General features: G+C 31.5%; 2 protein-coding genes, 1 long non-coding RNA gene and 1 pseudogene across 4 annotated transcripts; 2 read left to right on the top strand and 2 right to left on the bottom strand.

Moving 5' to 3' along the window:
• The first annotated feature begins 8850 nt into the window (after positions 1–8850).
• hob (bridge-like lipid transfer protein family member hobbit) lies at positions 8851–163896 on the top strand. 2 transcript variants are annotated; one of them, XM_035368583.2, is made up of 50 exons: positions 8851–9007; positions 14004–14127; positions 19687–19736; positions 19839–19980; positions 28868–28986; positions 34453–34513; positions 35338–35439; positions 36237–36282; positions 39840–39982; positions 41061–41119; positions 41201–41369; positions 46692–46834; positions 46925–47079; positions 48539–48587; positions 49938–50061; positions 50241–50600; positions 52759–52845; positions 56188–56326; positions 56426–56561; positions 65674–65785; positions 68679–68770; positions 68893–68965; positions 70603–70704; positions 71588–71647; positions 78090–78183; positions 78304–78514; positions 80316–80488; positions 81488–81586; positions 84572–84838; positions 92343–92439; positions 92528–92624; positions 99662–99805; positions 102259–102506; positions 105856–105949; positions 106058–106113; positions 108095–108143; positions 108232–108414; positions 110405–110548; positions 111237–111318; positions 116423–116589; positions 119010–119303; positions 119510–119760; positions 120541–120658; positions 132369–132601; positions 134334–134430; positions 149207–149411; positions 150524–150636; positions 154870–155082; positions 158793–158891; positions 161326–163896. In XM_035368583.2, the coding sequence occupies exons 1-50, from the start codon at positions 8943–8945 to the stop codon at positions 161386–161388; spliced, it is 6603 nt and encodes a 2200-aa protein (XP_035224474.1). In that variant the 5' UTR covers positions 8851–8942; the 3' UTR covers positions 161389–163896. The 2 variants fall into 2 exon arrangements, with proteins under 2 accessions (XP_035224474.1, XP_085669579.1); XM_085813453.1 differs by lacking the exon at positions 70603–70704.
• A 13925-nt stretch (positions 163897–177821) lies between these two features.
• Positions 177822–218978, bottom strand: LOC118197104 (uncharacterized). Its single transcript, XM_035368582.2, has 6 exons — positions 218265–218978; positions 217783–217860; positions 201472–201541; positions 197349–197481; positions 181610–181718; positions 177822–178517 (listed from the first exon to the last, which is right to left on the bottom strand). Exons 1-6 carry the CDS (start codon positions 218490–218492, stop codon positions 178431–178433), a joined length of 705 nt encoding a protein of 234 aa, XP_035224473.1. The 5' UTR covers positions 218493–218978; the 3' UTR covers positions 177822–178430.
• Positions 188983–190011, bottom strand: LOC146998126 (uncharacterized; annotated as a pseudogene).
• Positions 218979–219044: 66 nt separating the features above from the next.
• LOC146998125 (uncharacterized) lies at positions 219045–227924 on the top strand. The gene is made up of 3 exons (XR_015040300.1): positions 219045–219178; positions 225372–225409; positions 227110–227924. It is a non-coding gene; the product is annotated as an uncharacterized LOC146998125 (long non-coding RNA).
• The last annotated feature ends 15869 nt before the right edge of the window (positions 227925–243793 follow it).

Genomic DNA, 243793 nt, shown 5'->3' with positions numbered 1-243793 from the left:
ATATACAAATGAGTAATTACATTATATACAAATCCTTCAACTGATAGTCATCCAACTTATACCACCTTCTCAGGTTTAGGAACAGATTATCATATCCCTATCAGTTAAATGATTTAAAGTGAGTATTTAACGCCTGCTCTTTTAAGGCAATGGTTAATAAATTGATTGGGTATTAGATTATTTTTGAGAATTTTAATAAGGAACAAAATTTCGCGTTGTAGATCTATTAATTTATTTAAGCATAAGTCTAAAGACAATTAGCTTTTTACATTATATACAGCTAATTAAGCTAATCATTATATACAGCTAATTAAGCATAAGTCCGAAGACAATTAGTAAAAAGCTAATTGTCTTCAGACTTATGCTGTTACTAAAAAAATGAGCCTCTTTCATAATCTTTAGTCTGTCAAATAGCTCTTTGACAGTAAAAATTCCTTTTTTCTTTTCTTAAATTCTTCATCGTTACGACACGACAATTAGCCAGAAATTAATTAATTTTCATTCACTAGTATTTTCAAAAAAAAATTTAACAGACGGTTTCACTCAAATAAGAGCTCCACAGCATACGTCCCTCAAGAATTCCTAGTCCCTCCCACACCTAAATTACTTCACACAAGTCTTACCGACTGATATAATTCAAAGCCCCCGCTGCCGCTAAAGAATTTTCTGAACACAACCATTCTGAGTTAGACGCGGAGAGAACACATTGCCCAGTCCCAACTGGAAGAACGTAAGTTAATTAATGCTTTTTCTGGCCTTTATATCTTCATGTACTTTCACTTTTCTTATTATATACATTTTTTATTTTTTAATTTGTTTTTACAAAGGTTGCATTATTTTCTTATATTTTGCAATTTTTTAATGTTTATTTCAACTACTTTGAATTATATTTCATAATGACAATTTCCAATGTTTAATTTTTACAAATAATATTGAACTCAAATGCATAAACACGAGGGTGTCGGGGAATGCTTACTCGAGCGATATCACATTTACTGTAGAAATTGCTTTTCACTCAAAATTAAATTAGCTAAAATACTTAATCAGAATGAGTTCTTTGGATCTTTGCATTGGTTCTTAATCCTTTCTATTCACGGAAATGTTTGGCCTGACTTGAATTGCCGGTTTATCATCACCTTATTGCTCGAGTAAAGGACGAAACAACTTCGTATTTATTTCTTAATTATTGTTCATTGAACGGGAGTTGGTTTGTTCCCCTTGAAAAGTCAACTAATTTCCGATCAATGACAATGATTACTTGCATTTAATTTAATTCTTGCTTTTAATTTATTCCTTTTACAATTGTCATTCATCATTTAAATCCAGTCCCCGTTAAACATTTTTAACAATTTACATTCAAGTTACTTAAAAACATCTTTCGAAATAGAACTTACTAAGTATGGATTCACTCTTTTCAGATCATTCTACTATAATTAATCTTAGGAGATAATATAATCAATATTATTTAGTAAATAAATTATTATTAACTTACTTTGCAGCAATTGCGCAATTAATAGAATAACTTAATTTCGCACTAAATGAATTTAAGATCATACAACTATATATATATATATATATATATATTAAATTTTAACAAACATGTATATACGTATAAATGTTATATATATATATATATATATATATTTAACATTTTTTTTTTAAATTATAAGAATAGAAATAAGATAAGAGATAAATTAAAAGATAAATTTCTAAAAAGACTAAAGTGTGCTTCAAATTTCAATAGACCTGAAGTGCTATCTGGGAAGGCCGAGAAAGGAGGAATGAGCTGGCTATAGCCTGATGCAGAAAAAACATGCGTATAAATAATAGGCAAAGTGTGAGTTTCTTGCTGCACTAGTAATAATTAAACCTTAAATCTATAACACAATATTAAGAGGTACATATAAGATTAAATAAGTTATACAATATGGGTCCTAAGTATGGCCATAGGCCGTTTACTATTATTTGGGTCATTAAAGTTGTTATCGTAAATCCTTATAACTAGGTTGTTGATATTAACAAGACAGGCATAAAAGTTCCGGGCGAGCCGGCAGTAAAAACACTTAAGTTGTTTAATACCCAAGTCTTCATGTAACTTTTGATTTCGAACGTACCAGGGCGAATTGGTAATTTGTCTTAGGACACAATTTTGTGCCTGTTGCAATTTCTTTCTATAAGGTTTGAATGATATGCCCAGACCGGGCAGGTATAGCATAGTATGGGACGCAATGCGGTTTTATAAATAAGCAACTTGTTGTCTATTGAAAGTACACTGTTTCGAGAAATTAAGAGTGACTTTACTAACTCGAAACTTATTAAGGATAGATGCTATGTGTGGGTACCATGATAGAATTTTACTGAGGATCACTTCAAGATAAAGGACTTGCTTGGCCCATGGAATGATTTCTCCAAAGAGTTGCAGGTTTTGGTTGAATTTAATCATCTTGGTGAACAGAATTGCTTGAGTCTTGTTCACATTAACTTTGATTTTGCATTTTGTCAGCCAAGTCTCGAGTATGTTTATGTGGTCTTGTAGTCGTTGTATTGCTGGGCTAACAATAGCACTTTGTGAGAAGATCGCAGTGTCATCAGCATACATTGCGAGTGTTGTATTCTGTGTGGTGGGAATGTCGTTCACGTAGATATTGAATAAGCAGACTTCCCTGGGGACCACAGCAAGGATTGCTCTATGTGTTGAGAGTGTATTTGAGACGCGAACGACAAAGTGTCTGCCGGTTAGGTAGGATTTGACTATGTTTGTAATGTAACCTGGGAAGCCCAGGTTGTGTAGTTTGTAAATGAGAGCGTCCAGCCATACACGGTCGAAGGCTTTTGCTATGTCTAAGAACAGTCCTCCTATTACTTTCTTTCTTGTAGCCCTTCACTGATAAGTTCCACAACACGGTATATGGTTGACCGTAGAATGTCTGCTTCGGAATCCGAATTGGTGAGGAATGATAATGCTATTCTGTTCCAGATGTTGATTAATCCTGGTTAGTAGTACAGCCTCCATAATTTTGCTAAGTGAGGATAGCAGACTTATCAGGCGACTCTGGTGAATTTCCAGACTTTTTGGGTTTCAGAATTGGTGTGATTTGAGCCAGTTTCCAACTTTCCAGGAAATGCTGCCATCTGAGTATAAGGCTGACAACCTTTGAAGAACAGTAGGTGTTTAACTGGAAATTTCTTGATCATTCTATTGCTTATGGTGTCATAACCAGGGCTCTTGTTGTTCTTCAGCTTTTTAATGTAGGAGCAAACCTCCGACGGCATGACTAGGATCATGTGGATTGATCTTGCGTGGGATTACACATGATGGAAAACCTCGAAAAATCAACCATGTAGTCATCCCGTTCGCTGAGTATCGAACTCTGGTCGAACTCTTAGTATTCAGCAGCCCTAACCACTCGACCAATTGTAAGGCGGAAACTTTTTGAAAGTTCAAACGATTTTATTTTGTAGGGGCATGCTGGAACTTTTGAAAATTAGTACCAACGTTTGAGGAACTGCAGGAGTTGGAGAATGAAAATGAAACATTTAGAAAATACAGCATTCTAAAATTTAAAGCCACAGAATGCAGTTATGGTTGGGAATCCTGATATATTTTAAATTTTATTAGCAGCAGCATGTGAAATTTGAATTTTTGTTGGTGTTAGAGCAGGGGTTCTCAGCCGGAGAAGGGAGTCTTTTATTCATCCGTTAAGTATATAGTTTGGTACTTACGTATTAACGCATCCACCTTGGCACAATTCGGCGACTTTTTACAGATGAAAAGGTAAAAGTTACTTATCGGGTATAAATTTGTGTTTACGTTACTTTTTTTAAAAGATTCCGAAACTATCGATATATATCTAACTTGACAAACATCAACACATGAAAAGTCAACATTTTTTAATAAAAATTTTTGTTGCTAAATAGTAATTTTGTGACACATTAAAAAAAATTACATGCGTTTCAAAATCTGTAATTTTTTGCTTTATTGTTTTCCCCAAGTACACAGCGATCTGCTTTCTCTTAATATAAATCAGAGAATTGCTGAGCCTCCTCGCACAAACCTCAGTAAAATCGGCTAACTAACGTATGGCTTCGTTGTTTCATGTAAGAGATTTTGTGGCAAAATTCTGTATTTTCGCAATTTTTTTTTTCCCTCGCAAAGTTTCTTCCGTCTCTGTCAGATTCCACAAGCGCATACTTACAACGCATACATGAAACTGGTACTTTTCCGTTTTGCCAGCGCAGGCGTTAAAGTCGCCAATAATGGTACGACTAACGCCAAACGTAATATTTTCGCTGGTAACCTTTTACGTCTCATTTTCAAAACAATTCGCAACCATTTCTTATCAGATTGATTGTTTCTTTCACTGGCCTACAATTACATAGAATTTTTACTAGATAGTTCAATTTTATGCCCTAAAGCCATTCGCCGTAATTAAGTCAACTAGAATGCAATCACACCGCTCAACCGAAGGCGAAAATTTAGAAAAGGCAAAGTCAAGGGTTAAATTCATCAATTCTAATGAAAATGGACTAGCGAAGTAAAGCACCACAGATTTACATAATTTCTGAGTAAGCTATTCGTCCGAATTGAAATAATTCTTGCATTTAAACTTGTATTCCAAATTAAGATTCAACTTGAAATTAATGTAGATAACTACTGAGAGAGATTTTTGTAATTTACGGGAGACTTTGGATCACGTGATATGAAAAGGCGAATCAGGATGTTAAACCATGAAAGCATAGTAAATTCTTAAATTAATATATTTTTACAAAGTTATTCTTTATTTATTGACATTTTTTACAATACTTTTAAATGACATTAAAATTTCAAAATGCCTTCAAAATAAAAAAATCTTAGAACTAACATTTGTTAACATTTTTTTATTTGTATACTGTATGTTGTCGTCAATAAAGTCTGCTTGGCGAGATTTGAGCCGGCGAAACGAACTTAGTTCCATAAAACTTAGTTTAAGGCCAAAAAAAAAAAAATCACGGTTTGATTATAAAAATCGTTGGAACTTGAAATACAACAAAAAGAATGCATATGAAAATTTTGACGTTGTTTGACTGAAGGATTGTTATACGAATGGTTGTCTGATGAGTTACTTTTAAAAATAAAGAAGATGAATAGATATGCACCTGGTTGCTAAAGTATGTCACATTGATATAGAGGTATTTATACAGGGGTTCTACTGTATTTGCAGTACTTTCCTGTAAACCTGAAGGAAATCCACAATATAGATGTATATATGTGACTAAAACGTACTTACGTGTTATCGCAATCACCTTGAAAAATGACGTACTCTTCTGTTATCGGGACCGGATTCAGAAATGTAGGTATGTAAGCATGCATGTCGGAGTTAAAACCTTGGTCTTGAAAATGGATCTGCTGTTTTCGCTTTTCTCAATTTCTCACAGTTCCAAGAATTAGTTCTGATATTATGGAGTCTGTGTTAATTTGTCTGACCATTGAAACTTCAAAGCCATATATTCTGTCTTGCAAAGGTGTCTGCTAATTCAAACTGAATTACCCGGGGCACGCGGCGAGGACTGCCTTTTACTTACTGCTCCACGGTGTTTTCCCCTTCTACTTGCTTAATTGCTTAAAGTAGAGTGCAATGAAGGAAACTACTGGCGGTACATTTCTTAAGAGCCACCTCTAGCTCAATAAATAAAGGTGATTTAAATAATAAAATGTTAATTCACATGTCAAAGATCTCTTTGTACACAACATTTCTTGTGTAGATCTTCCCATCATTTTTAAGCTCGCCTTGCAGAGGACCATCAATTATTTTTAATTTTACGTCCGTTCTTTCACGAACTCTTGAACAGGCAACATAAAGTTGACCGTGTCCAAATGCAGGCTCAGGTTTAAAAAAAAAAAAAAAAAATGCCAACACACTTAAGCGTTTGGCTATGAGACTTATTGAGGATCATAGCAAAGGCAAGTTTTACAGGAAATTGTCTACGTCTTAATTGACCCTGTGCCGTAGCAACTTCACCCCGTTGGCTAGTACAGTTACGCAAGCAACCAATAAACTATCGGAGACAAACAGATACTTAAGCTGCATATATATATATATATATATATATGGGGTGAAGTAACATTAGCTCCTCCGAAACGGCTGGCTCTCGCGCTTAGCGAAGCACACCGTTGGATTCCGCAGGTCCGTAGCACCATAGGTCATTTTGACCATTCGCGCTTTCTTGGGACTTTAATAAGCCGAAATATTAATTAAAAACTAATTTTCCCCTACCTTTCCCACTTTCTTTCTTGAGTTTTCCCTATTCGAGGGATTTGGCTACGTGCCAAATTCTTTTTTCTTGAATATCTACGGAACGGTGCCGAGTTGAAATTCGAGACGCGTATCCTCGGATTCCAAAAAATTCTCTAAATCCATCAATACCGTTCTCATCTTCGTACGACTTTAACCGGCCGAAATATTAATTAAAAACTGCGGAAACGTTAATTTCCGCTTCTCATTTTTCCAAGTGGCAACAATAAACTATCGGCGACACACACTTTAGCCGCTTATATAACAGTGGTGGCCAAAATTGTGGACACTTTTGGAGATTTTTATGTTTTTGAACCTTGTATGCTTATAGAAAACGTTACGTTTCACAAAATGCAAACTTGTATATATCATTTTAAAGAGAATTTATTACTGAATTCAATAGAAAACACAAAATTCAATTATTTGCGATACAAAAAAGTCATATGTACTTTAATATAAATAAAAAACACAGTTATGTTCCCTTCTTTGTTTTTTTATTGAATTTGTCTCCTGATATCGTAAACAAAACTTTCGGACTCTAGATGCAGTTACTGAACCACCCACCTGTCTTGAAATTTCAGCATAGGAAAGACCACTTTCTCGTAACACAATAATATTACATCTCTTTCTAGGTGTCCAATCTACTCTTTTATCTGATGTCATTGCTTCTTGACTAAATATTAAAAATTTTTACAAAAATTCCTACTTGTAATTGCAGTGTATAAGAAACGGGTCCTCCTTCTACAGAACAAAGCAAAATAATGAATTGTTTCAAGTGTAAACATGATATCAGCTTCTACTGGCAGTTACTAACATTTGATTGGCTCTCAGAACAAGAACAGTGATTGGCTAGGAAAGCTAGACATTACAAACCACTTCATAACTGTGTTTTTTATTTATATTAAAGTACATATGACTTTTTTGTATCGCAAATAATTGAATTTTGTGTTTTGTACTGAATTCAGTAATAAATTCTCTTTAAAATGATATATACAAGTTTGCATTTTTTTTTTTTTTTTAACCTGAGGCTGCATTTGGACACGGTCAACTTTATGTTTCCTTGGTTGGTCAACTTTACGCTTAAGTGTGTTGGCAATTTTTTTTTTTTTTTTTTAAACCTGAGCCTGCATTTGGACACGGTCAACTTTATGTTGCCTGTTCAAGAGTTCGTGAAAGAACGGACGTAAAATAAAAAATAATTGATGGTCCTCTGCAAGGCGAGCTTAAAAATGATGGAAAGATCTACACAAGAAATGTTGTGTACAAAGAGATCTTTGACATGTGAATTAACATTTTATTATTTAAATCACCTTTATTTATTGAGCTAGAGGTGGCTCTTAAGAAATGTACCGCCAGTGGTTTCCTTCATTGCACTCTACTTTAAGCAATTAAGCAAGTAGAAGGGGAAAACACCGTGGAGCAGTAAGTAAAAGGCCGTCCTCGCCGCGTGCCCCGGGTAATTCAGTTTGAATTAGCAGACACCTTTGCAAGACAGAATATATGGCTTTGAAGTTTCAATGGTCAGACAAATTAACACAGACTCCATAATATCAGAACTAATCCTTGGAACTGTGAGAAACTGAGATAAGCGAAAACAGCAGATCCATTTTCAAGACCAAGGTTTTAACACCGACATGCATGCTTACGTACCTACATTTCTGAATCCGGTCCCGATAACAGAAGAGTGCGTCATTTTTCAAGGTGATTGCGATAACACGTAAGTACCTTTTAGTCACATATATGCATCTGTATATATGTGTAAGTGTATTTGTGCATCTGAATTGGGAAAGGATATTTTAACTTTTTAACTCCGAGTATCGTTGTTATAGAGAGAAATGTTCAGGGGAACGTAAGAAAGCTCAAAACAGATATGAATTAAGATTGTGAAATTATTCAATGGAAAATAGCACATTAATAATATCTAGCTATCTCTATATTTGTTATATATAATTGTAAACGTTTGAGTAAACCAAAGCAAAATCCCCATTTGTAAAGTAATTTTCCGCAAAACTTTAACGATTTTAAAAAGATGTAAAATCTGCTTTAAAACTACTCACTAAGTAAACTGCATTTTTATGGCTTCGGGAAAATTCTAATATTCTTGTCCAAAACTCGGTTCTTGGTGGTTGAATAGGAAGGTTGAATCTTGGTGGTTGAATAGAGAAGAGGAATCTTGGTGGTTGAATAGGTTTGCAACTTTGTTCAAACACCGCGTAAATACTACCTAAATTCCATTTAGAAAAACCTTTCTTGGGAACATACTCTTTGTGTTTACAATTCTCTGTTTTCGTTTTGTTTTTTTCTTCGACTTTGCCAATATGCTCAGAAATTAAACATTTTAGGCAGCTGGCTGACATATGTTTTTACATTCTGATGGGTGGGGTTTAATTGTAGCCGGAAAAGATAAATGTTTTACGGCATGTGAATTGATAAAGAAGTACTAATAGTTACTTCTTTGTTCATGATAATATGTATTAGATGTAAAAGAACCTGAAGTTTCTTAGTTTGAATATTTCTGTAAATTTAAACTAGTAACATTACACTTGTTACCGAGACAGATTAACGGAACTTTTAGCATTTGTATTGTCACGTGTTATTGTTGACGTCAGTAAGACAGTTCGCCGTTACTCAGTTAAGTTCAGAAACATGTGAATATGTTGACAAGTTTCAATGGCTTATGAAGAATTATGTTTGATTATAGTCCTAACTGTATTTGTTTTGGTGTATTTCTTCCAGTAAGTGAAGTCCTGTCCCTATTGATGTTTAATATCATCTTATAATGTGATGTGGGCCGTTTTGGATACAAGATTAGTTGTTCACTTGTAAATGTGTTTCAAGAAAATAAATGTCGCAACCGATAGAATCCGTGACAATCTATGAACGATTAACAGCCTTTTTTTTTTTTTTTTTTTAATGTAGGTGACTTTAATGAACTGGTTGGGCAGACTTTTCAAATGATTTTTAGAAGTGTTTAGTGTATTGGGAAAAGTTATTAATCAGTGTGCACTGTTGTTTCACTGAAAAGTAGCCAGATATTTTTAATGGACAGAAAAGCATTTTCCGATTGGTGTGAGCTTTGTTTATTTTTAAAATGACAATATGTCACAGCTTCTTTAAAAATTTATTTCCAAATTTTAATAAGCTTTTAAACAGGACTTTAAACATAGTTTGCCTTTAGGTTTATAGTTACTAGAGTGTTTGCCCACCAAGTTGATGAGGAGTGCTGCTAGTTCTATCTGAATAAGGTCCCTATTAACAGGATGGCTGATAGGGTTTGCATGATTTTATTTACATATGACATGAATACAAGAAAATTTTCCACAGTGAGATCATTTTTCATAAGCAAGTAGCTCTTTGCTTACTTTGCCTTATTAATTTAATCAATCAGCTACTGTTTGGTTAAATGTTTTTTATTACTTGATGCACCTTCTGTGGTTCTTAAATTCTGCTATTTAGTTCTTCCCTAAATTAAAAAAAAGATATTTCCCATATCCCTGCATTCTGCAGCACCACATAGGTAAACTCAAGTGGCAGTCCCTTCTTGAATATTTACTGAATAATGTTTTAAAACTGTTTTGTGAATTACATTGCTAATGAACAACTGTTTAGTATCAGATATTTCTGTTTGCAGACTCTTTTGTGTAATTTTTTTTTCTTCACAATTTTGACATAATGCTAGTGATGCAGATATTTGCAAACTGAAAGTCAGACAACCATAATCAAAACTTTTAATAGCAAATGAGAAAAATTGCTAATCAATTTCTTTTGAACTAAGCCTCCATTTGGGATATATTGCATTTCATTTTTTTACTTCGTTTCTGCGAACTTGCTGCTGCATCTTCTCTTCAAAATTATATTCTAAAAAAATTAACAGTACCAGTTTAGTTCTTCAAAAATAGGCACTGTGGCATGGAATTTTATATTGGCATAATAAAGTATTTGGCTGATAAGAAAAAAAAAGGAATATTATTAATTCAGTCATTTATACAACTTCATTGTATGCCTAAAATGCATCATCTGTTTGCAGCAATATTTAAAATATTGCACATATGTGCGTATATATATTTTATAGTATTGAAGTAATGGGACTAGTTTCATGAAGACTTGATAACTATTCAATTCATATTTTGTATTAAAATATTGAGTCTTTTTATAAGTACTGAAATAAAACTATGTATTATTATTGATAGGCCTTGTAATTCTACTGTTAATTATAATTAAATAGTTGTAGTTCCATTTTAAAGTAATTTGTAAAATATAAGAAGTTTTAACTAAAAAGTTTTAAAAAAATCATTTGCTATTTTTTTGTTATAGAGTTCATCAGTTGTCTAGTTATTAATATTTTTTATGTAATATGATTTATTTCATCTTTCTGTGATACTTAAATTCAGTATTATTTGGAGTTTACTGATTGAATTCATATTTAAAATACAGTACTCATTTGAGGCACATTCAATATTTGAGGTACAGACTGTGAGGCTTTTGGTAAGTACAACCAAAGAGAAATTATATTTAATATTTCCAAGCAGTGTTGTGAAATATGCCTGAATAAAAAGTACTGAAAATGATATAGAACTTATAAAAATTGCAGATGTTTTAAGGAAGCACAAAAGAGATGGAAAAGTGAGAGAGTGTTTTGATATGTTTTCAGTGTAGAAGATTAAAATGTCTCCATGTCTAAAACTCTTTCAACTGCAGACTTTGTTAAAATATTGAGAAAATATTTTATTCCTTCAAATTTCTAGAAAAGATGCTTTATATAGGTGTATAGATATAATGCAATAGCATATGGAACTTTAGATAAATTCAGGAATAAGAGCAACTCATCTTAATATTAAAAACATTATAAAATATAAATCTTTTAGCAGAGAAATCATAATTAATGTACATTCTAAAATCGATGATTTAGTGCATAACTACATATTAAAATTAGTTAATGAGGATTTTACTATATAAATGATTTCAAAAAACAAAGATTCATTTTCCAGTTTTTAAATTTAAAGTATGCTTTTGGTTTATATTTAAGATGACATCTTTGGTTAATGTTTAAAAATAAAACAACAGTTGGCTTTATAAAATTGAAGTAAGCATTATTGTGCTGTTAACTTATGTTCATATGAAGGGACGGACAGTTACAACCATGCCTTCTCTGGGATTCGAACCCGGGCCCCTTGGTACCGCAGTAGGCTCCCATAACCACTATACTGTCTGGATGCCTATCATGAGTTATTGCCTTGATAGATAAGTTCATTGTTGACATCCCAATCTGCAATTCAATATTGTCGTCTCTTAAATACAGCAACTTAATAAACACAAATATGTTGGGAAAGCATTTGATTATAATGCAAATAATGGACACTGTTTCACCTAAATAGTATGTAGCTTTTAGTGCATTTCAAATCTTGCAGACATCAAGAATTAGCTTTTATCGGATGTATCAAATTGCATCAAATCTATAGTAGTCCTTGCTAGTACATGTTCAAAATTTAATGATGAGTGTATTTTTTTCTGATATAGAGGAAAGTATACGTGAATGGAAATAACGAACTAATAATCTATTTGATGTAATAAATCAAAGCAATAGTAGTAAGCCTTTTGCAAAACAATTATGCATAGGCTTTTAAGTGAATTGACTTATCAATACTCACACAATCGACTTGTATGTCCACTTGTCAAATTGTAATGTAGTAATCACAGTGCTGTTACATGCTCACTGCAAATTCAGGAATTCCCGTGGGGGATTTTTCAATTCCTTCTGTAGAATGTGGATTAAACCTTGATTGTTTTATAGCAATACACGGTTAAGCTGCAATTTGACTCCTTGTAGGAGCATGCAGGCCTGCCTGTGTGATGAATATCTACACTCTAGAAATTTCTGTACAGTTGTATTTGATTAAAGTGTAGCATTATCATCCATAAAAAGAAAAAATTTAACTGTTGTATTACAGAATAAGTGAACCTGGCCTTCAATAATTGTTTTAAAATGATATTTGCTTATCATGCTGCCATTAATTCAATAACCAAACTCAGTGTCTCCAGCAGTAGTTATGCTACTTCATACCATCACTCCACCACCACAGTAATTTTTCTTTTATGTTTTCATGCCCACTAGTGGCCAAGTGGTAAGATTGCTAAAACTGTAGTTTGATTCAGGTTCTACAGTGAATGGCTTAATTGTGTAGAAGTTTACATGGTTTTTCAAATGTGTAACATGAGTATAATTTCCTTTAAAACTTCCTCTAAGGAGGCAATCCTTCCCAATCCAGTTGCAGATTGAATTAACTTTAATTTTCCCCCCTCCCCTCGAAGAGAACACGACCATTGTTTTCCAATGTTGGTAGATCTGACACCATAGTAAGTTTTTTTCTGCGGTACTATTTAGATAGGCCCATAGATATCTTGAGCATAGTAGCTTTATATGATTGAAATATGGAAAAACTGCTTGGTCCTCATTGCTTGCTGCAAATATAAGCAACTTCCAAGTTGGCTAGCTTGTAATGTTAATTACATTAATGCACCCACTAGTGGCCGAGTGTTAAAGTCACTGAATACTGTTAGTTCGACCTGAACTCAAATCCTGGTACATGAGTTGGTTGCATGGAAGTTTCATGGTTTTTCCATGTGTTATGTGGTTACAACCCAATTTCTCTTAAAATGTCCTCCATTAAGTCATACCTCTTCATAGGCAGATAGCTCTTGAGTTTGCTTAAGCAATTAACCTAATTTAATCTAACTATTAACTGCCACACTAAATATAAGTTTTAATATTTTATCATAGAAAGAGCATAACCTTGTGCATCTAGAATGTGTTATTGTTGTTCGATGCTCTGTTGAAGGCCGGAGACACAATTTTGTAATTCGTTTGTAAGTTTGGTAATTGTGAAGGTTTTTCCAACTTTTCTATAATCCTTTTGTGTATAAAATCATCCAGATGAGGTCTTTAAACCTTAATGAAAATTTCACATTTGTAGTCTTTTTCAGAATTTTTGACAAATGCAGATTATTAATAGTGATAATTTTTTATTCACCTTTTTTCATGTTAATATATGATCCATATGCACAAAAATGGAAATTAGCAGTATGCACATTTTAACTATGAAAATCACGATGAATTCTTTCACAATAACCTTGCATAATGATGTTATCCATAAATTTGGGATACATGCACACTGGCTCACATTTTACTCTAATTACCCTTCAATTTTATTTATCCATGTTCCTTGAATTTCTTCATGTGATCCTAAAGATCCTAAAGACCTTAGGGCACTCTGATAATTATTGAGTTTGCTTAATTGCTTAGATATTTCAACATAATCTTCCTTTAGTATAATACACATCTGTTAATTTCCTAGAATTAATCACTCCAACTTCTTCTTTGAGAAAATGAAGCAATTTAATTGCATTTTTTAAATCTATCTTGTTTCACCGAATCTATTTTCCTGTTAAATCCTTTTGCAAGCAGATATTGGATAACAATAAATCCTTCTGATCATTTGTTTTATACCATCATATTACTTTATTAACTATAATAATGTAGTTAATAACTATAATAAATTATACATATTAACTATAATAAAGCCTTTTTTTATTAACTATTTTTAAATGTTGCTTTTTAAAATTTGTAATTTGATTTGCCTAATAATCCTTTATGCATCTGAGAACATCTCAGCTTTGTCTGAATGAATTTCAGTATTTAATTTTGTGATGCTGAATATTTTTTTCTTTTTGTAGTATTTCCATAAAACTTCTATCATGGTTTCTATATAGAAAATATGGTATGAAACTGAAAGTGGGTGGTTATGGCTTCCTGGGCTTTCGTGACATTCATTTGCAGCTGAGGAATGGCTTAAAACTGGTATGCAATTTCAATTTTCTTATATCTCACCAAGAATTCATAATCATTCAGATTTTTTTAAAGATAATTTCTGCAGTATTTATTGATAATAATTTTGCTGCACAATATAAAATTAATTATATGCAGAAGCATTCCCTACAAAGGGACAAAGTAGGAATGGCATTATTTCAAAATAATATATTGGTACAGTCAAAAATCTTTAATCCGGACCTCAAAGCTACAAACTTTCTGTGCATGCGTAAACGCAATCTACCTTTACGCATGCGCGTTTAATGTATAATGGATGGTATAAGCTAAGCTAAAATTATCTAATTATCTATTTCAGTTAATGTTGCAGATTGCATTGTTCCTTAATCTTCGAATTGGATCCGCCTTATTACTTTTTGCAAACTTTAAGAGCAATTTTATAAAATGTAAGCTTGAACTTTCGATTATGTCAAAAAGAGTTTCCGATTCTAAAGCTGACAAAAGCGAACACATGTTTCGATGTCCATCAAACAAAAAGTGAAATTGCTGCAAAAAATGGATGAAGGCATATCCTTTGTTTCTCTAACCATTACGAAATCTGTTTATCAATTTCATGCTGCTCTGGGGGGGGAGGGGGGATGTCGCAGCGCGCAATGAACTGGAAGTTGATCTGTCGGTACTATCCTTATCTTCAGGGTAGATGTTTTTATTTTATTCGGCTTATAATTCCTTACTAAATGTAGTATGTACTCCATCTTTGATATGATTTAAATCAAATTCCTCGTCATTGTAAATATCACGAATACACATCAAATAGTTTCTGGTTGCAATTTTCTAATTTCGACTATGCACTCATTTAAAGAAATGTTTAATAAAGTAAACAAATAAATATTAAGCTTTTTTTTTTGTAAATTTTGATACCTTTTAGATCATAATTGCTCTTTATTTCATAAATTATGGTTTCATATTTTTAATTTTATAATTTCTGCATGCCATCTTACCGGATTTAAATTGATGATCTATAATCTGGAAAAACCGATAATCCAGAATCTTCGAAGTTTCGACGAGTCTGGATTAAAGACTTTTGACTACCATTAGGAATTTTTGGGCTCTAGCAAAAGGCACATCTGGTACCTTTGATATAGTGCTAATATTAAAAAAATATGTTATTATTATTATTATTATTATTTTTTGTATTTAAGGCCTGATTTAGTGTGCCTTTTTAATTTGGTCTGCCTGCTGGCAGCCAAGTGGTAAAATCCCTTAACTTGACCTGGATTAAAATTCTGGTGAATGGGCTGACTGCATGGTAGTTTTTGTGGTTAATATAAACCAGTTTACCTTAAAAAGTTTTCATGAAGGTATCCCTCCTCCTAGTTCAGGGGTTCTCAACCAAGAATTCCCCTCTAGGGAGGATTTCATACTTTGAGGGAGAAAAATGTAGTTAGCCTTTGATTTCTCTATCAAATATTTAGTTTTAGTTTATGCTTATAAAAAACTACTTTTATTCAAGTTTGGGTATTTATCAACACTTTTTATACCTTTTTGTTGTCTAGTTTCTAAAAACATACTAAAAACAACCTAAACTGAAATAAATGCATACATATTTTTTGAGTTTGAGAAAGGAGAGGGGGAGTGTTCTACTAGTAGTTCTAGCAGTTATGAAATGGGTTGCATGGGGCAAAAAAGATTGAGAACCATTGTCCTAATTATATATCTATTGTGTGGTTTGCTTCAATTCAGTAATCTACCTTTACCTTGTTCTTGAGCTAAATAGTAACTTCTTACGTAGTGAATGCCTAGAAATTTTACAGATGGAAAAATTATAGAGGAAAATTGTAAATAAGTTAATATTAAGTAGTATTCACATGTTAACAGAGAAGGATTGGCTAACTTTGGTGTTAATTTGATACAACTAGTTTTTCTTTATGCCGGCTGGATAATATATGGCAATTTTCTCTAAAATAGCTTCGAGGGTTTTTTACTCCGAGCAACAACTTTCTGCCACTACATGAACTCCGATAAGTAATGACTTCAAGCAGTGTCTTGCTGTGTTCCTAGGTTTCATGTTCTGCCATTTCGAAGAGCCCCAACCGGTGTGATATTCTACATATGAATTGCAGAATGTAGATCTACAAAATTGAATTTTTTTTTTATTTATTTTTTTATTTTTTTTATTTTCTGTAGTTTTCCAGCAAATACCCAGGAGATTGCTTATGTCAACTTAAGCTGAAATTTAAAATATCAGACTACAGATATTTTTCATTCTTTTTAATTTAAGAAACTTGTGGGGGGAGGGAGAATGCTGTATTTTAGCTGCAGGAAATATTTTCTGACAAACATATTGGCACCATTGGCCAGTTCATATGCAAATAAAAGAAATCAGCGATAGTAGACCAAGAAATACATTTTATTTATAAAAATATATAATGGTCAGCAATACACTATGTCTAATGTATCTGCTGTGCAAGGGTGACATGATGGTGGAACTGTTATCACATTTCCTGTAGAACTTACTAATAGCATGAATCGTAACATCCTCATGAGACATGTGCTCTGCAAGAAGTAAAGAAGTTTATGAAATATATTAATAACTGCAGATGCCAAGTCTGGTTACTATGTAGGATGAGAAAGGCCTTTATACCTCAAAGCATTGGCTTCTTTTGCTTTTTCCTAACCGATTATTCCATATAAGCATATTCAATTTGGCAATAATAAAGGACTAAAATGATGCATGCAAAATATAACCAGAAATATGCGGTAAATGTGATGATTATTTACTACTATATATTTCTGGTGATATTATTCTAACTGACATCAATGTGGGTGCTACTTTGGTAGACGGTTGCACGAATTTTGGAGACTTTTTGGCGATTTGCCTTTTGGCGAGTAATACAACTTATGGTAAACCCATTGCTGGATAAGTTATTTATGGTAACCGATACTTTGTTGTCATTTTATTAAAAAAATAATGCGTTTTATTATGCATAACTTCCGTGTTTTAAATATTATTTATGGCTTCTAAATATTAAATATCAATTTAATATTACATTTTTATTTGAAATAAAAATTTTGTTGTTTATAATATTTTATATAATTTTATGTTGTGGATGATGTAATCAATGACGTCACCTTACTTAAAAAGTAATTGGTTTTATTAATATCTATAAATTTAATCTAATGTTTTAAACATTATTTATGGCTGTTAAATATTAAAATAAAATTTAATTTTGCATTTGTTTTAAAAATAATTTTATTATGAATGATTATTTAAATAATTTTAATTCTATGCGTGATGTAATCAGCTCCCTGATTGGTTACTGAATATTTGTGCATTACCGCGTTATTTTAAAATTTTATTATTCATCTCTTCGAATTCCTCGGATTTAAAATGGAATGGATATCTCCCTTTCGAAGACGAATGTTGTTATTGGTAATTACCAAGAATTATTGGTATTGGAATAAAAAAAATGCCCTTTGAGACTTTATTTTGGCCAACCTGTCTTTCCTAATCAAAGATTTATTTATAAATTGTTAATAGCGTCAGAGGAAATTTTGGAGGAAACCTCGCTAATTGCTTCTTCAATGAAGTGCGAGATATTTGGATAACAGATGGAGATGGTTAAAAGATCCGATTTAATTATGATTTCGATTTTTTTTGTGGTACTTATCAATAAACAAGAGGTTAAATTACTCAAAAAAATGTAAGTACATATTTTTCTTTTATTTTATAATTGTATACTTCAATTTTTGTTAAAAAAATTAATACACTATTTTCAAAAATTGCTGAGATAATTATTGTCACATATGTTTTAATGTTAATTATATTTTATATAACGTATTTTAAAGTATTTGAATTTAATAATATTCTAATTCTTTTAAATGTTGGTAGGATGGTTTATAATTCGATATTCAATTTCAGTAATATTTTAATCTAATTAAATGTTGGCACAATGTTTTTATAGCGGTGTTTTTATTCTCTTTTTTGCTATATGAAAGTAATAATAGCCTTACTTTAGTACTTTATACTCATAGTAAATGTATTTATTTACACTTGCCTGCCGTCTTAAAAAACGACATTTTTAACAAAAAATTAATCCATTACTTTTAACGATATTTATTTTTTAAAAAAGTTTTGAATACTTTACTATGCGTAAAAACAGCATTTTTCAAGATGGCTGACAATTGTAAAAATTGCGCCAACGTAAATCGCCAAAAATCCGTGCAACCGTCTACCAAAGTAGCACCACAATGTGTATTATACAGAATTATTTGGTCATGTAATAAACACTAATAATGCTTCTCAGTCCATTATACAAAAATCAGAACCTTCTGCTGGAGTAGATCTGGGTTAGACATTTGTTGTTTGGGGAGGAACTATGATCAAGCCAGTGTGCTTTACAGTATCTCTTGGAAAGCATCCATTTGCTTTATGACTCAAAATGGACCATTTTCTTTGTGACCATTGCTTGCTCCAATGCTAGCAATTAATGAATTAATTGTTAGCATTTGACACAGATGAAAGCATGCTAATTCAAAAAGCAATGCTTGTTTCCAAATGCTTAATGCTAATATTTGGCAAGTTCGTTTGGAATCCAAATTTTAAGCTGTCATAGCTGTCAGAATATCTGGAAACTATCACTGGTATTATGGCAAATTCAGTGCTTAAGTCATTGTATTATTGACATTATTTTTTCTTCTAAACTGTACCATGTCATATACTACAAAATGACTGGCTGTGTGCTTGTGGGCGATGTTATATTGGCTGCATAGGACTGAAAGTGATCAGTGGAAATTTAGTCACTTGTTGTGCAGATATCTACATATTATTGACACTGGCAAGCAGTTTGGGCACATTATATTTAATTTTTAATTTGTGCAAGATCACTGATCTCAGATCGCATTGCTTCGGTACATCATAAAGTGTGATCTGACTTAAATATATTTTTTTTAAAATATGGATTGAATCCGATGATTTTGCAGAGGCATTTTAGTAGTTCTTTTTATGATGCATTTTTTTTTTTTTTTTTGTAATCAGTTATACTAGTTAGACTTGGTGGAATTTAATAAAGAAAGGAAATTAAGAATAAGAGGAATCGAAAAATCCTCTCCAAATTAGTTATGAATAACCCATTGCATTAATACAATTTAAAAAAACATTTTGTATTAGAAGTACCACAATAATATTATTTTACTTTTATAACTATACACATTTCTTTTTTGACTACTTACATGTGCATTGTAAATCCATATTAGAATTTTGAATTCGTTTTTGCCGTGTAATTTATGCAATATTTGATTTTACTAATGTGTGTATTTCATAAATGTGAATAAATCTTATGAAAAATTATTTATTGCTGTGTTACATAATTTACATATTAAAACAGATAATTTTTTTGTTTTATTCAAAGTAATTTTTTATTTGAATTAATTAATGGATATTTTGACATCTAAAAGGATTTTTAAACTAGCAAATGTGTTGAATTTACAGTTATGCTTTGGTATTAATGAAATTTAATTTCAGATACTGATTTCTTTGAAGTTTATTTCAATCATTTTTATTTCCTTATACATATCTTTTGCTAATTTCAGGAAATCGAATATGTTGGACTGAATAGTTATTTGTTTAGTTCAAATTTAAAGTAAGTAATTTTTAATTTTTCCATTATCATTTTTTGAAAATTTTCTTCTGTTATGTCTTATTATGTAAGATAGCAATAAACTAATATTTTGATTACTTTCAGGAATTTTTTTGTGATTTGTATAAATGATATACGCCTTCAAGGAGACACTGATTGGATAAAATCATACACACCATCAACAAAGAAACAGTCCGAGAGAAAAATTTTTTTAACTGCTTTCCCAAGTTGTACTTTTTTACTTAAGGTAGTAGTCTACTTTTCTACTTAAGTTGTATATTTTAATGTGTTAATAAAATTTCATCTTGCAGTTTTTTGCAAAAATTATCAGTACTTTCTGATTATCCGCTCCCCACCCCTCCAAAAAAGTCATCAACCATTGGCAACTAATTCATGAAGCTAAATTCCAAAAGATAACAGACATTTTCAAAAATGGTTCCACACTGAGAATTACAATAAACAGCAACCAATTAACAAAATTAAAAACACAAGAAACATTATTATTATTGTTTTCTGCTTTTCTCTCCATGTACACTGTTTTAGCTTTAAACAAAATCAAAGATTACAAAAACTCATCATGAACAAATTGGCACTATACACACTGTTGTTGTCTTCATGTACAGAGCTATTTTCAAGTCTTCATCACTTCTACTTGCCATAATTAGTATGACTGATTAAAAGATCCATTTGTCGTTTGTGACAATGATAGTTTTTATCTAAACTAGTATGATCAACGCTAAGCTTCAATTTATACTTTTCATTTGCCTCATTTAATTGCAATTAAAACATTTTGGAGTATCTTTACACTCCCAATGTTTATGTCCAACTTCATCACACGTAGCACATATTTGTGGTTCTAGGCATTTTGTTTGAAAGTGCCCATACTTTGAAAACTTAAAGCATTGAATTACTTTAAAAAAATCTTTAATCCTAAGACGAGACCATCTTATGTTAAGTTTTCCTGCTTTTACACTGGCCACCCAGTGTACTTTATTATATTTTTACCTTTTATCAAGAATTTTAAGTCAAAACAATTTTCAAAGACCATATTTTGGTCTCTAATCATAATCTTAAGATCATCTTAAGAACAATCAGAATCTATATTATAAATTATAACTTCTGGATCTTTCTTAACAGGATGTTGAATTACCATATCATTTTTAAGCAAATAATTTGTTTTAACATCTGTGTCCAAGGCTTTAACATTAGAGGATTTAGAACAAATTATTCTATTCCTCTTTTATTAATTATTTTTAATCTTCTACCACCAATGCGTAATTGGGTAGGATTAATCAAAAGTACAATTTTATTTTTGACCTCCTCACAGGTGATTCCTTCCTTTTTTGGATAGAGTAGAACTGTAAAATCCTTGGACCCACTTTTACTAGTAGATCTATCTCGTTTTTTCTATATTATTTTCTGAAGAAAATGTTTTGGATCTGCCATGCTGCAAATGAAAGTGGCTGAAGATTCAACAACATTTTTGTTTACTCTTCAAGCCTTCCCTTAAGGATCACATTATCAACTGGTTGTGTAACCAATAAATCATAAATTTGATGCACCATAGAAATAATTTTTCCTTTTAGAATATTCAAGACTCTGCTTGTGTCTCTTAATACAATTTCTAAATAACTTAAAATTGTTCGTCTATCTGCTAATAGAGCAGTAGAGTCAACAGGCTGTGTCTGAATTTCTTGACATATTTGTAAAACCATTGTCCAGCTGTTAGAAACTGCCTGGAACAACCTTCAGCTACTGAGTTTGGACCACTTTCCCTTAGCAAAGGGAGCCCCCAGGCCATGAAAAGGTACTCCGCAGTGGGGAAATTTTTTGGAAAAAAAAAAAAAAAAAAAAAAAAAAAGATAGAACAATCCAATTAACACTCTTCAAAAGAAAATTTCCTTACACAATTCAGTCGCACAACAGCCCTCAGGGGCTCTTTTTTTTTGAGTACGGGTGTGGCAATCCTGAGGTACCCTAGCCCATCAGGGGGATCATCTTGGTGAGACGGGTGTCACGATCCTGGAGCCCCAGTGATCTATCCTCTTTTCCATCTCCTCTCCTTTTGGCTGGAACTTTTTCCCTTCCCTTCTCCCTTGTGGTTTCTCTCTTCGGAGTTTGGGGCTCGTCACAAGAGACTGGAACAGCCCTTGTCTCTAGTTTTCGAGTGGCGAGAAAACTGCCCTTGTGTTTGCCATGCGTGGAGACCTGTGTCGCTGGAAAGGAGGGGCCTGGTAGTTTAGGGGCGAGGTACTGTCCCCAACACACTACTTTGGCCTCTGCTTCAGCTAAACGGGAGGCACCTTAGTCGTCCTGATGGGGTGGCTTGGGGATAAACTCTCGGGAGTACCTGCTTTCGGGAAAGCCGACTGTGGGGCTTCAGTCTGCGTATAGGTTCGGCTAGCCCTAACACAGGAATCTGTGTTCCCTTGTTGGGCTCCATGGTGGGCGGGGCCGTTGGACCCGAATCTTTTCTTACTTCAATATGGCAAATTCACACATTTATTTAATCAAAGATTTTGAAGTCACTCCAGTCAGTCGCTCAACCTAGTTCTGAAACGTCTACTGCTAAACCAATCACTCAACCTAGTTCTGAAAAGTCTACTGCAAAAACATTACATACAGATGCAAATGCAAATAATCCTAATTGTAGTCCCTGTTTTCTAGTTATCTCTAGTCCTTCTGGCGACCTGCAGAAGATGTCTCGTTTTGTAATAAATAAATATATTCATTCTTGTATTGGTGAGCCGAATAATATAAAGCGTCTCCACTCTCTTTAGACTTGCTTATTGATACAACCTCAGCCACCCAGTCTGCTTCTTTACTTCAAATAACTAAACTTGGGCAAGCGAATGTCACTGTAACAGCACATAAGTCACTAAATTTTTGTCGTGGTGTAATCTCGGAATTCGACCTTCTGTATGTTTCTGAAGAAGAGATCGCTTCCGAGCTGTCCGACTAAAATGTCTGCGGTGTTAGGCGGATCAAGATGCATAAAGAAGGTAAGTTGATCGACACGAAACACGCGATCCTGACCTTCAATATGCCTGATCTGCCTAAGAATATTAAGGCCGGATACTTAAATTGTCCTGTAAGACCTTATATTCCAAACCCTATGCGATGCTTCCAATGCCAGCATTTCGGCCATTCTAAGACGTCTTGTCGTGGCAGCCTGACATGCGCCCGATGCTCACAGATTGGCCACGATTCTGAAAATTGTACCGCTGCGCCTCTGTGTATAAATTGCAAGGGTGAGCACCCAGCATTTTCACGCCTGTGCCCAAAATGGAAATTGGAAAAAGAAGTGCAGACTGCAAAGGTTACGAGGAACATCTCATACGCCGAAGCCAGAAGATTAGCCCAAAGCACACAGATTCGACCAAATACATCATACGCCAGTGCTGTTAAATCATCTTGTACAGTGTCCACCCAAACATCAATAGGTACGCAGATTCTAGCAAATAAAACTCAACCGACTACATCCACCAAGAAAAAAAAAACTTCAACTCATTTAGTACAAAAGAAAGAAACTGTCATTCAAAGTAAACACAAAACTGCCACAAAAAAAAAATAAATAAATAAATAAATAAATAAATAAATAAATAAAAGTTCCAGCAATAGCTCTCTTGATGGAATGATTTCTGAATCTGCGGACTCGGACAGTATGGAAGTAGAAGAGGGTCTAGAAGTTCCCAGGCATCTACTTCCACGAAAAACAAAAGAACAGCACAGAAAGAACAAAAACCATTCATAATGGCCACCCTCGTCTTGTGGAACTGTCGTGGTTTCCACCGAAATTTGTTTTACATCAAATCTATAATAAATGCGTATCATCCTGTGTGCTTAGCAATACAGGAAACAAATCTGAAACCAGAACAACATGCAAAACTTCGGAGGTTTTCTTTCGTCAGGAAGGATAACCTTGCAGGTGAGCGTGCCAGTGGAGGTGTAGGTCTCCTCATCTCATTGGATTATTCCTCAGATGTACTTTCTTTGACGACATCCCTCCAAGTTGTCGCTACTCAAACAAATTTTGATATTGTTGTTTCAGTTGTTTCTCTGTATTTGCCTCCAAATGAGCACATTGATCAGCAAGATTTAAATGGTCTTATAGAGCAGATGCCTGAGCCCTATATCATAATAGGAGATTTTAACGGCCATAGTCCGCTCTGGGGTAGTAAAGATACAAATTGCCGAGGAAGACAAATTGAGCAGATGATCGAAGATCATAGCCTTTGTCTCCTGAATAATGGGCAGGATAGGTACTTCCATGAGCCTTCAAGGACATTCCACACTCTCGACCTTGCCATCTGTTCACCATCTCTGTTGCCTTTTTGCACTTTTAGTGTGGGAAATGATCTTTACAACAGCGATCACTATCCCATTTTTATATCTCTGGCACGAAAAGGAGCAAACCCCATGTCGAGATCCCCTTGATTCATACTCGATAGGGCAGACTGGGAACTCTTCTCTTCCATTGCAGAGCTCACAGATGAAATGGTAGAAGATGCACATATCGATGATGCTGTTGAATCTGTTACTAATACTATTATTGAGGCAGCTATGCTTTCCATTCCTAGAACATCAGGAAAAATACTAAAATATTCGAAACCATGGTGGAATCGCGACTGTCATGAAGCACTGAAAAAACAGAAAAAAGCATGGGATATTTTTCGTAGATATCCTACTCTGCGAAACCTCATTGCATTTAAAAGAGCCAAAGAAAATGCACGAAAAGTAAGGAGGCAGAGCCAAAGGAATTCCTGGATTTCATATGTGTCATCAATAACATCCTCCATGCCTAGTAAGCGGGTTTGGGAAAGAGTTCGAAAAGCATGCGGAATATATAAAGACCACTCAATTTCTTTTTTGGAAAAAGATGGCCGAGTGATTAGCTCCATAGAAGAAATTGCGAATACTATTGGTGAGACATTTGCTGCCGTTTCTTCCAGCAGAAACTATTCACCTGCATTTCTCTCTATCAAGCAGCACTCTGAAATAAATCCCATCGCATTCAACTCTTCCAAATCTGAGCCTTACAATAGAGCATTTACTATGCTGGAATTAAAGAGAGCTTTATTGCAGACACATAGGTCTTCTCCGGGGCTTGATGGCATGAATTACGAAATGCTAAAACATCTATCCCATAAATCACTGAATGCCCTTCTCACTCTTTACAATAGAGTGTGGAAGGAGAGCTGTTGTACTTCCTATTGCTAAGCCAGGGAAAGATCCAAGGAATACCTCGAACTATCCACCAATTGTCCTTACCAGTTGTGTATGCAAACTGTTTGAAAAGATGGTAAACAGCCGCCTAGTCTATTTCTTGGAAAAGAATAATATTATATCGCCTTATCAAAGCGGTTTTCGAAAGGGGAGAATGACCGTAGATAATATGCTCCTGTTAGAGACATCTATTCGGAAAGCTTTTGTCAGAAGAAGTCACCTTGTCTCAATATTCTTTGACATTGAGAAAGCTTATGATAAGGCATGGAGATACAGTATACTTCGGGATCTTCACGAGAGTGGCTTGCGCGGCAACCTACCAATTTTCATTCAGAATTTCTTGAATACTAAGACTTTTCAAGTAAGGATTGGCTCTGTTTTGTCAGATATTTTTGAACAAGAAGAGGGTGTGCCTCACGGCTGTGTGCTTAGTGTAACCTTATTCATTTTAAAAATAAACTCTGTACTAAAAGAACTTCCTCCCACCATCTTGGGATCTCTATATGTTGATGATCTACAGATTAGCTGTCCAGGGACAGACATGAGATACATAGAGAGGCAATTGCAGATGGCTCTAAATAAGATCCAAGAATGGTCAGAGAAACAGAGATTTACATTTTCGAAGCAGAAAACTTTGTGCTTGCACTTTTGTAGAAAGCGAGGTCTCCATCCTGAGCCTGAATTATATCTGAATGGTACAATTATTCCTGTTGCGCCCGAAGTAAAATTTTTAGGAGTGACGTTCGATCGAAAATTGACTTTCCTTTCTCATGTTTTAAACCTGAGAAAGAAGTGTCTAAAAACATTAAATATTTTAAAGTGTTGGCGAACACATCCTGGGGTGCAGAGCGTTGCTCTATGCTTTGCATTTACAGAGCGCTTGTCCGCTCTAAACTGGACTATGGCTCAGTTGTTTACAGATCCGCCCAGTCATCAGTATCTTTGAAACTGGATCCTGTTCACCATCAAGCTCTGCGGATTTGTTCAGGAGCTTTCAGGACTTCTCCTGTCCAGAGCCTGTATGTTGACTCTAATGAACCATCACTTTACCTGAGGCGGGAGCAATCGTCCCTTTAGCAATATTTTAATATTCTATCCCAACCTGAACATCCCAATATGCTGTGCTTACTTGATAATGTGTGTAACACTTTATTTGAAACACGTCCATCCTGTGTTCCTACTTTTCCTTTAAGAGTTTGCCCTGTCATTGAGGAACTTTCCCTCTCTGATATGCGCCCCCAAGCAGTACAGAATTTGGAAATTCCACCTTGGGAAAATTCACGGATTTAGCTTCTTGATGTTTTCAAACATCACGTGAAGGCAAGCACTAACGAGATCGTTTACAGACAACTCTTCACTGAGCACAGGCACAAATATAGCAGTTATTATTTGATATACACGGATGGATAAGAGTCAAATGATCATGTCGGGATGGCTTTTGTATTTGAAAATTACATAGAGGGCAGATGCCTGCACCATGCTTTCTCAGTCCTAACATCTGAACTAACTGCAATATATTATGGTCTTTTGTACATCTCAAAGCTCTGCCACAAAAAGTTCATAGTTTATACAGACTCGTATAGTGCTCTTAAATCTTTGGAAGCTTTACCCAACACTCAATCCTGTGGTAGTGGATATTCTCAAAATTCATATAAACTTAACAATTCGAGGATATGAAGTCCTGTACTGCTGGGTTCCTGGACATGCTGGAATAAAGGGAAATGAGCTTGCAAATATCGCAGCAAAATCTGCTGTTGAACTGTCCAGTCGCCTTATCCCTTTTAGAGATATCTGCTGTGTCATCAAGGGAAAGGTCCGTAAAAAAAAATGGCAGCAAATTTGGGATGTTCAGCATCACAACAAGTTGAGAAATGTCAAGCCTAGAATTGAGTATTGGGATTTTGCTGGAAATCGTAAGGAGGAAGTTCTTTTGACTCGCCTCAGAATTGGTCACACTAGAGTGACACATAACTATCTTCTCAAAGCTGAAAATGAGCCTGTGTGTTTTAGTTGTAATGTTTGTTTATCTGTTCGTCATATTTTAATTGAGTGTCCATGTTTTAATAGTCTTCGCCAGAAATATTTTAATAGCTGTGACTTACCTCTCGACCGTTTAATCGGAAGAGATGTCAATTGTAATTTATTTTATTATTTAAAAAAGACTGGCTTTTACTACATAATGTAATTTGTTTTGAAGATTGTGTCTTGAATTTTAAATGTGTGCTTTTAACTTGTTTTTATATGACTTCATCCTCTGGATTTGTTACATTTGTCTACTTGTTTTTATTTATTGTATTTTAATTTCATCAATTGTAATCACCCCATCTCGTGTTTGGCGTGCTATAATCATCTTTGGTTTTGCGCCATAATCTCTCACTCACTCACTCAGTCGCTCAACAAATACTTCCCCATGGGGGAGGTTTGTAATATGGCTAATACTAAAGGAGCATGCTTCCTCCATGATTTTAGTATAAAATTAACATCTTCCTAAAATTGTTACATTTGAAATACATAAATTTCTCATTCAGAGGTTTTAGGGGTATACATGTATATTTTTTCTTTTGGATAAAAAATTCATAATTTAAGCATTTCAAATTAGGCTATTCTAAGGGATTTTTTTTCTTTTGTGGAAAAAATCAATAATTTAGGCATTTCAAAATAGGGCTATTTGAGGATTTTTCCATACTGCCAGCATAGGTGGTGGGTAGAGATCAAGGTCCATTCTCTATAGACTTCTATAGACCAACCATAAGTGAAAGCCATTTTTCTCAAAAGTGATCAGTATATAAGATAAAAACCTAAGTATGGATTTATTGTTCATTCTTTTAACTGCATTGTTTCTATTATAAAGTGCTTTAATTTTGTATTTTTGAAATTTACGAGTACAAAATCCTACGTCAGTTGTCCCTGTTATAACTTGCAAATTCCCTTGTCTTCTCCAATGTTTGTATGCTATTTTAAACCAGCTTGTATATAGATCATTTTTTGCTTATAAAGGGCTTAAATGTGAAACATGAAAAAAAATTTCTTTGTAAAAATGACCCAATAAATTGAGTTGAACACATTTCAATTAATTTTATGTAAATTGGGGAGGAGGCAAGCTTCTATAGAATTACAGTAATGTGTATAATTTGAATTCAGGAGAAATCTAATGTTTTCTATCATAATAGTAGTTCAGTTTTTGTAGTGATTTTCACAATGATGTTTGGAAGTATTGAGGATATTGCTGATTTTTCTGATGGTTGTACACGTCGAAACAAGAACCGCACTTTGTTCATGGTACTCATCAAAATGAAAACGTTGGATAGAATTGAAATTGTTTTCCTATCCTTCCTTTCTCCCATGCAATTGAGAATCGGAACAATCAAGTACATCATCAGGAGAACAAATCAGATCTATAAGCAGAAAATATGAAGAATTGTTGAGGAAGTCAAACCAAAAGGTGATTTCTAATATGAGTAACTACTGATCAAATTTAGGACTTTAGGAAGTATCAAATGAAAACTACAGTGAGCATATCAGAAAGGAAGATTAAGTAACCTTCAAAATATCATTAATGTGGCATTTTATAATCTGTAATCAATATAAAGCGAAGGCATTTCTTTTCATATGTGATTTGGGACAAGATATGTTTACCTCACAAAAAAATTGCAGCATTTCCATGACCCTGTCAGACTAGTGTCACAGTTCAGAGCATAAAGTCGCAGTATTTGAAATGTTAAAAATACAAGCTGAACGAGAAATTATGTGACCTTATCAAAAACTTTAGTTGTACTGCTTTATATATGTAATAGTGTAATCGTACCAGTATAACTTTAGTCATACTCAGTATCATGTATTAAAATGGATTATTCTTAAAAAAAATTAGGGTCTTCCATAATATAATTTGTTTATTTATTTATTTTTAGTTTGTATCATTGTACATTTTAAATGCAAGTGTAATGCAACTTGGGAAGTCAGATGAAGAATTTCTTTTACACTTCTCATTTCAAGAATTCAATTTATATTGTTGTTGTGTACAGTCAAGGTGAGTAAAGATATTTCTAAATTGAAAGTATTTTTGGTTTTTGCCAGAACGTAAATTTTTGAAATTATGAAATGGTTTTCATATTACAAAATCAACGAGTGTAATTGAAAATAAACCAAATAATTTACCTTAAAAACCATTCATTATGTTGTCTGAAACTTTTTCAGAATCTGAATTTCTTTTTTCTGGGATTTCAAAAGATGCAAGTTTTAGTTATTGTGACTTAACTTGTTTTTGGTATAAAATGCCATTGAATGCCTAGATTCTGTAGAATGGGGAGTAACTAAAAACAATAGATACAGTACAAAGTCTTTCTATAATCTGGACTTCTCGGGACAAAATCTGGACTCCTCGGGACTTCGGCGATTCCGGATTGGGTTTTTTTCCGGATAATAGATCATCAATTTAAATCTGGTAAGATGGCATGCAGAAATTATAAAATTAAAAATATGAAACCGTAATTTAGGGAATAAAGAGCAATTATGATCCAAAAAATATCAAAATTTACAAAAAAAAAAAAAAAAAAAAAAAAGGCTTAATATTTATTTGTTTACTTTAGTAAACATTTCTTTCAATGTAAGTTGTTTAAGTTGCTTCGTTTTATGTGCTAATACTTTCTCTTTAATTCTATAAAAAGACATAATTTCTTGTTCAGTTACAAAGTTCTGCTGTTCAAGTCCTGTAATTGCTGTTCTGAGAATACTGACTAACTTGTCAATCGAAATTTTTTCATTTTCACTAACCTCTCTGTCACTTTCTTCATGCCTTTATCCATTTTTTGCAGCAATTCCACTTTTTGTTTGATGGACATCGAAACATGCTTTCTCTTTGTAGATCCTTTGGTAGCTCCAGAATCGGAAACTCTTTTTGACATAATCGAAAGTTCAAGGGTTGCTTTTTATAAAATTGCTCTAACAGTCTGCAAAAAATAATAAGCCGGATCCAATTAAAAGATTAAGGAACAATGCAATCTGCAACATTAACTGAAATAGATAATTAGTAAATTTTAGCCTAGCTTATACCGTCCGTTATACATTAAACACGCATGCGTAAAGGTATTGTGCGCATGCATAAACGCTACGCATGGGCAGAAAGTTTGTAGCTTTGCGGTCCGGATTATAGATTATTCCAGATTATGGACGTCTGGATTAAAGACTTTGTACTGTAGTATGAAATTTAAATTTTCAAGAGTATATTGAAATGTTACAAATCATCTCATTGGTACAATCATCATCATATACTTGAACCTTTGATTAATTATGCGAATTAATGCACAAGTTAGTATAGTTAACTGAGAACAGGGTTAATCCAAAAATGACATCTGTAAGTCACAATTAAATTCACGAATGCCTTGAAACTCTTCAGCGGTTTTAAATAGACTGCATAATATTATGAAATGTATGCAATATTTAAAAAAGATTTAATTAATTAATTTTAAAAAGATTTAATTTAAATAATAATAGCTTTTTCATTTTTCTTTTTCAAAAAATCTATTACATTTTTTTCAAGAAATATTACAAAGATTAGACATTAGGATTTTTTTTGAAGCAACAGAGATGAAAAATGATCAAATGCTTTTGCCGGGAATTGAACCATGGACCTCTGGAATACCCGCGCAGCGTGCAGAACCACTACACTACGAAGGCACCCTAGGAAAGGCGGGAGAAATACTTTATATACTCCCCCTTTTAAAGGGCGACTGGAGTTTTTAGGGGACTTCTGTTGACCTGGACGTCAAATCCTGGGGATTGACTCCTGGACGTAAAATTCTGGGTGAGCAGAATCATCATCCAACACCTTTTTAGTTCGGGCACCACTGTAGAGACATTAGTATTTTTTTTTTTTTTAAATCAAGAGAGATAAAAAATGAGCAAACGCTTTCGCCGGGAATTGAACCACGGACCTCTGGAATACTGGCCCAGCATGCAGAACCACTACAGCACAAAGGCACCCTAGGAAGGGGGGAGAAATACCTTATAATGTCATTAAATTTGAATTCATTTTATTTATCCATACAGCCAATCTACTTGTCTATACACTTTATAGTCCCGGTATGGCTGTTTTTGCTATATCACCTTCATCTTCATTATCCTCTTCTGTCTCCTTTTTAGAATATTCAAAATCTATTAGGCTCATTTACTGGTGAATGATCTACATGCCTGGAGGGTCTCCAGGACTTTCACTTGAGTAATATGAATCTAAGTATTTTCCTTAAAATATTTTCTGAAGAGGCATCTGTATGATTCTTCTACTGGTCTCCATTTCAAAATTCTCTTTTTTGAACCATGGGAAGTGGGGATGAAAATTGCTTCTGGAAGGCCTCAAATGCCCCACCTGCATCATAATTTGAAATTCTTGTTTTGCTTTTTAAGCGATCTGGAACTAACTGAAGAGTTTTCACTACCACAAGAGAACCTTTAGTTATAATATAATGAACAGTGTTGTGTTTCACAAGTTGCTTAGGATCTTGTAATTATATAATAAGAGGGAAAAAAAAAAAATGTGAAAAAGTGTATCACTAAAAACATTTTTTACTGAAATAAACATCTGCATTTTTCACTCAACGTACAGTTTGAAACTGTGCTTCTAAATATTTTAGACACTTATTTTGTAGCTCAGACACCAATTAAAAGAAATGGAGGAAATCTGCTCCAAGAGTGGGTGTACTAATATTTGATGTTAGAAAAGTTCAAGTAAACTGGCACTTTGATTGGGTTTCCAAAGAAAATGTTTTTTGACCGCAAATAGAAATAGTTGAAGAATTAGCAGCAAATGGTGTTTGATGGGGAGAATTTTGCTTTTGAGAGTTGTTTGCAGGGAATAATTACATGCCAGAGTTGGTATTGACCAAGAATGAAATATTTGTTCTTTGGTCATGAACAGACAGGCTACGTGAAATTTGAGGCAAAGAATAAGTCACCTGTATTCTTTGCTGTCCCTGACATGAACAAGGTTTGATGCACTTATCTTCTCTGCATTTCTTTTTCAGATGCCTGCGATACTAGTAAATGGAATAATCTCCCTTTTTGGAACTGCTTCTTTTGTGACATATATTGCAATCTCCATGATTTAGTAAAAGACCATGCATAAAGGAAATGTGATTGTTTGTTTTTTCTAGTTCTAATTTATCTTCAGTAGACCAATTGACTGTATAGAAAACAGTGCAAGTCCCCAGGTTGAATTTACTTTCAAGATTCTGTCAGAAATTCTCCAACTTTTTTGTATAAAATCAAACTGGAGACTGTGGCCAAAGTAGACTGAATGGTTGAAGGCAAGCGCTGAAGGAATAATTCTAACATTAAGTTATCAAGAACATTTAAGGATCCTTCTTGGCATTTCATATTTTTACGTAAATCAGAAAGTTTTTGAGAGCCTAATTCATCTCCATATGATGGGGAAATGACTGGCAGATTTCTTGCTGGGAAGATTCTCTTGACTGGTTTATTAATTCAGTTTTGAGCTTTGTATAAAGGTCAGTAGTGTCTGGTTTCATGAGAAAATGCCACACTAATGACACAATATCTGATGGAAGATGAGAAATATATTCAGTAACATATAGGTAACTGATTCTGTGATAGGTTTGGGGTGGCAAGAGAAAATGTACTTTCACACATAATAAACCATAAGGTTGCATCTTATTGATTGATTATAAACCAGAATTTGAGCAGTATCTATGCAATAAAGTGGCTGTTTGACATATAGATGTAAAAATATATAATTTAAGTATGTATTATATAAACGTAAACCAAAAACTGCAAAATTGCGCACAAAGCAGAATGATTTAGTGCGGACACCATGGTGATGCATTGCCAACCTCTGGTCTAGAGGCTAAAATTAATGCGATTCGTAACTCTTGTTTTGGAAATCTTGAAAGTTGGTGGTCCACTGAAAACAAAATTTTGCATACTTTTGAGAAATTTAATTTAAAAATGTCCAGAAATCACCATTATAAAAAGAGTTGATCACAATTATCCCGGGCATATTTGATATTCTCACAACATTCATCAAGAACTTCATTCAGACATAATACACAACAAAAATTCATTATTTATTTCAAGACTTCAAAAAAGGAACCACGTGCAGCCAGTGTCTGTGCTTCTACCAAACATCTCCTTAGGATTGCCGTATTTGTAGGCAATAGTGCAGAGGCAAAGCATGCTCCTTATTGCTACTGTAACTCATCACATGTTTATAAAAAGAGATTGAAGCAAAACTAATTTACTTTGTGAAAGGTTTTTGGAACAAGGACAGGAGGTCTTTGCTTGGATCAAGTATGAATGAAATTAAGAATAATTTCCTTGTATTTGCATTCTATTAAAAAATTAAGGTGATTCCAGAGTTGCTGCACTTTAAGGCATAGGTTATTGAAACGATTGAAAACGGGAGATACGATGAAAGATAAAAATGCGGATTCAAACAACAAGAACAAGGGGGTAAAAAACAGGTTCATCAAACTAAAGATGCAATGAATGAAAAGGGGAAAAACTGAGAAGCATAAAATCAGCACTGCAAAAGGGTGAGAAACCATGTAAAGCAAATTTCACAAAAAAAAATCTCTCTGACTGAAAGAAGATTAAAGTTCCTGGAAGTGAAACGAGAGACAAAGTATCAAAAGTTAATGGCCAAAGTGAAAAGTCAATGACTATCACACAAAAAACATAAAAAGCAAAAAATCGAAATAAAAAAATCAGAATTTTTCGCTTAAAAGAAAGTTAATAATAATAATAATAAAAGAAAAAAAAAAAAAAAAAAAACCAATGAAAGCTTAAAAAAAAATCTGAAAAAAAGGACAAATGACTTATTTGAAACCAACAAAATGAGAAAAAAGTGATGCTAAGTAAAATTAATTATAAATAACATTGTCACCAATTTTATTTTAGCAGATGCACTTTCAGCAACTGAATGTAGCTTTCTTCAATAGCAAAGATTTCAGTATCTGAAATAGGTTGCAGTTTAAAAAGATAATAGTATTGAATTGCTGAAAGCTTTTCTGCTGAAATAAAAGTGGCATCAAATAACATTATATTTAGGCTAAACTATGCTTTTTATTTTCAAATAAAGAACATTGGAGATATTTTGAGAATTTCTAACATAGTAGCCTATACATTTTTTGCATTTTAATGTAGAAGATTCTTCTTGTTACTGGCATATGAACCCATTATATCTTGTTTAATTCCTTTCTTGAAAATTGTTTTTTTTTCACCTAATTTTGAAAGGATATTTTATTGAAAGTCAGTTGTTAAATATAGCAATTATTTTTTTCTTTTTTTGAAATTATTTCGATCTTTTGAAAGGGAAAGGGAAAAGGTTTTCCTGTAATGAATTATTAGAAAATTTCTTTTTCTGTATTAATTGTAATATGTTTTAAACAATTAAAAAGGAATAAGTATTTTATACTTTCGTTATTTTTTCATAATTATAAAAGATTTTATGCAGCTAAAAATGGCCCGCAATATTCTCTTTTAGTTTTCAAATCAACATGGCTGTGTCATCTTTTTCTGTGAAGGTTTTTAAACATCTGCCACATGTAAGTATGATATCAAATTTCTGTTACTTCTTTTGTAGGTTAATGCTATTTCACATAAAAGTGGGTTGAATTAAATAAGGAGGGGAAAAATTGGATAAAGAATGAAAGAGTGTATCTAGTATCTACCAGTGAAGCTTTTCATGAGATGCAAGTCAAAATCATTATGCATTTAAAGAGAGAGAGAGAAAAAAAATGAAAATAATTATTATAAACAAGGGGAAAAAAAAAAAAGAAATACAACTAAGCATAATAAATAATTATTATAAACTAAAATTGTGAAGGTCAAATTATTCTTAGACTTATAAATTCTTAGAATAAAAATTCTAATAAAACGTTTTAAATTAATTCTAAAATCCTGCTTTTAATTCTTTATCTAAAATATTCTAAATATTTCAAAACTACCTAATTTAAATTTTTTGTTCTGGTATTTCTGAAACCATGGGAAAGGAAATGAAAAGTCATAGTTCATTTAAAAATATTTATTTTAAACATTTTTGAGTGCATAAAAAATAAATATATATACTAAATTATATGACAAAGAAATGAGTTTTTTAATTAAATGTTATTTTTTAAAAATTCATTTTTAAAAAATTGCTTTTATATACCTCATTCTTTCACATTATAAATTTCATATTCATAACTATTGCATTGTTAGCCTTTAAGATTTTAGAGTTTAGTAAGAGATCCAAGTTTCTCTCTCCTTTTTTAAATAAAATTATAATTAATGTTAGTTAATGTTACAGAAACCTGATGTTTGATATATTAATTTGCACTTTTCTTGAAAATAACATTATTATGTTAGTGATTTGAATTTAAATTTGCAGGATCAAGAACAATATCATTCTTCGGAAGCCTGTATTTGTCATTTTTCATCAAACCTCTTTTTGATTATTCAAGCAAATTCTTCAAAAGTCATCCCATTTCAGGTAATAGATGTTTTTATTTTCATCTATTTTACATTGTAATGTAAATTATTTTATAGCTTATTATGTAAAAAATTAACATTAAGTAGCCATATAAGTTGGTATTTTTCAAAATTGAAAACAAAAGTTATTAAACTTTAGTAAGGTTAGTGTATGTTTCATAAATAAGCCAGATCTTTTTTTTCTGTACAAAATGCTTGCATATTAACTTTATAAACTTTGCAGCAGTGGCAGAGGACGAAGAAAGTGTGATCAATTAAATTAAACTATGGCAAAATCATTTATTTATGTTATGTATTTTTTATTACAAAGATTTAAATTATAACAGTACTAAAATTTGTAGCATTTTTTCAGATTAACTTTAGGTTTCGCTTCTAAATTTTCCCATCAGGTATCATTTATGCATATGACTAATTTTTTTTTTCTTCAAAAAGTGCTGTTGAGCCACACAATAAATAATTAAGAATCATAAAAACCACTAAAAATATCCCTTATAATAAAAACATTGTTAATCAGTAATAGTGATACAAGGGTTTTGAGTTGTGGATAGAATATAATATATGATGGGCTTACTTCTGAAATGCATTCAGCTATGAAATCTTTAGTAACAAGAATGTAACTTGATGCTTTTTAAATTCCATATGACTGAAACTAGTATTATCAGTTCCCTTTAAATTTTATTTTATCATTTCTTAAAAGATTTGATTTCTTTGTATGAAAGTAATTAAATTAAAAAATTGCTATAATTTATAAAAAAGATTGATATATATATATATATATATATTCTGATCTGTTTTCAGTCTGTATGTGCTAAAGTAGGAGAACCTGAACTGATGCTATATGAAGGTAAAATTAATTCTAACATTTTTTCTGTGTGTTTTTACTATGAAACTATGAACACTTTTATTTAATATGCATTTTTATTTTGTGAGTACATGTTAGCTATTAGAGATTTCTTCTAGCACAATAAAAATAAGCTTTTAACATTTAAAAATGGGCTAAATATTTATTTCTGTGATATTCTAGAGCTGTAATCCCTGTAGCCATACTTAAAGGATAAAAGGAATTTTTATTAATTTTAATGATGAATTTCTATTTCTTTAAAAATATTGATGAAAATGTCAATATAGATTATAAAGTGATTCTTTATGATTTATTTCTTTAACTTTTTAATATATAATTTAGTAAACTTTTATATCTTAGGGTATTTAATAATATCAAAATTTAGAAAGCACTTAAATCATAGTTGGTGTCTCTTCTAAAAACATACTACAATGTGAACATGCATGTGCATTTATAAATGTATTTCTACATTATATAAGCAGTCATTGGTTACCATATCTATGGACTCATCTATATAACCTAGATGTATGTGACTAATGGTATAAAAAAGTGAAGCCATCAAAATGTTAATATTATGTTTTCTGTTCATCTTTTCATCTGGGATATAGAGAATAATTATTATGTATCTAAGCCATTTAATCAACTATTAAGTCAGTAGGGAAAAGAAAAACAAATCAACAGGATCTGCCATTTCTTACTCTATATTAAGTAGGAAATTTTAAATCTTCTTGGTAAACTAATTTTTTTAGTGAATGTGTGGAACATAAATTTTCCAGCCTCCAGGAATGAATATATGTTTCCCAGTCCCCAGGAAAAAGTTAAGTGAGGGTGCAAAACGGTTTGAGTCCATTTGAATAGATTTGATAATTTGTGCCTACAAGCATAGTCATTAAAATTTCTGCTCAAATAGATATACTCTGTCCTGTATGCTGTAAGCAACTTTATTATGAAGTAAAATGTAATTAAAAGTTTGAAACTGGCTATCACACTGGTGAGTTCAAGAAACTTATAAATTAAACTAGTGAAGATCAGTGCAGGTTGCCAAAGGAATCTGAGGCAACCAAATGAATTACTGATGATTTAAATTTGAGAATAGATCGGAAGCCATTGATTATGTCTGTGTGTATCATTCAAAATAATTAAAAATTTCCATCATTGGGTTGTAGGTGAATGAAAGAAGGTCATATGAACAATGTATCTTGATGTATGAGCTGGCATGGCTGTAAATACATGAAGACTTTGGTAGATGTTTGGGATGAACAAGATTTGCCAAATTAGATTGTAACAACATTTAATTGGGATGTAATAGTTTAATTCTATAAAGCTTTTATTATTATTTATTTTAGACTCAACCCCATAATTTTAAATCTTGTTATTTACAATATTGCAGTTCTCTCAATTTTTCATCACATCTCATAGTCTTCTAATACATCACTAAAGTTTCCAAGTTCTAATTTTTAGTCTTTACCAAGGAAAGTGCTTTTCAGCAGTAAATGAAATTTATTGAATTCATGAAACTTGAATTGTGAAAATTTCTTTCAGGATGTTCCTAGTATAAAAATATAAGAAAAGTGCAAAATGAAATTACCCAAAGACCATAACATTTAGAATATCTAACTAAGCATTGACGTATTTTACATCAGAAACTTATTATAAATAGTTGAATAACCTGAATCATGCATTATAAAGCAAGTTAAAATGAATCTGGAATTCTTTTGAAATGGCACCACCATGTAGCCCATACCTTCCAAAAACTCCACATTATAGATTGAAGTTTGGAGTACACCTGTTCTTTTTTCACTGTTGTCACTAATTCCCAGAGCAAATTCTAATTTTGGGGTTTGAAAACTTAAAAATACCTTTTCCAAAAACTTTGAGGTTTAAGTATGAGCACCTCCTAGTTTTTCATAATGACATTATAGAATGAAGTTTGGAGTACACCTGTTCTTTTTTCACTGTTGTCACTAATTCCCAGAGCAAATTCTAATTTTGGGGTTTGAAAACTTACAAATTGAGAAGTTATCATAATCAGCCTGAAACTCTGAATTAATGTCAAATACCATATATTATGGCACACTCTCCACCTAATGGTCTAATGTAATTACAAATAAACATCAGACTTTTAACAGCATTGTATCATACAATTTTTTCGTGAAACTTAGGGGTACTGAAGCTTTTGAAAAGGCAAACAGGCACATAATGCTTCAGCAAGGGTACAGATTTTCAAGTGACACAAAACTTTTAGATATCCATAAACCTGTTTAATATGAAGGCTGTGAATAAGAAGTTTTGTCAGAAACTGAGAGTGATGATGATTACTAATGAATTAAATTTAAATATTTTGTAACTCAAAAACTGAGGTGGAAAATGTGTGCCAGATTCATAGCAAGAAAACTTTACATTCGACCAGAGAATCGTTTATTTAGTTGATTATTTCAAATACAAGGGTTATATGCATATTTGAGTAGAGAGAACAATTAGAAAATAACGTGTCTTCGAATCTTCTGGAGTATATCCAAACTGAGAGAAATTTCTCCAAGAAAGTGTTAACTCAGAATTTTGAATGTGATTTGAGCCAGGAAAGGGTTACTCCTTTCCATAAGCCCCAGGGGGGGAGGGAAAGATCTAAAATCATATCAATATTTATGTATTTTTTTTTTTAAGTTGCAGACTTATTTACAATGAATTCATGCCTCAAACAAATTGTGAAGAAGTGTTACTATTATGAGATTCTTGAATGGCTCTCAATAATTTGTATGTGGCCAAGAATTCAGAGGCTTTTGTTTGCTGCACCATATTAAGAACTCTGGTCATGTAATGTTTTTCATTACTAAAGTTATGAGTTGGAAAGGTGGTTTAGTGATTCTGCTGCCTTCTCAATCTCAAGTGATTCTAAAAATTCTTCTCAAGTGATTCTAAAAATAATCATACAGATTCAGATTCTTCAAATCTGAATCTGTATGATTATTTTTAATTTTCCCCAGACTAAAAATTCATTTGAAGAGCTATTATTTTGAAATTATGGTTAGCCAGTTAAAAGTGATTCTGCTTTAGGCATTTGAAGAGTGCTATGAAGATTTGAAGTAGTATTCTCGAGCAGTATGCAATTTCTCAAAAGATCTACCTTAAAGAAAATGCCATTGATTTTTTAATTTATAAATATATAAAATGCTCTGTAAAAGGAATGTTGTTACATTTTTTATTGCACTTAGTGCTAATAATAAACTTTCAACAACAATTCTTATGTAGTAATAAATTGATTTTTTAATTCTGTTAGTTTGCATTCAGATTTTATAAATTCAAAAACAGTCTTATTTTAATCTCTTTGTATGCAACTTACTCACCTTTTTTAAACTTGCATTTAGTATGCTATTAAAATGTGATGATGCATTAATGTATGATTAATAATATTTAGAAATGATGAGTTTAAATTTTTTATATTATTAAACTTTATAATTAGCATATATAATTCTTCTTCTTTACTCTATAAAATATTGTTTCTACTTCATATTTTTTTCATAATAGTCCATAGCATTAATATTTTTTGTTCTTCTCAAAAGGTTTTTCTCTGCTTAAGTTTAAAAATTATGCAACAAATAATTTACAAACTCAGAAACAACAATCTGATGAAGAAACAAAAGTGTGTGATGAGGGATCTGTGTCTTCAAATGATTTAAAAAGGAAATTCAGAAATGTTCCACAGGTAATGTCATTTCCTGATTTTCAAAACTGTATATTTTCATTCTCAGGACAGAGTTCTTAACCTAAATTTATTTAGCTGCAGCATAGGATATAATCAGAAGATAATTTGCCTATTGGGTGGGTATTTTCTGTAAGGCAAAGCCACTTGTTTTGTAGCATTAGTACTTGAAATATTAGGATTTTCATTTAAAATTTTAGAAGTTTAAGGCAAAAAAATTATGTGAAGTGATTTGATTATATCTAAGTGAAAAGATGCATCAAATTTTTGGTGTTGAATTCAGATGATGATGATGTCAGAATTTGAAGTACCAAAAGATTTTGATAATTATTGATTGAATATTCTGGAGCAGCGATTCTCAACCGGTGGTACACAAGAGAAAAATAGGTGGTACACAAAGAAACAAACTATTTTTAACTATTAAATTCAAAAATCTCGAGAAGAAAAAGAACAATTGATAGAAATTTCCTGTGATCGAACTCTAACTGAAGATTTCAAAAATAACACACTTGTTAAATTTTAGCTGAACCCCCCAACCCCCAAGAAAGAAGTTAAAGGCATTTCAAATGAAGCTATTACATTTTTATTACCTTTTTGCACAACTGGTTTCTGTGAACAAAGATTTTTTTCCATGCTTCATTTGTAAAGTAAATACAGAAAAAAATTAAAAGTGAATCCTAATTCAAGGTTAAAGCTAAATGAAATAAGAACAGACATAAAGAAAATAATCTCTCTTAAACAGGCCCAAATTTCAAACTAAATTTTAAAATTAAAATATTGTAACTTAAATTTTGATAATTAAAATGGTAACCAATTTTTAATCTAATATTTTTAATGTGTGCATATTTAATACAAATAACCAATAGTTTGTGAAAATGGGGAAAATGTTTTTTTAATATTTCTATTGAGAAATTGAAAAGTAATCATTGTAAAATGTAGTGGTGATACTACAGTTTTTCAATTTTTGTTTAGGTGGTATTCGTCAGTCAAAAGGTTGAGAACTGCAGCTCTAGAGTTTTTTTAAATTAATTGAACATGCATTTGATTTTAAGATATTGAATCGAATTACTGTATTTTATAGATTTCTGATGTTTCTGTTGATTTATTTTCTGTGAAAGTAATGATGGAAGGTGGACACAGGTAAAGTTTTTAATTCCCTTTTTAATTTTTTAATTATGTTTAATTAAAATATCATTTTAATTTTATATTTATGAATATTAGGACATTTACATTTGGAATTAAACTAATTGCTCTACACCTGGAAGTCGGTGACTTCCTGGAGGATGCAAAGCTTCCGAATATTGTGTCTCAGCTTGAAGTAAAAGAAGTTTCTGCTGCTAGTGATCACATTCAAATTGGACATTTATTAAAATTGGCCTTGGAAATTAATGTATGCTATAATTCCTTTTCCTTGTTTAAAATTTTGCTTTTAAATTCAGATTCAATATATTTAAGGAGATTCAAATAAAATATGAGAGTTGTATCAAAAGCAAAGCAAAAAAATCAGCCCAATTTTTTAATTGACATAAATCATCCAAACTCCACATTTTGTTAGGGTAATTTTACCCTCTGTATGAAGGTCCTCATTATTCAATGTAGTCTCTATTACAAGCAGTGGAGTTACACCATCACGGAATCCTCAAATTCTCTGGAGAAATTCAAACCTGCATTGTTTTGTCTGCTTTTTTAAACCCATTTTCACTTTGTTTCATCAGAAAATCATTATCACCATAGTTCTTCACTGGACCACAAAAATGGAAATCTGAATCTGAAGATCAGGTATATACAATGGATACAATGCATTGGTCTATACAATCTGCAGATCAGATCTGTACAATGGATAGAGAACTTTCTATCTTACTTTATTGGTCACATGAGTTCTAGTCTAAAATGTTTGAAGATGTGCAGTATTATGGTGAATGTAAATTTCATTTGTGCTCTTGTTTGTTTTCTTCTGAATGGTTTTTTTGGAATGTATTGAACATATTGCTATAACCAAGGAGAATTTCAAAAAATAATTGCCATGAATTTCTGTTGCTGATTGCAGATTCTGAAATATATTAGACTTTAAAGAAGCAGGTAAATGCTGTTTCATGGACTAATTCATTATACAGTACAAAGTCCATAATCCAGACGTCCATTATCCGAAATGATCTATAATCTGGACCTCAAAGCCACAAACATACGCAAGTGCATAATGCGTTTACGCATGCGCGTTTGATGCGCGCTTCTGCTACGCATGTGTGTAAACCCAGTAAAGCTTTTACCCATGCGTGCTTCTGATAGTGAAGAAAGTAACAGAGAACGTTATTGAAAACGAAAAAATTTTGTTTGACAAGTTAGTTGGTATTCTCAACACAGCAATTACAGGACATGAACAGCGAAACTTTGTAACTGAACAAGAAATTATGTCTGTTTATAGAATTAAAGAGAAAATATTAGCACAAAAAGGAAGCAACTTAAACAACTTACACTGAAAGAAATGTTTACTAAAGTAAACAGATAAATATTAAGCTTTTTTTATTTTGTAAATTTTGATACCCTTTACATCATAATTGCTCTTTATTTCATAAATTACGGTTTCATATTTTTAATTGTATAATTTCTGCATGCCATCTTACCAGATTTAAATCGATGACACATTATTTGCCATCTTACCAGATTTAAATTGATGACACATACAAAAACACATTATTTGTATTTTGCATCTATTATTTGCTTACAGTGAAGAGAATTATTGTTACCCTTGCATAGAGGAAGAGTTGTTCAGTGCGTGGAGTTTGGATGATTCAGTTAATAGTTATAATAATCATCATAAAAAGCCAAAATTTTGTATTATATTTGTTGTGATCTTCACAATTTCATGAATTTTTTATGTAGAATATAAATTTATGGTAATTTTTAATTGATGAAATGAATGAATCTTCATTTCTAATTTCTTATACATCTTTTTAATTATTTAAGTAGGATTTGCTTTCTAAGAATCTGCTATGTAAAATGCTGCTTTTTATGAAATTAGCAAAGATTTTTTTTTAAGATTTAATGTTTGAGTGTTCATCTGTTTGCTGCCATTTAATTCTTGGATAAGATTTTCAGATGCTATTGTTTAGGCCATTATTAGGCATACAAAGTTGATCAAGAATCAAAATCATATGGAAGATCCCACGAGGAACAGATTATTTTTTTTTATAATTCTTTTCAGAAATTCATTAGTAGAATACAAATGTTATTAGCTGACTATAACCTTAATGAATGCCAGTGACTGCACATTTAGTATTCAGTGTTTTATTAAATTAATAAAATATTTTAAAATTAATTTTTTATTTTTAAGGAAAGGAATCATTATTACAAGATGACAATCCAAGGTTTCATTGGTAACATAATTTTAATTAATGACTTACTAGATTCAGGAAAAGTAAATTTTTGCAATTTGAATTATAATTTCACAGATATCTTCTGCTGTGAACATGTTAAGGAAGTTGATCAAAACTTCAGTGTTGTATAGCAGTAGACTTAAACAAGATTCTAATGAAATTACCGACGAAAAATCTAACATAAACTTCTGTCAATCACAATAAAATTGACTGAATAAAAGAGTAATTCATGGCTTATAATAAGTAAAATAACACATCGTATTTAGGTCAGGGCTTTCTTCTGTCCTACATTAATTTAATCAAATTTATATTTTTGGAAGATGGCTCTATGAATTACAGTGCTCTTGTTTCATATTTCCTGAATCACTTTCTAGGACTCTTCTCCTAGAAAGTAATTCAGGAAGCATTATATTGTTCCATGAGTATAGATCTGTAATGGACTGAATGCACACAGAACCGATGATAGCTTGATAAAATTTATTTTCACTAAAAAAACACTTTACAGTTTAAGACCTTCCACAAATTACTTGTACAGCTCTTCTCAGTATAACAGGAGTTTCACTTCAAACTACTAATAATGTGAAACACAAAGCATCCAAAGAGCAAAACTCGTATGGAGATCTCTCAGTACTCTAAAGTCAACTCTAAACTAAAAACAGAGAACTGATGCTGTATACTTTTCCCCTGACAACCAAGAAATCTCTAGTACCTTTTATTTCTCGAAATTAACACAAAACATATGTTGTTAACGTTGTATATAAGGGCTGAATGCAGTTATATTTACATATAGGAATATATTACAGTACCAATTACACAGGGATTGGACCAAAATGTCACCAAGTTTGGAGACTTTTGGCGACAAAAATTAGTTGTCCAAACTATTGCTACCTTGACTATATCTCACCAATTCAGCGAGATAGCGAATATTAAATAGACTTTCTCTTGTAATCATATTTTTATGGCCGAGCTTTGTCTCTTGAGGCATTTCATGTTCCATTATACAAAATGTACTACAATTTTACATACAATTTTACTAAAATTATTTACATATACACAGAATTCATAACAATATTTTTTCTGTTAGCTGGATTACTAAAATCATGTATTATTTTCTAGAATTGTTATAAGCAAGATAATACAATAAGAATACAGTTAATGTAAAGAGATGCAGTGATCTGTTTGTTCATATTTAAAAAGTTTTTGTTTTGACAACAGATTGTTCATTTATATGCATTGAGTTTGAGTAATATTGCTAAGCATATTGCCATATTGTGTTCACCAGCAACATCCAATGCCGGAAGTAAAAAAATTTTTGAAGTTTAGATTGTTTAGGTATAATGGCTTAAATATCAGATGTTGTTCAAAATTACAAATTACAGTAAAAGCTGAACTGTCCAGAAAGCTCTGAAAATGGCAAATTCTGGATGCACAAAAATTCTGGATAAGTGAATGTGTAAAAATTGTAATTCATGTCAGAAAAGCCAAATGAATAGAAGAAAACATTTTCAGTCTAAAATTATAAAAAGAGGCATTTTATTTGTTATCAGCTTGAATGTCAAATGCCTACATATAAATTATGTGAGATTTTGAAAGAAATAAGGGCATTCTTGACATAAACATTTAAAATGAAACATATTTGATAACAAAATTCCGGCAACCACAAAAATTGGTCAAGATCTTGCCAAACTCATGCCAGTTATTCCAGAAAAAGTTTGAAACAACAGATTGATCTTTATTTCATTAATCAAACATATACAAGTTACAAACATAACATATAAAAATCTCATATCACTTGTTATAATTTTGCATGTTGCACAGACAGTATTTATACATTTTCATGTAAATTAAACTTTCTTTAGTTTTATAAATTTGAAAATACTCTGCATGCTGTTCTGTTGAAGACATGTCCCTAATTATAATAATTTTTTCTAAATTCGATTGAAAGACAGATAAAACAAAATTATGTCATTTTTTAGCAAAATTAAACCAACTTAACAAGAATTAATTGAGCTAACATGAAACTGAAGTGTTAAATCATGCTTATCCATTATTGGCACTAAAACACATTGTTTGGCAACAGTTTTAGTTTGATTCAAATTCTATCTGTACTTTATAATGGAGTTACAAATCTCCTATTTGCTTAATTATATGTTTGAAAAAAGGTTCTAAAATTTGAAACTATTCTGATTAGCTCACTGCCATATAGTCAGGATTTTAAATCTGATGGGCTTGCACTAAATTTTTTTGTAAAGATATTAAGAGGTAATTTTCTTCCCTTTTAGCTCAAAGAAAGCTGTCCATTATTTAGTGATAAATTTCTCTTCTTTATAAATTAAGAAGAAGATTAACATATATGTATGCTTTGGAAAGATACAACTTAAACTCGTGTAAAAATATTCATGCAAAGTAGTAATTTATATTTAGTGACTACTGTGATCTGGTTTTCCCAAAATAGATGTGATAGATGTAGTCATTAAAATTATTTGTGCTGATGGTATTTGTGGAAAATGTCTGTTGTATATATATGTGATATTTTCCAACAATCATGATGAAGCTTGGCATTGTGATGGCTGAGTATTAAGGCGGTATCCAAAGATGACACAGGATTTCACTTTTTACTATTCCATATCTTTATTTCAATTTCAGAAGCCAATCAATATTCGTTACTAAATAGTACTACTTTAAATTTACTGTGTCATACTTTGAACAAAGAAAAACAGAAGCGATGTGTCGTAGCGCAGTAAGAGCTTCTGTTGTTGTGTGTCAAAATGGCGCAAGCTCATTATTTATACTAGTGGTTTCGTAATAGGCGCGAATGTTCTGGAAAGAACTGTTCTAGGGGAAAGATCCTAAACTGCAGAAAGTTAATTAAAGGTTGCTGGTTCTCAAAGAGCAAAGCTGTCCTATTTTTTATATTTTACATATATATATGTAAATGCAAAACAAATTTAATGCATAGAAAATTTTTTGCTTTGAATGTTATGTTGAAATCTCTCATTCCCAGCCTTTTTTAAAAATACTATTTGTTGTGCACTTTCAGTTTTTAAATGTAAAAATTTCTCATATTATACAAAATAAAATAATGATATAGATACAAAATAAAATAATGATATAGATTTGCCTTTTAGTTTAAAATTGTAGATTATAGTATCAAAATTAAAATGTCTCAAGGTTTTGTTAACAATGTACAATGAACTGAAGTCAGACCTAAGTTGTTACTATCTATCATATTATTAGTGAAGTATATTATTGTTCTATTTTAAGTATACTTTCTTGAATTTAAATGCTTGTGTTATTGCTGTGTATAAGCATCTTTCAATATTTAAAAAAAATTTCAGGTAATTGACAAACTGGTAGATGCTAAATTTAGCCTTTCTTTGTTGCATATATTGTATCAGAAAGAAATTCTGCAGTACTTTTTAAGTACTATGATGGTCAGTAATCAAAATATGCAGTTTAAATCTGAACCAAACTTCAAAAGGTAATTTGTTTTCACTTATTTTGTTGTTTTGTTATCTACTGTATCACATAAAAAAATCTGTAATATTTTAAATTTCTTCTTTCATTTCAGAAAAGTAACTGTTAAAGAATTATTATATGGATATAAAATTAAAACTACAGCAGATGTTGAAGATGTATGTATCTCATTTAAGATTCCCGATTGTGAAACTTTTAGTTTTGGATTAATGAATGGACAGAGTTCTTTAGAACATTATATTTTTAACAGTAAGTAGATTATTACTTAACCTTCTGTATTTTTTTTGAATCCTTTAGTTTTGAATGTTGTTAATCTGGTTTTGTCACATTTATGAAATATATAATACTATTTAAAATTAATTGCATATACATAAAATATTAACATAAAAATTTCCTTCTGCCTTTTGTTTTATAAATTAGAAGTATGTATTGGGCTGTCAGTAAAGTTCCGGCTCATTTTTGGTAGGTGGACAGGTCTGAATGTATTGACACGATTGAAAAACAAATGACATGCATACATATAATAAAATATGTATTTGGAATAATTTAAAATATTTGGCAGGCACATTTGGAAAAAATTTTGGTTATGATACATTAATTTTTGTCACTTTTATATGCCTTTGAATAGGGAAGAAAAGTGGAAGTGCATTTTAGGAATTTAATGCTTTTCTTCGACTGAAAAGACAAAAATGCCACACAAGAGATCAAACAAAGTATGAACTTTTTATTGTGAAGGTGCTGCAGCTGAAAGAAATGTGCAGAAGTGGTATGCTAGGTTGAAAGCTCGTGATTTCAACCTTAAAGATCAAGAATGCTTGGGTATGCCCTTCACTGCAGATGAAGATCAGATTAAACACTACAGATATCTTCACTACAGATGAAGATTAGATTTGTGGATCTTGGCTACATAAACCATTTTGATGTATGTGTTCCCCATGGAGAGACATCTGATAGATCCCATTCACGAAATGGAGAGGAATCCGATAGATCACATTTCCATTTGCACTCTATAAACACAATGAGAAGACCCAATTTTTGAAGCAGGTAGTGATGGGTAATGAAAAATGGATCAGAATGAACCACCTTTAGCCACCCCCAAAGTCAGTCTTCATCAAAAGAAGGTCATGCTATGTCTCTGGTGGGATTGGAAAGGGATCCTGTATTATGAGCATTTACCAAACAACAAGATGATAAATTCAGAGAAGTATTTTTCCCAGTTAGACGAGTTAAAAACAACACTTGAACAGAAATGTTCAGAAATAGCAAATCAGAAGGGCATATTGTTTCATCAGGATGATGTGTGGCTTATGTGTCTTTGATACTCGGCAAAAGTTGTTGGAGCTTGGTTGTGATGATCTACCCCATCACCATATTCGCCAGAACTCATGCCTTTTAATTTCCACTTCTTTTGATTATTACAAAATTACCTTAATAGCAAAAGTTTCAACTGTTTGGTTGAGATAAAAAATCACATAGAAAAGTTTTTCACTGAAAAACCTGAGAAGTTCTGGAAGGATGGAATTTTCAAGTTGCCAACGTTATAAGAACAGAAAAGCACCTATATAATTTAATAAATATATACTAAAATTTAAATCTCCTGCATTTCAATTTTTCCTTCAAAATTGGCATGAACTTTTCAGACAACCCAATATGATATCTTTGGTTAGTGAAATAAGTGAAATCTTATGCCTCTTTTCCTGTGTTTTAGGACATGAAAGCAATACTTCTCAAAACTTGTCTTTGAATGGAGGTTCTAGGTAAAAATATAATTTACATTTTTATTTTGAAATATATTAATTTTAAAATTTTTTTTATATTACATTATATTATTTTGTTATTTTCAAATTTAATGGGAAAATGTGAAATATGAAAGTGAGATTCATAACAGTATCATACTTAGTATTTATTAGTAATATTTCTGGAGCTTTTTTTGACAATTAAGCTACATGAATTATGCAGACAATAGATATTTCATTAAAAATGTAAATATTGGTAAAGTTACTTACTGTTAGTCACCTTGAGTATTCTCTAAATATATGAAAAAAGGGAGGATATTAAAAGAATTGAAAATGCTAACAAAGTATTTAATTAAAACTATATGCAGTAATTTTTAATTTTGCATATAATTTTAATTACATAATTCTAAATGCTAATTATAAATGTGAATAAAATTGTGTGACAATTTTGCATTTCAACAGAGTGAATGAAAGACAGAATTGGGTAACTTTCCTGTATTTTATTCAAGAAAATTTTACCCTTTTTTTTAAAAGCCTGAAAAGGCTGTTAGTCTTGAAACAAAATTTTGCAATGATTTATTTTACATGTCATCTATTGGATATGCATTGTTTCACTTTTCATATGAGTCTGTTGCCATTTGGCAAAATGTAAGATATTTTTCTTTCAAATGGAATCTGTTTATTATTGATTAGCAAACTAAGCTATTTAAAAGCAATTAAAAATATTAATTTTTTTACTTTTTAATCTGATTGATTTTAATAACAATGCATGATATATCTAATTAAAAACATTAAATATTTTTATAGAATTATACTATATATTTTTTTCACTTTTTAAATATTCAGAAGATATATAATGTTCCCATGTTAGTCTAAACATATATTCATCTGGTAGCCTATAATGTTTTTCACTATTCTATTTGAATCATCTTTTAAAACTTCAAAAGAGCCCTTTTGGATGCATGTTAATCCCCCCCTCCAAATGTCTTGTGTGCCTCTGCATACTGATAATGTTGAGGATAACAACTTGACCATTTTAAAAGATTAGAAATTCAACATGAGCAAATTCTTTTTCTTTTCTTTTTGTTAGTTAGATTATTATGATTAATCAATTTATTATTAAATTTTGTGTATTGATATACTGTTGCTAAATTTTGTGCATGCCATTTGTAATTATATGAACCAGCACTCAGGTGTAGAACTAATCTGTAATACCAAAAATTTTGTGAAGTTATTTTTTTTAAATAAAACTGATATATGTGGTTAAATATTTTTGAAATACTTAACACAGTGGGAAGGGTGGGTAGGTTTTGTTTTAAAGTATTTTTTTTTCATCAAAGCTGTATTAATTCATATATGTTTACTTTCTAGCTTAGAATTTCTGTTAGAAACTTTGTACTTTAAACTTGGAGATACAAAATTTGCAGATTTTGGAATGTTAAAACGATACCACTTTTATAATATACCTATTTCAATAGGAGTGTTACTATTAAAGGTATCTATTTTAAATTAGTATATATTTTTTATATTTAATGTAAATTAAATAATATAATTTGAAAAAAGTCTGTAACTTAGAAAACTTTTTAGCATATTTTATAACTTATATTTTAATTTTATTTTATTAGCCCATTATATTTATTAAGCATGTAACTTACTTTAAATATATTTTATTAGGCCAGATCCAGTCAAACCGACCAATGTTGTGATTGTATGTTTGATGGTTGTCAACTACAGTGGAGTCCTAGTTTCTCTCATCTAGTCATGTATCTTTTAAAATTTGTAAAGAACAGTTTTTCAAGTGATATATCTGCTCACAAATTGCAGAATTCATCATTTGTTAATAAAAATAAAAAATCAGTCGGAAAATCACTTTCTGTTGATCTTAGTTTTACTGGATTGAACTTGTTTGCTTTTAATGAATGTAGAAATGGTATTGTGATAAGAGCAGATACATTAAATTTAAATTCTTCTACAGAAAAGTTAAAAATGGCAATTCAAGGATTCAAACTTGGAATGCTGAATTCTGTTATTCAGGTATGCTTTTTTATTTTTATACAATTATTTAAAATGTTTATAAAATAAATCAGATTTTCCCTTTTCAGATATGTAACAAAGAATCCTTGAATTAATGATGTGGGCGGGGGATATTTTTTTAGTCTGCCTTTGTTTTTTTTTTCTGTTTAATGCAGGGAGTAAAGAAAATATGTGCTTCATGGAGGGGGAGGTAAAACCATAATGTTTAAGAACTTTTCAGAAGTAACCAGACACCCTTTCTAAGCAGTCAAATTGATTGTCCACATGTATCTCATAATAACGTTAAACATAGAAAATAATGCCATTTTAGAAGGCAATCTTCTGTAGTATATCAGAATGCTTTGATATAGTTGGAGGGTTTAGAACAAAAATGATAAAGTCCAAACATTTTTAAATCTGTGATACTAGGAAGTTTGTTAATAGATTTTTGTCTTGCTGTAATATTTTTAGTTTATCAATATTGTTGTTAAATCATGTTTTGAAACACACAATTAAAAATGTATATGATAAACAGATTGGAACTATTAAATATTGCTGTGAATGGTAGGATCATTTTTTTTTCTTGATTGTAATATTCAATATTGAATTCTAGAAAACACTGGTAACAATACTATGTCAATAATTATGTCAGTTTATTGAAATGACTGCAGGAAATCTATTTCCATGGCTAAGTAGCAACCTCAAACTTTAAATCAAGCACAATCAACTCAGAGTGTCAGATATCATGATTAAAGTTTCTGTGATATAAAAAACATTTGATGAAACTTGAAACTCGTGAAAAGTATTCTTTGTATGAAGAATTAGGCTTCACTTTTGACTGTCTGGTATTGAACTCTTTATGCTCATACCTCATTTTTCATTGAGGAAAATCTGCATCACAATATAAGGAAAACTTTACTGAATTATGTTGGCATCCTGCAAGCACAGATTAGTGAGAAGTCATTCTGATTGCTGATCTGTGTATAATTTCAGCTGCTGGGTTGTTTGGAAAGTAGTATTGTTTTTTCCCAACAGAGGCCTTAATTGTATTTTTTCACAGCCAACATTGCACTTAAGCCGCATAATCATTATATATTTTGACTTCTGATACAGCAAGGATTATTTGTGAAAAAGTTCGATTTATTCTACACAGTAGTTTTTGGTTGGTGCCCTTAAATATGGAAAGTGAAAAGCAGCATTTTTGTCATATTTTACTTTTTTACTACCGAAAAGGTAAAAGTGCTGTTCAAGCAAGAAAAACATTATCCAATGTGTATAGAGAAGATGTATTGACAGAACACCAATGTCAAAATAGTTTCGCAAAATTTCGATTTGGCAGTTTTGGTCTAGAAAATGCATCACATCTAATTCAGGATATACATTCCAATGTTATTCAAGTCAGCAGTTTGATGCCAACCATGTCATGTTCTGTAAATACAGAGTGTAGCATGATTTTAATGCTTGATATTTCAGTAGCTTACTGAATATGGAAAATGTGATACACAATATCACATTGCAGTTACTTCAGTTTAAGCCAGCTGGTTTCTCATAATGTTATTGATTAAACTTAATTAGTTACTCCAATTACATTGTAGTCACTAAATATAAATGCTAGAATAAGTGATACCCAGAGCGCAGTTTAATTTTATAAATGAGTAAATTACATTAATTTTATGTTAATTTTTTTAGTAAAAAATACAATGCTTTTCTTTAATTATCTACATTATGTACCTAAAATATATTGCTCTATTTTAAATATTTTAAGATTTGTTTTTCAAAAGGTGGGATGAGGTTCTCCTCAGAAAACCTTATAGTATGCATAATTAAATCTGCATCATTAAATCTTATAAATATGTATCTACACAGTGAATACTTTTATATTTTTGACTTTTGGAAAATTCCATTATGCACTGTAACTGATATGTATTATACATACTATATAATAATTTTGCTGCATAAAAGCAGAGAGAAATAAGTTTCTCAATTAATGCTAACGTTCTATTTCTCAGTGTTAATTTTAAAGATATTTAAGTGCATTTTTTTGTTGTTTGTTCTGCCAAGCATTAATGTGATGGAGACTGGAAGGTATATGTAAATAACATTTATTCTGAAATTGGCTAACAACTTGAGATTAAATTAAAGTTTTCAAATTTACATGGTTTACATTTTTATATTTCAGGTGTATCAGTGTGTTAAGGCATCAGAAATAAAAAATTATGAAACTTTTGTGATGGATTCATCTATATTATATATAAAAAAGGATAAGGTATTTATTATAGTAAAATTATCTAATTTTAAATATTCCATTTCTTAATTTCACACCATATTTTAGTTTTTTTGTTTTTTTGTTTTCTAATCTGTCCATAATAAAATATTTGTTAGTTTATTAGAAAACAGTGTAGTTCCCAACCTCTCGCTATATAGTAAATTTTCATACAATGCATCTTGGATCCCGAAATCTGACTCGTGCAGGACCAATGAAATTAAGCTGAAAAACTTAGAATCTGGTGATTGATCTCAAACTAATCAAATCTTAATATTTGTAAGTGTTATTCCTCTCTAATATATAATAATGCCTTGCTATTAAAATATATTTTATCAACTTTGAAACTACATTTCAGCTTAATTCACTTCTAAAAATACTTTCTCTTTAACTTTAATTAGTCTCCATTGCTTAATTCTTTGAAACACACTAGCCCAAAACAAAATATATCAGTATAAAATTTTTCCATTATTAGAGATATTTTACTCCCAGATAGCACTTAAATCATATTCATGGAAGTAGAGTAATACAGATATATCCAATCACCAGAACAGAATTATTTATGCCAGGTTTATCAATAACCAGGTCTCTAAAATGCAAATTCAACATTGGAATCTGACTGAATACTCTGCTTTAGATAGTACAAAAGTTAAAACATCACTTGAATAATAAGTTTCCTATTACAAAATTCGTTTTATCAATTATTTTCAAGACATTCCAATATTTAGAATGCACATTTAATTCATTACCAAACAGTAATAGTAACCTTTTCATTAAATGCTTTGTAGGGTTTCATTTGATCTTGTAAGGTTAATTAGTCCAATAATCTTAACAGACATAAAACAAATTATCGGTTTGTCTGAAACAATGATAAAGTTGTGAGAAGGTTAAAAATAATCTTTTCATTTTGATAGAGTTTAGAATACAAAGGCACTTTGTTGTTTTACAACATAAGCCATAACTGTTGGTGATAACAACTAAATAGAATAGTCAGATTTAAGTAACATGAACAGTGCTACACAATTAATTACTATACTAAAAACTGGCTTGCTACTCTACCAGAGCATCAGAATTTTAAGTGTCAACAGTGATCAAATGTAAGATTGAATAATTAAAACTATCAGAACTGGCAGAAAACTAACACCTAGCATGCACGCAATCCAGAAACTCACTCTGTCCTAAAATTCAAAAACCTCAGTTCAACTACTGGCTACTCATTTGCATTCTGGTGAGGAATACAGAAAGGAGAAGTTATAGTAAAGGCTGAAATTTTAAATAACTGTTTAATTAACATAGGATTCCCTACAACTTGGTTGATATTTTAATTTCCTTTTTGATTTAATTAAGTTTGCATGAATAAAGATAATTCCCTCTCCCCTATAGATTACAAAGCAAACTGTAAATCGCTGATGAAACCTGTTTCAAAATTGCAGTTTAAATAGGTTAAAATGTAATTAATACGCTAGAAGAAAATCAGCCATTGAACTCTGTATCATTTAACAATAATGATAATGTAGAACAAATTGCAAGTCTAATGATTACCACATGAGTTCGCATTTATTTTTCATTAAACACAATCTTGAAATAGGTGCAGTTTTGCACTATTCTAAATTCAGAAATTTGATGACTACTAATTTTCCTTCAGCCACTTTCCAGGTTTTAAAGTAAGCTTGCTTTTCAAGGATTACCAAACATAAATCTGTTGCTTTCATCTTCCGAGTGAGTTTAGACCAGGAATGCTATTCTGCTTCCAAAAATGACTTGAATATAAAAATTCAGATAGCTGAACAAAAACTTCACTGAATGCTTTAGTGACTCCCATATAAGAAAATGAAGCCAAATGCCCACAAATATGGCTTTTTTCTCCTTCTTGCTGCATTCAGTTGTTAGAACTCCATCTTGTTCTACAGGCTGAAAACTGCATAGCTAACAGGTCTGCTCCAAGTGCCACCAGAGGATCTTCAGAACTCTTTGACATGTTGAGAGGTAACTCTGTCGCTAGAGCCACTAGAGCACCCCAGCTTTAATTAAGTCTAACCTCAAGGCAGTTCTGAACAGAGTTCCTGAAAAATCTGATTCTCTGAGTCATTGACACCTCCGAAGAAAACTCAGCATTTGAACTGATAGTGTCTTCTAAATTATGTCATTGGTTCAGTTACAAATTAAAATATAAAATCACTTAGTTTTAGTAATTATTTCTTTAACCAAGAGTAACAGTGCAGTAACTTGCCAGGATCCTCCGTAGTGGAAATCTAGCTCCATAAGAAGATTTTCAAACCCCTTATTATCTTCTCAAATTAAGAATTCATTCAAGAAAAGGAAAGTCAATACCTGGTCCTTAATTGACTAGAAAAAGTGAATATATGCTCTTCTCATGAAGAGAATTAAAAAATTTCCTGCCTTAAAAATTTCTGCTTTGACCATTCTTCCACAAAAAATCAGACAAAGTAGTTTCTCCTTTAAGAAACTGTCAAAAAGATGATATTCGTTTTCTAGTATTCATTAAACATATCTTTGCAATACATAATTTTTGTATTCTGTGTAAAATAGATTAATTCTTGAAAGTGTTAAGGTATAATGCAGATAATGTAAGGAAATTCATAATTTCAGAAAATATTTAAAAAAAAAAAAAAAAAAAAAAAAAAAATACATCAATTGTGGATAGGAGTGCTAGCCCTTACCAAAAATTTTCGTTTAGTAATTAAATACGATTTTGATTAGGAGTTTCTTCTTTCTATGCTATTAAATGATATTTGAGCATTGCCCTTACCAAAAATTTTCGTTTAGTAATTAAATACGATTTTGATTAGGAGTTTCTTCTTTCTATGCTATTAAATGATATTTGAGCATTGAGTTATTGAAATAAGTAGCTAGATTTATGTGATTTGAACTCTTAATCTAACTTGAAAGTTAGATCAAGTGATTTCTTCCATACTCTTTGCAGTATCTAAACAATAGTCAATGGGCAGCAGTAGTAGGTATAAGTGTAAAATTTGTAATAAAATTAGAAGCCTAAAAATAAAAATGAAGGATAAAATATAAGAAAAGGGGAAAAGTTGGAATAGTTCTGCCCCCCATTATTTTTAAATATAAGTTGTAACTAACAAAGTTGGGGAGATATTTAAATGGAATTTGTTTGTGTATTTCTGATGTCATTACATATGTATATAAAACAATTTAATTGCATAACTTTTCATGTATATTTTTATATTCTGTCATCCTTTTCAAGGGACTTGATATTTATTTATTTTTATGAATAATCTGCTAAAACGTTCATATTTTGTAATAAAATAATGTTGCATTTTCTAAAATCAGGCAGAACTGTAATAATTTTCCATTTTTTAGTCCTTTACAGTCAGATTATCTGAAATTGTGTATTTACTGTGGAATTCAACCTTGCATATGACTGTTTTCACAATTTTCCAAGAATGCCTTACATTTAAGAGCAATGTTCAAAACTTCTGTAATAACATTAAAAGTGCTGGTAATATTTTTCTGTTATTTTATCTTATATATATGTGCTAGGTTAAGCATGCTACCTTGTACAGAAGCTTTCTTTTAATTGTGTATCTTTTTAAACCAGCTATTCAAGACCAAGTTGATGAAGATACTTCATCTTACAAAACAGGCACTGACAGCAAAAAGACTATTAGTTGGACATTTAGTTTACAGGCTAGAGGGAATATATCCATAGGTGCTATCCTTTCAAAAATGCACAAGTAAGTTTTTAATGCATAATTTAAATTAAATATAAATATTAAAAACGGTTTGCTGACCTTGAACTGCAGAATGATTACAAAAGTGCAGCTGATTCTGTGTACATTCAAAAATAATATTGTGAGAATTAAAATTAGCTTAAAGATAATCTAGAAAAAATGATTAAATGTGAAGTCTTTTATTACCCAAAACAAGTTTTCTGCAAAATTTGTTAGCAGTATGAAATTTTATAAAGTTGTCAAAGCTGCTATATCACCAAACGTATACATATTCATTTCACTTATATTTTCATGTATACAATGCACTTATATTTATCATTATCATATATACTAATGGTCTGAATTTCAGATTACATATGGCTCTTAACAGTTGATGGTCCATATTCTTTTTAACAAAATAAGATGATTTTAATTAAATTTAAGTTTTATTTATTGAATATTTATCAAAAGTATATAAATAGTAAAAATAATGACACAAAGAGAAAATTCAAATTCATACTTATTTCTGTCTGAAATCTAAATGTAGTTATATGTGAGAATTTTCTGTTGGTTACATTTTGTAATCCAAACATTTTGACTAAATTTTCAGCCTGGTGTTTATTTCAAATATTTCTAATATATAAATTAATGACAAAACTTCTTTATTTCTTACTGCAACCTGCTGCAACACTTCATAATGTTTAGATTTTGATGAAGTTTCTAAACTTGGAGGAAAATTACTAAAAACTATCTTCACCAAGAGCTGTAGATGCTCATTGTTCAATCCAATTTTTTTCTTATTGTTTTTCAACTCAAAAAAAAAAAAAAAAAAAAAAAAAAAAAAAATGAACTAAACAATTATTCGTATTGCAGATATTCATAACTAAGGGTTCTTTTGACAGGTACCATTAAATTTTATAAAATTCTATTTTCAAATCTTTGAATAAGATTTATATCACAGTGTAATTTATATCACTGGCTGCATTTCTGGATTTTCGGGGCTTTACTCATGTTTGTTTTTGGTAGTAAAAATAGTACAAAAGTGTATTAAAAATCATTAAAATCTTAAATTTAATTCTTTCTTCTTATAATAGTTATTGCCATAATAATACTAACTAATTTATGGCCATGTAAAATTGCTTTAAGGGTCATCAGTTTGGGATCACTGATATAGGACATACCAACAAAAGTGCTGGATTTAATATGCTCACAAAAATATCTTTTTTTAGAAATTGGAAATATTTTTACATACTTACAACAGGCAAATATTTTGATTTAAGAATGTTGAGTTTCATATGACTTGTCAAAACTGGTATTTTATCACTGTCAGTTCATTTCGTAGCTTCGTTGCAGCTAAGTTGACTTAGTGCTACACGAAGGGGTAGCAAGTTTCAATTGTGAAAACTCATTACAAGAATGGTGAATGTTATGCACAGACTGTTAGGAAGCTTTATACAATCTTTTGATGTAAAAATACATTTAATCAGACTAAAAATTGCAGATTAGTAAAGAAATTTGAGTACACAGGTTTTACAGCAAACATTAAATCACCATGCTTTTGATCCAGCCAACTGAAAACATGGCTATTGTGCATGACAGTGTTATTGCTAGTCCCAAAGAATCGGAATTTAAACAAATAAAAATTAAAGAACTTAAAAAAAGAAACTGAACATGTCATTAGTTAGATATTTGTTAGTGATTAGCTGATTTAAGAAAATGATAACAAATTTTATCAGCAGAGTGCAGTGCTCTGGAAAAAGGCATGGAGAATGTATGCCAAACATTATTTTTCATTTTAAAATTGGAACATTTACCTGTTGTAAGTATATAAAAATATTTTCAGTTTTCTAAAAATAAAGTATTTTATTGGACATATCAAATCCATCGCTTTTATTGGGACACCCTTTACAGCCTGTCAATTTGATATTTACACATACATATTTATATCTTTCTAAATTTAAACAAATTTAAATTTAATTTTTAACAAATACGTATAAAAGTAAAAAAGCAAATTTAAATCCTAAAAAAAGAAAAAAAGCCAAAATAATTTTTAAAAAAATGTGCAAACATATAAAATAAATTTACTAATTTAATAAATTAAAATTAAATTAAACATTTTTTAAAAATGCATATGTGAATGACTGTTGAGTAGGCAGGAGACAGACTTATCAAGGGGAAGATGCCTCCAAACCTAACTCTCCAATCATTCAATTCGTGTTTCGTCATTTATGCAGGCAAGGGTAAAAGTCAAAACCAAAAGTAATTTCAATAAAGTGGTTCCCTTAGAAATTAACATTTAAGAATTAAAGTTCAAAAAGAAAAATACTAATGAAGTCTTTTAAGAAACAAGTAAAGTCAAGAATTAAACTTTTTTTAAAAATTAAATTTTATTAAAAAATTAATTTTTTATAAAAAAATAATAAAATAATCTAGAAACCAATGTATTTTAGAAACCCTTGTCTACAGAAACCTACCCTACACGAATATGCATATCAATAAAAAGAAACTAAAAAAGAACTAGACATAATCCATATAAACCAATAAGAAACAAAAAGAACTAATTACAATTTTTAAAAAACAAATATATATTTAAAAATATTAAATTAGATTAAAATCTTCACTCAATTCGGGATATAATTGAGAATTGAGTGAAGATTTTAATCTTCTTCTAATTTTCCATACTTTAGCCAGTATTTAGTTAAGTTTTGATATACCAATTGAAATCAAGTTCATTAAACTTTTAATATTTTCTTTCATTAAATTTAAGTTTTAATTAACTTCCTAAAGTAATTTTTGAGAAATTTCTGGAATTTTTTAGAGGTTTTTTAAGGACTTCTTTTTAAAAAATTTTGGGAAATTTTACTTTAAAACTTTAATATTAAAACATTTCAGTTTTCTTAATTTAATTTTTTGCAATTTTCACACAAAAAAATTTTTTCACTTAACGGTTTTTTTTTTTTTTTTTTTTAAATTTTTTTTATAAACAATTTTTACACACTTTTTCAACAGAACACATATTTCACATTACAAACAGTTTACATTTTATTCACAATACCACTTCACTTTATTTTCCTTCAAGCAAACTTACATCTCTTGATTGGCTCAGTTCTTAACTCCCTAAAAAATTGATAATTACTACCTTTAGGATTTTTAATTTTTAATTTAATTTAATTTGATTTTTAATATTAATGTTTACAAACAATTTTTTACTATAACAAAGATAGCAGCTTGACACTCAATTTTACCTACATAAGCGCCATCTATATAATTTGAAGAACACACTTACTTCTCTTTTACAACACTTTTGCAGACCCCAGCACTCATATAGTAGGTAAGTTAGAATTAAAACTTACTATTTACTTGCTATAAGTATTTTTTAAAATTTTTTATGTAGTATCTAAGTATTTTCTAAATATGAAATTATATTTTTAAATATATATTTGTTTTTTAAAAATTGTAATTAGTTCCTTTTGTTTCTTATTGGTTTATATCAGTGGTTCTTAACCAGGGTGCCCACACTCCTGGTGGTGTGGGAATGTATTTTTGGGGGTGTGGGAGAAGCCCCTACCTAACCATAAAAATTATTAAATATCATTTATTAAATTTCTTATAATAAAATATTTGAAATCTACAATAGTGTCCCCAATATTGAAGCTCATAAAAATTGGTAGCACCTAGCTCACTTATCGGCAAAAGACACAGGAAAGAGCCGGTGCCGATGGGCGTATATACTGCGCTACAAAAAGGCATGAAACGCTACAAATGAACGCGAACAGGCAGCTAGGTGACGGAGAAAAGAAAAACATTTTGTGGGAATACATGCGGAGAACGTTATCCCAGCTTGCGCATGCGCTGAGTTCAATATGTGCTACTCCAATGGAGTGTACGGATTCACAGATTTGTATCTGCATCTACTGTGCCTGTGTTAGGTTGAGTCAACTATTCGGATAGTCAATCAGCAATACTAGCTCTACAAAATCTCAAACACACATCTGAAATAATTCAAGATATTTTTAACAAAATTATCCAATATCCTCAAATATCACCAAACATTTATTGGATAAAGGCTCACGTCGGAGTTCTTGGTAACGAAGAAGCCGATTCAGCAGCCAAATCAGCTACTACCAACAATAATATCCCTTCAAGAAAAATCTCCTGGCCGAAATCATACCTCAAGAAATATCTACATAAAATCAGCCTCCAAATGTGGGAAGAAGAATGGAGAACAATAAATACAGGAAGACAATTAAATCAAATAGCACCTCATGTAAATGATACATGTACAATGGTCAATGGTTATATAAACCGCTTTTTAACTGGACATGGGCCATTTCCCACATACTTCTTCAGATTCAACATCTCTAACTCTGAGCAATGTGTATGTGGAAATAAAGGTGATCCAATCCATTATATTACTCAATGTCCCTTAACAAAGTCAACTCATATTAAATTGCCTAATTCAAATATCAATGCCTTCCTTCGTTTTGCAATTACCGACAAACATTTAAAAAGTAAAATAGAAAATACAATCAAATATCTATCTTCAATAGGCAAAAATTTATGTGAGCACTAATGTAATTAATGTCAAAATTCATTTTTGAAGCTGCAATTCATCTAAAACTTTTATTATCTAATTATCTTGAAAACAAACCCTTGCAATAATAATGATATAGTAAAAAAGGGAAAAAGAAGAGGAAGAAGATACAGATTCATATAATAAACTTTATCTCAAGGAACTATTAAGAACTGTTATAAATTATGACTGTTAGCCTACTATTATTATAGCTATTATAACTGCTATAATTATATCTAATAGATATATCAATCAAAATATCGACATACTATTTATACTATGTTATATTACACTATGTGTTTTATTATACTATGTACTATTTTGAATATTACTTTAAAAATAAACCGAAGTGTAGTGGGACTATACCTACATTACTTATAGTAAACATTGGGTGTCCCACTACATTTCCACCTGAATCTGAACCTGAGTCAGCTATTGTGTCTGCGACATGTATATTGTGTATTCTGACTTGTCCAGAAACCTCTTGAGACTAATACATTCTTAATTGCCCGTTCAAGCGAATAGGATTCAGTGATATTACAAAACGTAAGAACATTATATATATATTATATTGCATTATTTCTAAATAATTAAATCGATTATAGTGAACAACACTATGTCAAAAAAACGACAATGGCACGATAAGTATGGGAGTTATGGATTTAGCTGCACAACCGAAAAAGACCGAATGAATCTTGTGTTCCAAGATATTTTCAAAAAGCAATCTCAAACCATCAGAGTAGAGCATTTCAACAATCTGCATGGTGGCGAAAAAGCGCATAGCATGAACAGCTTGAAGTCAAAGAAGGCTCAGTTTGATACCAATGGGAACTATCCTAAAATTGTGCTGACCAGCAATTCAAAAACCTTTATTAGAAGTGTCATATCAAGTGGCATATTTATGTGCAAAAAAAAAAAAAAAAAAAAAAAAAAAGAAACCTCACACGATCGCTGAAGAGTTGATTAAACCTTCTGCTTTAATTATTGCTAAAACAGTTTTAGATTCGGAAGCACATAAAAAAATCCAGCAGACTCCATTATCTAATGATATTATATGATCGCGAATACAAGATCTCAGTGAAGATATTTTAATGCAAGTAATTGAAGACATAAAAATCAGTCCACTAAAAATAATCATGCAACTGGATGAGTCAACTGATGTTGATAATTGTAGCCAACTTTTGGTATTTGTCAGGTATGTGAAGGGAAAAGAGGTGATAGAAGAATTTCTATTTTGTGAGTCACTCGAGTTGAATACGAGGGGAATTGATGTTTTCAATCGCATCAAAGATTTTTTTTACTAAATATCAATTACCAATGGATGTGATTGGTTCAATATGCACTGATGGAACCCCAGCAATGTTAGGCAGACATTCAGGATTTTTTTCACACATGAAAAGAGAATTACCGGAAGTTATAATAACGCATTGCATGTTGCATCGTCATGCACTTGTGTCGAAAGCATTGCCAGAAAGTTTAAAACAACATCTAACTACAGTAAATGTAGTAAAATACATCCGAGGGCGAGCGCTTAATCATCGCATTTTTTGTGCATTTTGCAAAGAAATCGGTGCTGATCGTACCGTGCTCCTATATCACGCTGAAATACGATGGTTATCTAAGGGTCGCATGCTTAACAGAGTTTTTGAATTGCATGAGGAAATTATTCAATTACTGACTAGTCAAAACTGTTATTTAGTAAAAGATTTTGAGAGTAATGATGCAATCCTGAGGCTGGCCTACTTAGCAGACATATTTAGCCATTTAAATGAATTTAATCTATCACTGCAAGGATTTGGTATAAATATAATAATATCTAGTTTGGTATAAATATAATAATATCTAGTGAAAAATTATCTTCATTTATCGCAAAATTAGAAATTTGGATACATCGAGTAGAAAAGGGGAATTTTGCAAACTTTTCCTTGCTTGATTCTGTTATTGCGAAAAATGAAAAGAATACAATTATACCTGACATTGTAATACATTTGAGATGATTGAGCGAATCATTCAATGGATATTTTTCTACTGGAAATATTACCAAAACTCAGAGACGGATACTGGATCCATTTCTATTTGACTTAAATTTGATGGATGATAGTGATCTGAAAAAAGATCAACTTATTGAAATGCGAGCAAGTGGACATGTTCAAATGGAATTCGAACAATTAGAATTGCAACAATTCTGGTGTTCACAGTTACAACGTTATCCAGAGTTTGCGAACGGAGCACTGCAGTTACTCTTACCCTTTGCTACCACCTACTTGTGCGAAATGGGATTTTCATCGCTTTTGCATATAAAAACTAAAGCGAGAAATCGCTTAAGTGCAAGTGATGACTTGCACTTGCTTATGTCTTTCAAAAAAGGAACCTCGCTTTGCCAGTATAATAATGAACAAACAACAACAGACTAGTCATTAATAAAAATAATATTGTTTTGTATTTATATAAAATGTACGATGTTTTTCAATAAACAATAATTTTCGCAAAAAATGTATTTTCTAGGCTAAAAAAATTAAAACACATTTCTCAATGGGGTGCGGAAATATATTTTCAGATTCAATGGGTTGCGATTCGCTAGAAAGGTTAAGAAACACTGGTTTATATGGGTGTCTAGTTCTTTTTTAGTTTCTTTTTATTGATATGCATATTCGTGTAGGGGAGGTTTCTGTAGACAAGGGTTTCTAAAATACATTGGTTTCTAGATTATTTTATTATTTTATTATTTTTTTATAAAAAATTAATTTTTTAAAAAAATTTAATTTTTTAAAAAAAGTTTAATTTTTGACTTTACTTGTTTCTCAAAAGACTTCATTAGTATTTTTCTTTTTGAACTTTAATTCTTAAATGTTAATTTCTAAGGGAACCACTTTATGGAAATTACTTTTGGTTTTGACTTTTACCCTTGCCTGCATGAATGACGAAACACGAATTGAATGATTGGAGAGTTAGGTTTGGAGGCAACTTCCCCTTGATAAGTCTGTCTCCTGTCTACTCAACAGTCATTCGCATATGCATTTTTAAAAAAATGTTTAATTTAACTTTAATTTATTAAATTAGTAAATTTATTTTCATGGATTGATTTTGTAATTGATTTGCTTATGCTTCTGAAGATACGTTGTAGATTAGTTCGAGTATTGAATCTTTTATATGTTTGCACATTTTTTTAAAAATTATTTTGGCTTTTTTTCATTTTCTTAGGATTTAAATTTGCTTTTTTACTTTTATACATATTTGTTAAAAATTAAATTAAAATTTGTTTAAATTTAAATTTCATTCCTTGCAGCAATAGTGCAAAGAAAATTTAATTAAATTTGTATTTAAATTTAATTTTTTAAATTAAATTCAATTTATTCTTATGAAACAATTTATATCTCTATATATTTTTAACTACCAGTTTACACTGATTTTTCAGCTTTTTTTAAACATTTGTTTATTTTTGTATGAACAGAATTGCTCACTGTTTTTTGTGTATTGCTTTTATATTTATTTAGATTATAATATATTAATTGAATGCAAATAATATCACTGCTATGTTGAAACTGATTCCTTATTTTTTCACCAAACATGCAATTTAATACTTGAAACAAAGTCATATAAAATTCTTTGTGCCAAAGTAATCTTGGTGTAGTTGATTTCTATTTGTAATGCAAACTGCATTTTTTTAAAAATTTTTAGTTTGATACTTTTATTCAGTTCTTTATTTATGACTGTTGTACAATATATTATTGTTTCATCTTTATTTTATATAGGGAGCAGGGAATGGGGTAAAAGTTTTGCTTTAAATGGAAATCTTGGTGGTGCAACATTTGGTTGATTTGTATTAATTTGGTACCGATTTCTTACTACAGCCAACATCTCACTATTATTATCTTCAGATTTACTTCCATCACTCAAGTGATCATCAGTTTCATCGTTGAAACTTTCTGATAAATTGGCATATTCAAAACCATCAGAGTTGCTCATTATCAGATAACTTTTTCTAAACAAGTTACAAAAACAGTAAAAATTAATTTATGGTTAAATGCTTTTTTATGATATTTAACACAATAAAAATGGATATGTTACCTTTTCCACACCAAACAGCAACTTTATTGCAAAGAATTCCTAACAAACGTATAGCTAATCATCAAAATGCAGCATGTGATTTGCACAAGAAAAATGCTGCATAGTGGTACCATCTATGGTAAATAAGTTTAATTATATTCTAGCCCATCTATTGTTACAAGATCTCAGACAAGTATTAGAAATAAGACACGAGCATGTGCAAATTTGCCGGTACCTTTTTTGCCCATGTCAGATATGGGCAAATGCATTAAGTGGTTAATGTTGGCAGCTGTGTTGTGTATATGTTTATATGCATTTAAGCCATATATATGTTTTAATGTTGATGGCTATGTTGTCTATATTTTAATATTGGCTGCTATGTTGTATATATTTTAATGTTGGATATATTATCATGTTCTTTCTTGGAAATATTCAAATTTTTGTATAAAAACTTTATTTCTTTTTAGTTTTTTTCAGTCAGTCAATATATTAACCATAGTTATTCTTTAATTTTAGGACGAGCCTTGTAGGTACCGATTTCTGTCTCAGTTTTAATCATCACTTAATAACATCTAACTCTAAATGCATTACGTGGGTATTTGATGACCATGATATATTTATATATGAGGTAAAATTTTGTTTGTAATATATAATATAATATTCTAATAAGACTTTCAGTTTTTTTTTTTTTTTTTAAATTTAGTTTTATCTGGTGCATTAATTTGGCTTTCAAACTTGCATTCATAATAAATGTTTAAAATAATTATAATTCTGTAATAGTAAGTGGCACTGGCTGTCATAACAATGGGCCCAGGTTCGAATCTCACAAAGGCATGGATATCTCTAAGTGCATAATTTCTGTGCAACACATGAGCACTTAAAATAGTTGGCATAGTATGAAGGGGGGTCACTGAAAGTTCTATTGAGTGTTTGGTGGTAAAGGAAGAAGGTTGGGAGATCTTGGACCATCCTTTGGCATGTTCTCCATCAAAATTTGGGTGGAGCTGCATGGCAGTGCCTGTATGACCCCCCAATGGTGAAATTCTGGTATTGTATCCACTTTTACTTGTACCTGTAGAATTATAATAAAACTTTTTTGCAGTGATAATCTTCCTACCACTTAACCTAGAAAGTTAATGCAGTTTTTGAGAATAGTTACTTTTGCTGCATTTGTGTGGTCAGATTGTTCATTGTATAACATGTTTTGCTATCGGTTTCATAGGAAGTGCAATCTTCAAAAGAACATGTTGTTGGAAAAGGATATTTTGAGATCTATTTTTCTTTACGAATACAAATTAGGATACAAAGCTGCAGAGCTTGCTAGAAGAATATGCTTCTTGTTTGGAGAACGAACTGCTGATAAGTGGTTCAGTCGATTTTCTTTTGGAGATTAGATCCTTGAAGACTAGCCTTCTGTTAATCGTCCATTCATCCTCCACAGAGTCCAGCTGGAGAAATCAAGCAAAATCCTTATCAAACCTGTAGATTGCTCTCAAGTTTGGAATATCTGATGAAACCATTCAGTCACATCTAGTGGGTTGCTCATGTTCTATCTGAGGAGAATAAGCCCCAACAGTTGAACTTCTGCTTGTCATTGCTGTTGTTCCATAATAAAGCATTGTTTCTGGACAAAATTTTGATGTGTGATTAAAAAATGGATCATGTATTATAACTAAAAGGGGAAACATCATTGGTCTACTTCTGGTTTAACCTCATTGACCACTAAGACAGACCTTTCACTAACAGGAGGTAATTTTATGTGTTTAGTGGACCATTGCTGGTATAGTCCACTATGAATATCTAGAAAGTGGAAAAACCATAACAGCTGATGTCTACTCATCATAGTTGCAAACAGTGCACCAGAAGCAGCCAGCACTGGTCAACAAAAGAGTTCTCCTCCTTCATGATAATGTCAATGTCAGACCTCATACAGCAAAAGTGACCTAAGAGATGATCAAAAGGCTTGGACGTTCTGCCTCAGCTACCCTATTCCCTGGGTATTGCCCCATCAGAATATTACCTTTGTCCATGGATAACCACCAGTTCTGAAAATGTGATAATGTCACAAAGGCTGTATGACAATTTTTTGGCTCCAGAAAATTTTTTTAAAAATGGCATTTATAAGCTTGTTTCTCATTGGGGACATGTAATTGAAACCAAAGGTGATTATTTCGAAGAATAAAATGGGTGTTTAAGATTTTTGTGGGCCGTATTTGATGAGCGATGAAAACCATACAAACTTTCTTTGTTACCTGGTAATATTATGTTTCAACTTAATTATATTAACTTGGTAATATTATGTTACCTGGTAATATTATGTTACCTGGTAATATTATGTACTTTGGCAATATTATGTTTCAGCAACTATTATGTTTCTTAAGAAAACCACCTTTACTTAACGAGACAGTAGTCTGAAATTTATGTGGTCATCTTATAGATGTTTTAGTACAGTGTTACAGTAATAAATAAATAAATATATAAAGACTAGTTGCTAAGATGGTAATAGTTTATTGACCACAATGAAATACAAATTGGATGCAGTTTTCTGTTATGAAAAATATGTATTTTGATTTCTATATAATTCTTAAAATTTGTGTCAATTTAAGTTAGTTAATTTATAAGCTGTGGCTTCTGGGAAATTGGAACTTTGCTAAGAATATACGAAGGTTATATATATGAAGTACATACATTATAGCTTCATATTTTTGTGAAAATGTAAATTAACTGTTGGTGCCATTTATAACAATAGATTCTCAAGAGTGCTCAAATTTCCTTCACTGTATTCAATCTATTCTTAACCAAGAAGGCTAAAATAAAAAACTAAATAATTTAATATTATGTAATCTAACTTTTAACAACTACAGCTTAGTAAACTAAAAGTCCCAGCGGGATTAATAGTAACATTAAAGAATAAACTTAATGCTTATACTGTTTTAATGCAAGATTTCTCAAACTGTATTAAAAATCTTCAAATAAAATACCCTCATTGTAATGAAAGTAATCTAATCTGAGAATGCAGATTAATGTAATATTGTTATCTGTGATAATTAAAACAGTGTTCCAGATAAACTATGGAAAATAATTTGTAATTAAATTTCTTTATAATCCAAAATGTGGTTTTCTGTTAATAATAGCATGCTATAAATTTCTTAATTCATAAACAGGGTAAAAATCTTTATAATCTCTTCTGCATAAAATACTAATTAAAAGTAAACAGTTAGTAAGGTTTGATATCATAATGCTTTAATAAGTGAGAGGAAAACTCATAAAAGATATTTTCTATAATTTGCGACTGATCACTGTTATAAATTTAAAATATATCTGATGTTATTTAATTGTGCTACATAAATATTTCTTCAAAACTGTTAATTTAACATATAAAATTTCTTTTAAATTGTAAACAGCATAAATAAATTATTTTTCATTCTAGTACTGTAGCTAAATTTCCTAATGTTATTGACATATTAGTTATATATGAGGAAATACATTTTTCATTTCTTTTTTCTTTCTTTTTCTTTTAGAATGCTGCAGTTTCACTAATGCCAGGCACTGAGCAGCAACAACTTTGCAGGCAAGGTTTTGATGCCTTGGAGCTCTCAAACAACCGAATTCTGTAAGTAATTTGTTTTTTAAATGAATAACATTGAATCCAGTTGTTGTACTTATTCTTTGGTTTTTGTAATTTATTATTATTGGTGTTATTTTTGTTGTAATTGTTGTTATTGTTTTAACTAGGAGCTTTCATTTTGATTCTGTGAAATTTATATTTCCATACAAGTACAATTTTGCTGAAGCTTTTAGTGAAGAAGTGAGTTAGTTAGTTGTAAATTTCTTTTTTTTTTAGCTACATAACGTGAGCTAATTTTCAATAGAATGTGTGCTGTCATTGATTCTGTTTTTTTAAATTGTTCTTAATCTCATTTTATTTATTTGTTAGAATTTTTAATGATTGTTCTGAGAATGACAATTTAAATTATTATTATTAAAGACATCAGGCTTTAATTTAAAATTTAAAGGCTCAATTTGTATAAATTGATCACAATACTCTTTAAAATACCAAAAAATTAATATGGAACTCATGTTGTTTATTCAAGTACATTTTTATTTTATCACTTCATTGGTCTCTTTCAGAAAAAATGAGTTTGCTGTCTGGTATATTCAGTAGCTGAAAGTATTACTCAGTTATGCATGGCAATAAATCGAACAGAGAGGCAGTTACACTTTTTTTGGAATAAAAATTTATATTGTCACAAGTGGCTATGAATTATGAGGCAAAAATAGCTTTGAGAACAATATATGAAAAATAATTGTATTCTTATAGACAGAGAGTGAAGCTATTACATTGAAATATGCAAGCATATTATCAGTAGACGTTCCATTGCTCATTATTTGATAAAATATTTTAGATTTTTGAAACTAATTGAGATAGTAGCAAAACATTCTATAGCAGAACCTTTTAGGTATTACTAGAATGTTGCCTTCAAGTAACTTCTTGATGGTGATCCTAAAACTGAGGTTAATATTCCTGTAGACAGATACTGAAACCTGTTTCTGAATAAGCAACATGCAGTTAGTGGATTAAAGTACCTAAATATAAATAAAATTATTAAATATACATTATATCTTTCTTAATGAAAATAGAAAGTGCAAGGGACTTCTCCAGGTAAAGTTCTTGCTAAAGACGTTCTAAAATGTCAGAATGTAATTTGACTATTAAAAATGCTCTCAGGCTGGGATAAGCCTGAATTTGTATTACTTTGCAAAACAGTTAACGTTTTCTTAGAATGTCCCACAAAAGTTACAGACAGAAATTGATTTTTAAGTTCAAGAAAAAGAACTGAAGCTAAAAATGGAAGAAAAGCATCAGATTGCTAGTAGGGTAATTAAGGAAGTCAGCATTATATGGCAAAATGCTTTATAAAAGAACGCTTTGAAGAAATGAATGTACAATGCCTGTAGGTACAATGTGCAGTGCTTACATGTTTTTTGAAAATGAAAAAGAAAGGCGAGGTTACAAAGAAAGCTGTAAAAAAACTGTGAAAATATTGAGAGATGGTATTTAAATGCCATTTTGAAACTGCCATTTAACTTTTTGAAGACACACCCATAATCTTTCATATTTATAAATTATTACATATAATCAGTGATTTACCTAAAATTAAGAATCTTATTAATTTCTTCTTTAGCTTAAATGCTTGTATGGTGTTCATATTTGATGTTCCTTCCCAAAATATGATAATCATATTATCCAATAAAATGGTAGATGTAAGAAGTACTTCATATTTTGCTATCAAAAATGCATGTTACGTTGTTTCATATTACATATATATCATATAATTAAATAATGTAAGATATTTTAGAAGTATTAGGCTTGTTTATAAGGTATTTCAAATGTACATATTTATTGCAAATTTTATATGTATAGATCTGCTTTTATTTTTACAGTACGTTAATGTAATAAAGTGGCTCAAGATACTACATAAGAAAAAGAAAACACCTTTTACATTAGAAAGTAAACTTCCACCTGATTTGCAGATTATTTGTAAGGTGAGAACAGAGCCATAAAATTTTAGCTTTATTCATTATTTTCTCACCTTACTGTTATATTTATTTAAATGGTGATGGTAAGTAATTATGGAAATTTTGCTTTTTAAATCATCTTTTGCTTTTCTGCTGAGTATATTTTGCTGTAAATATTCTTAGTAGTACGAGTAAAAATTATATTAGAAATATGCTTTTGCTTTCTTCAGTTTGATGCAATATTTGGTATGTTTCATTGTTCTTTTGGTAAATTTTAGAAATCAAACCATTTTTAAATAGAGCTGCATTTGCAGTCCTGTTTTCAGTACTCATTATTAGTATAAAAATTTTCAGTTTGTGACTGGCAACATACATACATGTTTGTAGAATACATGCTAAAAACTCTGTTCCAATTTTCTTTCTGGTACAAACAAATGTCTTTAACTTCTTCCACTGCAAGCTACCCATTGCTTATAGTATTGCTTAAAATCATTTTCAAATTCATAAAACAATTTTTTACTTTGCCGTTTATCATGGTACTGTCAAATGGTAGAGAGAGAACGTGAACTGCAATGCATATGCATAGAAACTTTTGCATCTATCTGCCTTTTTGCAGTAATGGATATTACTTGTGTATGTGGAATATCAAAAGACTGTATCATTACTTGTGTATGTGGAATATCAACAGCATAAATTCTCATCACTTTAAAACACATTTCTTTGGTTGAGTCATAGCTAAAAAAAGTGTTTAGATTTTAGAAATTTAGACATGATTTTTATACATATTGTAATTAGATTTTAATTGATATAAGTAAAAGTCCTCTCCTGCTCCCCCTCAAAATAGATTCCATTTTCCCTTTTTTAATATGCAGATCTGTTATTCATTTATTTTCATTTTTTTTCTCTATAGGTGTGGACTATTGAACTAGAAGATGATCCTTTTGAAGTGAAATTGCGAGATAATTTTGAGGTTGGTGTTTCAGACTATATCATCATGAATAATACAACACTTTTGGGTATCTCTTTAATTCAATATATTTGTATACTGTGAGATTGTCTTACAAACATTTGTATTAGTTTAAACTATGGTATAAAATTAATATGTGAGTCAGTTAAATGAATTATTCTAGAAAACTCCTATTTTATTAATGTATAAAACTGCATTTCATACGTTAATAAAATAGGATCTTTCTAAATCAACCCATCTCCTTCATCAGTTGGAGATGGAATGAAAGGGAATTGAAAGTCCCCATTCTTTATTGTTTTTTTTTGCAAAATTGCTGCTCTTCTCAGAATCAATGTCTGGCCCACCAGTGGCTGAGCTGTAAAGTTGCTGATTACTGAATGTCACCAAATCATGTGTACAGCTTTAGGTACTAATGTTATATCATATGACACTGTGAAGGTTTGGTACCGAAAGTTCAAAAACAAGGACTGTGACTTTCAAGAAGCAGAGCACCCTGACCGTACTACTGATGTTGATGAAGCCTACCTGTGAGAACTTGTGGAAGAAGATCAGTATGCAACCAGTCAAGAACTTGCTAAGGAGCCAGACTTAAAATGGCCATGTCTATTAGTCGCTCTGTGTATCACATAAACTTGACATACAAGTTCAATTGCAGGGTGTCGCATGAGCTGATTCAAGCAGATACGGACAGACTTGTTCTGCACTAATCTGCTCCAATACCAATGGAAGGACAAAATTCTCGACCAGATCATCACTTTTTATGAAAAGTGGATTTACTTTTCTGGGGTTCAAATTCCAGCAAATGGACTGTCTGCATCATGTTTTTGTGGTTTTTCCCATATGTAACGTGTATACGAGACAGTTTCCTGTAAAATGACCTCAGCATCCCTTTTTCTTAGGCAGATAGCCCTCGAGTGCTTTGCCATAATTAAATAAACCGAATCAAACTGGAATAAATAAGCTTTATGGCAAGTTAAAAAGCAGCTTTATGGCAAGTTAAAAAATCTGTGTTGCAGCATGGTCTTGTGTTCATTTCTTGTGCTTCTCTGATTTTAATTGCTTTTATGTCAGCATGTGTTTGTTGACGATTTTGGCTGCATCTCATTCAGTTTTTGAGGCTTAGAGGCATTGGAGGCTCCAAGAAGTATTTAACTGAAAATGTGCTATTTTCATTGATATACTGATTGGCATATAGTTTGCAAATATATATTTTTTTATACTCAGCAATTTTAATTAATATTTTCTAGATGTCAAATCAATATAATGAGTTTTTGTGGTTTTATCTTTATTATGTTCAAGCTAATATATGTTGTAATGGCATCTGATTTGTCCATTTGTAACAATTTCAATGTAGATGGGGCTGAGGTTATGGAAAGTTTATAAGCCAATTTTTGAAGATAGAACTGTTACATGAGGCTGATAAGATAGTAGAGAAATGTTTCCTTTAATTGACTTTTATTTTATTCTGTTGATAGCAACTTTAATTTTTCAGAAATGTTTGCAGAAGTGTGTCTTTTAATAAAGTTACTAATGATGCAAGAATCCAGTGAAGATACAAACACAGAAACTTAATAGTAGGTCTTAATGAAAGTTTCCCGTCACTGCAAATATCATCTGCACAAACAGTTCATGTTGGCATGTTTAATCATATTTTGTCAAATAATTTTTGGCATTTGAAAGAAAGAGACTTGCTTAGAACACTGTTGTGAAATTTTTATTAAACAAAAAGGCCATTAATATTAAGTACAAGGTGTTTGAAATCATGCTACCAGATTAGAACCATCGTTTACTTCAAGTTCTCTTACAAAACGTCAACTACAGAATGTCACCAAATCATGTGTACAGCTTTAGGTACTAATGTTATATCATATGACACTGTGAAGGTTTGGTACCGAAAGTTCAAAAACAAGGACTGTGACTTTCAAGAAGCAGAGCACCCTGACCGTACTACTGATGTTGATGAAGCCTACCTGTGAGAACTTGTGGAAGAAGATCAGTATGCAACCAGTCAAGAACTTGCTAAGGAGCCAGACTTAAAATGGCCATGTCTATTAGTCGCTCTGTGTATCACATAAACTTGACATACAAGTTCAATTGCAGGGTGTCGCATGAGCTGATTCAAGCAGATACGGACAGACTTGTTCTGCACTAATCTGTTCCAATACCAATGGAAGGACAAAATTCTCGACCAGATCATCACTTTTTATGAAAAGTGGATTTACTTCAACAAAAAAGGCTGAAAAGGGGGTTGGTCTGTGCTCAGTGAGCCCATTGCTGGTGTTGCAAAGCACAATTTGACTAACAAAAAATCATGTTTTGTATCTGATGAGATAGCCATGATATTATACACAAAGAGTATTTCGAAAAAGGTAAAACCCTCGACAGTAAGGTGTACAGCAAGATGCTAGTCCATGTTGACACTATCTATCGAGGAAACACATAGAATGAGTTCCGGCCCAACGTTGAACGAGTTCCAGTATTTTTTTCTTGATAGGTAGTGTCAACATGCTAGTCCGTGTTGGCATTATCTATCAAGGAAAAGTGTCGAGTAAGTTCCATTAAATGAGTTCCGGCAGTCTTGCATTATCTAATGTTCCATCAAGATAATGCAAGACCACATGTGTCTGCATTCACCCGCTGAACTCTGTACGGACTCAAATGGGACCTTTTGCCACACCCACCATATAGCCCTGACGTCATTCCTTCGGACTTCTACCTTTTTCACAGCTTCAGCTACATCTTGCTGGTGCTATCTTCCGTTCTGCACAGGATGTCCAAAATGAGGTTCCTGTGTTTGTGGACTCGTGGCCACCAAGTTTCTGTGCCAAAGGCTTTAAAAACTACCAAAATGTTGGTAGAAAATCATAGATTTGGGTGGTGATTACTACCCGCACTAAAGGTGCTGCTCTCATGTTTTTTTCTCATCTTTATTAACAATGTTTAATACATACTTCTTGCTTAAATATGCCTTGAAGCATCCATACTCAGTAATGGAATGAGACAAAGCTAAAGTTATCAACAAATTCTGCCATAAAAGGCAGTTAAAATCAGAGAAGCTACAAATCTGCATCAGATAGGTTTCATCAGAGACCTTTCATATCATGCATCTAGTTGTAGCTTCTGAGAAATACAGGAACTTTGCAGAAGGTGGAAAAAAAGGAGGAACTTGATTGAGCTATTCATTCCAGTTTGTGAAGTAGACAGGTCATCTGCGAAAGCTCCTAGTTTTACTAATGATTAAATGTGGTTTTAGCAAGTAACCTAGAACATATTGTTTAACTTCTTCTAAATGCAGAATTTCAATTCATCAATAAATGAATTCTTTTCAGTTGAATGTTTTCTTTATGTTTATTAGCATTAAGGTAATCTTGATTATATAACTAATAACTTTTATATTCAGAAACCTTTCACAAAGATTTATTAAGGACAGAATTTTACTGTAAATAAATAGAATTTACAAAAGGAGAGTCCTGCTGTAATAGCTTAGTTAATATATATTAATTAAAATTAACATATTTGAATCTTATTTGAAGCCAAGATTAACTCCTTCGTGACAGCATGTTGCTAAACTGAAAACCCTCTGGAGACAGGAGTGTCATATATGCATTAGTTCCAGATGTCACTAGCAGCTGGGTGTGCACTCATGCATCGCTGCTTGCACTGATCTTTCAGACGGGTGTAGCATATAAGCACTTTCAAGCATACATGCTCTTTTAAATTTTTTTTTGAAATCACTAGATGGTGTTCCATGTCTGTGAAGTACTTTCTGATTCTAATGATTAGATATATCAGCAGATGATATAAAGTAAACAAAACCCAGCTCATGTGCAGTTCAGGCTTTATGTGATTGAACAGGCTCTTATGCTTCAATCAATTTTTTTTTTCTCATATGGGAAGATTAGGAGTGGAGCTGTGGTTTTAGGGACTCCTGTTTATATTAAGTTCGTATCTTCTTTAAATAGCAGGCATAAAGTTTTTGCACTGGTTAAAAGAGTTAATCTAATAGTGCGATGTCTAAAAGCAAGAAGTTTTTAATGAAAGAAGAGTATATTTGAATTGTAAATGAGCCCATGAGTTACTGATTTGACACCAAAGACTCTAGATTTAAGTGAGGATAGCTAATTTGATATTGAAATTTTGTCAGAGACTGAATTGGAAGTTTATTTTGCTTTCACCTCACAATCTAGCAGAACAGTAGATACTCCATCATGAACTTGATCTGTTAAGTAATTGAAGTCTTATGTATTTACAAGAATTGCAGAAGTAAATTTAATTTAAAGTTATGTGAATGAAACTGATTTTTTCACCATTTTTTTGATGATCTAATGAACATAATAGTTGAAGAAACTATTTATTTCTATGAACAAAAGATGAGTGAAAATCCATCTTCATCCAAAATCAACATGCTCCTGTAGATGGGCCTAAAATGATGGGAATCCTAGGATTAATTATTCTGCTGGGAATAATGAAAAAGGTCGACCTGGAAAATGTGTTTCTTAGCTAATGAAATAATAGTAACTAGATTATCACACATTGTCTCCTTTCTGAAGCATTTATGCTACAATATTTAATCATATATTTTATTATTTTTCACATATGTTTAGATATAGATTTAAGTAAGTTTTTTACATTTCATCAAGACAAATCAAATACTTTATTTTGCATTTAGATTTTAATTAAAATTTTTTCAGAATCTCTTGATATTCTGTATTTATGATTATATTACTGTTAGATACCATTAGAAAAAAAATCAAAACAATTGATAAAAAAATATTTTTAATGAATTTTTTTTTAAAGTTATGCTTAGCGATGCAAAATACCACATCTTGCGAAATAGTACTACTGCAACAATACACCATCTTCCAGGTGAGTTGCGCTAAGGGGCATGCCTTCGCGTAAGAGGATTTAGTACTGATGCGTATATGATACACTTGTTGTGAAGGTCCACCAGGAAAAGAGACTTGACTATACCTACATCACATGGTGTCAAGATCCTAGCATCTTATATTAGGTAAACTAAGTAAAATAATCACATTAGGTAACTAGGTAAATAATGACATAATTTTATGTAAAATAACATGTGCACTATAATAATGGAATTCGGATTCACTCATTTGCAACTTTGGATGAATTTTCTGCTTGTCTCCCTGCAGGGAAATCAACTGTCCTTCCTAATAGGTAAGGTCAACTCCCTTCATGTAGTGAACACACTATACATTGTGTAAATATTGCATCTTGTTGTAATTGTTATAAATGAATAAATTTGAATTATAACAGTTTGGTTTAGTAGTTGAGTTTTTTTTTCCTTTCTGTTTGTTTATTATATATTCATTTACTTATTTATTTAAATGTATTCTTAATCCGTGAGTGCATGGGTAAAAAAAAAAGGCCGTACATATATGGGTTGGGTTTGTGAGACTCGTTAATACTTTACATCAGATATATTGTATTCGCGTCATTTTTAAATTAAAACAACTTTATCTTCTTTTATTTAAACATATTTGTGATACTAAAATTCTAAAATATATCAACAAAACTATCAGGTGCATTTGATTTAAAAATTAAATATGAATTATAAGCTGCTATATTTAGTAGGGCATAAAAAAACAACCATTGGCCAACGTCTCGTGTTTCGAGCAACATTATCAAATCCACTCTCTCGTTGACACAGTCAACACCACCTTTTGTTTCATTACAAAACGTTATGATTTCAAGTTTTTTCTTGTCATCCATACTTTCGTCAGTTTTGTCATTATGATGCATTAATGACAAGAAGATCACTGTTTTATCCCACTTTGGAACATATGAAACTAAAGTTATATTATTTTGGAATCTGAACAAAATACACAGACAAAGGTAATGCTGTGGCCAAATCATCAGAATTATTGAGATTTAAATTTTCATGAAATCCTACAAATACATTAAACAGAAACTGAGTACCACACTGTTGTCTAAATTCTAAAATTTAAAAGAGTAAAATAAAATGAAATTTTGAAAAAATTTGCATATTTGGACAGATTAGTTCTCACAGACCCAAAATGATTAATATGATGAAATAACTCTCGCCTGAAAGAAGTGCTTTATTGGCAATGTGCATGTTAAATGATGTACTAAAGCTAGGAAGGTAGGTGGAACATCAGTACAGATGCTGCCTGCTGACGATCTTTACTTGTGAGTTTTTGCTAAGGCTAGAAAACATAGGATGAATTTGTTGTTTGTATATTAATTATGTAATTATGTAAGTTGCATATATTTTAATGTACATATATTGTTTTTGATAATTTGAATTAAGTTCAATTTCCACATCAGATATATAGTTCTCAGTATATCAACTTAAGAGTTTTATAGAAGCATAATACTTTTAATGGAACAGAAAATTTTAATAAATGATAATTTAAAAATTTAAATAGTAGTTTCATTGATTTTTATTATTCACATACTTTAGTTACTTGAAGATGAATATCATGAAAGCTTAAAAAGAAAACGAATGCTTGACGAAAAAATTGAAAATTTTCGCCGAACAAATTTACTTTTACCTAGTAAGAATTTCATATTTTATCTTATCTTTCTTATCTTATAATGTAGGAAATAATTTTTAAAATTTATTTAAATATTCTGATGAATTTTTCAATAAAGTATTGGTTTTAATTATATCCTAGGTGAGAAAATCAACTTGCTCTATTCTAAATTAGCAAAGAAAAATGCGGAAATCTACATTCAGCGTTCTCAGCAACTATACCTGAAAAATTCAATGCGAACTTCCTTATGTACCTGGAGACTTGATGATATAGAATTCATAGCAATTGCTGATACATCGTACCATGGCACTGAACGTGTTATTCGCTGTATGAAATTATTAGATGCAGAAAGGTATTTTTTAGAAACTTTATTTTCATTTTGAATGTTGATGAATTAGAGTTTTGAATTAAAAGGGAATTTTAATATAGTTTAAATTGGAATAAAAAAATGAATTCCTTCAATTATCTATTTAGTTTTGTGTACATTTTGTATCATAAATTTCTAACATTTCTCTAAAATTTATCTAGCTTATCATCTGACTATTGTGGCTAGATTTTTGTTGTTATCAGTAACTGAATCAGCTGGTAGGAAATAAAACAGAAAAGAAGTAAAAACAAACAAATATTCAATATGTGATCAGTAGGTATGTGCAGACTTAAATTATAACTCAATGATTCGTACAACTTGCATACACTAGAACTAAGCTATATAATCAGCAATAATTAATTAAGTTGCTATTGCTAAAGCTAAATAAATGTCCAGTTTCTTTTAGTGTGAATAAAAGGAACTGAACATTCAACTTAGATTTATCTGAACTTTAGTCGAAAATATGATTAATCAAGGAAATTTTTTTCACCAACTAATAATTTAAACTAATTTACTGCTGCAAGTGATAAATTCTACTGCTTGTCCATTTTATGCTTTATTTGAATTTAAGTATGCTAAATAACCCAAGTATATAAAAGTCATAATGCATAAAATAAGTATTTGCTTAAAATCCAGGTTATATAGAGTGTAACACAATGGTTACAATTTTAAGGAGAGATAGAACATGACAATATGTAATGTGTGTATAATGTAAATGTGAATGTGAAATATGAGTACCAAAACACAGTAATTTTGAATAATGTTAAAAATGAAAAGTCATTTTAATCATGACATTTACAAGAAATATTGTTTGATTATATGTACAAGTATTGTTCAAATGAACAGCCAGCAACTGCATACGTGTATCACAAGATTTACTCTCCTGAGTATCTTGTTGCCAGAATTATTGTTGCTGCTGCAGAAGTACACTGCTGGCCATTAAAATTGATATATCAAGAAGGAATGCAAATAGCAGATTCTCATTTATTGTATATATACAATATAATGGGAAGAAGACATGATTAAATTTGCAGCTGGTTTAGGATATATAGTTTGTGGAATTCAAAGCATTGAGTTGCCAAATCTGATGGCAACAACAATTGTAATCCCGCTGAGCATTGTTGTGTGTATGCCTTTTATGTCATCATCATTGTAATTCATGTACTGTAATTGGTGGTTATGCATTTAAACCATTCCTGTAAATATTCGTGTGTAAAATGACTTTCCATTCTGTGTGTTGTTTGTATCATGTTCCCATTTTCATGTTACATTCCACTGTACATTGTATTATAAAAATGTTTTTTCCCCCATTTTCTGTTATCATCTCTTAAAGTTGTGACCATCAGTTCTGTTAGAGGAATGGCACTCAATCTTTTTTGCCCCATGCACCCCTTTCATCATTACTAGAAGATCATTCTCCCCTTCCTTTCCCAAACTAAAAAAAAAAAAAAAAAATACATGTATATTTATTTAGGTTTAGATTATTTTTTAAGTGTTTTTTTAAATTAAACAACAAAAAATGTAAAATGTTGATGAATACCAAAACTTAAATAAAAGTATTTTTTGTTCATATTCATAAACTAAAACTAATTGTTTTAGCTAAATAAAAGGCCAACTTCATTCCCCTCCCCCTCCTTAAACTAAGAAATTCCCTTCCCTAGGAGAAATCTCTCCATGGTTGAGAACTCCTATGTTAGATCATGTCTATTATTAGATTTAGTTTACTCTATCTGAATTCTTTATGTATAATTTTCTGTAATACAAAGATTGTTGTCATTTTTTTTAGTCCATACCCTGAAGAAGGTATTGAATTTACAACACTGTGGGCAAGAAAAATCAGATGTACTGCGAAGTCATGGACATGGCAAATGAGAGATTTCCCCCAGATGCCTTTGCAAATTCGAGAACTCAATATATGGGGATTTCTCATTGGTGCAGAAGAAGAAGCTTCCCATAGAGGTATATTTACATAAAATGAAGATTAGAAGTATTAAATTATTAAAAAAGTTAAATAATAAAGTTTAATTTTCAGGTTCTTGTTTTAAGACTTTTTTAAAAAGATATTTTTTAGTTATTAATGAACATTTTCTCCAAATGAATCATTTAAATTATTTGATGTTGTAATGAAACATGTAAGGCAATAAAATTTTTATGTAAGAGGAAAGTATTTGTGATTGCCTAAATTGTTTATTAGCCCAAAGAGTCAATTTGACCAGAAGGGCTATTAATTTTGTTTTGCCATTTTTTGTTTGGCATTAATTCATTTTGGCATTTTCCATTGGTTCACTATAAATGGCGTTTCACTTTTCAAATTGTTAACACCAAATATTAGAGCCCTACTTTATATTTAGAGAAATTCAATAATGAAGAATCTGCATGAATGTATGTATATTTCTCACACTATGAAAAAACAACAGCACTTAGAGACATCAAATTTTGAAGTCCTCCATTCAAATAAGGGCATCTTGGAAGCCCAAATTTGGAATTTGTTGTATTATCTGTTTCATATTAACAAACTCAATGATACCAGTGTAAGCAATGGCAGTACTGTATGAAAAAAAAAAAAAATTATCTCTAGCACGCAAGACTGTGTATTGGAAATTCTAAAGATAGGCTCTTTTAAAATTATTTTGTGATACTGCTGTTGAAATAAATATTATGGTTTAAGTGCGAAGAATATGATATTTAGTAAATAAAGGTAACACGCGAAACATTAAAAAACGCCTCTTTGGGCATAATATCAAATATGAAAGCTTTGAGATTTTTTTTTTTCATTTTATGTCTTGAGTAATTAATGGGAAATTTTTTGTAACAATGAATGATTAGAATGTATAAATCACTTCCCACAAGAGCATGTACTTTGCATATAATCACTGTTGTATTTGTATTTATGTGTGTATTGCATTACTTAAAAAAGTTTCATGAAAGTAGGGGTTTTCCACTTTTATTATTTTCTAGCTAGGAGGACATCAAAATTGGAAATAGATGATCCTTGGTCTACTGTAGATATAGAACGAAGCATGCAGCCTCTAAAATTTTATCATGATCTTACATTTGGTAAGTCAAAATTTTTAGTTTTGTATTTCTGTTTATATTTTTTTAAGAGTATATAAAATGTAAAAATGAACATACCACTTTTGTAAATATTATTTTCAATTATTAGATGCTAATTGAAAATGATGTACAAATTACTGAAGTTAGTATAGACCATTTTTGGGTAGCTGTCAGATGGATTAAAGCTATATAAAAGCATTTGTGTGCAAATTATTTATACATAATTATTTATCAGTTACACTTTATGCATTCAGTTAACTGTCATAAGCACCAGACCTTTTCTTTTTTAAGAATATAAGATTAAAATATTCATTAGCAAAAATATTCATTCTAATTCAAAGCACAAAAATTCAGTGATTCTATATATTTATGTACCTTTCCAATTTAATCATTTGCTGGTGGAAAGATGAAGTATATGTTGTAATGTGGCAAAATGTTTTCTTCAGAGAACCACATCTAGTTGGTATATTAAGAAACGTGCAGCATCTTCTTTCTTAGTAATAAAATTTACATTTTTGACCACCTGTGGTTAACTGAGAAATGTGAATGGAAAAGACAGTGGAAGTTAGAAATTTTGTGGTTAATTTAAACTTAATGCCTTCCAAGTTTATGAAAAGAAGCAGATCATAGGAAAATAATTAAAGTATCTGCATATGGAATCAATAATATGCAATTCTACATTTAGTGTGGATTAATAAGAAAGGACATGCATTGACCTCCAACAGAATTACAGGGTTAAAGGCTGACTGACTGCCAAGTAATTTGATTTATGTTTGAATCTCACAGAAGACATGGATAATTATGACTGTCATATCATTCATTGCAAATGGGAGGATTTAAAACCTGCTTATTGAAAAAACATTGAGAGAGGCTGGCAGTAGAGGAAGGCCCTCATTCACTTCTTCAGGCATATCGTCAATCAAAATTAAAGCTTTAGCAGAAACCCTCTTATGGTTTGCTTTAATTATATAATCCAATCCAGGGAACAAGTACTTATATCACTTATTATAAAATAGTATTTATATGATTAAATAATCATATAGAAATTAGGTTTGAAATTTAGATACAGTAGACTTTTGAAATTGTATTCTCTCCAGTTTTTCAGTGTATGATTTATGAACTTTAGATTTTGAAGCAAAAATCCCTATTAGTGGTTCAGTGTTTGTGTTCATGTGCAGTGCAAAAAATGTAGACATTACACAGCCAATATTTATCCACAATATTGTAAGTTTCTTTTGCCCTTTTATTTGTTAAATAGCTGAATATATATATATATATATTTATATATAGCACAATAATTCTAATAAAATAAATTCAATTTGCCTAATATATATTACTTTTTGCTTTATTAGACAAACTTAATTCATTTAATTAGAATTTGCTTTTATGTATTATTGATAGGAAATTGGCTGTGTTGAGGGGGCATTTGAAATTTTCAGATGAACTATAATGATTAAATAATTTAAAATGGTTCATCAGCTACTTTTGGGTGAACTGAAAAACAATGGTTTCCTAGAAAGTTGACTCAATTGGGATCTGATCCACCTACTCTTGATAATGTTGAATCAGATTTTGATTGGGTTCCTCTTCCTTTTTCTTTTTATGCATTTCTGTTGTTGTCAAAGTTTCTTCTGGTTTCAATACATTGAGTTGATAGGATCTTTTTACATTTTCATTCAGAAAGTTGGGACTGTACTGGTTTTATATTTCATTTCTTTCACGTATTTGTTGCCTGATATATATAAATACATATGCACACACACTATATTTACTCTTATATTTCACCCCAGTTTTTCAGTGTGTGGTTTAAAAACTTATGATTTATGATAACAGTATAAAATATATGCTTGAATAGAAAAGTAAAAAGTAAGTAAACTTTGTGTAAGTAAAAAGTAACACTATTGAAATTAATAAATCCTAAGAAATGCATTATCTCTACATATAATAAAAGAAAGAGTCTGTGTGTGTGTCTTTCGTTCATGCTGCATGTAAGCTAATAGACCCAGGGCTACGAAATTTGGAACATAGGTGCATCTAGACAATAGCCAGTGCACCTCAAAGCGATTTTTTTCAAAATTCAAATCAGATTTTTTTTAAAATTTTGTCTTTTTTGATGAAATCTCATCATTTCAAATAGTTACATTCATTTATAAATGTGGTTTTGGCAGCAGTTTTTCATTCAGTGCTTTATATATTGGACTACTGAAAATCAGCGCTGTTGGCACTTCGAAAAATGAGGGCCATAATTCTTTTTTTAATAGTTTTTAAATTTAATGATTCTCTTGGATACTGGAATTTTGTTGAGAGAAGGCAACTGGGAGTTGGTTAATTTATTTATTAGGATAATTAATATTTGTATTAGGGGATATTGCTTATTTCAGTGTAGTTTTTTTTAATATGTAATATATTTTTATTGAAATTTGTGTCTTTTTTTTTTTTTTTTTTTTTTTTGATAAAGTTGTTCTGCAGAGTAAAATTCTGTGAAGTTTTTAAATTTAATGTTAGGCATTAAATTAAATTGGCATAATTTATTTGGCCCTTTAGGCATTTTTCCGGTACATTTAAAAGCTAGACGAAGGCTGACCATGTAGTGGTTAGTCTAGTAATATTAGTATGTCTTTCATATGTGCTTTTGAATGTGCCGTTTTTAACATTGAAACCATCTTTTTAGAAATAGCTAATGAAGGGTGTATTTTTTCCCTCCCAGTTTTTGAATAGTAAAATTAGTAGGGAAAGGGGGGACGTATAAGTAACTATGGTATATATAGAAAAAGAGAGAGAAAAACATATTGTTAATTACAACATATGGTTAATTATAGTGAAAATTATTTTGTTTGCCCATTTATTATTTTGATTTTTATTGAATATTTCTTCTTATATTATTTTTGATTAAAAACTCTTTAAGTGATGCATATATAAATATGTTAATAATTAATGGTTCCTATGTTGGTTTACATAAAGCAAATTAACCATTATTTACTTTTCCAGATATGGAAGAAATGTCTATGGCTTATGGTCCTAGTTGGGAACCTGTTGTTTCTCAAATTAGTTTAGCAGTGGAGTTTGTTAGTAGACCATCATTGGATCCTAGCCCTGCTCTTCCGTGGTGGGATAAAATGAGACTTCTTTACCATGGTCGACTCACAATATTAGCTCAGCATCTTATTTTATATATGCGAGCATCTCTTGATCCCTATAATACTACTGAACATATGGAAATATCTTGGTCAGATGTCTTTATTGAGTGGACTACTGGTTTGTATTTCGCTGTGTACATTTAAAACTGCACAAATTAGTATTACAGTTTATTTTAAAATTTTTATTTATTTTTATAGTGTCATGTAATGCCACTGAATGTTTTAATGTCATTTCCAAATTAGACTTCACTTAAAAATATTTAAAAGTGAAATCCATTTGTATCACCCCCTTTTTTTAATTCTAAAACAATATTTATTATTAGTAAAAATATATATGGTTTCAGTTTAAAAAAAATGATGCATGTTTAATTATATACGTAGCATATTCAGAAACTAAGTACCGTTTCATTCTAGCGCCATCGCAGTGCTGTGGTAGGCGTCCCACGCATGCACACTAGTCTTTCTTGTTCACCGACTTTCAATTGTCGCCATTTTGGTTGCTCTATGTTGTGTTTTCAGTTTGCTGTGCACATTCAAAATGTTTAAGACAATTAGTTCTCCCGCTGACTGTGAGATTCGTGCCGTGATTAAATTTTTGAACGCGAGGAATGTTAAACCGGCCAAAATTTATCGTCAAGTGACAGAAGTTTACGGTGAATACGGGATAAGTGATGGAATGGTGAGAAAGTGGGTAAGAATGTTTAATGCAGGTTGAACAAATGTCCACGCCGAGGTTTGGAGTGGTCGGCCTTCTGTTGTCACCGATGATTTGGTAAGGAAAGTTGACGAAGCAATTCATGAGAACAGACGCTTCACAATGACAACTCTTTCAGAGGCATTTCCACAAATTTCACTTACTGTTTTGTTCGAAATTGTGTCTGACCGCTTGAATTATCGCAAACTGTGTTCCCGATGGGTTCCAAAAATGCTCACTGATGTTCACAAAACAAAGCGACTTGGTAGTGCCCTGACATTTCTCACGCAGTGATGAGGGAGAAAACTTTTTAAACCAAATTGTGACAGGTGATGATACTTGGGTGTGTCATTTCACACCAGAATAAAAAAAAAAAAAACAATCGGAGTGGAGACACTCTTATTCTAAAAAAAAAAAAAAAAAAAAAAAGTTCAAAGTGACAATGTCATCACAAAAAATCATGTGCACTGTCTTCTGGGATAGGAAAGGCGTTTTGCTTACTGAATTTCTTCCCAGATGGTGAAACCTTTAATGCGGCACAATATTGTGAGACTTTAACAAAACTAAGGCATGCCATTCAAAACAAACGAAGAGGAATGCTCAGTAAAGGAATTGTGTTGCTCCATGGCAATGCTCGGCCCCATACTGCTGGTGTCACTCAATCATTAATTCGACAGTTTCATTCGGAGCAGTTTGATCACCCGCCGTACAGCCCGACTTGGCGCCGTCCGACTATCACTTGTTCCTGCATGTGAAGCGCAAGCTTGGTGGCAAGCGCTTTGAATCTGACAATGACACAAAAAATGCTGTGGAGTCGTGGTTATCGAAACTGGCGGGAAGTTTCTTTGATGATGGTATACAAAAACTGGTCACCCGCTATGACAAGTGTTTGATCATTGCCTCAAACTATGTTGAAAAATAGTTTAAGACATGCATTTTCATGTAAAATTAAAATTGGATTCGAAAAAATTGTTTTACTATTTTTTTTTTCAAAACGGTACTTAGTTTCCGAATACGCCTCGTACATAGAAATCGTTTCTCCCAAACTATTATTGTAAATTTTTGTAATTACTTTATTTTCTAGTACAGTACAAAGTCCGTAATCCGGATTTGTCGGGATTTCGGCGATTTCGGATTTGGGTTTTTCCTTATTATAGATGATCAATTTAAATCTGGTAAGATGGCATGCAGAAATTATACAATTAAAAATATGAAACTGTAATTTATGAAATAGAGAGCAATTATGATCTAAAGGGTATCAAAATATACAAAAAAAGCTTAATATTTATTTGTTTTCCGTATTAAACATTTCTTTCAATGTGAATTGTTTAAATTGCTTTGTTTTTTGTGCTAATACTTTCTCTTTAATTCTATAAACAGAAATAATTTTTTGTTCAATTACAAAGTTCCACTGTTCAAGTCCTGTAATTGCTGTGTCGAGAATTCCGACTAACTTGTCAGTCGAATTTTTTTTGTTTTCTATAACCTCTGTGTTTTTCTTCACTATTGGAAGCGGTATTTTCTGGATCTAGAACCATAGTACAGATTTCACCATCCGTTAATTGATTGATGATAAGGCATGGTTGTTGCAATGAAAAACTTCTGTTATATATCATCTTCATTTATTACTACTTCTCCACATTTCTTTACAAAATCCAATAACTGGAAAATTACAACTTTAGTTTGCAATGTCCGAAAACCATCAAATTCGCGACTATCATCTTCATTGTCCTCACCATGAAATATGGTAGCTGGCCATAAATTATGCTATGCATTTTTAAATGTATCTGGAGACACATCCTCCCAACGTGCATGCGCATGCGTAAAGCATATCAAAAAAAAAAAGTTTGTGGCTTTGAGTTCCGGATTGTAGATCATTCCGGATAATGGACGTCTGGATTACGGACTTTGTACTATTAGTTTTATCATGATCTATAATCTGGACCTCAAAGCTACAAATGCTCTGCGCATGCGTAAACGCTATGCATGCGCATAATACCTTTACACATGCGCGTTTAATCTATAACGGACAGTATAAGCTAGGCTAAAATTATCTAATTATCTATTACAGTTATTGTTGCAGATTGCATTGTTCCTTAATCTTCTAATTGGATCTGGCTTATTAATTTTTGCAGACTGTTAAAGCAATTTTATAAAAAATAAGCTTGAACTTTCAATTATGTCAAAAAGAGTTTCCGATTCTGGAGCTGCCAAAGGATCTACAAAGCAAAAGCATGTTTCGATGTCCATCAAACAAAAAGTGGAACTGCTGCAAAAAATGGATAAAGGCATGTCCTTTGTTTCTCTAACCATTCCAAAATTTGATTATCAATTTCACGCTGCTCTGGGGGGGTCGCAGCGTGCAATGAACTGGAAGTTGATCTGTCAGCGCATTGAAAGAAATGTTTAATAAAGTAAACAAATAAATATTAACCTTTTTTTTGTAAATTTTGGTACCCGTTAGATCATAATTGCTCTTTATTTCATAAATTACGGTTTCCTATTTTTAATTTTATGATTTCTGCATGCCATCTTACCAGATTTAAATTGATTATCTATAATCCGGAAAAACCCCTAATCCAGAATCGCCAAAGTCCCGACGAGTCCAGATTAAAGACTTTGTACTGTATTTCTTAATTGGTAATTATATTTAAACCCATTCAGTTACTTTACTAATTTGAAATTTTTGCTGTTTTGTGTAAATAGAGATTGAATATGGTACTAATAACTAAAAAAGAACTAAAGGTAAATGCTCTTAAGATTTTCATGGCTATGGCGACAAATTTCCGTCATCAGTTTTTGTAGTATTTATGTATTTCTTATCAACACAGTGGTACATTGGAAATTTCCAGAAAATAAATTTTTGATACTCTAGGGCCAGTTTTGCTGGAATAGTCGGCATTGTTCACCTTTTATTAGCTGTGGTATAAGTAGGTGACTATAAAGAGCCATGAGGTTGATTGTGGACTGGTGTTTTTATGTTTATTAATCTTTGCTGTATGAGTGATTTAGCAATTTCATTATGTTTGCAGTAAGTTATGGATTTTTAATCATAGTGATCCTGCAATTTTAGGTCCAAATTGATGATAATTATTTCTGCATTAAAGTTAATTAACATCAGTATCTCTTGTTTCACATTTGAGCTATTTTTAACTAGTTGTTTTTATTTGTAAAACCTGTGATTGCTTAAAGCTCCCTTAAAGATTCAAGTTTTCTTCGCATTTCTATTTGGGAAACCTTTATGGATTTTAAGACATAATAATATACACACTTCTACTATTTTTTCACTCCTTGATGGAAAATAAATTTATGTTAATTTTACAAATTATTTAATTCTTGGCATAGTTCATTGATTTGTATGTGTTCCGAAATAAGCTTAAGAGAGAGAGATTTTTCGTTGTGATAACTTCAGGTTACTAAACATTCATGTGGCAGTTATGAATCTACCAGATACTGAAGTTAATATGATTATCAATTTCCAACTTTTAGTTTGGCATATTAAAAGAAATAAACATCTGTTTTGTCTTGTTTTAATATATTGCAGCTCAATTTTAGGTTTTTGGGAAAGCTGGGCCAATTTATGAGTGCACCATGAATGTTCAGTTTTTTTAACATCAAAAGTTGTCATTGTGAAACATAAGCATCATTCACATTGATGACTTTCTGCCAACTCTTAGTCCCATTTAGGATTTCATCCATATAGAACTAAGCAGTTTTAGAAGCAAAGAGATTTGTTAGCTGATATTATTCAGCTGGGTTTGTTGATAAAAGATCCATCGCTTCAGAATTCTGCTTGAAAAATAAAGATTCTAGTTTGTTAGTGCAAGATAAACCTCTTGTTTTGGTGTGACTAAATGCAGGATGGAGCCTGTCAGGGATGAATCTCAGCTTTACCAATGAGATAATTGCTAATTTCATAGTTCATCTTTCCAAAGGTATCTGAAGACCTATGAAGTAGCTTCTCATTGCTGACACAACTTTTCTGTGAATACAGTCTGTTCTCTGTGGATTTGCATCACCTCTGTGCAGCAACACAGATCTTTCTACATACACAGGAAAGGAGCAGCAAACTGATACATATTTGGCTGCTGATAAATATCAGAAAAATCCAGCTTCCACAGACTATTCAATGTAGGCTGCTAACTTGTAATAACAGATCTGTACGAAATAAAATTGGCTCTGTCATTTCACACTGTGCTACTGTTTACTCAGCCATATCAAGCTGTATGCAGCCAACTGTGAACTTGATCATAATGTGAGTTTTCCACAGCTATCAGGACTGGTGTTTCTCTTGCTTTGCATTGTAACATGAATGGTCCCGAATAGGAACAAGGAGCTTACTCAAGCTATGTTCAGGAAGGTGTGAAGTAGACAACAGAAGCAGGAAGGGTATACGAAACCCTTTATTTTCAATACTTTACAGGTATTTCTGAAACTTCGAAATACAGAGACCAACCACTTGTTGTCTGAACGTAAGAATATAAAAACTATTAACTAAAACTCTAACTAAAAACTAACTTTGAATTAGTATACAAATTCCTAGCACTAAGATTGGCCTTTATTTAAAAAAGGTACGTATGTAGTACGCCGAGCTGCTAAAACTACGATACGTCTGCAATTATCAAGAGAGCTAAACCTCAGGCCTTAAAGGCAACCAGCAACAGAGTGAAAACTCGTAAAACTACAGTGGCAAGCGGCTTCCTTCCTCTAACTCCTTCCTCTATTTCTCTTGGCAAAAAGCCACAACTTAAGTACTTGGTGTTAGCAAGACAATTTGCATAAACAAGTTAAAGCATTTAATTCTGGCCGGAAGTAGAAAATAAGAAGTGATAGTACAGTTTTAAAATAAAATAAACGTTAGTAAAACTTAGGATCCTTACACAGCAGTAGGAGTACAATGGCACACTCCCCCTTTACGTTGAGCACAGTTACCCATATTCAACTTTGTACGTAGTTCTGTATTAATATGTATAGTTTCAGTTTGATTATTCGTTTATTAACTGCCTGTATATTTAGTCTGCATATCCTGCTACATAAGCTTATCCGCGAGCTGCTGTTTAATATATCCATGTAATGCTGTTATAATTTTGTCTTCCCCCGATTTCTCGGAGGTATGTGCTTAAATCTTCCTTAAGTTTTCATATGCTGTCATCATTAAGCTTTTTGTAAGCTATAATGCCATGAATTCAACAGAATCAGTGCCATAACCCTAATTTATTTTGATGAGTTGGCATCAGAATTTCATAAGACTAACACATGGATAGATACCAACTCAAGTGGCATCGAATGATGCCAAGAAATGAAACTTAATTTTAAAGGAAGGATAGCATGCAGTTTATTACACCACAATACATGACATTCCTTTATATGAATATATCCTTGTTTGAACTGTGACCTAGTCAATCTGTTCTTTCTCTCTCAAATTTATTTGGATTCCACATTGACACAGAGATTTATTTACATGTCCTGTGGTAAAGAAATTATGTTGAGCATCATTATAAAACAACAGAGAACCACACACTTAATTTTGGAATAATTGAAGGCAAACCGGTCTTAGAAATTTACTACTTGAAATAGTAATTTAAATGCTTAAACAAGTTGATAAGATATGTTGAATTAAATGAAGATGTTGATTAATTCCACTTTGCTGATCACATATATCTGATGCATTCAGTAAACCATACCATATCAATAGTGAATGTTTTATACCTTTTAATCTGATATATAGCATTTTATGCTGATATTAAATTATTGTGCAGGCTGATTAAACACTTCCAAGTCTGTTTCTATTTATATTTTCTTGATATTTAACATAAAAACCCTGATTCTGAGAAAGTCATCTTCAGTGTTTATAAAGCAAATAGAAGCACCGAATATATTTTGTCTTGGAGGCGAGAATGATTTCTTTGAGAAATATGGCTCAAGTATAATTGAATTTTGTGTTGAAAATGGAAACAGCAGTAATGAAATGTTATAACAGGCATGTGGTGGTGAAATATTTAGCTATGTTTCATATTTCAGTGATGAAGCCACTTCAAAGACGCATTTTGCGAAGCATAACAAAGCACATGTATGCAGGTCATTCAGTGGGATCTGGATGCGAATATTCCCAATACATGAGCTGACAATGAATTTTGGTTATTATGTAAACATGCTCAATATCCGTTTTTGTGGAGTTATGAGTAAGGAAACACTGGAATTCCTAAAGAAACAGCAGATTATAATCCAGAACAATGCTTAGCCACATATTGCTACCACAGCATTGTCTGAAACTAATTCGTATATTGTTCACACATAATTTCTGAACATGATGTACAATTCTGAGTATTCGCAGTGTTGAAAAGAGAATTAAATAGAAAGAAGTTCTCTTTAAATAAGGAAATGAAGAAATGGTTTCCTGGCAGTGCTAAAAAACATGTTACAAAATGGTCTATTATTATGTTTTGGAATCATTTGTAAAATGCTGTAAAAAAGTATAATTCAACATGGCAGCTCTTTGAAAAAAAAAAAAAATATAGTGTCCCTACAGTTATCTGAGTTTGAATTAAAAATAAATAAATAAATAAAAATAATTTAATTAATCGTAAATTTTTTATCAGTCCTTATACTTTATGTGAGTGGGAGATTAATCCTATAATAAACATGGTACGATGTGTGTATGAATTTCTTATGTGTAATATTAATCTTTTTGTTGTAATTTAAAAGTTTAATAATTAGCATTGTAATTAAAGGCAAATGATATGTGTATGATAATTTCAGATCATATGATAAATTTAAAGTAATTTGAAATTGGTTTGTGAGGTCGCTTAGTTATTTTTTATAATTAGATATTTGATTTATGATTTATAAAATTTATAATTTCACACATCATCAGACATTTCACATTTCAGTAAGATATTTTACTTAGAACTTTCTTTATTTTCTCTAGGAAAGGTTCTAACAAAAGGTAACCTTGACATGTATGTTCATACAGCTTCAAAATATGATGATATTAGAGTTTTACGTATTCCTCATCTCAAATTGAGGTAACTTCTAAACTTTTTAATTATCGCAAAATTCATTCATAGAAGACTTAGTGATGAATTTGATATTAGGATGCATTTGTATTTTTAGTATAAATTTTGATTGGCTGTGCCTTGGAAATCCATATGATCATCATAATGTTACACCTTGTGCTCCAGATAAAGTACCAGAGTATTCCATAAACCAGGTTTGCTTCTTTGAACATTGTTTTTGATAGCTAAAAAATATGCTTTTATTGCAAATTTTATTAAATACATAGAAAATTTTTACATATTAGCTTATTCAGGGGTATCTTTATAAAAAATTTCTTTCCTTTTCGTACATAGCAGTTTATTCCAATCTACTTTTCATGCCGCTACTCCAGTCTTCTTTCCATTCTAAGTGCATTTTCCTCAGCTACGTAAGTTACCTAATGATAACTGTTGTGGCTGTTGCTAAAGCTGCAAGAATTAGCATAATTTAAAAAAAAAATTCAGTAAATTTATAAAAAATATTCTGATTCTTGTTTGCACAAATTGCGGCTCTTTTTCATTTTTTTAGGGTTGGGGAAGGAAAAAGTCTTTAGATATGTGTAGAATTTTTTTTAGATTTTTCACTACTGAAACCATAATGTATTCTGCGAAATGTATACCTGCTATAATACCGAACCCATAAATTTATAGATTTAAATGTAATTAATTACTATTAATGCAATAAATAATTGAAAGTTATTGTAAATTAACTATTGTTATATACTTATTGATAATTGCAATAATTTGGAAGTTTTAGTAATACAAGTGCCATTAACAACTCAAAATGTTTTTTCAGCATAGAGCTGGTTATCACTAGAATAATATATATTCAGCTGTGGAAGAGTAGCTTATATCATATCTGTTTAAGATTGTACCACAAAAATATTTTTTCACTTTTTTACCACACATCTGCATCATTTAATTCTGTATGTTGAAATAGTTTCTTTTAATATTTCATATTTTATATCACATGCATTTATAATCATGAATTTAATAAATTTTAGTTATTTTTCAAAGCTTACTTACCATGAAATCAAACTTGTTTTCAGCCCACTTCTATGAAATGAATTTCATAATAAAACAAAATACATGAATTTTCTAGTTTCAGAGAGCATATAAAATATATGACCTTTTAACATTACATATTGTTATTTTACGTTTTGTATTGTAGTATAATCAATCTACAGTATGCAAAGTAAGGAATCAGAGTAATCTTAGTTAACTCTTTGAGCAGGAGCTTGCTTTGGGGCCTGTTTTAACATTCAATGTATTTTTATTTCTAAGATTAGCATGTAACTCTTTCTTTTATTTGAATAATAAAAGACTACTGTATAATTATTACCTGTCCCAATTTTGATGTAATGTTAATGAAAAATTTGAATAATTAAAAGTATTAATAGTCCATGCATAAATATGTAAAATGTGTAAAATATTCATGAATCAATTAGTTTTGCTGATAAAAAAAGTAAGTACAGTACAAAGTTCAAGATTTGCACGTCCAATATCCAGAATGATCTAAAATCCGGTCTCAAAGGCACAACTAACTTTTTTTTTGTTTGTGTGTCTGTGCGCTTTACGCATGTGCATTTGATTCCCCCTTGTGCATAATAAAACATGTCAAGAGTCCTGATTCATAATTTCACTTTGACACTAAATAAAATACCTCGTTATTGAAGAAACAATCATTTTAGCATAAATTTGTATGATCAATAAATTGGCTCCATAGCTGAATAGCTGCTTAGCATACATCTCAAACTGAAACATTCTACATAGATACATTGTTGATTTTGCATCTACTAACATTTTATATCCCTGACGCCAACCTGGCAAATTATTATTAATTATATTTTGCTTTCATCACCGCATGTTTATCAACACGTGACAACTTGAGTAATGAATCATGTAGCGACGACTGAACAATTTTTTTTTATGTTAATAATTGAATAACAAAGAGTAACCTTTTATGTTGACATTATGCATGGTGATGATTACATATTTAAGTTAAATGTGCTAAGAAATGTTGACAAGAAAAATTTAACAAACATTTCTTTCCATGTGCTAAAAATAAATTTTGTTAATGATACTCATAGGTCAAATGATTACATTTAATGCTATTTGAATTAAGAATAACTGATTTGTTATTCAAACCCAGAACCAGCACGAGAGCTTGTATGGCTGCACCAAGCCGCAGAATTTAGGGAAGACAAGGGTAGGTGCTTGGTAGTAAAATTTAGGACCCGCAGAGACTGCATCAGGTGGTAAGATTTCTAGCATTGGCCGCCAATAAGCCTTAAGTATATGTGGGAATTTATTTATTCAGGTTATAAGTGTTAGTATAATGAATAACTAATACAATTTTTTCAGGCTTTATTGTCTCAGTGTGCAATACAAGCAAGATAAAATTTAGCAGAACGACTTGTCTTTAGTTGTCAATCTCAGGATACATAGCCAAATATGTATAGTGACGATAGCTGCAAATCAGAAGGGTTTTGGATATTGCAAACTAAAGGTGAAATTTTCTAATTACCGGATTTTGTAAAGAAATGTGGATAAGCGGTAATAAATGAAGATGATATAAAGGAAGTTTTTCATTGTGATGACAATGCTCCTCAATCATCAATCAATCAACAGATGGCGAAATCTGTAGTATCGTTCTAGATCCAGAAAATACTGCTGCAATACTGAAGAAAGTGACAAAGAGTTTACTGAAAACAAAAAAATTTCGATTGACAAATTCATTGGAATTCTAGACACAACAATTACGGGATTTCAACAATAGAACTTTGTAACTGAACAAGAAATTATGTCTATCTATAAAATTAAAGAGAAAGCATTAGCATAAAAACTTAAGCAATTTAAACAACTTGAAAAAAATGTTTAATAAAGTAAACAAATAAATTTTAAGCTTTTTTCCACTAAATTTTGATATCCTTTAGATCATAAAAGCTTCATTATTTCATAAATTATGATTTCATATTTGTAATTTTATTATTTACACATGCCATCTTACTAGATTCAAACTGATGATCTAATATCCGGAAAAATCCCAAATTCAGAATTGTGGAAGTCCTAATGAGTCCAGACCTTGGATTTTTCTTTTGATACTTAAGCTATAGGGTGAGCCTGGAATGTCATATCCTTTATCTTCTATGTATTTATTTATCATCAAAATGATATAAAATTAATACATAGTTAGCGATGTGAGCATGAAAATTGAGTTTAGTGCAGAACGTTTTAATGCATTCACCATTTTGTTTCACAATTTTTTGCAAACTTTTGCATTTGTCACAACTCTCCAATACATATTTTCTAAAATGGCATAGCACAGTTGCACGTTATGAGCCTTGAGTTATGCTACATTTGCAGTATTCATTACGAACACTTTTTCAAAATATCCCATTAAAAGATATCACATGAATTAATATTGGGCTAAGTGGCAGTCATTGTCCCCCATCTTCGTAGCATTCAGGAGCCCAGTGTGACGTTGTACTCATGTTAAACATCACATATGGAGATCAAGAACAACATTTTTAGTTTGTGGGTGAGCCTCATTTTGCTTGGAACACTGAGTGTAGGAGGAGGGGACCTGTTGCTATTTTCAGGTGTGCAAACATTTGTTGGGTGTTGCCAATTCTTCTCTAACATAGAGCCATTGGCTGACACAATCTGTGAAAGATCTGTAGGAAGGAACCAATCTTGTATCAAAGTGTTACAAAAGTGTGATTGTATTGCCAAACTCTTCATTTCTTCAAAAAGCATTGCAATTTTCACCTTCTGTCTAATGCTTAACTGGTCGTTATCCAGCTTACAAACTGTTGTTTCATGGCAAATTAGAGTCAAATATTGACTTAAATGAGATTTTCTCTGAATAAAGTTACTCAAATACTCATTTTTAACATTCAATATGTTATATTAAAAATTTTATTGGGTGTTTTATGACATGGGTTTTTATGTATCACTCTTTATAACAATTGTAATTAGTACTATGTAATTTGTAATAAATATTGTAGAGTACTGAATGTTTAAAGGTTGTCATACAACTACTTCTTGGTTTAATTTAATGTAATACTGAAAGTAATAGAAAAGTTTGAGCCATTGTGAAAATTAGTTGAAAATGACCTATAGATGTAAAGAAATAAATATGGTTTGCAGTGTATACCAATTTATCTACTAAAATCCATCAAAATTGTTGCAGATTTGAATCCTGAGAAAAGGGGATGCAATATCTACAAAACACAATTAAAATTATTTACAGTAAAACAAAATATACCTGTTTATATATTGAGGAAATCAGTCATATCATATTTAGATTTTAACTGCAAGCAAAAAAAAGAGGGTACTTTCTGTTATCGGGACCGGATTCAGAAATTTAGATATATATATATACAGTACAAAGTCCATAATCCAGACTCGTTGGGACTTTGGCGATTCTGAATTAGGATTTTTTCCGGATTATAGATCATCAATTTAAATCTGGTAAGATGGCATGCAGAAATTATACAATTAAAAATATGAAACCATAATTTATGAAATAAAGAGCAATTATGATCTAAAAAATATCAAAATTTACAAAAAAAAAAAAAAAAAAAAAAAAAAAAAAAAAAAAAAAAAAAAACTTAATATTTATTTGTTTACTGTATTAAACATTTCCTTCAATGTAAGTTGTTTAAGTTGCTTCGTCTTTTGTGTTTTCTCTTCAATTCTATGAATAGACATAATTTCTTGTTCAGTTACAAAGTTCCACTGTTCAAGTCTTCTAATTGCTGTATAATTGAATAACCAATACTTCTAATTGAATACCTACTAACTTGTCAATCAAAATTTTTTCGTCTTCAATAACCTCTCTGTCACTTTCTATCGGAAGCGCGCATGGGTAAACGCTTTACGTGCATGCGTAGTGGACACATGCATTAAACGCACATGTGTAAGTTTGTGACTTTGAGGTCCGGATTATAGATCATTCCGCATAATGATCGTCCGGATTACGGACTATGTACGGTGTATATATATCTATATGCATGCATGTATGGATGTATGTTTTCATGTATGCATTTATATATGTATGTACATATATATGCACTTGCGTACGTACATACACTTCTGAATCTGGTCCTGATAACAGAAGAGTACTAAAAGGAGTTTCTCATAATATTTTTCATCTCAATCAATTAAATGAAATGTTATGCATTATGTTTAAAATTTTCACTGGTGTTTTTATTTTATTGCATTTGTTTATAACAATAGATAGCAATAAGGGTTTTAATTCCTAATTTCAAATGAATGTTTGTAAGTTTTGCTTTGTGTAGTTAAATGAAAGTTATTATTTAATCTTTATCACACTGGTTATCTGCGATATGCAAATTAGTGACGCTGCTTTTGTAATACGTCATCAGCGAGGAGCATAAAAGTCCATGTTTGAGAGCAAGCCCACATATTTCACTGTGACAGTGACATCAGAAATTTGAGATAGCCTATTCGTAACAATGACCTCCAGGCGTCATTTGCGTGTAGAACTGCGATGGAGAGCCATTGGGAGACTAGAGGCAAGACAAAGTCAAACAGAAGTGGCCAGATGGCTAAATGTGAGTCCTTCTGTGGTTAATAGACTTTTGGAGGCAATTTCAATCCACAGATTCGGCATCTAGGAGGTTCAGCCAAGGACGGCCAACTGCTACGACGAGTGTCGATGACCAATATTTGACATTATGTGCACGCAGGAATAGAACCACTACTCCGACTCTTCTTAGAGTCTTCTCTTTCTGCAGCCACCAGAAGGTGTGTGTCAATGTCAACTGTGTGTAGAAAGCTTCACGAAGGTGGTCTGTATGGGAGGCAACCAGTCATTTGTGTGCCACTTACATCACGCCATAGGAGGGACCAGTTTTCAGTGGGCATGACAACATGTCCACTGGACGCCTGATCAGTGGAGCGTGGTTCTTTTTACGGATGAGTCCAGGTTTAGTCTAGAGAGTAATAGTAGACGTTATTTGATATGGAGAGAACCTAGAACCCATTATCATCCATCAAACATCCGTGAAAGCGATGCATCTGGAAAGGGCAGTGTCTGTATTTGGGGGGGGCATCTCTTTGGGTGAACGCACAGACCTCCATGTCTTTCCAAGGGGAACCGTGAATGCTCAGATTTATAGAGATGACATCCTTGATGTTTATGTGTGCCCATATGCCGGGGCAATAGGTGATGCTTTCCTGTTACAGGATGACAACGCAAGACCACACAGGGCTTACATCGTAGATGATTATCTTCAACAGGAAACAGTTATGCGCATGGAGTGGCCAGCTCGATCCCCGGATTTGAATCCTATCGAGCACGTTTGGAGTGCTTTAGGGAGACGTCTAGCTGCTCTCAATCCACCCCCTCAGACCCTTGTCGCACTTGCAACTGCTTTGCAAGAGCAATGGCTCTCGCTTTCTATGGAACTGATGGAACGAATAATTGAAAGCACCACACATCACTGTATGTGCTGTGTTGCTTCTAGAGGCGATCATATTCCATATTGAAGGTACTTTTCGTGTAGCAAACTGACACCTTCAATTAGTTCATTTTATACATGTGCTAATTTCTATACTACCATATTTGTCTGGTAATTTCTCTTTATGTTATTTGATACCTTGCTATGTGTTGTATATTGTGGGTAAGTTTCATTAAATTCTTCATGTAACTTTTTAAGTAATCGTGATTTTTGTGATTTTTCCTTAATTTATGATAACCAGTGTATTTCAGAAGGCTTTAAATTGATAGAAGTTTATTATGGTTTATTATAATTACTACCTAATTTGGACTTTATGATAATCTTTAAATGAAGGAAATTGCTCAGTGGCGTTTGTACTTAACTCTATGCTTGTACAAATATGAGGGCCTACTGTGGCTGTGGGGCTAAGACCACTGAATATTGAGAGTTTGAGAAGTGTTTGATTCCAAGTGAATGGACTGACTGCTTGTTTTTTTTTTTTTTTTTTTTTTAATTTTTTGAGGTTTTCTCCATGTACAGCGAATGAATATGAGCCATTTCCCTTAGAAAGCCCTCTACAAAGGCATACTTCCCTTTAGGCAGGTAGCCCTTGTGTGCTTCGCCATATGCAGATAACCTAATCTATGTATATATGATAGTTTTAAACTTGTGCCTTTATATTTGACCATTTTCTTACTCATTTTTAATCACATTGTTCAAATATTTGTATTTTTCTCATTTAGGAACATGATTCTTATCGTGCATTTCGATCGCAAAATTTAAATATCTCATACTCATATGAAACAAAACATATGCATGCTGATCAAGAAGATATTCCAACCATGCTTTTGTATAGTAGCACCTTGAAATGGATTGAAAACTTGAAGGTAAGATATTCATTCAAGGTGCTGTATTTTTGTAAATAATAAAACATCTTAGATTTTAAAACTCTTGCATAGTATCCATGTTAGCATATATTTTAATATTACTATAAATCATAATTAATTCTCTTGACATAGAAATTTTAAATAAGTAAATAAAACAGAATTTTTTTATGCCAATTAAAGGTCAGATAAACTCATTATATGTAATGTAATAATGAAAGTTTGATTGTCTCATATTAATTTCTGCTGGATGTTCAATATTATTATTTTCTTAACAGACATCTGATATTTTCCAAATTATGAATTAGAAGTTCTTTCATTTTTTGTTTAAATTATGTGATATCACTTAGTTGGGATTGTACTAGTTTACATATAATGACATATTGGAAAAAATATTGTGCAGCTTAAAAAATCCTGGCAAACAGCAAAAAGAAAAGTTAGAAATTGGTTTAAGTGAAGTCGAATACCATCTATTATAGTTATACATTTTATTTACTGTTAGTGCTGTTGGTTTATAGTCAAATTTTGCCAAGAACTGGACATGGTGGATAAAACTATTTTAAATTAGTGTTGTAATAAAACTTTTGCTGCCCGTGGCCATCCTGAGTTTGTCGCCCAGGGCGGTTCCTGAATTTGCTGCCACTCGTGTTATATGAACAAATAACTGTGAAAAATCTCAAAACAAAATTCAGGGAAATGAATTAAAACCCTATGTGTATTTTTTGAAGAAAAAGTTTAATTTGAACTTTTTAAAATTATATTACTATTTTGCTTGCTTTTTTGCTTGCAAAACCGTCCATGACTTTGTAGAGGTCTATTTGATTGCTCTTATTCGTATGTAGAAAGTATAAAAAGATTTCTTAAATACAATATGTACATTTATAAGTCTGAAAGGGTTTTTATTTAGAAAATGTTTCTCATTACCAGGAAGACTTGCAGCACTGAGAAGAAAGTTTGCTTTAGAATTACAACATTCGGATCTTTATTCTAGAGATTGTATTTTAGAATAAACTGCACAAATTCAAAGGACTGCTCTTTCACATTCCTGTTTTGATTCCCTTAACATTAACAGAAATAAAACATGAAATAACTCTTTCATATCGAGGAATTCATCCTTATGAATGTCACTGTGATCATAATTTAATTGATAATTGGAATTTGCATTCAAGTTTCGAAGAAATAAAAAAAGATGTAGCGAAAGTATGTAGTAGTTGAAATTATGCAGTGATTTCTTTAAATACTTTATTTAGAATAATTTTTTTATTCTTAATTTATTTTCATATAATAATTTGGAATCTAATTATTCTTCACCTGCCTCGATGACCCATCGGACTCTTATAAAATGTAAAAAATTCTGCACCTAAAAACATGCCACATATAGCAGAAACCCCCTGCACCTCCACTCTAGCTACACTACTAAAATGCCACTACATGCTAGTTACATCACTGGCTAAGCCATGACTGAAGCGATTATCAGGAAGTTAGCAGTACCAAAATGAAATAACTAAAATCCCTATTATTCAGTTACCTTGGCACCAACCAAAGTTCCCAGTGCAGGTTAATAAGTAAATATTGAATATTTTTTATGGAATAAAGTATTGACATGGGAATTCAAAGTATCTGTTGTAAGATTTATTTTCAGAAAAATATTGCAGCAATTTTTACTCAAGTATAAGACCCTTGATACATTTGAAGAAAAGTTATCAGAAATGAAAATGTAGGTAAATTTTTATTTTGTTTTGCAGTAATTTTGAGAAAGAGAATCATAGTTTATTATCCTTCCTTCAGAATTTTCTTAAAATAACAGTATCATTAGCTGTGGCTCCACCTCAAAGGAAAAGTACAGAAAAATTAGTGATATCTTGTTACCTATTTGTTTTCAAGCATTATCAGTGTAGTGAAAACAGGCATGAATTGAAATTGCTCAGTTGGACATGGCTATAATAATTATCAGTAGTTATGAATTTATGTATACCTTTGCAATTTATCTAATATTTAAACAGTATAATTATTTTTTGTACCATGGTAATTAAACTCATTCTGCAATTTATCGTATGAAATACCCATTTTTAAGACTGTACCAAATTTTATAACAAAATATGTGTGTCTTATTTTTGAATAAGTAAAATAATTTAGTTTAATTTTGTAAAATTATCAGTTGTTCATGTGTATTTTATTGAACAATAATGTTTGTATGATTCTTAAAAATTCTTTCTTTGATATGGAAATTAAATATTGAATAATTTTGATGTAATGCATTTTGATGTAATGAACTATCAAAATGCTGTTATGTAACATTAATTTTAATTTTTTAATTGCGTACATCAAAGCACATAAATATATGTTACAGAATGAATTCAGGCATTTTCCTTTCTTTTTTATTAAAATAAAATAATTTTTATCAAAACCTACATACATATAGTATAAAGATGATATTAATAGACTATTGTTTTCAGATGATTCTTTCTGGAGTGACACGTTTAACAAGGAGAGGCGTATTATTTTCAAACACAAAACCTCGTAAGCCACAATTGAGTCGACATTATCACAGATTATGCGTTTCTTTGAACTTACATAAATTTAAAATAATTTATTGGATGTCTTTTGCCAAGCAACGAGGACTGGAACTTATTGGTGGGCATCTGTTTCTCAGCTCTGAGCATACTCAAACACTTGTACCTGTAGCTGATGGCCTTAAACATAGGTATAAATTAAAAATTTTATATTGTGGAAATGGGCTTATCTCAAAGTACTTTTCTTACAGGCTACTTATTTTTAGTTTTTGTTAAAAAATTTTTCACATTTATGTTTCATAAGTGTAGATGTATGTGAAAAAGTTTTATTATTATCATTAAAAGGAAATTAATTATATAGCCATATTTTAAAGTTGGAAGGCTTTTTTTTTTTGAAGTTATATCATATATAAAGAATATAAGATTTTCATGTGCTTCATATGCAATTGCTTATTTTAAATCACTCCTGTGTCATATTACTACAAGTATTTTTAACATGTTAAGTGCTGTGTGGTTTTTGCTGTTTTTCCATCTATTCTACATAATATATGCAACAGTGTTGCCAGACAGTACAATGTAAAATTTGTATTGCCAGATAACACTAAAAGGTTGTGACAATAGATTTAAAGATTTAGTAATCTTCATATAATGAATCATGTATTTAATCATTACGATGCCTCAAGAAGTATCAAGTATATAATGATGAAGATGTTATGAGTGTTAATGATGTTTTAGGATTTATAAATAAAAACACTTATGAAGAATGGCAGGATGTTGCAAAGATAATGCAGCAAAATTTGGAAAAAAATATTACCAAAAACCTGACTAAAGAGCCCACAAGTATAGTAATGCCTGCAGTGGAAAACTTGCAGTTTAAATTGATGTTTTATTAAGTGCAGTTAAAAATTAATGTTTTATTAAAATCCATTAAAAACTGTGCTGTTAATAAAATTAATTGGAAGATGCTTTTTTTATTGCATCAAAATTTTACACTGATGACCAATATGATTTGTAATGCAATCATATTGTTGTTAAGTTAATGACATAATGATGGTAATTTTTTTTTAAGTATCAAGTAATTACAAAATGGAATTCTTTGAAAACATTTACATAAAATTAAATCTAATTTATGATTGTAGTATTGTGCTTTTAATTAATTACTTTGAATGAATATTGTGGTAGATCAATCAAAATTTATACATCTCTCCTGCGATCACTTACGCAACTGAGGGAACTGTTATCCTCTAACTGAGAATCCCCCATATTAGACAGGGGGCAGGTTAACAGCAGGTGAGTCACAAATGAACTCTCTCATTGGGCTGGAGTCCTGGGCGACAAAACTCCAAAATTTAGCCATAGCCCATGCATCAAATTCAACTTAGGAGTTTAAAACTAATCACTTATGTCTGGAAAACTGGATCCCAAACCGGCTCTTAGCCACAGATGAGATAACTCCAGAAACCTTCCGCTTATTAGGCCGGGCCTGAGGGGTCACCACTCCCTGTTCTAGGCTTTTCGGTGGAGGCGTGACCTGAATACCTGATGGACTGACTGATCATTTAAATGTTCCTGCAAGTACTATGCGCGCATTGCATAACATCAGGACATTACCTAGCAAACTCAGTGCCATCCCACACCAAGCTACAGAACCATCTGTTCTACGACTTACACCAATCCCCGAGGTCAAGCCATATTAATGACCCAACCCCGTGATCTAAAACTGCCAGGTTTGTGATTTTATACTCCCGTGGACGAGACTGTGTAGGTACAGATCCTAGCCAGTAGCTTCACAGAGTTTTCTGCGTCGATACCCAGGGGGGGGGGTATTGTGGTAGATGAGAAAGGAGCACAAATAAAAAAGAATTTTATAGTTTAGCAAATTTCAAGTTTTAGTATTAATTAAAGAAATATGTGTCAATTCATTCCATTCTATTTTAGAGCATTAATATTTTCACAGTAACTTTTCATACTGGGCTTGAAATCATTTTCTTTGGTAAACTGTAAAAGTGGAAGCCAAGCAGAAAGTATTAATGTCTTTTAGTAGCAGAATTTAGTACTTGTTATCATATACTTAAATATCAATTTCGATGCTTATAAATAAATTTGGTGTCATCTTTTAAGGAAGCATTAAATCTCTAAAAATCTTTTTCACGGAGTGAGTTTTTTGTATACAAATTAGATTGCAAGTGTAGTAATTAAATTTTCCTTTGAGGTATTCTTAAATCTGTTAAATTAGTTTTCTTATTAGAAACATTGTTAAAGATCCGAAGTGCTCATTTCTGTTCATCTCAGATCAATTGTGTCTTTTCTGTTCTGTTTAAGATGACATTCTGTTTTGTCTTGGAACATTATAAAGGAAATGTTAGTCACAGTCCCTCTCAAATGAAGTTCAAATCTTTTTGTATGGGTTATAAATCACAGCTTGGAGGTTTACTCCAATTTTTTAATGTAGGTTAATCCATTATAAGCCAAATATATTGAGTGGCCATGTAAGCCAAATATATTTAGGATTGAATATCCATTTTTTATTAATTATTGATAAATAACACATGTTTTTATTATATTTTTAAAATTCTTTTATAAATACTCTAAAGAAAATAATTTTCTATATGAAAAGTAACAGTTTCTAGTCAGCGTTAACTATTTGTCAAATTATGAGAATCTTAATTAGGAGTAAAATTCTTCACACCTTATTTGAAATTAGAGAAATATCTTTAAAAAAGTTAGTATAAGCTAACTTAATTTTTCCTTATTCCAACTGCATACACATTTTGTGATAAAGATAGAACTGTGGATTATTAATATAATATTAGTACATATCCAAATTATTGTCTTCAAATGTTTATTATATGAGTGTTTATTAATTAAAGAAAGAAAATTGAATCTGGGATTCATTGTAAGTCTTTTTTTGACTGAATTATGTTTGAGCATGCTTATTAATCTTGCATGTGATTTCATAAATGGAACTGTTATTTAATATTTCTCCCTCCTTATTACATAATAACAGAAATAACCAGCATATTTTCTGAAAATATCTTTTTATAAAGAAACAATAATAATTTGCTAATAATATGAAAAATTTGAGCTGTAAAGTATCCAGAAGAGAAATATTAGCTTAAATTACAAAATTTGAGGAAAATTTTATTCCTTTGTTATGTAATTATTTCAAAACTTCTTTTCTATTTCTACAAATATTTAAGATTTTAATATGTTCATGTTTTACTTAAGCTTCTCCTCAGTGTAATTTTTGAGTTTTCTCCAAATGTGTATGCTGTTTGTTTATTGTTACAACAGAGTTATACCTCTCCTTATTTCCAAGAGATATACATAGTTAATTGTTAAAACATTGAATGTTTTACACTTTCTCAGAAATACACTCTTAAATTTGATGGTCTTTGAATAATGTAAATCACACATCAAATGTAATAATATTTTTAATAGGCATAACTTATTTATGCCTAATGAATAGTAGTTTTTCTTAATAAATGTTAGTATGCATATTATTATTTTATTGCATATAATTTAAATATATTCCAACAGGCCTCGTGCAAACTGGAATATTGGTTACTTGAATTCTGAATTAACTGACAGTGAAATTTGGCTGTATAATTGTATGGATGAAGAAAATGAAAATGTAAGTTTATTAAATGTTGCCATTTGACATTTCTATTTATTTTCAGACTTTAAGAGAATTTTCTGTAAATGTTTCAGTACAACTTTTTAAGTCTGAAATCTTCTTCAGGCTACAAAGTCATTCCATGCACCTGTGGAGCGAAGTTACTTTTTGAGTGTTAATAGGTGAGTTATAATATTATATCATTCAGGAAACATCAATGAAACAAATTATTTTTTCATATGGTGTTAATTCTATAAAATCCTGTTTATACCCAAATACTTAGATACTGAGTTTTAGAATTTTAGATTTAGTTCGTGCATAAATATATGAATTTGTCCCCCCAAAAAATTATAAGTAGAATTTTTATAACTTTCATTTCATTTTTGAAATTTATAATTTTAATGTTCAGTTAGAAAAATGGATGAAAGTATGAAGGAAGATATCTAAACTTTTTAAATGCAATTAAATCATCATATTTCTATTCTTCACTAGTTACTAAATGACTATTAGGCATATATGCTTATTTGTATTAATGATTGTGAAAAGATATATTTTAAGTGGATTTTTGTTTTACACCCAAGGACACAGAAAAATTAATTTGTAATCTTTGGAGTATGTGTCAAAATTGCTCATTTTCTTCACTTATATTAATCATGGTTGATTGATATTGGATATAACAACTCTCAGTTAAAAAGTAAAATTAAAACATTTAACAAAAACAAAATGTTGTATAAATTGTAATGCATATACTAATGAGCATGCACACACAAACTTTCATAACTAAATGATTATGATTTTTAGATGGGAACTCAACACCATTTGATTATAGAATTAATTCAGAGCAAAGAAAAAATTCTTTAATATACTTAAGTTCAGCAATTAAAATAGAAATAATAAAACTAAACAAATTTAAAATTATTCATCATTTGCCATCTCATCTAAGGGAAAGAGCAGTGTACAAACCATTGTCAACCAAACACATGTCATGTTTCTGAATATATAACTAAACCTTAGAAAAATTTGAAGGACTTAAATATTGGATTTAAATTGTAGAGTCATAAGGTTTTTTTTATGCTGGATATGTGAAAAATGAGCAGTGCTGTATCTTGTGCTTGAACCCAAACCTCTTGAATACATGTCGAGTGTTCTACCATTACTCTAGAAAGACGTGCAGAAAGGAAAGAGAAAAATAGGGTGACTGGGGATTATGGGATCCATTAAGCCAAATTCTGGTGGGGACAAATTATCATCCACTACCATTTAGTTCAGTTATCACTTGTAGAGTCATAAGTTTTTTTTTTTTTTTTTTTTTTTTAATGCTGGATATGTGAAAAATGAGCAGTGCCATATCTGGTGCTTGAATCCAAACCTCTTGAATATGTGTCGAGTGTGCTACCATTACTCTAGAAAGATATGCAGAAAGGAAAGAGAAAATGGGGTGACTGGAGATTATGGGACCCATTAGCCAAATTCTGATGGGGAAAAATTATCATTAGGTTTTTTTAAGCTGAAAATGGGGAAAATGAGCAATGCCTTCATCGGAACTTGAACCTGGACCTCTCAAATTTCTGCCTAGTGTGCATCTGTCACACCAAGATGGCATGAAGAAAGGAGAGAAAAAATACCTTATAAAATATTGATCAGTATGTAATAAGAAAAAAAAAAAAAAAAAAAAAAAAAAAAAAAATGTTTTCAAGTATCATACCCTGATGTGGTATAATCAAAATAGTAACCAATTTAAGTAGAAGATGCCATTAACTGTTCCTGATAACATATACTAATCATCCTCTTTCTTTTGCTTATTTAAGCATTGTTTTATAAATTTATATTTGTGTTTCTGGGTGTGAGAGAGAGCTATATGGTAGAGAGACAAAGAGGAAGTTGTTCTATAGAGAAATAATTAGTTTTAATATTTCTAATTTGTAAAAAAAAAAAAAAAAAAAAAAAAAAAAAAAAAAAAAAAAAAATTGTTGTAATAAATGCAATTTTAAATATACACATACAATAATATGTGACAGAACATTTCCCCCCCCTTACTTTGTTGCTGTTTCAGTTTGTTTTAGTATCAAATTATAGAGAAATGCATATCTTTCTTGTAATATTTATTATTAACTTTTATATAATTATTTGTAAGTTTATTATTTTATAAATCTCCATTGATAGAGTTTCATATGGAAGAGAAGAAATAGTAAAAGATGTTATATCTGAAGAGGTATTTAATTTTGATGATTCATAATTTTTTATTTTATATTTTACCTCTATGAATTATAATCTTCAAATTATATATCATTTGTTTATAGGATCAAGCTGACACTCCTACTCATCGATTAGTAGTTCATGGGCTAAAAGGTGCCTGGACTAGACACAATCGATTAGTTATCTTTAGTCTCTTTGATAGCTATCAAAAAACTGTTATTTTGAAAAAAAATCTGTCTACAGATGCCCTTCGTTGTTTCAAAGTTGAATCTCAAAATACGCCTCAGGTAGTATTATTAATTTACGTTACTGCAGTTGATAGTTAATTTGCAATTTGTTTCTTTTTGTTTTATTTATTTAGTTTGAAAAAAATATGAATATTGATTTATGTAAGTCTTTAAATATGCAATATGCGTGCAATATAAAATTATATGTTGATTAAAACCATATCAAAATTCTACAGGTAAGTTTCCAAGTTGAATCATAAGTAAAACTAAGTTTATTTAATTGTATTAAAAAATTAGGATATTTTCTGTCATAGGAAAATATGTGCCAAACAATTTTCTCTAGAAAGATATTAACCTGATACTTCCAGTGAGGAAATATACTTTCATTATTATTATATTTTGACTGTAATAAAATTTTTATGAGAAATGTCTCTTAGGTTAGTTATTTTGGTAAAAAATTAATAGAATAAATTATTTATCATTAAAATTTTTTTATATATATATATGATATGTGTGACATTAAAAAAAAATTATAATGTTTACTTTGAAAACAAGAACATTTATTTAACAGTAACCTTAGGCAACATTTGTATCTTTCTGTAGAAAATTGCTCAGTACATATTGTCTTGTAATGGAAAAGTTCAAAATGTTATAATTTATTGTGTATGTTATATTCATTAAGATTATATCATATATTGGTAAAAAAATGGCAAAATTTTTAAAGTAATTCTCATAGCTCATGTATAATGGCTTGATAGTAAAGCTTCTGATCAAAACTGCATTTAATATATTTAAAAACTGTGTAGTTGAAAATTTAAAATTAGCTATTTTAAAAAGCTCTTAAATTTGAAAGTTATGTTTTGTCATATATTATGATTAATTTAAACTCCCATTTTTTTAAATAACTTTAAAAGTAGGAATGTAATTTTTGATATTTTTTATTTATTTTTCCTATATTCTGTAGAGTACAGTGTAAACAAAATTTAAAGATTTTATTTTTGTTGAAAATTAAAATGAAATAAATTTAAAAAAGAGTTAAACAGTTTTATTATGTAAACATACATGCACAGAGTGGGAATTGTTGTAATCTTTGTGCATATTAAAGTATGATATTATTTTATTTTTTAAAGATTTTTTGTTGAGAGATAAAAATTATTATCATACCTTGGGTATACCTATGGTATACAGATGTACCACAAATATATTTTAGTAGTAGCTTTATCTTGTACTTATGAGAAAAAGAATACAAGTAATTGGAATAAAATATGGCAAAATTATGAAGCAAAATTCTGAGAGGAAAACTTTTACCAGCTTTTAAATCAAGAAACAGAATTTTGCATTTTAAAAGAAAATATGAGTTAACCATCTTTCAGATCATTTTGTAATTTTTTATCTAAAATTGGACAAAGTTATTTATATTTAAAAATGCTCATTTAATTCAGCAGAATTCATTGAATAAATTCTATCAAATTGTAGCATGTGAATGAATGGACATTATTAAATGTTTTATGAGCATTCTATGGACATTATTAAACATAATATGTTGTATATAAAATAGATGATTCATTTCTCTGCTTCAAACGTGCTATTTGATGAATAAAATTCAAAATTTAATAGTAAGAAATTTTTTGTTCCTTGGTTTTGAGTAACAGATGTAAGTTGAATGAATTCTTTCTTCCCAGAACTTATTGTCCAATCCTATATGTGTGACATTTAATACTGGAATATACTGCTGCTTGAGAATAAGCCTCATTTTTCAGTTCACAGATCTTTTTTTTAGGTGTAATGATATTATTTGCTTTTAATTAGCATATGCTAATTGAGACATAACAAGGCTGATGTATATGCCACAATTTCTTTTTAGGTATGCTGATGTTGTGTTTCATTACTAGGCTTTGCTAATTTAAATGTATTTTATTAGTCTATATTAACTGTGTTTTTAAATTGAGTTAATTTGTAATCTTTTCAGTTGATGATTTGCAAGCTCCAGTTATTTTTTAAATTGCGTTGTATAAGCATTGTATCTTGACTTACATATATTTTATTTTAGAGATCTAGAGCTCAAACAAGTATGTCACAAAACTCTTCAGTAGGTCCTAGTCCGATTAGTAGTCTTCAGTCAAGTCATGTAGCTTCTATGCTTCAAAAACTGGTAGCAGAATCAGAAGCTAACCCTACTGTTTTTATAGAAGAGGTAACATTTTTCTTTCTTTGAAATGCTCTATAAAATATTTATTAAGTTATTTTATGGTTTTTTAAAAGTACTAGCTATTAAAAAATAGCTAGGGAATAACAAAATAAAGAAAATATTTCAAAGAACAATAAAATAACATTTTCATTCATAAATATTAAGTACTAAGGATGTATATTTACATTACTAAGGAAGTGCATTATATGTAATATTTAGTGCCCTTTTATATGCTTATTTAAAAAAGTTATTAAATTTAGAAAATGTAAACCACAATACGGTTAAAACATATTAAATTTAGATGTATGTATCATTTTTTTTTTCTCGTCACTCTTGTGGTTACATCACAGTACCATGAGTAATTGTTTCAGTAATTTGTATAATGATTTCAAATTCAATAACCAGTGACTATATTTAAAATGGAGATATATGCCATTAGATAATGGTATAATTGCCTGAAAACGTTAGATGTATTTTACAATAATTATGACTAAAACTATCTCAGCAATTATATGTTATCATCTTTTCCTTTGAAACTATGATACATCTATAAATGGTATGGATGAAAATGTCTATGAAAAGAATGAACTTTGGTATTGCAGAGTCTGTAATGTATTTTAGATTCATACTGTTTATTATTTATATCAGTTTAAAAAAATTTTTTTGCACATAAAGTTGATTCTTTTTATTATAGATTGAAGGTACTACACGAGAACAGCAACTTCACGGTGTCGCTGCATGTCAGACTAATGATGTTCTACAGAAAAAATGGCTCAGTACTAAGATTTTTATTCTTTTACTTCTCTACAATTTCTGATTCTTGTACCACAGAATTAATGCATTGCAGATTTAGTATATCAGTGTTCGTTAAAAAAAAAAAAAAAAAAAAAAAAAAAAACTGTTGAAGACATTGTTTATTGATCATTTATCTATAAATTTATGATATGAAACTAGATACTGTTTAAAGTTTTTACAATGTACTATTATTAAGAATATGCAAAATAATACATAATTTTTTTCCTACCAATTTTGTGATCATATTTCACTGATACTCTTTTTTTTTTTTTATTGATTTGTATTATATTATTTGTATTTTGTGTGCTGAACTTTTGTACTAAATTGTTCTGCAATAACCTATTCCACTTATAAACCATATTTAATATTTTTATGAGTAACTTTTTGTGTATATAATTTTCAAAATGTCAATTAAAATTATAATTATTGTTAGGTAATTGTTAGCAATATTTTAAAGCAGATAAATAAATTAAAAAAAAAATTAACACTTTCGCTGCTGATCTCACACTAGCTTGGGATGTGGCGTCAATGTTAAAGAGCCAATCATGCGCCAGCGCGGGGTGTGGAGTGATGTCACATTAGCCAACTATGCGCTCAAGTGGGAAGAGCATCGCCTTAATATTTAGTCTCCACTTCAGTCAGCATTATATGTTAGATGTGTCTGCTGGTATTGGCGCGGAGTAAAGGGGTTAAAAACTAGTTGTGAAGGTATGTGGTTTTGAATTTATAGCTTTATTAGATATTAAAAAATCTTGCATTATGAGTTCTAGAGATGATATTTCTGCAGGGACTTCACGTACCCAAAAAAAAGAAAAATACAATGTAATAAGCCTCTAACAGATGAGGAAATAGCAAATTTGTTGGCTGAGCTTTTGGGCAAGTACCCAAGTGATGTTAGTTATGACAGCGATGAAGATTTCATTCCTTCCCAACATGTCCATAATACAAGGTAACCAAAAACGTTCTTGCCGTTTTGGACAGTCATAAAACAAATAATAATCACTGCTAGTAATCAAAGTAATCATCATCACCATCCAGTGCCTTTTGTCAACAAGTGGCTAACTATGCAACACCATTGTGGTAAAACTTAGGAGTCTTGGACACAAAGAAGTCCGTGAGGGCCTTTTTGAGGTCTGGTCAGTTGTTGAAGGATTTCCTGTGAAGATGGTTGTCCAGGGAATGGAAAAGGTGGTAGTCTGTTGGCGTGAGATCTGGGAAGTATAGTGGATGGGTTAGTGTCTCCCAGCCAAATTGCTGAATGGTGTCCTTGGCCTCCTGAGCCACATGTGACCTTGCATTGTCATGGAGGAGGAGTACACCCTTACAGTTGACCGTGCGCTAGAGACCGAACCTTCGACCTGGAATTTCCTTACAAAGTTTAGATGAAACGGGCTCTAGAAGGGACTCATCAGTGGCGATGCAGACCCCATAGTCCCTGCCCGGCTTTATACATAGCCTCGGCGAGGTAAAAAAGAAGCTTAATACAAAGAAATACACTAGGACACCTTTGCCTCGGGGCACCACTCCCTCAGCATCAGATACATTCGTGTGGGTGCCTCACCTTACTCTGTCAGTCCCCGTCACTGGGATTATGAGGGCTAAACCCCCATCGAAGAGACCCACATAAATCTACATATAGCTCCACCACAGCCAGAGGAACGGACACGACAGTACCAGTACAGTCCTTGCCAAGCCTGAACCAACCTAAGTACAATACTCGGGTTCTAGTCCTGTGAAGACTGTTTGTATGCCCCTGTGGTTGAGACTGCCTAGGTACAGACCCTACCCTTACAGTTGACCAGTGCTGGCTCCTTAGGCTGCTATCACACGTCGGTTTGTTTCAGAAGAACAACTGTTTGGAACAATTTTTCTGCTTTGTCACAACAGCCAATCACCACAGATGGCTTTGGGGTTAAGGCAGGGAAAACTGGTTCCCCATTACAAACATGCTGATAGCATTCGAAGCTGATAGCTGATTGGTTGATAAGGAACAACCTGCAATTTTTTTGAAAAGGAAGAAAAAAGTTGCACGTCTTTCTTTCAATAGTAGACCAGGCAGCAAAATTGTCCAAAACAGTTGTTGTGTGAAACAAACGCCGTGTGATATGGGCCTTATGCATCAGTGCCTGATGCACATGTCCCAGCTGCTGCGAGTACAGGCCTGCCGGGATGGTTTGACCCACTGGCAGAAGCTCATAGTGCATTATTTGGCGATTAGTCAGCCAGATACAGAACATAATCTTGCGTGGGTGGAGAGAAGGTTTTGTAGTGTGAGGCACAGGGTCCCGTGGTGACAACCAATGTCTGGAATGCATAGTAGGTCATACTGGATGCACTTTTCATTGCTGGTGATTTCTCGATCAAATATGGAAGCATTGAGGTACCGAGTAAGCAGTGATAAACAGGCAGCAACACACTGTTGCTTGTTTGCATCAGACAGCGAGTGGGGTACCTACTTGCTCAGCTTGTATGCCTTTCTTATGTGGTGCAAATAGCGTCTGATCATTTCTTCAGATAACTAGAAGTGTGCAGCAAGTTCACCACATGTTTGGTTACTGTCACTCTCTATGGCTGCTCTCAGGGCTTCATTGCCCAGCATGTGAAGCCAGCTGCTGCGTGTTGCATCTCTAAGAGACATATCCCCTGACCTGAACTTCTGGAAACATTGCATAGGGGTTCATTCATTAACGGCATCCCTAAAGGCCTTGGAATCAGGCTCACTTTAAAATCATACAGCAAACAACTCCGAATGAGTGCCTTTGACACAACCATTTCAATCAGTTGCTGTGGGAGTTATGTTTGAAATATCGATGCAACACGTTTTTATACGCTTGGTCAATGTCCGAACTCCCATCCTAACCACTCCATCTCCAGATTTGGTGACTATTTTTATGTTCGGGTTCACATTTCCAATGTCATATCAGAAATGCCATGAACGTTTTAGGTTACCTCGTATTTCATATTCTGAGAAGGAAGATGAAGAGTTGCAAGATATACAAGAGGTGACATATCATCAGCATGATTCCGCTATGGTAGGAAATAGAGCTCGGAAAAGTGACCCCACAGCAATGGGACAGTTTCCTATCACAAAATCAGAATGTTTGTTGCAACCTGTTTCAGGTCACAATCTGATTAATTACTTTCATCATTTATTTACCGATAATATTTTGGATGAAATAATTGCTCAAACCAATGATTATGCTTGTACTTTGCTGTGGTGAAAGAAAGAAAATTCTAGAATTAATGCTGGGAAGGAAACCACAAAAGATGAATGTTGGTATATGTAGGATTAATTTTACATATGGAAACTATAAGAATAAATTGCATTCAAGATTACTGAAAAACAGATACACTTTTGGCTTGAGTGTATTCTCATATAATATGAGCAGGAATCGTTTTCTTTTATTGCTGTGAGCATTGCAGTTCACAACAATTCCAGAGCAAAGTGCAGAATCCCCAAAAGATCGACTGTATAAAATTAGAAGTATGGTGAGTTTGTTCAACATGTGATTGGCTGGAGTATACTACCCAGGACGAGAGATTAGTTTAGATGAGTCGATGATATTATGGCATGGATGGCTCATTTTTAAATGGTTTATTCCAAACAAATGCCATAAATATAGTATCAAGTTATATATGATCACAACACCTAATGGTATGGTTTTCAAATTTTATGGTGTATACCAGTATTATGGTAGATTCTGGAGGAAAAGAACATGCACAAAATGTAGTGATTAATTTATTGGAAGGAATTGTAGATGTTGGGCATAGTGTATTTATAGACATCTATTATAATAGCTATGAACTGGCAAAATGCCTTGCCGATAGGTACACTCATTGTGCTGGGACAATTAGAAAGAACAAAAAGACATTTCTGAAAGAAGTTAGTGAGAAAAAGCTGAAGAAAGGGAAAACTATAGCGAAGTATGCTAATGGTGTTATGATTGGCAAATGGAAGGATAAGAGACAAATTATATTTTTAATGAATACAAGTATGATATTGTAGAAACGACAAACAAAAGAGGCGAAATGAAATCAAAACCACTTCCTGTCATTCAATATAATAAATTTATGGCAAGTATTGCACAGGCACCCCTCGAATTTGATACATTTCCTTGTTCCATCCATTGTTGCCACAGCTGGTGCACTGTGGATGCATCCAGATGTGTGTCAGCTGAGATTTGCCATATGGACCAAACTGCTGTTCTCGTTCTGATCCCCACATCCTTCATAAAATCATCTGTCTGCTGGAACTGTCTCCTTTGACAGTGACCTGGCATTCCCTGCTATTATACTTGTCCTCTGAGACAAGGCAACAAATTTTCTACAATGATTTCCTAGCAGAAATAACAGCACGAAAACTGAATATTCTGCAGGTTCCTTCTCTTATATTTTCTTCAACACATGCTGGAGAGCTGCACATTTCACATCATTCTGATAACTCAGTGATATGTGTCGACCCTAAAATTTGCATGATTTTCAGGCCATTTTTTCTTGTTGCATTTTCAATGTTGAGTAGTGTAAAATTTGCATGATTTTCAGGCCATTTCTTCTTCTTGTTGCATTTTCAATGTTGAGTAGTGTGTTTAAAAAATGGAAAATTACTTTAGTTCTACAATGAACTACAATGAAGTAATTTTCCATTTCTATAATGAAATGGAAAATTATCATTTCATGTTCTAATTATTATTTCATGTTCTATAATGAAAGTGAATTTCCATTTTCAAGATTTTATTTTATTATCGCTTGAAAAGATGTTAAATATAACACTGTTTTGACTTCCTGATGAATAAAAAGCTTTCATTTCTGTTAAAATTTAATTGTAACTGTAAAATTTAAATAAATGAAGGAAAAATAATTTTAAAACAAATGGTATAAAGATAATTCAGAACAGAGAAAGTTCTGATTTAGAACAGAGATAAAGCTAGATTTAGAACAGAGAAAGTTCTGAATTATCTTTTTTGGTATGTTATGAATGCATGGCAAAGCATTTTTTTTGTTTACGCTAATTCATTGCTTTATCAATGGTAAGGAAAATCAATGCAGTTTTTAAAATATGTTATAATATCATTTTTCTTCTTCTAGTTGAACTAGTTAATAGTCAAGTAATGTTGAAAGGTTGTGAAACATCTGGTTATGTCATTGTGAGTGCTGCTAAGGCTAGAATATTACAGAAGTTGCACATTCCTGTTTGGAAAGATAGATCACTTGTCTCAAAAACTACATGGGTCGGATCATTTGAATGTATGCAGGTAAAAACTGTTATTTGATTATGCAGTATCATTTTCCTTTACTTGTGTAGCATACATTACAATAATTTTCATTGTACAGAGACATTTAACATTTTTTATTAAATTTTTAGGTATATTTGAATTAATGGCTTTAGAGAATTTTACAACACATATGATGTTCAGAGCTTTTTGTCTATTACACATACATTTGCTTACATACAAATTGGCTTTGGTACAATTCTATTATCAGGACCATACGAAACTGTAGCAAATATATATGCGCAAATGAGTTCTAAATCTAGCAAACATGCCTTTTAGTCACCAACTTCAGATAAATTAAGATTTCTCTAAATATGCAGGAATTGAGACTGCATATAAATTTAGATAGTTCTAGAGTTTTAAATCACCGTTGAGAACTGGTTTAATTTTTGAATTCTTTGATAATGCTATGGATTTTAAAAAATTGGGAATTCCCCAATTACTAAAAATGCAATAGAATTTTTTCAAAAAAAAAAAAAGACTTTATTCTTGATAAAAAAATTTTCCCCAAAAGTACCATGAGAGAAAATTGTGTTTTATTGATAACTGTTATAGGAAGAAAAGGTCCCCTTCCAATGGCCCTCAGCTGACTTCAGTTTAGCCACTATTAAGGCCATAAGTTGTGGTCCCTTTAGTATGGAGGCAGCTAATAGGTGGGCTATCTAGGCCTTATATGAAGGGACAGACATTTACAACTATGCCTTCTCCAGGATTTGAACCCAGGCCTTTTGGTATTGCAGTTAGCTTCCCTAACCACTGTACTATCTGGTGGTGGAAGAAAAGGTTAAGCCCACAAAATTGGCTTGAAGGATCAGAAAATCACCTTAGAGCCATAAGGTTCATCCATTTTTGGAGTCAGAAGATTACATCTATTGAATTTTGTGTATTCCAACTAAATAAATGTACCCACTATTTTGATTTAGTACATTATACAATTGTGTACTGGAACAGTTACATGCATGAGGTGTGTACCATAGCTTTAATAGCTGAGCTCAAGTTGAAAATCAATGGATGTGACAAAATTTAAGTAGATGAAAGCCTTTTCATTCAAAGAAAAAGCACACAGATTGTGCAGAGAATCAAAAGAATGTTTTTAATCACCATTCCAAGTTGATCAGCAAAAACTTTATTAAATGCCATAAAGGAAAATTTCATGGAAGGAATTACTGTTAGTACCTATTGTGGGAAGCATATAAGTCGGATGAATTGTGAAATGATGATTTTGAGCATTTTACTGTCAACAAGTATGGTTTCATGGACCCCCAAAGTGGGTGTCATACACAAACAGTAGAGGGGTTGTCAGCTAGTCTATGCAAGCAGGTTATCAATATTCCTTCTTGAAAATATGATTCTAAAAAATGAATAAAATATATCTATTTATTGTATGATTTTTTTTTGAAAAAAAGAAAAGAAAAAAGTGCTAATAAGTGACGTAAAATATGCTGTTTTTTATATGTAGAATTTTTATTACATCACTATTTCAATTATTGTAATTATTTGGCTAAAATCATTGGCAATCTGGTTGGTACTTAACAAATGAATGTTATATGTAGTATTCCCATTATTCAAAAAATATTTCTTATTAACCACTCTTTGAAAACTGTGATTATATTGTTGAAGTTCATGTATTTTATCTAAGCATCTATACAAATATTAATTTGCTGTATGTAGAATAAAATTATATTCATTTTCAATATCATGTGCCTTTTTCAAATGAATTGCTTTTAAACTAAAAAAATAATAAGTTGAAATATTACATGCAAATGGTCAATAAGTTCTGGAAGATTCAGTAAATGTAGACACAAATCTTGATTTTGCTGTTTTCTGTAGATTACAGATCTAAATAATTAATTCTTATTTTTTTTAAATTTTATTTATTTATTTATCTATTTTATTTTATTTATTTATTTTGCATGTGTGCATAGTGATTGAGCCATAAATTAGCTATTTAACAGATATTGGTGCGTGCTGTTCACTTTTCTGTTAGATTCATTTTGCCTTCAGTAAAATGCTATCTAATGTGAAGTGATATTGTATTATTATTTTGTACCGAATAGTACTCTTTTGCCATAAATCTATTATGGTAACAACTATGATGTATTGCAGTATGTTTATATACATATATATATTAGTCAAAATTCATTTGGTTATTCTATTGATTATATTTAGCTTATATATATTGATTTGCCAAGCAGAGAATAAGCTTGTCATATCTGAAGTATATTATTCTGCGTGTATCAAAAATTCATGGGGGATGAGGAAGATACTTTTCTTGCCAAATTTAAATTGAACTTTTATTTTCAACAAGAAAGTTATGATAGAAAAATGTTTGCAGAACTGAATATATTGAATATAATATGAGTTCATGTGAAAGATTCTGATTGCTAATTATTGCTTTTCAGTATTATGCAACTGTTGACGCAGGCAGCCCGAGTCCATCTGTGGATGATGTGATGTGGCTTTCTGTTGATAATATAGAAGAAAAAGAATCTATGGTGATTAGTGATCTTCCTGATTTAGTTGGAAGTGGCCATAGTGCTGGTGGCGTAGTTAGTAGTACTGTAGGTGCTACTTCTGATCCACAATCAGCTCCTACTCAACTACAGAGAATTGTGTCTCGATGTGGTTGTCAGTTTTTTTATGCCGGCTATGGAGAAAATATCAATCCTAGTGGTTTAGAAGAGGTGCCACCTCTGGTAAATGTTTTTCAAAAGTGTATAGTTAGTTGTAAAATAATATTCCACTACCTGTTGTTTTAATATTCATTATATATCTTTTTTTTTTTTTTTTTTTTTTTTTAAATTTAAGGTAAACTAATAAATTTTAGTATTTAACTGTCTTACTTTTTTTGTTATTATAGTATCTGTTTACATATTATATAGTTTTAAATTATTTTATTCAGCCAGAAGATAATGATTTATGGGAGAAAGAAGTAGCTGTAGATTCTTTTACACTCACCCATCATGATTTAGATATTTGTACAAATTCTCTTCAATATGCCATGATTCTTGATGTAGTAAACAATCTGCTACTTTACGTTGAACCAAGGAAAAAAGAAGCCACAGATAAATTACAGTATATGAGATTTCAGCTTCAGCTGTTGAAAATTGAAGATCAGAGAGGCCCAATCTTGCAATTACAAGAAAACATAAGGTTTGAAACATTTTTCTCTGGATTTGTACTCATTATTTTAAATGTTATTCATGCTTCTTAAATTTTATTTTTATTATTTCTGCTTTCTGTTTACCTTTGTGCCTCTTTTAATCGTACACTTTATTTCTTTGATCAACAAATAAGTTAATATGGTATAAAATACTTCTTCAGCTTATTTAAGCAGAATATAAATTCTAATAAAAATAATTAAGGGTTAAATTAGCTATGAAATTGTAGTACTAGCATATTAATGCAACCACTTTGGCTGTTTTTTTATAGAAGAAAAAGAATGGTGATTTATGACTGCAAAACATTTGTTACAGACATAAATGCTTTATATTTTTATAAGGTATTTATTCCAAAAATCAATCAGTAAGCCAATTTACAAGTCAGTTTTGGTTTCTTACATTAAAAGTTCTGGAGGAAATGTTTTAGTGATCAGTATAAGAATAGCGATTTTGCGACAAATTACTGCACTGCTGTGGAAATTTTACATCAGTTTATTCCACTACAGGTGAATTCTACAAACAAATATTTTAAAACTAACAAAAAAAAAAAAAAAAAAAAAAAAAAAAAACACGTTTTTTCTACACAAACAGCAGGATTCAAAATTCAACCAAAACAATCATACATAAAATTGCTGGTGTTACTTTTTAGAACTGAAGGATTGCTATGTGTTGCTAGAATTGAGCAGTTTCTACTAAGGTGATTTCACTAATATGTAAGTACCCAAATTCCATTACATAAAATGTCAAATTACCCTTTAATTTGTATTTTTAGATCTCTGGTATCAAACTTGCGAAGATTAGAGAAAGAGGCATATGCCATTCACAAGTTACTTTTAGAAAGTTCGGATAGGGAAGATCTCCTGGAAGAGCTCCATGTGCTTGATCATAAGGTTTTTATTTTTCGTTTTATGTATTTCAATAATCCTATTTTTCTTAAGAATTTTAATCTTTTAAAGGCTGAATTTATGTACAAGTACATTTTTAGTTGCATTTTTGTTCATCTTCTAATCTTTAGTTTAAAAGTATCAGTCATTAAAGTGGGAAAAAAATTTTTAAATTCTTTTTCTTTTCTTTTTTTTCTTCTTTTTTTTTCTTTCTTTCTTTTTTTTTCTTTCTTTCTTTTTTTTTTTTTTCAAGCTGGGAACATTGAGTACTTTTCACTATGTTGGTCTTAAAAATGGAATATAATAATAAACAGCCAAAATAATAAGCAAAATAGTAAGAAATTATTAATTTTTAAATTTAAGTACATATGAAGTTCAACTTAAAATTTATAAATGTAAATGAAAAAATTCCCCCCAACCCCCTTTTTTGGACGAAAACTGTATAATATTTGATTTTATATCTGCATCCCATGGTATTTTGGAAAGCAGTACAAATGTAATCTTATTTTTTTGTATTCATTACATTCTTATCTTGCATTTACTCCACACTGTGCACATTTATCTTTAGATTTTGCCATGAGGTATTGGCCATCCCTTTCCACTGTGACATAAATACTATATATGTGATATAAAATGAATGTTTGGTCATTGTTGACATCCTTCCTTTCTTGAAGTAATTCATAACTGAGCAGTTGTAACTTCTGAACAGAACTCTTAGTGAGGGAGAAAGGCTACTTTTTCTGTGATTTGCTGCATGTAAAAGCCATTCAGCTATGGCAGTCATATTGAATGCATTTGCAAATAAATTTTGCCATCATTTCTTATTGCATCGCTGGAGGATAGTAGCTGCTCAACATTCTGTCTAATAGATCGACTCAATGCATTTCAAAATTATATTTGTGAATCAAATTTGGTTGTTGTATACTCACTTTTTTCTTTTTTGCATGTAAGTATCTTCTGGTTAACTGGATTGAAAGATGAGAATACCAATTTGAAGAAGCAGTCTCTATAGAATCATCATTCTAATGGCATACAAATACATGGGTTATGTATTGGTATGTTCCATATTTATGGAACCACTAATTCGTTATTTCTAAGCTCATTGTGAAATAATCCGAACAAAATGAATGTTTCAGTTTATCATAAATTTGTTAAATTTTGCCAGATTGCGATGAAAAATTTTCCATTAAATGAACATTTCCTTGAAATGACTATAGGAGAAATGATGGTGTTTGTGTCTTCAGAAGAACTCCAGTAATAATTTTCAGAGGGATTTAAAAAAAAAAAAAATTTTTTTAATGACATCCGCTCAATAAAAGTAACCTGAAAACTGTATAATGTCTAAATAATTAAATGTAAATAAAACTAAATAATAAATTAAGTGCAACTAAATAATGTCCAATAACTCAAAAATTTCGTCTTGAATCGTCTTGAATTTGCAATTACATACTATTCATGTATGACTACTCTTATGAGTATATGTAGTATAAGTATTTTGTATGTTACTAAATACTGTACAAAGTCTGAGATCTGGATGTCCAATATCTGAAATGATCTAAAATCCGGACTTAAAAGCCACCACCAGCCATTTTTGTTTTAAGTTTTTTTTTTTTTTTGTATGTTTTACGCATGCGCATTTGGTTTTCCCCTCTCATAATAAAACATGCGGAGAATCCTGATTCTTAATCTCACTTCAGCACTGAATAAAATACCTCATTATTAAAGAAATAATCATTTTAGCATAAATTTGTGTGTGGCATACATCTCAAACCAAAACAATCTACATAGAAACATTGTTGATTTTACACTAAGTAATATTTTATATCCCTGAGGCCAACCTGGCGAATCATTATTTATTATATTTAGCTTTCATCACCTTATGTTTATCAACACATGACAACTTGAGTAATGACTCATGCAGCGATGCCTAATTTTTTTTTTTTATATTAGTAAATGAATAACAAAGAGTATGGTAACCTTTTCTGTTGACATTATAAGTTTGGTGCCGATTACAGATTTAAGTTAAATGCGCTAAGAAACGCTGACGAGGAAAGATTTAACAAAAATTAATTTTCATATTATCAGGTTCAATGTTCCGTGTTACTTTCTTTGGGAACATGCAAGGACCTGACTCGGAACAGGGAGCTTACTAAAGCTATGTTCAATAACTGTGGGAAGTAGACAGGATACACAAGAAGGGTATACAAAACCCTATATTTTTCTCTCTTTACAATATTTTCCGTACTTTGGAATACAAAGACCCACTACTTGTGGTCTAAACGTAAGAATATAAAAATATAACTAAACTCTAACTTAACTTTGAAATAATAAACATGGAAGATTGGCCTTATATTAACAGGAAGCCATATGTAGTACAGAGAACTGTTAACACTACAATATGTTTAAAATTATCAAGAGGATTAAACCTCTGGCCTGGAAGACAACCAGCAACTGAGTAAAACTTCTAAGGTAAGCGGTCTGCTTCGATTAACTCCTTCCTCTCTCTCGCTTGGCAAAAAGCCACAACTTAAATACTTGGCGTTCGCCAGACAAATTTTGCATAAATAAGTTAACGCTTTTAATTCTGGCCGGAAGTAGAAAATAAGAAGTGGTAGTAAAGATTTAAAATAAAATAAACGTTAGTAAAACTTAAGATCCTTACATACTTCCCGCCAGAGTTAATTAGTTTGAAACTGAGGTCTAAAACGACCTTGTTGAAAACTTTTAGCTCTAGAATCTAACGCGAGGCCAATCTTTTACAAACATTTCTGGCTAGAAACTAGAAATTTTTTAAAAAAGAAATTTGTTTTTACAATAGCAGCTCCAAGGACACGCAATTTTTCATCTGTACTGCATCTAAACAGGAGCTTTTATTCAAATCTGGTTCCTTCCAGAGATCTGGAAGGAAAACTAGTTTAATGAAATGTTACACAATGAAATGGCAAGTAACATGCATATTTATATTTCTCTTAACATTCTTATTTCATTCATGACTATTTTAATTATCTCTCCCCGTGCTCTCTGACATGTGTTGTAAAAGAACACCAAACACGAATGTGTTTATGTATACGTGTTCAACACTGCCTCCTACAATCAAAACACTAACGTGTTAAAATTCAACATACCAAGACCTCGTAACACACCCTAACTTCAACTCTAAACCCTGAGGTACTATTCTGAAAGTGGCTAACTCTGAAGTGTAGCGTTAGAGAGCCTAACTACATTCATTCAACCTTTAACACATATTCACCATGATTTAGTCTTTTTACAGTCACACGAATAAAAAAAATTTTTAACATTACTTTCACTTTTACCATATCACGGTATTTCTTAACATTTAAAATAACAGTTCACATTGTATATAAGAACATATTAACATGCCGTTAATTTTACGCATTTGAAAACATACATTAGTAGTACATTGTTAACTTCTATTCTTTTCAAAGCAAGTGCCAATTCTTCTACATTGAAATACTACATTTCAAAAAGTCTTTCAGACTAAAACTTCTTTCTTGCCAGAAAGTTTTAAATAAACTTTATACAATAACTTTTACAATATTTAAGTCTTTACACATCAACTTTAGTTTTACGCGCGAGTAATTGAAAAACATAATACCAAAATCGGTAACAACTCATTTCTCGCCCTTTTGGCGATAAAGGTAGACCTCGCATGAGGTAAAACTTCTTGAAATCTGCCACTTGCAGTAAGAATGAAAGATTAACTTAAGTTTGCAAAGTAACATAAAATTTTACTTATCTTTGTGATATTCGGACATTCTTTTCTGAGCCCAGTCCTGGAAGGTAGCGCAGATTTTTGTTTGATTTATCCTCCTTCTTGTGCGGGCTCGCCCTTCAGTGCCTTCCTCTAGAAGCTTTCTTTTTTCTCCAGTTCGGTCACCCTTGAATACCTTCTTTTTCGCCTCTGCCTGTGGTCTTGGCCGTTTGATGGCAGCTGGTCTTGGTGGAACCGGGAAACTTATTTCGCGTTCCTGCTTGGACCTCGTTGCTGGCCGTTCAAATTTTCCTTGTAACTTTTCCTCCGCCGCTGGTGGCCCTTCCGCAGTTCGGCGACATTTGCTGCGGAGAGTCCTGTCGGATGAGTAGATCTTCCGTTTTAGAGCCGGGTTATAGTTGCCGTCATTTCTCCTGGCTCTCTTTGCATACGTCGTCCTTCTCCCTTCTTCATTCTGGGGGTGTTCGTGAGGTCTCTTTTCTGAACGGTGGAACGGCTTCTTTTTCTTGTTACCTTCAATTTTCCTGCGGGGAAACTTTCTTTTCACTTGCTCCTGCCTCTTAATGGCTTGCCCTTGTACTTGTCATTGTTCCAACTCTGGAGCTTGTGCCTGCCGTGTCTGCCGTGCCGGATCCTGCCAAAAGATCTGTAAATATTTGCATTTTATTACGATCATAGTAGGGTTTGTTTTGATCAATGTTTGCGGAGCAGGATTCACCATTCCTGGCTTTTAACACTACTACAGCGTGAGTTATTTTTTCTATGACATATGGTCCTTCAAATCGTGGAAAAAATTTGGCAGTTATATCTTCTGATGCTGAAGAAAGTGAATGCTTAATTTTTAATACTTCATCCCCTACTTTATAAGTTACTCCCCGTCGTTTCAAGTCATAATACAGCTTTTGTTTTCTCTGTGCTACTTCAGTATTCTTTTTTGCTTCTTTAATTAGTTTTTCTATATCACCCATTTTAAATTCTGGGGCTCTTTGTTGCACATAAAATAATTTATCTAACGACGTTATAATCTTTCTGCCTAAAAATAACTCAGCAGGAGTTTTGCCCGTTGTATCATGTTTTGCGGTCCTAAGGGCGAAAGCAAATTCATTGACATAGTTATCCCAGCTTTTATGAAAATTTTTAACATAGCTACGGATAATTTTCACTATATTTCTATTGACCCGTTCCGCTATATTTGATTGCGGCCGATAAGGGACCATTTTTAAATGACGTATGCCCAGTTTTTGGCACATGTCTTCAAATACATTACTTACAAATTGAGGACCATTATCCGATATAACTTTTAGGGGCGCCCCGTATTTTAAAATATATTTATTTAAAATAGAATCAGTAACTAATTTCGCGGAGGCTTGTTTTAAGGGAACAATTTCGGTCCACTTACTAAAATGATCAACCATAACAAGGAGATAGCGACTTTTATTTAACTGACTTTTTGGGAAAGGGCCCAATAAATTGATGCCAATTATTTCATTTGGAAATTCTGATTTAATACTATTTAGAAACCCGGCCGGGCAAAAATTAATATAATTAACTGCTTGACATGTTGGGCAGGACTGGACATACGCCCTTGTTAACTTTTGCAGTTCAGGAAAATAGACTGCCTCGCGTACGCGTTGGATAGTTTTTCGAATACCAGCATGAGAAGCTAAAGGGCTGTCATGGAGCTCCTGCAGGATATTTAATCTAAGACTAGCTGGGATAACAGGTCAAAAGTCGTTGTTGGAATTCGTAGTTTTTGTATAGAATAATAGACCATCTATTAGTTCGTAATGGGCCGCCCTATTTCTTATCGCCACAATATCTTGGTGGCTAAAATTTTCAGGATCCTTTAAATACTCATAAATGCTTCCAAACTCAGGATCCTTACCCAGTTCGATTATTACAGTTTCTCGGGAATTTATTGTACATGCTGTGAGCATTGCCACCTTTACAGTATTACCGTCTTCATCTATTTTAATTCTGGATAGGGCATCTGCTACGATATTTTCCTTTCTGGGGGTATGCTTGATTACCAGATTATATTCTTGTAGCTTGAGTGTCCATCTTATTAACCTTGGGGATAAGTTTTTCCCTGAGTACAATCTAGTTACCGTCGCATGATCAGAGTACATTGTTATTGGCGCCTTTCCAAAATAGGCTCAGAACTTTTGCACTGCTAACAGAACTGCAAGTGCCTCTCTCTCGGCCGCGGAATAGTTTCTTTGTGTTTGATTTAAAGTTCGGCTAAAAAATGCCACTGGCTGCTGATTTTGCGAAAGTACCGCTCCTACCGCATAATCCGAAGCATCCGCTGAAATTTCTAAATTCTCATCCTTTTCAGGAAATTTCAACACAGGGGCTTGCGTTAATGCTTGTTTTAATTTTTTGAAAGCACTATTGGCTTCGGCCGTCCACGAGAATCTTGCCTTTTTCCTTTTTAATTTTAACAATGGTTCAGAAATAGCTGCAAAATCTTTTATAAAAGACCTATAATATGAACAAAGTCCTAGAAAAGAAGAGAGCTTCTTCGCCGTGTTTGGAGTCGGATACTTTTGTACAGCGATTATTTTTGATTCGTCTGTCTCGATTCCTTTCTGAGATATTTTGTAGCCTAAATATTTTAATTCAGGGGCTGCAAATTCGCACTTTTCGACATTAACTTTTAGACCGGCCTCATTTAATAAAGAAAACACCTGTCTTAAATCCTGTACATGTTGGTCGAGATTATCACTAGTAATAATGATATCGTCTAAATAGATAAATGTGGACTTTCCAAGAACAGGCCTTAACACAATGTCCATACATCGCTGAAATGTTGCCGGTGCCCCTGAAAGGCCAAACGGCATACACAGGAATGCATAAGTGCCAGACTTGGTTATAAAAGCAGTCTTAGGCACGTCTTCAGGCCTAACCCCTATTTGAAAATAACCAGTCGTTAAGTCTAAAGTTGTCATATATTTGGTCGATGTTATGTTCCTTAAAATTTCTTCAATAATAGGTAACGGATATACCGGATATTTAGTTATGGAGTTTAATTTACGGTAGTCAATTGCGAATCTCAACCTTTTTGGATGTGTCAATGGATAGTCATTATTTTTCTTACATAAAACCACTGGGCTAGCATAGCTACTTGAGATGGGCGTTATGATCTTTTTACGTAGCATATCGGTGATATGCCATTCTATAATTTTTTCCTTATTCTTATCATAGCGGTATGCTTTGTGGCGAACCGGCATTGAATCTCCGGTGTCAATACTATGGTTAGTAACCTGAGTAAATCCTGGAATATCACTAAATAACGAAGCAAATTCACTTACCACTTGTCAGATTCTTCGTTGCTCTTCATTAGGCAGGTGGTCAAGGTTTAACATCGGCGGTTCAGCCTTTTCTTCTCGAACTGGTTTCATTGTCAGCTTAAGGGACGCTTCATTAAAATCTAGCGTTGCTTGTGCCTCTGAAAGAAAATCTATTCCTAAGATAATATGTGCTTGCAGATTCTTTACTATGAAAAACATAACCTTTACTTGTTCGTCCTTGATACGGACATACAGCGGTAATTTACCTATACACTTACATCTTTCTCCTTGCGCAGCTAACACTGTCGTATTATCCGAATTATATATACGATATTTACGAAAATACTTCCTAATAAAATCTTCTGCCACACAAGAACACTGCGCGCCTGTATCCAGGAGTGCGGTGGCTGGGATATTATTCACCAACACTTCAATCTTCGGAAGAGTCAAATTTTTCACCATTACTGTATTTAACTTGAAGGAAGAGGGGTTTTTGTGGCCTTCGGATTTCCGCACCCTCCCGTCAGCAAAAATCCGTTTTAGTTTAAATTATTTTTCATTTCCGTGCTTTCCTTCTTTTTCCACTGGCCTTGAGACTTTTTTCCTGGATTGCTATTGAACTGTAGACGTTCGCGGGCTGTTTTTGAATGCTCGGGTTTCCTTGCCCATTGATTCGCTTTGCTTCCGTAGCCGTGTGCTTGAGTTTGCTGTAGTCTTGGCGCACCAAATTGGTTTCACTGTTGATATTGGCGTCTTCTTTCAATCTCCGCCGTTCTTCTACTTTCAAACTGGATTGCTAGCTCAAATAACTTTTCCAGTGTAGTCGGATTTCTTAATTCAATAAAGTCTTGCACTTGGGGCAGTAACCTCAGCAAAATCACTTGAATTATCTCAGGATCCGGATGGTTTCCATACAAGAGTTTGAAGACGTGAATTTTTCTTAAAATAAAGCTTGAGAGATTTTCGATTCTTTGTTGATATATACTGAAAAGTTCCGTTTCTAATTTCGCACGATCCCTTACAACAGGGAAGGCTTTTAGTAGGGCAGTCTTGAAATTTTTGTAAGTATAGGTGGGACTTCCTGCTTGACCCAAGAGACTTCTGCCTATACATTTGAACCAATTAAGCGCTTGGCCCCTCAAAGCGCTGGTAGCTAAGGTAACTTTTTGAAATTTGTGCACGGGGTAGAGCATGAAGTGGTCATCCAATTTTTCCAAAAAACTGGTTACCGGTGAGTTTCCATTAAATGTTGCTTCTGGTTTCATCGAAGCGCGCATGGTCTGGACGATGTAACCAAATCCTTCCAGGGCGGCAGCTGGCATTTCTGGATTCTGAGCCGCTTCTGTAGGCAGCACAGGTTCTTCTTGAAACTCGGCCATGGTTATTCTTCTTCGTTGGGCGCCACTATCAGGTTCAATGTTCCGTCTTACTTTCTTTGGGAACATGCAAGGACCTGACTCGGAACAGGGAGCTTACTAAAGCTATGTTCAATAACTGTGGGAAGTAGACAGGATACACAAGAAGGGTATACAAAACCCTTTATTTTTCTCTCTTTACAATATTTTCCGTACTTCGGAATACAAAGACCCACTACTTGTGGTCTAAACGTAAGAATATAAAAATATAACTAAACTCTAACTTAACTTTGAAATAATAAGCGTGGAAGATTGGCCTTATATTAACAGGAAGCCGTATGTAGTACAGAGAACTGTGAACACTACAATACGTTTAAAATTATCAAGAGGATTAAACCTCTGGCCTGGAAGGCAACCAGCAACTGAGTAAAACTTCTAAGGTAAGCGGTCTGCTTCGATTAACTCCTTCCTCTCTCTCGCTTGGCAAAAAGCCACAACTTAAATACTTGGCGTTCGCCAGACAAATTTTGCATAAATAAGTTAATACTTTTAATTCTGGCCGGAAGTAGAAAATAAGAAGTGATAGTAAAGATTTAAAATAAAATAAACGTTAGTAAAACTTAAGATCCTTACAATATGCTAAAAATAAATTTTGGTAATGATACTCATAGGCCAAAAGATTACATTTAGTGCTATTTGAATCGAGAATAACTGATTTGTTTTTCACCTAAAGCCAGAACTCGCATGGCCACACCAGGCGGCAGAACTTGGGGAAAAAGATTAGTTAAAAAGAGTTTTTCATTGTGATGACAATGCCCCAATCATCAGTCAATTAATGGGCAGCAAAATCTGTAGTATGGTTCTAGATCCAGAAAATACCACTTCTGATATTGAAGAAAGTGACAGAGAGATTATTGAAAATGAAAAAATTTCGATTGACAAGTTAGTTGGTATTCTTGACCCACAATTACAGGACTTGAACAATTGGAATGTAAAAAATAAATTGGCGTGGAATGTAAAAAATAAATTTCAATAAGAAAAATTGACAGTATGCATTATTTTTATATCAACATGTATTACAGACAATTATACATATTACAAAGGAATTTATGACAAGAAAATTACAAATACATTATACAGATACATCTAGAATGTTAGTTGTGTATTATCCTTGAACAATCTAAGCAGTACCCGGGAAATCCTTCACAAAATTTGCAAACATATATTGTATCTCGGGGAATAGCAACTTTTGCATTGCTTTCTTAGAATTTTCTTTCTTTTTTCCCTTATCGTGTACTCAGCACATGTTCAGATTCAGACTGACCACACACAGGAGCACGAAGAACAGATGGCAGTTTCGGTAAACTTCGTGTCATGGATAAACGGTAGTCATACTGTGATGTATTTTCATTGGAATACTTATTATAGATAAAGTGGGAATTGTTCATGATTATTTGTAAATTTATTATATTGAATTACAGGTAGAGGTTTCGATTTAATTTCACTTCTTTTGTTTGTTATTTCCGCCATATCATTTTATATTCATTGGAAATGTAACTGACGTCTTTCTTATCCTGCAATCATCACACCATTAGTATACTTTGCTACAGTTTGCCCTTTCTTCAGTTTTTTTCATTTACCTCTTTTGGAAATGTCTTTCTGTTATTTCTGATTGTCCCATTGCAATGATTTTTCCTATCAGCAAGACATTTTAACAGTTCATAGCTGTTATAATAATTGTCCATAAATATGCTGTGTCCTACAACCAACATTCCCTCGAGTAAATTCATAACGACTTTTTTTCCACCAGAATCGTCCAACATGTCTGTATATATCATAAATTTCAGAACCATACCATCAGGGGTTGTGATCATGTACAACTTGATACCATATTTGTGACGTTTGTTTGGTATAGACTGTCTGAATATAAGCCGCCCATGCCACAATACCATCAATTCATCTAAACTAATCCCTGGGTAATATGTTTCAGATACTCGCACGTTGAACAAATTCACCACATCTCCTACTTTATACAGTCGATCCTTTGGAAGCTCTGTATTCTGATCTAGGATTTTTTTGAAGTGGAATGTCCTCAGTAACAACAAAAACCAATCCTTGCTCATATTTTCTGAAAATACAGGTAAACCAAACAGTGAATCTGTTTTCCAGTAATCTTGTATACGGTTGATTTGTATAGTTCCCATATGTATGATCAATCCCATAAATACCAAGATTTCCTCTTTTGTGGTGCCCTTCCAAGTATTGATGCGAGAATGTTTCTTTTTTTCCCTTGCGAAAAAGTACTTTATAAGCAAAATCATTAGTTTCAGCAAATATTTCTTCCAAGATACCATCAGTGAGAAAATGACGAAAGAAATCTATAGGATTGTTACCTGAAACAGGTTGGAGCAAACACTCGAATTTTATGAAAGGAAATTTTTTCATTGATGTTGAATCGTTTTCCCAAATAACATTTTCCACCACAGTTGAATCATCCTGCTGACATGCAGCCTCTTGGTTCGTTCTTCATCATCATCATAATCCGAAATATCATGGGTACCAGTCGGAGGAACGAATTCTTCATCACTGTCATAACTAAAATCGCTCGGGTACTCATTCGATAGCTCGGCCAACAAATTTGCTATTTCGTCATCCGTAAGAGCCTTTTTATAATGAACTATTCTTTTCGTCGGGCGCGAAGGCCTTGCACCATCATATCTATAACTCATACTAAAAGATTATATTTTCAGTAAAAAATAAAACAATAATTTCAAAACCGTGATTACTTATATGTAGTTTCTAATTTTCTCTCCATGCCAGTACCAGAAGAAATACCCTGCATGCAATGCCAAATAAACTGGAGAATGAATAACAAGTATAGGATCTTCCCGCGCTAGCGCGTGACTGGCTGCTAAGACATCACCCCACATCACGCGCTGGCGCGTGATTGCCTCTTTGCTCAGAACAAAACGTCACACGCAGGTGCTTGATTGGCAGTCAATATGTTAAACAACTTAGATTGAAAGAAATAACATATAAATAATAAAGTAAACATATAAATAATAAAGTAAATTTTGATACCCTTTAGATCATAAATGCTACATTATTTCATAAATCATGATTTCTACATGCTATCTTACTAGATTTAAACTGATGAACTAATATCCGGATTCCAAATCCAGGCTGGCCAAAGTGTTCTGCAAATTACGTATAGTTGTATAGTTTGTGGTTTGCATGTTTCAGAACTGAGAGCTAGTAAAATTCAGCACTTCTTAAATTTTTTGAATAATTTATATGTTAATTTTAGTAGCTTTCTTAAGAAAATTATTTTTCAGATATATGAACATAAGGAACAACTTAATTCTATGAATGAAGAGTTAACGATGATGATAAGTTGTTTTAAGGAAACACAAATTATTGCTAGTCGTTCACGCCAGAGAGCATCATCACAGGAAAAAGTAGTTTCAACTTCCAGGAGGTCAGAAGTTTGTTTTAAACATGCTCAATGGAGATTAACTGATGCTGATGGGCAACTAGGAATTTCAGATTTAATTTTAAGTAACTTTCTGTAAGTAGAGAAAGCTGAATTTTAAATCTCAGTATTTTTAGCTTAATTTTTAATAGTTTGAGAATACTGATAAGTTGAAGTAAATGAAAATGGTAATTTATGTTGTGTATCAGAAAAACTAAAAGCATTTGTTTGAATTGAATTAAACATGCCAAATCTTTTTTTTAAATATGTATTAAATATTTTTATATGTAGGTTTTTAAAACACTATTTTTTTTCATTTTTATGCATTATTTTATTAGATATTTTGTGTACAATTAACCTTTTGTTATCATATAACATAATTTTCTATATTTCTGTATTCTAAATTTCCATAATAGGAATTCTGCATTTTCCTGTGACATTGATAAAAAAAAGGAAATCAATGATAACTACTGCATAAAATTCCTTTCCTGAATGTTAGTAAGAGAAAAGTTTGTCTAGTTTTTAGAAAAAACCAACTGTAAATGTACCAGAGAAATAATATAAAGAAATAGGTGGCTAGCATTTATTATTACAATATTTTCTTTAAGAAAAGAGTTTAAAAAATTAATTAAAAATCTTACATATATGATATTATTCTGAGTAACATAAATAACATTACAGGTTTATTAATCCTTAAATCCTATTTATTTAAATGATAATTAATTTTTGTTCTGCAGTTAGCTGTTTATATATTTTTTTAAATAGTTGCTGCAGTATCTAGAATTCGACATTTTCCGATGGCCTTTTTTTTTTTTTTTTTTTTTTTAAGCTTCTCTGAATTAAGTTTTATTATGCAGTAATGTTTAGGTGTGAATTTTTTATCCAGCAGCTATTTAATAGCATCTCTTCTCAATGAAAACTGTTCATTTTTGCCACTTTGCCATTTTTATATATCGTATATATTTAATTTCCGAGGTTACCGTCCTTTTTTTTTTTTTTTTTTTTTTTTTAAAGCATTGTCTCTCCCGCCCTCCAGGGATCTCTTAAGTACCGCACTTCTCGGCCAAAGCATAATGCTCAATTCTTTGATTTAGAGTTTCTGCAAATTGTGCAGAAAGTTATTTAGACCGAATTTTAAAATGTCTCCAACCCAACTGCAAAAGAAAATGAGATTCTTTTTTTATTCCGAAGCTTATTTAATAATGTTTGTAAAGTGCTCATCTTGTAATATCTATAGCACTTATGGATTGGATTCAGCAATATTGATATTCAGTCTAAATGCTTGGTGAAAAGAAGTTGTAAGCAGCACAAATTGGTACATACTGTCTCCCCACATTAATCTGATTTCTGATGCATCTGATCGTGTTAAAAATTCTAGTATTTTTTTTTTTTTGGGGGGAAACAGTTTTTATGAGATTCAGTGATTTATTTTATGTTTTGTGAAATCTTGTTATTGATTTTGTTATTTTAAATAGTACATGCCATACGAGCAACCAAACAGTTCATACACTTCGCACGAGGGGCGGAGTCTATATTTTTCCAATAAATAACAAAGAATGTCACTATTTACATGGGAGTGGAAATTTTAGGAACATTGTTTTTCCCTTCCCTTTAAAATGGGAATTGAACTTTACTTACTCGGGAATTGAACTCATTAATGGGAACCCTTAAATGGGAATCGAGCCCATTAATGGGTGGACGATATCCAGTAGGAACTCAGGAATGATAATGTGAATGTTTCTTTTCAATATATGTTGTTTTTCTGCAACATGGAATGTCAAAAAGACTCAAAATTGTTAATTTATTAATTTAATAATTTATTTTTTAGGTATTCCAAAGTGGCAAAAACAGATGATTCTGTTGAACATCTTCTTGAAATAGGATATATAAAAATGCGAAATTTACTTCCAAATCAAGCATATAAGGTAATGCCTAAGAAAATCATAGCATATAAGGTAATGCCTCTTGTTATGCCTGAAGAAAAATGTATGAATTTACGAATATCAAGAAACTAATTTCAGATGACGTAATAACGCAGGACATATCAAAATTTGAATTGCATTTTTCCATTCTGTTATTTGGCAAAATTTGTTGAATTAAGGTTAAATTTAGGGAACTATGTCATGCCAAACAATTCTCTTTGATGACTACTTCTGAGTATTAGAACATAATCTATCTGAAACACAATCTCTGTAGAGGATTAAAATTATCTGGGTATTGTAAAGTGTGTACTACATATTATTGCAATTTTCATAATAAAAATGACCAAGGTTTCAGAATGTGCTGAAATCTGGCAATCACGTACATAATAATTCTTTTGGCAACCATGTACATTCAAATTCTTCAGTTTTAGCAACTGGCATCACCATATTTATATGTTCTTTTTTGTTGTATTCTGTTCAACAGTCTTTATAAAAAATGAACTAAATATTTTATTAAAGAAAGATACTAAATAAAACTAAATACTAAATGTTGAAAAACTATTGAACTAAATATTAAATTTCTGCAAAATATGTATAAAACTAAATATTTTATTAAGGAAAGATACCAAATAAAACTAAATATTGAGTACTAAATGTTGAAAAACTATTAAACTAAATATTGAATTTCTGCAAAATAAGTACTTTTATAGAAAGAAGCTAATTGAAATTATAATATGTGACTATGTTCTTAAATGAAATAATATCGATATTATAACGAGAAGTAAAAACTATTAAATTTTGATAAATAATAAAAAGACAAGTTCCTGATAATAGCCATATTTCTTAAAATGAAATTATGAATGAATTCAAAATAGGGAAACAAATATAGAATTTGTAAAAAAAGAAAAAAAAAACAGGAAAACCATTTTCTATATAGCAGAGTAAGAAGAATGGAAGAAAGGGAAAGACAAGCAGGAAAATTTTTCCAATATATGTTATTATAAAACTAAATTTATGTTATAAGGTATTTCTCCTACCTTCTTAGCATGCTTTCATGGTGTAGTGGTGTGCATGCTGGGCCCCTATTCCTGAGGTCCGTAATTTGATTCCCAGCGAAAACGTTCCTCATTTTTCATCTCTCCCGCTTCCAAAAAATGCCTATTTTCTCTACAGTGGCACCCAAACTAAAAGGTTGGTTGATGATGATTCTCCACACCCAGGATTTGGCGGTTGGATCCCCAAAAACCCCAGTCGTCCTTTAAAAGGGGCAGTATATAATGTATTTCTACCGTCTTCTTAGCATGCCTTCTTAGTGTGGTGGTCTGCACGCTGGGCACATAGTCCAGAAGTCCGTGGCTCGATTCCCGGCGAAGGCATTACTAATTTTTCATCACTCCTGCTTTCAAAACTACCTAATGTCTCTACAGTGATGCCTGAATTAAGAAGGGTGGTGGATGATGATTCTCCACACCCAGAATTCAGCGATTGGCTCCCTTAAACCCCAGTTGCCCTTTAGAAGGTGGAGTATTTAAGATATTTCTCCCACCTTCTTAGTGTGCCTTTGTGGTGTAGTGGTCTGCATGCTGGACGCATATTCCAGAGGTCCGTGGTTCGATTCCCGGTGAAGGCTTTGCTCATTTTTCATCTCTCCTGTTTCCAAAAAATACCTAATGTCTCTACAATGTCTCACCAAAAGAAGGTGGAAGGAAGAAATACTGCATTATTAATCAGATATTGTTAAATCATCTTAAGACTGAAAAGGGAAATTTGTCACTGAACTCAGCAAATCAAACCGTTGAATCAGTTTAGCTGATTTAAATTTTTACAATAAAATGAAAGAGTTATTTTCCTGTAATGGCTGATCCTTCTCTTTGATAATATTAAGTCTTTGCAGAAACAGTTGTGTGGGGAAAGTTTTAATTATCAATTAAATTTATTACCAAAAAATATAATTCTGCAAGCTGTTTAATGACATTTTGATGCTTGTTTGGAAACATTTGAGGGCAGTGATAAATTTTAATAATCAAGAGAAATTATGTTAAAATATGAAACTGATGGACAGATTTGTAGGAATTCCTTAAAGTGTAAGGAGCCTACCAGTGGCTGAGTGTTTAAGTCACTAAATACTGGTAGTTCAGTCCAGGATTCGAAAGCTGGCGAATGGGCTGGTTGCATGATGTTTTTCACATGTAATGTGTATAGCAGTTTTCCTTATAAAGGCATCCTTCCTGTTAGGCAGATAGCCTCGAGTGCTTTGCCAGAATCAAATAAACATAGCCAAACATTACAGTATAAGTAACTTTGGAGAATAACAGAAGAATTCTTGTAATTAAATTTTACTATCTGATATGAATAAATTTGTAAATTGTTAGGAATTAAATGAAGTTACTAGTTTGGAAAAAGTTACAACCTGAAAAATTCTATTATAAACAAAAAGAAAAGTAAATATATTTTAAATTTTGCTCACAAATAGTAGTAATAATAATAACTGAAGTATGAAATGAATTCAGAAAGAAAAGAAATGTTTTTTGAAAGAAATGTGTAACTGTTAATCAAATTCAGTTTAAGAGAAATTTAAACTTGTATCAGATTATGCTTATTAATTAATTTGTTACTATGCGATATTTTCTAAATTTTTAAGATTAGTTTTACTTCCTTGTATGAAGTAAAAATTCTGGGTATCATATTTCAACAAAAATATCCATTTTGACCGCTATTGAATGCAATTTAACAATGTTTTTGCGTAATCTGTATGTGAGGAGAAAATAAAGGACTCCCCCCCAAACAAATTATAAAACTGATTTAAAATGGATTCAGAAGAGATTTTTTCTTAGCGTCTGTATGCATGAATGTATGTATCTTGTACAACTCAAAAATGAGTAGCCTCAAAACATTGAAATATTGTATATAGGACTGCTATAACATGTAGTTGTGTACTTCCCTTTTTGATTGCCATCAACCACACTAAAAGTAAATATATATTCACTCTGTTACTCGGCTCAGTGAGCTCTGTTTCTTTATTCTTATATGTTTGTAAATTGTGCATTATTTGCTTTAAAAATGATTCAATTATGTTGTTCTTATCTTCTGGTTAAGGTTTTTATGCCTTTAGTTTACCTGCATGTTATAGTTGTAGAATTGTCAACAATATTAAACTTAATTCAGAAGTCAAGCAAAAAAAAATCAGTGTTATATTTTCAAATTTTTACAGAAGTAGTTTCGATGGTTTAACCGAACCATCATCATCAGCTGGAAAAATGCAAATGAACGAGACAAGGTGTAATGATTAGATAAGATAAGAAAGTCTGGACTGGACACAAGCCACTGGCGCCATCTGTTGATGAAACCAGACTTAAAGCATAATTTCTTTAAAGGCTGAAGGCAAAGATGGATTGGAATTAAAGTCGTTAACTAGAACAGAAAGATTTTTTTGAATGTGAAATGCCTCTAGAAAATCCAGTTCACCAATCAAAGATGTTTTTTGAATAATTTTGGCAGCAGAAAAATTGAAAGTGTGATTTTTGGACCAACAATGTTGGGCAACAGAAGACTTCTGTGTTTTCTTTTTTCTAACATTTGCCTCAGGTTCCTTTATGCAAAATTTTAAGGCTCTCTTAGTTTGCCAATTTTGTAAATTAAGCCACACTGGCAAGGAATCCTGTAAATACCCCAGGAATTCATATCCAGAATGGGGTCCTTGAGCATTGAACTCGGAATTTTATTAATGGGAGAATAAACAACCCGAAAGTTAAATTTCTGCAAATTACGTGCAAATTTATAGCTAATTGATGAAAAGAAGGGAATGACAACAGAACTTTTATAATCTCCTAACAAGAGTTTGCCTTTTGCAGGGTTTGTGCGGTCCTTAAGAGTCCTTAAAAGTCCTTAAGTTTTTGGAATCGATTTTTGGTCCTTAAAAGTCCTTAATTTTGGACAAAATCAGCAGAAGGTCCTTAAAAGTCCTTAATTTTGGACAAAATCGGCAGAAGGTCCTTAATTTTAATCATGTGAAATTTCTGTCTGTTTTTTACGACTGCCATTTTGAGTGGGAATTAGCAGTTTGGAGGTATATTTTTGGCGATTCACTGATAAATATGGTTATTTGAATGGGTTATGATTTTCCTATTTCTAATATAAATGGTGGGATACTCGAGTTTCTGAGCAAGAAGTGAAACAAGTACTTCGAAATTATTTCACTTTTTCTAATGAAGCACTCTTAAACAATTTTTCGCTTTTGGGGATGTGAATTCTTTTATTGAACAGATCTAAGTTGATAAGTTGACTGAAATGTTGATAAGTTGACTTATCAACATTTCAGTCAACTTATCAACATTTTGGCGATTATTAAGAACAGTTTCTATAGAAAATTTTAAATTCCATGAGCTGGGAATTTTTCGACGATTTTTTTAAACATTCTAACATTGATAAATTTCATTAAAATAATGTTATTATATTTAAAAAATAACGTATTAATTTAAAAATATCTTTTCAATTTTTTCATGATAAGAGTTTTCTCTCATGTAATTGTCTCAGAGTATTCCAAATTCTCAGAATATGCATCAGTTTTCTCTATAAAATTAATTAATCAATTTCACACTTTTTTCGTCTTTTTTTTTTTTTTTTCAAAATATTTCTGGCTTTTTACTGTTACAAAACTGGTAGGAGTAATTTTTCTTCGGGACATTAGACATTGCAACTTGAAGAAGAATGCGACTTGGAAAGTTTAGAAGGATTTGATTGCAAGATTTATAGACCCATGATTCCATAAGATTTTAGAAAAATGTGACACAATGAAAAATATCGCTATGGTATTAACACATAATGGATGTGTTTTACAGAAAGTTTGCAATGAATTTCTTAATTTTTGGATAACATCTGGAAGAACAATGAAAACATAATATTTGAATGTTTTACTTCTGATAGTAGAATCTTTTTCTTAAGATGCTTATCTTCCCTTTATTTTCTCTACTTTTCACTAGACACAAGTATGGAAAATATTAAAAATCTTATCACATGGACAGGCATTATAGAAAGGAATTTTTTATTATTAAAGAAATTGAAAACTGGCAATTTAAAAGATTCATCTAATATGTCTTAATGTAATGCATCATACACTGGTCTGACGCTAGGCATTTTCCCACCTAGTGCAGTCACAAGGAATATTAAACCTCTCTGTGTAGATCCTAAATTTTGCTGACTAGTGCCTTTCTAAATTCTGCTTCCAGTGCCTGCTCTAAATTCTAAAAGTTTTGCCATTTCTACATTTTGTTGCTGGATGTGTCACTAAATTCTAAAAATTCTGCCACACCAGCTCTGTAACTGGCCCTTACCATATATATTTCATATCTCTTGTGAATAGCTAACTAATATTACTAAAGAAATAAAATTAGCAGCTTTTTCTATACATTTTAAATGCATTTTTTTTTTTTTGGAATAACAGAAATATTTAATTAAATCCAAAAATTCTAAAATGAAAAGAAAATGTAGACAAAAGAAACTGAATATATAAAATTATTCTTCAAAGATATGTACAGTTATTATTATGTAAATTACCCAGTTGTTTACAATTTCAGCTTTTACTATAATTTCCCATTTGTATTTTTTCCCCAGAATGGGAATCATTTAGACATTTTTTTAAACTGAGGTGTTTGGAGTGTAAGACGAGTGTGTTTCTGACCTCCACTTGCTCCTTGCTTTAGTTCCTACCAGCTGTGATAATTTGTAATTATTCATCTTTGCATTACTGCTGCCGAAATTTGAATTTGTTATGACAGTAGAGTTACTGAGCCAGCTTAAAATTAAATTAAATTGTATAGTCTTTGACCACTAGTCCAAATTTTTTTGTTTGAATTTTATTGTTCTTGTTTAATTACATCACCCCAAACTTTAATTGATTTGGTTAGCATAAGAACATACTTTTTAAGTTCTTTTTAAATAAGAGGCTTATTTAAACCTTTGTCTTTGTAGTTACTTTGAGACATAGCGATAATTTGCTTCTCGTCTGTTGGGAGTTTTTTGACTATTTAACTTTTACCAGATCAAGTAAACCATCATAGGTACATTGTGGAGAGGTTGAAAATTTGGAGATAAAGTTTGCAGAAACTGATGAGAACATTGGTTTGCATATTGAGAGAAATTTCTAATTCTTAGTAAAGATGCTTAAAGAGAAAGAAATCGATATAAATTAGCCAAAATGTCTGGCCAGGCTTCAAATTAAAAAGAAGCATAAATATTTTGTTGAGTGTTGTTGCTATAAAACATAAATGTTTTGTAGATTAATGTGTAATTATCCTAATATCGTTGAAGAATCAATGACATAAATTTCATGTATTTTAAAGTGTGAAATTTTATTAGATTGTGATTTTAATGACTTTTAACAGTATTGTTAACAATAGGTAAAATTTAATAGTGGTCATGTAAATTCATAATGACTAAGGTTATCTAACTATCTAATTTAATTTATAACTAACTGCTTACCCTTAAAAATTATTTGTGCATATTAAAGTGAGTTATTGCCTTTCATTTTTTCTTAGCATGGTACAAGGTAAAACACAAAAATCTAAAAATTCATGTAAAACTTATTCTTCGTATCTAGCGAGACCTAAAATAATGCAAAGCAGCTTAGTGTCACCTCTGGTGCTTTAGTGGCTTATTGGAACCTTAAAGTATATTAACTGGGTTACATCCCTTGGAATTCTACACAGAGCTACGATACCTTAAAGTATATTAACTGGGTCTTAATCCCTGGAACTCTACATGGAGCTACGACACTAACTGCAACAGACAGAGCCCAAATAACTTTATTATAAGTATATAATAATATTATAAACTTAAATATTATAAGTATATATACTTAAATATTATAAAATATACTTAAATATTATAAAATATACTTAAATATTATAAGTGTAAAATATTTAATGCTGTTTGATAAATTTCATAAAGTATATTTTATACTCAAATTTACTAATAATTATGTTAAGTAAGTTATGTTTAATAATAATGCATCCTACTTAGGGATCTATTTTATTTTTTGGATGGTATTACAAAAGTGAAGTTCAGGCATAGAAAATATTTTTAATTGAATTTATTAATTTACTATTTGCTCATAGGTCCTTAATTTTTTCATTAATGGTCCTTAAAAGTCCTTAAAAGTACTTAATTTCCATGTGTAGAAATGTGTACAAACCCTGCTTTTGGTGTGTTGTGATGAGAATTTTTTAACTACTTGATTAATTATGTTGGGTGAAAAGCCCCTGTCAATAGCTATTGCTTATAAATAATTTAGTTCTTCATCAAGTGATAGTTTGGAGGAGCAAACTTGAAGAGCATGGAAAACATAGGAATAAAATGAAGCTAACTTTTGTTTAGTCGGATGACATAATTTGAAGTGTGGTAGAAGGCAAACCGATGAAGGTTTATGGTAAACGAAAGTACTAAAGTTGAATGTGTTACGTGTGACCAAAATGTTGAGAAACTGAAGAGAATTGCAAGTCTCAAGTTCAAAAGTGAACTGAATAGCAGAATCAACAGAATTCATTGTTGAAAGAACTTTATTTAAATCATCTTTATTCCTTTCAAACAGGGTAAAAGTATTGTCTATGTAGTGGAACCATACCGGGAAGTTTAAAATCTCAAACAATTTTGATTCATAATAATGCATATGGATATCAGCCAGGATGGGACTGAGGGGGCTTTCCATGGCTAATCCCTCAGTTTGCTTGTAATATATATTTTGGAAAACAAAATGTGTTTGTTTCAAACAGAGTTGAGTGAGAAAAATAAGTTCATCAATTTCAATGCAAGAGAAATGAAATTCGCGAAGTCTGGTGTCTAGACATCTTATTGCACCCTCCACTGGAACATTGGTGAATAATGATTTTACATCAGAAGAAGCCATGAGTAAATTTCTAGGAGAAATGTTTTTAACCTTTTTCTATCGAATTTTTTATGGTGTAAATGTTATTGTCTAATAGAGTTGAAAATCTAGAAACTAAATATTTAGCTAAGGGATACGAGACAGTACCTAAATTTGATACAATAGGGCGGAAAGGAATACCACTTTTATGAATTTGGGGAAGAGCATATAATCTGGCACAATTCGCAACAGATGGGATAAGTGAATGTTTTAAGTTGCTTGAAAGGATTTTTGAAGATTTGATTGCAGTTTTTATTTTTGACAGGTCCGAAGGTGAAGGATCTTTAGGGATCGGATTATATGGTCCTTTGTTTAAGAGTTTAGTGACACCATCGATGTAAGTGTTCTTATCCATGACGACTAACTGGCCATCTTTGTCAGCCTTTGAAATAATAATATCCGGGTTAGAATGAATTTCGCGCATTGTAGCTCTTGCTCTCACGGTTAGATTTGGTTTCAAAGGTTTATTATTGAATTTCACATTATGAGCGATAAGATGCCTAATCATTTCTTTCTGTGAATCTGAAACTTTACTGAACTTGAAAGCTTTTTTGATAGAAGCCAAAATCTTTGAAATTGAGGGTTTAGAGGTTTGTGAGAAGTTAAAATTATATTTTAGAATTCTCTCTTATTCTTCTGATAAACTAACATTAGAAATATTAACTGTTGCCTTAATGTTTATAATGGAAAGATTTTTTGAACTACTTGGAACTGGAAGACTGTGAAAAAAGTTTTCCGAATTTAACTGCAAGGGTGTTTTTGACGGTTAACTGCATTCTTTGTTCTAGACCAAGACTTTTGTTCAAGGCCAGTGAATTTTGGATATGAATTAGCGAGTTTCAGATGAAGCTTATAGAGCTTGTGTTCAATTTTGGATAACTGTTGACGTGTATCCCTTATGATGACTGAAGTAAGTTTAGCTTGCAGTTTAACAGAATTCGTGAAACGCGACTGGAAGGTTTTTGATTAGATTTGATTTGAATGAAATTGGGGATCAATTTTTTACATTTACACTTAAGTAAAAAGTCAAGGTGATTCAGGAATTTTTGTCGTTTCAGGCGTAAAGTTAGTTGTTACTTTTCTCAAGCAGCATGCTAATTTTAGCATGATTTTATATTTGTAGTTCTATTATTGAAACAAGAAATAAAAAGGGTGAGAGAGAGAAGGGGGATTTTCGTATCATTCATAATGTGAATAAAAGCCAGTTTTCTCTTCAAATGTACCATCCTAATCATAACTAAATAAATCTAAATTGCAGTGGACAACAAGTTTGAACTTTTTATCGGTTTCTTTTATATAAAACTAATATTATATGGAAATTAGAGTGCTAAATATGAAAACAGTAATGAAATTCAAAAGTTAATTATGGTTTCTTATTTATTTTTTAAATACATTTTTGAACATGTATTATTTATAAAAAATATTTGAAAGTTTTATTAATTTCTGACACTAAAATATGTCTTCATTTTGCTACTTGATGATACACTACATCTGGAGCATCTTCAACATGTGTCCCAACAATAATCAGGAAGCATGCAGGGGGTTCATTTTCCCATATATATCTTTTCTCTGTATCTGCAATGTGCTGGTGAAAGTGCTCACCGTGTTCATCACTAACTGCACCACAGTTACCTGGAAAAATATGTAGGTGGGAATCAAGAACATGTTTCAAAGACATGTTGTAACCTAGTTTCTAATATGATAACAACAGTTCCACAAGTTCAGTGTAGTTTTTAGGCCCTTTATTTCTTAGGAAGTTATTGGCTACTTGTCGAAAATTTATCCAAGCATTCTTCTCATCACCTGTTAAGATATTTTCAAAAAATTCATCCTTAAAGAGATTTCGGCCCCAACAAAAATGCCTTCCTTTATTTTTGCTTCATTTAGCCTCAAAGGTATTTAAATGCTGCACTCTTTTTATCCATCGCTTTCACAAAATGCTTCATTAGCCCTAATTTTATGTGTAGTGGTGATAGTAATAACTTTGTGGGTGAATCAGTGACACATGCTGCACGTTCTTTTTTCCTGGTTCCAAGGACTTAGTGAGTAGTTCTGGTTCTGGTCTAGTAGGCCATTCTTTCTTTTTAAAATGATCTGCCCATGTTCGACTATCCCATTCACATAAAAAACAGCAGAATTTCATGTATAGTATTGCAACCCTAGTAAAAGAGCAACTACTTTTAAATCTGCATACACTTGCCATTTATAGTGTTTGCATTTGATAAACTTTAGGAGATTCTTCAAATTTCACACAATTCCTTAATATGAACAGCAGGGCCAGGAAAATCTATGGTAAACTGTATTACTGATACATAGCAAAATGGCTTTTAAGCTGAACAGGTACTATCTATGAGCAATCTCTATTCTTCCAGTTTATTATTCATATCGAGAGCTCTGAATAAACTATTTACGTTCTGGCAAAAATTTAAGGCTCTGTCAGTAAACAATCACTTCAAATCTTTCTAACAAGTAAAAAAATGAGTGATCACCACACTGTTTTCCAAAAGATCGCAATGTAACAGGTTCGCCTTATTTTTTGGCAAATCTAGGTCTCTCACTAGATCTTTAAATTCAGCTTGAGTTATCATGTGAGGCTGTCTATGTGAAATATTGGATGCATACTCAGGATCCAAAGATGTTGACGGCATGTTTATAACATGACAAACTTCAGCACTTTTTTCCAATTCCGAGTCAGAGGAATAGGTTTCTGCTAGTTTAGGAATTAGCAGATCATCACTGGGGTACTAGTCGTATAGCAGATAGTACAATTGGGTATATTAAAATGGACTTCTTTTCCTTCGATACACGCATTCCCTGTTCTACAGGAGGCACCATGCAGAAATGGCAATCACTCGTATGATCTGACGGCTTTCCACACCATTCACAAGTGGCATTGATATTTTTTTATGATTTCACCAGTTTCGCAGATCAAAAGTGCACAAATTACCCAGGTCATGTCTCAGTCTTCCACTTTGCAGCCAAACCAGAAATTGTAAGCATTTTTAACCATTGGTGTCATGTTGCGTCTCTGCAACGTGGAAGTCACCCCACCACTAATATAGGAAAAACTGTCCATGTTATTAACACATTTACAAAGCACCTTGCTTGAATACTGTCTTGCAACTGTCTAAAGAAATAGCAACACTTTGTGACGACTGCATCATCCTTTGAGGGTAAACATCGGGAGGATGTAGTCATATATCAGGGATATTTCATTAGTGTGCGGGTAAGTGTTAATCCATAGATCTTTGAAATGTGAACTAACAAACAATTTTAAAAATTATTTTCTTGTTCATCAGATCAAAATTAACAGGTACTCTTTTTTTTTTTTTTTACTCTGATAATTTTTTGCTGTTAACCAGTGTTATTAGTCATTTACCTAAGGTGTAGAAAATAAAATTCATATTTATTCAAGATAGTAGCTGAGGTGTGTGTGTGTGTGAGGGGGGAATTAATTTTTTATTTTATTGAATCATCTGAAAAATTCTGTGTTTTTACTTCCTTGTACGAAGTAAAAAGGAAGTATTGTAATTGCGAAAAGTTCCAGGCAGCATATTTCAATGAAAATATCCATTTTGACCGCTATTGAATGCAATTTAACGACGTTTTTGCGTGATATCTGTACGTAAGGACAGAATGAAATACTCTTTTCCTTCAAAAAAATTATAAAACTGCTTTAAAATTAATTCTGAAGAGAATTTTTCGTGGCGTCTGTACGAATGTACGTGCATATGTACATACGTATCTCACATAACTCAAAAACGAGTAGCCTCAGAATGTTGAAATTTTGTATATAGGACTGCTATAACATGTAGATGTGCACCTCGTATTTTGGTTGCAATCGGCCGCACCAAATGTATATAAATATATCTATATATATATCCACTATGTTACTCGGCTCAGTAATCTCAGTTTCTTTATTCTTATATGTCTGTAAATTTTGCATTTTTTGCTTTAAAAATGACTGAATTATGTTGTTCTTATCTTCCAGTTAAGGTTTTTATGCCTTTGGTAAATCTGTGTGCAATATTTTTAGAATTATCAGCAATTTTAAAGTTGTTTAATTGCCGCTGAGCCTGTTTTTAATGGCGGCCATTGATGTTTACATTTGAAACAGGAGACTAGTGGATTTGTTGCCAATCTAGAGAAACTTAGCTTCGCAACAACAAAGATAATGCATTCATTTATTATTGCCAATTAAATCATGCTTAATTCTCTCTGGAATTTTTTTGAGGAAATAAGTGTTTGAGATTTACTTCATAATTTTTAATATAGATATTTTGAGTTTTTATGTATTTTTGCCTTCTCGTGAAGTGAGAATTAAATTAATTAAATGAGAAATACTCAATCGTCTGTGAAAAACTGTTTCTTTTTTGTTCTGTTTGCTTAATTTCTTTTATACATCATGCTAGCTTTATTATAGTATTTGAATAGAACGTGTGGCAACGATTAGATAATTCTATTCTTTAAATGATATAAATTTTGTGCATTATGAGTTATAATATGAACGAAATATATACGTTAACTGTTATATAATTATTGGATTATATAACAGTTAATTTAGTTTCCATTATATAATTATTATATAAGTTAACTGTTATATAATTATTAATACTGTTAAGTGAATCTAGCGCTAGAGTGTCGCTATGGTAAACAAATACTAGAGTGAGTTTTAAAGAATGTATTTATTCTATTGTGGTTTATGTGCTGTCGGCGAAGTAGATTTAATTCAATCCAATAAGTTTAAATGAAATGCAAGAAAAAATGTGTATAATTTAATATTCCAATACAAGGAAGTCATGTGGTGTACACATCAGATTTTTTTCCATGATAAATGCAGAGTAAGTAGCACAAAAACAGAGAAACTTTTAGTGAATCACATAATAATCATTTTATTCTATGACCTTTTTGCCATCTTTCAGGCAGCTGGAAATTTCCCTTTTAAAAAAGTGAATAGGTTTATTTGTAAGGAAGTTATTGACATGCTCTCAGATAGTCTCCGCCAACCAGCGGCTGAGCGGTAAAGTCGGTGAACACTGGTAGTTCGGTCCGAGGTTCGAATCCCGTGAATGGGCTGGCTGCATGTGTGTTTTCGTGGATTTCCCCATGTGTAACGTGCCACTTTCCCTTAGAAAGTCCTCCATGAAGGCATCCCTCCCCTTAGGCAGATAGCCCTAATATGCTTTGCCATAATTAAATACACCACTACATCACCTCTGATAGTCTCCAAAGAAGGGAACTCCAGGCCATTTAGAAAATTTTGATGTGATCTGAAGAGATTAAAATCTGAGAGGGCCAGATCTAGTGAATATTGGGGTAACACAGAATGCCTCAGCCATACTCAAATTTTTATCTGACATTCATTGAAATATGGGGCTAAATATATTTATGATGAAAGACAACACCTTGAAGATTGGCCAATTCCGGGCACTTTTGCCTCAATATTTGCTTTTAAAACAATAATTTTGGAAGAGTATTTTTCTGAATTTATTGCCTGATTTGGTGGCAACAATTCATAACGTACAATTTATTTATAATCCCACCATACACTACATAATACCAGATTACATATCCATTCTTCTTCGAATGATCATATGCTGTACTTTTTGGGATGCCTTTTCTGACTGATAATTTCTGAGCTATATAATTTGGATTTTCAGAGATAACATCTTTTTAGTCCTTGTTTGTAAAAGATGGTCATCTAAGCTGCAACTGTTTTAGAGGTTGAAATTTACATGCTTCTAAAACCAGCTTTAAACCGTATCATTAGAAACGTCACTTTTTCCATATATATATATACATGTATATATATATATATATAGCACAAATTTTATGAGTGGTCTAAATAGCATCTCTCCCCCCTTTATTTTTGTAAATCAAAAAAGTTTTAATGTGTTGAAAATGAATTTTTGGGCTCTCGGTTCATAGCAATGCACAAAAGCAAAAGTTGGGGCACAACACATGCTAGAATTATGCAATGTGAGCAGAAAAGACTGTATTTAAAACATCCATTTCAGTCTTGGTCACTCCATATCAGCAGTAACAAAATAATTAGAAGAAAATGCACTTCTGTTTAAAAAAACACAGAAACTTTTGGTATGACCCTGTATAATGTATATGCTTATTTTAAGTTAAAGGTTTAAATTCTTTTTTTAAGAATTATGCACTGAAATGCAAAACTGTAGGTTCAAATGCGTATAAGCATTTGTATTTTTATTACAAAATTTCTGACAATGTTTATTTTCTAAAACAAAAAATTTAAACTTTTTAAAATTTTAATATTAATCAAATATATATTATTAATTGAATTTTCATATTACACTGAATTTATAGATTTATTTTTAAAAAATTTTATGTTTATTATTAATTTATTTCAAGTAAAATTTATAAAATCCAAAGTGTCTTCAAATTCTTTCTTTGTATTATTATTATCATTTTAAAATTTATTTTATTATTGAATCATTATTAGCATTTGTCTAGAAAAGTAGCAATATATATAAATGTATGCATAGAACATCTTTGCAGTAGTTATCAAATTATATTAGTTTAGAGTGCTTAAAACATATAGTCCAGGTAAAATTTTATGAGCATTAGCTCAATTATTACAGTAAAGTTTTCATTCAGTATTTAAAATCTTAAAAATTACTAGCTTTAAAATTCTTCATTATTCATTTATATGTCAGTCATTCTATTCTTATTAAATTAGATTTTGTTGTATTCTGGCATATTTGAATTGTATTTATGTGTGTAATAATGAAGTAGTAAACTTTCCATTATGAAGCTTTAAACTCTGTATTATTATATTATCTTATTGTTTAAATAGTATTTTTGTTTTGACTGAAATATTTTGTTTTCAATTAGATTGTGCTGCAGCCTACTGATGTGCAGACAAAAATCCCTCTTGATAGGCAGTGCTTACTGAGGATTTATTGTCGAGAAAGAGCCCCTGTTGGTGGAATTTCTATAAAAGAACATCTTGAAGTAAATGTTGTGCCAATAACAATCGGATTGACAGAAGCATTTTACAAAGCAATGTTGAAATTCTTTTTTCCAGGAAGGGATACAGGTAGAACTGAAATTATAAAATTAATGGCATTGAATTTTAATTTTTATTCATTTTTAAGTTATTTACATTAACAGAAAATTCTCTGAGTATAAATATCTTTATATTTATGACATTATTGAAGTTCAAATAATTAAAATTATATTCGAGTAGAATATTATGTTTACGTTTATCTTCTAATAGTCAAATGAAGACTACTCCCTTTTTAATAACATTTTCTTATGTGTAGAAATATAGGTTTGATACATTTCAGGTATGAAATCCATTCACTTTTATAAAATTTGTATTATTAGGGTATACAATTTTTTCATGCATGTAAATGAGTCATTGTAAGGTTTTTGGTGTGTACTGCTGTTGGTTCTTACAAGTTATGATCCTCGTTACATAAAACAATTAACTTTATTAACACAAATGCATTTGTTAAAAACAGAAGCTACTGTATGTTATTCCAACTTCTCAGAGCAGATAAACTATATATTTTCAGATGGCGGCAGCATGAACAGCTGAGCATGAGATAACTATGATGGAATACTTGAACTATACGTATCTCCACTGCAGTGGGAACTTACACACACGCCAAAGCTATATTCAGTTAAACATATTTCTTCAACTTTTGGAGCCGTTTTATCTAAATAAATGGCGTGGGAAATTTGAAACTGTAATGACTGTATTTCTTGTTTGTGTACACTGCAGGCACATCTTTTTATTTCTTTATAAATCAAGGAGTATGATAAATCAAGGAGTATGATTTCTATTTTAAGAAAACAAAATAGAAATTTAAATTGAGCCATTTTTTTCTCATTCTTAAATTTCTTTATAAATTTAATAGTTAAGTGTGATAACAAAATTACAATATATTTTTCAACTGACTGTTATTTTGGTATCCACATGAATTATGAAGTTTAATTGTTTGTAATAATTGATAAACTGAAATTTATATTTCTAAACAAAGTGTTATTTGATTGATAGCTCTGATTTGCTAAAATTATAGTACAATATTAGGATTCAAATCAGGCCATGTAAATGCTTCAGATTCAGTTCTCAGGGAAGAGAAAGAATAATTTTTTCATTCGAAACTCTGCTAATTGTTATTTCTTTTTAACTACTTATTTTAGAGAAAGCTGATGATCATTCAGATGATGAAGAACCAGCTACTTCTAAAAAGACTTTCAAACAGAAAAGGTCAGCTACTTTTTATGGAGAGAGAGATGATATTGAAAAAATGAAAGTGAGTACAGTTCTGACAATGTTATATGATGATACTGAATGCAATTATCTACATACTGTAATTTTTGTGGCAAGTTTGTGCTGTGTGATATATGCATCAATCCTCCTGATACTGGCAAAGTGTAATGATTTCAAAGGCAAAGTGTAATGATGTGGATTTCATCCACATATCTGTGATCTGAAAATCTGCTTATTAAAATAGGATTCCACTTATATGAATATAGGTGACATAAGCAATGTATTACATCGCTTCCAGGCTTCTAAGTTTTCTATAATTGTTATTTCTTTTAACCTTGTTGCAATATATATATATAACAAAAAAAAAGTTAATGCATTCCAGGTTCAGCATTTGGATTACCCTTCTCCCTCACAGCTCATAACCTTTATTCTTTATTTTTTAATTGCTTATTTTTTTTAAGCAGCAGTGTAATTTTTTTTTTGTTTGTCTGAAGGATCAAATCTTTCTCTTTACAAATACATAATTAATTAAACATTGCATGTATATTATAATTTTTATAACAAATTAATTTATTAAATTTATACATTTTTCAGTTAGAATTCATCTAAAGCACAAATATAGATACTATAATTTATATATTATTTAAAAAAAATTGATTTTATATGAAAATGGCACAACTGTGCATTATGCAGGACGAATCTTCTTGATCTAAACCTTCTGGCCCATCCTAATAAATTATATCCTTCTCCAAAAAAGGGGGCCAGGATACTTTTTCATAGATAACTACACTGCATGGTATTTGCTAAGGGACAGACAGTCTCTACCTTGTGTATAATACACCAAATGCAGGGAAAACAATAAAGAAGGAACTATTATGCAAATTTTATCCACCATCAGTCATTAAATCCACTATCAGTTTATATTTATGAAATGTCTTTGAAAACTGGTCAGGGAGAGGCCCTGGATTTCTAATTTCTTATTGAAAACATTTCCATAATCTTCCTAGAGCTGTGGGTTTAGCAAATTTTCTTCTCACTATGGGCCATGATTGTTTACAAAAACATCTGCATCATATGGGTCTAGAAAATTTGCATGTGCCTGTTATATGGCCTAGCTGACATGACTAACAATCACCTCTATGACTGCCCAAATCTTAATGATATGGAGACAATAATTTTGCACATGTTAACATTTTGCTTCTTCCAAGACTTTATTTGGCTGCCTGACAGAGACTAGTAGCTGAATAACCAAAGTTCTTTGTAGGATTAGGAAAAATTATCTTGTTTTTTTTCTTTTTCTTTTTAAGAGGGGGGAGCATGTAAGAGAGAGAAACTTAGCAGATATCATCGGCAAAATGCCTTCATGGCATTAATAAAAAGTCAATAAAGTTGTGGAGAAGCAGTTGACTGCTATAACCCCCTCTGACTGGCAAGGATCTCTCTCTCTCTCTATATATACATATATGCATAAAATAAAAAAGTATGTAAATCAGGTTTATAATTTAATTTAATAATAGCCTCTTAATTCCTTATTTTTAATTTGGGTATTTCCTTTTTGTATTCTAAAAGTAGTAATAACTTTTCTGGACTGCACCATTTCTAAATTAATTTCTTTCACATGACTTGTGTAACACTCATGACATAGCTAATTCGGAACTTGAGCTCAAATTTTTGAGAACTGAAACCTAAACCAAAACCTTCTCTTGGTGAGCTTCCATACTGGATAATTGTGCACTTTTGCTCCTGCCTCTGTGTGGCTTGGAGCTATTTCATTCTGCTCTCTTTCAATCACAACAGTATCAAAAATGTAAATATTCTGGAAATAGGCACGATTAGAGCACAAAAAATAAATTGTGGCCACAAATATCAATTGAAATAAAAATGAATATTTAATCTTACTTGGCTGCCAAGTTTCTTAGTCATTATGGATTCAATATTTTAGTGTTCTAGGCAATTAGAATTCTCCCTATGTTCTATACTGCCATCAATTACTTCTACATCACAATATTCCTATATCAGTACTTCTAAATTTGTTTTCATCACAAACACACACATGCGCACATATATATATGACTTCATATTTTTTGTAACATCTTTAGGAAAGTATATATTCGTGCTTCTTGAAATATGCCCAAGAAGTTAACATTTTATGGTTATGAATGAGCTCAGCTCACATTACAAATTTACAGCTGAAAAATATTGTGTGTATTTGGGAAGAAAGAATTGCTTAATCTCACAACCACTGAAGGGTTAAGGAAATGTATTAAAAGTGTATAAATGCAAGTATAAAGTAGTAGGAGCTTTAAAATAAAGAAAATACCCTCTTCCTTTTTCAAGGTAGTTTTAGGAAACTTTGGATTTCTTTCTGAAAAACTTTGTCAGTTGGGAGCAAAGTTTTCTGAAGTTGTGATAACACTTGAGTATTTCAAAGATAATCATCTAGCAATTAATAAAAGTTAGAATTCCAGAAGAACATCTCTATATGTCTAATAGAGAAGGAACAGAGCTGCAAGAAATAATAGTATTCTTCAGCTTTAAGAAGAACGAAGCAGAAACTCTACATTCACACAAATTACTGCAGACTGCAAGTGTAACTTCTACCCATGTATCTGCTTGAACCATTTTCTTTTGAGGAAATCTAGTTACGTTTACAGAAGCAAATCATATGTGTTCAGTTCGCAGTAGATTTAATCAGATGCCTGCCATTCAGAGTAGATTGCATTGGTATAAAGATCATCGTCACTGGAGTCTTAAGGTGCTGCGGTGGGCAACACTATCAGGAATTCAGGAAATTTCTGGAGGCTCCAGTGGCCATAGTTTCTCCTTATTACTTGATAATGACAGTTTAAAAATGGATGAAATATTAATTGTAATTGCAGGATTCATGTGACAATAAATAAATAAATAAACTCATAAGAAGAAAAAGATTTATTAACACTCCAAAAAATATCAAGATAGCAGCTAATAGTAAACATATTAAACCCATTGTCTTAGCACAATCTTTTCATTACTAGCACATCCGCAGTTTATCATTATTAGATTTAATTCTGTATTCCTTAGCATAAAAGTGGAGAATTTCATGTGTCAGCACCCCTATGATTTCATCACAATTCCAGCACCATTTGCAAATCAGTGGCTTTACACTAAAATAAGGACTTCCACACAGTCCTTACTCACACAGGACTAAGTAGTGATGAGTAAGAATATTTCTGCACAACATGGTCTGCATATCTTCTAGAATTTGGTTGCATTAAGCATACTTAAGATGTTCCCTGCACATATGTAATACAAAGGAGACCATTTCTTTAAAATCTGTAGGAACTTGAAGAAGGAATAGAAAACACTCGGGCTGCGCTTAAGCATACCAGACTTATGCAAAGCATATATTACACTTTCAAGAGTTTTATCATGTTCTTTTCCTTGATATAAAGTTTATATCATTTCAATTTAATAAAGATATCTCAGTTATCCTGCTATAGATTTGGTATGTTTTACTTCCTGAATCATTTATTATAGTTTGTAAGCTTGCTTTTCATTATTAGTTTCAAATGGGATAAATGGGCATTGTGCAAAAAGGAGAATTTTATATCCTTTGTTGAAATTGGTTGAATGATGAAAATGCAAATATAAATTGCATTTTCATGTTTTAAAGTGATATTTTAGAATGTATATTTAAGATTTATACTATACAGAATTGCATTAATACCTGTTTTTTTAACATAAAATCGGACTTTTTTAGAAATAAAATGTGATGCTAGTTTTCTTAATAGTTCAGTTAAGTTATAGCCTTAAGTTTTACTTGAATATCAAGTTTTGTGAAGATCACACGAGTAACTTTTTAATAGAATATAATCACAAACATTTAGAACATAAATAACAAACTGTATGTATGTATGCACAGGTAGACAGGATAGCGCAAGATAAATTGAACTCAAAGCACATGAAGTGTTAGGCAATATCATATTAAGTAGCCAAAGATAAGCTGAACCAGACATCGGAGAGTTAACTTGCTTTGGGTTTGGTTTATCTTGGGCCACCTGATATATATGCAATATATATATGTGTGTGTCCATGTAGTATTTTATTGCACAAAATTTCAACATTCATATACATTTTTAAACTTTACCTATATTTCAAGCAAGCCTTTAATTTGACTTATACAAAGATTTCTATGTTTTTACTAATAAAATTTTTATGCTGATTTATTTTTAAAAGGTGTGTCATCATGAATGTGCATATTTGACTGTAATATTATAATTTTGATTTTCTGTTGCAGGAAAGAGCAGATAAAAATCACACATTTTTTTCTATAAAAATACCTGAAGTTCCTATCCGTGTTAGCTATAAAGGAAGAAAAGAGAAGAATATAGAAGATGTGCATGATCTTAGCTTGGTTTTGTCAACACTTGAATACCATAATAAAACTTGGACTTGGTTGGATTTGCTAATGGCTTTAAAGAATGATGCAAAGAGGATTTTGCTTTCTCAAGTAAAATCGTATTTTAAATATTAGAAATATAACTGCATTATTATTTTATAATAAGATTAGTGAGTGTTTTAAAAAATCATTTTAGTAGATGTCTGTAACTGAGTTGAAAATATCTTAAGAATTGCCATTATCTGATCTTGTAAAAATGCATTTTTATGTTAGGTAAAGTTATATAATTTGTTCTAATTTTTTTCAAATGTTAGCATTTTTTTAAAAGGCTGTAAGAACATTTTCTATATGGAAACAGAGCGTGTTGACTTAAAATTTAGATCTCAAGCAAAATTCAGTATTAGTTTGTTGGTGATGCAATAGGAAAGTATGCTGGACAGAAAGTGATATGAGGTCCTTTTCGTCAAGTGGCAAAATATTCTATAGTGTAAGCTGAATAGGATTCAATGTTTCATAACATATGGCTAAGTGCTTAAGGGAAGGAAGGACTTTCTAAGGGAAGTTGGTTTGTATTCTCATTACACATAGGGCAAACTGCTATATTACACATGCAGCCAACCCACTAACCAATATTTGAGCTTGTGTTGAACTACCAATGTTTAGCAGTCGTAGCCACTGATAGACATCCCTACAAATTGAAAAAAGTGTATTGTAGTTGGCTGAACAGTACATGTTCACATATAGCATATAGTAGCATTCAAGCATGCACACTAAGGGTTAAAATATGCTGTACTTACAGTTCTTCAGAGACTTCAGTTTAAAGGGATGTATAAAAACTGTATAATGACATAAATAAAAGCATGTTTGCAGATAAATTGAGAAGAAATATGCAAGTTGAAATTGAATGTTAGGTAAAGTTCAATTTTAGACTGACTGCATTTTTTAGAAAAGTTGTATGTGTTTCAAGATTTAATTTAATGTTTTCAGATATTGGTTTTTAAATTTATTTACATTAACATTATCAAAAATTAACCATAATAATTCTTTTAATTGTAGAACACATACTGTTATTGTTGAAAACAATTTGTGGATAGTAAAATGTTGATATTATACTGCATGAAATGCCAAGAATAAGCATGTGAATAATTTTAAAAAAGAAAAGACGCTGACTTTCAAACTACAGTTTTTTTACGATTATGTAAATGTTATTACCAGTCCCCCTTCGTCTAGTTGTTTCTCCAAATTGGTTTTAAAATTTTGAATTTTGGTTCATTTTAGATATTTTGATAAATACCTCAACCTTCAACAATCAGTGCAACTGATTATGGAAAAAGAAAAAGTACAAGGAAGTGAAAAAGAATTTTGTTTCAGTTTTAAAATTTTTTAAAAATTGAGTACTATCCATTGTACATTTTACAAGGAAGCAATTTGTGCTTGTTGTGGAGTATTTGCATTCCGACGAGAATATTTGTATTTTGACATCTGCATGCAGTATCCATGTTTGCTGCTCTACCTCTGCGCACTTGTTATAATGTGCAAGTATAGACTTGAACTTTTCGCCGAGAGACTCACTTGCACGTCACTGTTCCTGCTTGTTCGTGGTCAACATTTGACGTTGGTTTATCATCATAGATTTTCTTTTTGTATTTTGCCTTTTAATTTTAATTAAAGTTAATTCTATGGTTATTACAGTTTTTCGCTTTCCTTTTGATGAACATTCTGACAAGTTTGGAGCATTGTAGCGTAAACCATCACCACATACTCTAACATTTCTAGAAAAGGTCAAATTACAGAATTGGTAATTCAGATTATCAGTGCCATGAAAGCAACTGCATTACCATCAGCAGTTATAAAGAATTTTTAAGTGGACTAGAATACGGATATTCAGATTTTATCCAGTGCAACGGGCTCGGTGGCTTTCCATAGAGGAAGTCATAAACTCTTTGCAGCTGGCATAGATGAAATCAAACTGTTCCTTGACAAAAAGGGTGTTGAATATCCAGAATTAACTGAAGGTCACTTGTAAAAATTGTAGCTTATGGTGGACATTACATCACAAGTGAATCAACTAAGTTATGAATTACAAGGCAAGAGGGAATGTTCCATTTTCTAGGCTAGAAGCTATTTTATTTTAAAAGAAATGCAATCTGATTTTTGTAGCCTAAGCAGCTTGCTAAAAAAAGATCTACAGAAGGAAGACTTAATGATTTTCATTACTTGGAATAGTCCTCCAGATTCATATCATGACACGGCTTTTTTTTATCTTTAATCACATATGCTATCTCTTGTCTTTTTATTTTTAGTCTTAAATTTAAGAATTTAAGAACTTCTGCTTGAGAGAATTACGTTTTTAAAAAAATTTTAAAAAAATGTTTCCCTGTTCAAATTTATTGAATTAATGAAAACTAAATTAATTTCTTCCATTCCTAGTGATTTTCAACATAATTTTCTTATATTTTATTTTATTTGAATTGTTTAGTACATGAATAAATGATACATTTATTGAACTATATATTATAAGATATGTTATAAGTTTATCTACACAATAGTATGTACATTAATTGTATTTTATTTGTATTTAAAAATACTTTTTTAATAATAAAGGCCCATCCCCACTCTATGGGTAAATCTCAAATTCAGATAAATAAAGGTTTTCATCCTCCCTTTAAGTGTAAATTATAAAATGAAATTAGCCAAGGAACATAATTTTAGACTATTTAATTAAAAATTAATGTTTTACATTAGAATCACATTATAAATCATTATATATTCTGAGTCGGGTATTATAAAGAGAATTTCAGTCGATTTGGAATTCTTTTTGAAATGTTATTGCTGTTTGTGTGAAAACCTCCCTAGTCTTCATATTTCTAGGTTTACAACTATGGCTTAAGTTGAAAAAATTTGCATTTAGTGTTTTCATTATCTTTAGTTCTATGTATTTTTTAAAGCAATCATTTTCTAATCAGAACTGCATTAAATGTAAATTGATATTCCAGCTACTGATACCATTGTAATTTGGAATTGTGTCTTAAACTTAAAATAACTATTTACAGACCTGATGTACTAAAACTTTCTAAGGATATGCAAGATTTTTACTCACGCTGATTAAAACCAATGATGAGAGTATATTTCTGTATGTTTTTTTTTAAATTTGGTAAATATATAATTAATGTGCAATATTGGGTTTTTAATAAATAAACAAAATGCTAATTCAGTATTATATGAAAAAGCAAAACATTTAACAGTCACAGAACTCACAAGTTGTAATAGCTAAAAAATTTGGCAATCTGTTGAATTGCTATCAATTCATAATAGCTGCTATTTGTTACATCACAATTACTTTATTCTAATGAAAATTGTTTCATTAGTGAAAATCATTATATTTCAGACTAAAAACAATTATAAATTCAATCTTTTGTTTAAATTATTAAAGAAGTTACTATTTTCAATAGAAACTTAAAATTATAAAATGCAGTGTATTAGATATGACAAAGTCTTCATGCATGCACATACACACATGTACAAGAAATTATATTTAATGATAAAATTTAAGACTAACTGTCAAATTCAAATTAATATAAAACAATACAGTTTGAATTGACGTATTTGATTTTTATTAAAAAAATTCAGATTACATATGAATTCAGCCCTGAATGAAAATTAATAGTCTTATGTGAAGCTACATGTTTCTGTATGCAGACAGTTATTAAATTTTAAACAATGGTAAGTATGTAAATAATGACAGCAAATGTGACATATAATAAAATTTCATTTATTTATTTATACATGCTTTTCTAATTTATATTTGAATTACTTTTCAGGCTATCAAGCAGAAGTTATTAAAATCTCGTAACATTCCAGAAAAAGACAATCAACCTCAAGAAGATGAAATAGCCTCCATATTACTTGGAACACATTCTGTAAGTTCAAACATGTATGTCTTACTGGAGATATTAAGACAACAAGAAATAATTTTTCTTAGTACAGTCAAAAGTCGTTAATCCGGACTCGTCGGGACTTCGGCGATTCCGGATTATAGATCATCAGTTTAAATCTGGTAAGATGGCATGCAGAAATTACAAAATTAAAAATATGAAACCGTAATTTATGATCTAAAGGGTATAAAAAAAAGCTTAATATTTATTTGTTTACTTTATTAAACATTTCTTTCAATGTAAGTTGTTTAAGTTGCTTCGTTTCACGTGATAATATTTTCTCTTTAATTCTATTAAACAGACATAATTTCTTGTTCAGTTACAAAGTTCTGCTGTTCAAGTCCTATAATTGCTGTGTTGAGAATACCGACTAATTTGTCAATCGAAATTTTTTTGTTTTCAATAACCTCTCTGTCACTTTCTTCACTATCGGAAGCGAATTATAATGACGAGGAACTTGATTTAAATCATATCAAAGACGGAGTGCATCGAGATGAAATACTACATTTAGTAAGGAATTATAAGCCAAATAAAATAAAAATATCTGCCCTGAAGATAAGGATAGTGCTGACAGATCAACTTCCAATTCATTCCCCCCCCCCGCAGAGCAGTGTGAAATTGATAAACAGATTTCGGATTTTGAAACATACTCTCGCTTTGTAGATCCTTTACATATTAGTAAATATATATCGGAAATTCTATTTGACATAATCGAAAGTTTAAGCTTACTTTTATAAAATTGCTCTAACAGTCCGCAAGAAATAATAAGCAGGATCCAATTCGAAGATTAAGGAACAATGCAATCTGCAACATTAACTGAATTAGATAATTTTAGCTTAGTTTATAACGTCTGTTATACATTAAACGCACATGCGTAAACGTATTATGCGCATGTGCACACGCACATTCGCAGCCGTAAAGATCTTACGCACACGCGTAAATGCCTTTCTGCGCATGCGTCAATGCGACGCATGCGCAGAAAGTTTGTAGCTTTGAGGTCCGGATTATAGATCATTCCGGATTATGGGTGTCCGAATTAATGACTTTTGACTGTATCTCTAAGTATTCTTATTTAGCATATTATTTGAATCTGTTTTAGTTCACAGTTGTCTTATTTCATAAATGCGTAGTTTGCAGATTTTCAAAACATTACTGCTGAAATTATTGCGTTAAGTTAAAATGAAAAAACAATAAAAAAAGAAGCTAAGTTACAAAAAGTCTGAAGGCTTTCAGATTCTATATTACACCATGTGTTACCTTTATTTATCAAATATCATGTTTTTCACACTAAAATCATAAAATTCAATTCAACAGCAATATCATAAAATATTTAAAAGAGCATAGCTTTAGAATTTCCGATATGCAGTCTCGCACGCTGGAGATAATTTTTTTTTCCCTCTGTACAGTGTTACCATTGCTCGCTTTGAAATCGTTGAGTTTCTTATTCAAAACTTACAGATGCATTACAAAATATGAAATAGATAATAAATTAAATTCCAAATTTGGGCTTCCAGATACCCATACTTAGATGGAGACTTACATTATTCAAAATTTGATGGCTCTAAGTACCATTGTTTTATTACAGTGCGAGAAACATGTATACATTTATGCAGATTCTTCATTATTTTTCTTTAAATATGACAAAGGGCAATAATATTTGGTGGCAATAATTTAAAAAGTGATTCACCATTTATAATGAATCAATACAAAATCTCAAAACGTAATTAATGCCTTTCTGGGCAAATTGATATTTTGGGCTAGGTTGACATAGTAAAACCATATTTAGAGTTAGTAAAATAGGTGCTTTCCTGGTGAATCCATCTGCATGGTCATTCCAGTTCCAGCTGGCAAAGCAGATAGGTTGTCTATGGAAGCCCCCCCTTTTTTTTTACTAATGTTTAAACATGAATTTAAAGTACCAATCTGAAACATTTATGCATTTATTTTGTTTTGATCATGTGTGCCTTTTAATTATTATGTGAAATTCATATTTTCTTAAATTTTAATACTGAAAACTTTTTTTATCTGTTCATATCAATATCTTCATTCTATTCTATGGCTGTTATTATAGCTATCGCAAAGGAGCTATTACTTTCGTTTTTATCATTGAAAACTTAAAATGTCTGTTTCACTTTTGAAATTGTTGCCACCAAATATTATTGCCCCATGTTATATTTAAAGAAATTAAATAATGAAGAATCTGCATAAATGTATGTATGTTTCTTGCATTGTGATAAAACAACAGTACTTAGAGCTATCAAATTTTGGATAACGTAATCCTTCACTGAATATGGGCATCTGGAATTTTTTTGTTCTCTTTACATTTATTGTTTGTTAAACGGTAAAAAATTTTATGAACATTTTAAAATAGAGTGTCACCCTTCTCTCTCTGTTTTAACATATTTAATTTCTTTCATAGGTTGGGTCAGACAGGACACTGAAAAAAGGATTTCTAAGTAGAATGAAGAAAGATCACCATTAGTTGTGATTATATACAAGTAATAATAGGATTGAGAGAAACAAGTTGGACTGCTAAAAATTTTTCTTCTAAAACTTGACACACCTATCAAAAAATATTTTCCAAGATTCTAATCTCATTTTAAGCCCCCCCCAAAAAAAAACTCTTTGGGATATAATTGATATGAACTATTTCTATGAAATTTAACAGCAAAGACAAGTATCACACAAAGCATGCAAATGTTTTTGATAAATAAAGTATTATAAGGCATTTTCTAAATCTGGTAATTTTTTTAGATTATGAAAATGTTTTATAACATTTCATCCTTTTCTGGGTGAATTGTTTTTTTAAATTTTGAATTTATAAAATAGGATAATTATATTACAATATTATCATTTTAAATAGAATAATCGTTGTTGTAGATAAGTTTTGATACTAGCAAAAAATGGTTTAATTTCAAATTTTCAACTTTTTTTTTAATCATGTTGAGTGAAGTTTATTTATTTATTTTATTTTATATGTTAAATTTCAAATTATTTTCTCATTTTTTCAATGTGCTATGTTTTCTTTGTTACCCTTTCATAGAAAAACATACCAGTTTAACTCTTCTTACTGAAAATGCAAGTTTTTACCTCATTTTCTTACCTCTTTATTTATAATTTTAACATATAAAAGTCTTATATGGTGATAAATGTATTTTTTGAATTTTAGTATTTTTATTTAAAATATTACACACAGAGAAAAACTGCTTTTGTATTTATTAAATTTGATTAAAAAATAGATAATTTGTAAAGCATTTACATTAATGATAATTTACAGCTGTTTAATATATGTATTTATGCAGAATTAGATACAATTGTGAATCACTGAAAGTTGTTATGAACACAAATCATTCCTGAACTATTTTAACAGTTATGTTTTTTTTAAATGCTGATACAGAAAGCATTGTTCGCAACTGAATCAAATTTTTGTATTAACAAATAAAATATTATTAACGATGCATGTTTATTTGTACTTGCCAAAAACTAGAATAATTAACTTAAAATGTCTAATTTGTGCTAATATAAATTCAGTAAAGTTCTCTATAAATATCTGTTGCAAGTTTAAAATGGAGAAAAGAGTTTAAAGTATTTTAAGTTCAGTTTTGGTTGTAGTTCATTGATTATTAATGTTTTAATACTTTTCATTACGTAATAACTGACTTGCATATTATTTCAATTTTATCTCAGCTGTTAACATTTTTAAAAGACTTAAATATAAACACAAATAATGACCTTCCAATGAAAAGGTTAATACAGTGGTTCCCAGACTTAATTTTCATCACCCTTACGATATCAGAATTTTCTCACGTTGCCCAGATTTAAAACAAAGGTATACAGTGTGCAATTGATTAAGCTAAGTTAAAAAAAATCAGTGTAACATGATTTATTTAATTAGTATGATTTCAACTGTGCTAACAGTTTACGTAAAATGCATTAAATAGTTGCAAATTTTGAACAGTAATATAATCGAATAAGTAAATCATAATTAATTGGAGGGGTGACCTTCTTGTTTGCTGTACACCTCAGATCTTAGAATCAAATTGGAAATAGTTCTTTTCTTGTTTCACTTTCTTTTTCTCCTGATACTTTCATATTTTATCAATGAGTGCTGAAAATCCAGTTTTACAAAAATATGTCAGACACGGAATTAAGATTCATTACATTTTGCATCTTTTTTTGTGGGTACTTAAATGTCGGTGAATTCCATGATGTAAAATTCTATTCTAACCAGTGTTAATTGCTATATCTTTTTTTATCATTATAATAGCATAATTTTAAAACCACATAAGTTGTCAAATCAAGCACAACCTCGTGTCATTCTAAATATAACATTTCTCTTAAAAAATGGGATTATTTCATGTTGCCCATTTTGGGAACTTTTGAGCTAAGTATCTGAAATCACAGTAATTAATTAATTTTCATTTTATTACTTTTTTCAGATACAGAAATACCTGTAAGGACTTTTTAATAAACAATAACCCAAATCTAAACTATAGTTCTTACCAAATTAAAAATGAACTGTATAATCATATATAATAGAAATTGTTATGAATTAGGTTGCAAAAATATTTATACTAAAATCAGTTTGAAACAAGCCAGAAATGGACAAATATATATGTTTGATATTTCCATTGTAATACCATTTATTTTTTTAAAGGGATGTTGAGGTATCTACAACCATTAACATTTTATGATATTACTGAATAACAATTTACTTATTTGCAGTTATTTCCTAAATATAACTATGTCACTGAAGCATTATGTGGATAAATATTCAGTAATAAATGCTTGTAAGTTTGTTCAAGTAAATTTGATCATTTGACTTCTACTTTGAATTTCTGTGGATATTTGTAACAAATGCATTATACATGAATTTATATAGAACAAACTGTATTAAAATAATTTGTATATATGTATATGTAATTTAAATACTGTATAATAAATTCATTAAACTTGTGATACAATAAATAATTATGAAATTTTATTATGATATGATGTTCAAGGTGCATTCAGTATTTTTTTCCCCCACTGTGATTTGTAGATTCAAGTACTGCCTGCTATGAAATTGGATTGATAATATAGAGTGAACGAATTGAGACATTTTTATTTTATATAAAGCTGGAGAAGATTTTATACAAAGCAACCTTTTTTCATATAAAATACATAAGAAATGTACACAAAATATAAATGAATGTAAACAAATGCATAATAACACAACTAATCAATAAAACATTACTCTTCAATTAAACTTATAGGACCTGATATATTTTTCTCTTATTTTATGGTTAGGAACAGAACAGGTATACAGGGTGAATCTGAAAATGAATCATTCATCATAGAAAATTTGGGCAGAATGCAAATGCCAAACCACTAGGTGGCACTGTAAATGGTATAAAGAGTTGGCCCTTGCAACCAATGGTATTTCCTACTGTGGTTTGTCAGGAGCATGGTTAGTTATATGAACTACGAAATTTGAAGTGAAATGGATTGGTCAAGGTGGGGCCACGTGAAAAGCCTAATCTATGAATGCACTTATGAAACCAATATGGATCTAGTCACCAGGATTGCCGGTGATACTCGGGAAATGCTTGGTGTCTTTGCAAATGTACGATTGCCTGCATTACACCTTGCAAAAGGCCTTTTAAGCAATTTTTCGAGCATGTGCATCAGTTACATTCCTGTTAATAAAATATTTTATCTCCTTTCATTAGTTCTTTAAATGTGACAGTGCAAAATTACCATTTAACTTCTCACAGCTTGCATTCCGACCATACATTTTGACTAACATTGCTCATGTAGATGTGTTTGTCACTTAAATTTTAGGAGTTTTATTGCTTTAAAACAAATTGGGAAGTGGCTTAATGATAGATGGCATTGTGTAACCAATTTCTTTCAATACAAAGGCAAAGGAAGATTAAAAGCATACATAAAACTCTTAGAAGAGTAAATAAAATAAAATGAATATTAATGATTATCCCTTATAAAGAAATAGTTCGACTTGTCAAGATAACTTTAGACTGGTAAAATTATAACAAAACATAAATGGCATTTTTTAACCCATGAAGCAGCCAACCTGGGCATATACTTTAAAAAATATTTGTCGTGGTATATTTAAGTACATGCACACACGTTTTAAAATGTATTCAGACAATTAAGCTAATATATATATTGACATAAAAAGTACAAAGTAGGAGGGTTTTTTATATTTATAATCAAGAAAATAACATTTGCTTGTGGTCTTTTTTGAAACTTATGGAATATAAAGCTAAAACCTTGGCCATTTGGAGGGTTAAAGGAATAAATTTCAGTATTGACGTGTCGGTATTCACATATATGTATACATATATACTATATAGGAATACTGATAAGTGAATGTTGAAATTATTTATTCCTTTAATATATATATATATGTGTGTGTGTATGCGTGCTTTTCGACATATGTCCAAATGACGGCTTTTGTAAGCAGAGTTGTGCTTCTTAGAAACATGTAGCATTTGTTTCCTTTTTTGCTGCATCTGAACTGTTTAGAAATTCACTCTTTAGCAAGCTTAATGTCAAATTAAGCTGGTATCCTAGGCAGCTGTTTACATTACCTTTGCTTGAAACTGAGTTGAGTAAATTTTTCTGTTTGCCTTCTGGATCACCATCTAGAATTCCAAAGTGCTGTTAGGGAACTTCACACTTGTGACTGGTTGTTTTAAGTGAGGTAGGTACACTGCTAAAAAAAAAAAAAAAAAAAAAAAAAGACAGTCCTATATCTCCCGATCTACTGGGCCGATTGACAAAATTCAAACTGCGTTCTTCATGTCTCGAAAACGTGACTTAGGATATATATTAGATTTATATATTGCACTATTCTAACATAGGTATTTTGACACAAAATCGGACTTTTTCTGAAATAACATACCAACTTTTTTACATATTTCGATTCTACGACTCAAATTACGCCTAAATATGAAATTTTGTAAAATTTGGAGCAAAATTTTCGGAGAAATTCACAAATTTATGTTGGCACTATTTTGTCAGTTTGCACCAAGAATAGTTCACTTGGCGAACTTCTTAATATATGGCAACCTAGTTTCCTTTCCCGTGAGAGGGAAAAAAGTCACCATCGTTCCTTTTTTCCAAATAATATTCTTTATATTGTATTTTTAATTAAAACTTATTATTTTAAGTAATTTTTTCTTTTTCGAATTTCATTTTAATTGTTTAAGTTGCATGGTTTTTTTCGAATAACTGTTTTAAAAATTTCTATTTACCTATTCGAACTGCGTAAATAAAGGTGCAGCATTTATTTTTTTTCAAATAGTTTTCTTTATATATATTTTTTGTCATAGTTATTATTTTAGGTAATTTTTAAATTTTTATACTTTTATTTTAATTGTTTGTGTTGCATTGTCTCTTCAGATAATTGTTTTAAAATTTTCTATTTATTCCTTCGAACTGAGCATTTTAAATAAATTTTCCAGAATTTGATTTTATTTATTTGAATTGCATTTCTTTCGGAGGAATACTTTGTTGTAACCCAGATTACGATGCGTTTGAAAACTGCATATATTAAAAGAGCAAACACAGTAAAGCATAGTTAACACGCCTTTCAATGTTCCGTTCAGAAAAGATATATATAAATAAGAGAGATGTATAACCGACATTTTAACTTAGGATGACTAGCATACACTGCTTTAAACAGTTTTATCATTGTGCCCATTGCTTTACACTATTTTATCCTACATTTGGTTTCTTAAATGTTATTCATATTTTAGTCAAATATTTTATTTTTGAAATCGTAAGAATCAAATATCATAAGATTAAAAAATTTTAAATTTAAAAAAAATACAAATACTAAATTTTATCCAAAAATTTATTTTTTCTTCTTTTTTTCTTCAGGCATTCTACTTTATTCTTGCTCTTTTTCTTTAGGCATTCCGCAAGTATATTAAAAAGTATCCAACTTTTCGAAACATCTTGATATTTCTGACAATCATTTTAAATAAAGTTATCGCCTTCCATTTCATAAAGGCCCACAAACGGCCGAGCGGTAAAGTCGCTGAACACTGGTAGTTCACTCCGGGGTTCGAATCCCGGTAAACGGGTGGTTGCATGGATGTTTTCGTGGATTTTCTCATGTGTACCGTGTATGCCAGCTGGTTTTCCTTTGAAAGTTCTTCACAAAGGCATTCTTTCTTTTAGGCAGATAACCTTGCTTTGACGTAACTTTATAATCCAATTCAATCCATTTCATCAATATTTGGTCAGAGCCTTTATCAATCTTTAAAGGCTAAACATTTTGACGGTATGAGATGAAAGAAAAGACTGGTTTCATCAAGAGGTTTTGGTTTATTTAATTATGACAAAGCACACTAGGGCTATCTGCCTAAGGGGAGGGATGCCTTCGTGGAGGACTTTCTAAGGAAAACTGGCTCGCATACACGTTACACATGGGGAAAACCATGAAAACGCCCATGCAGCCAGCCCGTTCGCGGGATTTGAACCTCGGACCGAACTACCAGAGTTCAGCGACTTTACCGCTCGGCCGCTGTTTCATCAGGAGGGAAATAAAACGCCTTTAGGTGACATTCACATACAATACTGGATAAACTCCTGAATCTTCAAATAATTCGACTGAGAAAATCATGGGATTCTCCATTTATGGTACGATATGATGTTCTATAACGTAATTTAAATTTATACAACCATATAGTCTAAAACCAGTCGCTCTTCACTTTAATCTGCAATGATATCGTTTTTGTCTTTTCTGATAACACAAGCTCAATTGATGGTATTTGCTGGTGTACACACCCAAGTGTTTTCTCTTTGAACACCTAAATTCTTTGAAGTAACCTGAAAGTATATTCAAAAGCGTCCGACTTTTTGAAATATCTTGGTATCTGACAGCCAAATTTCCCTGCAAATTTTTGCTTACTTTTCTCCCTAATTTTCTTCTTTCCTTCTACAGTTATTTTCAGTGCTCACAAAAGAAAATTAAGATTTTTCGATTGCTAGACTTCCATAAATTTTGCATTCTTGTCAATTTTTTAAAATATCAATTGCATCAACTGTGTTTCAGCTGAAGACAGCTTTTCATTTTCTAGACATTTTAACTATAAACAAGGTATAGAGCAAAGTCCAAAGGATAAATATTTTAATTAAAAGATTTTTTGCTAAATGACAAAGAAATAAAACAGTCCAGCAGTGTTTATTCTTCACCACCGAGTAACCCGATTCTTATATCGGCTGAAACAATCTAAATCATATCAAAGATCATGATTTTTTATACAATATGTAACACGAGGGAAAAATTAGCTTCTTAAAGCATTTTTTCTAAGAAGATTAATATAAAAGATTATATTTATATACGAGGGCCATCCAGGAAGTAGATTACGTTTCCGTCTGTGTCCGCTAGGGGCGGGGCTAGCGCGGCCATCTTGGGGTCAGAGCGTTGCGCAGCTCAGTCTGCATCTAGCCGTACTAGTGAGAGGTTCGTGCTGTGCTCCGTTCAGATACTGTGACGGTTTGAAATGTCTGCGTTAATTGAAAATCCCGCGAGCTGCGAGGTGCGCTCAGTAATAAGGTTTCTGACTGCAAAAAACTGTAAACCGATAGAAATCTATCGGCAGCTTCGTGAAGTGTATGGGGACAACATTATCACTGAAGGTGGAGTGCGTCAGTGGGTCATAAGATTTCAAAATGGCCGAACCAATGTTCACGACGAAGATCGAAGTGGGAGACCCAGCATAGTGACCGCCGAACTTCTCGAAAAAGTCGATGCTAAAGTCCGTGAAAATCGAAATTTCACAATAACAGAACTTTCTTTGAGTTTTCCACAAATTTCGCGAAGTTTGTTGCACGAAATCATCAGCGAAAAGAAGAAGAGGTAACGAAGTGGTTGAAGGCGCAGGCGGCCGAATTTTTCGACGAAGGAATTTCCAAGCTCGTACATCGCTACGATAAATGCCTTAATTTGTATGGTGACTATGTAGAAAAGTAGTATTTGAGTGTGGCTTTCATCTGTATATAATAAAATTTGTTTCCTATACTTTGTTAATTTTTTATTCCAAAACGTAATCTACTTTCTGGATAGCCCTCGTATATATTTTTAAAGCTGGGACTTGAAACAAACTGTCAAACTTTTAAAGTTTAATTTACATGATGGTTATAATTAAAGTTCCAATTTGAAATGGTCATGAAAAGAAAACTACCGGACCAAATGTTATCAAACTTGGGAATCATGTAAAGGAGGTTATGGGAATTTATTTTCTACAGGGGGGGGGAGTTAAAAAACTCACCACCAGGGGGAAAATGGCGCTGTATACAATATTGTTAAATGAAATACGACACGAAAACATCTGTTTAAAATGCGTTTAATATTTTCCGAAACGTGTTACAAAGCAGGTTCAATGTAGCGTCCAACATTTTCCGAAAGTAAGTTAAATCCTGTTACTGTATTCTCGACAGCAGCTCTTAGCATATCAGGAGGAATGTTACGGACATGTCAGTGTATCACATTTTTCATTTCTGCCAAATTGCTTAGATTATCACCATAAACAGTGCTTTTGAGATAACCCCATAGCCAAGAGTCACAGAGGTTGAGGTCTTGGTGGGAAGAGGGGAAGTGTTGGCCTATAAGACTTTCATTCGTGAAATGTTGCCTAAGTAACTGTGCGACACACGTGAGGTGGGGCCCAGCCCTGCATAAAAATCGTAGTATCTAAAATGCCACGTTACTGCAGTTCATGTATCACGAAACATTTTAACAAGTGAGCTGCAATCACAGTGGTCCAGCTGTCGAGTGCTCTTCAAAGAAAAATGGTTCAGCTATAATACTAGCTGTCATTCAACACTAAACGGTGTGGAATGACTGCTATGCAATCGAATGCAGTAGGAGAATGCACCGGAACTAGATAGATAACATGAGAGACTTCTTTGGCCCAAATCGATTAAAAGCGTTTTGAATCAGTATCTTCATGTTTTATGGCTGAATTCAGGCTTCAAAAATTACTAATTAGCGATCTGTAAGAAAACGATTTCCAGATTGTATGCACTTGTGCGAGTGATTTGCGATCTCACATTTTCTAATCGCTAATTCGTGGTTTTCACGGACGAATTTCTCACTTACGCGGATGGCGCACTCAACTTTTATCGAATTTAACGCCTTTAAATGGTAATTTGCCTACTTCAAAGTTTCTTAAGGGTATACAACATATTAAACCCATGTAACAAAAGGTTCAGTTAGATTCCGACCCATATTTCGTTTAACAATATTGCATACAGCGCCATTTTACCCTGGTAGTGAGGTTTCCAACTTTCTTTTTTTCACGGAAAATAAATTCCCATGACATCCTTTACAAGGTTACAAAGTTTGATAATATTTGATCCAGTAGTTTTCCTTTTATGATCGTTTCAAAGTGAAATTCTAATTGTAACCACCATGTATATTCTTAAATTTTAATTTGAAGCTATGCGTTATATGTATACAGTCAAAAGTCGTTAATTCGGAATGATCTATAAACCGGACCTCAAAACTAAAAACTTTTTGCGCATGCGCCGCGCTGACACATGCGCATAGGCGTTAACACGTGCGCGTACTACTGCGCATATGAGTGTGCGCAAATGCAGAATACGTTTTCGCGTGCGCGTTTTATGTATAATGGACGTATAAGCTAAAATTATCTAATTATCTATTTCAGTTAATGTTGATGATTGCGTTGTTCCTTAATTTTCGAATTGGATCCGGCTTATTATTTTTTGCAGACTGTAAGAGCAATTTTATAAAAGTAAGCTTAAACTTTCGATTATATCAAATAGAATTTCCGATATATATTTGTTAATATGTAAAGGATCTAAAGCGAAAGTATGTTTTGAAATCCGAAATCTCTTTATCAATTTCACGCTGCTCGGCGGGGAGAACGCCGCAGCGGGCGCGTTATGAATTGGAAGTTGATCTGTCAGCACTATCCTTATCTTCAGGGCAGATGTTTTTATTTTATTTGGCTTATAATTCCTTACCAAATTAGTATTTCATCTCAATGTGCTCCGTCTTTGATATGATTTAAAACAAGTTCCTCGTCATTATAATTGACTTCCGATAGCGAAGAAAGTGACAGAGGTTAGTGAAAACGAAAAAATTTCGATTGTCAAATTAGTCGGTGTTCTAGACACAGCAATTATAGGACTTGAACAGCGGAATTTTGTAACTGAACAAGAAATTATGTCTGTTTAATAGAATTAAAGAGAAAGTATTATCACATGAAACGAAGCAAAACTTAAACAACTTACATTGAAAGAAATGTTTAATAAAGTAAACAAATAAATATTAAGCTTTTTCTTTTTGCAAATTTTGATACCCTTTAGATCATAATTGTTCTTTATTTCATAAATTACAGTTTTATATTTTTAATTTTAGAATTTCTGCATGCCATCTTACGAGATCTAAACTGATGATCTATAATCCGGAAAAATCGATAATCCGTAATTGCTGAAGTCCCGACGAGTCCGGATTAACGACTTTTGACTATACCATGCGCAAGATTTTCGCTTTTATGGAAAAAATAAAGAATCAAAGCAAATATACTTAGGATATTAGACCAAAACTGAAAAAAATTCCCCTCCCTCCGGAAATAAAATATTGAAACTTCGACCATGAATTTATTGAATTACCGAAATATTCAATTTGACTTATCTTCTAAGTCCTAGTTCCGACAACAATTCTGTCAAAAATTCCGAATTACTGAAGCTGAAGTAGAAGGTTTAGTATATATTCACTGTATGTTAATAAAGTAATAAGAGTGTAACAAAAAATAGATTATAGAATTTACGCCGATGCAACTATTTCTTTGAATACACAACATGTAATGGAAGAGAAGGCTTGTAGAGATCTGTTTTTGACATGCCTCTAAAAGTAGATGTCATACTCCTTTTGTCTCTTCAATGTCAAAAAACTTTCCTTTGAGAGGCCTTTAGTTTTGGGGAGGAAAAAATCACAAGAAGAAAAATTTGAAGAACATGCAGGACAATTGAGTACACACACTTCTTTTCGGAGCACAAGGGTTCTCCGATTGGTTATTGAATAATGAAAAGATGATTTGTCATGTAATACAAAACATTTGGAATACGTTTTCTGACTGAAAACGTAAGATTAAAAGTCATCTGCTTAATTCACAGCCGTTTACAAGTCAACTACTCGGGCAATTGCAGAATCGTTTTGATCCTAAGCTTGTAAGACAAACATAATATCACTGGATTTAAACACTTCTTTAATCTTCCGAGAACGTTCCTTCTTTAGCTCATATTCCAAGAATATTAAGTGAATACAATTATTGCAAAAGAAATTGAATATTTATTTGCACTACGGCTTGATAGTTTACTAACAAGTTAACAAAACTTAAATTCTGCTTTTTGTGTCTAAGAATACAACAATATTTTAAATATTTACAAATAAAATTTTAAATTGGAGATTTAATTGGAGCCTCACCAGTTGCCTAGCATTTGAAGATTGTTAAATACTAATTGTTTGTTGCGAAGTCTAACCCAGGCTGCATGGTTGGTTTTCGTAGTTTTCTAGGTTCTCTTTACAAAGGTTCTCTATGAAATCATCTTAATCAAATAGCTCCCATGTTCAAATAACCAACTAACCTAGTTTAAGCGTGATTTCCAAGGGAAGTTACTAGCAAAACCCGAATACTCATTAAAAATCATGTAGCTTGCTAATCGGGAGTAACATGAAAGATACGGCGCCAATAATTGAATTGCTGTTACGGTACGCTATTTCTAAACTTAGATGGTCATTCCTTAATTAAATAGTCCACCAGCGGCCGAGCGGTAAAGACGCTGATCATTGGTAGTTTGGTCCGAGGTTCGAATCTCGCGAACGGGCTGGCCGCATCGGCGTTTTCCCCATGTATAACGTGTATACGAGCCAGTTTACCTTAGAAAGTCCTCCAGGAAGGCATCCCTCCCTTTAGGCAGATAGCCCTCGTGTGCTTTGCCATAATTAAATAATCCAATCCAATCCTTAATTAAATATAATTGATTTGTAACTTCTACTGGAACTGACGGTAAGAACTGAAGTGCAAATAAATAATATCGTGTGCAATCTTGATTAATATAAAATTTAAAATATTTGCATTCAGACAGAAAGTTTTTTGAAATATTTGCAATTACTTTATAAGAAGGATTTAATAATAACCGTAATAATTACTTATTATATTACTGATGATTAGGATTCAGTTCTTGACAATTACATTCTAAATTAGAATTTTAAGGATATAATGAAAATACGCTACGCACAAAAATACATTTTATGATAAAAATGAGTTGGTTTTTTATGTTTTAAAATTTCTTAAATTCATTTAATAAACATCGTATCCTCGTTGTTAATTGAATCCTGAATGTTGGGTGGCGTTTATAGAATTATTCTTACTTGTCCACAGAATCTGCTGACTTATCCAGCCATTAAGTAGCTGCAGATCATTTCTACATAACCATTGAACTTCCATTAATTCAGTCTCTAGAGGGCTGTATGTTTATATCATACTTTTATAAAAATGATTATTCTAAATATTATGTTTCTATAAAAATATACTGTGCTTTAAAAATGTGGATGATAGTATCAGCCGCTCTTTCAGCCACTTCAAAAGCAACAGTTTGTTTAGAAATAAACTATGCAGTTAATGTCATAAAATTCAAATGAAAATTCTCAGTTTTAGACAATTCGACTTAAACGAAGTAAAGCAGCAGACGATAAAACGCCAAAGGTAAAAATTTACTCTTACTTTTTTTTTAAAAAGGAAGATAGAGAGAAATTTTAAAAAAATAGTTAAAAATTTGAATAATATCATCTGTAATTTAAAAAAAATAGCTTTTTATATAGTATTAATAAATATTTATTACGCTTCATTGAGGGAAAAGATGTCATATAATTAATTCTCCGTAAAATCTTACTTGAAATTTAAGGTTAAAAATAGCTGTGGCAATTCACTGTAACAAAAATCCATAGACCACATTTGGCGTTATTATTGCTCAAAAAAAAAAAAAAAGATGCCAAATTTCAAAACTCGAAAGTATGTAAATTCGTGTATATCTTAGAAAATTTTGAATAAAAAAGTCTAATTTTTTGCAGATATGCTTAAAAATACACCTACTTTAAGATGATGGTAAACATTTTATAGGTTATAATTCAAAATTTTTTTCGAAAAATTTATAAAAACTATTTAAAAATAGAAATTTAAAAATAAAACACAAAAAATGGATAAATTTTATTTGGAATGAACCTAAATTTCGAAATGTAAGAGAAAAAATCAAAAAGTTTAATAAAAAAGAGATATTAATAAATATTTGCCAAATTCAATTAACATTGAGGAGCTAAAATTTTGAGAGCTAATATTTTAAATACTACTCGTATGATTTTTACAAAACTTGGTATTCTGGCATAATTTGAGACGTAGAATCAAAATATGGAAAAAAATTGGTATGTTATTTCAGAAAAAGTCCGATTTTGTGTCAAAATACCTATGTTAGAATAGTGCTATATATAAATCTAATATATATCCTAAGTCGCGCTTTCGAGACATGAAAAACGCAATTTGAATTTTGTCAATCGGCCCAGTAGAATGAGAGATATAGCACTGTCCCATTTTTTTTTTAGCAGTGTACATGGAACTTGATTTTCAACTACATGTTGCTCTTCACTGTGTTGCTAAATAAAGAAGATGAATAGGAAAAGAAGGCAAACTTTTGCAGACACAATAAACCAGCCTTGCTCAGCTCGGGCAACATTTGAATCAAAGCCAATATGTGGTGAAGCAAGTTTAGAAGGTGACAGCGAAATTCATTCACAGACAGTCAATCCTACTTTAAATGATAATGAAGCACAAAGCATATAGTATCTGCTATTTAAGAACAAATTTTTGCTGTTGATTTCTTGAAGTTTTTGTACTTCGGTATGCTTCGCATACAATTTTTTGGTTTTACAGAAACTTTTATTGTTTCCTAATTATTATTTTCATACTTAAATATTTCACAAATGATTACCATTATTTTAATATATCTAATGTGGTAGTATATTAAATTTTGCTTTAATTTTAATTGTGATATTTGGGAAAAGCGTTCTGGAAGGCTGATAGCAGGATGTTGTGCTGAATTCTGAATTCTCTGGAAATTCGGAACACACTGCGAAGGGTGTCGGTGTAGCTGCCATCGTCTAATGGCAGCTGCTAATGGTCGGGGCTAGAGCCTGGGCCAGTGTTGTTGTTCTGGGCAGCTTGTCACTGTGCAGAAACTTGCTTCTGTGGAGGTTGAAGTCCGGGATTTTTACGTCTGGAAACAACAGTATTAAAAGCGGTACCCATGCTGCTAAAAGGGGCAGGTACAAATTCTGATTTTTCGGTATCTTTTCGAAATTGGGGAGGTTTTTGCTTGTTCTTATTAGCTGGATTTCGAGGGCAGTGGTTGCATGACTACCAAGGCAGTTCGACGGGTGTTATCTGCTTCAGGATCTTTGGTACACTGGTACACATAATGCAGACCAGCGTACCATCAACACTTAATCAGCAGTGTCCAAAGAGCAGAGCTGTGGAAATAACCTTGGCATCATCAGTACTGACTGGGACCCTTTTTTCCCTGGTGCTTCTCGATAGTAATGTCGATACCAAACATCAGTGTTTCTTTGAAGATGTCATATACGTTGAGTGATGGATTTAGTTGGCATAAGAACAGAGGCATTGGATACCGTGATTTATGTCTGCGTAACTGAGTTACACTAATGACACTGTAACCAATTAAAGTAAGTTCATTTTTAATATTTTCAAGTTCGTTTTTACAGTGTTTGGTAGGCCTCTAATCATGGCCTTTACAGGCCGATCTTTTCGAGGTTAAAAGATTTGTACTCAGCCCCCTGGTTTGTTAAAATTTGGGAGAATGAACAAGACTTGAATCCTCAGCTATTTTCCCTTCATTCTGCATTGAACTGAAGGTGGAGAAGCTTGTACAATTGAAGTCAGAAATTCAAAATCTCCACAAAAAAAATATGGCACCCTTCTGGTCTGATTCTGAGAAGGGGGTACCGCTTTCGCCCTGTCTCCTGGATTTTGATTTCATTCTCCTTCTCTTTGAGAGAAGGGTTAGTGAGGTCATTCCCCTCTGGGGGGGGGTTCTCGCTGCACTCGCTTCAAAATGGAGAGAGGCCTTGAGAAACAACCGGTTCTAACTGGCTTAGTTGTTGTTTGCTAGCTCCTCGTGTACCAAGATGGTGAGCAGCTGAATAAATCCTTCATTGTCTGCTTTATGCAGTTTTTTAGATTTGGGAGAATCAATGGTTTCTCTGTGTTTTAGACTTATTTTCTGGATTTTTTTTTGCTAGCATTGATGATTGCATTTTCTGCTTGTAATTTAGCAAGAATTAAGATTTTTTTTTTTAAGTAGTTGAATTTTGAGAATTAATTTCTTTTTTATCCCAAAGAGAGGTTTGATTTTGAGAATTTTGAATATTTGGATTTGAATTAGCTTCAATATCACTTTGGATTTATCTCTTTCCTCATGGGTATCACCTTTAAGTGTTTGCAGTATTTTTGAGATATATTCTTCCTCCGTTGGAGGTATGCTAAACAGAGGCAAATTTAGGTGCTTGGTAAGGGAGGTTAATGAAGATAATGGTATCTAATGCAAACTCAAAATAGCATGTAATGGAATTGTTTCCATTAGATGCTATTTTGTCTTCATCAAAAGGAGGAGGGTTCCCATGATTGTCCATTTTGTCCCAATCATCATCCACATTTTAAACCTTTGCATTCCAGCGTAGTGACTCATATAGTATACCAACAACTCCACCACTATATTATTATTAGTAACAAGTGCACATATATAACCTAATATTTATTGGAAAGTGTACTGTCAGTTTGGGAAGTGAAAGAAAAGAATACATTTTCATACCTCTTATGATATTTATTGTACAGTATAATTTTTGTTGTTACTTATGAGCTCTTGCAGCGAACTCAAGTAGTGCTTGGCTGACACCCGCTCAGTTTTGAATTTTTTCTCCTTCAAAAAATTTTGCAAAGAGTGAAACAAGTGATAATCGGATGTCACTAGATTTGGAAAATATGGTGGATGCAACAGAATTTCCCAGCCTAGTTCTGTGATTTTCACATAAGTCACCAAAGTAGAATGTTGTCTGGTATTGTCATGAAGCAGTATGACGTGCTTCTGATTAAGCATCACCAGTCTCTTTTCTTTGTCTGTTTTGCCTAAATCACCCGTCTGATGACAATATCCCTCCGAATTGATCTTTTCTTTAGGTTTCAAAAGTTTGTAATATGCTAGTCTTTGGACATCCCACCATATACACAGCATTCAGGCTCAAACTTGGTTTAGAGGTGGAGGGGACAGGTTATTTGGGCTTACAATATGCTGTTTCCTAGCAATGTTTTTATAGGTAACAATAACAGGTTTTATAGCTAGTAACAATGTTTCTATAGGTAATCCACTTTTCACCCCCAGTTATCATCTGGTAGAAAAAGGTTTTGTTTTGAGCAAGCTGAGATGTGCACATGACAATTCGATCAAGCAAATATTTCTCACTTAACACAGGCACCCATCTGGAATACTTATAGACAAATCCTAGTTTCCGAATATAGTTCAAGATAGTTTGTTGAGCGAAATTAAGCCTTTTTCACAATTTCCACAGGTGCCAAAAATGGATCTTGCTCTAACATGACCTTATCATCGTACATCAAAGATGGCTGCATACAGTGCAGCTCATTAAAACTGAAATTACCTGTTTCAAATTTTCTGAACCATCTATCTGAAACTGCATCATCACCAAAAATGACCATTCGTGTTTCAAATGAATACCTGCATGTGTGCTAAATCTTAACATAACTGGACAGAATTTTCTGATAGACCTTACATAAAAACATATAGTTGTTGCAATAAAACAAAATATTTATTCCTTACCTACATTATATAAAACAAGTTTAAATGTATAAATCTTCAACAAAGTGAAAATTTTATGTTTTGTGATTTGTCATAGCATGATATTTTTGGAAACTATCATCCATGCAGGCTTTCCCAGGGCAACTATCACAAAATTCACTAGTTTCAGATCTTTTTCCTATCTGCTAGAGCATGCAACAAAAGTGTTAAAGTAAGCAAAAGTAGCAGCAAATGTGAATTCAACAGTTTTTACTAAAGATTTTCAAGATAAGAACTGTAGAAGTTTACATTATGATATTCCAGCAAAAATTTTCAAGAACTGTGAATTTTTATGATATTTGGAGAGAGCATTTTAAGAACTTTGAAAAAACATATTTTTAGAAATTGGACTGTACATTTAGTTTATATATTATATAATATTTTTGCAAAAACTTGTGAGGTGCTTATTCAAATAATCAGATAAATATTTCATCTTGAACAGGTGTAGCCTAATCTTCAAGTTATCTACAGAATCTATATTACATATATATTACAAATCAGTTAAAAATTCATCACCACAAATTTCATTTCAAAATAAGTTATACCACAATAAGTTATTCACAAGTTATATCGAAATTCTTTGATAATATCCATACTTTTATCCAGTTTGGCTACATTCTTCCATATACCATTCAAAAGTTCCTCCTAGTGGGAAAAACATTTCAGTTTAAATAGCTGATGAATTTAAATTATTCTAATTTTGTTTACTCAAAAACAACAACCAAAAAAGCATTCAAATTTAATAAAATACAATAAGCATTTATATGGAGTACACATGTATACAGTAATAAGTAATTATCTTAAAAGCATCTAAGTTCTTTCTTGTAAATGAGTAGAAAAGAGAATAAATTGATTGGGAAAACTTATGTTACCTGATGAATAAGGAATTTACATAAAGCCACTTATTGATAATAATAATCAGTTAATAAAAAACACATATAAGTCAATGAAAACAAGACACTCCTTTTTATGGTTTTCTTTTCTCAAATATATTAAACAATTGCATAAAATAAAAAAATATGTAAATCTTTAAAAATGCAGCAAAGTAAAGAAAACTTAAAATTAACTATACTTTTTTTCATCAAAATAGCAGAGATAAAACTCGTCAAACTTGAAAAACCAAATATAACCAAATAACTTAAAAACCAAATACAGGGGGTTTATAAAGTCTCTATACATTTTTGCTTAAACAAGCTTTATTTTGAAATATAAGTTATTTACATGAAAATGCAACATAATAGAATACTAAATTAGTACAATTCAGTGCGTGGCCCTGCTGAGTGTCTAGGCACATTTGCCACCATTCCACTACACTCCAAAACACCTTATGCAAAGTTATTAGTGTAATTTCAGCTGCTGCAGCCATAATTGTTCAGTGCTGCCAATCTTCACTTGGTACACTTTGGACTTGCCAAAACCCCATACGAAAAAGTCTAGGAAAGTTAAGTCTGGGGATTGTGGATCGTTGAAAGCCATGCCACAATCAATCCACCTATCAGGAAACGTTTCACTAAGATAATAATGGCAAAATGGGGAGGTGCCTCATCCTGTTGGTAGAAAACAGTGTCAATAATGCCATCTAATACTAGCAGTGGCTCAAGACATTGTCGCAACTTATTGAGATAAATTTCTCCAGTGACGGTCCTTTCTGCAAACATGAAAGAGCTTAGTTATTCTAATCCATACATTAACTTTAGGTGTGTCTTTCTGAGATTTGTATAATATGTTTGGTTGTTCATCAGCCCTCATTTGGCAATTATGCCTATTAACATGGCCGCTGAGATGAAATGTGGTTTCATTGCTAAAGAGAACATTCTCCATTAAGTTCTCATTATCCACAGCTTCCAACAAACCGTAACACATGGTTTGCCAAGCTGCACAGTTCTCGGCTTCAAGCTTATGCACAGTTTGAATGTAGTAAGCATCCTTGTTTAAGTGACAACATAGAGTTTTCCAAACAGTAGTACGCGGAATACTGAGCTCTCAGCTGAGTGTTCATGTAGATGCCTGGGGGCTAGGCTTAATCGCTTCTTGTATGCTTTGCTGGTCTTCATCTTTAACACTACCAGTTCACTCAAATTTGTTTACCAAGGTTTTAATAGCTACTCGGGTGGGGGCTTGTTTTCTGAATTTGCGGGCGAAGTCCTCTTGCACCTGTTGATACATTAATCCACGTGTACGGGCACAAACAATGGCTATCCTTTCCTCTGTCAACAGCATTCTTTCAGATCGCCTCCAAAGAAATTGGAATTAGAACGTATTTCTCAAAAATGTATACAAACTTTATAAACACCCCATATATATTAGCCAAATATATAATTTTTTTTGGAAGTGATATGAACTACTGACATCAGGAGAAAATAATAATACAACTAGCCAAAAGTAAGTTATTTAGTAGTGTATTCATATTCAGCTAACTATGACAAGATTAGAAAACAAAAGTCCAAATGAATAAAAAATTAAAAGTTCAAATACAAAAAATATTTCAGTAATTATTATTATAAAAACATTAAATTTCATCTTCCCATATATTTTGCCTCCAAAATTAATAAAAAAAAGTTTAAAAATCATGCTCCAATCTTAAGAATTGCAAAGTGAAATTGAAGTGGAATATAAGCCCGGTTTGTGACACTTTATTATGCAGTTGTAAATCATCATACTGTTATCATAATATAATTAAAATTTTTTGTACTGAAATTTTTGAATGAATACACGTTATTATGAGATAATGACTGATTGGATATTGTTGCTCATATAAAGAATCAATAAACATTTAATGGTAATAGAAGGTACTCAAACATTCCATTTCTTGAAAATAGCAACTTTTACTGTTTATCTAACTGATTCAGAAGAGAGTATTCTCACACAAAAGATAAAATCCTTCAATATGTAGGGTACTGGAGTATTAACATGACCAAAAAGGGTTCTTATGGCATCCAACGTCTTATGTGTGTCAGAAAGTTAAAAGATATAAACTTAAGTTCTACAAATAAATATTTTGTCACATATAATTGCTATGTGTGTGTTTTTCTTAATGCATGCTTTAATGATTTCTTTGAAATCATCAAATCTTTCAAATTTAGTTAATGATTTACATTAATTTCAAGAACTATTTTAAAAGCTATCTTAAACTAATTTCTCATTGATTTTGTTACATCCCTTGTTATATGTAAAGTAATACAACCGTTTAAAATTGAAAAAGAAAACTGCTTTATGAAGAACAGAGACATACATCTAATACATTCATGAACAGCACTTTTTAAAGTTACTGTCTATTCAAGTTTGGTAATTTTTTTTCTTCTTGATTTTTAAAACAGGCATATTAATCAACAGCAGCACCTTTGGATTAACCTACTGAATATTTTTATTGAGTTATAAAATTTGGTGCTATTTTCTATACATTATTTTCTTTCAGGATCTGGATATTATTCAGTGATATGAACAACCATGAACTGCATGATCTGGATATCATTCAGTGATATGAACATTAACAAACCAAACAACAAAAGGAATAGCTTTAAAAAACTAAGTAAATCCTATGGAAATAACACACAATGACTTTAAACATTTTAACATTCAGAGAATTAAATGTTATCTCACAGTGCACCTCAGTGTATATTGTAAAAAGCAATATGCAGTATTATGGTATTTTGTCTGATAAAGTTACTGAAACAAACTATGTTTAAAAAAATGCACAAACAACAATCACTTTTGAAGAATGTGAAACATATACATACAATCCTCAGAGCTTCAGACGTATAAGTAGGGCATTTTTTAATAGAATCTATGTCATCTTCTACATCTTTTGTAATTTCTACAGCTAACTGGAAGAAGTGTGTAACATCTCTATAAAAAGAGTAATAGTAAAATTTAAAAAAACCTTGAAAACATAAAGACAGAATAAAATTCAACAAGCTAGAAATGGGAGAAAAAAAAAAAAAAAAAGGCAAACCTCCTTGAATAATTGAAAATTCAAATTAACTGAACTTCAAAATCATAAACACCATCTATTACGATGAACACAGAAAATATATAAATCAAATATATTCAAAACAGTTCGTTCAATTGCGGGCTGCCTCTACCCGAGGCTGTGTGCATTATGAATACAGACAAAAAATTCTTAATAAGCCATTCTTTATTTTCATCAAACCAGTCTTATGCTTCCGAGATCAGCTTTTGTTCTGTCTACAAGCAAAACATTCAGCACGTAGGCTGACGTCACGAACAGCAGCACCTCGCGCCAGTTATCACGTTGAGTGTCACGTCAGCCATCTGTGGCTGACACTAGACTTTCCGTTTAGGCCGCGTCGGCCATCTGTGGCCGACACTAGACTTTCCGTTTAGGCCGCGTCGACCGCCACTGGCTGACAGCGTGTATCATGATATATAATTATAAAATTTACACTGTTTTATGGAATCACAGAAAATTTATTTAAAATTTTCTTAATTTTGATTCATTACAGGACTAATGGATTTCATTGAAACACGGTAGACATAAAAACGGTTCTCCATTACTGCTATTACAAAATGTGACAACTCTCTTAGTCTTTTTCTGGCCATTACTCCTGACCCTACAATACCAGTGCTTTTAAACGGCGCGCGTGGCCTGAACGGGATTGCCTAAGAAATACGTGTGGCGCTCAACGTGTTATTACTTCAGTTCATTTCACAACATCCTTCCCCTTTGAGACTCAGGTTGAATCTCAAGCTCATAATAAACATTATTTAAAAGATCCAAGTCTTTTCGGAGCTTTTACAAGTTGTCCAGAGGAGGAATATTGTTGCATTACCATTTTATCAGGTGCACTTCCCCTTTTTAATGTACATCCAGCACTAGAATTAGATTCCTCTACACCCAGTTTCTTATCAGGAATTACGTTTCTCCTGCATCTCCAGAGGAAAGATGCGTTGTATTGGTCGTATAACTGTTCCATGCTGAGTCTTAAGTTTAACCGTGCGAATCTTTCAATCACGTCCAGGGATCAATTCTGTAATTCAGGCTAAGGGCCAAAATAAACATTTTTTTGTTATCATCCCCCATCAGTACTATTTCTCCAACTACAGGTTCCCGAGATCGTTTTTCATTATACTTTTAAACCAGTTGACTAAGGTATTCTTTTCTAAAGCGTTGTCGCAGATCATTTAACAATTTAGTTCTATACTTTAATCTCTTATTAAGACTTGATGAATTTAATTTATCAAGATCTTTAACATTGGAATTTCTCTTCTCGATAAGAAACATGGCGGGTGTCAGACGGACAAATTCCTGCAGATCTTCAGAAACATACGTTAAGGGTCTACAATTAATTATAGTTTCACAATCACAAATAATAGTATAAAGTTCTTCATATGATAACACTGATTTATCTAAAGTACGTTTCAGCAATTCTTTTACTGTACTAACCAACCTCTCCCACCAAGCTGCAGTAGGTGGAATAAATTTCCAGAGTATTTTTTCAGTTCTCGTTTCCTTTAACACTTTAGCCCAATTTAGTTTAGTTTTGATAAATCATTAGATGCACCCCAAAAATTTGTCCCGTTATCACTATAGATTATTCTAGGGCGTTCGCGCCTAGCAACAAATCGTCAAAGCACCAGAAAAAGCATCAGTAGAAAAAGAATTTAGAAGTTCAAAGTGAATGGCACAGTATACAGCGCACGTGAACAGCACAATCCACACCTTTCCTCCATTTTTTTAAAACAGAGGTACAGCCAAATCAATCCCTATGATTGCAAATGGCGTACAATCCGTAACTCGGTCTGGTGGCAAAGATATCTGTTTGTTTGACATAGCCTTAGTTTTGAATCTTTTACAAATGATACAGTTAAAGAGGACATTTTTAATGGTTTCTAGCTCTGACTATCCAAAATCTTTCTCGTAATATATATTGCATAATCTGAAGACCAGCATGACAGTTCTTATTATGTACACTTCTGATTAATAACTTAGTGAAATCACATTTTTCTGGTAACAGTATTGGATACAGAAAAGATTCATGGTCATCTCTATTTAGTATTCTCATTTTAACTCTCAGAATACCATCATCATTAATGAGCGTTTCAATAAAATTATAAGATTTCATATCAGTCAGATAATAATTTTGAACCAAACGAATTAAAATTTTCTCAGAATTTTCAATTTCATACTGTGAAAGTTCAATGTTTCTATTCTTTTCAGAACCATCTTTACAATTATATACAAATCCAAATATCCATGCAAATAGAACTTAACTTACCTTTTAAAGGACAAAATTTACTAATATGACTTGCTCTTTTTCAGAGAAGAGAAACAAGCACCTTTTTTCAATAACAATTGTTTTTTTTTCAGCTAAAGTCATTTTTTTTTGCGGAGTAACATTTTTCACTAGAATGTTTATGTTTCACAAAAATTACAGTTCGGAATACTCTTACCTGAATTCTCAAGACTTACTAGAGCTGACGCTGTTACTGATTCATTTTGCTTTACCTGTTCATGGTTAAAATCTTTCTTCCAATGATTCTTTTGGGAGGCGAAACCAGTTCTTGCGAGTAGAACCATCTCTTCGCCCTTAGCTTCCTGTTTTAAGAAATTCATTAAATGTTGCAAGGATCGAGCCCCTTTAGTTTCAATGGAGTCGTGATTTCGTCTTCTCTCTCACACCATCGGTACTTCTTCTAAGCAACTTTCCACTAAGGGGGTAAAAAAAATCATCATATTTTTCTTGGGTTCTCCTCAAACTTTCCAAAGCTTGCAATTTTCCTTCTAGTTAATCATAAAGGGAGGGTAGATCAGTTTTTGCTCTTCCAGTTATAGCGTTTTTCATCACTAAACTTAACAAGTCTCTCACATAGATTTTCACAAGTAAATCTTCGCGTCCAAAGCGCTCTCTTAGTTGTTCGATGGCTTTGGGATAATTAGCTGCCGTTGTCGGAAAGCTAAGAACTAGGCGTTACGCCTTCGATTTGGTTCCATGGCCTGCAACAAATACTGCATTTTATCTTCATCAGCGATAATTTCTCGTGGATTTTCTGGAACTGACTTCAAAAAGTCAGGTAATCTTTAGCTTCACCACTGAACGTTTTAAGCTCAATTTTAGGCAATTTAAATTTCCTTGATTCTGAGTTACTTGGAAGAGAGGAGGCTTGTATTTTCGCATCTATTTCAACACACCGTTCTAGAAACTTAGCTCGGTGATCCTCTGCTTCTTGAAAGTTTCTCCATCTTCAGTCTGCAAAATCTGCTTCGAGATAGCACTCTGACACACGTCAAGTCTCTGGAATTTATCACAAAGTTGACACTTTAAAATAGAAAGTATTTTTAAATCTCTTACTGCTTTAGTTAATGCACTTTCAGTTTTCCTTGAGGTTTGGGTAAACACAATTCTAAGTCCTTTCCTTTGTGCCTTTAAAGCGATCAAATCCATCTTCAAAGTATATTCAAAATCGAAGTTCAAAATCAAAATTTCAATCCGAAAATACTAATCCATAGCACCCGGTCCCACTGAGGGTACCACTATGTTACAAAGGACACAGAAAATATATAAATCAAAATATATTCAAAACGGTTCATTCAATTGTGGGCTACCTCTACCCGAGGCTGGGTGCATTATGAATACAGACAAAAAATTCGTAATAAGACATTCTTTATTTTCATCAAACCAGTCTTGCGCTTCCGAGATCAGCTTTCATTCTGTCTACAAGCAAAACATTCGAAACATTCAGCACACAGGCTGATGTCACGAACAGCAGCGCCTCGTGCCAGTTATTACTTCATTTCATTTCACAACACCATCTATAAAATTATGCATTCAAATACTCAATATTAAAATTATTCTGAAATACATAAAAATAACTAATTTATCTGATTTTTTTTAATAATTTGAATAAAACTCGTAACTTGTTATGATTATAAAATCCTACTTCTATTTCTGAATAATGATATGACATTATCTAAAGCATGATAAGAACTTTACATGAAGTATGTTTTACCACTAGCTTGAGCATTTAATTTACATGTTTATTGAGGTTATTTTTTTTTTAATGGTACTTAAGTATTATATGAAAGAATCTTTGAGGCTGTTCTTCAGATACAGTTTAGACTCAAACTGTTGCTAATAGCCAGAACAAGATCACAGGAGTAAAACAACAGCTTCAATATGTAACTGCCCCTCACAGCAACTTTGTATTTGCCATATGTGGCAAAGCAGAAGGCTTTATGAAAAGCAAATTTATTGCCAGAAAGTAAAAGTTTTTTGCTTTACTAACCTCACAGCATATGACTCATATAACACTCATATGACCTTTAGGGAACATTTCAGGATGTCAAGATATGAGAAAAAATATTAAGCACTTGAAGTACTTTTCTGTGTGTGTTTGACAAAGGAAATGTTTGCCATGTAATACTAAGATAGAATCTTGCTCAGAGCTGCATGTGGGATAATTACATACTTGCCTTGAATGATTATGTGTTCTAATCAGATTGAGCAAATCTAAATGATAAATTTCTTGAAAACAAAGGAATTTAATGAATAAACAAGCAGCCAAATCTAATTCTGATTTGAATCCCTCGGAGAATTATGAAACATCCTTAGAAGAACTGTTGCATGATGAAGTTTTCATCCTAGATACTTAAACGCTTTGAAGGTCATTTTGATTGAGGAACGAAACTCATTCTCCAAACTGCAATTAATCTTTTTTTTTAACTGAAAGCATAAAATCGTATGATAAGGCAAACAAGTTAGGGGAAATCACTTCCTTTATTATTGCCCAAATTCTGCATTTATTTCTATAAAACGTTTTTCTGAAATTCCATTGTCAAAAAGCTTTTTAATAGTTTTTGATTTAAAAATTTTTTTTCATATGTATTTATATTTGATTTTTTCAATCCATATTTAGGTGTTATAATAGCTGAAGAATTTTGTTACAGTTCTTTCAGTTTCAATCTATCAAAGTTTAACTCTACTTCTAACTTTGTAAGTAACACAACAACTTTCATCTATTCATGTGATCTGTTGTTTCTATTTTGCATATTTTTTTTCAATATTTTGCACACAGATTCTAAAAATTTTGCACAGTGCTTCTAAAGAGCATTGCTACCATGTATATTAGTGCGGGTATAATTAGACAGGTAAAATAAGGGATTCCAAAAAGGAATCTATATTATTATCCATTTAAGGGAGAAAGTTACTACATGTAGATCTGTTCAAGAACCCTGTATGTCCTGCAAATAACATGGACTTCTGATGACAGGTAGTTTCTGGCAGTTTTTGCCACAAACCAATCCTCAACTTATAGCTTGATTCCTTTTGTAACAAAAACCAGCATATAAATTACAGAAGGTGTTTACACATATTTAGAACAACTTTGATCATTTTTTTAAAGCAAAAAATTGGAATAAATATTTCTGGCAATAGCTTATTATGTAAAATGATAAATTTTGCCTACTAGTTTTAAATTTATTCTTCATTCAAAATGTCACACGTAAACAAGCTGTGGATATGTTTTTGTGCTTTCTGAAGAGAAATATTCCTATTCAATAATTCAAAAACATTGTAAAATGTAAGATAGTAAAATTTCTTAAGTGCAAAATAAGCAAAATTATTAATCAGAAAGAACAGAATGTCAATCAGTACTTCTACATGGAAAGCTTACATGTTCTACTGGACCACTTGAAAAATGTATGTACTGTTTAAGTTAAATCACTGGTAACCACAGAAATCAATTGCAAGGTCTTTAAATATATCTGTAACAAAAATAAATAAAATAATAAACCAAGATTTTAACTTAAAAACCTGAAATACATAATGTTCACCAGTTTTTTTTTACGTATTTGGCTATGGATTAACAGCTCATAAAACCCTGTATGGAAACTATTTAGCAGGAGATAAATGGAAATACACAGTGAGTATTAATAAAGCATGAACTTGCAAAAAAAAAAAAAAAAAAAAAAAAAAAAAAAAAAAAAAAAAAATATATTATTGAAAACAAAGCGAAAAATTTTACAAACCTGGTTTCATCATTTCAAGGAAAGTTTCAGTAAGGAGTTTGCAATTGTCTCAGGACTTTCTTATAATCAGAAATAAAAAATAAGAAGAGTGAGAAAAAATGTTTAAATCTATTCGGCGTACTATCTATCAAGAGAAAGTTTTATGTCCAATATTTACAAATTCCATTTTTTTAATTCTGATGCCTTTCTGAGAGTGAAACTTTGTCAAGACAAAGCAACAAGTCTTTGTCAAGACTATTACAGAAGATATCACTGCCCACTTTGAAAAAATGAAGACTGATACAGGTATTGCATATATAAATTTTCAACATGTTCCTGTAAAGTTCTCTCATATTTCACATAGGGACTAACTGTGCCTTTGGTATCATGAAAAAGACTCTTTCTAAGAACAAACCTACCACGACTGATGAGCTCTGGAAAGTAGTGGAAGGGGGAATGGAAATCCGTACCCCTAGAAATTTTATAAAAAGCCCTTGTCTTACAGTCCAGGTAAAAGGTTATCAGATGGTTATTTAAAAAAACAATTCTTTACATTTTAGCATTAACTAAACAGCCCTAAAATGTATAAACACTAAAAATTCTGAAAATATGTGAACATCCTCTGTATGAAAACCTTCCACATCCCATTATATTCACTTTATAATAATTTTTAAGTGTATGAACCATTCAGAGACCTAATCCAAAGTTTACTGGCACATACAGTTAAAATGAAGTTAAAAATGCAATTAAATATTCTAAAGTGGCACACTGAAACCAAATTTAAACACAAATAGAAGTAGAAAACTTTTGCAGGCAATCCGGCTGTTTAGTCAGCTTGAACTAGAATAGATGGTTTGTTCACATTTATTGTATTTTGTAGGCTGCTGTACTCAAAATCAATGTTCAGATGTATGGAGCATTGAAGCTAATGTTTCTGTTGCAATATTTTTTGGTGAGAACCCTGACTGCCATAGCGATGAGCTCGGGTTCAAATCCCAGAAAAGGCATGATTGTTACTGTCTGTCCCTTCAAAGAAGGCAACAGTGGCCACCTATTAGGTGTTTCCAATATAAAATAACCACCATTTCTGGCCCTCAGGGGTGTTTGTGGGACCCCAAAAAAGCCCCTGAAACTTTTACGGACTTTCTACCGACATTTTGGAGTTTCGAGAAGGGGGGGCGAGAGAAATGAAAAATTACAATTATGAAGTATTGAATGACCTAATTATAAAAGTTCAATGAATTACTTTTTTTGCAAAATTAATAACCATAAATTTTCAAACATATATATTTCAAACATATCTTTTAAACTATTACATTTTATGTAAATATTTTAAATTACCTGAATTAATTCTTTTAAAAAAATTATCTAATTTCTGCTGCTTTTTTTTATTTTTTGATGTTTGTGGGCTTGTCTTTCTTTTGTGGTGAACTTCATAATTGCAGGAAGGTTGACTTTTATTTTCCTCATTTACAGTTGAAGAAATTTCCTCGAGAACTGCACATGCAGAGGTAGAAGCAGTTTGCTTTTCTGCTAATGTAGAAGGTTTTTCAGAGACTTTTATAGGTGACTCATCTGAAATACATGTTTTTAAGTCCTCTTGATATGTTTTCCAACTTCTGTTCATATTCAGTAAGAGATCTTTGTGAATTGGATCAGTCATTGGATTTTTTTAGCCATATTTTTCACATGAGGTTTCTTTAGAAGCCATTAAATCATATTTAAAAGTCTGCACTGCATCTAGGGAATCAATCTTAAGAGAGGTTCTATAGTCAGTGACAAGTGTATCCATTAAGTTGAATGCACTTCCACTAATGAGCCATGGAAGCAGCAAAGGCAGGCTTTGACCCATTTTGCCAATTTAGGATACTTATAATCATTTGTGAAATCATCTTTTAAATTAAAAACTTTAGACCAATATTTATCAATTGTACACTTGACTTGATTTCCACTTTCATCAGAAGTGTAGAGCATTTCTTCGGTGATATCAGTATCACTCTGGTATAACTTTATTTCAGCTTCTACTTTTGACTTTTCATTATCACTAAAAATATGGGACATAAAAGATGATAATTTTTCAAAAGCTAATATTGTACTGGTTTTACCTCTTAGCTATGGATCTAATGCTGTAAAACTAATTAGATATGAATTTTTAAGGGGTAATTTCTGTTTCATATGCTGTGCTGTATTACTATAAGCTTTCATCAGAGAAATTTGGAATTCTTTTGCTTTTGGATGATTTTTTGATAATTTCTTCAGGAGAGTGGAAGCTTCTTCACCAGTAAATATTACTTTGCTAGGTAGATGGAATTCTGGATTTGTGACATCAACCTTTAATAAATCATTATAAGATGTGCACTCTATATTTTCTGGCTTCATAAAAAAAGAAAAAAATTTTCCCATCAATTTATAAATACTGGAATGTATTAAATGAAGCATTGCTTTTTTTTTTTTTTTTTTTTTGTTTCAAATAATTTAATATATGTGTTGAACTCTGGTAATACTGCTGAATATAATGCCATATGCAATAAAGTTTTGTTTTGCATAACAAATAACCCATTTAGTATTCTTTTTTTCCGAGCTAAAGCATCCTTTGTGAGTTGTTGGGAATGCAAGCAAGAATACACCCCTTCAACAATTTTTTTCTGAGCTGCAGAAATATTTCTTTTATTGTATACAGTTTCAACATAAGAAAAATAATCCCCTTTATCAGTTTTATCCAAGTAGTGAAAATAAAATGCAATAAGAGCATCCCACAGATCTTTGATTTTTTCTAAAACACATAAAATGTACACCCACCTATGGTCTGGTCTCTTCAAGGGCTTAAGTTTTTTAATGGCAAAGGATTCACAGATTTTGAAAAAAATTTCTCTTTTACTGCAGCTTTTCATATCAAAATAGATGTCATCAAACAAATCTTCTAAGTATCTATCAAAACATGAAGCAAATTTTTTTGCACAGTTATTAGCTGTGTGACATGTGTCACCATCAATATCTAATAAGTGGGGTGCTTTGTTTGATCGTAGTCTGGTTTCAACACCATTTTTTTTCCACGCATGGTGTTATATGAGTCCATTAATACACTAATTAAGTTCGCCCATGGAATATTTTTTTCTTCAATAGTATTAACAACTGCTTTAAAAACAGCTTCTAAATTGCATGATTCCATCTTTAGAGATGCAAAATGATGAACTACAACTTCATTTTGATTGTTGTCATAAAACTGCACCAATATTGCCAGTATACTTTCTTGAGCATTGCTAGTACTTTCATCCAAATTTAGAGAAAATGCAGTCTCCTTTAAAGTTTTAATGATATTTTCCTTAATAGTTTTTGCGAGCCCATATTTCATCTCATAACATGCAGTAGTCCTGGACATTTCCAACGAGTTTAGTGCCGTCTGATCGCGGCTCAACTGTTTGCAGAGTTCAATTAAATTGGGAGCTACATTGAAAGAAAGAGAATTCTCGGCGATAAACGAAGTTATTAATACCTCTTGGCGTGCTTTTCTTGTCACTATATCCAATGGCCGAGCATCAGTCTCCAGTAAGTCATCAGTATTTTTTGAATTAGGATAATTACTTAAAGTCATTGAATGTCTAAATGCACTTTGAATATTTTATGTGCGTCACAGTTTTAGAATGATTTGTGAAAGCCTTGAATCCTTCCCCACCATACGTCAGCAGTGAGTTACAAAAAACACAATATGCTTGTCCAGCAACATTTATTTTCTTGCACCATGTGCCGATGATATCCCCATTACCATCTCTCCGTTCAATCCAATTCCACCTAAATGCATTCCGGACACCTTCTTCTAATTGTATAATATCACTATTTATATCGAGAAATTTCATAGTGAAATTCTCTTGCGTACATAAATAAAAAAATATTTCAATAAACGAAACGAAAAATTTACATGTGCATCAATAAATGAAATGAAAATTTTACACAGCGGAGAAAAAAAAGTTGAGAAGCGATCAATGACGAATATCTAATACGGCGAAAAATCCCCCTTCTCTACTTATTGGCGCCACGCCAGGAGAGATAAGACCTTTGAACCCAGAGTCACGTGATCGCACATCGAAGGTCGAACGAAGTCTCTCCCTTTTTTTCCTCCCGCGCCTACTTGCCGAAAAGAATCCAGAAGAGAATGTCCGAGCCGGGGGAATGAGTCATAACTCACAATAAGGAAAGAACAAAAAAGAAGTTTTTTCCCCCTTTTCACGCATTATTACTGCCTTTGGAGAAAGAAAGGAAAAGTTTTCCCCACACACACTGACCTTGCATTTTCTGCTTTCAAAGCAAACAAAATTACCCAGATCAAAATAAATAATTCATTATTATTCCTACTTCCTTTTGAACGACGATCCCCGGAATTTCCGGGTATCAAAGTTGAAAATCCCTGGAATTCCGGAGTATCCCCGGAGCACAAACACACCTGGGCCCTTGTAGTGTCGCAAGGCTATTAAATAAAGCACCCAGCCATTAAAAAAAAAATTTTTTTTGGTGATGAGAACAAGGCCAAAATCATCAACAAACCTCATAATACAGGGTTCGTACCCATTTCCTTATATAAAAATTAAGGACTTTTAAGGACTATAAAAAAAAAAAAAAAAAAAAAAAAAAAAAAAAAAAAAAAAAAAAAAAAAGAATAGAATAAAGCAATTATCCATACAACCGACTTCATGCTTGTAATTTCACTTTAAAAAACTAACAGAAGTGTGTATTATGCACTATTATTTAAATTCAATTTAATACTTACCATAAAACAATTTTGAAAATTAAACTAACTCCCTACAAGTTATGAAGTAGATAACATTAAATTAGGAACATAATTTCTTGAAAAACATGTATAAGTGTATTTTACACTAATAACAGTCACTATTTTAGAGATTTACATGATTATTATTTAACTTATTTGATATTTATTTAAACACAGTCAACTACTATTATAATCACAATGTAAGAATATTTTGCAGATTAAAATAACTGATTTGTAAACATACAATTTATTTCCTTGGTTTTTTGAAAGATACTAGAATAATAAACTGTACAATAAAAGATACAAAACATTTGTGCTTTTTTTAAATCTGAAATCTTCCTTTTCTTTAACTATTCTTCTAAGTTCATTTGCTTTGATAAACAAATCAATGTTCCTTCTGATCTCAGCTTCATCTGCTAAAGCGTCTACTTCTTCATTAATATCTTTAATGTCCCTTTTAAGAAATTTTTTCTTCTGCTTCATATAATCAATTTCTTCCTCAATAATATTTCTTTTCCTCTTTGAATTTTCAGATTTAGTTAAAGATTTTTGTTCTTCTAAATACTGAACGTTCTTCTAAATACTGAACTTCTAAATATTGAACTCCACTTCTTGCAGAAGCTGCTGCTGATCTCATTTCTTTATTAATTTCGATATTAAGAACACCTCCAGAAAATTTTATGTAATCAAATACTGTGCGTTGAAAAATGTATGATGAGTCACTTAAATTTTCAATTTCAATTGCTTTATTTACAGAGAAGCCCCTTTCCACAGAGGCCCGTGCATGTGACAAGATAAGAATACTTGTCACAGTGGATACTTGAATAGTGAAAATATACATTTTTTACTATATATAGATGTAAAATATAAAAAAAATACGATGGCTTTGCTCTTTGCGAACCAGCAACCTTTAATTAATTTTCTGCAATTCAGGATCGTCCCCTAACCCAGTACCTGCTAGAACATTCACGCCTATTACATAACCTTTCATATAAATGCTGCGTCATAAGTTCTCCTAGACAGATGCCTTCTCGCCTTCGTCCTGCTAACGCTTCCGCTATGCTCCTCTTTCTTTGTTAGAACGTTATGATGTATTAAAGTCAGTCGTATCTAATAGTTCAATTACTGAATAAGTTATTTGATTAACTTCATCTGGAAAAAGTCATCTGCTATAAATTAAAATAAAGATATGCTTGCTGTTAAAAGTGAAAAGTCCTGAGTCATCATTTTACTCCGTGTTTCAATCACCCCAGCTTCGTTAACCATCTGCCAGAACGTGTAATGGAATAGCCTCACCATTCGCCCACGATGTGTTGGAATAACTGAAAACATTACATATATATATATATAATTTATTTCCTAAACAATATTGATTAATTGATTATATTATCTCCTAAGTTTAATTAAAGTAGAATTATTTTAAAAGAGTGAATCCATACTGGTATATATATACATATACAGTACGAAGTCCGAGATCCGGACATCTAATATCTGGAATGATCTAAAATCCGGACCTCAAAGCCACCACCAACCAATTGCGCATTAGATTTTTTTCCTCATCATAAAAAAACATGTCGGAAATCCTGATTCTTAATCTCAGTTTGGCGCTAAATAAAATATCTCATTATTGAAGAAATAATTATTTTAGCAAAAATTTGTGTGATTAGTAACTTGAGTCCATAGCTGCGTATCTGCTTGGCATAATCTCAAACCGAAACATTTGTTAATTTTACACCAACTAATATTTTATATCCTTGATGCCGAAATCGCGAATCATTATTTATTGTATTTTGCTTTCATCACTGCATGTTTATCAACGGATGACAACTTGAGTGATGAATCATGCAGCGACGCCAAATAACAGAGTATTATCCGATTACAGATTTAAGTTTAATGCGCTAAAATGTTGACAAGGGGAGATTTAGCAGAAATTTCTTTCCTTATGCTAAAAATAGATTTTGTTGATGATATTCATAGGACAAACGATTATATTTAGTGCTATTTGAATTAAGAATAACTGATTTGTTATTCACATAAAGCCAGAACCAGCGACAGAGCTCACATGACTGCACCAGGCGGCAGAATTTAGCGAAGTTAAACAGAAGTTTTTCATTGCGATGACAATGCCCAATCATCAATCAATTAACGGAGGGCGAAATCTGTAGTATGGTTCTAAATCCAGAAAATACAGCTACCGATAGTGAACAAAGTAACAGAGAGGTTACTGAACGAGAAAAAATTTTGATTGACAAGTTATTTGGAATTCTCGACACAGCAATTACAGGACTTGAACAATGGAACTTAATAACTGAACAAGAAATTATATGTCTATAGTATTAGTCTAAAGTATTAGCAGAGAAAACAAATCAAACAACTCACATTGAAAGAAATGTTTAATAAAGTAAACATATAAATATTAAGGTCTTTTCTTTTGTAAATTTTGATACCCTTTAAATCATAAATGCTTCATTATTTTATAAATCACGATTTCATATTTTCAATTTTATAATTTCTACGTGCCATCTTAGTAGATTTAAAATGATCTAATATCCGGAAAAATCTCAAATCTGGGATCGCCGAAGTCCCGACGAGTCCAGACCTCGGACTTTGTACTGCACATATATATATATATATATATATATAATACGGAATGTATATTTTCAGTTAAACTTCTACCCAATAACTTTAGTAATTCATGAAAGTTAATTTTGCATCTAGTTAACTCAGGAAAATTAGTTTCAATTAGTTGTTTCCAGCTTTAAAAATATTAAAAAAAATTTAATTAGTTATTTTCAACTAATAATTGTATCGCCATTAGCAAAAATTATGCATTACTATCAACAACATAGGTTTAAACCAAATACTTAATTGTCTATTGAAGCTTCAAAACGTATTTCCGAACTTCACTTTTTCTTGGCTATCGTTCCCGAATTTGCCCTTGGCGACCTAAAATTGAAATGGAGCCAACAGATTTCCCGCGAAATCGATAACAGACCCTCTGCAGAAATAAACTCATAATCCCGATATCCCATACATATAGTATGTGCAAAAGAGAATAAACTCCGTAGAAGGTGATAAAAAATTAATTTATGGCTTAATTGAAACAAACACAGAAATTAAGCTAAGCAAAACCGTGTAAAAACAAACTGAAATGATAAAACGAAACTTAATTTTCATGTGAATTTTCAGTGCTGACTCTCCCATTCTAGAAATTTCAATTTGTTTCAGACAAAGACCACATTTAAGGATTGCCATCCATCAATATGCAGTCTTTGTAGTCAGCTTGATGAAGCCACAGTTTATTGAAAATGCACTTTCCAGGTATCTCGTTCCTATTGGCGTCGGAAGGGTTGTGGCCTTCCAGGTTGGGATTGCTCTAATTTTGGCAAATATTTTCAGAATCTCCCCCCCTTTTTTTTCTCGAGCACCTTCATCATCACTTTCGCCTCTTAAAGAACTTCCGGCTTCACGCTTTCGTCGCAGTCTGCCTAAATTTATGGATAACACCTGTTTCGAAAGATTGGGTGAATAGCCAATCAGACACTGATACTTTCGTTCGGGTAGCTAATTGTTTTTTTTAATCGTTTGCAACGCAAATCCGCCAACAGATTGGTTAAGAGCCGTGTAATTTTAATTCCATATTCATGAGAAATCGTAATTCATACTTAATGGCAATCATTACAAATGATAAGAAATGTCAAATGAGCAAAATTAAGGACCGTTTATTCATTTTGGCCAAAATTAAGGACTTTAAGGACCAAAAATCATTTTTGAAAAAATTAAGGACTTTTAAGGACTGTACAAACCCTGTAATAAACTAAACTCAGTGGCGCAACAGCCCTAGTGGACGACAGCTTGCAGTGTCCTTTTTCTTTCTTGACCCTTGGGCTTCGTTGTGGATCAGCATATGCCCTGGGCAAGTGGTCAGCTTGTTGCAAGACCCCTCCCGGTGTTCAGTCCCTAAGCAAACTCAGTACTCATTTTATCAACTCACTTAAGGGACGAAAGCCTGAGTTAACCTTGCCCAGCCCGGGGATCGAAACTCGGACCTGCAGTGCAGCTGCGCGACGTGCTAGCCACTTCACCCTCATCATAAAAGAAGTCTTAAAAATCAACGAATTCCTAAAAATTGAAATTAGACCATGTTCCAACAGAGATGCTCCAAGCAAACAAGTTGATTGAAAAAGCTCTTATTTAATTAATGTATAAATTTAGTTTTAGCATGTATTTCATTTAAGAATTTCTTTGCAAATTAACGATCTCCTATAGTTAAAATGAATACAAATGTTTATAATACAATGTCACATCGATTTTGAATTCAGCAACCCTGTGGAAACCAATAAATTACAACAAGCTTGAAAAACCATTCATTCCAACCCCAGCTGATCAAGCAGACAGGCTATCTGCAAATGTTCCCTTACTTATGTCTATGTATGGTTTCAGCATGTTATCCTATTATCCTAGAGTACTTTATTTTGTATTTAACTTCACTCAGAGACACTGGAAGGTAACTTTTTCCAATTTTCTAATGATATGCATATGCTTCTAAAGCAATAGAAAACTTGTAGTGTACATTGAGGAGATTACATTGAAAACTGGTGCAAAATATTAGTTAATTATTCCATAAATTATAAGATAAAAAACATTAAAGGTTTTCATTTGACTCTTCTTAGCAGATTTTTTAAAATTATTTTAAGGACCCAAACTCTACCATAACAAATTCTCTTACTAATGTGTTTCATAAACTAACCTGTGAAAATCAACATGAATATTCAAAAAGTCTCCAACGACATTATCTCTCAAAATGTATTTGATCTTCTCAACTTCCATTGTTATTTTTTTAACATGTGCAAGAACAAGGCTCATTTGTTGAACTTTCTCACCTGAAAAAAAAAAAAAAAAAAAAAAAAAAAAAAAAAAAAAAAAGAGAGATTAAATTATGATGAATACATGTATGTCTTAAATTTGCACAATAAAGTCAAAATTTTAAATCTAACCATAATTTATCACATTAACTACAACAGCATTCATTATAATCCAAAAATGTCATAAATTGTGTCTATTAAAATTATCACACACTTAAATTTTTATATAAACATTACAAAAGAGAATTGTTTTCCACAGCCAAATTACCCCCCTCTCTCTTAAAAAAAAAAGGTCAAAATTACAAAGTAATTAAATGCACATATCTAACAATTTGGTTGGTGACATTTGGCGATTTCTCGTAGAATTTGGTGACAAAAAGTATTTGCTAAAACCACTGCTAGCTTAGCAATATCTTGCTAGCAAGACATCCATTTACTCAATGTTAAATAGACTTTCCCCTGTATTCTTAGTTTGGTAAAAATATATTTACGGGTAGCACTTAGCGAAAATTGGCAATTTTTGGCGGCACATGGATACCGAGTTTATGCAATTCTTTGACTTGTTATTTTGGCTTGTGTAGTGGCTACACAAAGCCAAAATAACAAGACAAAGAATTGCACAAACTCGGTATACATGTACACATCAATCTACTTTCACTTAAAAAGATCAGAGAATTGCATAAACTTGGTATTGTGCACTTCCTTGACTTTATCCATGTACACATCGACCTATTTTCACTTAAAAAAGAATCAGAGTTGCACAAACTAGGCAATGTGCACTCCCTTTGTCCATGTACAATCGAACTATATTCACTAAAAAAATCAAAGGAGCAGCCAACAAAAAAATATATATAATCTCAATAAACTACATTTTAAATCAAACAATGAAATAACATAAAAAAGGAACTTCATCTTTGCACTACACAAAGGAAATATCCACTTATCTTATTTACAAATTAACACATCTTCAGTCAAAAAAAATTCCTTAACAGCATCCAAAAACTTCCTAAAATTATCTGGACTAGAATCTGTATATTGGCGTCGCCACATAAATTGACAAAATAAGAGCAAAAAATATCTTTCATAGCGACGTTCGACCATACGCATTTCCTTCATACAAACAGGATACCTAATAATGGCTACTAAGTAAACCTTCATTTACACACCAGTAAAGCAATGCTCTGTTCCCCTTTCATTCCAAATCATACAGAAACTTCAAATTAACCTTACCACATTCAGACATTTTACCGCCTAAACCAGAAAACAAGCAATATAATTCCTAGCCAACACACACGCCACAAGCACTTACGAATTTACGGCAATAATGCAACCGATTACATCATAATAGGGTTTCCATAACATTCAACTACTCAGGCTACCATAAATGAAACAACAACTTGGCGATAATACAAGGGTTACCATTCTCTCTACTCTAACCCATACTTTTCCTGCAGGCTTTGTCTCTCTAGATTTTCATGTTATATTTTATAGAAAATATAACAATTTCACATATAATTACACTAAAGTCATATGTCTGTGTACAAAATTCGTAACATTCTTCCCTTCCCACGGATGTCCTGGGCAGCACAATCCGTGGACGGGAAGCCATACTTACAATTATGGAAAATCAATGCAATACTGAAACAATAATTTCAGTAAACATAAAACAAATCAAACATTAAATTTAATAAGGTCTTAGTATACTATTTACATTACAAACACTATGGAGATTATATACAGTCAAAAGTCATTAATTCGGGCACCCATAATCCGGACCTCAAAGCTAAAATCTTTCTGCGCATGCATCGTGTTGATGCATGCGCATGGGCGTTTTACGCGTGCGCGCAAGACATTTATGACTGCGCATATGCGTCTGCGCAAGCGCAGAATACGTTTTCGTGTGCGCGTTTAATGTATAACGGACGGTATAAGCTAAAATTATCTATTTCAGTTAATGTTGATGATTGCGTTGTTCCTTAATCTCCGAATTGGATCCGGCTTATTATTTTTTGCAGACTGTAAGAGCAATTTTATAAAAGTAAGCTTGAACTTTCGATTATGTCAAATAGAATTTCCGATGCTGGAGCTCCCAAAGGATCTAGAAAACGAAAGTATGCTTCGATGTCCATCAAACAAAAAACGAATTGCTACAAAAAAATTGATAAAGGCATATCCTTTGTTTATCTAACCGTTCCGAAATCTGTTTATCAATTTCACGCTGCTCTGTGCGGGGGGGGGGGAGGGGGGGGGCAAATGAACTGGAAGTTGATCTGTCAGCACTATCGTTATCTTCAGGGCAGATGTTTTTATTTTATTCGGCTTATAATTCCTTACTAAATGTAGTATTTAATCTCGATGTACTCTGTCTTTGATATGATTTAAATAAAATTCCTCGTCATTATAAATATCACAAATACAAATCAAATAGTTTTCTGGTTGCAATTTTCTAATTTCGGCTATGCGTAAGGTATGCTTTACGCATGCGCACGTTGAAAGAAATGTTTAATAAAGTAAACAAATAAATATTAAGCTTCTTTTTTTGTAAATTTTGATACCCTTTAGATCATAATTGCTCATTATTTTATAAATTATGGTTTCATATTTTTATTTTATAATTTCTGCATGCCATCCCACCAGATTTAAACTGATGATCTATAATCCAGAAAAATTTATAATACGGAATCGCCGAAGTCCCGACGAGTCCGGATTAAATACTTTTGACTGTACTATGGCCATAGTAAGAGGCTAGCTTGTCGTAGTGAATGACTTCAAGCTTAAAATTTGATGAATCTGAACTATAACATCTTTGTTAAGGATTGTGTCAGGACCATCCCAAGATGACTATTGTTTGGGAAAGAGTTTTTTCTATCGAATGGGATTCCATAACTTCAACTTATCATCTACGTTGAATCGATGTCCTGTAAACTTAAGTACCTTTAAGAATCATACGAACCTGTTTAATGATTGAAATTTTCATTAATTTTTTATTATGCAGTTGCAGTGCATTTTGGCAGGTTTTTTAATTGCAAACAATTCCTAGTTCTATGAATAGTTTATAGATGGCAACACATTTATTTCATATATAGTATTTATATAATTACAATAACATTTATTATTACAACTAGGAAACTAGACAGGAGACATTAAATTTACAAATATTCACTAGTATGGCAGAAAACATTTAGGCCTTCAGATGTATGTGCTACCACATGAATTCTACTAAGTAGGAGTCAATATGTTAATGAGCAATGTCGCTTTGGATTTGTTCAGCTATTTAACACAGCCCCTGAAACATTTCATACACTAGGCTTGACAAACCTGAGACTGATTCAACAAAAATAAATGAATGAGTCACTGTGAAGTGACCATATCTTGCAGTTTTCTACTCAGATGCTTTATAACTTTTTCCAGCAGTCCAAGAATATTGTTGTTCCATCTGCTATATTATTGTTTATCACATCTAAATCAGTTAGCAGGGTGACTTGGAATAATGACTATGGGATAAATTTATAAAAGAAACATATTTATAGATGTTCACAACCAATTTGAAAGTGTTAGAATTTCACCAAATTGGAATCTTTCTAAGGATATTCTGAAAATGCTACCCATGTAGAAGTTGTGATCTCCACTATTTTGTATCTCATTCAATTGAAATGGGGGAAATTAAAAAAACCTTTTTTAACCTTTGAAAAAGCAATTGAAATAGGTGGTTGAGCACAATCAATTCTTCTAAATTAGTTGTGCTCAAAACTAGATAAGAGCTAATCTAGTTTTGAAGACCCTGTAATAATCTTATAACGTAGATAATTATATAATAATCGTACAATAATATAAATCATATTATATTAATCTTATAATCTGATTGCTAATTTCTGACTTTAAATGCAAAGCTGTGATTTTTTCAAACCTTTTTAAGCACAGTTATAACTATAAAACTTTAAAAATATTTGAGTTAGAATAAGTATTTGAATTACAAACCGAATGCATCCCAGAAAATAAAAAACATACTTAAAGCATCCACTGACAAAATATCTTCCATGTCTGCAATTGATTTGTCAAACAAAATCTTGTTCTTTTCCTAAAAAACGAGAATATTAAAAAGATAAATAACATATATTTATAATCCTTTGAAAATATGCATCTGCATAGTGACAACCTGAAGTACCTGACTTCAAGCAGTGAAATAGAATAGGAACATTTATGAAATTTATGCACAATATATAAAGCCACATTCAAACTTAATATTCACATAAATTTACTTCACCTTTATTCCAGCTCTGTAAATTAAGTCCTGGATATATACACAAAAACTTGGGGGGGGGATTGCTAAATTTTGTAGTTAGTAATTCTTACACAAATCTGTATTATTTCTGCTTCATGAAAAGAAACTCAATTTAATAACCAAAATAACAATATAATAACCATTTATTGTGACTGGATTTAACGCAATAACATTCCATTCCAAATCTTAGCTTAAGCTCTTTTTGTTGTTTTTACACCAGCAATTCGGATTTTTTTTTTTTTTTTTTTTTTTAAATCAAAATTTAAAATGTACTAGAACTATGTTAAAAAGTTTTCAAGAATTGGAGGATTAATTAAGAACTTTTCAAGAAAGAAAGCTTATTAAAAATGAAAACTTATTACAAGCAATAAGAGTAAACAATACATTTAATATAATGAAATAAAATAAATTCAACTCATTTAAACACAAATTGTTTAAATTTAAGCTGGGATTCTTTTTTTTTTTTTTAAATAAAAAGCTAAATTTGATTAAAAATGCACACTAGAATCTGTATACTGGCATTGCCACATAAATTTTTGTAACCTTTGTTTTACAGAAATTTAATTAATTTCTTTAAACCTTAGCAAACCGAAGCCTAAACTGTTTACTTAAAATACCAAAAGGCCTTCCAAGATTCACAGCACTTTCCTCCCCTCCCCATGCATTAATGCACAATGAGGTTGAAGACTTCAAACGTCACATGCAACCTGAAGATAAGAAACAACAAATAAATCCTTTTAGGACAAACTGTTTGTAATAAACTGATAAAATGCATTTGGGGAAACTGTGTGTGTATGTGTATGTGATTATGGCAAACGCTCAGGGGCTATCTGCCTATAGGGGAGATGCCTTCGTGGAGGACTTTCTAAGGGAAACTGGCTCGTATACACGTTACACATGCGAAAAACCAGGAAAATGCCCATGATTTTTTTTTTGGGGGGGGGACTAAAACTGCTACTGCATACCCTAGGGGGATAGATGAAAACAACATTGCAGTCTTGGGCGTTTGAATGAAAGGCTATCTCAGGCATTTTAACCTTCAAATACTTAATGCTCAGAAAACAGCCTTTGGGATACCAGCAACATTATCAATAAATACATTAACTATAGATGAGATATTTATAACCTCATGATAAGCATGCATTACACCATTTTCCATCTCTTTTTTACACTATGGCAGGTGGTGGCGAATATTTTTGGGGCAATGTGCTCAAAACCTTTGGGGGGGGGCATGTTCAAAACCTCTTTGATTAAATCCCCATCGAAGAGCGGTTTACCATGTTTTGCCAGTGAAATTTGAAAGCTGGTCGTTGTTAGATGGTTTATTTTAGAAAGATAATTGCAAAACCAACTTTCCTGGTAATTATAATTCCTCAATTTCCCTTCAATAAATACCTTCTTTTCAGCTTCATCAAGCTCGGCAACAATCTTGTGGTTGGTGTTAAAGTGCCGTAAGTAAGTACGTGAAAAGTAAGCCGTAAGTAAAGAAAAGTAAGTAAGTGAAATGTTCAAGAGCAGACTTATTTAAATTATATATTATCATTTTCTTGTGATTATTGATTAAGGAAGTAATATTTTAGTCGCATACCAGCTGATGAGGCTCTGCATCCCAACTGTAGCAAGTTTGCCATAAGTTCACCATTACTGCACTATGGGTTAGAACAACAGTCTCATGCTCAAACTGCATGTGGGCCAAATGCACAGTTCAAAAGCAGCCGACGGATCAGGTAATTTTTTTTTTAATGAAATTTAAAAATATTCTTAAAAAAATCTGAAAGGGTTTGGATTTTAATGATAACTCAAAAGGGCTCTTTTAAAGGGTACTTATGTATTAATGCAACCACTGTTATATATGTAACTGTAACTGTATCTATTATTATCTTTAATCGTAACTGTAATATAGTATAGTAGATGAGTAATGTAGAATAAACGATGTTTGTGTACATCTTGTAATCATCACTGAGCACGTACCCAACACATATAAAATACAACACATGGCGCAGCTCGTCGTTGATTTAAAAAGAAAATCTTTTTTGAAGAACCATGCAGCCTCGGTAAAGATGTTCTAAACAAAAACATCATGGGAAGTTGTTTACTGTGAAATCGAAACTTATATCGCTGGTAAGTGAGTTGTTTATTTTTATTGGAAGTGGCTAAAAATACGTATATATAAACTATTTAAAGTCCTAAATTAAATATGGATGGATTAAAGCCACCAAGTAATCTAAGTTTCGAAGGAAATTTAAGCGAAAATTGGAAGAAATGGAAACAAAAATTCCAAATTTATATGTTAGCGTCTGGTGGTATTACTAAATCACCTGAAATTAAAGTAGCTATTTTATTGCATATAATTGGTGAAGAAGCATTTGAAAAATTTAATACTTTTAATTTAAGTGAAGAAGATAAGAAGGATGTTGACAAAGTAATTGAAGCTTTCGAAAATTTTTGCATACCGAAAGCAAACGAAAGTGTTGATAGACATATATTTTTCTGTCGAACACAACATGTAGGTGAATCGTTTGATGATTTCTTAATCGATTTAAAGAAATTAAGTAGCAACTGTGGATTTGCAGAATTAAAAGATAGTTTAATAAGGGATAGAATAGTAAGTGGAATTCTAAATAAAAATCTCAAAGATAGATTATTAAGAGAAGATCAGTTAACATTGGAGAAATGTATTAAAATGTGTAAAGCTTCTGAATTAGCAGAACTTCAGCTGAAAACTTTAACTGAAGAAAATAAAATAGAAGCTATCAAACATAATAAATTTCCACCTTCAGAGGAAAAAAGTCAGCCTCGTAAGAAAGACTATCATGTAAAACAAAGTACTAAATCTTCTTCAAACTATCAAGGAAATAAGTACAATAATCCAAAACCATGTAGAAAATGTGGAACTTTTTATAAGTTATACAACTGTCCTGCTTATAATAAGATTTTCTTGTACTGTAAAAAGAAAAATCACTTTTCTAAAATGTGCACTTATAAAAATGTTAATGTTATACAGAATAATTTTGAGCATGAGTTACATAATGATGGTAATGAATATATTTTAGGGTCAGTAGAAGATACAAATCCATTTTCTAAAAATAAAACCGAATGGTTTGAAAAACTAAAAGTAAACATATCTAAATATTTATTTGTTAAGTTGGATACTGGAGCTCAGTGTAATGTGCTACCATTGCCTAAATTTAAACAATTAAATTTAAGAGAGAAATGTTTGACTAAATCAAAAGTCACTTTAAATAATTACAATGGTACTACAATTGATGTAGTTGGAAAATGTAAATTATTATGTGAAACATCGAAAGGGGACAAGGATGAAATAGAATTTCAAGTTGTAGCATGTGATAAAACTGTTCCAGCTATTTTAGGTTTACCTACATTGCAAAAATTAAACCTAATACAAAGGATTTGTACAGTAAATCCTGATTCTAATGAAAAGTTACCAGAACTTTTAAAAGGATATCAAGATTTATTTAAAAGAACTGGGAATTTAACTGGATATAAATATCATATTAAATTAAAACCAGGAGCTGTTGGTAAAATAGAACCCTGTAGGAAAATTCCACTTAGCTTATTAAATCCATTAAAAAAGGAATTAGCAAGAATGGAAAAAGATGGTATTATAAAGAAAGTTAACCAACCAACAGAATTCGTGAATTCATTAGTGGTAGTAAGAAAAAAGGATGGAAATTTAAGAGTGTGTTTAGATCCTCAGCACCTTAACCAGAACATACTGAGAGAACATTATCACATACCAACCTTTGAAGAAATTTCATCTCAAATGACAAATGCAAAGGTCTTTAGTATTTTAGATGCAAACAAAGCATTTTGGCAAATTAAACTGTCAGATTCAAGTTGTGAATTTACTACATTTAACACTCCATTTGGTAGATATTGTTTTTTGAGGTTGCCATATGGACTGAGTTCATCACCAGAAGTTTTCCACAGAAGTTTTTCTGAAATTTTTAGTGATTTAGAAGGAGTTCAAATATATATAGATGACTTATTAGTTTGGGGTAAAGATAAAAAAGAACATGATTCAAGATTAAAGAAGTTGTTGGACAGAGCCAGAGAGGTAAAGATAAAAAAGAACATGATTCAAGATTAAAGAAGTTGTTGGACAGAGCCAGAGAAAAGAATGTTAAATTTAATTTAAATAAATGTAAATTTGGGCTGAATGAAGTGAAATATATGGGACATATATTTTCTAAAGATGGTTTAAAACCAGATGAAGAGAAAATTAAGGCTATTCTAGATATAAAACCACAAAAAAATGTGAAAGAATTAGAAACTTTCCTAGGAATGATTACACATGTTTCTAGATTTATACCTAATGTATCAGAATTGACATCATGCTTAAGAGATTTGTTGAAAAAACAAGTTATCTGGAACTGGAATGCAACACATGAAAAAGCGTTTAGAAGACTAAAAGATGTCTTGGTAAATAAAACAGTTTTCAGTATTATGATATAAACATGCCAGTAGTTTTATCTGTAGATGCATCTCAAGAAGGACTAGGAGCAGTCTTACTGCAGAATAATTTACCAGTGGCATATGCATCTAAGGCATTAACAGATACACAGAAGAATTATGCTCAAATTGAAAAGGAAACTTTAGCTATTGTATTTGCGTGTGAGAAATTTCACCAGTACATATTTGGAAAAAATATTACTGTGGAAAGTGATCATAAACCACTGGAATCAATTTTTAAAAAGCCATTAAATAAATGCCCTGTAAGACTACAAAGAATGCGTATAAGATTACAGCCATATCAGTTTGAGGTAAAATATAAACCAGGAAAAGAACTTTTTATAGCAGATGCATTATCAAGATCATTCACTGATAAAGGATCTGATTTCTTTGAAGGAGAAATAGAAGCTCATGTTGGATTAGTTGTAGAATGTATACCAATGTCTAATGGTAAAATGGAAGTTTTTCAACTGGAAACAGAAAAAGATGAAGAACTACAAGTTTTAAGAAAATTAATTAAAACTGGATGCCCAGATGAAAAATGTATGGTTCCAGAACTGGCAAAACCATATTTTAACTTCAGAGAAGAACTATCAGAAGCAAATGGATTAATATTTAAAAATTCCTGTGTTGTTGTACCAAGAAGTTTACGAAAAGATATGTTAAGCAGAATTCATTATGGTCATTTAGGAGTAGTAAAATGCAAGATCAAAGCAAGAGAAATATTATATTGGCCAGGAATGTCCAAAGAAATTGAAGATTTGGTACTGAATTGTCAAACATGTTTAAGTTTACAAAAAGCTAATACTAAAGAACCAATGATATCTAAAGAAATACCTAATGGTCCATGGGAAGTATTGGGAACAGACCTCTTTTACTTTCAAGGAAGGGATTATCTAATAGTTATAGATTATTTTAGCAAATATGTTGAAATTGGACATTTGGAAGATTTGTCAAGTGTAGCAGTGATAAAGCAATTGAAATCAATTTTTGCAAGACATGGTATTCCGAAAATAGTATATTCAGATAATGGTCCACAATATAATTGCAGGAAATATAACGATTTTGCAAGAAGATGGAATTTTGAAACCAGAACTTCAAGTCCAAAATACCCACAGTCTAATGGAATGGTTGAAAGACATATTCAAACTGTCAAGCGAATGTTAGAAAAAGCTGTAGTTGACAACAAGGATCCATATTTAGTTTTACTGGAATATCGTAACTCTCCTATTTCAGATGAAATTAAGTCACCTTCAGAATTGATGTTTGGAAGAAAAGTAAATGGATTGATGCCTATAAAAGAGAATTTTGTCCAAGCTAAACGATATGAAGACCATAAACAACATTTACTGAAGAGACAAACCTTACAAAAAAGTTATTATGATAGGAATGCAAGACCATTAAAACGACTGAAAACAGGAGATCATGTTTACATAAAAGAGAAAGGGAAAAAACTAAATGAAAGAGGGAAAATTATAGAAGAAGCAGAAAGACCACATTCATATAGAATTATAAGAACAGATGGAAGAATTGTAGAAAGGAACAGAAGAGACCTTCTTAAAGGAACTAATCAGGAAGAGTTTGCAATACAAAACAACTATGAGAATGAAGTTATAGATGAACCCGAGATACATGAAAATAGTAGGAGCACTACAAATTTAGATGTGCCTGTAAGTCCTTCAAAATCTAACAGAAGTGTTGTGTCACCAAATAGCAAAAGAGGTATAGTATCATCAAATTTTTCAAATGGACATAACTACGTCACTCGATCTGGTAGGACTGTTAAGAAACCTTATTATTTAAAAGAATATGTTTAATTTTACTACTATTATTATTTTTTATAAAAAAGGGAGATGTTATATATGTAACTGTAACTGTATCTATTATTATCTTTAATCGTAACTGTAATATAGTATAGTAGATGAGTAATGTAGAATAAACGATGTTTGTGTACATCTTGTAATCATCACTGAGCACGTACCCAACACATATAAAATACAACACAACCACCTTGACACAATTTAATGTTTTTTTAATAGAAGAAAAGATAAAAAAAATTTTATTCAGGTGCAAACTGGTGGTTTTCACAAATTTTTCTAAAAGATTCACAAATTGTTGAAATTTATCTTTAGTTGGTAGATATTATCAATATATGACTAGAAAACATACTTTAGCTTAAAATTAACAATGCAACAACGCTGGTGTTTGCCACAGATTTAGTCAAGAACTCAATCAATTTTGAGGAATCAGTACAGGATTTTCTTTAGCAGCAGCAAAGAAATATGCAAGACTGGAAACTAGCGGGCACAACAGTCATATTTATACCTTTTGAACGAGTAAGTAGTGTCTGCAAAAATAGTAATGAAATTGAAAAATTAAGCTAATAGAATTTTTAAATCATCAAGAAGGACTAAATTGGACTAAAGTCATTAAATAAACAAGATAAAACATTATAAATGTGAAAAGGTTCATGAAAAATCCAGTTCAATTGAAGAAGCTTTTCGAAGAATTTTTGCAGAACCGAAATCAAAATTATAATTACATTTCCAATTACGATTCGCCTACGAGGACTTGTTAATTTCGCCTTTACGGACACAAGATTCATGTTCTTTGACATGAAACTTTAATGATCGCATCTTTAAGAATCAAACTATGGATTTTATTGATAGGTGAGAAAATTTAACTTCCGGAGAATCCATGCATTTTATAACTGATAGAAGGATAACAAGGTTGTTAATGTTATTTCTAATAGCAAAATGTCTTCTTTGATGGTAAGCTGAAAATCTTTTAAAGGCTTTTTAAAATACAAACAAAAAATTTCTCGTTTAATCGGGACTGATCTCAGATAATTAAGTTCATTAGAAGGCAAAGGTTCTGAGGAACGAACTTTGAGAGTGTGAAAGAGATATTAGTAAAAGGAAGCCACTTCTTGCTTAGCCAGGTGATGTGACTTAGCACGAGGTGGTAAACAAACAGAAAGAGGTTTATGGTAAACAATTAGCACCAAAATCAGATTAATTGAGAATTATAAGAATATCAAGGAAGGGAAGAATATTGTCAGATTCAGTTTCAAAAGTGAACTGGATGGTTGGATGAACTGAATTTATAACAGATAAAATCTGGGTTAGAGTAGAGAGAAGGTTACCCCTTGTATTATTACAAAGTTGTTGCCAAGTGTTGGTTTATTTATGGTAACCTGAGTAGTTGAATGTTATGGGAATCCTATTATGACATAATTGGTTACATGATTGCGGTCAATTTGAATCGTGGGAAAAGATATGGAAAATGTGTATCGGATTTTTGGTAAATAAGTTGTTATTTTGTGGTTTACACGGTAAAGGGCTGAATGTGGTGAGATTAATTTGAAGTTCTCTTATGATTTAGAATGAAAGGGAAAAAAGCATTAATTGACTGGTGTGTAAATGAAGGTTTACTTAGTAGCCATTATTTAGTGCCCTGTTTGCAGGAAGGAAATGCGTATGGTCGAACAATATCGGCCCTATGGATATTTTCGACTCTTATTTTTGTGAATTCATGTGGCGACGCCAGTATACAGATTCTAGTCCAGATAATTTTAGGAAGTTTTTGGATGCTGTTAAGGAATTTTGTTTGACTGAAGATGTGTTAAGTTGTAAGTAAGGTAAGTGGATATTTCCTTTGTGTAGTGCAAAGATGAAGTTACTTTTTTATGTTATTTCATTGTTTGATTTAAAATGTAGTTTATTGAGATTATATATTTTTTTTTGTTGGCTGCTCCTTTGACTTTTTTAGTGAATATAGTTCGATTGTACAAAGTCAAGGGAGTGCACAATGCCTAGTTTGTGCAACTCTCTGATTCTTTTTTAAGTGAAAATAGGTCAATGTGTACATGGATAAGTCAAGGAAGTGAGTGCGCAATGCCAAGTTTATGCAATTCTGTGATGTTTTTAAGTGAAAGTAGGTCGATGTGTACATGGATGCCGAGTTTGTGCAATTCTTTGTCTTGTTATTTTGGTTTTGTGTAGTGGCAAAGTCAAAAAATGAACTTGGTATCCATGTACTGCCAAAAATCGTCAAGGGGTGCCCATAAATATACTTTTACCAAATTCTGGAATAAAGCTTCTTTATTGCCATCAAGTCTGAAAGTGTCATCTATGTCGTAAAATGAAACAGTAGTTGCCCAAATAATTTGAGCTCAAAACATAGTATGTAAATGTCAGCAAGTACAGGACTAAAGGGATCACTCCTAACTAATCCTTCAATTTGGCGATAATATTCATTTTAGAAAATAAAGCGTGTTTGAATCAAAACGATTTTAAGAGATATTAACATTCCAGTTTCAGTGTGTGTGTGAAATGGAATTCTCGAAGCTAAGTTTTAAGAAAATTTAGTGCTCCTTCAATTGAAACATTAATAAACAGTGATTTTATAATGTATTTCTCCTGCCTTCTTAGTGTAGCCATTTGCACGCTCAGCGCATAATTGAGAGGTCCGCAGTTTGATTCCTGGCAAAGGCATTGCTAATTTTTCATCTTAACTGCTTCCAAAAAATCCTAATGTCTCTACAATGGCGCTCGAACTAAAAAGGTGTTGGATGATGATTCTCCTCACCCAGAATTTGAAGATTGGATACCCTAAAAATCACAGTTGCCCTTTAAAAGGGGGAGTATATAAGGTATTTCTCTTGTTTCCTTAGTGAGCCTTCGTGGTGTAGTGGACTGCACGCTCAACGCATAATTGAGAGGTCCGTGGTTGGATTACCAGCGCAGGGGTTGCTAATTTTTCATCTTGCCTGCTTCCAAGAAATCCAAATGTCTCTACAATTTAACATCAAAAGACCATAATGGAACACAAGGAAGAAAAATGTTTATCGAAAATTTCTCTTTTGTTGTGATTTTTGCCACCAACTGGCATTTTCAAGAAAGTTCTTTCAGTTTGTGTTGTTTGCCTACTCGTGCCATTTTGGTCTTTCCTTCTCTGTTCCACATGGTTATAGGATTCTCTCTTTTTCCAGAAGTGGGTGAGTTTCTTATTTTTATTTATATTTCTCTTGGCTTATTTTGTCATATTTTATTGTTTTGTACTTTCCCAATTTTATTTACTTATTGTTTGTTAATTTAGAAGTCAAACAACAAAAATCAGCGTTATAGTTTCAAAGGACTAGTTTCGACGGTTTTACCGAACCATCATCCTCAGCTGTAAAAGCACAAAAATTACTGTTGTTTGACTTTTAAATTAATATTTGTTCGGTGCGTTATTGTATCTTAATTATTGTCTGTGCATTAAGCGAATGAAATTCTTGAACCATGTTCATTTTTTGCTTAAATGTAAACACTAGAATATAATTTCTAAATTTATACAATTGAAGTGCAGTCTTAAATATGTCATGTTTCAAAAATTATGCACAAATTCCCATTGTCACATTATAAGAAACACGTGCAAATGTTTATCTAAAACTGAAGAATAATTTCCAAGGTAAAAACTTTTACAACTAAATCTACAGAGAGAAAAAAAAAGTACACCTTCAGTACCTTTAAACACTAGACTTCTTCAGATTTTAATGTACATTTCTCATAGAATGATGGTGTTAGAATACATGGTTAGAGTAGACTGAAGGGTACCCCTTGTATTATTGCGAAGTTGTTTCATTTATGGTAACCTGAGTAATTGAATGTTCCATAAATACAGTCAAAAGTTGTTAATTTCGGACACCCATAATCCGGACCTCAAAGCTAAAATCTTTCTGCTCATGCGGCGTGTTGATACATGTGCATAGGCGTTTTACGCGTGCGCGCAAGACATTTCGACTGCGCATATGCGTCTGCGCAAGCGCAGAATACGTTTTCGCGTGCGCGTTTAATGTATAACGAACGGTATAAGCTAAAATTATCTATTTCAGTCAATGTTGATGATTGCGTTGTTCCTTAATCTTCGAATTGGATCCGGCTTATTATTTTTTGCAGACTGTAAGAGCAATTTTATAAAAGTAAGCTTGAACTTTCGATTATGTCAAATAGAATTTCCGATGCTGGAGCTCCCAAATGATCTAAAAAACGAAAGTATGCTTCGATGTCCATCAAACAAAAAATGAATTGCTACAAAAAATGGATAAAGGCATATCCTTTGTTTATCTAACTGTTCTGAAATCTGTTTATCAATTTCACGCTGCTCTGCGAGGGGGGGGTGGGGGGACGTCGCGGCGTGCAATGAACTGAAAGTTGATCTGTCAGCACTATCGTTATCTTCAGGGCAGATGTTTTTATTTTATTCGGCTTATAATTCCTTACTAAATGTAGCATTTAATCTCGATGTACTCCGTCTTTGATATGATTTAAATAAAATTCCTCGTCATTATAAATATCACGAATACAAATCAAATAGTTTTCTGGTTGCAATTTTCTAATTTCGGCTATGCGCAAGGTATGCTTTACGCATGCGCACGTTGAAAGAAATGTTTAATAAAGTAAACAAATAAATATTAAGCTTCTGCTTTTGTAAATTTTGATACCCTTTAGATCATAATTGCTCATTATTTTATAAATTACGGTTTCATATTTTTTATTTTATAATTTCTGCATGCCATCCCACCAGATTTAAACTGATGATCTATAATCCGGAAAAATTGATAATCCAGAATCGCCGAAGTCCTGATGAGTCCGGATTAAATACTTTTGACTGTACTATGGCCATAGTAAGAGGCTAGCCTGTCGTAGTGAACGACTTCAGGCTTAAAATTTGATGAATCTGAACTATAACATCTTTGTTAAGGATTGTGTCAGGACCATCCCAAGATGACTATTGTTTAGGAAAGAGTTTTTTCTATCGAATGGGATTCCATAACTTCAACTTATCATCTACGTTGAATCGATGTCCTGTAAACTTAAGGACCTTTAAGAATCATACGAACCTGGTTAATGACTGAAATTTTCATTATTTTTTTGTTATGCAGTTCTATGAATAGTTTATAGATGGCAACACATTTATTTCATATATAGCATTTATATAATTACAATAACATTTATTATTACAAGCATCATTTCATCTCGTTGGTTATTCAAACATAATTTTCTATAATGAATGATGCCTTTTCTTTGAAAAAATTCGGCTCATCTTTGGAATATGGTAACAGGTAGTTTGGCGACATTTTGGAGGCGATAAAGGTTACTACCTAGGACTTTGGTAATAATGTGAGAAGTACTCAGTACCGATTACGCATTATTTTGTGTGAGGGAAATGAGATCATGAGATATGTCATGTGACATTAATGGACGAATTACAGTTCTTTAATCGGAAAAGGGTGTAAATTTGGAAAAAGTATTTTATATTAAGCTTCATTGTGCGAAATAGTGTTGATTAATTTTCGGATTGCATGGTGCTATGTAAAGTGAAATTTTTAATGTGTTTATCTGATAATAATCTGATAACATCTGATAATGATATTTTAATGTGTTTATCTGATAATAAGTTGAGATTGTGTGAAAGGAAGGATATTACAGATAAGTTTGAATGGCGGTGCAAGAAATCTGGTGAAAATGGACATATTGTGAAACGGAGTGTAAGGAAGGGTACGTGGTTTGCTGAAAGTAGTTTGCGTATGGGTGAAATTTTATTAATTTCTTATTACTTGGTGAATAGACTGCCATTTGACTACTGGATTTCGGATTTAGAAATTAGCAGTAGGACTGCAGCCGATTGGAACTCTTTCTGTAGGGAAGTGTGCGTGCCACGTAATGAAGATTCTGAAGAAGATTAGGTAAGTTAGTATTTTTAATTATTTGAGGATATTATTTTTATGCATTGTTCTAAATGTAAGGAGTAAATAAATTAATATGGTATTATTGGAAAATTGTTATTAGCAATGATTTAGTTTAAAGTAATTAGGATTGTAATGTAATTTTTATTAATTTAATGTATGTGCTTATTTATATTTTAAGTAGTGTTTTTTAAATTAATTATATTTTAATTTAATGATCGTGATTTTGTGAGTTATATGTTTGTAGCATTTTGAAATACGTTTGAGTAGTATAATACGTTGGAATACGTTGAGTATTTTCATGCATTTTTGTGAAATGTTTCTAATTTATGAGAAAAAGCAGTGTACATGGATATAGTGAAGAGTGTGCGCAATGCCATTTTTGTGCAATTCTGGGATGTTTTTTTAAGTAAAAATAAGTTGACGTTTACATGGTTTAGTTATATTTTAATTAAATGATAGTTATTTTGTGAATTTTATGTTTGTAGGAATTTGGTATACGTTTCAGTTGAAGTAAACATGTATGCAAATAATTTAAATATTTGACACTAAGTATTTGTAACTATTTTTAATGTTTGCGTATAAATTCGTTGGTGACGTTTATAATATAAAAGATAATTTAGAGGTAAAAGTTTTTGAATATTTTATTTATTTTATACGTGGAAATGTTCATCCTTGGAAAGGGTATGTACTTTTTCGCGATCAGGTAATTTCATACATGTGCTTTTTACAGAGTTTAAAGATTAAGAAAATTTTCCAGCATTTTCGTGCAAATTATTCTAATTTATGAGAAAATAGCAGTGTAGATGGATAAAGTTAAGAGTGTGTGCAATGCCATTTTTGTGCAATTCTGGGATTTTTTTTAAGTAAAAATAAGTCGACGTGTAAATGGTTTATGTGTATGTGCTATTCTGAAAAACGCGCAAGGATTTTGTGATTGTGCACTTTTTCCCAATTTTGCAGTTAATATTTGTCATGATTAATCAGTTTTGTTACATAAAATTTCTAGCATAAGTGTAATTCGGTTAGTAGATTGTTAGAAAAAGTGTTGAGTAAATAAAAAGAAAAGAAACATGTCTTTACTTCGTGAAGACAAAATGGCGGCGAAAAAAAAATAGAGGGTTGCTGTAGCAGAGTTGGTCGCCAAATTTTCGCCAAGTTACCATAATCCAAAGATCAACCAAAAATTCTTTTCGTCACTGGGCAATTCTCAAAGTGTTAAATCCACAGCATTATCAAAAAAGTATTCAAAATTAAACTAGTATTTCAATGGAGTCTTTAGAAATACAGAACTATCTAAACTTACATAATTTGAAATCAGCGTGTACGATAGATTTGTTGCACTGTTAAATGGGTGCGTTTGCTAGATTTGGAGCTTTTGCACATTGCATTTTACCTGCAATTTTTTTACAGTCCTCAAAACAGAATAGTACCAATGCCTTAATTATGTTAAATGCATGACATATAATTGAATTATAATAGAAAGAATCGAGTTCTGTTCAGAATAGTAGATATAATTCAAAGAAATTTTTACCAAAGTTAATATATACTAACAACTGTATACTTTTAGACAAAACTATTCCAACATAACATTGCATCATTGCTAAAAATTACAAGCTCAGAATTTTAGATTACATTTCAAAAAATCAAGAGAATTAATCATTAAAATGTCAGAAAATAATAAAACATAACAATTTGTCTTCATGAAATACAATATGATTATACTCAAATTACATATTAACATCTGAAAGAATTTTAAACTAAAGTTAACGTAGGCTTACTGGTTTAAAAACCTATTTCTAAAAATTCAAAATAAGGACAAAAAGTATCACATATTTAAAATAAATTATTCAAAATAGCAATACCTGTGACATTTTTCTACTACAGTCAAAAGTCTTTAATCTGGACTTGTTGGGACTTCGGCGATTCCGGATTATAGATCATCAGTTTAAATCTAGTAAGGTGGCATGCAGAAATTATAAAATTAAAAATATGAAACTGTAATTTATAAAATAATGGGCAATTATGATCTAAAGGGTATTAAAATTTACAAAAAAAAAAGCTTTATTTATTTGTTTACTTTATTAAACATTTCTTTCAACATGCGCATGCATAAAGCATACCTTGCGCATAGCCGAAATTAGAAAATTGCAACCAGAAAACTATTTGATTTGTATTCGTGATATTTATAATGACGAGGAATTTTATTTAAATCATATCAAAGATGGAGTACATCGAGATTAAATGCTACATTTAGTAAGGAATTATAAGCCGAATAAAATAAAAACATCTGCCCTGAAGATAACGATAGTGCTGACAGATCAACGTCCAGTTCATTGCACGCCGCGACGTCCCCCCCTCCCGCGCAGAGCAGCGTGAAATTGATAAACAAATTTCAGAACGGTTAGATAAACAAAGGATATGCCTTTATCCATTTTTTGTAGCAATTCGTTTTTTGTTTGATGGACATCGAAGCATACTTTCGTTTTCTAGATCCTTTGGGAGCTCCAGCATCAGAAATTCTATTTGACATAATCGAAAGTTCAAGCTTACTTTTTTAAAATTGCTCTTACAGTCTGCAAAAAATAATAAGCCGGATCCAATTCGAAGATTAAGGAACAACGCAATCATCAACATTAACTGAAATAGATAATTTTAGTTTATACTGTACGTTATACGCTAAACGTGCACGTGAAAATGTATTCTGCGCTTGCGCAGACGCATATGCGCAGTCGTAAATGTCTTGCGCGCACGCGTAAAACGTCTATGCGCATGCGCAAAAAGATTTTAGCTTTGAGGTCCGGATTATGGGTGTACAAATTAACGACTTTTGAGTGCATAAATGAATGCCACAGGGACACTTTTGTATTTAATTTAATACAGAAAAGGCTTGAATGTTCAAAACGTAACTGTATATTTTTCCACTCAATCACTTGAACACACAGCTTACAACAGATAGTTTTCCACAAATGGGATTCCAAAATTTCTGCTTTGCCAGGATGTAAAAACTTGAAATAATTTTATATTAGAAATTTACATAATCATAAATAACATAATTTTCAATATGTAAATAAAAAATAAACTATTTTTCGGTAAAAGTTTACGATTGGGTGGCTCTTGTTTTTTTGACACCAAGATTAGCACCAGGAAGGTACAATTTAAAGATGGCTGCTACACAGAACCCAAATAAGAAGTAAAGAATTTCACAAACTCAGTCTCCATGTACACACCGAGCTATTTCCATTAAAAAAAAAAAAAAAAAAATCAGAGAATTGTGCAAGTTCGGCAGTGCACACTGCCTTTGCCCATGTACACATTGATCTATTTTCACTTAAAAAAAATCAGGAAGCTAAAACCAAGTTAAAACTATCATGGTAACCATAAATGGGGTTTCATCACTAAAACTAAACAAAATTTGACGTCAGTCAAAGGGGCACTCAATTCTACACTATAGCCTATTTTTTTTTACGAATCTATTCACATTTTAAAAAGTCTGAAACTGCAAAGTAATTCTGGGGAAAATCTGAAGTTTCACTAGGCATGATACTATGTATTGCAAATTTATGTACATATCTGGTACAAAGTTTTGAGAAATTTGACAGAATTCCACATTCATTATTTATGCACATGAAAAACTGGAATCATAAAACAAGTAAGACTGCAGTAGTATATAGTAGTAGCAGTAGACAAATATTATACAACTGGAAATCAGTTTAGTCTGCTTGCTTTTTTGCACTGTATTTAAAAAATTCATTTTCTCTTTCCGATAATATTATTTTTCAAAGTCAAGTATTAGATCTACAATAAAAAGAAAAAAGTGCAGTAAAACTACCTGTAATAATTGCGAGTGTCCCTTATACAAATCATACATTCGATCAATCTTTTGGATAACTTCCCTCGCAGACTGAAGCTATAACATAAAAATAAATAAGTAAATAAAGAAATAGATAGAAAATATAAACATAAGAAATAAGTTAAAATCCAGGAAATATTGTGATATGTTATTTATAAAAATAATATTCACATGGCTTTGAATTTTGGTCTGCATCAAATTCAATATATGCATAGAAATCAACACTAAAAAGTGATGTAAAAGGAGAATAATTAATTCTTATACTCCATGCAAACTCTATCAATAAAACATAAAAATGAGTAGTCTATAAATTTATCACTTAAACCAAACATTGCTCAGAAAACGTTACAAAAGAAATTTCAAAAATTAAAAAATAATAAGCATTTATTTTTTTATATGAGTACAATTACACAAAAAAATTACATTTTCAAAAGAAAATAAAAAAAATAAAGAAAACAAACCTCAAACATACAAGTTTTTTCCGAAATTGCACGAATTTCAGTATTTGAAATAGTTGAATGAGTCCTTTCACTCTGGACAGATACATCTTCCGTTGATGTAACATTAGATTCAACATGATGTAAAGAAGGTATATAAAATTCATTTCCAATTTCTACCGCTGTGCCTAAAGCGGATGACATTCGCAAAGCATGATCCGGGATCATGTAATCGTTAAAATTTAACGCCATAATTTTACAATAATAAAGCGTCTGACTTTAAAGTGTAAAAGAAAATCCACTAATGAGACAATTCGCCTGTCTGATCATCAAACAAATGTCACTTGTCATGAACTGCTGCAAATATTTGGAATGCAGAGTCGTTTTTGCACTGCTTTGGAGTCACCGCGCGAAGAAAGCTTCCGGAATGGTTGAAAGAATTTAAACATCTTGCCATCCAGACCAATGAGGTTTTGATCCAAACGGATGTCATGTTTTGCAACCACTAAGTCTTTCTGCCCGCAGGGCAAAAATCAAGCATAGGTGCCAAAGAATATGTATTGCTAAGGGGCGAATTCAAGTGCAACGCTTATCATGGTAATCGCACTTGCATTGCAAAATCGGATTCAAGTGCAACGCTTTTCGGACACGCCTACTGAAAATACGTCACTACCATAGAGGAATTTTGCGGCTCTACTCCTGACCTGCCGCAAACCCTTAACAGCGACTGTAAACAAGATGGCTGAAGTGATTTTGATCAGACGCTTAAGATATCGGAGAAATGCTGATCAAATTCCTTGGCATTTAAGAAACAGTCGTAATGCTTTTGAAATGTCGGAGCGTGAATTCATCAGTTGATTCAGATTAAATCCGTTTGCTTCAATGAATTGAAACCTTTTCTGAAGGCAACTGCCAATGGATATTCTCTGCAAAAGCAGGTTTGTTTTTACTTTAGATTATGAAAACTGAAATACTTCTGGAAATGTTTCCGAATCAAAGACTATGCTTAAATGACCTATTTGATAATATTATATATTTTTATACGTAAACACACAAATTTTTAATGTTATTGTATCAGGATTCTTTCTTTTTCATCCCGTTTTTTTTCGTAGTAATGATCGAAATCGTTAATTACTGCGAATTTTGGAATGCAGTAATAATATCACCATTAATTTATCGTTTTAATTACTCTAAAACGTAATCTCGGAGAAACTGTTTCTCTAACAGAAATTATGCATATGCTTGTCTTTGAGATATATATATATATGTATATATTGGGGATTAGTTTTTTGGAATATATATTTTTTCATGGTTTTAGATACGTGCATTTAATTTACATATGCTCTCAGAATTTCAATGATATAGTAAATTAATTCGCAGCAATAATTAATCTTTGATATGTATGCAATTAAAATTTCATAATTTAAATTAACTTTATATGAAGAGAGAATATTTGTTAAATTCAAATTTAATTCTTTGCAGCAATGGCGCATGATAATTATTTAAATTTAACTTTACTTTTTATTCTTATGAAACAATATATATATATATATTCTGTAACTGTAGGGGAAAAAGCATGAATTTTTCTCAGCTGTTTAAACAGTTCCCATGTGTAAAATAGTATTTCATCCCCCCAAAATATTAGTTAATTTTCTCCTAATGTATAATGTCTTGCCTGTTCGTACAGTGTGATTAATGTCATGGTAATTTTGGTTACTTTCTATAGATCTTGCATAATAACTACACATGTAAGTTATATACACATTTGTAAATCTCTTATGATATGAAAAGTTATTGCAGACTTTCACATAAATATTAATAACTTGATATTCTCGTAACAGGTGACTTACCTTACTTCCGTCGACCATGAGCAGAATTAAATAAACTTATAAGGTTATCATACTAAATTACACGAAAAGCAGCATGACATAAATAAATGCAAAGAAATTAAATGTATTTACTGTACTAATAGATTATTATATTACACGACACTGATTTTGCCCATGTATAATGGGAATGAAAGCCAGTTTTCCATAGAAAGTCCTCTACAGAGGCATCTGTTTTCTTAAGCAGATTGCTTTTACCACATTTCAGTGACCTTGATTTAAGTATGAAACTGGATAATCTTTATTTTCTGCATTAAATGTGTTAACTGAGTTTTAAAAATATAAGCCATCTTGCAGTTACTGTGATAATACTAATTTTTGGTACCTCCATATTATACCATCAACCATAAAAGTTGTGCCAATTGCTTCTGTGAAATTCTGAGCCAGACATTTGTATACAGCAGTTACAACAAACCATACATCAGTCTCTCTGTAGAATACATGAAATAGCCCTGCTGTGAAAATATTGGACCCGCTTCGTGAAAAAACATTCGTTCATTACTACTGTTTTATTTGCGGTCAAATTTTACCAAAAGCTCATTTTAGAATGCTATGAATACAAGTTGTCTACAGGTAATCGTTCCAATTTCTTACTGCTTTGTTCGCTATTTCCACGTACAGTAGATGTTAATTCTCTCGACCAGCTGTAAAAGAACTGGAGTGCAATCACAAATGTGATTCTACCTAGCTTACCAAGAATTATTTTGGGTTACATTCAAATGAAACCGCAGATGTTGCAAGTGTGGTGTGATATTAATTTTTGTTTTGTCTTCATTAACCGGAAAAATAAATTTTCCATTAATGGTGAAAGGGTAAGAAATATATGATAATAAGTATAACATTATAGTCATTTCAAATTACTGCAAGAATGTTTTATTATTATTATTATTCAAATAATAATAACAAAAAACTATCTATACTATAATTATAGTGAAGTATTGATATTAAATAATACAAAAGCTTTTAGAATCATCTATTTACTACAATTTAATGAAAAAAAGGGTAGCTATAATGTTTTTTTTTGTTTGTTTTAACGTTTATTGCATATTTTTAATAATGAAAAAACAGTGACATATTTTTGTTAAAAATGGAAAGTAAACTCCTTAAAAAGACTGATTTATTAATATATCAACTATGTTCAATGTTAAAAATCTGTGTATTAAAATTTCAGATGAAACTTTCTTTTGACTTAGGATTTATGTTTTTCTAGGTATGGGATGCTGGTCTGAGGGTTCTCTATGCTGTAGGACAATGGCTAGGCAATACTCATGATGCATTTATATGGAGTTTGAGTGGACTCGAACAAAATCTAGATAGTATTTTTTGCATCGTGCATATCTTTGGGAGATAGTGGATTATAATCCCATTTTATCACGGGAATATCTCTATAATGAGAAGCACAGAAAAGTTCCTGCAGCTATAGATATCAAATCAAGATTTAGGGTACTGTACGTTACTGGTGAAACACTATTGTATTCACAAAGCAAAATATGTAAAATGGTCATATCTGGTGGCCATTTAACATAATATATGCTTAAGGTATTGTGTTGAAAATCCTGAGATTGATGTGTTTGAAGATGATGAGTTGGTACCTTCAGAAAGTTTTCAGTCAGTGCATGTTGAAATTGCATTGCACAATGAATTAATTTTAAATTTTGAAACTCGATAATAAAAACCCAAAGTGGGCAACAATGAACCTCTGGCAAAGGTGAAACCCCCTTCATGGATAATAAAGAATATATTATGAAAAAATTATCTTCATAATATATTCTTGGGGACCCAAAAGCCATGGTTTATATTTGAAACTGTAACTAAATTCACAACTCTAAATGATTTTAATTGATAATAATAATCCTAAATAATTTTATTTGTCCTGGTTTCAAACGCATAATGACAACCTTTATCATTATTGTTCTTCCCTCTGAATTTCTTGTTTTCATCATTTATGTTTAAAAACTCTTGACTACCAGAAATAACTTAATAGGCTCGATATATATATGTATTTCAATGTTGGTATGCCAGTCATGATTTAGAATAGTAAGTCACTATGAATTACCATTGCACTTAATTTATCTCAAACTTAGCAATAAGATTTACTGCATCGAAATTCAGTTTCTTCCAAAAAGTCAAATGTTTCTCTTCCATGAGACAAGATAGAAAATTTCCATGTGACAATACACATTTAATAGCATAAGAACTTCATGCTTATTTATTATTGTACAAATTATAACTGACATATTCTGTCAAAGATATTTAAATGTATTTCCTAAAAACAATTATTTCACTCTATACTGTTTATGTATACCCAGGCTTCTTGGTGGTGGGCAAAACAAATATTGGACAGTTCAATTTTCCTCCACCATTCCTGTGAGCATATTCTTCGATTAAGCAGGGTTTTGCTGCAATTCCTGATTAGCATAATATGTTAGATTTATATCATAAATACGCATTCACTATAATAACTTACTGCATACTTACCTCAGTGGGTTTGCCATTAAAAGAAATACATTTAAGTAAAATCATGAGTGTATAATAAATTGTTTTTCAGCCAAAAAAGAGAAGGGGAAAATAAATACAGTCTTATTCACTTAATTTTGTAGTAGGCGACTCAACATTGTTATTGTAAACTAGACATTAGCTATACTTTAATAGTTGTCATCTTTAAGTTACTCTGTATTCAAGGGTTCTTTATAAAGTCGAATTCAAGTGCAACGCTTTACCGCTCTGGTAACTGATGACGTCAAAATTGCAATGGGGAGCTGGTTTGCTCTCGTGCCAGGAGAGCTTGTCCGATAAACTACATCAATATCCAATGAGACTGCGTGTCGATGTAAACAAAAAACATCAGTTCCCATAATTCTTCTGAGCTTATGATGAAGTGTTTCAGTCCTGAAAACGAAGGAAATATACAGACATGTAATGTAATGTGTACAACTTTATTTACTTTATCTTATAGATTCCCTCCAAAGTAATCTAGAGCAACAGGTGTGTGTAAAATATATTTTACTTTTCGGACAAAAAAACTTGCTTTTTTAAATATAAACCACAATTTTTTCCCATTTTCAAATTACAGCATTTGGTTTTTATTCTTCTAATAGTAAGTTTAGTTTAAAATTCAAATTTTTGTTATATTTTTATTGTTCAATGCAGATGCATGATTCTTCAGTGACGGTAGGCATGTTTACCATATGAAATTTAACTAGTTCTTGAATTATATAGTAATTAATAAGCCCATCTATGTGCAAGTAGATAAGCCTGCTGAACACTGCTATCCCAGTCTCTCTTAAAATCCAGGTGAAAAAGCTAGCTGCATGAGTGTTCTCTTCATTTTTTCAATGTATAACATGAATACTAAGTTTTCCTTAGTTTTCCATGCAGGCATTCCTTCCCTTAGACATTCATTATGTGATGCAACGGTTAAGAGCAATTTTAAGGTTTATATTGTACATCGTTGGGAAAATATAAAAATGAAATTAAAGGTATTTCAATATAATACAATAAATAAAAATTATATGAAACTCTGAATTGATGCTAATTCTAATGTGATATTAATGTAATATATACATCCAGAGTAAAGGTTTAATTTATAAATTATGCTTTGTGTTCTGCTCATTATATTGTGCATTTACAGTACACTTCTGCTTCTAAAGTGAAAGTTTGGACCCATTCTCGTTTGATATCAGTTATGTTCAGATTTATTTATTTCATAAAATTTCAAAAAACAATTTTTTGCTATTAAAAGCTACAAGTGCAGAAACAAAAGCTTAATTTCTTTACTGTAACTGTGTCATGCTTCTCTGCTGATAATGAAAGTCGTCTTTTAATAAGATTTCTTTCATTTCATATATTAATTATATCTTTTACCATACTGGTTGCCATCTTTCATTGTGCATTCTTCAATATTTTTTGGTACTTACATAATAACACAAATACCTGGATCAGTTTGGTGGTCTTTATAAATGAAAAGAGAAAAATACTTATCAGGAGAAGTATGTTGTTTTTGCAGCTTACTTTTAGCATAACCAAACTATCAATATTTATCTAAGTTGGCAAAATGTTATAACATATATCAAAGGAAAAAACATTTAACAAATTTTAAAATACTAATTTGAATTATTAAATAAAAATTATATGATAGTTTAAAAAAAATACATTTTCCACAAATTTTTTGTCTAATTTTTTAGCACTGTTCTTCACTGCTTGTGCCAAGTAATCAGTTTTCACTAAAAAAAAAAAAAAAAAAAAACTGAAATGTTTCAGATTTTAAATTACGTCCAAAGGGGCGTTTTTTAACATTTTGTGTGTTATCTTTCTTTATTAAATATCATGTTCCTTGCACTTAAACCATAAGATCCAGTGCAACAGCAATATCACAAAATAGTTTTAAAACGAGCATATCTTTAGAATTTCCGATACAGAGACTCACGCGCTGGAGATAAAAATGTTTTTTCTGCACAACGTTGCCATTGCTCGCTTTGAAATCCTTGAGTTTGTTAATCAAAAATTCGTCAAAGTTTTAAAAAATAGGAAATCGATCATAAAACAAATTTCAAATTTGGTCTTCCACATGCTCATATTCGTTGGAGGATTACGTTATTCAAAATTCGATGACTCTATGTACCGTTGTTTTATCACAATACGAGAAATATGCATACATTTATGCAGATTTTTCATTATTTAATTTCTTCAAATATAATGCAGGACTCTAACATTTTGTGGCAACAGTTTGAAAAGTGAACCGACATTTATGAGTCCGACGCAAAATGCCAAAACGAAACTAATAGTCCTTCGGGATTCAAATCCCTTTGGACTAAATAATCAGAGAATTACATAAACTTGATACTGCATGCCTTGTCTATGTACCAAATTCATCTCATAGTTGTTTCCATTAGAAATTTTTGTACTAAAATATTCTATTCCTGCAGAACTTTTAACACAGATTCTTCTTTTGATGGTAAGCTCCACAAGCAGTATTTTAAATCTGAAATTAATCTAAAACAACTATTCGTATCTAAAAACCATTGGAACTTGAAATACAACATAAGGAACACATGTGAAAATGGTGGCATTGCTTGAATGAAAAATTGTCATGAGCATGTTACCTGAAAAATTTTGATGCATAATCATTGCCAGAGTTTGGCACATTTTTGAAAATCTGGTAACTTTTATTAAGGTGGTTTCAATAATATGCAAATATCTTTTATTCTTATGATTGCTTCATTGTATACTTTTTCCCTTTCCCTAGAGTGCAGTACAATACCACAAGTTTTCCAGCCAAATGCGGTATGCATTTCAAGTTTTCTATACATTTATATAAATTTTAAGAGAGTAAAATATTGACAAAAATTGCATTAAGTTTTCAACTCTTGTTTTGTTTTTCATTAAAAATTTGCTACGATTACGTATAATTCATTTTTTTAATGTAAATGTTTTTAAGTATTTGTAGGATAAAGGCAAGTTACACTTATTCATTCTTTCTTTGATATAATACATGTAGCTCTTTACCTGAAATCAATGTTTGTCAAATTATTGTGCATAAATTAGAAGTATGCATGTTTCTCTTAAGTCAGTTATGTTTCAGGAACTATCTTTAATGAATTGTATAGAAAATTGTGGACGAGGTGTTAGGTGTACAGGAACATGGTATATTATAAACATGTATAGTATCTCGTAGTATATAAACTCATAACTTTGATTATGCAGTATGCTTTGTATATTATTTCTGAAAGCATGTATATTTCAATCAAGATTGTTGAGGTTAATTGTGCTTCTTTTATGCTATCTCTGAAAGCATGCATATTTCAAACAAGATTGTTGAGTAAACTTTTCTTACTTTATGCTATCTCTGAAAACATGTATATTTCAGTCAAGATTGTTGAGTAAATTGTGCTTATTTTATGCTTTTTTCTTTTTTACATTAGAAAATTCCACACTTTTATCACGAGGATGACATTTAGGAATGACAATTTTGTATCTATTACATAAAATCTAATGTTTTCTGGATTCTTCTTTTCTTTTTCCTCTCAACAGAAAAACTTTAATGGTATAAATCAGTGGTTTTCAACCTTTTGACTTATAGTATACCATCTAAGCAAAAACTGAAAAACATTAATACCACCACTAATTTTACAATGATTATTTTTCAATTTCTCAATAGAAATATTAAAAACATATATATATTGCCATTTGCACACTCTTTGTATTAAATATGTACACATAAAAAACTATTAGATTAAAAACTGATGATTACTTAATTATCAAAATTAAATTAATTATTCACTTGATTATCAAAATTTCAGTTATAATACTTTAATATTTAATTTCTTTATGTCTCCTCTTATTTCATTTAATGGTAAATTAGGATCCACTTTTTATTTTGGTGAGTATTTATATTTCAAATTTAACATGGAAAAAATTATTTTTCACACAAACAGGTTGTGCGAAAAGACGATACAAATTTGATAGCTTTATTTGAAATGCCTTTAAATTCTTTTTTTCGGTTCAGCCAAAAGTTAACAAGTGTGTCATTCAAATTTTTGAGTCAATTTTGATCAAAGGAAATTTCTATTAACTATTCTTTTCTTTATGAGATTTTTGAATTTAATAGCTAAAAATACTTTGTTTCTTTGCGTACCACCGGCTGAGAACCACTGGTATAAATTAATTATAACAGATTTAAATTAATATTTCTCATACAAAAGAGTTATTTCAATTCTTTAATTGTGAACATTATATACAGAGTATGTCTATTATTAAGAACGAGATTTTAAGAATTTAAAATAATAATCATTAAATCCTCTTGATCTATAAACAGTCTTAAAAATTATAAAGGGAAAAAAATTGAAAGTTAAAGAAATCACTATTATGAATTGTTCCTTTTTAGAGAAGTTTCATTGTTTAATTAATTATAAAAAGTGTTTTACATTATGAAATATAAAAATTAAAAATATTTGAATTTGAATGAATATTAAATTTTCCCTCAGATAGAAGCTCAACTATTCGAAGCAGGAGACTGAAGAGAAAAAAGGAAGAGAGATGATATTACAGCTGCAGAAAAGGAAATAATTGAAACGCAGAAGAATATGATAATGTCCTGTGTGAAATATGTGACTTGTATAAGCAATCAGTTGCAAATCAGACTGCTGTCATAGAAAATCAAAATATAATTATTAATTTATTAAAAAAATAAATCATGCATTTCAAATATTACAGTGTTGTCATTCTTGTATATATTTCTGCAGTGCGGAATTCATATTTTAATTGTAAAATTTACTACTTTCTTAATTTTATTAAATTTTGTGATTATGAAAATTATTTAAAAGAAATTCACAGATCCATTATATGACATAAACATTACAATAATTTTAATACCACTATTATAAGTCTCGTGAAAATATTTATGCATTTTACACAGCAATTATCTTTTTCCAGGAGGAAATGGGAATAAGACCTGTATGAATCTAGTCAATGTATTACAAATTTTAATTTTCAGATATAACATGAAATGAATTAAATTGTTTTTCAATTATGTTAATAAGTTATATGAATGAGATGTGGTATTAAAAATTTCATTTCTTTTTATCATTGAAGAAATAACATTCGATATCCTGCAGCTCCATAACAATGGCAGATAAAATTGGCATTCTAATTTCGAAGTTCTAAAAATACAGAGTAACTTAAAGATGACAACTATTAAAGTATGGCTAATGTCTAGTTTACAATAACAATGTTGAGTGAATCAGACTGTATTTATTTTCCCCTTCTCTTTTTTTGGCTGAAAAACAATTTATTATACACTCATGATTTTATTTAAATGTATTTCTTTTAATGACAAACCCACTGAGGTAAGTATGCAGTAAGTTATTATAGTGAATGTGTAATTATGATATAAATCTAAATTGAGCAAACAATCTTTTCCTTACTTTAATATTTTAAAATCTAGAATTAAAGGAAAAATGTATGTTCTTTAAATAATACAAGAGGATATGGAGGCATAAATCATAGGCTGTTTATTCTTTACATATTATGCTAATCAGGAATTGCAGCAAAACCCTGCTTAATCGAAGAATACGCTCACAGGAATGGTGGAGGAAAATTGAACTGTCCAATATTTGTTTTGCCCACCACCAAGAAGCCTGGGTATACATAAACAGTATAGAGTGAAATAATTGTTTTTAGGAAATGCATTTAAATATCTTTGACAGAATATGTGAGTTTTAACATGTACTATAATAAATAAGCATGAAGTTCTTATGCTATTAAATGTGTATTGTCACATGGAAATTTTCTACCTTGTCTCACGGAAAGGAAACATTTCACTTTTTGGAAGAAACTGAATTTTGATGCAGTAAATCTTATTGCTAAGTTTGAGATAAATTAAGTGCAATGGTAATTCATAGTGACTTACTATTCTAAATCATGACTGGCATACCAACATTGAAATATATATATATCGAGTCTATTAAGTTATTTCTGGTAGTCAAGAGTTTTTAAACATAAATGATGGAAACAAGAAATTCAGAGGGAAGAACAATAATGATAAAAGTTGTCAGTATGCATTTGAAACCAGGACAAATAAAATTATTTAGGATTATTATTATCAATTAAAATCAGAGCTGTGAATTTGGTTACAGGTTCAAATATAAACCATGGCTTGTGGGTCCCCAAGAATATATTATGAAGGTAATTTTTTCATAACACATTCTTTATTATCCATGAAGGGGGTTTCACCTTTGCCAGAGGTTCATTGTTGCCCACTTTGGGTTTTTATTATCGAGTTTCAAAATTTAAAATTAATTCATTGTGCAATGAAATTTCAACATGCACTGACTGAAAACTTTCCGAAGGTACCAACTCATCATCTTCAAACACATCAATCTCAGGATTTTCAACACAATACCTTAAGCATATATTATGTTAAATGGCCACCAGATATGACCATTTTACATATTTTGCTTTGTGAATACAATAGTGTTTCACCAGTAACGTACAGTACCCTTAATCTTGATTTGATCTCTATAGCTGCAGCAACTTTTCTGTGCTTCTCATTATAGAGATATTCCCATGATAAAATGGGATTATAATCCATTATCTCGCAAAGATATGCACGATCCAACAAAATACTATCTAGATTTTGTTAGAGTCCACTCAAACTCCATATAAATGCATCATGAGTAGTGCCTGGCCATTGTGCTATAGCATAGAGAACTCTCAGACCAGCATCCCATACCGAGAAAAACACAAATCCTAAGTCAAAAGAAAGTTTCATCTGAAATTTTAATACACAGATTTTTAACATTGAATATAGTTGATATATTAATAAATCAGTCTTTTTAAGGAGTTTACTTTCCATTTTTAACAAAAATATGTCACTGTTTTTTCATTATTAAAAATATGCAATAAAATGTTAAACAAACAAAAAAAAAAAAAAAAAAACATTATAGCTACCCTTTTTTTATTAAATTGTAGTAAATAGATGATTCTAAAAGCTTTTGTATTATTTAATATCAATACTTCACTATAATTATAGTATAGATAGTTTTTTGTTATTATTATTTGAATAATAATAATAATAAAACATTCTTGCAGTAATTTGAAATGACTATAATATTATACTTATTATCATATATTTCTTACCCTTTCACCATTAATGGAAAATTTATTTTTCCGGTTAATGAAGACAAAACAAAAATTAATATCACACCACACTCGCAACATCTGCGGTTTCATTTGAATGTAACCCAAAATAATTCTTGGTAAGCTAGGTAGAATCACATTTGTGATTGCACTCCAGTTCTTTTACAGCTGGTCGAGAGAATTAACATCTACTGTACGTGGAAATAGCGAACAAAGCAGTAAGAAATTGGAACAATTACCTGTAGACAACTTGTATTCATAGCATTCTAAAATGAGCTTTTGGTAAAATTTGACTGCAAATAAAACAGTAGTAATGAACGAATGTTTTTTCATGAAGTGGGTCCAATACTTTCACAGCAGGGCTATTTCATGTATTCTGCAGAGAGACTGATGTATGGTTTGTTGTAACTGCTGTATACAAATGTCTGGCTCAGAATTCCACAGCAGCAATTGGCACAACTTTCATGGTTGATGGTATAATATGGAGGTACCAAAAATTAGTATTATCACAGTAACTGCAAGATGGCTTACATTTCTAAAACTCAGTTAACACATTTCATGTAGAAAGAAAATATTATCCAGTTTCATACTTAAATCAAGGTCACTGAAATGTGGTAAAAGCAATCTGCTTAAGAAAACAGATGCCTCTCTAGAGGACTTTCTATGGAAAACTGGCTTTCATTCCCATTATACATGGGCAAAATCAGTGTCGTGTAATATAATAATCTATTAGTACAGTAAATACATTTAATTTCTTTGCATTTATTTATGTCATGCTGCTTTTCGTGTAATTTAGTATGATAACCTTATAAGTTTATTTAATTCTGCTCATGGTCGACGGAAGTAAGGTAAGTCACCTGTTACGAGAATATCAAGTTATTAATATTTATGTGAAAGTCTGCAATAACTTTTCATATCATAAGAGATTTATAAATGTGTATATAACTTACATGTGTAGTTATTATGCAAGATCTATAGAAAGTATCCAAAATTACCATGACATTAATCACACTGTACGAACAGGCAAGTCATTATACATTAGGAGAAAATTAACTAATATTTTGGGGGATGAAATACTATTTTACACATGGGAACTGTTTAAACAGCTGAGAAAAATTCATGCTTTTTCCCCTACAGTTACAGAATATATATATACATTGTTTCATAAGAATAAAAAGTAAAGTTAAATTTAAATAATTCTCATGCGCCATTGCTGCAAAGAATTAAATTTGAATTTAACAAATATTCTCTCTTCATATAAAGTTAATTTAAATTATGAAATTTTAATTGCATACATATCAAATATTAATTATTGCTGCGAATTAATTTACTATATCATTGAAATTCTGAGAGCATATGTAAATTAAATGCACGTATCTAAAACCATGAAAAAATATATAATATTCCAAAAAACTAATCCCTAATATATACATATATATATATATATATCTCAAAGACAGGCATATGCATAATTTCTGTTAAAGAAACAGTTTCTCCGAGATTACGTTTTAGAGTAATTAAAACGATAAATCAATGGTGATATTATTACTGCATTCCAAAATTCGCAGTAATTAACGATTTCGATCATTACTACGAAAAAAAACGGGATGAAAAAGAAAGAATCCTGATACAACAACATTAAAAATTTGTGTGTTTACGTATAAAAATATATAATATTCTCAAATAGGTCATTTAAGCATAGTCTTTGATTCGGGAACATTTCCAGAAGTATTTCAGTTTTCATAATCTAAAGTAAAAACAAACCTGCTTTTGCAGAGAATATCCATTGGCAGTTGCCTTCAGAAAAGGTTTCAATTCATTGAAGCAAACCGATTTAATCTGAATAAACTGATGAATTCACGCTCCGACATTTCAAAAGCATTACGACTGTTTCTTAAATGCCAAGGAATTTGATCAGCATTTTTCCGATATCTTAAACGTCTGAGCAAAATCACTTCAGCCATCTTGTTTACAGTCGCTGTTAAAAGTTTGCGGCAGGTCAGGAGTAGCCGCAAAATTCCTCTATGGTAGTGACGTATTTTCAGTAGGCGTGTCCGAAAAGCGTTGCACTTGAATCCGATTTTGCAATGCAAGTGCGATTACCATGACAAGCGTTGCATTTGAAGTCGCCCCTTAGAAGGAAAACTTCGCAGCAACAGGGTGGCTCGCTCCGAACGAAAAGGGATACAACTGCGCATGCGTGATATATATGTAGCCAAAAAAACCAAGAAGGTTAGAATATAAAAAAAAAAAAAAAAAAAAAAACTGTCGTCGCTTTTTAAGATGGCCCAGACTTTCCTTTTCCCATCGATGACGAATAGCTGATAGCTTTGCACTTTGTAATCGATTACGAAGTCTCGATACTTTTTTATGTTTTATGCGGAATTGCGGTGAGGTTGTATGTGGAAAATCTTGCGGAATTGATAACGGCCGCTCTTCATATTTAATTTTTTTTTTCTTGCTGTATACGAGAGTGGACGCAATACGAATAAATCTCTATGCTACAGTCAATTATTTCCATTATTCGAATTAATTCATCGTGAGAACTTTAAAAGTCTTAATAAACAAAAACTTACTCATATTGCTGATACAAAAGTATTGATATGCTGTGTTCAGTTCTCTTGTTAATAAAAAACAGCAATTGTGCATGTAATGACAGTAAAAAATAGTGAAAATTTATATATGTCTGTATTGTTGCCTAAGTAGTAATAATGCATGATTATAAAATAAATATTAGAATCTACTGAAGTAATAATTACATACGTTAGAACACAAGAAAAGAATCTAAATTTTTATTTATTTTAGTGATCTGTATTTTTTTAAATTATATTCACAGAGTTCTATTTTAAGTTTCCTCCAAACAGCAGAGATGCGTGTCCTAAATTTTGTACTGAAAAACACAAAATTATGTTCAAAGAAAAGAAATTCATACATTCATTCATAAATTCATTGCCTGCGACTGCTAGTTAATATAATCATGTTTTCCATTTCTCTACATCAAAAAATTATACTGGGGGATACACCACTTCATTTGACATTTGATGTTTTATATCAATAAAAATCCCATGGTTTTAACCATTGAGTCTAATTTTAATCCCTCTTCACTGTTAGCTTTTAAGGAAATTTGCTTCTTATTTGCATTTTGGTCTCTCTCTGTCAATAGTGGTATTAAGGATTTGGTTTTTATCATTTAACCAAATTCTCCAGTTTCTTCTCTTTCCTTACACCCAGTGTGATGCCATGCTGAAAGCCTTATTTCAGATTCAAAATGTATAGACAGAGAACAGTACCAAGACGACAAAAGTGGTAATTTAACAACATAAACAACAGTGGCATCAATTATCCTCTCCCTAAGACAACCACTTCCATAGAAAAAATTTTATAGCAGCTGTTCCTGGCTGTCTTACAGACGGTTCACTGTATTTTATGATTTAAAATTAATTAGCTCGTTTTAATACTGATGCAATTTAAAGTTTTTTTCTTAGTTCAAACAACCCATGTTACTGATCAAAAAGTAGTATCTTATGATTATTAGTCATATTATTAAAAATTTCAGAATGGCTTTTGGAAATTTACCTCCTTACACAATGATTTGCAGTTTGGCAAAAAATCTTTCACAAGTTGGTCTTACTATGGGCAAGTATTGAATTTTTTTTCCGAAATGATAACCAGTAATTTTTTTTAGAGTTAAAAATCATTTCTATGGTATATGTATATCTTTTTAGTTCTTAATATACTTCAGAAGTTCTTTTTCTTATGCCATAAGGCATGTGTAAAATAAGCTTATTTTCTTGTATTATTATTAAGCCATCCAGAAGAAGCCTTTCTGACAATTGATCACTGAAACTTATGCCGTACCTTTCTGTTAATTCGAAAATAAATTTGGATATTAAAATCAATATATTAGAAAAGTATTATATTATTAAAATATTTTTTAAAATATATTAAATTAATATATTAGAAATCTCTGTAATTTAAAGCAAGCTTTCATTCTTCAACTACATGCCCATTTCCGATACCCAATGGCTAATTCCATCATAATAACTTATCTTTTACCCGGTCATTATTCAGCGAAACCTTTCTATTTCAAAATTCTGTGATCATCCTTTGTAATAAAGGACCAAGATACAACCTCCACCACCTGCGAAATGCATAGCTCTCTTAGTACAGGATCTCTGTGGCTGTTACTAGAAGGCACTAAATAGGCTTTCTTATTCTCTGTTTGTTATTTAGTGTGTGATATATTTTTGTGTATGTGTATTTGATAGTGTGTACATATATGTGGGAATCGTGCCTCAACGAAGCACCAGATGTCGCTACCTATCTCTATTTTGTAGGAACTCTCCGGGTTCCAGGATCTTCAGTTGGTTAGAGAAGTCCGAGAGAAGCGGTCTAACAGAACGCTCGCGAAGGAGCTACAACGAGACGCATACTGGTCGCGCGTAGGCGATCGGACTCGGAACTTATCTAAAGTGACCGCACGTAGGTGGTCAGATGTGACTTTTACATCTCCATAGTGGAACCAGTGTGATTACTCTCCTAAATATATTTAACCCTTTAACTGCTTAAGACGTGTTTAAACGTTTTTGGAATTCTTTAAAAATGATTAAGACGTCTTTACACGAATTTCAAATCGCACAAAAAATGCTTAAGACGTGTATACACGAAGCACGAATTTCGCGAAGATTGCTTAAGACGTGTTTAGACGACGCGATCTGGTCTTCCTTCGCCTACCTTTCTGCAGGCGGCTGTCATTTGACACAAAGGTCTTAATAGGGTGTGAAGTCTCTTTGAAAAGAGCACTTTAGGAAAACGTCCTTAGCGTGAAGTATCTTTGTCAGACAGCAGGTATGTATTATCTGTGTGCGGACTAAAAGTTTGCGAAAGAAGATAAATCGTTTTACAACTGTTTGCCTTGTGGTACTTTATACAAATGAAAGTCAAACAGGATCCGACATTGTTATAGTACATTGCCGAATTTTAGTAGAAACAAGAAAAAATAAGAATTGTAACGGAGGACGCCTTTATGATTATATGTTATAGAATCAAATATTTTATTTTTGTATTGAAAAATGATTACAATTTCTGATTCGTCAGGAAAAAATATAAAATGTTGCAACCAGCTTTCTTGTTTGCCTTCGTATTTCAAATGCGCGTTATTATAATGGTATATTCTTCTTTTTATATTCTTAAATGTTAAAACTGTGCTTTCAGCATGCCTGAGTTTTGTACTCGTATGTGTGGCTCTATGCTCCGTAGAAATCGCGAACTGACATATAAAAATTATATGAATGTTGAAAGGAAGATATCCTACTCGAAACTTCAACTAAATGGAATAAATGAATACGCCGAAGGAATTTCTAGAAATATTTGTTTTAAAAATTGTATTACTAAGATTTTAAATCCAAAATGTTTTGAAATCTAAAGAAAAAAATATGTAATCCTTGACACATTTTTGGAAAGAAATCTATCGATATAAAATCTCTTAAAATTAATGGAGTGTAAATGAATTAAAACAGTTAGTGTACGGAAGGGTTAGATATACTCCGCACAAAAAATTACAGTCAGAAGATCAATTATTTAAAGATATGAATTAATTACATTAAAAGAATTTAAAATAAATTAACATCTGTCCAAATGTCAATGCTAACAGCAATAGCACGAATGAAAGTTATTCTTTAAATTCCGAACTTAATTCATCCGTCGGTACGCAATGATTGTGTCTTTGCGATTACTTTTCTTATACATACTACAAAAGGCCGCCAACGAAGTAGCGGTAAAATCGTTGAATACTAATAGTTTGAAGCGGGTTCAAATCCTGACGAATGGATTGCCTGCATACCAGTTTTAGCGAATTTTTGCTGCCCATGTTTAATGTGAATATGAGCCAATTTTAGTTAGCTTTTCATGATGACATGCCTTGACTACGAGTCCTCGCTCGGGTAGTGTTTGTTTTGGCTTGTTAGATTATTAAGCACGTGAAGGCTATCTGTCTAAGGGAAGGTATACTTTCGTGACAGATTTTCTAAGGGAAACAATCTCACACTACAAAAAGTTAAAACCATAAAAACGCCCATGCAATCAGCTTGTTCACGGGGGTTTGAATGCAGGTCAAACTATGAGTATGTTAAGAAAAGCGATTTCAAGAATGTTTAATTATTTTATTTAGTTTGTAATAAGCTAAATAAAATAATTAAACATTCTTGAAATCTCTTCACATTACTGAAAGGGCAATAACTTCGAATTATACTAGGCTACCACTTTACCTCTAATATGAAATTTTGAACTTTTCCGTTATCGGACAACCCACCAGCGACTGAGCGGAGTCTAACGGAACAACTGGTGGTTCTTCTGTTCGGGGTTCGAATCCCGGCAAACGGGCTGGTTGCCAGGATGATATTCTTACTTTTCCATATGTGTAACATGTATGCAAGCCAATTTCCGTTAGGCAGTCCTCGAACGAAGGCATCCTTCACCTTACGCAAATAACCGTCGAGTACTTTGCCATAATCAAATAAACCTTTATCCATAACATGCTTCAAATATTTTTATGTTGAAAAGTTTATGCGTCAAAGTTGGGCCCCGTTGAATGAAGTATGTTGTTTATTTTTTCTTTGTGTTTTATAACAACTATGTTCTTGTTTTCAGAATCTGAAATATCAATAAAATTCTTTTAATAATATGCGATTCTATTTTGTTTTTTGTTTAATGAAAAATTAATTTAAGCGACAAATCTCTTACATTTAGAAAAATTTTCGATTTTCGAAACGAGTTGCTGTCAAAAGCGCATCTTCTCGTTGCTGCATATATTTATTTAAAGCAAACTGCTTGGCGCGTGTGCTTTTATATTTGAAAAGATTCAGAGAATTTTCAACAGGGAAATAAAGTTATTAATTTTACTGAATTTTGTGGATTCTTTGTGTTTTGAGGTAAAAGTCAAACCATCAGATATGTGACAACCTTAAAATAAGGGTATATATAATCAGGATTTTGCGACCAGACATTCCCAGCGAAATACATTACAAAAAATTATCTATGTAGAATTAATGTATATTCCGTTTAGTATTTTAATTTATCAGTGTTATTACACATCAGTTTATCAGTGTAAGTTATATCGAGTTTTAGTTGTGTTCGATATAAGAATTTTATTTGGTTTATATAAATCCGATTCGTTTAATAATATTATATTTATTAAGTACTATTTATTAGGTTTCCAAAGCTGTCAAACGCAATCAATGGCCTCCTGGCTAAGATATCTGATTATCGCTATTTCGACTCATGTTCGAACCCAAACAAACGAACTGGTTGAATTTTGTGATTTCCCCTATGTGTAACATGAACATGAGTATGTTTTACTTAGAAAGTCGTCCATGGAGACATTCATTGCCTTTGGCTGATTCGTTTGCCATACTCAAAAAATCTAAAAATTTTTCAAAAAGACTAACAGATGCCTATAAGAAAATAAAATTAAGTAAATGCATATAAAAAAACTGAAGAAAATGTATATAACGAAAAAAAGTAAATGAGGTAAAAACAAATTTTCAATAATTTTTCAATACAGTAGTTTTTAAATTGCTAGTTTTCAAATTTTATTTCATTTTTATGTATATACAGTGTATGTGTGCGAAAGTGTGCTTGTTCGGCATATCCATATATATTATCTCGTAATTTGAAAAACACTAAAGTATTGTCTGAGAAAAATATTTATAAAGAAAATTAAATTTGGTCTCCTTACTCGGTGCTGTGTAAAAAATTTAAATAAGCTTATTAATTTTTTTCTTCTTTATTAAAAACAAATTAGTTTCTTTTCATCTATATATGAAAAATAACAAAATCTTGCTGTCAGAATGGAAATTCTTAAAAATATAAAACTCGTTTTTTTCGAACAAAAGTTTCTGAGAAATTTCTCTAGGTCAGCAGGTAGTAAAAGGACCACTGACTGCTTTGTTTGAAAAACCCGATGAAGTGGATGATTTTACCCCCAAAAGGTTTTTTTTAACAAAGCAGATGCGGTCCAAATGGCTTTGCTGAGAAGCGTTCGTATTTGAATAGCTTGAAGCTTGAAAGCTTGAGTTGGAAGACGTTCCCGAAGCAATCAGTCAGACAGCAATAAAATTTGTTATAGATATTTCTCTCTTTCTCTCTGTGAGTTCTTGAAATCTTGGAATGGGTGAAAGTTTATTTTGTTTTACATATATAAGGAAACTGCATGTAAAGCAAAATAATTCAAGGCACACATTGTATGTTAATCATTGTACGTCCCCCCAGCTCTTCGGTTGGGTATTAGGAAAAGAAATTCCTATACTGCTTTTGTATTATTTGTATAGTGAAAGATTTGAAAAAAATAGCTTCATATGAAAAGTTTTCTCCGATGAACGAATACAGCTGAAACATGTTTCTGTCTTCAAGTATATACACAAAACATGAAATAGTATTGTACTCTTTTGTATTCTATTGAATTTTTATATTACTTCGTGGTAAATTTTTTGATTCTTAAATTTCTCTCTCTCTTTTCTTATAATACACAAGTACTCTTTCGAATATGGCTGACCTATGAATCTAAATTTTTATACTATAAAATTTTATATAAAAATTAGCCGTAATCATTAGACACAGCTTTGTGTATATTATATTCTTGAATACATGCCTGCAATTAATACTAAGAATACTATTGATAAAATTCGTGATATAATTAATAATGAAAATACTGTTTAAGCTAAAAACCGATTTGAATCTTTTTTTCATTATAGGGTAACATGAGCCAAACAATTTTCGTTAGAAATATACAATTATGCTAACTTGACACATCAGATAGAAAATATTTTATCGTCATCATCGGCTATGATAAAAGATTTATACGTTTAAGATTTTGGATTATGATAAATCACACAGGACCTATTTGTCTAAGGGAAAGGAAGTCTTCAGGGTAGACTTTTTTTGTGGGAAACAAACTGTTAATTCACACTCAATTGTACTTATGAAAAACCTCTAAACCTCCCATGCAGCCGCTAGAATTTACCGGTGCTCAGCTTTCTTACCCCTTGGAGACTAGTTGGCTTTCTGAACTTACGCAATATCTATCTGAATTTGAATATTTACATAAAAAACGAGCAAAATAAAATGACACATTGTAAATAGTACATTTTACTGAAATCAAACTTTCTTTGAAAAAGGAAAATTAATTGTAAGGAATAAGATGGATGCTTTTAATTAAACGGCGGGCAATAACAGCGCTGATCATATGTTTCGTATAGGAAATCATTTTCTTTGTGTTATCGTATAACGGAAAATATCCACAGATTATATTTTACAGTTTTTAAGAAGTCATGGGTTATCTGCTTTAAGAGAACACTTTCGTGGGCAATTTTCCAAATAAAATTGGCTTGAATTCACGTTACGCAACTGGAAAATCATAAAGACCACAAGCAGCTAAACTGTTCGGTTGCCAACAACAAACTACCAACATCCAGCAATCTTATTCACTCAACTATAGTGAACTTAAACTAATGTTTGTATATTATTAGTAGTATTAAAATAACGAAAATATTTATTCTAATAAAAATTTTTGTTTGGATATCTTCCCTAGTAAGGTATTTCCTTTGGTTGGAGATTTGTCAACAATAAATGCTATGTTCAAGCAAGACATTTATTTAGAGCATAATGCTTCAAAAATGTATCCTGGGATCCCTAGAAAAAAATATCACCGGAAAATATATCTCCGAAAAAATATTTAATTATTCATATTCTTATGATTAATTATTAAATAGTTAATAACTTTTATAATTATTAAATGAAATGCTTATTTTTACTTTACCAAATATACAGCAGCACTCTTTCTTTACAAAAATACCATATTGAATAAATTATATTGTAAGCTAATAAGTAACAACATTGCTTTATTTAATTAAGATACAATAACAAGCCGGACAAACATTAAATTGGAAGTCAAACAACAAAAATCAGCGTTATATTTTCGAATTTTCACAATCTAATTTTCATTATATCTTATCTCGTTCATTTGCGCTTTTGCAGCTGAAGATGATGGTTCGGTAAAACCATCGAAACTAGTCCTGTGAAAATTTGAAAATATAACGCTGATTTTTGTTCTTTGACTTCCAAATTAATTGCTTTGTTTGTTATTAATATGTCTCATCTTTCCTATTTCAGATAAAATTTACTAGTGTTTCTTGGAAAGGAAAGCAAGAATTTTTAAATTGAATCAATAAATTTATGATACACTGAAAACGGTTTCAAGTTATGATTCCCTTTCTGAATATCTTGAGTGTATATGAAAAAGTAAAATGCAAATTTAATATTAATATTATTACCCTTAAAAACACCCAAATATTTCGTTTATTACTCTCTTAAAACTACGTAATAATTAAAGAAAAAAGAAATTATTTAAAATAATTATTAGTTGCATGCAGTTGAAGAATATAGGAAAATGCTGAAGGTTTTAAAGATTTTTAATTAACGACAAAAATACAGAAAATCGGAAATAATACGAAATGTTTCAGCAATATCTCAGAAGGAATGAAAGTTGCACCAGATATTTTTCAGAATATAATTATAGTGATAGCAGTTTAATCAGTCTGCATTGAAATTCCGGTGATAATCAGTGACATACAGATTTAGGTTACTTAGGTTAAAAACGCGTAATAATTTATAATTTAACCGGGTAAATTTTAAAACCAATTTATTTGAAAACTAGCAGCTTCGCTGCGAGCCTTCGTCTGGCTTTTAAATATACCGGGAAAATGGCTGAAGGGAACTCCAAATGTTAAATTTAAAAGCTGCGTAGGATTTTACTCTGCAGAACAACTTCATAAAAAAGGTTATTACGTATAACAAAATTACAAAGAAATAAGCAATATCCCTTAATACAAATATTAATTATCCTAATAAATAAATTAACCAAATTCCCTTTGCAAAATCTTAAGAACTCAAATGGTATAAAGGAGGTTAAGAACTTTGTTTCCTAAAAAAATCAGTCAAAACTCTTCAATATCTTAAAAACAGTGAAATGAGCAATAAATAAAATAAAGGAATGCAAAAAACAAAAAAATTCTGAAAAGCAAAGTATAATTAATGATATTTTATCTTATGTTTCCAAGGGAAAAAATTACAATGAAATAAGCTATATCTCTTAATACAAATATTAATTATCCTAATTAAAAAATTAACCAACTTTCCGTAGAACAAAAATCATGCAAAACTTTTCAATATCTTATAAACAGGGAAATAAGCAAAAAATAACATGAAAGCAACTCAAAAAACATAAAATTCCGCGCAGAATTTTACTCCACAGAACAAATTTATCAAAAAAAAAAAAAAAAATAAAAAAAAAAAATAAAAATAAATAAAATAAATAAATAAATAAATAAAAATAAAAATAATAATCAATAAAAATATATTATATTTATATAAAAATGAAAATGAAATATACCAATCTCTTAAAAACAGTGACATAAGAAATACGATGAAAAATTGTTGCCAAACCCATATTTCTAAAAGAATGAAACTATTCAAAATGATGCGATTTCATCAAAAATCTATCAACAACAATAAGACAGGAAAATTATTGCCAAAATCACATTTTTAAAGATGTGAGATGTAAGAAGTGTACTCGGAAGCTTCATTTAAAAAATCTTTTAAAAATACAAAATATTGTCATTTTTCCAAAATTCTTTTTGCAAAAGCATTCGCAAGGATGAACGTTTAACGTGTCCAAAAATCAAAGAAAAATAAACTGTACATTTTAAAAAATAAACTTTTTTAGAAAAAAATCCTATTGAAAAAGTGTTAAGCTCCCTTTGTTAAATAAATTCGTATTTAATCGATTGATTGAAACACGAAATTTATTTTAAGTTCGTAAAATAGCTAAGTGCCTACGTTTCATGACGATGTAAAAATGGAGTGTGTAGAGTAAATCTCGCTTTCCTATAGCCCATTATGTTTCAAAATGACACGATTTCGTCGCAAAACATGAAATAAAAAAATTCTAATTCGAATTTCGAAAAAATCGAAGTGCACTGGCTCTTGTGTAGATGTACCTATGTACCAAATTTCGTAGCCGTGGGTCTATTAGCTTACGCGCAGCGCGAACGAAAGGCGCACACACACAGACTCTTTCTTTTATTATATGTAGAGAAGATATGTAGAGATAAGATTGTTTAAGGAAAGGAAACTTTCAAGTTTCGCAGCTGTAGCCTGCGGCATTAAGACGATCATCACGGAGAGTCTAGCCTTTTGCAATTCTCTTGAGAGCTTACAGCTACCGAACAATATATAGCAATCAATCTCACTTAGCGGAATCATTGAAGTAAAATTCTGGAAGGGATGGGAAATAACAAAAGAACTGCTTGACAATTTTCAGAGGTTTAGGGTTATTTTCGCGACATTTTACGGGAAGTTCGGTCCAAAACTAGCGACAGTTTTAAAGGGATTCGCAGAAAATCACTCGACAGGCTAAGGGTTAATACATTTGTACATACTCATTCCGTTTATCTTTTCTTCTATAAATCAGAAATAATAAAACCTGATGCTTTGAATCGTGAGTGTGATCTCTGTTTGATGATAAAACGTTGCCCTCACAACTATGGGGGCTCCAAGCCGGCGAACTTCAAAAAAGGTACTGTGAAAACTTTTCCTTCTTTAAGATAGTGATACTTGTGTTTCGTTTTAAAATGAGTTTCTTAAATAATTCAAGCAAGAGTGATTTAAAATTAATTGCCGAAAGAATTGGAGAGAATGTTCCAGAAAATGCTAAAAAAACTGACATTAGAAAAATTATAGAAAATTCTGATGTCTTCAAAACGAACATTGAATTTGTTCGTGGCGTCGTCAAATCGATCGTCGAGGATCGGACGCCTAAGACAAGTAATGAACACTATCTGTTAGAAATCGAACGTCTTAAATTAGCCCAAATTGAGAAGCAAATTGAGCTAGAAAATTTAAAATCACAATCATTATCGGGTGATAGAAGAAACGGACAGACTCAACAAAGTGTTGAAATTTTACTGAAAAGCGTTAAAACGCTTACAATCTCTGTTCCTGAGCGGCCAGAGGCATTGTATTTGTTTTTCATTTGATTGGAAAAAACTTTTGCCACCAAAGAAGTTCCAAAAGACTTACAAGCTGAGATACTAATTAATTTGCTAGTGGTTAAATCAAATAATGTTTTAACGTATGCAACTGAAGAAGAATTGTCGAATTACGAAAAACTAAAAGAGTTGTTTTTATCTGAATTTCAGCCGATACCAAGAGAGATTCTGAACACCTTTAAACATGCTCAACGCGCAGCAAACGAGTCGCATGTTGAATTTGCATCGCGATTTAAATTGCAACGTTTCGCGATATTAATTTTCCTTCTGACAAAGTTCATACACGAATCCAAAACATTAAAACCTTCGTAATCGATAAACACCAACGGGCCATTTCATTATCAATGGCAAAAGTCTGCCTATCGATAGTAAAAGGAAAGTCTGGGCCAAAGAGTCTGGGCTATTCTAACCTCCTTGGTCTGGGCCATCCGAAAAAGCGGCGACCCAAAAGAACTTGCCAAAGCTTGAAGACAGACAGACAAAGTAGACAGATGTCTTGTTTTGCACTTGCTAAGTCTTTCTGCACCGATGGGTGAAAAATCAAGCATAGGTGCGAAGGAAAGGTATATAGAAAGAGGGGCAATTTCATATTTGAGGAGAGTAAAAAGGAACTTCGTACATTTTGTACGAGTTCAAAAAGCCAGGAAGAAAAGATGGGACAAAATAAAATTTAAAATAAATGGCCCAAAAATAGAAGAGGGGGGAAAGGGCCTATAGAAAGAAAAGGAAAAGAAGTAGAAAATATCCTAAAATACGATTGTGTCCATGAGTGTAGTTAAAAGGAGAAGAATCTGTCTTCATTTACAATAAATAGTGTCTCACAAGTGTGTGTGTCTGGTAATGGCGAATAGATGTGTTACTGGGGAAAAAACAAATATTGACGGTGTTAAAATGCTTCGTATCAAGGTATTAGTATGGAATATAAAGT

This window comes from Stegodyphus dumicola, chromosome 3 (assembly GCF_044657685.1).
Source record: "Stegodyphus dumicola isolate Sdum_Otavi_A_Nest chromosome 3, ASM4465768v1".
In the NCBI taxonomy this organism is placed as follows: domain Eukaryota; kingdom Metazoa; phylum Arthropoda; class Arachnida; order Araneae; family Eresidae; genus Stegodyphus; species Stegodyphus dumicola.
Note: the sequence above shows the minus strand (reverse complement) of the source record. Positions and strands in the feature narration are given on the sequence as shown.

What these genes read in the sequence shown, in the direction of transcription:
- LOC118197104 (XM_035368582.2), bottom strand. Translation starts at nt 218,492, where the DNA reads ATGGCGTTAAATTTTAACGATTACATGATCCCGGATCATGCTTTGCGA. An exon ending in GACACTCGCAATTATTACAG is followed by an intron (nt 201,542 to 217,782) that starts GTAGTTTTACTG and finishes CTCGTTTTTTAG; the next exon opens with GAAAAGAACAAGATTTTGTT. An exon ending in CGTCTGAAGCTCTGAGGATT is followed by an intron (nt 178,518 to 181,609) that starts GTATGTATATGT and finishes TTTTCCCACTAG; the next exon opens with GAGGAACTTTTGAATGGTAT.
- hob (XM_035368583.2), top strand. Translation starts at nt 8,943, where the DNA reads ATGGCTTATGAAGAATTATGTTTGATTATAGTCCTAACTGTATTTGTT. An exon ending in GTTTTGGTGTATTTCTTCCA is followed by an intron (nt 9,008 to 14,003) that starts GTAAGTGAAGTC and finishes TTCTTTTTGTAG; the next exon opens with TATTTCCATAAAACTTCTAT. An exon ending in TTATCATGATCTTACATTTG is followed by an intron (nt 81,587 to 84,571) that starts GTAAGTCAAAAT and finishes TTACTTTTCCAG; the next exon opens with ATATGGAAGAAATGTCTATG.